Source organism: Coregonus clupeaformis, chromosome 12 (genome assembly GCF_020615455.1).
Source record: "Coregonus clupeaformis isolate EN_2021a chromosome 12, ASM2061545v1, whole genome shotgun sequence".
Taxonomy (NCBI): domain Eukaryota; kingdom Metazoa; phylum Chordata; class Actinopteri; order Salmoniformes; family Salmonidae; genus Coregonus; species Coregonus clupeaformis.
The window spans coordinates 37,651,608-37,883,692 of record NC_059203.1 but is presented as its reverse complement, the minus strand read 5'-3'; the positions used below and the strand labels follow the sequence as shown (position 1 = coordinate 37,883,692).

Here is a 232,085-nt window from a genome sequence, read left to right as displayed (position 1 = left end):
ACACTATTTACACATAAAATTCTGCCTTATGTTTTATAACTTAAGAAGACATCCATGTAGATGTTATAATAGAAATGATCAAGCTTCTGTCGCATTGAGTGGATAATCTCCTCATCCCTAAAGATTCTCTCAACTGTGAAGTCAGTGCGGGTATCTGTAATGAAGTCACACCACTGAAGTCCGCTTAAGGCGAGTTGGCCTTGAACCTGATAGTAGTATTTGTGGCTCTTCTTAAGGCAGGCCTGGCCTTTAACTGTTGTGACGTCACGAGAGGCTACACAGCTTTCAGCGGGATTGCTCAAGTAGTGCAAGGAGACAAGGTTCAAACAAAACAAGGATTTTATTATAGGTCTTGGGAAATTAACGAAAATATAACAAAATTCTGTTCTCTTGTGGCTCTTTAAGGGTTAACAGTTCAGGGATGTCTCTTCCACATCCAGAATCATAATTCTCACTCGCTCAGATAACTTTTCCCCAGCCTTACTGTAGTCCACGTTGCAGCTAGTGGCCAACCCAGCAAAAAGTCCTTCCAAATGTCTCTCACGTATTTCCACAGGTGCATATATCCAAAGGTGAGTATTTCCCAAAGGTAAGTATCTCCAAATCCTTATATTCCTCATGGAAGTGGACGTGCAGCACTCTTGTCCTCCAGAGAGCCCAGGTTGGAGACTGTGTCTCTTCACCCCCCACACACTCCCTCAGTGTGTCTCTTCCCTTCCCAAACCTTCAGCTCATCAGCTCCTCATTTGTTTCAGCTGCGTGGGAAGATTGGCCATAGAGGGGTGGAGTTCCCGACCATACCAGCAGATGGAGCCATAGCTGTCTGGGTTTGCAGCCACCTCAGGGGGATGTAACGTCCCTCCAGGACACAGCCTCTCGTGACATCACACTGTGATCAGGTGTTTAACTTGGGTAACATTTTCAACATCGCAACTCTTAACCTCAGCAAGACCAAATGGTGGTGCTTCTGTTGGACAGAAGACTTTAGCATCCGGGCTGGCTGCAAGGTGAGGTGAATCAGGGTGGATGATGACCCCGCATTGTTTCAGAGAGACATCACAAAAATCAGAATATTGCCTCAGTATCTCAGGTTCCAGATCCAACCCTCTTCTCATAGCAGCTGTCTGAGGAGTTCCTCTCAGAATGCGGGTTGCCAAAGCCTTGGCAGACAACTCCCCACGAACATGGCATATTTCACGGAATCTGCTGGCTGTCAGTCGGGGTTTGCGTACCTGGCTCCACAGCTGGCATTCTGACTGCATTCTTGTTTCTGCTTCAATAGCAGCAGACATCTCCTCTGACACAATCAGGCTGTCCAAATGACATTGTTGTATGTAGTTGGGCTCAAAATCAATGGGAAATTTAAAGTTGTAACCTTCAATAGGCAACTGAGGAAACTCACTGGCACCAGGGTGTTTAATAATATCTCTACTTAATTCTAGAGGGCACTGGTAAGAAAGCACAGACCCAAATGGCACAGGGCCAAATTTAGAGTCCACCAAATTAAGGCCCTCAAGCCCGTGCAGCAATTTGCAAATCCCTGGTTGTGGACGGATGTCTTTCAGTTTCTCAGCACTGGCCATGACGTGAGGATCCGGAATAGGCCCTGGCATGAAAGTGAGATATGTCAAGTTTAGATTTCATTAAATGCCACCTTATCTTTTTCACTAAAAAAGACAACCACACTCATCCAGTCTCGTACATGCTTCTAATACAAATAAAAAAATATCCACTGAAAGTCTATATAAAAAGTAACAAATAATAATCACTTTTATGTTTGTATTATTTTAGAAATGCACTAAAGTCTTTGTGCTCTAGTACAGGCGGGGGCTCATTCAGACTCACCATCATAGGCTCGGTACAGTGTGCACTTCACACCAGCTCTGACACTTGTTTTTTTCTTAGCCGCTGGTTTACACACCGCCATATCATTGGTGGCCTCTGGTACAATTCCCTGTGATATAATAATGATGAACAATACATTGTCAAAAGTCAATACAAACTGCAAAGTTCTGCATCAGTGTAACAAATAATGTCTGACCTGTGTCCTAGGCCGGTGCCAGGTCTGCAGTGCGCTGGTGCATGACAGAGGCAATGGCACTGTCTTAAAGCCCATGGTAACATAGTGAGCACTTTGAAAAAGAAGTGCTACTATGTGATTACATAGTGCTTTCCCAGCAGAGCAGGAACATGACATGTGATTGAGTACCACAGGAACCTCTGCAGAGTCTAGTGTAACCTGTTCATAGAGACATAACAATTAGTGCTGTACTTACAAAACATTTTTTCTGCGTTTCATTATAAACTACTGTACACAATTTTCAAAACCCAATTTCTTTTTTTAATTAAGAAAAATTGGCTGTTCTGAAACCTTTGACAAGTAGTGCCAACACTTATCGAAAATTTGAACATTTTGAGTTATCACAGAATCTTTCCCAGTCTTTATTGCCGTCAACAACCCACATCGGTTTGTAAGAATTTCGTTGTGTATTAAGTTTAATGATACAAAATCAGAGCTCAGACTGAGAAACAAACTGATCCACAGTGGAACTTTGTGGAATCATTCTTATTAAATCTGCAACCGCAGCAAAACACAACAAAAAGAAAACTTATCTATCTTAACCTATCTTATCATAATGTTAGAGAACTGTTTATCTGAGAAACCTGAAGCCGATGAGCCTCCTCATTTTTCTTCATGGACCTGTAACATCGCCCTCTCACTGTCACCTCACCGTTAACTACACTTGAGACTGTTTCAATACAGTGATTGGGAGAAAGGGCGCAGCATTAGCCATTAATACATTACTGACTCTTATTTTACGGTCGATACAAACAGCAGTAATATTAAAAAGAGGCTGCAAAACAGAAACTCGTCAGCTCATAACCTTCGCTAGCATAGGGCTAATTTAAGCTAAATAAAGATAAACACGTACCTTCATAATCAAACAGGTAACCTTCAACGAAGAACTTGTAGCCTTTATCAAGCTTCGATCTTGAAGTAAGGGACCACTTGTCAGCAAGTCGTTCTACGTCGTTAAGTCGTATTGGTGGCAGATGTGAAAGGGACTGGGTGAACTCCATAATGATGTGCTACTAGCTAAGCGTTCCTAAGCGACACCGGATGTAAACATAACCTGCATCGCGGCAGAACGGAAGTTGTCTGACGTCACGTGAAAAGGGCCTATTGCATTGGTGTCACACCCAGTTAAGTAGACCGGAACTTACCTTTTTTATCCAACGGTAAACGGTGGTTGGCAATCAATAAATGTTGCATTACTGCCACCTACTAAACTGGAGTATAACTCCCCTTTTTAAAAATTATATATAAGCAAATAAATCAATAAATACCCTACCATCTAACCCTACACTCATTAAAAACCCACCACCCTACTCCACTATTTAAATGTATCTAGTCCTACCTCAGGCCTACAGCCTGAAAGGACAGGACACCACCACTCAACACACCCTGTAACTCTTCGGACGTCAAGTCTTGTATATCCAAATACTTCTCTGCAGCTGCCACCACAACCTCAATTTTCTGTGACTTACATTCCATCCCTGCAGTACAGTTGATAACCATTGCTATAAATCCAAAAAATCCAATCTTACTGAAGCATATATCACTTGTTACCCTATCCCTCTGTACTGGTACAGATCTACTACTCACACCACTCCTCTCAGGATCCCTCCACCTTGACCTATCTTCCTCTAATTTCGTCACTGCCTCAGCAAACGACAACTTCTGCTCTACTCTAACCCTGGAAACCTCAACCTGCCTCTCTTGCACTGGACATTTCTGATCCCCAGCCCCATGGGCACCCCTACAATTAACACATACCACTACTTTCCCCAATGCGACACATTCCTTTGTCTCATGCCCTTCTGCACACTTCTCACTCCTAGGAACCTCCCTCCTACACACTGCTGCCACATGCCCATAAGTTTGACACCCGTAACAACGTAATGTATTTGGCACAAAAGCTCGTAAGGGAGAACTTCACCACACCTACCACCTCCGATAATTCACCCTCACTCACTTCCATTTCTCCTCCTGTCTTCAATCCAGTGTACAGCTCACTCTGCTTACACTTTCTACCATTCTTCTTTAACAAACCATCTCCCTTTTTCCGACCATTTTTAAGTTCACCCTCTTCGTCCCTCTCTCTCTTCGACCTCCTCTGCCTCTCTTTTTCACTCCATTCCAAGTATACGTCTCCTTACGATAACATTGTACTTCCCAGAACATACATCTCGTTCTTGGCCTCTCAAGGGACGCCATTCCCCTCGCTACCTGGGAACCCCCTGATAGCAAAGTTAAATAATCTCCTGGTAGAATATTTGTTGATAAACTTTGGAGCCCTTTCAAAAGAACCGTGCGTCCACCATCGACCTGCCACGTCTCTTCGCCGGCCCGCCTAAATGGCTAAACGAGTGAATTATCTTCATTTATCCACCATCTTTGGCTTCAACAAGTCAGTTCAACAGAAATGGGGTGTATCTTTAGTTTCTAGAGTGAAAAGTGAATTGAAAACGATGCAGTAGGTACAATATTTTTATTCTGTTCCCCCTGGTCTTTTTAGCACTGCACTGGCCCTTTATGCGTTGACCAGACAGGTGTGTACTGTAGCCTACAGTATAGTACAGTGCAGGTCAGTTTTTTTCATCATCTCACTGAAATCTCACTGTCTCAATGAAAAATGTGACGTCTTTGATGGATATTATTATTATTATTATTATTATTATAATTATTATTATAATATAGAGACATACAATAAAAACATGGACATGTCGTTGGCATTAAACAATAATAGATGACTTCCTGCAAAAAAATAAATGTGAATAACTGTATTTCAGTGAAGCACCCGTCATGGGACTAAAATTAAACTGTTCTGTTTATTCTAGTGTACAGTCGTGGTCAAAAGTTTTGAGAATGACACAAATAATAATTTTCACAAAGTCTGCTGCCTCAGTTTTTATGATGGCAATTTGCATATACTCCAGAATGTTATGAAGAGTGATCAGATGAATTGCAATTAATTGCAAAGTCCCTCTTTGCCATGAAAATGAACTTAATCCCCCCAAAACATTTCCACTGCATTTCAGCCCTGCCACAAAAGGACCAGCTGACATCATGTCAGTGATTCTCTCGTTAACACAGGTGAGAGTGTTGACGAGGACAAGGCTGGAGATCACTCTGTCATACTGATTGAGATAGAATAACAGACTGGAAGCTTTAAAAGGAGGGTGGTGCTTGAAATCATTGTTCTTTCTCTGTTAACCATGGTTACCTGCAAGGAAACACGTGCCGTCATCATTGCTTTGCACAAAAAGGGCTTCACAGGCAAGGATATTGCTGCTGGTAAGATTGCACCTAAATCAACCATTTATCGGATCATCAAGAACTTCAAGGAGAGAGGTTCAATTGTTGTGAAGAAGGCTTCAGGGCACCAAAGAAAGTCCAGCAAGCGCCAGGACCGTCTCCTAAAGTTGATTCAGCTGTGGGATCAGGGCACCACCAGTGCAGAGCTTGCTCAGGAATGGCAGCAGGCAGGTGTGAGTGCATCTGCACGCACAGTGAGGCAAATACTTTTGGAGGATGGCCTGGTGTCGAGAAGGGCAGCAAAGAAGCCACTTCTCTCCAGGAAAAACATCAGGGACAGACTGATATTCTTCAAAAGGTACAGAAATTGGACTGCTGAGGACTGGGGTAAAGCATTTTCTCTGATGAATCCCCTTTCCGATTGTTTGGGGCATCCGGAAAAAAGCTTGTCCGGAGAAGACAAGGTGAGCGCTACCATCAGTCCTGTGTCATGCCAACAGTAAAGCATCCTGAGACCATTCATGTTTGGGGTTGCTTCTCAGCCAAGGTAGTGGGCTCACTCACAATTTTGCCTAAGAACACAGCCATGAATAAAGAATGGTATCAACACATCCTCCGTGAGCAACTTCTCTCAACCATCCAAGAACAGTTTGGTGACGAAAAATGCCTTTTCCAGCATGATGGAGCACCTTGCCATAAGGCAAAAGTGATAACTAAGTGGCTCGGGGAACAAAACATCAACATTTTGGGTCCATGGCCAGGAAACTCCCCAGACCTTAATCCCATTGAGAACTTGTGGTCAATCCTCAAGAGGCGGGTGGACAAACAAAACCCCACAAATTCTGACAGACTCCAAGCATTGATTATGCAAGAATGGGCTGCCATCAGTCAGGATGTGGCCCAGAAGTTAATTGACAGCATGCCAGGGCAGATTGCAGAGGTCTTGAAAAAGAAGGGTCAACACTGCAAATATTGACTCTTTGCATAAACTTAATGTAATTGTCAATAAAAGCCTTTGACACTTATGGAACGCTTGTAATTATACTTCAGTATACCATAGTAACATCTGACAAAAATATCTAAAAACACTGAAGCAGCAAACTTTGTGAAGACCAATACTTGTGTCATTCTCAAAACTTTTGACCACGACTGTACTTAAGCAAACTTGTTTTGTCTGGCAACATTCAGCTGTGGGTTTGTCTGAGAGCCTCAGATAATGTCATCAAAGTCGCCAACAGGCAACAGCACCACACTTGTAACCCCATTATTACAGCAGTACATCTACCAGATTCTAACCAATCAGTCTTTCAGTGGATAGGCCATCTGGCAGATTTAGGTTCAGTGTTTGAAATACTTAATGAATAATGTGTATATGATTATGGGCTAACCATTACATTACTGATGTTACTGATGTTACTAAAACATGAACAAATATGCCTAATAATGCTTACAAACAATAATGTATTAATGGACAAGGAGTAGTTTAAAAGCAGACTATCAATGTTACTCCAAAAGTGTAATTTATTTCCATACAACTGTATTCCTTATTGAAATCAATGAAGGACATCAGCAGTCCACATGTTTTCTGTCACCAGCAGGTGTCCCCATCACTCTATAATGCAAAGGGGTTGCGCTGTCAAATAGTACTAAATATATCAAACAAGGGGCAGATTAAGTATGTAATGCAGGGGACTTCAACATTTTCTTGCCCAGGTACCCCCTTCCAGGCAAACCGGCGACCCAGGGACCCCCATCAAACATTAGCAAAAAATGATATCAGGTGAATGAATATGGAAAGGAGAAGTAATCAACTTAGAGTTTACAGAGTAAGTGTGAACTCTAACGTAGCCTATTAGCTAGAAGGTAACTCCAAACACATTTTCGCTAAGAACAGCTGTTTGACTGGTTAAACAAAGGTTAGCCATGTGTTGACAAAAATGTATGCCCAAGTCAAGAAAGCCTACCAGCAGCCTTCGGCACTTGCCACACTGGTAGCCTATTCGCGGGTGCTTTATCAAAGCCTATGTCAGATACTCCAGTGCAGGGGCTTCCAACAGGTAGATCACTAGCTACCAGTAGCTCGCAGCCCACCTATGAGTAGCTCGCCAATCAATTCTGAAAGTATGCATTTTAAAACATAAAGCTCCCGGCTACTATACAATGAAAGCCACATTGACATTATCCCACCTCTGGTTTTCCAATATTGCCATAAAAAGCCAAATGTTACACAAAATCTGCCAATTAATTTATATGAATTGCCCCTGTCTGCATAGCCGCAGGAAGTAAGGGTGCTCAGGGTGAAGAAGAAAAAAACAATATATAAAATAGGTTGAAGACCCCTGCTTCAGTGTAATTGGCTACAAAGAGTGTAATTTGCTCAATATTAGGAGTTATGACGTTTACATCTTTAGAAATAAGATATTCTCCTCTAGGTATGTTATTCAAAATGTGTTAAGTATGTTGTTGCTCGCGATATTCATACAAATATTGAACAAAAAAAATAAGTTATTATTTGTCTTAGAAAAAAACATACGCAGACCCCCAGTTGAATTTCCCTGCTGTAATGTAATATTGTGGATCAGGAAGCACAAACAGTTGTGAAATAGGAATATGTGAAATGTGGAAATGTGTATGTAAATGTGAAATAGGCACTATCACCAAATGACACAAACAGTTGTGTGATTATTTCCTGGAATTACTTGTGATATTCAAACTTGACAGGATATTTTAGTCGAACACACACACACACTTCCTTTTTCATCCTCCTTGCCTTTCTTTATTTGTCTATAGGGGACATTCCAGCACCTTGCTGCTGATGCAGGTGATTCTTTCATTCTGTTTCTCCACAGATCAGCTAGTCTGTCCTCCGTCTAAACTAGGTCATAAAGCACACGCCTATGTTACGGTCCACTGTACATTACCTCTTTCATGCATTTCACACCCTTCCTGTCATTCATGGTGTGCTACAGTACAGTATTTCAGGCCTTCAGTGTAATACAATTTTGTTTTCAATGCCTGAAGGAATTATTGGAATAGATTATCGTTCTACAGAATGAAACATTGGACTACAATAAATATATTGGTTTTACTACAATGTTTTATCTGTACTGATTTTGTTTATCTTCCTTGCCGTCTTCCTGGCTGGGCTGATTGAGGGTTTGTTTGGCTTGTTCTTGTTGTGTTTGTTCTCAGACAGCCACCGTTTAAACCAGGAAGTGAAAGTGGGGGTTAATGAGGACAGTATGAGGCATGTGGCTGAGAAACAGAGGAAGTCAAGGGGAGAATTTAAATGGCATACTCCTCGCGTCCTCTCTCCTTCTCAAAACCCATTGGATGAGAAAGCTACCTTCTCTTCCAATGGGTTTTGAGAAGGAGGCGAGGAGAGAGGACGCGAGGAGTATGCAATTGAGATTCTCTCAAGGCAAGGCATTAGGGGGTTGTGGTAGGGACAGGTGCAGTGAAGGTTAGATAATGAGAGTATGGGGTATATTTCATTTCATACACAGATGCAGTCACGCAGACGCACGCACACACAGTATACCACACCACGCTGTATTTCTGCACCGGTAGAAGTCTCTCTGTGTGTGTGTGTGTGTGTGACTAGTGGGAGTAGAGATCACAAGACCACCACGGGACTGAGCAGTGAGTCACTCCTCCCTGCTCTACTCTGCTGTTTTATCCTCCTGTAACGACCACAGGTTCTAGGGTAGGGCAGGGTCAATAGAGACCTACTGGGTACCGGTATCAAATACACACACATATGATTATAGAAATATCACTTTTATAACAATGAGCTAAGGTTAAAATAGCACAACAGGGCTGTTGTGGGTGGGCTTGGAAAAGAGCACAAAGGTCATTTACAGTGAATCTCAAGTCTTCAATACAAATGCAATAATTCAGTGTTTACATGCAATGTTCTGTTCTTAAATAATCAACGCATCTCAAAAGACACAGCAAATCTCCAAAGTAGACAGGGCAAACTTCACACACAATACTTAAAGTAGGGATAAATAATCAAAGACTGCTCTTGCAATAAATAAGGCCGTTGTACAAATACACAGTAAAACACAAGCAATACCTTTGCTGGCTGTCTCCAAGTCCCACACAGCCACCAAACAAGTTGTACTCAGAAAGAATATTTACAATTAGCACTTTCAAATACAGATGGACTGAAAAAGGACTGTCAACAGCAAACTGGAAATGTAGATTTGCAGACTATGGCCATGTTCCCCTGCTCAGACATTACATGCATCAACCAATGGTTGCGTGCCACATCATCGTCTGTGCCGTCAGGCACCAGATTTCTATAACATATTATGTGGTTAGCTGGTACGTAAAATACTTATCTAGGCGGTGTAAGATCTGGCATGCGCCAGCAACGTCTGAGCAGAGGAACACGTCCTACGGCTGGTGCAGCCTTGCAAGGACTTGGAGACATTCCCTGTCCTTTCCCTTTCCCTGGCTCGTCTTCTTCTTCTTCTTCTTCTTCTTCTTCTTCTTCTTCTTCTTCTTCTTCTTCTTCTTCTTCTTCTTCTTCTTCTTCTTCTTCTTCTTCTTCTTCTTCTTCTTCTCTGAGGTTTATTGGCAGACTACACTCATAAGGTGTATTGCCACCACCTACTGTACGGGGTAGTAAAAAATACCCCAAAAACAAACAAATGTGTTGGATGAACAAATCATACTAATAAAATAAAATAAAATAAAATATTAACACAAACCAAATTCACGCCACTACCCTGAATTTCAAACAAAAACTGTACTATTCAGATCCCTACACAGGCTCAAGAACCTGGGAGGGGGGAACCTCTTCATTCAGTACTCCCTGTAACATTTTGTCTGTAAAGTCCTGGAGATCCAGAAATATATTTGCTGCCTTCACAATGATGAGCTTCTTAGATTTTTTATTAGTTAGACTAGTGCAATTTATCACTTGCGCTATAAACGCAACAAAGTCCACCTTCTTCATTATTAGTATGTCGGGATTCTTCTCCTGCATGGCATGCACTGCAGACTGTGGGACATCCACTACCATCTCCTCTCTACTCACTCCTTCAACTATTTTCACTGCCTCCACATAGGGGACCGGCTGGATGGCCCTGATCCTAGCTACTGCAACCTCCTTCATCCTTACAGGGCACTCCGGAAACTCGGGAACGTGATTCCCATCACAATTACAACAACATGCTTCATCTGACTCTTCAACTACTACATATTTATTCCTTCGACAAACACTTGCCACGTGTCCAAACTTAAATCGACGTGTGTCTACCACTCCTGGAATGTTATCCCTAAACCACACAGCCTCTATGTCCAACGAAACACAAGAGATAACACCTTTAACCGGTGCCCTACTCTGAAAGTCATAGCTTTCCACATCATACGTCAACATCTTGTTGAGCCACAGAGCTTTCTCCTTTTGCGCTGTTGACACACACGAAATCAGCATCATACTACTCTTGGTCACTCTAACCGATTTCATTTTACCCAAATCGTCCTTCACCATCTTTGAGACCGCAAACGGGTCACCCAAAAAAACATCCTTGCTCGTGAATCACACTCCAACCATAAACTGCTGTTCATTTCCAACTTTAGCCCTTTTCACTCTACTCTTCTTCACCATCGTCCACTCATTCTCACCAAATGTACTTGCACCAAGAGAATTGCACAATACTTCCGCTTCCACCATTGCTCCTCCAGTCATCCCCCGGACTCCCTCGCTCTTTGCTGTGAAAGATGCGAGAGTTTGTGTTCTCGAAGTAGCACCCATATTGTTCGCACTCCAGCACAGCTGTTGCTTCACCAACTTTTTCTCCATTTCCTCCATTTCGTCTGCACTACTCGCCGCCATTTCCCTTCCTGACTTCCCTCTCCAAGCCTCTTAGCTCATCACCAACCAAGCTAGCTAACCATCTAGGCCCTTTCCCTGGCTCCAGGAAATGCAGCCATTTTAAGATAACAGGTGGAGATGCTGGTCACAATCACACCTGCAATCAATTAACACAAACACAACCAATTACTTCAAATAAACCGATAGTAAGCTCACAGTTCACAATCTCATGACTACCATATTTCTCTCATCTAATAGAGGCACCTCCTCCTCCTCTTCCTCCTCCTCTTCCTCCTCCATCTGTCTGATGGCTAACTGGAACACACCAGGAACAATGAAACAATGAAACAGCCCAGGACATGACCCTACTCAAATGACTTTCTCTCTTCTCCTTTTCTCTCCCTACCTCTCTCTCTCTCTGACTAACTAACTCTATTCTCCCCGTCTTTCTCCCTACCGCTCTCTCTCTCTAACTAACTCTATTCTCCCTGTCTTTCTCCCTACCTCTCTCTCTCTCTAACTAACTATATTCTCCCTGTCTTTCTCCCTACCTCTCTCTCTCTCTGACTAACTAACTCTATTCTCCCTGTCTTTCTCCCTACCTCTCTCTCTCTCTCTAACTAACTCTATTCTCCCTGTCTTTCTCCCTACCTCTCTCTCTCTCTCTGACTAACTAACTCTATTCTCCCTGTCTTTCTCCCTACCTCTCTCTCTCTCTCTGACTAACTAACTATATTCTCCCTGTCTTTCTCCCTACCTCTCTCTCTCTCTGACTAACTAACTCTATTCTCCCTGTCTTTCTCCCTACCTCTCTCTCTCTCTGACTAACTAACTCTATTCTCCCTGTCTTTCTCCCTACCTCTCTCTCTCTCTGACTAACTAACTATATTCTCCCTGTCTTTCTCCCTACCTCTCTCTCTCTCTGACTAACTAACTCTATTCTCCCTGTCTTTCTCCCTACCTCTCTCTCTCTCTAACTAACTCTATTCTCCCTGTCTTTCTCCCTACCTCTCTCTCTCTCTGACTAACTAACTCTATTCTCCCTGTCTTTCTCCCTACCTCTCTCTCTCTCTCTAACTAACTCTATTCTCCCTGTCTTTCTCCCTACCTCTCTCTCTCTCTGACTAACTAACTCTATTCTCCCTGTCTTTCTCCCTACCTCTCTCTCTCTCTGACTAACTAACTCTATTCTCCCTGTCTTTCTCCCTACCTCTCTCTCTCTCTCTGACTAACTAACTCTATTCTCCCTGTCTTTCTCCCTACCTCTCTCTCTCTCTCTGACTAACTAACTCTATTCTCCCTGTCTTTCTCCCTTTTCTCAATTGTCCCTTTCTCTCTGCCCTCTCTCTGACTGCTCTTTTGTCTGACAGTAATAACACCAGAGATAACGATATCTTATTATTGTCACCCTAGTCTGTTCTTATCGGAATTATATTATATTATGTACGTTGAAATCATTAGCCCAATCAAGCAGTGTTCTTTTCTATTATTAGGTAATATAATATCCCCTGTTGCTGGGTCAAACATATTTATATTTTCTGTATTACAACATCTAACTCATAACAGATTATCTCTGTTCTATTCTTGGCTTTGGTTATTACTTTTGCATGCAGACTGAAAGACAGAGACTTCTCTGATTGACTGTGTACTGTACAGTATAGGAGGAATGATAGGTTGCTCTAGTGTATTGTGTGTACTGACTAGGGTTTGCTGCTCTATGATTGGTTAGCCCCTGCATAAAGCCTTTGGACCCTGCTGTCTGTTTTACCCCTGGGAGCTTTCAGGGGAACATACACTACATGACCAAAAGTATGTGGACACCTGCTCGGCAAACATCTCATGGGCATTAACATGGAGTTGGTCCACCCTTTGCTGCCATAACAGGCTCCACTCTTCTGGGAAGGCTTTCCACTAGATGTTGGAACATTGCTGCGGGGATTTGCATTAGTGGCCTGGCTCGCAGTCGGCGTTCCAATTCATCTCAAAGGTGTTCGATGGGGTTGAGGTCAGGGCTCTGTGCAGGCCAGTCTAGTTCTTCCACACCGATCTCGACAAACCATTTCTGTATGGACCTCGCTTTGCGCATGGGGGCATTGTCATGCTGAAACAGGAAAGGGCCTTCCCCAAACTGTTGCCACAAAGTTGGAAGCATAGAATCGTCTACAATGTCATTTCTGTAGCTTTAAGATTTCCCTCCGCTGGAACTAAGGGGCCTAGCCCGAACCATGAAAAACAGCTCCAGACCATTATTCCTCCTCCACCAAACTTTACAGTTGGCACTATGCATTCGGGCAGGTAGCGTTCTCCTGGCATCCGCCAAACCCAGATTTGTCTGTCGGACTGCCAGATGGTGAAGCGTGATTCATCACTCCAGAGAACGAGTTTCCACTGCTCCAGAGTCCAATGGCAGCGAGCTTTACACCACTTCAGCTGACGTTTGGCATTGCGCATGGTGATCTTAGGCTTGTGTGTGGCTGCTCGGCCATGGAAACCCATTTCATGAAGCTCCCGACGAACAGTTGTTGTGCTGACATTGCTTCCAGAGGCAGTTTGGACCTGGGTAGTAAGTGTTGCAACTGAGGACAGATTATATTTACGCCCTTCAGCACTCGGAGGTCCCGTTCTGTGAGCTTGTGTGGCCTACCACTTTGTGGCTGAGCCGTTGTTGCTCCTAGACGTTTCCACTTCACAATAACTGCAATTACAGTTGACCGGGGCAGCTCTAGCAGGGCAGAAATCTGATGAACTGACTTGTTGGAAAGGTGGCATCCTATGTCGGTGTCACGTTGAAAGTCACTGAACTCTTCAGTAAGGCCATTCTACTGCCAATGTGTGCTCTGGCTGTGTGCTCAATTTTATACACCTGTCAGCAACGGGTGTGGCTGAAATAGCCGAATACACTCATTTGAAGGGGTGTCCACATTCTATTGTATATAGTGTACGTCAAGTAAACAGCCCCCATGATCTTCCTGGTAACCCGCAGAGACGAGATGTGTCCCATATATGATCAGCTGTCTGTCAGTCAGACCACAGTCAGCCCAGTCTGCCAGTCAGACCACAGAGGTCAAGGCCAGAGTGATTCACTTCAATGGGCTTAATCTGTCCAATAATCCTCGGCAGCAGTGGTCAGTCAGACAGAGGAACATTGTGTCCCTGACCAGCTGACCTCACGTCCCTGGGGTTATGTAAACATCTTAGAGATCAACAATCCCTCCCATCTGCTTTCTGTCTGTCCCTTTCTTTTTCCTGCTAGCATTACTATTAATGAAGAACATTGTGTTCCTTTGACGGACTGCAGTGTGTGTTTTTATTTTGTTTATTTATTATTATTATTATTATTATTATTATTGTTATTATTTTTAGGGTGTAGATCAGCTTTAATATTGCAGATAGATTGTAACTTCCATCAATGTAATTGTCTGCATCACTTCCAATCCCCCATATATGTTTTTTCTCACGCATATATATATATATATATGTATATATATATATATATATATATATATATATATACACACACCTACATACATACACATACATACATATATACACATACATATACATATCCTTTAAAAATATATATTTCCCTTTATTACTTTCCAACCCCACCACCCCTTCCCTAATTGGAGTAAACTAGTGAACAACAATGCTTAGGCCTCTACTTCCAGCTTATACAGTGCTATGAAAAAGTATTTGCCCCCTTTCTAATTTTCTCTACTTTTGCATATTTGTGATACTGAATGTTATCAGATCTTCAACCAAAACCTAATATTAGATAAACAAATAACACAACAATTACATATTTATTTAATAAACAAAGTTATGCAACACCCAATTCCCCTGTGTGAAAAAGTAATTGCCCCCTTACACTCAATAACTGGTTGCACCACCTTTAGCTGCAATGACTCCAACCAAATGCTTCCTGTAGTTGTTGATCAGTCTCTCACGTCACTGTGGAGGAATTTTGGCCCACTCTTCCATGCAGAACTGCTTTAACTCAGTGACGTGTGGGTTTTCAAGCATGAACTGCTCGTTTCAAGTCCTACCACAACATCTCAATTGGGATTAGGTCTGGACTTTGACTAGGCCATTCCAAAACTTCAAATTTGTTGCTTTTTAGCCATTTTCATGTAGACTTGATTGTGTGTTTTGGATCATTGTCTTGCTGCATGACTTCAGCTTCAGTTCACAGACGGATGGTCTGACATTCTCCTGTAGAATTCTCTGATACAGAGCAGAATTCATGGTTCCTTCTATTAAGGCAAGTCATCCAGGTCCTGAGGCAGCAAAGCTTCCCCAAACCATCACACCACCACCACCATGCTTGACCTTTGGTATGATGTTATTACTGTGGAATGCAGAGTTTGGTTTTCGCCAGGCTTTACTGTAATCATGTCGCCTGTTTAATTTTGTCTGGCTTGCCATTCCAAATAAAATGGAATCTTTTTTTCTCATATAATTTAAAAAACTGTTTGCTAGGCGTAGGCAAGACCATAAGCAAATAGGTAAACTGGGATAATACTAAAGAGTTAATCAGGGTGATTTTTCCACAAATTGACAGGTACAGTGAGGGAAAAAAGTATTTGATCCCCTGCTGATTTTGTACGTTTGCCCACTGACAAAGAAATTATCAGTCTATAATTGTAATGGCAGGTTTATTTGAACAGTGAGAGACAGAATAACAACAACAAAATCCAGAAAAACACACGTCAAAAATGTTATAAATTGATTTGCATTTTAATGAGGGAAATAAGTATTTGACCCCCTCTCAATCAGAAAGATTTCTGGCTCCCAGGTATCTTTTATACAGGTAACGAGCTGAGATTAGGAGCACACTCTTAAAGGGAGTGCTCCTAATCTCAGTTTGTTACCTGTATAAACGACACCTGTCCACAGAAGCAATCAATCAATCAGATTCCAAACGCTCCACCATGGTCAAGACCAAAGAGCTCTCCAAGGATGTCAGGGACAAGATTGTAGACCTACACAAGTCTGGAATGGGCTACAAGACCATTGCCAAGCAGCTTGGTGAGAAGGTGACAACAGTTGGTGCGATTATTCGCAAATGGAAGAAACACAAAATAACTGTCAATCTCCCTCGACCTGGGGCTCCATGCAAGATCTCACCTCGTGGAGTTGCAATGATCATGAGAACGGTGAGGAATCAGCCCAGAGCTACACGGGAGGATCTTGTCAATGATCTCAAGGCAGCTGGGACCATAGTCACCAAGAAAACAATTGGTAACACACTATGCCGTGAATGACTGAAATCCTGCAGCGCCCGCAAGGTCCCCCTGCTCAAGATACATATACAAGCACATATACAGGCCCGTCTGAAGTTTGCCAATGAACATCTGAATGATTTAGAGGAGAACTGGGTGAAAGTGTTGTGGTCAGATGAGACCAAAATCGAGCTCTTTGGCATCAACTCAACTCACCGTGTTAGGAGGAGGAGGAATGCTGCCTATGACCCCAAGAACACCATCCCCACCGTCAAACATGGAGGTGGAAACATTATGCTTTGGGGATGTTTTTCTGCTAAGGGGACAGGACAACTTCACCGCATCAAAGGGACGATGGACGGCACCATGTACCGTCAAATCTTGGGTGAGAACCTCCTTCCCTCAGCCAGGGCATTGAAAATGGGTCGTGGATGGGTATTCCAGCATGACAATGACCCAGAGCACACGGCCAAGGCAACAAAGGAGTGGCTCAAGAAGAAGCACATTAAGGTCCTGGAGTGGCCTAGCCAGTCTCCAGACCTTAATCCCATAGAAAATCTGTGGAGGGAGCTGAAGGTTCGAGTTGCCAAACGTGATTCAAGTTGCGGATTTAAAAGAAAACATTAATCATCAGCGTACAATGACACCTTTGTTTTTAAGCCCTGGATTTCTAATCCTTTGATATTATTGTTGGATATGATTTTAATAGCTAACATCTCGATGGCCATATTAAATAAATATGTCGATAGTGGACAACCTTGTTTCACTCCTCTTGACAGTTTAAAACTTTCGGAGAAATAGCCATTATTTACTATTTTACACCTAGGATTACTATACATGATTTTAACCCATTTTATAAGAGATTCTCCAAAATTGAAACGCTCCAGGCATGTATATATAAACCCCAGTCGTAATTCATGAAATGCCTTTTCGAAGTCTGCTATGAATAGCAGGCCTGGTTTCCCAGATTTTTCATAGTGTTCTATTGTTTCCAATACTTGCCTTATATTATCTCCCATGTATTTTCCATGTAAAAAACCTGTCTGATTAGAATGAATAATGCCCGACAATACCTTTTTAATTATATCCCCTATACATTTTGCTAGAATTTTTGCATCACAACACTGAAGTGTAAGGGGCCTCCAATTTTTTAAATGGACTGGATCTTTATATTTTCCACTTGTATCCTGTTTCAGTAATAATGAAATCAGACCTTCTTCTTGAGTGTCTGATAATCTACCATTTACTTAGGAGTGGTTAAAACATGCTAATAACGGTCCTCTGAGTATATCAAAAAAGGTTTGGTATACCTCGACTGGTATCCAACCCTGGAGTTTTCCCAGACTTAAAGTCTTTAATTGCATCCAGAAGTTCCTCCTCTGTAATTTCACCTTCACATGAGTCTTTCTGTATGGCTGTTAATTTTACATTATCAATAGAAAAAAATATCTCTACAATTAGCTTCAGTTAGAGGAGATGGAGGCGACTGAAACGATATCCTTCAAAATATCATTTGGTGAATCATGGGTGACTCCGTCATTTGTAACCAGTTTCAGTCAATTCTTTTTGGTAGTATTCTTATGTTGAAGATTAAAAAATAATTTGATGCATTTTTCCCCATATTCCATCCAGTTTGCTTTATTTTTATAATATATTACACCTGATCTTTCTTGAATAAGTTTCTCAATTTCTTTTGTTTTTCCTCTAATTTATTCTGAGCCTCTATGTTACAGTTTTTATTGCTATCGATCTGTTCTGTTAGACCTTCTATTTCCTTTGTTAGTATCGACTCTTTTGACCTAAATTGCTTTTGTCTTCGAGATGAGTACTGAATTGCATGGCCTCTAAAGGCACATTTAAAGGTGTCCCATACAATAAGGGGATTTGCTGTACCTATGTTATGTCAGAAAAAATCAGTTATAGATTCCTCTGTCCTAGTTAAAAATAAGTTATCATCCAATAGGCTTTGATTACATTTCCAATATCCTCGCCCACGTGGAAATTCAGTAAGAGTAATGTATATGCCAATTATATGATGGTCCGACCACATTCTGTCCCCTATCAACACTTTTTAAACTTTTGGTGCCAACGAGAATGATATAAGAAAGAAGTCAAGACGACTAGCTTGATTGAGTCTCCTCCATGTATACAGTGGGGAAAAAAAGTATTTAGTCAGCCACCAATTGTGCAAGTTCTCCCACTTAAAAAGATGAGACAGGCCTGTAATTTTCATCATAGGTACACATCAACTATGACAGACAAAATGAGAAAAAAAATCCAGAAAATCACATTGTAGGATTTTTTATGAATTTATTTGCAAATTATGGTGGAAAATAAGTATTTGGTCAATAACAAAAGTTTCTCAATACTTTGTTATATACCCTTTGTTGGCAATGACACAGGTCAAACGTTTTCTGTAAGGTTTTCACACACTGTTGCTGGTATTTTGGCCTATTCCTCCATGCAGATCTCCTCTAGAGCAGTGATGTTTTGGGGCTGTCGCTGGGGAACACAGACTTTCAACTCCCTCCAAAGTTTTTCTATGGGGTTGAGATCTGGAGACTGGCTAGGCCACTCCAGGACCTTGAAATGCTTCTTACGAAGCCACTCCTTCGTTGCCCGGGCGGTGTGTTTGGGATCATTGTCATGCTGAAAGACCCAGCCACATTTCATCATCAATGCCCTTTTTGATGGAAGGAGGTTTTCACTCAAAATCTCACGATACATGGCCCCATTCATTCTTTCCTTTACACGGATCAGTCGTCCTGGTCCCTTTGCAGAAAAACAGCCCCAAAGCATGATGTTTCTACCCCCATGCTTCACAGTAGGTATGGTGTTCTTTGGATGCAACTCAGCATTCTTTGTCCTCCAAACACGACGAGTTGAGTTTTTACCAGAAAGTTCTATTTTGGTTTCATCTGACCATATGACATTCTCCCAATCCTCTTCTGGATCATCCAAATGCACTCTAGCAAACTTCAGACGGGCCTGGACATGTACTGGCTTAAGCAGGGGGACACGTCTGGCACTGCAGGATTTGAGTCCCTGGCGGCGTAGTGTGTTACTGATGGTAGGCTTTGTTACTTTGGTCCCAGCTCTCTGCAGGTCATTCACTAGGACCCCCGTGTGGTTCTGGGATTTTTGCTCACCGTTCTTGTGATCATTTTGACCCCACGGGGGTGAGATCTTGCGTGGAGCCCCAGATCGAGGGAGATTATCAGTGGTCTTGTATGTCTTCCATTTCCTAATAATTGCTCCCACAGTTGATTTCTTCAAACCAAGCTGCTTACCTATTGCAGATTCAGTCTTCCCAGCCTGGTGCAGGTCTACAATTTTGTTTCTGGTGTCCTTTGACAGCTCTTTGGTCTTGGCCATAGTGGAGTTTGGAGTGTGACTGTTTGAGGTTGTGGACAGGTGTCTTTTATACTGATAACAAGTTCAAACCGGTGCCATTAATACAGGTAACGAGTGGAGGACAGAGGAGCCTCTTAAAGAAGACGTCTGTGAGAGCCAGAAATCTTGCTTGTTTGTAGGTGACCAAATACTTATTTTCCACCATAATTTGCAAATAAATTCATTAAAAGTCCTACAATGTGATTTTATGGATTTATTTTCCTCAATTTGTCTGTCATAGTTGACGTGTATCTATGATGAAAATTACAGGCCTCTCTCATCTTTTTAAGTGGGAGAACATGCACAATTGGTGGCTGACTAAATACTTTTTTCCCCCACTGTATCTCACTAGATCAGGATATTTAAGCCTCCATATATCTACTAGTTCTAATGTATCCATGACATTCACGATTTCCTTAAGAGCATGAGGGTGATTGTTTGTAGTGTGATTTCCTTTACGGTCCATTGAGCTATTTAAAACGGTATTATAATCTCCCACCATAATAATAGAGTCTTGAATTGCTTGCAGGGTTGATCATGGGAGAAGTATATTTCGTGGGAGAAGTATATTTCGCCCCCATTCCTTTTTCCACGCAACTTTATCGAGAATTGTTGAATGAGTTTCCTGTAAACAATAGATATTATATTCCTTCTCTTTGAGCCATGTAAATATTGTTCTTCTTTTGTTATTATCTGCTAAGCCATTACAATTATAACTGGCTATACTTATTTCACCAAAGTTTCAAATCTATTTATCATTATATATGTTTGTAAATTTACCCGAAGAAAAATACCATAGTGATTGAGTGTCCATATAGCTGTACCATGATATTTGCATTGCTACTAAGTAACCCTCCAATTGTTCTCCACTAATTCCCCCGCTAAAGCCCCTCCCCATCCCAAGTTGGGCCGTCATCCCAGTGATCGGCATACCACCCCCATCCCTCCGGATCCCTAGGGACCCGAGAGGCCAGGACCCATCCATCGAAAACAGCACACAGTGCCACCCACAAAACAGAAGCAGGTCAACTGCCAAAAGCATTTCCAATGCTCTCACCTCAATATATATTTATAGCTATTTAAAAATATATATCTATTCAAATATCTTGCATATCTTATTTTCCATCATTATCAATTAATATGCGTAATAATGTCGGCAGTTCATGCGTAGGATTTTAACCTATAACCCAGATTGCCATTGTATTACATTACATTTTTGACAAGCAATTATTCTTTTAGCAAACAATTATTGTGGTTCATCCTATATTCTCCCTAACATCCTTTCCCCCTTGCAACAGATGTGGGATAAACACACATGCACATACTCTAACACACTCAACCCCTTTCCTCCACAATCAACCATAAAATCAGATGCTCAACGGTTGTTACATACCAGAGCCCAACTCAAGAAAGGACCTGATTTACGAATGCATACACAAATGCATATACAGTTACAGCTGTTTGAGAAAGCATGCAAGGTTGAGCAAAAATTGACAACAATGTGAGATTTGATTAATCTATTTAATCTATGTCAAGTCCTAGGTGATGGAGATCAGATCCACCCTCTTCACCTGAGACACAAACACTATGGTCCTCCATTGTAACCATTTTCCCCAAGCATCTCTGTGCAGTCAGACCTTTGATTATTTTATGCCACCTGGGCCACAATGATAAGCCCCCTCTCTGATTGTCCGAGTGTGACCCCCTCCCCATGGGGTACTGTAGCCAGTGTTGCCAGCACTGCCATTACCTGGGTGGGGTTACCCCACCGGTATACCCACCGGCTAGGTACAAGGTCGTCAAGGTTCTCATTAGCAGCTTTGAGAATGTCCTTGTATATTATGCTCTCCCATCAGTGGGCTCTGGCTTTGTAGGACCAACCCTGCCAGGCAGGCTCAGAATATTGAGGGGGCGGTGCTGCTCAAGTAGGTCTCTGACCGCATTTATTTTTCTGTTGCATATCGGCAACTCACAGCAGGTCCATAAAACAGATAGGGACTTCTCTTTGGTGTATGGGTCGCTCAGGTGGGTGTCTAGGATATAGGGTTGGGGATCGTTCCATCATGATAGGACAATATTTTTATTTTTTTTATGTATACTATATTTTAAAATGTATATCCCTCATCTTCACAAAATTTTAAGGTCTCTCTCACAACCCCTGCTCACAGACACACGTTGGTTCTGGGATATGCAACCATTTCCTTTCTCACACACTCAACGCCACACTTATTCAAACACAAAAACACACACCACACCTTCCATCACAATTCATCCACACATACCCACATACTGTGCCTTCTATGTCTTCTGTTTGCTATGTTTTTATCTCCACTATGTTGATTGAGTACTTGTGTTCTAATTTAGTTGTATTTTAAGATGTATTATTTTGCTTGGTATCTTTTCTTGTAATACTGTCTTATCCCTTTATAAAAGACTATACCTACTATAAATGTGCTTTATTATTACAATCCCTACCATGGCTAGTATTGGGTGTTCTATTATACGACTCCTCTATTAGAACTTTCAGAATAGCCATGGAGTAGTCTTTGTGTCGCGGAACATTTGGTTGTAAATATACAGTTTATCGACAACAAGAGCAACACGCTTCCCTTTTAATCTATTTTCCTTGAAGATTTGGTACAGAACTTTGCGCCGTTCTCCCTCGGGAACTGATCATTCATGCCTATTTTCGTGCCAGCAAGTCTTCTACCTTTTAACCATTACTTTATCCTTAAAAAACGATTGTACGCTCATATCTCTGTCCTCTTTGTCCCAAACGGTGTACACGTTCGAGTTGAATTTTGTCGACAACCTCGAGTGGAATTTGAAGTGCTGTAAGAAAGAAGTCCTTCACAATTTTTTCTGTAATCTCTCCCTCTTTTTCCTGGATACCCGTAAGTACTAGATTTTCTCTCATCGATCTAGTTTGTATGTCTAGTAAGGCTTCTCTCAGAAAGTTGTTCTCCTTTTAAGTTCCTTAACGTCCGTTTCCATCATAGAGACTGTCCTTTTTAGTTTTTTTGTATCGCTCTCCATTATCGCAGCTTTTCCGTCACTCATTTCAAGACTCGCCTTCAACTCTTTTACATCATTACTGACCAACTCTAGTATGCCCAGTTTGTCATTTATCGACTTCAACAGGTCGCTTTCCACACTTACCAGTCCCAGTGGTGAAAAGCATAAATCATCTGTATCAGTCGAGGAGTCGCGTTTTCTCTTGGAGATTGATTCTCCTCGTTTATCTTCCGTCATGTTTGGGTGTTGCGTGTTGTTGTAATATTTGTCGATAAATTTCTCTAGCCTTATAATTTGTTTTGTGTTATTATCCAGATTGAATGTTATTACCCTCAAATATATTAAATGTTAATATTTAGTCTAACTTACTAATATTGAATATTATGTTTTATCTTGAGGTGATTTGTACCGCTGTGTATTCAATACGCCATCTTGTATACCTCTGCAGTGTGTGTATATCTCTCTGGGTTTGTTTGTGTGCATAGGTCTATGTGTGATAGAAGATATTGTGAGCAAGATAGGAAGGACGATATTTGTCAGAGAGATGGGGATTGGACTAAGCTTGGTTGATATCACGTCAGTCACAGGGGATGGAAAGGGATGGAAAGGGATGGGCGGTTGTTTGTGTTTTCGTCCTGTTCTGGTCGATCAGAGAGTGCATCACTAACTGTAATCAGTGTTATGTCTTGTGTAAAACCATCCTATCACTGCTGCTCTTTGTATAAACACAGGATATAGCGGTAATAAAAGAGGGATGTTCCCCTTGGTAATAGTCTTTGCCAAATCATGGTTATATTTAGAAAGCAGATGAACATGATTATCCTAATTGAATTACTATTGGTTATAGGGGACAGTGCTATTGTTTGTTAAATGCTGGTCCCAACTAGGTTTCAGAAACAGAGTGCTCATTGCCACTCACAACCTCAAGCGTTGTGTAACTTGCAGGAAACTTATTGATGAAATACCCACGCTCAAACACTCTCACTTACACTTGTAGCTGAGCTGCTGTTCTCTGACCTGTAGTAGGCCATGACGCAGACAGGAGGTACCCTTAAGCACTGACCGGGGATAAGTAGTACTATACAGTGGGGAAAAAAAGTATTTAGTCAGCCACCAATTGTGCAAGTTCTCCCACTTAAAAAGATGAGAGAGGCCTGTAATTTTCATCATAGTTACACGTCAACTATGACAGACAAAATGAGAAAAAAAAATCCAGAAAATCACATTGTAGGATTTTTAATGAATTTATTGGCATATGATGGTGGAAAATAAGTATTTGGTCAATAACAAAAGTTTCTCAATACTTTGTTATATACCCTTTGTTGGCAATGACACAGGTCAAACGTTTTCTGTAAGTCTTCACAAGGTTTTCACACACTGTTGCTGGTATTTTGGCCCATTCCTCCATGCAGATCTCCTCTAGAGCAGTGATGTTTTGGGGCTGTCGCTGGGCAACACAGACTTTCAACTCCCTCCAAAGATTTTCTATGGGGTTGAGATCTGGAGACTGGCTAGGCCACTCCAGGACCTTGAAATGCTTCTTACGAAGCCACTCGCTTCGTTGCCCGGGCGGTGTGTTTGGGATCATTGTCATGCTGAAAGACCCAGCCACGTTTCATCTTCAATGCCCTTGCTGATGGAAGGAGGGTTTCACTCAAAATCTCACGATACATGGCCCCATTCATTCTTTCCTTTACACGGATCAGTCGTCCTGGTCCCTTTGCAGAAAAACAGCCCCAAAGCATGATGTTTCCAACCCCATGCTTCACAGTAGGTATGGTGTTCTTTGGATGCAACTCAGCATTCTTTGTCCTCCAAACATGACGAGTTGAGTTTTTACCAAAAAGTTATATTTTGGTTTCATCTGACCATATGACATTCTCCCAATCCTCTTCTGGATCATCCAAATGCACTTCAGACGGGCCTGGACATGTACTGGCTTAAGCAGGGGGACACGTCTCGCACTGCAGGATTTGAGTCCCTGGCGGCGTAGTGTGTTACTGATGGTTGGCTTTGTTACTTTGGTCCCAGCTCTCTGCAGGTCATTCACTAGGTCCCCCGTGTGGTTCTGGGATTTTTGCTCACCGTTCTTGTGATCATTTTGACCCCACGGGGTGAGATCTTGCGTGGAGCCCCAGATCGAGGGAGATTATCAGTGGTCTTGTATGTCTTCCATTTCCTAATAATTGCTCCCACAGTTGATTTCTTCAAACCAAGCTGCTTACCTATTGCAGATTCAGTCTTCCCAGCCTGGTGCAGGTCTACAATTTAGTTTTTGGTGTCCTTTGACAGCTCTTTGGTCTTGGCCATTGTGAAGTTTGGAGTGTGACTGTTTGAGGTTGTGGACAGGTGTATTTTATCTGATAACAAGTTCAAACAGGTGCCATTAATACAGGTAACGAGTGGAGGACAGAGGAGCCTCTGAAAGAAGTTGTTACAGGTCTGTGAGAGCCAGAAATCTTGCTTGTTTGTAGGTGACCAAATACTTATTTTCCACCATAATTTGCAAATAAATTCATTAAAAATCCTACAATGGGATTTTCTGGATTTTTTTTCCTCAATTTGTCTGTCATAGTTGACGTGTACCTATGATGAAAATTACAGGCCTCTCTCATCTTTTTAAGTGGGAGAACTTGCACAATTGGTGGCTGACTAAATACTTTTTTTCCCCACTGTATGTGGGTGTTATTTATAGACATATTGTCCAGTCAAAAATTCCCTCTCACCACCATACTGTTACTGTATAAACAGTACAGCAATGGAGAACTCTTACTCTACTACCTTAATATCTTCCGTTTGCCTTCACTCATGAACTCACTCACAATCATTAAAGGTCCTGAACAGCCATTCTGGAAAGTACTTTTTCTCTCATGCCTAACTACCAGGAAGTTTGAAAGACAGGCTGAGTGGGCGGGGAGCTTATATTAATGAGCTCGCCTTGACTGACAGCTCTTTGAAACATCTATGTCAAGTAACTTGGATGCAGTGAGCAGTGTTGCAGTAAAATCCTCTCAAGCAAATTTGGTGATACGCAAAGCAACTCAAACAATGTTGAAATTGCATCAATGATATCATTTTTTTTATACATCTCCCATTTGGCATGTCTATTGTGATGCAGTTCACAGCAGCACTGACGGATGTGTTGAGTTGACAACTATGTCTGAGTTTTGAACGACCCTCCCCCCTTTTGTTCCATCCTGGCTGAAGACCTAGCTAGCCAGTAACTAGCTAACACCAGACACAGATTAAAGGGGAAACAAACAGTATAACTATCTTTGCCATAGATGAATAGGGTCAACTTTTAATTATACTGTTTTGCAGACACCCTATAGTAAAATGCTGGCACCAGTAGAGTGTGTTGGTTACAAGAGAATATCATGTTACCATTGGTGTATTCAAACGAGAGTTAAGGTGTTGTCACCTTGTCCCCTTAATAATCAATCCAAGTGTTTGACTCCACCAATGGAGCTGGAGGGGATGGCTGCCGTTTTACAGGCTCCTAACCAATTGTGCTATTTTGTGTGTTTTTTTGCATTGTTTGTAACTTATTTTGTACATAATGTCGATGCTACCGTCTCTTATGACCGAAAAGAGCTTCTGGATATCAGAACAGCAATTACTCACCTCAAACTGGACAACGATTTTTTATTTAATGAATCGGACGCGAAGGATATAATGTTGCTCCCAGACAAGGCCCAAATCCCCGTCAAGAAAGAAGGAAATACAGGGGGCGGAGATCAGGGTGCCTTATGAGAATTTGTCGGCGAGTGGGTAACCCGCCTCTACCATCTGTTATATTAGCCAACGTGCAATCGAGACTATCCTACCAACGGGACATAGAAAACTGTAATATCTTATGTTTCACCGAGTCGTGGCTGAACGATGCCGCGGATAATATACAGTTGGCTGGGTTTTCCGTGCATCAGCAGGACAGAACAGCTACGTCTGGTAAGACGAGGGGTTGGGGTTTGTGTCTATTTGTCAATAACAGCTGGTGCGCAATGTCTAATATAAAAGGTAGTCTCGAGGTATTGCTTGCCTGAGGTAGAGTACCTCATGATAAGCTGTAGACCACACTATCTACCAATATTTTTCGTAGCCGTCTATTTACCACCACAAACCGACGCTGGCACTAAGACCGCACTCAATGAGCCTATAAGGCCATAAGCAAACAAGAAAATGCTAATCCAGAAGCTGAACTCCTAGTGGCCGGGGACTTTAATGCAGGAAAACTTAAATCCATTTTACCTAATTTCTACCAGCATGTCGCATGTGCAACCAGAGGAAAATAAACTCTAGACCACCATTACTCCACACACAGAGACGCGTACAAAGCTCTCCCTTGCGCTCCATTTGGAAAATCGGACCATAATTATATCCTCCTGATTCCTGCTTACAAGCAAAAACTAAAGCAGGAAATACCAGTGACTCGCTCAATACGGAAGTGGTCAGATGACGCGGATGCTACGCTACAGGACTGTTTTGCTAGCACAGACTGGAATATGTTCCGGGATTCATCCATTGGCATTGAGGAGTATACCACCTCAGTCACCGGTTTCATCAATAAGTGCATCAACGACGTCGTCCCCACAGTGACCGTACGTACATATCCCAACCAGAAGCCATGGATTACAGGCAACATCCACACCGAGCTAATCCGGACACTTATAAAGAAATCACGCTATGCCCTCAGATGAACCATTAAACAAGCAAAGTGTCAATACAGGACTAAGATTTAATTGTACTACACCGGCTCTGACGCTCGTCGGATGTGGCAGGGCTTGCAAACTATTACGGACTACAAAGGGAAACCCAGCTGTGAGCTGCCTAGCGACGCGAGCCTACCAGACGAGCTAAATTCCTTTTATGCTCGTTTCGAAGCAAGCAACACTGAAGCATGCTTGAGAGCACCAGCTGTTCCAGACGACTTTGTGATCACACTCTCCGTAGCCTGTGTGCAATCTAAGTGTCACATGATCTGTCACATGATCTCAGTATATATACACACCTGTTCTGAAAGGACCCAGAGTCTGCAACACCACTAAGCAAGGGCCACCACCAAGCAAGCGGCACCATGAAGACCAAGGAGCTCTCCAAACAGGTCAGGGACAAAGTTGTGGAGAACTACAGATCAGGGTTGGGTTATAAAAAAATATCAGAAACGTTGAACATCCCACGGAGCACCATTATTAAAAAATGGAAAGAATATGGCACCACAACAAACCTGCCAAGAGAGGGCTGCCCACCAAATCTCACGGACCAGGCAAGGAGGGCATTAATCAGAGAGGCAACAAAAATACCAAAGATAACCCTGAAGGAGCTGCAAAGCTCCACAGCGGAGATTGGAGTATCTGTCCATAGGACCACTTTAAGCCGTACACTCCACAGAGCTGGGCTTTACGGAAGAGTGGCCAGAAAAAAGCCATTGCATAAAGAAAAAAATAAGCAAACACGTTTGATGTTCGCCAAAAGGCATGTGGGAGACTCCCCAAACATATGGAAGAAGGTAATCTGGCCATCAAGGAAAACGCTATGTCTGGCGCAAACCCAACACCTCTCATCACCCCGAGAATACCATCCCTTTGGGGGGGTGAATAGTTATGCACGCTGTTTGTTTCACAAGAAAAAATATTTTGCACCTTCAAAGTGGTAGGCATGTTGTGTAAATCAAATGATACAAACCCCCCAAAAATCAATTTTAATTCCAGGTTGTAAGGCAACAAGATAGGAAAAATGCCAAGGGGGGTGAATACTTTCGCAAGCCACTGTTCCATTAGCAGGAAAACACCATTCTCAAAAGTGACCACAAATGCGATTATGCATGTAATGCTTTTATTACAAAGGTGCATTTTTATGGTGAATATTTTCTTCCCCAAACTTGAAACTCACGCGCTGCGTATGTATGCCAGTTAGGCTCTACACCCGTTGTAAAGCGTATGAATGTGCTTAATTTTACAAATGTATTTGGCCATTTATTTGGCCTATGGGCTAGGCTACATGAGGTGTGCGACTATGATTTGAAAAAGTCACACAAAAAATATGTGCTGTTTGCTTTAAACTGGGCATCATTCACAAGTGATAGGCTAATATTGTCGCCCATCACACGATTCTTGATTTAATCTTGTCTTTACATACACTAAATCATATATGTGTGAAATTTGTTTTGATTTAGAATGGACCATTATCAACTTAAATAGCGAATGGAGGACTTTTTTCCATGGTTCATTTTCATGCCAGCCAGGTAGGCTATACTCCTGTTTTAAAAAGAGAAGCAATGTGCTTCATATTAGGAAAGCTGAGAAATAAATATAGTAAGCCTATAGAAAGCTGATGGGATTCTCCTCTTTTCAATGGAGATAGTTTTCTCATGCAATTGCATAGCCTATAGAAATGTTGCGCAACATCAGGTCATCGGCTCTCATGAAGTGATTTTTGATTACATTTGCATTGATGTCAGAGTGATTAGAGGGACAGTAGAGTGTGCGGTACCATGCAGTTAGCAAGTTTGGTAAGCTACTAATGACCATCAGCAGCATCAGAGCTTGGAGAAGCCTAATTACAGTGACTAAACGGCCATGTGGAATTTGACTGCCATCATGACTCGTGACCTCAATACGGTCACCGTAACAGCCCTAGTTACATGTTCAGTGAATTAATCAAAAGGGCTTCCCGTGTTTTGTGAATGGAAGCGAGATTACATTGGCCAGAGCCTGAGCTGTACAGTAACGGTTGACAGTGTGGCCTGGTACTGTGGTACTGGGTGGATTGGAGTTAAATGAAAGACATAGCTCTGTTTGGCGTGTTTGTGAAATCAGTCTGTGGTGTACATGTAGTGGCTTTTTAGTGTGAATTATGTAAATGTTAGAAAGATTGATGTAAAAATGTGTGATGGTGTGTTTACAGTGGATCCAGTGTGTTCTTGGTGTTATAGAGACACCAAGAACAGGAGTCACTAGAGCGCGGTTATTATAGTTTTGTGTCTTAATATTCATTTTTTTATTTAATTCGTTTTAAGAAATAAAAAAGTTTAGTTTCAATTCGTTTTCAGGTCCACTTTACTCATTTTTGTTTCATTTAAGTTTAATAATATTTTGCAGGCCAAACCGTTCGGGTGCTACATAGGTTTCCGTGAGAAGACCGATTTTCGGGATGTCTCATGGTCTGACAAGCATCCTGTAGCATCCTGTAGAACTGCCACCTTTCACCGTAGACGCGGAAGGGTGACATCGGCGGATGCGGTGGATTGAGACGCATCCAATAATAATAAAAAATATATCTCTAGCTTAAACAGACAGATTTGATGGGGACTTCTTATTATGCTAATTAGAATTCAGAGGTGCTAGGGTGTTAAAGGTAGACTCGGCCTCCTGAGTGGCGCAGTGGTCTAAGGCACTGCAGTGCTTAAGACGTCACTACAGATCCAGGTTCGATCCCGGGCTGTGTCGCAGCCGGCCGCGACCGGGAGACCCATGAGGTGACGCACAATTGGCCCAGCGTCGTCCGGGTTAGGGGAGGGTTTGGCCGGCCGGGATGTCCTTGTCCCATCAAGCTCTTTCGACTCCTGTGGCGGGTGCATGCATGCTGACACGGTCGCCAGTTGTACGATGTTTCCTCCGACACATTGGTGAGGCTGGCTTCCAGGTTAAGCGAGCAGTGTGTCAAGAAGCAGTGCGACTTGGCAGGGTCGTGTTTCGGAGGACGCATGGCTTTCGACCTTCGCCTCTCCCGTATCCGTACGGGAGTTGCAGCGATGGGACAAGACTGTAACTACCAATTGGGGAGAAACATTTGTTAAAAAATCAAATGAATACAAAAATAAAAAGTTGACTCAGCGAGATGACTTAGATGCACGAAGTAAACAGTAATAGTGAGTAAATGTCCGCAACAACCAGGAGCATTGAAGCGCAAAGCTACATTTCTCCACTGTTTTGGTCCACTAGCTACCATGGTTTAGCAGTGTGAAGCAGAACCGTGCACATGTGCAGATACTCTGAGAGCAAAGTCTTTCATCGTACTCGTCTGAATGGATGCGTTCGAGCAGATCACTTTTGTCAAGTCTTAAAGTGTGTTGCACTCTGGTTGATCAAAAATTGTCCGACTTGCGCCTACATGTCGACTGCATGAACTTAAAAAAATTATGTATTCAAAGGTCATCAAGTTTTGACTGCAAGTTTTGACTGCAAGTTTCCACAGTTGCTCCTTCTATTACATTTTTGAGGGCCAGATTGGGAATTTAGCCAGGACACCGGGGTTAACACCCCTACTCTTACGATAAGTGCCATGGGATCTTTAGTGACCACAGAGCGTCAGGACACCTGTTTAACATCCCATCCTCACTGACTTCATTCATTCTGCAGCCATCGCCTGCATTGTGGGTGGCTCTATTGTCAACCAATCATTAGGGTGTTTTTGATCGACCCACGCAAACGTGACCAAAGACATGACTGAAACAGGAAATAATTTACCTTGATATTATGTATACAGTATATACTGTCTATATCACGTTTCAGGATAAGACCCAGATACAGACAGTGTCGAAGTAACAAAAGTTTTTACAAAAACAGGGGACAGGCAAACGACAGGTCAAGGGCAGAGGTCAGTATCCAGATCAGAGTCCAAAAGGTACAGAATGGCAGGCAGTCTCAGGGTTAGGGCAGGCAGAGGTCAATAATCCAGGGTGGTGTGACAAGGTACAGAACGGCAGGCAGGCTCAGGGTCAGGGCAGGCAGAATGGTCAAAACTGGGAAAACTAGAAAACAGGAACTTGAAAAAGACAGGAGCAAGGGGAAAACCACTGGTAGACTTGACGAAACAAAACGAACTGGCAACAGACAAACAGAGAACACAGGTATAAATACACTTGGGATAATGGGGAAGATGGGCAACACCTGGAGAGGGGTGGAGATAATCACAAAGACAGGTGAAACAGATCAGGGTGTGACAGTATATACAAATAAAAGTGATATTTGAGGTTCTCTCTCACTGATTGAGTGTACAATGTGTACATACATAATATTATATCATGATGTCAATTTGTGAGTGTTATGATTTAACTGGATAGAACCCAAATGCAGACAAGTACACCAAGCCAGAGAAGGTTTAACAGGTTTATTTACAATGTTCAATAGTCCAGGTTTCCAATAATAGGGGAAGAGCAAGTCCAGGTTACAGGGAGGGTAACAGATCCAGGTCAGGGCAGGTGTGGTACCGTAATGGCCTAGTGTCCGTGGTGTGTCCAAAAGAGAGGTCCGGTAGTGGAGAGAAGGATGGTGGTGGCAGGAGTGAAGCGGAGGCAGGAGTCAGGTTCCTAATATATGGTCGTCTTGACTATGATCTGACGATGAGTGGTAAGTTTGACCGGGTCTTAAAGGCTGAGGTGATTATGGTGAATGAGCTGCAGCTGGAACCCTGACTCCCGCACACCAGACTTCACTCCTGCAATCAAGGACAGACAGAGGGGAGGGAGAGAGCAGAGAGAGAGCTACCTAGCAGCAGTAGGCCTAACAGTACCCCCCTCTCACGGACGCCACCTGGCGGCCCGACGGGGTTTATCGGGATGTAACCTATGAAACTCTCGGACCAGAGCAGGATCCACAATGAAGCTCCTGGGCACCCAGGAACGTTCCTCAGGACCATAACCCTCCCAATCCACCAGGTACTGGAAACCACGACCCGGCGGCGAACATCCAGAAGTCGCCGGACAGTGTAGACCGGACCCCCACCCACGATCCTGGGCGGAGGAGGGGGACGAGAGGGCGGGCACAGAGGGCTAACCGACACAGGCTTAATCTGGGAAACATGAAAGGTGGAATGAACCCGTAGGGAGGCAGGAAGCTGTAGCTTAACCGCGCAGGGGGTTAACAATAGACAGTATCTTGAACGGTCCTATAAAAACGAGGCGCCATCTTCTTAGACTCCACCTTCAATGGAAGGTCCCGTGACTTCAGCCATACCTCTTGACCAGGAGAGTAACCGGGAGCCTGGGACCGGTGACGGTTGGCTTGCCTCTGCATATGCGCCGAAGCTCGGGACAGAGCTACCCTGGCCTTCCTCCAGACCTTGAAGCAGCGGCGCATGTGGGACTGCACCGAGGGTACCGCCAGTTCCCTCTCTTGAGAAGGGAACAGGGGAGGTTGATAACCCAGAGCACACAGAAAAGGAGACAAACCAGAGGAAGCGTTAGTCAAGGTGTTATGAGCATATTCCACCCAGGGGAGCATGGAGCTCCATGACCCAGGGTTAGACCCTGTGACACAGCGAAGAGCGGTCTCCATCTCCTGGTTCGCTCTCTCGGCTTGCCCGTTGGTCTGGGGGTGATATCCAGAGGACAGGCTGGATGTAATGCCCAAAGCTTTACAGAAAGCTTTCCACACCTGGGAGACAAACTGGGGACCCCTGTCAGAGACAATATCCGTGGGTAGACCATGAGAGCGGAACACATGTTCAACCAAAATATCAGCCGTCTCTCTGGCAGTGGGCAGTTTAGGTAGGGCCAAAAAATGAGCGAACTTAGAAAACGATCAATCACCGTAAGAATGACAGTCTTTCCAGACGAGGGGGAAGTCCAGTGACAAAATCCATAGCGATATGTGACCAGGGCCGGCTGGGTATAGGTAGAGGTCGTAGATGACCAGCGCTGGCCTGGGTGGAGTTCTTACTTCGTGCACATACCGTACAAGCAGCAATGAAGGCTCGAGTGTCCGCCTCCATCGTGGCCCACCAGAACTTCCGTCGCACAAAGTCAAGGGTCCGCGAAACTCCAGGGTGACAGGTAAGGGGAGACGAGTGAGCCCACTGAAGTACCTGGGAGCGAGCAGACTCAGGGACAAACATCCGGTTAGGAGGACCCCTCCCAGGGTCAGCTTGATGATGTTGAGCCTGTCTAACAATCCCCTCGATGTCACATGTGATGACCGCAATACTGCAGGTAGGAGGCAAAATGGGTTCAGGGTTACTACCAGTATCAACAGCCGAATGAACACGAGACAGAGCGTCAGGCTTGACGTTGCGTGACCCAGGACGGTAAGACAGAGAAAAATTGAATCTCCCAAAAAAATAGTGCCCACCTGGCTTGACGGGGGTTGAGCTGCTTCGCTGACTGGAGGTAAGCCAGATTCTTATGATCCGTCCAAACGATGAAGGGTTGTTCCGCCCCTCCAACCAATGTCGCCACTCCTCGAGAGCCAGCTTAACGGCCGAGCAGTTCACGATTGCCAACATCATAATTCCTCTCTGCCTGAGAAAGTTTCCTAGAGAGAAAAGCACAGGGATGCAGTTTGTTATCTCCAGGAGAACGTTGTGACAACACCGCACCTACCCCAGTGTCGGATGCATCCACCTCCACGACAAACTGGCGGTCGGGGGTCCGGCTGCATCAGAATGGGAGCCGAGGCGAAGCGATGTTTCAGTTCTTCGAACGCTGATTCGGCCCCTTCATTCCAAGCGAACGGTCGTGAGATGGAGGTGAGAGCGGTGAGTGGCGCCGCAATGCGGCTGTAGTCCTTGATGAACCTCCTATAGAAGTTCGCAAAACCCCAGGAATCGTTGAAGTTGTTTGCGGGTAGAGGGGGCTGGCCAGTCCGTGACAGCAGAGATCTTAGCTGGGTCCATCCGCAACTCCCCCTGAGCTATGATGTAACCCAAAAAGAGGTCTCAGACACATGAAATTCACATTTCTCCATCTTCACAAACAGTTTGTTCTCCAACAACCTTTGCAACACCTGGCGCACATGCAGTTCATGTTCCTGGGAGGACTCTGAGAAAATCAAGATATCATCCAGATAGACAAAAACAAACCGATTCAACATGTCCCCGAAGGACATCATTGACTAGTGCCTGAAAAACAGCAGGGGCATTGGACAACCCAAAAGGCATAACCAGATACTCAAAATGTCCCAAGGGTGTGTTGAAGGCAGTCTTCCATTCATCACCCTTACGAATGCGCACCAGGTGATACGCATTTCGTAGATCCAGTTTCGTAAAGATGGTAGCACCATGAAGGAGGGGGAAAAGCAGAATTAATCAAAGGCAGAGAATACTTGTTCTTAATGGTGATGTTGTTAAGTCCACGGTAATCAATACAGGGTCTGAGGGTCTTATCCTTCTTAGCAACAAAAAGAATCCCGCTCCTACAGGTGACGAGGAAGGACGCATAATACCTGCCGCCAAGGAGTCCCGAATGTAGTTCTCCATAGCCTCCGTCTCCGGCCGGGAGAGATTGTACAGGCGACTGCTGGGGGGCGGGGGCTCCTGGCTGGAGGTCAATGGCGCAGTCGTAAGGCCGGTGAGGAGGAAGAGAAGTAGCTCTGTGTTTGCAGAAAACGGATGCCAGGTCATGATACACGTCAGGAACAGCAGAAAGATCAATGGACTCCAGTGGAGGTTGAGGCACAGTACTGGCAGGAGTCTGAGCAGAACACAAACAATTCACATGACAAAATGTGCTCCATGAAACAATTCTACCTGTCACCCAATCAATGTGTGGATTGTGTCTTATGAGCCAGGGGATACCAAGGACCAGGGGGGTCTGTGGGCAGTCGATAATATGGAATTGAATGTTCTCCTGATGATTTCCCGACACTCTAAGACAAACAGGAACAGTCTGATGGGTAATACGGGTCAACAATTGTCCATTTAGACCCTTAGCCTGCAGCGGACAGTCCATAGGAACAGTCTCCAAATCCATTTGTTGAGCCCACTCTCTATCCAAAAAGCTTTCGTCGGCACCAGAGTCAATCAGCGCACTAACCGAGAAATTCTGGGACTGCCACTGGAGGGATGCCTGGAGCAGAATGCGGGGAGAAGAGGAAGAATCCGCTGCTCGGCTCACCAAAACTTCTCCCATTAATGATGAGCCGGCCCTTTTCCTGGACGAACTGGGCAGGAAGGAACGAAATGACCAGCTTCTCCACAATACAGGCAGACCCGAGCCTGAATACGACGTGCACGCTCCTCTGAGGACAACTGTGCACGACCCCCCTCCATGGCTTCGGGTTCAGTGCTCCTCGTATCGCCTCGGGAAGACACGGCTTTCTCAGTAGGGAAGATGCGGGGAGGAGTTTGTTGATGACAGACAGGTTGCTTGGAGCTAACACTCCTCTCCCGGCGGCGCTCCCGAATCCGATTATCCAACCTGATGGTGAGTGAAATAAGATTATCCAGCGTAGGCGATTCATCATATGACACCAATTCATCTTTTAAAGTCTCAGACAAAGCATTGATGAACACTCCTTGTAATGCCTCGTCATTCCAACCACTCACTGCTGCTAAAGTCCGAAACTCCACTGCCATCTCCGCCACACTGCGAACCCCCTGCCGAAGAGAAAACAACCGTTTCGCAGCCTCCTTGCCTCGTGCGGGGTGGTCAAAAACCTTCCTCATCTCAGTGGTGAAGGCAACGTAAGCGTTGCAAATGTCCGACTGACTCTCCCAGACCGCGGATCCCCAGGCACGAGCGGAACCGCTAGTAGAGTTGATAAGGTAGGCAATACGGGCTCTTTCTGAGGCGTAGGTGAGGGGCTGTTGTTCAAACACTAACGAGCATTGAGTCAAAAAATCGCCACAGGTTCCCATGTTCCCATCATAGCGCTCTGGAGCAGGAACAAAAGGCTCTCTGATCTGGCCTGAAGGGGTAGTAAGGGCAGACACTTGATTAAGCAGCACCTGACTGTCCTCAGCAATCGTCTTAAACAGGGTATCATGTTGGCCAAGTAAAATGCCCTGATTGGCTATGGCAGTCCAAATTTGAGTGCACTCTGGGGTGGTATCCGAGCTACTGTCTGCTGGGTTCATGTTGGTCAGATCATACTGTTATGATTTAACTGGATAGAACCCAAATGCAGACAAGTACACCAAGCCAGAGAAGGTTTAACAGGTTTATTTACAATGTTCAATAGTCCAGGTTTCCAATAATAGGGGAAGAGCAAGTCCAGGTTACAGGGAGGGTAACAGATCCAGGTCAGGGCAGGTGTGGTACCGTAATGGCCTAGTGTCCGTGGTGTGTCCAAAAGAGAGGTCCGGTAGTGGAGAGAAGGATGGTGGTGGCAGGAGTGAAGCGGAGGCAGGAGTCAGGTTCCTAATATATGGTCGTCTTGACTATGATCTGACGATGAGTGGTAAGTTTGACCGGGTCTTAAAGGCTGAGGTGATTATGGTGAATGAGCTGCAGCTGGAACCCTGACTCCCGCACACCAGACTTCACTCCTGCAATCAAGGACAGACAGAGGGGAGGGAGAGAGCAGAGAGAGAGCTACCTAGCAGTAGTAGGCCTAACAGTGAGTGTGTGATATGGGAGTTGGAGACATTATAAAGAAAACCTTTTATAAACAATGGCAACACTGCCATGTTGATCTGAGCCTTGCTATTAAAAAAACACATTAGTGTGTTCTCTTTCGGCTGTCGCCTACACTCCTTGACTTTCGTCTACATTTACATTTACATCATTTAGCAGACGCTCTTATCCAGAGCGACTTACAAATTGGTGCATTCAACTTATGATAGTGTTAAGTTGCGTCAATTCAAATCTGGTATTAGGAACAAAAGAGGTCAACACAGTACCCAAGTTAGTCTAGTATTTATTAATGCAAATGCTTCAATGGTAAATATGATGTTCGTATATACGGGTCCACTGAAATACCACGCAGGGCACTCAGAGAACTAAGCCATTGTTATGAGTTCTTCTTAAAATACTCTGACAGAGATAGTTCCCGCTCCCTGCTGGCCAATCAGAGTAGAGACTGAGCGTGGTTTAGACTTACTCAGCCAATCCGTTTGCGCACAGGCTGGTCCCAGCCCCTTGGCGCTCCACTGTTGCACACTGTTGCCAGGCATCTAGTTGTTTTGCAACTTATCCAGAAAGTCAGCACTTTTTTGCAGTACCCATGTCCTTGGACGGTTCACAGATCACAATAGAGGCAGTGTTCGTGTCTGTGAGAAATACAAGTCTTATCTCATCCTACCCCCTAATGTTCCTCACATGAATCACAGCTTGTTATGTGAAACAATTTATATCAGTACAGTACAAACCTTTTATGCTTAATCATTAATGCATTCTTTCTAAGCTAGTCATCACATCTAGATCCCCACAATCCCCCTTTTCACACCCACTGGGTGTGAACCCAAAATAAGAAAACACAGGGTGTCACTCATTAAAATACAATACAAACAAAAATAATCACACTTTTATTAATAGGCAATATTGATAATAAAAAGGCCTTCAGTCCTTCCATCTACACCCAACTTGTAAACGGTTGGCTACCAGCCACCCAGGAACTTCAAACCTTCACATAAGGAAAGACAAACATTCACAATGGTTAACTTGATTAATAAAGCATAAAACACAGGATTAATAGAACACAAAACACAAGATTATTAAAACATAAAACACAAACAGGGAAGTAAATTTTGGCCCCCTTTAGACACCCTCTAGGGTGTCACTCCACCTAGCCTGGTAGGTCATATCCTTCATTCCTTAGGTCGGAGTCCAGGATTGGGCCGTATCTCACCATCTGTTGGGAAACCGCCAGCTCCATCTCCTTTCTCACCAACCCTCAGACACAGGGAATAAGACAACATCCACAAAGAACATGTATACCCATAGAAGCTATAACTTCAGCCAGAATAGTTACAACAACAGTTTTCCATTTACCAAATATGTTATCAAACCAACCGTTTAGGGAACTATCAATACCAGAGTTCTCAGCCAGTTCGTTCGCCAGCGTGGTGAGTCCCTGAAGCGCTTTGGTCACGGACCCGTCCGGTGCTGTATTGTTGGAGATGAAAGTACAGCACATAGATCCAAACAGAACACAAACTCCGCCCCGCTCAGCCAAAAGCATATCTAAAGCTATTCTATTCTGCCATGCCATTAAGCTAGTTGCCGCTGTCTGCTCAGCTAATCCCTTTATTGCATCACAAGTGTGGTTTATAAATCTTTGCTGGTTATAGTAATATTATTTATCCAATCTGCGTTTTTATAAATTGTTGACCACCAGAAAAGACTTGATTCAAACCCAGCTGCGATCTGATTCCTAGCTTTGAATTATTCTGGAACCCCTCGAGGTACTCCTATCCCATCAATATATATCCTTTCATCAAAGGATCCCGGTAGGAGGTCCCACTTTCTACGTGACAACTCACCAGTCTCTGACACGTTTGATTGTTTGCGTATGTAGGTGAGTTCACAATCTGTTATCACCACACAACCATCAGATGTCAGCATGGGCCTGGTTTTGTGTCCTAAAATCCTCTGGCTGCAACAAAGAGGAGAGATTAGTCATGGTCTCTTTAGTTGTGACATTCTCTGTGTGGGAGCAGGAGCTAAGATGCCCTACCCTGTATCCTTCTTACTAGTCCTAGAAAAACAATAAGAATCCCCTGAGACTTCAAACGGAGGCAACCTAGGTCGGGGTGACAGTGCAAGTTACTACAAGACTCCTTCACCACATTCCCAGGTGGCTTGAACAATTTAATCATGGAGGATAAACCTGACAGAGAGTTAAAGCCTGTCAAGGGGAACGGAGTAGTTGTTAACCTTGGTTTGGCTGTCCCACAGGCATAACAGTCCTCTTTAGACATAGTTCTTGCCGTATACTGAATCCATTCCAACCACAGGTTAAGATCTCTATACCCCGTCTCCACCTGTACTACTTCCTTCAGGTCTATAGTTTGCACTATCTTCACCACAGCCCCGGTCTCACTACCTCCTTCAGTGAGGTTTACTCTATAGGGTGCCCCAGTTGAAGAGGATATCTCACTTGTCAGGTCTGTAACCTGTTTTAGCATAATTCAGACTTTCAGACAGTACCTACCCTTATATGGGTCGCACTGCCTTTTCTGGTAATTCCCTACTTTCACAATACTACACCTGTCCTTAAACTGTGTATGGAGATTGACATATCCCCCCCCCCCCGCTTGGTATGAGCAACTACATAGTCCCAGGATGTACATGGTGACATACATATGGTGATGTCCTTCCCTACAGTCCCTAGTACTTCCCATTTCCCTACGTCTAGCTGTCTCCTATGCCTTTGTAGACTGTGCTCAGGTATTATTTTATCAACTTGTGTTAGGTTAACTACTACTTCTGGCGGATCAGGAGGGTTTGAGTGTGTTAGGAATATGGCCCCCACAATCAGACAGCTACCTACCGTCAGGAGACCTGTGAATCCCCACCCTCGCCCTGAGAACATGTCAGACGCCAGAGGCCAACCCATTGCTTTACCTTCTATCGAACTCACACAGGGATGATCAGACAGGGTAAGGGAATCTTCGTTAAGGAGCCAACCCCCGAGCCCTAGTGGTGATCGGTTCTTTCTCCTAACTCTGTGTTTGTTCGTTAGGTGTAGCTGGGTTTACCTTTTTGCAGTGTGTGACATGCACCCAGGTGGATCTCTCAGCTATTCCAATGGCAAAGGCAGTGACCAATAGGACTTGGTAGGGCCCTTCCCAACAGGCCTGCTTCCAGTTTTTCTTCTTTAGGGACTGGATGCTCACCAGTCACCTGGTTAGATAGAGTGGGTCACCTTCTCCTTTAGTTCACCTGTGGGGCACAAAACCTCTGACATACGGGTGTGGTTAATAAACTATCTTCACACATACATGTTCAGCTCTCAATTTCTATTCTTGTTGTTTTTTTGAATTTTTTAAAAAGTATTTTGTCCTCTCCTTCGTATATATTTATTATTTAATCCTACCATCTCCTACCATCCCCCTTTTGACACACGATTTGCCCATGTGTCAATATTACCACCTACCTAAACAATCACTTAGGTAATATTGGTAATTCATTATCCAATTGCCATCCCTCCACTCTCTCTTCTGTTATTTTATGGTTCAAATCATATATATTATTACCAAATTATAATCTTCTTCACACTTTTCACAGTATTATAAATTACCCTCAACTTAGTAAAATAAACTATCTTAAAGTCCTCCTCTCATGCCTTTAGAATTTACTAGTGTGGATGATTAATTAACACCAGAAGATTAAAATAGATTTCAGATGCCATTTAAATCATTCAACGAACTTTTCCATCCCATAGTATACTAAACAATACCATTATTCTAAATATTTCATAAATGTTAGTTATCCCACGTGTTCATTAAGTCCTCATGACATTCATTCTCATAAGAAATCATACATACCCCAAACTCAGCCAAAACCGAAAAACTCCATAAAATTCACTGTGCGTTCTCATCCAAGACCTATCACCCTTTACCTGCTGAAAACCCCCCAAAATTGAAACAACAAGGCTTTATAAACATCATACTAGGTGTGTTGTTTTTTTGTTTGAAAAACCCAATTTGAAAAACAACAACCACAAATAGCCAGGCCTCACTTAATTTGGTAGCTCACTTTTATGACCTAAATACTGCCTAACTTCACTACTGCTCCCCCTAGCCCTGGGCAACATTCCAATGAGATGAGCTAATCTCTTTCTCCTGGTTATAATCTAAAGATGGTAGTACACACAAAACATCATACAGAAATCCCCAGTCCTAACCCATCAATAATTGTTTGTATCAATCTAATTCCTCATAACTAATCCATAAAACCACTCAAAATTCCTTGAGTATACAATGATTATTTAATTGATTACCCTAAATCTGCTACATGTGATCTCATCTCAAAAGATCCATTATCAATTATTTGTTCAACCCCCTAGGAAAATCTGTCTCCCCTTCTATTGTTCCTGTCCCCCTTGTAAATGTCATATTTCAGTTTTTAGCCAATACAATCACGGTTACATCAAATGTTCCCTCAGTTAATGGTATTTTCTCCCTAATATTTCATACTCTTCTGCTTTCCCTAAATGAGATTTAATCCCTTGCCTTTCCTCTACTATCCTTCTATCATTACTGAATCAATGATAATACCTGTAATAACTATTAATAATAATTGTAATAACTATTACACATTATATTGTGCCCTTTTTCTGATAATGTTATAATTGTAGCCTATTCCATCACTTTAGTTTAAAATATAAGTTTGTTTATTTAACAAATCCAGAACCCACACAGGCTAGCGCTATTCCCCCAGCACAACAGCCAATGCCACTTGCATCCCCTGTTCCCCTTAACGAAAATAAATTATCGTTCTAAAATTTGTATACACCACTGGCGTCAAGCAACCCATCGAATAAAGTAATAACAATTAGAATTTATCAAAGCACTGTCTTCCAGTCAAGCATTCAGACCTCCACTTGAAATCCCACAGCTCCACCCAACTCGCTTGACTGTCTCTATTATTATTATTTTTCTCCCACTAACCAGAGCCATAAATTACTCTCCTTTGTTCTCAACTCAATTTTCACAGCTCTATCGCCATTTCAGTTCGGTTCGCTATTCAATTTCTTTAACTGTTCTCTCTGATTAGGCCCTAATTAATAAAACAAATACTTGTTATCGTTGATAAGCATACATTTAATGATATTCCTAACATTTGAACTCTCTCACCCCTCCCCTTGCTACTTTCTATCCAACGGGGAAGGGGCGGGGACCTAGTAACATATTTTCATAGACCTTTCTAGAATACTTCTATTTAAGCTATCTAATTCAACCTTTCACATTTCTCAATCCACGTAATAATCTAGGTCTATAGCCCCAATGCGAAAGCTTTACCTACTGTCCCTACCTGTGTTCGAACCAGGGACCCTCTCCATACATCGCCAGTCACTCCACACATTCCGCGATGCTTTCAAAGTAAATACTTCCAGTTCATAGAGCAAGTGACGTCACCAAATGAAAACTGCACTAGCTTTCACCTCATTCAGCAACACAAAGTAATGCTCTCTCTCCCTTCACCCATTCCCTATTGAATAAGTGAGTTTTTCTATTTAACCCCAAAACACGCTACAAATCGTCCATTCAACATTACCAAACCAAATACTCAGTAGCATCCGGTCACCACCCACACCAGCCGTTGAATTCACTCATACACACAGACTTCACCGAAATGCCACCGAAATGCCCAACAAAACATAATAGTTCAATGGAGCCCCCTATTGGCTCTCCACTATTTATACATTACTTCTATAACCACATTAGTTATGGTCCGATTACCCATTAAACCTTATCACATGATCAAACAACGGCACAACCTTAAACTCATATGAGGCGGCAGGCAGCTTAGTGACCAATAGCGCCGCGCCAACAACCGAGAGGTCGCCGGTTCCAATCCCCGAGCTGACCAGGCGAAAAATGTGCCGATGTGCCCTCGAGCAAGGCACCCAACCCCAATTGCTCCTGCAAGTCGCTCTGGACAAGAGCGTCTGCTAAATGACCAAAAATGCAAATGTAAATATTCTCTACTTTCTCACCCATGATGTACGTCTACGTTCGGGTGAGCAAGTTCATATGTATATATCGTCAGAAACCCACAGGCACCTCTCAAACAATCGCCCGTGGTGTTCCCAGCCAACTCCCAGTCTTTCCTGACTCCAAAAGCCACACTCTCGCTGTCTCCAGCCCCTCCCCTCACAACTCTCCCTTCTGTGTCCAGTCGGAACAGGCTTTGTCTGTTTTTCGTTTTAGCGTTTCCAATATTCTGCCGTTATTTAAAGTACGTTAGTCTTTAATTCTTTAATTATTTAACCAGTATTTTGCAGGGTCAAACATCAACCGTTAAATCAAATAATAAACCAAATTGCCTCAACATAATTATCTAAAACCAGTATTATGCTATGTTAAACATCAAACGTTAAATCAAATACTAAACCAAATTGCTTCAACATAATTATTTAAAACCAGTATTATGTTATTTCAAACACCAACGTTACAGTTCAGTTATAACAGTTCAAACGTTTCAGTTTAGTCATACTAGTTATTCATTATCTTTACCTTTACATTGTCAAATTCAACATCGCCTACTATCCTCCTCCCTATCTAAAAAATACTCTGCTGAACCTAGCCGTACCCTCAAAGTTACGGACCTTGCCAGTCGCTAGTATTTATCTAAAATTTCCCGAACCTAGCCGTACCCTCGTAGTTACGGACCTTGCCGGTGTAATTCTTCTAACCTAGCCGTACCCTCGTAGTTACAGACCTTGCCGATAGCAATTACTAAGTCAATTATTCCCTGTATCTTCGAACCTAGCCATACCCTCGCAGTTACGGACCTTGCCGATAGATGTCAGTATTTTCTCCGAACCTAGCCGTATCCCGCAGTTACGGACCTAACCGGTAGAACAAATACTCTCTGGTACCATGGTTTAACATCACATTCACCAAAGGTTTGCATGTCACAATATTGTGCTTATCTACACATAATAGTTTCATAATTTAGTTCACTTACATCAGACAGGTGTTTCACAAAATTAATTTGGATAAAGCCAATGTGCAGAACTTTAGTTATATAACAATAGGTGTCTGCTTACCTGTTTTTAGTAGTCCGGACTCTTTGTGAAACACACCGTCCAATGACAGAGATGTCCAATGGGCCGGACAATACCCAGCGAAGTCCCTTCTACCAGATCACAGTCGGTGGTCACCAATTGTTAAGTTGCGTCAATTCAAATCTGGTATTAGGAACAAAAAAGGTCAACACAGTATCCAAGTTAGTCTAGTATTTATTAATGCAAATGCTTCAATGGTAAATATTATGTTCGTATATACGGGTCCACTGAAATACCACGCAGGGCACTCAGAGAACTAAGCCATTGTTATGAGTTCTTCTTAAAATACCCTGACAGAGATAGTTCCCGCTCCCTGCTGGCCAATCAGAGTAGAGACTGAGCGTGGTTTAGACTTACTCAGCCAATCCGTTTGCGCACAGGCTGGTCCCAGTCCCTTGGCGCTCCATTGTTACACACTGTTGCCAGGCATCTAGTTGTTTTGCAACTTATCCAGAAAGTCAGCACTTTTTTGCAGTACCTATGTCCTTGGACGGTTCACAGATCACAATAGAGGCAGTGTTCGTGTCTGTGAGAAATACAAGTCTTATCTCATCCTACCCCCTAACGTTCTTCACATGAATCACAGCTTGTTATGTGAAACAATTTATATCAGTACAGTACAAACCTTTTATGCTTAATCATTAATGCATTCTTTCTAAGCTAGTCATCACATCTAGATCCCCACAATAGCAAGTGGGACAACCACTTTTTTTCTTCTTTTTTTATGGGGGGGTGGGGGAGGGGGGGTAGAAGGATTACTTTATCCTATTACAGGTATTCCTTAAAGAGGTAGGGTTTCAAGTGTCTCCGGAAGGTGGTCAGTGACTCCGCTGTCCTGGCGTCGTGGGGGAGCTTGTTCCACCATTGGGGTGCCAGAGCAGCAAATAGCTTTGACTGGGCTGAGCGGGAACTGTGCTTCTGTAGAGGTAGGGGAGCTAGCAGGCCAGAGGTGGATGAACGTAGTGCCCTCGTTTGGGTGTAGGGTCTGATCAGAGCCTGAAGGTAAGGAGGTGCCGTTCCCCTCACAGCTCCGTAGGCAAGCACCATGGTCTTGTAGTAGATGCAAGCTTCAACTGGAAGCCAGTGGAGTGTGCGGAGGAGCGGGGTGACATGAGAGAACTTGGGAAGGTCGAACACCAGACGGGCTGCGGCGTTCTGGGTAAATTGTAGGGGTTTAATGGCACAGGCAGGGAGCCCAGCCAACAGCGAGTTGCAGTAATCCAGACGGGAGATGACAAGTGCCTGGATTAGGACCTGTGCCGCTTTCTGTGTAAGGTAGGGTCGTACTCTGCGAATGTTGTAGAGCATGGACCTGCAGGATCGGGTCACCGCTTTGATGTTAGCAGAGAACGACAGGGTGTTGTCCAGGGTCACGCCAAGGCTCTTTGCACTCTGGGAGGTGGACACAATGGAGTTGTCAACCGTGATGGCGAGATCATGGAGCAGGCAGTCCTTCCCAGGGAGGAAGAGCAGCTCCGTCTTGCCGAGGTTCAGCTTGAGGTGGTGATCCGACATCCACACTGATATGTCTGCCATGCAGAGATGCGATTCGCCACCTGGTTATCAGAAGTGGGAAAGGAGAAAATTAATTGTGTGTCATCTGCGTAGCAATGATAGGAGAGACCATGTGAGGATATGACAGAGCCAAGTGACTTGGTGTATAGAGAGAATAGGAGAGGGCCTAGAACTGAGCCCTGGGGGACACCAGTGGTGAGAGCACGTGGTGTGGAGACAGATTCTCGCCACGCCACCTGGTAGGAGCGACCTGTCAGGTAGGACGCAATCCAAGAGTGAGCAACGCCGGAGATGCCCAACTCGGAGAGGGTGGAGAGGAGGATCTGATGGTTCACAGTATCAAAGGCAGCGGATAGGTCTAGAAGGATAAGAGCAGAGGAGAGAGAGTTAGCTTTAGCAGTGCGGAGAGCCTCCGTGACACAGAGAAGAGCATTCTCAGTTGAATGACCAGTCTTGAAACCTGACTGGTTTGGATCAAGAAGGTCATTCTGAGAGAGATAGCAGCAGAGTTGGCTAGAGAGTTTTGGAGAGAAAAGAAAGAAGGGATACTGGTCTGTAGTTGTTGACATCGGAGGGATCGAGTGTAGGTTTTTTGAGGAGGGGTGCAACTCTCGCTCTCTTGAAGATGGAAGGGACATGGCCAGCGGTCAAGGATGAGTTGATGAGCGAGGTGAGGTAAGGGAGAAGGTCTCCGGAAATGGTCTGGAGAAGAGAGGAGGGGATAGGGTCAAGCGGGCAGGTTGTTGGGCGGCCGGCCGTCACAAGTCGCAAGATTTCATCTGGAGAGAGTCGGTTGCTTTAGCCTTACCATTCAAATGTGCCCAATATCTACGGTGCTGCTAATGGAAATGTCATCTCGTTGAGTCTACCTTTAAATTGAAAGTCAATCTCAATGTGACCCGCCAGACTCAGAAGCTTGAAAACCCCATTAGAAAAAAAAGCTTGTAAACCCCATTCAATTTATTCCCTGCCCAAAATCTAAAACAGAACATAATTCATGATGTTTTTTATTTTATTTTAGTTCGTTTTAGAGTCTAAGATAATAGTTTCAGAATAGTTGTAGTTTTTCAAAACAAATTTGTTAATTATTTTATTTCAGTTTACTAAATTGTTTTTTCATGATTAGTTCTCGTTTTCGTTTCAGTTTTCGTTTTATTACAGTAACCTTGGTATTGTTGGGCTATTTCAGCTCTATAAAGGCGATATTGTGTTCCATACCAGTAGAACAGAGCTCATCCTGTCCATCCCTATCAGATCGCCCTTCAACCTTTGACCCCTCACTCTGAGAGCTGCAGAACAGGGAAAAATCTCTAAGGCATAATATTATTTAAGCAATAAAGCCTGAGGGTGTGTGGTATATGGTCAACATACCATAGCCGTCGTATATTGGCAATATACCATAAACCCCCGAGGTGCTGTATTACTATTATAAACTGGTTACCAACGTAATTAGAGCAGTACAAATAAATGTTTTAATACCCGTGATATACGGTCTGATATGCCACGGCTGTCAGCCAATCAGCATTCATGGCTCGAACCACCCAGTTTATAATTCACAAGAACTCCTTTGTTCAAATGAACATGATGCAATCTGAAGACATAAATGAGATTGTCAAATATATTCCACCACAATAACTCATGAGAAACCACCACAAGTTACCTTGTTCAGGTGAAATTACCTAATCACTGTCCTTGATAAGGAACTACTTAGCCAAACACAATTACAAATGCATCAATCATATGCAAAATAAAATACACTATATACACAAAAGTATGTGGACACCCCTTCAAATTTGTGGATTCGGCTATTTCAGCCACACCTGTTGCTAACGGGTGTATAAAATCGAGCACACAGCCATGCAATCTCCATAGACAGACATTGGCAGTAGAATGGCCTTAGTGAAGAGGTCAGTGACTTTCAACATGGCACTGACATAGAATGCCACCTTTCCAACAAGTCAGTTCGTCAAATTTCTGCCCTGCTAGAGCTGCCCCGGTCAACTGTAAGTGCTGTTATTGTGAAGTGGAAACATCTAGGAGCAACAACGGCTCAGCCGCGAAGTGGTAGACCACACAAGCTCACAGAACGGGACCGGTGAGTGCTGAAGCGTGTAGCGCGTAAAAATCTGTCCTCAGTGGCAACACTCACTACCGAGTTCCAAACTGCTTCTGGAAGCAACATCAGCACAAGAACTGTTCGTCGGGAGCTTCATGAAATGGGTTTCCATGGCTGAGCAGCCGCACACAAACCTAAGATCACCATGAACAATGCCAAGCGTCGGCTGGAGTGGTGTAAGGCTCGCCGCCATTGGACTCTGGAGCAGTGGAAACGCATTCTCTAGAGTGATGAATCACGCTTCGCCATCTGGCAGTCCGACAGACAAATCTGGGTTTGGCGGATGCCAGGAGAACGCTACCTGCCCGAATGCATAGTGCCAACTGTGAAGTTTGGTGGAGGAAGTATAATGGTCTGGGTCTGTTTTTCATGGTTCGGGCTAGGCCCCTTAGTTCCAGTAAGGGGAAATCTTAATGCTACAGCATACAATGACATTCTAGACGATTCTGTGCTTCCAACTTTGTGGCAACAGTTTGAGGAAGGCACTTTCCTGTTTCAGCACGACGATGCCTCGTGTGGAAGAACTTGACTGGCCTGCACAGAGCCCTGACCTCAACCCCATCGAACACCTATGGGATGAATTGGAACGCAGACTGTGAGCCAGGCCTAATCGCCCAACATCATTGCCCGACCTCACTAATGCTCTTGTGGCTGAATGGAAGCAAGTCCCCGCAGCAATGTTCCAACATCTAGTGGAACAACTTCCCAGAAGAGTGGAGGATGTTATAGCAGCAAAGGGGGGACAAACTCCATATTAATGCCCATGATTATGGAATGAGATGTTCGACGAGCAGGTGTCCACATACTTTTGGTCATGCAGTGTACCAATTCAGCTCTGATCTCTGGTATTGTCTGTCAATGATTGGAGTGTCCTCTTACTAACCTTACTACTGTTTTCTCACACAGAAACAGTCAGCAGCCTATTTGATTGTTATACTGATGTTGTATCATGGGTTTTAATGGTCAGGTGTGATTATCCTCAAAACACAGTTTTGAATTTTGAATATATAACACCTGTCAGATCAGCTATTCCATTCTAAATCTATGACTGCAGCAAAGGGGCAAAGTCATAAGACCTAATATTGAAGTGGGCCAGGGGCAATAGGGGCAGATGGCAGTGTGTACAGCTCCAGAACAGGTGTCATATAGCCCACATTCACACAGAGCGATCGATAGAAGGCCAGATCTCAGTTGATCTCCAGTGCCCATTGGACCCACTGGACCCATTACCGGAGGTTGTGTAGCGGTATTATTAGAGCCTTGATCGGGGTGGTTTGTATAACAGGCTGTGATATCATTCTAAGGTAATATAAGCACCTGTTCAGATACACCACAGTGCTCACGTCTTACATTCTCCAACACAACACCTTTGGTTGTCTCTCAGCTATAGGTACCTCTATGGTTCATACTGATTACATCAACAACCCTGATGCAGGCATACCTGTGCTGTACATGGTGCTTTCAATGTGATGTGATTTGTTTCATGTGTGCATGGCCTTTGTACTCTGTGCGTCACGTCTTGCCAGTGTTAAAGGTCACTCTGCTGAATGTCCTGTTCCTACATCTCATCTAAAACATTCACAGTTTCCGACAAGCACGGCCTTGGTTTATTAAAGCGGGTGCTCCTCTCTCTTACACATTCATACGTGTGTGAACACAAGCACACAAACAAAGCACAATGCTGATGGTACAAGTCTGAATGGTAAAGATTCTAGACGATAAAGGGCGGCCTGAGGTGAATGACATCAGCCCAGACAAAAAGTTAAATCATGTACCATGTTAAATACTGAGACTTACACTGGCAGCTTTAGCCAAATCCCCCATATCGCTTGGTGCCAGGTCTTAATAAGCAGCATTATTAATGTTATCAGTAGCCAACATCATGAAAGGCCTAATACAATTATAATTCTCAGTAGAGCCTGGCAAAGCTCTTAAAACCTGGTGGACTGCAGGTGAGATTGTGACAAGTCAACGTTTCTAGCCAACCTGGACAGCATTATACAGTAGTTAGACCAAGAGGCAGCTTACCGGGGTCAGCCCAACTGTCAGGCCAAGTGTTGCTTTTGTAGTATTCTCTCCCGAGTGGCGCAGTGGTCTAAGGCACTGCATTGCAGTGCTAGCTGTGCCACTAGAGATCCTGGTTCAAATCCAGGCTCTGTTGTAGCCGGCCACGACTGGGAGACCCATGGGGTGGCGCACAATTGGTCCAGGGTAGGGGAGGGAATGGCTGGCAGGGATGTAGCTCAGTTGGTAGAGCACGGCGTTTGCAACACCAGGGTTGTGGGTTTGATTCCCACAGGGGGCCAGTATAAAAAATTATGTATGCACTCACTAACTGTAAGTCACTCTGGATAAGAGCGTCTGCTAAATGACTAAAATGTAAATGTAGTATGATCAAGGGCAAGCCCATCATATGTCTAGAAAAGCTATAAGAAAATAATATGCAAGAGAAGGAGGATGGCATGAGATCAAGATCAGATTTGTGGAATTGAAGTTCTGAAGTGAAATCTCATCTCTTTTCTGTTCTGTCCTTTTTCAAGGTCTTTCCTGAAAATGCAAAAATATTTGGTTCTCTGCAACACACCACCCTCTCTCTGCCTTTGGGCTGCAACACTGGTGCTGTTATTACAGAACTCATTCAGATACCATGGCAACCTGATAATTCCCAAAATGTGGGAAGGTGAGGCATACACACACGCACACACACACGCGCACACGCGCACACACACACACGCACGCACGCACGCGCGCGCACACACACACACACACACACACACGCATGCACATTAAAATGGTACAGGAAAAAAAATCTCCAATACACATCATGTCAGTCAGTCATCAAAGCCAGAGCTCATGGTACGAGCAGGGATTGCAGATTTATGGAATATATTTTTTAGATATGCGAGAAACAGATTATCATCCCTGGTGCTGATTTACTGAACAAAAATATAAATGCAACATGCAACAATTTCAACGGTTTTACTGCGTTACAGTTCATATAAGGAAATCAGTCAATTGAAATAAATAAATTAGGCCCACAAAAGGGCTTTATTACAGACAGAAATACACCTCAGTTTCATCAGCTGTCCGGGTGTCGGGTCTCAGACGATCCTGCAGGTGAAGAAGCCGGATGTGGAGGTCCTGGGCTGGCGTGGTTACACGTGGTCTGCGGTTGTGAGGCCAGTTGGACGTACTGCCAAATTCTCTAAAACAACGTTGAAGACGGCTTATGGTAGAGAAATTAACATTAAATTATCAGGCAACATCTCTGGTGGACATTCCTGCAGTGAGCATGCCAATTGCACGCTCCCTCAAAACTTGAGACATCTGTGGCATTGTGTTGTGTGACAAAACTGCACATTTTAGAGTGGCCTTTTATTGTCCCCAGTACAAGGTGCACCTGTGTAATGATCATGCTGTTTAATCAGCTACTTGATATGCCACACCTGTCAGGTGGATGGATTATCTTGGCAAAGGAAAAATGCTCACTAACAGGGATGTAAAGACATTTTTGCACAACATTTGAGAGAAATAAGCTTTTTGTGCATTTGGAAAATTTCTGGGATCTTTTATTTCAGCTCATGAATCATGGGACCAACACTTTACATGTTGCGTTTATATTTTTGTTCAGTATATATTCATATTTATTATACTTTTAATCCCTCCCTGTCCATCTCTAATTACTCTCTCCATATTTTCCCTTGATTGAACACAGTGTCCTCAGATCACAGTTGCAGAGTGGGCAAATGCACCCACCAACACAGTCACCCGCACTTATACACCCATACCCCTCCGTCCCCACACATAGCAAAAAAGCACACACCAAAATCCCAGTCAGTAAGAGAGAGAAAGACAAAGAGAGTTTCTGGAGAGGTTTCTGAAAGGGCCTATAATTACAGAGCACCTTAATCAGTAGCTGGAAGAAGGCCAAAGAATTAGAAATGACTGCTTGAGGTTCAAAGAGGCAGAGCATTGCAGGGCTTTAAACTGCAAGCCTGGATGACTGATAAGTGATTAACGAGGGTCAAGTTCAGTTATATGTGGACCTTGATAACGATAATGAATTAGACCATTTCCATAGGGAGGGAAGGTATGTGATCCCTGCCTTTCTCATGATTTTATATCGGTTTATAACTGGTGTTGGTGTTGGTCCAATATCCATCACAATGTATGGTAGGGTGATGAGTTGTTAGTTTGATGCTTGGTATTGAAGATGAATGTAAGGTGTTTACAGTAAGTAGATTAGATTCTTGTTGAGGCATTGACTCGTCAGTTCTAGCTGACATCAGTTATTAAGACTGTCCTTGAATGCAATGTGGCTTCATTACTCTAAGTTGTGACTTAATAGGCAGTGCTGACAATTTGATTACCACCTTACATGGCTAGTGTCCTGCAGGAAATCTGTGGTACAATAATGGATTCTGTAGCTTCCCCCTTCCAATCCTTGACTTTGAGTCTTACTGTTAGCAGATACGAGTGCACGGCTTGGTACAATAAATCAATCAAATGTATTTATAAAGCCCTTTTTACATCAACAGATGTCACAAAGTGCTTATACAGAAACCCAGCCTAAAACCCCAAACAGCAAGCAATGCAGATATAAAAGCACGGTGACTAGGAAAAACTCCCTAAAAAGTCCTGTGTAGCTCAGTTGGTAGAGCATGGCGCTTGCAACGCCAGGGTTGTGGGTTCGATTCCCACGGGGGACCAGTATGAAGAAAAAAAAAATTATGCACTCACTAACTGTAAATTGCTCTGGATAAGAGCGTTTGCTAAATGACTAAAATGTACAGGTAGGAACCTAGGAAACAACCTAGAGAGGAACCAGGCTCTGAGGGGTGGCCAGTCCTCTTCTGGCTGTGCCGGATGGAGATTATAAGAGTACATGGCCATTAAGGCCAGATTGTTCTTCAAGATGTTCAAACGTTCATAGATGACCAGCAGGGTCAAATAATACAGTACCATAAAGGACCTAGCATCAGTGGATCATGGATGAATCAATGGATGGTGCACACACATTGTCTACGCATGTAGGTCATCTGACTGCAGGCCATGAGTCGCTCAGCTCAAACCGGTTGAGACCGGACTGTGGTGGACGTAGGGGTGGGGATGGCAGGAGTCACATGACTTTCCCCCAGGCGCCGTGTGCCCTCCATGGGGCATCATCGAGCCGCTCTCCACAGCCTAGGCCTCCATCAGCCCAGTAAACATCACACCCGCAAATCAGGTTCCACAGACGTCATTGGCCCATCTAAACCTCAGCACTCTCTCTCTCAGCCTCCATGTGTCCACATTCATTAGATCTTCAACATGGACCTCAATCTGCCCCTTGATAATGGATGAAGTCTACTGTCTCTCTCTCTCAGCCTCCATCATTCAACTGTACTACCGCCACTATCTATCCCTCTAAATACCTCATATTGAGCCCATCATCAGCCTCTCAGTCAAGTACAAAGAATATCTGGTGTCTCTAAACCACTTTTGCAAGCTGTCACTGCTCAGTTTACAGCTCCACTACCGATAAAGGCCTCTAAGTCTATCTATATACAGTGGGGGGAAAAAAGTATTTAGTCAGCCATCAATTGTGCAAGTTCTCCCACTTAAAAAGACGAGAGAGGCCTGTAATTTTCATCATAGGTACACGTCAACTATGACAGACAAAATGAGAAAAAAAAATCCTGAAAATCACATTGTAGGATTTTTAATGAATTGATTTGCAAATTATGGTGGAAAATAAGTATTTGGTCAATAACAAAAGTTTCTCAATACTTTGTTATATACCCTTTGTTGGCAATGACACGGTCAAACGTTTTCTGTAAGTCTTCACAAGGTTTTTACACACTGTTGCTGGTATTTTGGCCCCATTCCTCCATGCAGATCTCCTCTAGAGCAGTGATGTTTTGGGGCTGTCGCTGGGCAACACGGACTTTCAGCTCCCTCCAAAGATTTTCTATGGGGGTTGAGATCTGGAGACTGGCTAGGCCACTCCAGGACCTTGAAATGCTTCTTACGAAGCCACTCCTTCGTTGCCCGGGCGGTGTGTTTGGGATCATTGTCATGCTGAAAGACCCAGCCACGTTTCATCTTCAATGCCCTTGCTGATGGAAGGAGGTTTTCACTCAAAATCTCACGATACATGGCCCCATTCATTCTTTCCTTTACACGGATCAGTCGTCCTGGTCCCTTTGCAGAAAAACAGCCCCAAAGCATGATGTTTCCACCCCCATGCTTCACAGTAGGTATGGTGTTCTGTGGATGCAACTCAGCATTCTTTGTCCTCCAAACACGACGAGTTGAGTTTTTACCTAAAAGTTCTATTTTGGTTTCATCTGACCATATGACATTCTCCCAATCCTCTTCTGGATCATCCAAATGCACTCTAGCAAACTTCAGACGGGCCTGGACATGTACTGGCTTAAGCAGGGGGACACATCTGGCACTGCAGGATTTGAGTCCCTGGCGGCGTAGTGTGTTACTGATGGTAGGCTTTGTTACTTTTGTCCCAGCTCTCTGCAGGTCATTCACTAGGTCCCCCCGTGTGGTTCTGGGATTTTTGCTCACCGTTCTTGTGATCATTTTGACCCCATGGGGTGAGATCTTGCGTGGAGCCCCAGATCGAGGGAGATTATCAGTGGTCTTGTATGTCTTCCATTTCCCTAATAATTGCTCCCACAGTTGATTTCTTCAAACCAAGCTGCTTACCTATTGCAGATTCAGTCTTCCCAGCCTGGTGCAGGTCTACAATTTTGTTTCTGGTGTCCTTTGACAGCTCTTTGGTCTTGGCCATAGTGGAGTTTGGAGTGTGACTGTTTGAGGTTGTGGACAGGTGTCTTTTATACTGATAACAAGTTCAAACAGGTGCCATTAATACAGGTAACGAGTGGAGGACAGAGGAGCCTCTTAAAGAAGAAGTTACAGGTCTGTGAGAGCCAGAAATCTTGCTTGTTTGTAGGTGACCAAATACTTATTTTCCACCATAATTTGCTAATAAATTCATTAAAAATCCTACAATGTGATTTTCTGGAGAAAAAAAATGCTCAATTTGTCTGTCATAGTTGACGTGTACCTATGATGAAAATTACAGGCCTCTCTCATCTTTTTAAGTGGGAGAACTTGCACAATTGGTGGCTGACTAAATACTTTTTTCCCCACTGTATCCTGTTACTTCCCTCCTTTCAAATATCTCACACATTCAACTAACCTTAGCCTATTTATCCATCGCTAATAATATGTATCTGTTGCCACCCACCTACTCTTTGTATAAACCCACTGGGCACACCACGTCATTTCAACGTGGATAATTGGGTAATAATTGGTTGAGATGTTGATCAATGAGATTACAACCTATACAGTATTCACCACCTCAAAAAGCCAGCCAAAAATTGGTTGAATTTCCAATGTGTTATCACTATGCTTTCAACCATCTAAAAGCACCACCAAATTCCAATGGAAAAACAATGTCTGATTTTTGGTTTAGTTGTCACCCAAATGTCTATGACTGCGCTTTCAACCATTTAAAAGCACAGCAAAGTTCAAATGGGTATACAATGTCAGATATTTTGTTTATTTATACAACAGATGAATGTGTTATAACTGTGCTCCATCTAATAGCAGAACCAAATGACCTGGATTGCAGCTGAGATTACATTAAAAGTACATGGTGCAAGTGATCAATGCCGTTCGAGATTCTTTCGCAGATTATTACAGCAATTGTGAAGATCTCCACAGACCTGTGATGATCTATGCATGCTATCTTGAACATGCACGTTTTATATGATTACATAAGAAGACATTTATAGTTACAGTAACCTCAAAATGTGGCCATGGATGTGTTACTAATTTTAAGGTTGAATTTTACATTAGTTTGTAAGATAGCCTTAACTTTAGGCTGTTTACTGTATTACAAAAGTATTATTGAATTGTGTTAGTTTGACAATGAAACCATTTAAAGGAGATGTATCTACTACTGAGCCACTGGCTTAATCCCATTCTTTACATTTTATTTCTGGTTTAGTTGGAGATGTGAATCCAACATATCATTTGTTAACTTGTCAACAAGTTAATAGGCTATTTTCTGTATTGAAAAAGTGATGTTGAATTGTGTTTGGTTGTCAATGCAACCAAATATCAACATTTGAAGGAGATGTATCTTCTGCTTGGATAGTTCCATCTGTGCCACTGATTTAGTCTGGCTTTAGTTCCAGTTTGTCTACAAATTAATAATTTATATGTTGGATTCACGTCTCCATCTCAACCAAAAATCTAAGTTAAAGAGTAGGACTAAATCAAATCAAACTTTAAATGCACTTTAAAAAAAGTTTGATTTGATCATATTCTTTAACTTAGATTTTTGGTTGAGCTGGAGAAGTGAATCCAACACATCAATTATTAAATTGTAGATAAACTGGAATTAAAGCCAGACTAAATCAGTGGCACTGTCACGATTGTCGTAGGGAACAGACCAAGGCGCAGCGTGATGAACGAACATGTTTAAACTTTATTATCTTTAGTGATAATAGACAACAATAAACAAAACAAGAAACGACTCGTGAAGTCCACGGTAACAATGACCAACACGGAACAAGATCCCACAAACACAAAGGGAAAACAGATAGTTTAAATATGGCTCCCAATCAGAGACAACCAACGACAGCTGACACTCGTTGCCTCTGATTGGGAGTCACTCTGGCCAACATAGAAATAAACACAACAGAAAGAACACACCCTGGCTCAACATATAGAGTCCCAGAGCCAGGGTGTGACAGTACCCCCTAAAGGCGCCGGACTGCGACCACGCCTCAACTTGAACAAAACAGGGAGGGCTGGGTGGGCATTCCTCCTCGGCGGCGGTTCTGGCTCCGGCCTTGCCCACCACCCTCCAATAAACCCCCCATAGCGCCCCTGGTCCAGTCTGGCCCCGCTGGCTGGAGCGGAACTGGACGCAGCAGGAGCGGTTAGCTTCAGCTCCGTAGTGGAGCAGTGGACCGGTACCTTACCAGGCACCGGTGACCCAGGCACGGGTTGTGCTGGACTGACGACGCGCACCCCTGGCTTGGTGCGTGGAGGAGGAACGGGCCTTACCAGGCTGACGACGCGCACCCCTGGCTTAGTGCGAGTAGCAGGAACAGGCCGGGCCGGGCTGGCGACGCGCACCCCTGGCTTGGTGCGTGGAGCCGGAACAGGCCGGGCCGGGCTGGCGACGCGCACCCCTGGCTTGGTGCGTGGAGCCGGAACGGGCTGACGATGCGCACCCATGGCTTGGTGCGTGGAGTAGGAACAGGCCGGACCGGGCTGACGACTTCGCACCCCTGGCTTGGTGCGTGGAGTAGGGACAGGCCGGACCGGGCTGGCGACGCTACACCGTAGGCTTGGTGCGTGGAGCAGGGACAGGCCGGACCGGGCTGGCGACGCACACCGTAGGCTTGGTGCGTGGAGCAGGGACAGGCCGGACCGGGCTGGCGACGCACACCGTAGGCTTGGTGCGAGGAGCAGGGACAGGCCGGACCGGGCTGGCGACGCACACCGTAGGCTTGGTGCGTGGAGCAGGGACAGGCCGGACCGGGCTGGCGACGCACACCGTAGGCTTGGTGCGTGGAGCAGGGACAGGCCGGACCGGGCTGGCGACGCACACCGTAGGCTTGGTGCGTGGAGCAGGGACAGGCCGGACCGGGCTGTGGAGACGGATAGGAGACCTGGAGTGAAGAGCGGCCACCACCGTCCTGGCTGAATGCCTACCCTCACACACTCTGTGTGAGGCATCCGCACAGGACGTACAGGGCTGTGTACCCGTACTGGCATAACAGCACGTGACACTGGAGCAGGATATCCGGGACCGCGGAGAGGCATTGGAGACCACGAGCGTTGAGCCGGGCACACTCCGTCCTGGCTGCATACCCCCCTCGCACGACACGTGCGGGGTGCTCGCACAGGACGTACAGGACTATGCCGGACCACTTTCGTGGCACAGTACGCCGCTCCGCATACCGCGAACCTGCCCCGTCCCATGCTGCCATGCCTGAGTACGGGAAGTTGGTTCCGCTCTCCATCCAGGCTCCGCCAACCTGCCTTCTGCCCCCCTAACCCGGTGGCCTCCTCTCCAAATCGCCCTGTGGCAGCCTCCTGCTGCCCAGCCGCCCATGCCGTGTGCCCCCCCCTAAAAATTTTTTGGGGTTGCCTCTCGTCCGTCCGACGATGACACTGCTGACGCCGCTGCTCCTCTCTCGCCAGGGCCTTAATCCTAGCCCAAGGTCCCTTGCCCCCGAGCATGTCCTCCCAGGACCACGATTTGCCCACCTGGGCCATCGCCAACCTCTCCATCTCCTTTCCCGCGCTTCCTCCCATGTCCAGTCCAAGATCTGCCCCTGGACACGCTGCTTGGTCCTTTTATGGTGGGTTCTTCTGTCACGATCGTCGTAGGGAACAGACCAAGGCGCAGCGTGATGAACGAACATGTTTAAACTTTATTATCTTTAGTGATAATAGACAACAATAAACAAAACAAGAAACGACTCGTGAAGTCCACGGTAACAATGACCAACACGGAACAAGAACCTACAAACACAAAGGGAAAACAGATAGTTTAAATATGGCTCCCAATCAGAGACAACCAACGACAGCTGACACTCGTTGCCTCTGATTGGGAGTCACTCTGGCCAACATAGAAATAAACACAACAGAAAGAACACACCCTGGCTCAACATATAGAGTCCCAGAGCCAGGGTGTGACAGGCACAGATGGAACAATCCAAGCAGAAGATACATTTCCTTCAAATGTTGATATTTGCTTGCATTGACAGCCAAACACAATTCAATATCACTAAACATCATTACATTTTAAATCTAGGCCTATTATTATGTCTATTTTTGGTTGAATTCTGTGTTGAATTGAAACAATAGCTGTTGATGACATTGCAAAATGCCATATAGGCCTAAATAGCATCATTGATGATATATGAGTGATAAAGTATGGTCACATTTCATTTGCTCTGTTAAACCTACACTTTGGAATGACTTCGATAGCAACAGTGAATATATTTAGTTTTTACGTGAAGACCACTCAACCATCATTCTCATGATAGCATTTGGTTTCAATGATGACATAATCCTGTGGTTGAAATTTCACCCTCAAAACAATGTATTTTCCACATAGATTCCACCAGTGGTGTGCATTCATTGATGCCAAGGGAAGCCAGGCAAAAACGGATAAATACAAAAATACAAAAAATACAAAAACATCAAATAATTTATCTTTCGTCTCTCTGTGTTTCATAATTTTCCTTCAATTCGCAAGAGGCTGAATGCATCTCACAGGAGAAAGCATCCAAGCGAGCAAAAAAGAGCCCTGCTGTCTCTTTACGTGTAGCCCATCTATCTGATGCTGTCTGGTCCAAACGAGTTTCACATTGTTGCCACCCGTAGCATTGAAGGCAAGGGAAGCCAGCGAGCATTTGGCCTCCCTTGATAAAAAAAGTAGAAAACTGGGAATGGTCCTGGCACACCAAAAAAAAGTGTCAAGGGAAGCCAGCTTGGATTTTGGCGTCACTCCTATCAAATCCCATTGAGAGCATACGTCATTGACAGAAAAACTTGAATTGTTACATCTCTTTGTGTTGTTAGCTAAAATTGTCCCTTTCCTAAATTAGCTATGGATGGAGATAGGGATTCATACATTGTTGTACCCCTGGCCTGAGAGGATGGAACTTCAATATGTACAGTTGAAGTCAGAAGTTTACATACACCTTCGCCAAATACATTTAAACTAAGTTTTTCACAATTCCTGACATTTAATCCTAGTAACAATTCACTGTCTTACGTCAGTTAGGATCACCACTTTATTTTAAGAATGTGAAATGTCAGAATAATATAGAGAGAATGATTTATTTCAGCTTTTATTTATTTCATCACATTCCCAGTGGGTCAAAAGTTTACATACACTCAATTAGTATTTGGTAGCATTGCCTTTAAGTTGTTTAACTTGGGTCAAACGTTTCGGGTAGCCTTCCACAAGCTTCCCACAATAAGTTGGGTGAATTTTGGCCCATTCCTCTTGACAGAGCTGGTGTAACTAAGTCAGGTTTGTAGGCCTCCTTGCTCGCACACGCTTTTTCAGTTCTGCCCACAAATTTTCTATAGGATTGAGGTCAGGGCTTTCTGATGGCCATTCCAATACCTTGACTTTGTTGTCCTTAAGCCATTTTGCCACAACTTTTGAAGTATGCTTGGGGTCATTGTCCATTTGGAAGACCCATTTGCAACCAAGCTTTAACTTCCTGACTGATGTCTTGAGATGTTGCTTCAATATATCCACATAATTGTCCTTCCTCATGATGCCATCTATTTTGTCAAGTGCACTAGTCCCTCCTGCAGCAAAGCACCCCCACAGCATGATGCTGCCACCCCCGTGCTTCACGGTTGGGATGGTGTTCTTCGGCTTGCAAGCATCCCCCGTTTTTCCTCCAAACATAAAGATGGTCATTATGGCCAAACAGTTCTATTTTTGTTTCATCAGACCAGAGGACATTTCTCCAAAAAGTACAATCTTTGTCCCCATGTGCAGTTGCAAACCGTAGTCTGGCTTTTTTATGGCGGTTTTGGAACAGTGGCTTCTTCCTTGCTGAGCGGCCTTTCAGGTTATGTCGATATAGGACTCGTTTTACTGTGGATATAGATACTTTTGTACCTGTTTCCTCCAGCATCTTCACAAAGTCCTTTGCTGTTGTTCTGGGATTGATTTGCACTTTTCGCACCAATGTACGTTCATCTCTAGGAGACAGAACGCGTCTCCTTCCTGAGCGGTATGACGGCTGCGTGGTCCCATGGTGTTTATACTTGCGAACTATGGGGGGGGGGGGGGCTTGGCTTCCCCAGTGATTTGCTACTGGATTTCACATCACAATACGTTGACAAATTATATTGATTCAACCAGTTTGTGCAGTGGGAAGTCTCTCTTGTTTCACAGGCCTTTCAGTGGTGACCCCACCCATCCCTCTTGTTTCTATGGGCAAGCAGCAGGCTGAGCCATGCCAGTAATGTGAAGCAGCATTCCTCACATACTTTCCACATCATCAAGCCTTCTGTGGTTTTACCCTACCCACCTCAGCATTTTCACATCCCGGAAAGTAGATTTGGATATGGAACAAAGGCTCTGCTGCCACTCGGAAATAACGGCTCCCAATTCGAGGGTCAGAGGGCACATGTAAGCCCAAGAGGTTTCTTAGGGAGATTCCCATGGCAACTACTTGCATCAGCCAACATCACACACCACTCCCTGGTTCTACCAGACTACTGCTTTACATAATGCCAAATGTTTTCCTCTCTTGTCGTTTTCCAAGATTGGGGAGAATAATCGAGTGTGGGGGGGCCCTAATGCGAAGATCATAAACGTGCTAGAACACGCGTGGGAGTCACAGACGTCTCAGTCGGGCAGAAAATAGACAAACCAAAACACCTAAACTGCATAATAGGATGAACTCTTAAAGGGTGTGACGCATGTAATGAAAAGTGTTGTTCTTATTTTCCCTGTGTGCACTCTTAGACCCCAAGACGAGTGCATTGACAGGTAAAGGGACATTCTCTATAAGATAATGGTGAGGTGACTGTCTGTGAGAGGTGTAGCTGGGTGGACAGGATGTAGGAATGACTTCAGATTAAGTCCTGTTCATTCTCTCCATCATCCACACCTGTATAGAAGTGAGACATTTTCCCACAGGTTGGCTTATTTAAACTGATTTACTGCAGGTGTGGTGTGCCATGGTGACAACAGTATTTCAGAGGTCATTTTAACAGCCCATTCACTTTCATTTACCGTCTTTCATCCCACCAACCAATGTTCCCTCTAAACTGCGCTGCTGCGCAGCTCCCCGAACTGCCTCGCAGAGCGCAGAATATCAATTCATGGAGAGAAGCACCAGATTGAATTTCAACTTTCTAGAGTTTTCCCTGTTACTCAGCCCATACTCTACACAGACCGATGCGGCATAACCAATCAGAGCTGCAGTAGGTCTATATGCAAATAGACCATTGCCATATATGGATCTGTGCCATTTACTTTTACAGTCCAGTTCAAAGTAAATGGCACAGTATCCACATATGGCAATGGTCTATTTGCATATAGGCCTACTGCAGCTCTGATTGGTTATACCGCACCGGTCTGTGTAGAGTTTGCCTGAGTCGTGCATGTCAATGCAATAGAATCCTACTCTGATGTGTTCTTCCTACAACAAAATCTCTTGCATAGTTCGTTTTGTTTCTGTATGTTGCATTGAAAGTGGCTAATATTGCGTTGATTCGATCACAATTGCCACAGTAAAGGGAAACGTTGATAGTGTTAACTGGGGAAACTATAGAAAGTTGAGTGAAGTTCAATCCCGTGCTTCTCTCTGTGGGCTGATATTTCTTCTGCGCTTGCCAGGTAGTCCCGTGGAGCTGTGTGGCAGTCTCAGGGCTGCTGCACACAGTTTAGAGATGAACATTGGTCGTGACTAGATGCACTTGTTTAGAGATCAAAGCAAGATCTTCATGTAGCCACTTGTGCACATTTTGTTAATATCCTTTGCTAGTTGGTGAGATTAGCCCAGTTATAGATCATTTGTAGTCAGCAATAAGGGAGTGATTGCTTCCTACAACAGCACAAAACGTGTGCATTTATAGACATCTTTGAAAAGCAAGTCAGGTAAAGAGCTTTTTTTTTGTCTGAAAGGGGCAGTGTTGTATTTTGAGACAGGCTTGAATAAACTAAGTAGCCAATAGGCAGAGGTTAGCATAATGTCTGATTCTCTGTAGAATGGTATGGGAATTTACATTTTATTTAGTGAAGTGGTTTCTTCCATCAAACAACAAACATGTTCAGTCACCTCCTTGTCTGAAGGACAAGTGGATAAACAGGTTAATGTCAAGCCCTGCATGTAGGGCTTGACATTAATGGAATGTAGGCCTACACTGACCACCACACATTGTCTTCTACTGTATGCTGAATGATAGAACAGCTATTTCCATGTTAAAATGTTATGGGATGTATTTTCTCCATTGTTTTTGATGGTAGACCACTCTGGTAAGCTAAGATCAAATAACCACAGTAGCCTACTTGGCTACTTAAAACGGTAACTTAAAGCGGGTACAGCCTCAGTGTTCACAGTAAACGCACGCTGGAAGTTGCACAGAATTTTCACAATGTTCAAGTTTGCGCTCAGCAGAGCTGAAATTTGCTCAGTGCTGAAAAAAATGAGGGAACATTGCCACCAACCCCCCTTATTTTCCACCACCCTGTGCCCCCACCCATCCCTTTCCTAGAAGTACTATGCACTCAATGACTGACAGAAAAGTGCTTTTACCACAAGAAATGTCTTTATTTTTCTTCCAACATACTGTTGACACACAGGTATACAAGAGAGGTATCTTGCAAAAAAACAATATTCACTAATGTCATTATCAGAACAAAACATTTAGAACAGTAATATGGAATGTTGTCATCATTGTCTCCATTTTGTTTGTCATTTTTTTGTTTTGTTTATTTTTAAGAAATATGTCAAATAAATAAAGTCTCTATAGTCTTTGTATTTATTGTCCTTATCAATATATTCTGTTCTTCAGTCACCATTTCAGGAATGAAGAGGAGCAAATCAGACAAACACTAAGAAAGTGACAAAGTAATGATGTTATTCCCTTATAAACCCCCACTTTAAATGTCTTTGATTTAGAGACTAAACAGTACGGGGGTGGAATTGTTGACAAAAGGTAGAAATCCATTCTTCTTCACCAACATGTTATTCTCCTTCCATGCATCGTTGTTGTAAATCCAGACGGCCAAAAGTATAACAAAAGTTTGTTTGTTGCTGATCTCTGCAGAAACACCAGAAGAAATACAAAATAAATCGGCCATAGGAGAGTGAGGAGTTGCCAGCTGACCGAGCGACCTGCCTAGCCCGTTCAGTCTGTACAGAAGCAACCCCCACTCGTGTGTTGCTGTGCTGTTGGGGGAACAGCAGTCCAAATGTCATCCACAAACACTTCACGTCACCATACAGTTTAAAAGCATCAAGTACAACCTCCAGAACTACACAAGCTTTTGGTCCCTCTCTCAGAGTGACCATACAGTAAAGAAAACAGTAACAGAGGAGCAGAGAGGAGGAAAGGAGGACAGGATGCTACATGAGTCCCTGAGCCTGTTAATAGACCAGAGTCTCAGACACTATCTCTCCCACTACACAGAAAATAAAGAGATGAAGAAAGAGAGGAAGAACAGTCACAGAGACAAGGTGCAAACGAGTGCACAAGCAGTCCTATCCCGTGTTGGTGAGGTGACTGGCTGTGAGAGCTGTAGCTGGACCGACCTCAGCACCAACCCAGAAGCTCCCTGTTTCTCCCCTACAGTAGGTGGGGGGTCAGACCCCCGGCCGTTTCGTGGCCATTAGAACCAGGCCAGTTGCGGAGGAGGGCAGAGCAGGGCTACAGCTGCAGCTCAGTGCTGTTATTCCCAGGTTAGGTTAGTTTTCCAGAGTGGAGGCTCAGCCTTTAGTCGGCGCTGTGCTCCTCCAGCTGCGAGATGATGGTGATGAGGTTCTGCAGGCCGAAGATGTAGCCGCTGTCCTGACCCTCATGCACCACACTGTCCTCCCCGTAATGGCGGCACGTCGTGTGGGCAAAGTCTATCATCCTCACATCCACCGCCGGACTGCTGGCCTCCACTGCTCCGCCGCGGGACGAGCGACCGGCGCTACCCTTACTGCTACCGTTACTGCTCCCACCAGCACTGCTGACAGCTGCCGAGCCACGGGGGAACCCAAACGCACCTTCTTTCTCTTCCTCATCCTCTTCCTCATCTGAGGGCTCGTCATCGTCACCCTCCTCTCCTCCGCGGTGGCGTGGTCTGGTGGGGGCGCAGGCGCGGGGGGGCTCCCCATCATAGATGATGAGGAGGGAGGAGGAGTAGAAGCGGTAAGACTCGCAGGACTCCAGGGTTTCCTGCATCTCCCTGAGCTTCCACAGCACCGGGGAGAGCAGCTCGCGCCGCAGACGCTGCCCATCGTGGAAGAACTGGAACAGGGCCTCCTTGAAGCCCGGCAGGCTCAGCTTACGCCCGTGGTACTTGTTCATGAACATCAGCTGGCCTGAGTCTGACTGGTACACCTGCATGCCACAAAGGCGAACACCGATGGAGGCGGAGGTGCTCTGTTGACATTTGCGGATCTGGTTGGCTTTCTTCTCCTCCGACGCATCGTCACCGTGCTGCCGCGTGCCCATCTTCAGGTCCAGCACGCACGGAACCGTGTGACGCCATGTCAGGTTCTCCAACAGGATGAATTTGTATTGGTTGCGGTGTTTGGAGTTCTCCTTCATCCTCTGGAGGTGCTGCTGGTGGCATTTCAGACTCCAGGGGTTGTGTTTAATCTGCTTCTGATCCAGGCTGTAGCAGAGAACCTCAGCCTGCTGCTGCGCCTCTGCACCGTTATAACTACACACAGAGAGAGAGAGAGGGAAAAGAGGTTAGATATCTACCCCTCACCATACATCTTTGCTGCATGTTGGCGTTTGGACATATTTGTGTGTATATACAGTATATGTATGGATGTAACAGTGTATGAGCTCACCTTTTGCTCTTGTTCTCTTTAGTGCTCTGTCTGGCCCAGTCTATGCTGTAGTTGTCATTCTCCAGCAGTAGGGACGAGGTCTTCTTGTTACCCCATTTGATCATCTTGCTCTTGGGCTCGCAGTCAGCTGAGGGGTCCTTGTTTTCCAGGTTCTCTGGTTCATTGTGGAGGGGGTAGGCAATGAGGCACAGGTTGCCCTCTTCGTCTTCCTCAAAGCTGACTGACACCACACCTGAGAGAGGGAGAGATGGAGGGAAGCAGGAGAGAGAAGGATAGGAAGGCAGTTAGTACCGGCATTGGATTTTATATTTTATAACGCTATGATGAAGCCAAGACCTCCCCGTAACTGGGTTGTCACAGGCAGCTCTTACCAACTAGGTCCTGCTTCCAGCCAAATACACTCTGTAAAGAGAGATGCAAACACAAACACAGGCATTCCTATGGATGCAGCAGAGAGAGAGAGCAGGTTGGGGGGCAAGGACGCAGCAGAGAGATAGAGCAGGTTGGGGGGCAAGGACGCAGCAGAGAGAGAGAGCAGGTTGGGGGGCAAGGATGCAGCAGAGAGAGAGAGCAGGTTGGGGGGCAAGGACGCAGCAGAGAGAGAGAGCAGGTTGGGGGGCAAGGACGCAGCAGAGAGAGAGAGCAGGTTGGGGGGCAAGGACGCAGCAGAGAGAGAGAGCAGGTTGGGGGGCAAGGACGCAGCAGAGAGAGAGAGCAGGTTGGGGGGCAAGGATGCAGCAGAGAGAGAGAGCAGGTTGGGGGGCAAGGACGCAGCAGAGAGAGAGAGCAATGAGTGGCAACAACAACAGATGTATCTTTCTAAGTACTTCAAATGTATGTGAGAATGAACCCAAGAAGCAAAGAGATACACAAACACCACAGGAGGCTCGAATGTATGACACTCAGTCCAACCTTTATTGAGCAACTACCAAACCCACCCAGAACCACAAATAAACTGAAACGCACACAGTGTTACAACATTTCAAGGCAACCCAAAAGAAATCACAGCAAAGATACACCGTATAAACTCAAATACAACCATGACAACAACACACCAGAAATGCAGACATATTCACCCAACAGTGCAATATTCTATTTCATAGAGATACAAAAGTTCCATCAAGTCAGGCACTTTGCGTACACTGCCTCTCTGACCAGTCCTTGTTTTAAGAGTCCATTCAGGTCTGACTTGCCTTTTTATACAGTTCAATTGAAGGCAATAATCCAAACACACTAACAAATGAAAAAGGGAAGGGATGGACAGAGTGGTGGGGAGGAGGGTGGTGGGATGGACAGAGTGGTGGGGGTGACATAGAGGTGTATGGACAGAGGGGGGGGATGGACAGAGTTAGATTGATGGACGAGTGGTGGGGAGGAGGGTGGTGGGATGGACAGAGTGGTGGGGGGATGGACAGAGTGTGGGGAGGAGGTGTGTACAGATGGTGGGGAGGAGGGTGGTGGGATGGACAGAGTGGTGACAGAGTGGTGGGGAGGAGGGTGGTGATGGACAGAGTGGTGGGGATGGAAAGAGAGGGTGGTGGGATGGACAGAGTGGTGGGGAGGAGGGTGGTGGGATGGACAGAGTGGTGGGGAGGAGGGTGGTGGGATGGACAGAGTGGTGGGGAGGAGGGTGGTGGGATGGACAGAGTAGTGGGGAAACACTTTTATAGAAAACTATACACACACTGTTTCTTAGTCCCGGGTGAATTTATGATGTGATCCCAAAACATGAACGCACCCCCTACCTCCCTAGACAAACAACCCCCATAAAAGGGCCTGTGTACTGCAGCTCTCACTGCAGACTGGTGGTTTCAAGACAGGAAGAGTAAAACATCACAACTGCAGGAGCTGACACATAAACCAGAGAGAGGGAGGAATGGAGGGATTGGAAGATGGAGCGAGATAGGGAAGGGGAGTGAGATGAATATACAGCATTCTATTGGATATAAACATGACAATACGACTGAGCACAAAACAAGAAAATCCCAGCCTTTTTGTAATATTTACACAACAAAAAACATCCCTGGTTGACACTGGAGGAAAGGTTATCTGAAGCATAAAGACAGATCCTTCATTAGGGCCTATGTGTATGAGATGATACTAGGTGGGTTGGCTAGTGACATGAAGGACAATGGGACCCAGCGCTTATCTCTCCTCTGCAGCACCTGCCCTGAGTGATGTCATGCAGAGTGATGTCACTACCCTGCAACAGTTTACCCTCTACTTCCCAGGCCAGTTCCAACTGTAAGAGCTGCACTGTCATCGGGCATGTGAGGATGAGTGTGTGAGTCCCTGTGACTAATGTACTTTGTGAGTATGTGAAAGTGAGTGTATATGGGCGGCCTAAATGAGTTTGTAAGAGTGTGAGAGTGTGTGTAAGAGTGTTGAGCAGAAGTGAATGTGTTTGTTTGGTGGAATATATCTCAGTGTCACCAGACGTCTGTGCTAATCTTTCTACATCTTCCTCTCCTATCCACTGTTCTTTTTATAGTCCCACAATGCATTGCTGCGCAGTCAAATACCATGCTAGCGCCTCAACTCTGTCACATAAGTGACGTGATAGAAAGTGTGTTTGTGTGTGGTGTGCGTGTTTATGCCTATCTGTGCGTGCAAGTGTCAGGAGTCAATGAGTGTAGCATCATGGTAAATGAAAAACTAAACAGAATGTGATATTCCAACCAAGGTGGTTGTGTGTGACAAATCAAATCAAATTGTATTTGTCACATACACGTGTTTAGCAGATGTTATAGCGGGTGTAGCGAAATGCTTGTGCTTCTAGCTCCGACAGTGCAGTAATATCTAACAATTTCACAACATATACCCAATACACACAAAACTAGTAAGGAATGGGATTTAAGAATATATACATATATGGACAAGCAATGTCAGAGCGGCCTGGACTAAGATACAGTAGAATATTATAGAATAGAATGCAGTATATAATATGAGATGAGTAGTGTAAACATTATTCAAGTGACTAGTGTTCCATTTCTTAAAGTGGCCAGTGATTTCAATAGGCAGCAGCAGCCTCTAATGTGCTAGTGATGGCTATTTAACAGTCTGATGGCCTTGAGATAGAAGCTGTTTTTCATTCTCTCGGTCCCAGCATTAATGCACCTGTACTGACCTCGCCTTCTGGATGATAGCGGGGTGAACAGGCAGTGGCTCGGGTGGTTGATGTCCTTGATGATCTTTTTGGCCTTCCTGTGACATCGGGTGTTGTATGTGTCTTGGAGGGCGGGTAGTTTGCCCCCGGTGGAGAGCCCTGCGGTTGTGGGCAGTGCAGTTGCCGTACCAGGCGGTGATACAGCCCGATAGGATGCTCTCAATTGGGCATCTGTAAAAGTTTGTGAGGGTTTTAGGTGCTAAGCCAAATTTCTTCAGCCTCCTGAGGTTGAAGAGGCTCTGTTGCGCCTTCTTCACAACACTGTCTGCATGGGTGGACCATTTCGGTTTGTCGGTGATGTGTACGCCACGGAACTTGAAGCTTTCCACCTTCTCCACTGCGGTCCCGTCGATGTGGATAAGGGGGTGCACCCTCTGCTGTTTCCTGAAGTCCACGATTATCTCCTTTTTGTTTTGTTGATGTTGAGTGAGAGGTTATTTTCCTGGCACCACACTCCCAGAGCCCTCACCTCCTCCCTATAGGCTGTCTCGTCATTGTTGGTAATCAAGACTACTACTGTTGTGTCGTCTGCACACTTGATGATTGAGTTGGAGGCGTGCTTGGCCACGCAGTCATGGGTGAACAGGGAGTACAGGAGGGGGCTGAGCACGCACCCTTGTGGGGCCCGAGTGTTGAGGATCGTTGAAGTGGAGATGTTGTTTCCTACCTTCACCACCTGGGGGCGGCCCGTTAGGAAGTCCAGGACCCAGTTGCACAGGGCGGGGTTCAGACCCAGGGCCTCGAGCTTAATGATGAGCCTGGAGGGTACTATGGTGTTGAATGCTGAGCTATAGTCAATTAACAGCATTCTTACATAGGTATTCCTCTTGTCCAGATGGGATAGGGCAGTGTGCAGTGTGATGGCGATTGCATCATCTGTGGATCTATTGGGGCGGTAAGCATATTGAAGTGGGTCTAGGGTGACAGGTAAGGTAGAGGTGATATGATCCTTGACTAGTCTCTCAAAGCACTTCATGATGACAGAGGTGAGTGCTACAGGGCGATAGTCATTTAGTTCAGTTACCTTTGCTTTCTTGGGTACAGGAACAATGGTGGCCATCTTGAAGCATGTGGGAACAGCAGACTGGGAAAGGGAAAGATTGAATATGTCCATAAACACACCAGCCAGCTGGTCTGCGCATGCTCTGAGGACCCAGCTAGGGATGCCGTCTGGGCCGGCAGCCTTGCGGGGGTTAACATGCTTAAATGTCTTAATCACGTGGCCATGGAGAAGGAGAGGCCACAGTCCTTGGTAGTGGGCCTCGTCAGTGGAACTGTGTTATCCTCAAAGCGGGCGAAGAAGGTGTTTAGCTTGTCTGGAAGCGAAACGTCTGTGTCGGTGACGGCGACGTGGCTGGTTTTCTTTTTGTAGTCCGTGATTGTCTGTAGACCCTGCCACATACGTCTCGTGTCTGAGCCGTTGAATTGCGACTCCACTTTGTCTCTATACTGATGTTTTGCCAGTTTAATTGCCTTGCGGAGTGAGTAGCTACACTGTTTGTATTCTGCCATATTCCCAGTCACCTTGCCATGGTTGAATGCGGTGGTTCGCGCTGTTAGATTTGCGCAAATGCTGCCGTCTATCCACGGTTTCTGGTTAGGGTAGGTTTTAATAGTCACAGTGGGCACAACATCACCTATACACTTCCTAATAAACTCAGTCACTGTTTCAGTGTTTTCGTCTAAATTATTTTCGGAAGCTACCCGGAGCATATCCCAGTCCGCGTGATCAAAACAATCTTGAAGCGTGGATTCCGATTGGTCAGACCAGCGTTGAATAGTCCTTAGCACGGGTACTTCCTGTTTGAGTTTCTGCCTATAGGAAGGGAGAAGCAAAATGGAGTCGTGGTCAGATTTGCCGAAAGGAGGGCGGGGGTGGGCCTTATAACCATCCCGGAAGTTTGAATAGCAATGGTCAAGGATTTTAGCAGCGCGAGTACAACAGTCGATATGTTGATAGAACTTCGGCAACCTAGTCCTCAAATTTGCCCCTGGCTACAATAAATGCAGCCTCAGGATATGTGGTTTCCAGTTTGCATAAAGTCCAGTGAAGTTCTTTGAGGGCCGTTGTGGTATCGGCTTGAGGGGAGATATACAGGCCGTGACTATAACCGAAGAAAATTCTCTTGGGAGATAATATGGTCGGCATTTGATTGTGAGATATTCTAGGTCGGGTGAACAAAAGGACTCGAGATCCTGTATGTTACTTCAATTACACCATGAGTCGTTAATCATGAAACACACACCTCCGCCCTTCTGCTTCCCGGAGAGATATTTATTTCTGTCTGTGCGATGAACTGAGAACCCATCTGGCTGGACCGATTTCGACAGAATATCCCAAGAGAGCCATGTTTTCGTGAAACAGAGTATGTTACAGGCCTTGATGTCTCTCTGGAAAGAAATCCTTGCCCGTAGTTCGTCGACTTTGTTAACCAAAGATTGAACATTAGAGAGTAGGATACTTGGAAGCGGTGGGTGGTGTGCGCATCTCCTAAGTCGAACCAGCAGGCCGCTCCGAGTGCCTCTCCTCCGCCGGCGATGTTTTGGGTCAGCTGCTGGAATCAGTTTCGTTGCCCTGGGGAGAGCAAACAAAGGATCTGCTTCGGGAAAGTCGTATTCCTGGTCGTAATGCTGGTGAGTTACCGCCACTCTGATATCCAATAGTTTTTCCCGGCTGTATGTAATGATGCAAAACACTTTCTGAGCTAATAATGTAAAAAATAATACATAAAAAAACAAAATACTTCAAAGTTTCCTAAGAGCTAGTCGCGAGGCCGCCATCTTCGTCGGCGCCAGGATATAAGGACAGTATGTGCATGTGTGTATTTGTTTTCCATGACAGGGTGATGTCCAGTCAGACACGGCCATCTCTCCCACTTCGTCTAATGCTAAATGCCCTGTCCTTTGGTAAAAGGGGTCACACCTATCCGTCAGGGGATAAAGATCCTGCCATACCCCTCTCCAGTCTCCACCATTACATTACCTGACACTGCAAAGTGAGCCGGCTCATTTGTCTCTCAAACGGCTCCTAGTTCAAAATGCTTCAAAATCAAACTAGAACCACGAAAAAATTGCTAATCTCTAATGTAAAGCCCAAAAGGTAGGCTACCATTTTTTTACGCAGTGGAAAAAATCAGCGTGGACCAGATTGATGCGCTCTCCCCATTATTTATTGTTTCTGCAGTGACGATTCACCCTCTTCAGATAATTATTTTGTAACTTCTCTGCAGAAAAACTTGTTTTGAGCTCAAAAAGCAGTAGTAGCAGTAGGCAATGCAAATCAGCCAAATTAACGGTTCTTTCACCAATGCGATTCGGTTCACCAAAAAGATCAGTTCAAAAAGAGCCGTTCGCGGAACGACCCCTCACTACTGCATAGCCCTGACGCATCATGCAGTCACATACTGTCTGTCCCCCACCTTCACTTAAGCCCCACCATAAAACAAATCATTTTGTGCCATGGTACTGCCATCTCCAGCAACCTGCTGTAATCCTAAATGCAGCCAATAATACACAACACACCAGCCGACCATATCAGTAGAGAACCAGGGAGAGAAAAAGAGAGATGGAGGGGTGGAGCTGGAGGTAGAGAAAGAGACAGAGAAGAAGGCTGCCTGGTCTCATAGACTAGACGTAACATAGTAAATGTAAATCCGGGCCATATGTTACGTTTGGTACGGTTACATAAGACAGATGGTTACTTAAGGCAAAACGAACGCAATGGTTGAGAGTTTAAATCTCATCACGGACAACTTTAGCATTTGAGCTAATTAGCAACGTTTCAACTACTTATTACTTAGCATGTTAGCTAACCCTTCCCTATCCCTAACACTTTTAGCTAACCCTTCCCCTATTCATAACCTTAACCCTTTTAGCTAACCCTTCCCCTAACCTTAACCTTAACTCTAATCCCTAGCCTAGCACATGTCAGCCAGCTAGCTAAAGTTAGTCACCTAGCCAGAATTCGTAACATAGCATACGTTTTTCCAAATTCTTAACATATAGTACATTTTGCAAATTCGTAACATATCATACGAATTGTAATTCGTAACATATCGTACGAAATGGGTGCTGGACATCCACAAATTAATAAAACCCATACGAAACGTAACATATCATACAAATGGAGTATTTCGGATTTACATAAAGAATAATACAAAATGATCTGATACCAGGTTGAAGAAGGAATTTGGGGAGATTAATACTGGGCAGTAGCAATAGCCACAAACACACAGCATAAAGGATGTTATTCCAATGACAGTGTTATATTGTAGGTTTAGGGTGTGGTAAGGGAATAAGCTTACCTCTGTACTGGGGGGTGAACTTCCTCATCTCGGGGGGCAGGCTCTTGTAGAACTGATGTTCTCGGGGGATAAGGGGCTTGCAGATGGTCTGGTCGCCGAAACGTAGCACGCAAGAGTGGCCCCCCACCTGGTGCACAAAAGGCTCAAGCATAACCCCTTTCCCGGGATAGGGGGGCGTCCCGTCTGCCTGCATGAGGGCTTCTAGAGCAGGACTCATCCTCACTCCGCATCGGACAGCTAAACTGGAGGGGCCCACGATGAGGCTGCCCGGGCTCCCTATTCTCTGGCTGTACCGCTCTGTTTCGCTGGGGGGCGCTAGTGGACACCTGCTAGGACAGCAGAGACCACAGTGAGAAAAACAAAGGGCACAGCAGGAAGGAGAAGAGAAGAGAAAAATCCTTTAGTTCCCTGTTCTTTCCTGGTCCAAAAGCAGAGTAATATAGTCCAAGCTTGGGTTAAGGTAATGTCCCTGTGTACACAGTGCTAGTAAATCGTTGTTTTAGACAGTTCCGGGGCTGTAGATTGTGTGTGAGAGCGAGCGCGGGTTGTTCACGACTCTCTCTGTCTGTCGCCGATACTGAACTGACGTATGTACTGAACTCAGAGCAAGGAAAGGATCAAAACATTTTCCTCAGCTCCTCCCTCCTACCCCGCTTCAGCCTATCAGAGCCCAGCAGCTGTTGTTGGGTGGGAACTAAGCACTGAGGAAGGAACAGGAACAAGCAAACAAAGAGGAACGAGATACAAGAGAAAGAGGGGGAGGGGAGAGAAGTGAGCATAGAAAACAGACAGAGACAAAAAATATCTACAGTATCTAGCACAGGAGGTTGGTGGCACCTTAATTGGGGAGAACAGACTCGTGTTAATGACTGGAGCGAAATAAGTGGAATGGTATCAAATACATCAAACACATGGTTTCCAGGTGTTTGTCACAATTACATTTGCTCTGTTCCGGCCATTATTATGAGCCTTTTGCCCCTCAGCAGCCTCCTGTGATATTTAGAGGGGTTTAAATAAATGTATGTTATTATCTGTTGAATTGGTAAATGCTTCTGCTAAATTTTACTTTGCATTCTGATGCCAATGCAGAAGATAATTTGAATCTGGGAGAGAGAGGAACACAGAGCGAAGGTCAATTGATTTTCTAAGCAGTTTCCCTTTCTGTTCACCTGTTTGGCTTGTTATTCTTATCAGCTGATACAGAGCAGAGAGAGGGAGAGGGAAATAGAAACTGACAGAAGGAAGGAGACAGGAACTGATAGTGAGGAGAAGGGCTCTGCGTTGTTGTCCTAAATTGGGCTTGTAGGAGCGCTAGACTGAATATAAAACAACAAGAATGGTCCCCCCTCTCACCAAAAACCATTACAGACCAGTGGTGTAGTGCAATTTTTTCTAGCTGAGGGAGCGGCATAAAAAAAAAAAAGACATCATAATTTCCCCAAAGTTTGTACCGACAGATGTAGCCAATTGAATAGCCTATCATTGAATATGCATGAAATGCATCCTCCAATTGCAACGTCTGCCTATTCCCACACATATTGTCTCAATAAAATGTTATATTTTTAATTCCCTCAAACACCAAGTTAGGCATAAGCTACCTCATTTCAAAATAGACCATCATCACTGCCACTGTGAATTAAAATTCTTTACGTTTTACTGGTGAAATGTCCAAACTGCATCTCCATGCCAATCATTTTATTGATCTCAATCAGTTTCATGGGAATATACATTTAGATCTTCTTGAATTACAGTTTTGTGAGCGAATTAGAGCAGATGGTGTACTGCGTTTCAATCAAAATATACTGAACGAAAATATAAAGGCAACAAGCAACAATTTCTAAGATTTTACTGAGTTACAGTTCACAGAAGGAAATCAGTCAATTGACATACATTTATTAGGCCCTAATCTATGGATTTCACATGAATGGGCAGGGGCGCAACCATGGGTGGGCCTGGGAGGGCATAGGCCCACCCACTTGAGAGCCAGGTCCACCCACTGGGGAGCCAGAATGAGTTTTTCCCCCAGAAAATTGCTTTATTACAGACATAAATACTCCTCAGCACCCCCCTCCCACTCCTCAGACGATCCCGCAGGTGAAGAAGCTAAATGTGGAAGTCCTGGGCAGGCATGATTACACATGGTCTGCGTTTGTGAGGCCGGTTGGATGTACCGCCAAATTCTCTAAAACGACATTGGAGTTAGCTTATGGTAGAGAAATTAACATTCAATTCTCTGGCAACAGCTCTGTTGGACATTCCTGCAGGCAGCATGCCAATTGCACGCTCCCTAAAAACTTGAGACATCTGCAGCATTGTGTTGTGTGACAAAACTGCACATTTTAGAGTGGCCTTTTATTGTCCCCAGCACAAGGTACACCTGTGTAATGATCATGCTATTTAATCAGCTTCTTGATATGCCACACCTGTCAGGTGGATGGATTATCGTGGCAAAGGAAATGCTCACAAACAGGGATGTTAACAAAATTGTCCACAACATTTTAGAGAAATCAGCTTTTTGTGCATATGGAACATTTCTGGGATCTTTTCTTTCAGCTCATGAAAAATGGGATCAACACTTTACATGTTGCGTTTATATTTTTGTTCAGTATATATGTGGTATAACTATTTGTAGGCTATAGCCTAATGTAAATACAAATACATATAGCTTAATATCATTTCACTGTTTGCGAAGAGAGTTTTATTGCGAGTAGGCATATCATTGTATTGTTTATCTTACACGCTGTATCATAAATAAACTTTCATTTGATTAGCTTGAACACATGGTTACAATATACCTATTACAGAATAAAGAAAACAGAGGTGAACTATCAATTCATATAATTTATTTGTATAGATTAAACATGCTATTAAATCAATTGACCAAGTAGTGAGCATAAATCGTTACTATGCAGAATTGCAGGAAATTCGTTTTAAAGCTGCCATTAAATCAAGCTTTTGGTGAGGTGTTGTAGCGGGTGATGATGGACGGAGTCAGAAGCAGGAGAGGAAATCCCAGAAAAAATTGTTTAATCAATAAACTGAGGTATGCAGCAATGCGTAATACACACCAGTGCGGACAAACGGCGCACTGTGGAAAATAAGGCACACGGGTGCAATAACCCAGCGATACACAACAAAAAGGATCTCCACCGAGCTATAATCTCCTCTACAATAAACAATCACACACAAAGACAAGGGGGCAGAGGGAACACTTATACAGGTACTGATGAGGGGATATTTATTTTTATTTAACCTTTATTTAACTAGGCAAGTCAGTTAAGAACAAATTCTTATTTACACTTGGGAGCCCATATGAACCAGGTATGTGTAATAAACAAGACAAAACAAATGGAATGAAGATATGAGGAGCGGCAGTGGCTAGAAGGCCGGTGACGACGAATGCCGAAGCCTGCCCGAACAAGAAGAGGAGGCAGCTTCGGAGGAAGTTGTGATAGTACCCCCCTTCACGCGCAGCTCCAGCAGCACGCTGACACCGGCCTCGGGGACGGCCAGGAGGACATGGAGCAGGGCGAGCCGGATGGCGACGGTGGAAATCCCGCAACAGGGAGGGATCAAGGATATCCCTCACCGGGACCCAGCACCGCTCCTTCGGACCGTACCCCTCCCACTCCACGAGGTACTGAAGGCCCCCCACCCGATGCCTCGAATCCAGGATGGAGTACGCCGGGACCCCCTCAATGTCCAGAGGGAGCGGAGGGACCTCCCGCACCTCAGACTCCTGGAGCGGACCAGCCACCACCGGCCTGAGGAGAGACACATGGAACGAGGGGTTAATATGGTAATCTGGAGAGAGTAGAAACCTATAGGTAACCTCGTTTATTCTCCTCAGGACTTTGAACGGCCCCACAAACCGCGGGCTCAGCTTCCAGAAGGGCAGGCGGAGGGGCAGATTCCGGGTTGAGAGCCAGACCCGATCACCCTGTACAAAGACCGGGGCCTCACTGCCGTGGCGGTCAGTGTTGGCCTTCTGGCGACGCAAGGTGCGCTGGGGTTGGAAGTGAGCAGCGTTCCACGTCTCCTCCGCGCGCCGAAGCCAGTCATCCACCATAGGTGCTTCGGTCTGGCTCTGATGCCATGGTGCCAGAACCGGCTGATAACTTAAAATACATTGGAATGGTGATAGGTTAGTGGAGGAGTGGCGGAGAGAGTTCTGAGCATATTCGGCCCATGGCAAGAACACCGACCACTCCCCCGGCCAGTCCTGGGAGTAGGACTGCAGGAACCTACCCACATCCTGATTCACCCGTTCCACCTGCTCATTACTCTCGGGGTGAAACCCAGAGGTCAGGCTGACCGAGACCCCCAGACGTTCCATGAACGCCTTCCAGACCCTGGATGTAAACTGGGGACCCCAGTCAGACACTATGTCCTCTGGCACCCCGTAGTGCCGGAAGACGTGAGTAAACAGGGCCTCCGCAGTCTGCAGGGCCGTGGGGAGACCGGGCAGAGGAAGGAGGCTGCAGGCTTTTGAAAAGCGGTCCACAACGACCAGGATGGTGGTGTTACCCTGAGAGAGGGGAAGATCAGTGAGGAAGTCAATACACAGGTATGACCATGGCTGTTGTGGAACTGGTAAGGGCTGTAACTTACCCGCTGGGAGGTGCCTAGGTGCCTTACTCTGGGCGCACACCGAGCAGGAGGAGACATACACCCTCACGTCCTTAGCCAAGGTAGGCCACCAGTACTTTCCAGTCAGGCAGTGCACTGTATGGCCGATACCTGGGTGACCAGAGGAGGGGGATGTGTGTGCCCAATAGATCAGACGGTCATGGACAAGAGATGGCACGTACCGCAACCCAGCTGGACACTGAGGTGGAGATGGCTCTGTGCGTAACGCCCGCTCTATGTCCGCGTCCATCGCTCACACTACCGGCGCCACAATGCAGGAGGCCGGGAGTATGGGGGTGTGGTCTATGGGCCTCTCCTGTGTTTCGTACAGCCGTGACAGTGAGTCTGCCTTCACTTTCTTAGTACCCAGTATGTAGGATAGTGTAAAATCAAACCGGGTGAAGAACAGGGCCCACCTGGCCTGGTGAGGGTTCAGCCTCCTCGCAGCACGGATATACTCCAGGTTACGGTGGTCAGTCCAGACAAGGAAAGGGTGTTTCGGCCCCTCGAGCCAGTGCCTCCACACAGTCAGGGTTCTGACAACAGCCAACAGCTCCCAATCACCAACGTCGTAGTTCTACTCCGCTGGGCTGAGCTTCTTGGAGAAGAAGGCACAGGGGCAGAGCTTGGGTGGCGTGCCCGAGCGTTGAGATAGGACAGCACCTATCCCTACCTCGGACGCATCCACCTCCACTACGAATGGTAGTGATGGATCGGGATGGGCCAGTACCGGGGCTGAGGTGAACAGAGTCCTCAGGTTACTGAAAGCCCTGTCAGCCTCAGCAGACCAGCAGAGCCGGGACGGCCCACCCTTCAACAGAGAGGTGATGGGAGCTGCGACCTTGCGAAAGCCCCGGATAAACCTCTGATAGTAATTGGCAAAGCCAATAAAGCGCTGCACCTCCTTGACCGTGGTTGTAGTCAGCCAATCACGCATGGCTGAAAAGCAGTCTCCCTCCATTTCCACACCTGAGGTGGTAATGCGGTATCCGAGGAAGGAGGCATAAAGGTCATTTTCCAACAGTCGGGACAGCATTTTGTGAACCAGGGACACATGCTCGGCGCATGTAGCGGAATATACCAGAATGTAATCGATGTAGACCACCACACTGCGACCAAGCATGTCCCGAAACACCTCGTTCACAAAGGCCTGGAAGACTGATGGAGCATTCACCAAACCGTACGGCATCACCAGGTATTCGTAATGCCCCGTGGTTGTGCTGAATGCTGTCTTCCACTCGTCCCCCTCTCAGACATGCACCAGGTTGTACGCAGATCTAATTTTGTGAAGAAGTGCGCCCCATGCATTGACTCGATCACAGATGGAATGAGGGCTAGAGGATAACTATAACAAATAGTCCCCTTGTTCAGTGCTCGGTAATCAATGCAAGGGCGCAGACCTCCGTCTTTCTTCTTCACAAAAAATAAACTTGAGGAGGCGGGTGAAGTGGAGGGACGTATATACCCCTGGCGCAGGGACTCGGAGATGTATGTCTCCATCGCCTCCATTTCAGCGTGCGACAGGGGATATACATGACTTCTGAGAGGCACAGCGTCTACCCGGAGGTTTATCGCGCAATCCCCCACCCGATGAGTTGGTAATTTGGTCGCCTGCCTGAATAACCCAGCGATACACAATAGAAACGAGCTCCACCGAGCTATAATCTCCTCTACAATAAACAATCACACAAAAAGACAAGGGGCAGAGGGAACACTTATACAGGTACTGATGAGGGGATATGAACCAGGTGTGTGTAATAAACAACACAAAACAAATGGAATGAAGATATGAGGAGCGGCAGTGGCTAGAAGGCCGGTGACGATGAACGCCGAAGCCTGCCCGAACAAGGACAGGAGGCAGCTTCGGAGGAAGTCGTGACAGGTGTTCATGCATCTCAATAAACTATAACCTAAATGCATTATTACCTCCAACTTGGCCCAATTAATTTTTCCAATTGTCCACCCTGACATACAAAGTTAGAACGGGCCCTGCGTCTCAACCAATAGCCAATATAGGCTAAATATACCAAGCAGGGCTACAGCAACTTCCAGAGGGTCAGGTCAAGGAGGGAGGGTCTTACCGCCTCCGTGAAGACCATCCTTACTGGCACCAGGTCCAAGGTCAGCTCCACATCACTGGAAGAGACACCTGCTTCTTTGTTATGTGGACCACCAAAGCCTCCATCACCATCCCATCCAACGTGACAGACTCATATTGCTCCTCCTGTCATTACCTGTTTTCAGGGAAGACAATTGTCCAAAAATATTCCAATTAGTTCATCCACACACACTAGGCTCCCAGAATAGGTCATATTACTTACAGGTTTTGCTGAAAGCAGCCAACTAAACTAATGTAGTTAACTTTATAATGGACACAGTGGGAATTGATATAAAATAAAATAAAATAAAATTGTATTGGTCATATACACATATTTAGCAGATGTTATTGTGAAATGCTTGTGTTCCTAGCTCCAACAGTGCAGTAGTATCTAAATCTAAAAGTAAAATGATGGAATTAAGAAATATATAAATATTAGGACGAGCAATGTCATAGTGGCGTTGACTAAAATACAGTAGAATAGAATACAGTATATACATATGAGATGAGTAAAGCAGTATATAAACATTATTAAAGTGACTAGTGATTCCATCTCTATGTATATAGGGCAGCAGCCTCTAAGGTGCAGGGTTGAGTAACTGGGTGGTAGCCGGCTAGTGATGGCTATTTAACAGTCTGATGGCCTTGAGATAGAAGCTGCTTTTCAGTCTCTCGGTCCCAGCTTTGATGCACCTGTACTGACCTCGCCTTCTGGATGAAACCGGGGTGAACAGGTCGTGGCTCGGATGGTTGATGTCCTTGATGATCGTTTTGGCCTTCCTGTGACATCGGGTGCTGAAGGTGCCCTGGAGGGCAGGCAGTGTGCCCCTGGTGATGCATTGAGCAGACCGCACCACCCTCTGGAGAGCCCTGCGGTTGCGGGAGGTGCAGTTGCCGTACCAGGCAGTGATACAGCCCGACAGGATGCTCTCAATTGTGCATCTGTAAAAGTTTGTGAGGGTCTTAGGGGCCAAGCCAAATTTCTTCAGCCTCCTGAGGTTGAGGAGGCGCTGTTGCGCCTTCTTCACCACACTGTCTGTGTATGTTGACCATTTGAGATTGTCAGTGATGTGTACGCCGAGGAACTTGAAGCTTTTCCACCTTCCCCACTGCGGTCCCGTCGATGTGGATAGGGGCGTGCTCCCTCTGTTGTTTCCTGTAGTCCACGATCAGCTCCTTCGTTTTATTGACGTTGAGGCAGAGGTTATTTTCCTGGCACCACTACACCAGGGCCCTCACCTCCTCTCTGTAGGCTGTCTCGTCATTGTTGGTAATCAGGTCTACTACTGTTGTGTCGTCTGCAAACTTGATGATTGAGTTGGAGGCGTGCGTGGCCATGCAGTCATGGGTGAACAGGGAGTACAGGAGGGGGCTGAGCATGTACATTTGTGAGGCCCCTATCTGTGATGTTCAAATTATTTCTTACCCACTGTGTCTTACTTGCTGGAGGCCCCAGTCATCCCTGCCTGTACCTGACATGTTGAAAAGGATTTGAACAATGAATAAAGATCATACACAAACAAAAGTCTCCTATAATAGGTTATATTACATTCAAGTTTTGCTCAAAGCAGCCAACTTAAGTAATGTAGTTAACGTTAGTTCAATCACAAAGGCTGGTCTGAGTGCATCTCCTCACTTTCATTCAGTAGTACAAAACAATTCACATTGCATTTTATCATGGGCACAGTGGGAATTTATATCTGTGAAGTTTAAATTATGTCTTACCCCAAGAGTGAGAGAGTGACAACATCACTTCCAGCAGATCTCCTTGCTGAGGGTGGCATTGATCATGCACTGCTTCTCGTGGGGTGAGCCTGATGGATAAAAGGGGTTATATAATCAAATCCCTGCTGACATGTATAACTGACTTCACAGGTCATGTGATTAGGGATGTACAACATATACACTCGTGGAACAAAACCATTTGTGTTTTGTATGGGAAAACATCGATCCCAAAAGTCCTTTGTGAGCTAGCTAGACAGCTAGTTAATGTTAGCTCACCGTTCGTGTGGTGACATGCTAGCTAATGTTAGCCCACCAGGGCACGGATATTTAGCTAACGTTTAGCTAGCTAGTTATGTTAGCTCATCGTTCGTTTAGTCAGACTTTTCCCCAGACCCCACAGGTGGTGACATGCTAGCTAGTCCACCGGGGCAGGGATATTTAACGTTAGCTAGTTAGTGCTAATCGCCAATGTCAGGCAGATTCGCTAGCATGTCACCGCCTGTCAAGAAAATTCAACTACACCATGATGAGATAATGTGCAAAGTTAGCTAGCTAACATTAGCTAATGTAGCCAACTAGCCAACCAAGGTGCCTAACTAGCCCACCAGTCGATATTGTGGTCCTCTGTAGCTCAGCTGGTAGAGCACGGCGCTTGTAACGCCAGGGTAGTGGGTTCGATCCCCGGGACCACCCATACACAAAAATGTATGCACGCATGACTGTAAGTCACTTTGGATAAAAGCGTCTGCTAAATGGCATGTTATTATTATTATTATTATTATATTTACCTAACTAGCTATATCCCTTCCCTGGTGGGCTAAAGTTAGCTAGCATGTCACCACGTGAAAAAGTATGACTACACAAACCGTGAGCTAACGTTAACTAGCTGGCTAGCTCACAAAGGACTTAATAATAAAAGGTGACAACAATCATTATGCTAGCCTGTGCTGGTTTTCTTTTTACTTGTAAAGGAAGGTAACATGTGTTTTATACGTATCTACAGTCTGTGATTATCTAGCTAATTTTCAAAAGCATCTAGGTAACCACAGATCTTTGACCGAACCTAAATAGCTTGTTAGCAGCTAGCAAACAGGGCTTACCTTAACACACAGCTCCAGCGATGCTTCTCGCTTACAGAGGTCGGAAAACTATAAAATGCACATGTGCTTATCAGAGTAGTGGTTACAATCCGGTACATAGCACAGAACCATCCTTTCTTCTGATCAACGAAGAGACCTAAGGTTAGCTAGTTAGCTACAAAGGCCAGGGTAATTAAAACAATTATAGTAATAAAAAAATACTAAAGTAACTAGCTAGGTAATTTGAAAAATGCTAAACAAGAATACACATGAGAAATAACAATTATTTACACAAGAAACTAAAAAGTTACTTGCTACTTGTCGATGAGTTTGCATGGAGAAATGTGCCTTGAGGGATGACGTCAAAGCTTGTGACAGGATGTGTAGTTCTGTATGATAGCCACATTAGCGGCTAATTAGCATTTCATTTTTGGGGGGTGATTACAGGTGAATATATTGATAAAAGTGACCTTGTCTGAGAGAGATTTGCGCGGTTTCAAAATGTCACGGCCAGGGTAAGCCTACACAAAACACAGACCTTATGTGAAATAGTTCTAAAATCCTGACGGAAAAATTGGAACCATTTCCGGGTTTTACCACTAGGTTTTATGGGTATTATGACTTATACTGTGGTACTCAATTTCTCAGATTGAAAAAGGTGAGGGCGTGCCGCTCCTCCGCACTCCGGCAGCGCTATACCTCTGTTACAGACAGTACACAGAGCCAGAATGCCACACAAACACACTGACAAACAAATGGTGCAGCAGCCACAAATAGCAGGCATTACCAAAGTGTCAGAGAGAGTGAGAGATCGAGACAGAGAGTGAGAAAGAGAGAGGCTAACAGAGAGCTGCAATAACAATAATATTAAGCAACTTCACATAGCCTTCTAAGAAGAACAACAACATTTTCCACAGATAAACAATCAGGTCACAAGCAGCTTTATAGACCTCCATAAATACACCTCGAGACACACACAAACACCTGTCCTGTGTACTGTACGGATGTAAATAGGGTGACATTCTGGGACAGAGACAGGGAGAGGGTTACGTAAATGACAATTTATAGTCTAAATGGGTTACGTGTTGACTGTTGGCCCAATCAGCTCTGAGGCTAGCTGGGATGAGACAGTCCAGTACAGGGCAGGGCAGGGTGGGGTGGGAGGCCAAGGTTAGCATGGAGGAGCAGGCAGGGACTAATCACACATACACACGCTAATCCCCAATGTTCTACTTCCCAACTGGGATTAGGGATGGGAATAATGGATCCTACAGCGCTAGCCAGGGCCAGGTCCCAGTCCTAATGCAGAGAGATGGAGAGCTGAGGGTGGGGGCGGGTGGGGATTACGTGGTGTATTCTAGCCCAGGACATCCCCTCTTGTCTGGCCCTGACCTGCGAGGGACTCCCTACCGAGGGGGGCGAAGGGTGAAGGTTTAGGAGTTCTGAGTGAATATGTGTTCTTTGTGTGACTATGTGTTTTTTGTGTGTGTGTTCTTTGTGTTTGAGTGTGAGTATGAGTATGAGTATGAGTATGAGTATGAGTATGAGTGTGAGTGTGAGTGTGAGTGTGAGTGTGAGTGTGAGTGTGAGTGTGAGTGTGAGTGTGTGTGTGTGTGTGTGTGTGTGTGTGTGTGTGTGTGTGTGTGTGTGTGTGTGTGTGTGTGTGTGTGTGTGTGTGTGTGTGTGTGTGTGTGTGCGTGCAGGCTCCCGGTGCCTCTGATCCCAGGACCTACAGTACATCGGAGACATCGGTCTCACTCTAATCCAGCTTTCTGGAAGAGAGACCAGCAGGGAAATGGGCCAGCGGAAAAACACCCAATTTAACCAAACATCAAGTGCACTGGACTGTGTGTTAGTGTGCTGGTATGTGTATGTGTGTGTGCATAAGCGCTTGTGTTTTTGTGTGTGTCTGTTTGATTATGTGTGTACACCAGTGTGTGTATGTGAAAGTGTGTGTGTGTGTTTGTGAGTGTGTGTGTGTGTGTGTGTGCATGAATGAATAGGTGAGTTTCTGGCCTAGTCACCAGGCAGGCAGGGCTGATGGATGAGTCACTGTTATGTCAGGTTGGCCCGGGTTACTCCCCCATCACACGGGCCTGTACCCAGGGACAATGGACCCGGCCGCGCTACACTGCAGGCAGGGCCTTCAGCCCAGTTATGAAACACATTACTGGGCCAGGCAGGCTCTAACCTCCTCCACCATCAGCTGGGCACAGAGCAATGGTCTAACAGGGTCTAACTGACTCTAACATCCGTCCGGTAGGCACAGAGGGGTAGCCAGAAACATACCAACAATTAGGCATCTACTGTATGAGAAAACTGGTGCCACTGCCATTTCAACAGCAATGTTTTTCTTCACCGCTACCCTAATATCCAGCTGCTGATCATGGTATATCGCACATGACACACATCTCCAATAGCACATTTTACAGGGAGGGGGGTGGACCCAAAGGAGGGCTGGAACTAGAGAGAGAGAGAACTAAGGAGGTTCAGCAGAACTGTCAAGTGTCAATGTGCAGCGGTAGGACGGAGTCAGGCGCAGGACATAGAACTGAGTAAACAACGTACTTTACTTGAAAAATAAACAACAGTAATTTCCACGCAGGGAAAACACACCAGCTCACATAAGTCTCAGACACAAAACAAAGAACAAACACGCACAAAACCATGTGGGAACCAGAGGGTTAAATAGGGAAATAATATAATGTAATGGGAACCAGGTGTGTACAATCAAGACAAAACAAATGGAAAAAGAAACGTAGCTAGAAAGCCGGTGACGACGACCGCCGAACGCCGCCCGAACAAGGAGAGGCACCAACTTCGGCGGAAGTCGTGACAGTACCCCCCCCCCCTTGATGCGCGGCTCCAGCAGCGCACCGACACCGGCCTCGGGGACGACCCGGAGGACAAGGTGCAGGACGATCCGGGTGGAGACGGTGAAATTCCTGCAGTAAGGAAGGGTCCAGGCTGTCCTTCACCGGCACCCAGCATCTCTCCTCCGGACCGTACCCCTCCCACTCCACGAGGTACTGAAGGCCCCTCGCCCGACGCCTTGAGTCCATGATGGCTCGTACAGTATACGCCGGGACCCCTCGATGTCCAGAGGGGGTGGAGGAACCTCCCACACCTCAGACTGCTGGAGCGGACCTGCCACCACCGGCCTGAGGAGAGACACATGGAACGAGGGGTTAATACGGTAATCAGGGGGGAGCTGTAACCTATAGCATACCTCGTTCAGTCTCCTCAGGACTTTAAATGGCCCCACAAACCGCGGACCCAGCATCCGGCAGGACAGGCGAAGGGGCAGGTTTGAGGCCAGACCCGGCGTGTCCAGGCGATGGGCAGCATCCCATGTCTCCTCCGAGCGCTGAAACCATTCATCCACCGCAGGTGCCTCGATCTGGCTCTGATGCCACGGTGCCAGGACCGGCTGATAACCTAGTACACACTGAAACTGAGACATGTTAGTGGAGGAGTGGCGGAGGGGGTTTTGGGCCATCTCTGCCCAGGGGATGAAAGCCGCCCACTCCCCCGGCAGGTCCTGGCAATAGGACCGCAGAAACCTACTCACATCCTGGTTAACTCTCTCCACTTGCCCATTACTCTTGGGGTGAAAACCTGAGGTCAGGCTGACCGAGACCCCCAGACGTTCCATGAACGCCCTCCAGACCCTCAATGTGAACTGGGGACCCCGATCAGACACTATATCCTCATGCACCCCGTAGTGCCGGAAGACATGGGTAAACAGGGCCTAGGGTCGTAGGGAGACCGGGCAAAGGAAGGAGACGGCAGGACTTATAAAACCGATCCACAACGACCAGGATCGTGGTGTTACCTTGTGACGGAGGAAGATCCGTCACGAAGTCCACTGATAGGTGTGACCACGGCCGTTGTGGAACGGGTAGGGGTTGTAATTTCCCTCTGGGCAGGTGTCTAGGTGCCTTGCACTGAGCGCACACCGAGCAGGAGGAAACATAAACCCTCACATCCTTAGCTAAAGTGGGCCATCAGTACGTCCCACTAAGACAGCGCACTGTCCGACCAATGCCAGGATGACCAGAGGAGGGTGACGTGTGGGCCCAAAAATCAATCGATCGCAGACATCTGACGGAACGTACAGACGCCCAACTCGACACTGGGTGGGAGTGGGCTCCGTACGTATCGCCCGTTCGATGTCCGCGTCAACCTCCCATACCACCGGTGCCACCAGGCAAGAAGCCGGAAGTATGGGAGTGGGATCCGTGGACCACTCCTCTGTGTCATACATCCGGGACAGTGCATCTGCCTTAGCGTTCTGGGAATCTGGTCTGTAGGATAGGGTGAAAACAAAACGGGTGAAAAACATGGCCCACCTTGTCTGGCGAGGGTTCAGTCTCCTCGCCGTCCGGATGTACTCCAGATTGTGGTGGTCAGTCCAAATGAAGAAAGGGTGTTTAGTCCCCTCAAGCCAATGCCTCCATGCCTTCAGAGCCCTGACAACAGCTAACAGCTCCCGGTCCCCCACATCATAGTTTCGCTCCGCTGGGCTGAGCTTCTTCGAAAAGAAAGTACAGGGGCGGAGCTTTGGTGGCATACCCGAGCGCTGAAACAGCACAGCTCCTATCCCAGCCTCGGACGCGTCCACCTCTACTATGAATGCCAAGGAGGAATCAGGATGAGCCAGCACGGGAGCCGAGGTAAACATAGCCTTCAGGTGACCAAAAGCCCTGTCCGCCCCAGCTGACCACTGCAGTCGCACCGGTCCCCCCTTCAGCAAGTAGGTAATGGGAGCCGCTACCTGACCAAAGCCCCGGATAAACCTCCGGTAGTAGTTGGCAAACCCTAAGAACCGCTGCATCTCCTTTACCGTGGTTGGAGTCGGCCAATTACGCACGGCTGAAATGTGGTCATTCTCCATCTCCACCCCTAACGTGGACAGGCGGTACCCTAGGAAGGAGACGGACTGTTGGAAGAACAGACATTTCTCAGCCTTGACGTACAGGTCATGCGCCAACAGTCGACCAAGCACCTTGCGCACCAGGGACACATGCTCGGCGCGTGTAGCGGAGTATATTAGAATGTCATCTATTTACACCACTACACCCTGCCTGTGCAGGTCCCTGAAAATCGCGTCTACGAAGGATTGGAAGACTGATGAAGCATTCATCAACCCGTACGGCATTACGAGGTACTCATAGTGCCCAGAGGTGGTACTAAATGCCGTCTTCCACTCATCCCCCTCCCGGATACGCACCAGGTTGTAAGCGCTCCTGAGATCCAATTTGGTGAAGAAGCGCGCCCTGTGCAATGACTCTGTCACACTGGCTATGAGGTAACTGTACTTCACAGTGATCTGATTTAGACCTCGATAGTTAATGCACAGGCGTAAACCTCCATCCTTCCTCTTCACAAAAAATAAACTTGAGGAGGCAGGTGAAGTGGACGGCCGAATGTATCCCTGTCCCAGAGATTCGGAGACATATGTTTCCATAGCCGCCGTCTCCTCCTGAGACAAAGTATACATGTGACTCCTGGGAAGTGCTGCGCCTACCTGGAGATTTATCACACAATCCCCCTGTCGATGGGGTGGTAGTTGAGTCGCCTTCTTTTTACAGAAGGCGAGAGCCAAATCGGCATATTCGGGGGGAATGTGCATAGTGGAGACCTGGTTTGGACTCTCCACCGTAGTTGCACCTATGGAAACACCTACACACCTCCCTGAGCACTGACGTGACCATCCCTTGAGAGCCCTCTGTTGCCACGAAATAGTGGGGTCATGAGAGGCCAACCAGGGAAGCCCCAACACCACATGAAACACAGGAGAATTGATCAGGAAGAGACCAATTCTCTCCACATGACCCTCCTGCGTTTTCATACATAGTGGAGCTGTGACCTCCCTAATCAGGCCCGACCCTAAAGGACGACTTTCTAAGGCATGTACAGGGAAGGGCACATCAACAGGAACAATAGGGATCCCTAATCTAAGTGCAAATGAACGGTCAATAAAGTTCCCAGCTGTGCCTGAATCTACTAGCGCCTTATGCTGGGAATGCGGGGAAAACTCAGGAAATTCTATGCATACACATATGTGCGCAACAGGGAGCTCTGGGTGAGTCGGGTGCCTACTCACCTGGGATGATACACCAGTGCCCTGCCTGCTGCCTCGACTCCCTGGGGAACCTCCCCAGCACCGACCAGACTACACCGGTAATGGTCGATCAGGGCCCTCTCATTCCATCCCGCGCTGGCAGCCAAGGTCCTGAAGTCCAGTGCAAAGTCCTGTGCGCTCCTCTTCCCCTGTCTGAGCTGGAACAAGCGTTCCCCCTCCGCTCTCCCCTCAGGTGGATGATTGAAGACCGCCCGGAAGCGGCGGGTTAAATCCTCATAGCGAACCAACTCTGCGTCTATTCCTCCCCTTTCGGCGTTGGCCCACTCAAGCGTTCTCCCCGAAAAGACAGGAGATGAAGAGAAGAGTCCCCTCAGCCAGCTGGTACTGGGGCTCTGTTCACAAACACAAACAGACCCCACAGAGACCCAGAACAGCAACACAATCAGATCCAACCAAATTATGAGAAAGCAAAAAGATAACTGGAAAGAATCAACCAAGAAACAGCGCAGACTGGAATGCTATCTGGACCTAAACAGAGAATACACAGTAGCAGAATACCTAAACACTGTGACAGAGCCAAAATTAAGAAAATCCTTGACTATGTACAAACTCAGTGAAAGATAGGCTATGTGCCCACTGAGCTGCACTTCCTTACCTCCTGCCAAAGGTATGACCATATTAGAGACACTTACATCCCACAGATCACATAGACCACAAAGAATTAGAAAACAAATCAAACATTGATAAACTCCCATATCTGTTAGGAGAAATACCGCGATGTGCAATCACTGCAGCAAGATTTGTGACCTGTTGCCATCAAAACAGGGCAACCAGTGGAGTACAAACAACATTGTAAATACAACCTATATTTATCTGTTTACTTATCTTCCCCTACTATTCGTACTACAACTATTTGCACATTGTTAAAAACACTGTACATAGCTGATAATATAACATTTGAACATTTGAAACGTCTTTATCCTTTTGAAACCTTTATGAATGTTTACTGGACATTTTTGTTGATGTTTTTTGTTGTTGTTTTTTCGCACTTTTGTTTCTTGTTAATTTCACTTGTTTTGGCAATGTAAACATATGTCTCCCATACCCATCAAGCCCCTTTGAATTGAATTGAATTGAGAGAGAGAGTGTGTGTGGTGTGTGTTCGCGTGACAGAGATAAAGTGAATAGAACCGGGTTACCGAGATTGGGTTAAATAGAACCGGGTTACTGGTTAAATTTCAATCAATTATTTCTACGAACATCATGATGTCAAAAAGAACTGTTAAATTATATGCGATGTCTAAATATGGCTTCACGGCCTTCACTCTGCCAACTGCATGATCAATCATCAAAGCACAGGGTGGGGACAGACATTGCATCTTACTATGGAGTGCGGTTCACAATGCATGTATAATCTCATCATGGTAACTTTTTTTCTTGTGACAGTTAGGCCAACATTTGCTGCAGCGTAGCCTATGCTACTGTAATAGAAAGACTGAATGCTCGTCTAATTTACACATGTCCATCTGGCTTTCGGGGGTCACCTTATATTTTAATTGTAAAGATGTAGTTTTTTTTGCAGCTGCAAAGTTTTTAAAACAGCCTATCACTCGAATGTCGTTGCATTAAATCAGTGCACATGCGAGCACTCTCTTGCAGTCTTTCACTCTCTCCATCAATTCCATTCAAATTGTATCCAAAATAGATAATCCTGTTCAAGATTGATATATACACTACATGACCAAAAGTATGTGGACATCTGTTCGTCGAAAATCTCATTCCAAAATCATGGCCATTAACATGGAGTTGGTCCCCCCCTTGCTGCTATAACAGCCTCCACTCTTCTGGGAAGGCTTTCCACTAGATGTTGGAACATTGCTGCGGGGACTTGCTTCCATTCAGCTACAAGAGCATTAGTGAGGTCGGGCACTGATTTTGGGCGATTAGGCCTGGCTCGCAGTCGGCGTTCCAATTCATACTAACAGTGTTCTATGGGGTTGAGGTCAGGGCTCTGTGCAGGCCAGTCAAGTTCTTCCACACCGATCTCAACAAACCATTTCTGTATGGACCTCGCTTTGTGCATGGGGGCATTGTCATGCTGAAATAAGAAAAGGCCTTCCCCAAACTGGTCCCGTTCTGTGAGCTTGTGTGGCCTACCACTTCGCGGCTGACCCGTTGTTGCTCCTAGATGTTTCCACTTCACAATAACAGCACTTACAGTTGACCGGAGCAGCTCTAGCAGGGCAGAAATTTTACGAACTGACTTGTTGGAAAGGTGACATCCTATGACGGTGCCACGTTGAAAGTCACTGAGCTCTTCAGTAAGGCCATTCTACTGCCAATGTTTGTCTATGGCTGTGTGCTAGATTTTATACACCTGTCAGCAACGGGTGTCACTGAAATAGCTGAATCCACAAAGTTGAAGAGGTGTCCACATACTATTGTATATGTAGTGTATATACTGCATATGTCCTAGCCTACCTCTTTCAGGTAATACATTCAAGTGCGCCTGGCACTTACTACCATACCCCATTCAAAGGCACTTAAATATTTTGTCTTGCCCATTCACCCTCTGAATGGCACATATACACAATCCATGTCTAAATTGTCTTAAGGCTGAAACATTTATTCTTTAACCTGTCTCCTCCCCTCATCTACACTGATTGAAGTGAATTTAACATGTGACATCAATAAGGGATCATAGCTTTCACCTGGATTCACCTGGTCAGTCTATGACATGGAAATGTTTTGTATACTCAGTGTATATGGGCTTTTCTGTTTTTCTGTTTTGCGTATATCTGCAGTAGCCTATATATCATAGGCTATGTATTGGATAACTGCACAATCATTTGGTTTTTTGGGGGGCTTGGGCTCATAAAATGTATTTAATGTAGGGCTCATCAGTCTCAGGTAGCATCAGGCTTGAATTTGAATGCTGATCAAAGCTCTAATCAAATCCAGACCTCCTATATTTATATGATTTATATGCTTTAGAATTACACTTCCGGTTTGGGTGTGAAATACCAGGTTGAACATTTGTAAAATACCGGGAAAATATTAAACCCTAGCACTGAGCTTATGAGCATGCTCTACTAATCTCTCTCTCTCTCTCTCTCTCTCTCTCTCTCTCTCTCTCTCTCTCTCTCTCTCTCTCTCTCTCTCTCTCTCTCTCTCTCTCTCTCTCTCTCTCCTACCCTCTCTCTCTCCCGCTCTCTTTCCCTCTCTATCTCCCTTTCTCTCTCCCTCTCTCTCTCGCTCTCCCTCTCTCTCTCCCCCCATGCACATCGGTCTGTGTTTCTACTTCTCTCGACTGTCTGCAGCATGGAGAAACTGGGCCAAACAGACGTCATTCACTATGTATGACACGTACATACAACAGATACACGCACAAACAGTTCAACTTCAAGACAATCTGGTTTGACTGAGCTGAACATGGTTGCCAAACTAGCTCTCTAGACTAGTTTCTGACTCTGCATCACATCCCTGGCTGGAGCGGGGTTTCTGTGTGTAAGGCAAAGGGAATGCGTGCCCATGTGTGTGTACCAGTTATGGCTGCTGAGGGTAGGACGGTTTATAGTAATGGCTGGAACGGAGTCAATGGAATGGTATGGTATCAGCCACATGGAAACCGCATGTTTGATGCCATTCCATTGACTCCATTCCAGACATTATTATGAGCCGTCCTCCCCTCAGCAGCCTCCACTGGTGTGTACAGTATGTTCATGTGTGACACTCTGTGTGAGTACGTGTGTGTGCCTATGTAACGGTGTCTGTGCATTTGTGTGTGCCTGTGTGTGTGTGTGTGTGTGTGTGTGTGTGTGTATGTGTGTGTGCGTGCTCATGGCCTACAGTCATTCCTGTTCTTTAGTGTGTGTGTTGGTGTGTGTAGGGGTGTAGTATGAGACAAGAGGAGTGTGAGAGGTAGTAGAGGTCAGGTGTGTAATTGAGTGTTGATCTGTCACATGCCATGACATCTGCAGTGGCTCTGCTTCTATGACAAAACCCTGATGCCCTACTTTCCCCTCACTCAGGGGGTCCCCTCTTCTACCACACACACACACACACACACACACACACACACACACACACACACACACACACACACACACACACACACACACACACACACACACACACACACACACACACACACACACACACACACACACACACACACACACACACACACACACACACACACACACACACACACACACACACACACACACACACACACACACACACACACACACACACACATACACACACACACACACACACACACACACACACACACACACACACACACACACACACACACACACACACAAAGAGAGAGCCCAGATACACACACATACAAACACTCCCAGACTGCTGCAGTAAATAGAAATGTGTTGATAGTGACAGGCACACTGACAGACAGACACCCAATACCGATCAGGTGTGGTCAAGGACAAGTGTGTTTACCCCCGTCTTACCCCTCTATCTCTATCTCGCTCCTTCTCTCTAACACTCCTTCTCTGTGTTGGAAAGTAAGAGCTCATATTACAGTTTTTTCCAACTGCTTACACACATTTTCAAAACTATGTCTCCTTTTTTCAAAACTCTACACACAATTGACAAAACTGCACACACAAAATGCAAAATGCCTCACATCGCCTTCGAAATGTAACACTGCATTCAGAATGCCATAAACACATGTCAGAATGAAGCATTTGCATCAAATGGCAAACACTTATTTCATAATAGTAAATTTTTGGATATACCATGTAAACACTGTTGTTCTAAATCTAAAGCTCTTTGGTCTTTCATAGGCTTACATCTACATTTCAATACAATGTTCTACAGGGAAAGTAATCTGCTGAGAGGGGTAACAAGTACACTGTAAACACCAATGCAATGTAGAAACAGAAAATATTTATTAGGCCAAACAGTAGCATACAGTAGCATACAACAAAACCATAAACATATGTAAACCAAAAGTATATTCTTTAGAATACAGTAAAGAACACAATTGTCTGTGTGGGATCCCGGGGGGGCAGTCCAGGAATTGGTGGGGGGGGGGGCAATCACCAGTGCTAAGCTACGCTTCATCTCTTCTCCGGGCTGGGTCTGGCCACAATACTTCGTCCACATCACAAGATACGTTTTCTCTTGCCAAACATCAAGGGAAGTATCTCCTAGCATGGCGTATCCAACCTTGGACAGAGGCAACCTCTATGTCCCCACATGCGTCATCCATTGCCTGGAGAAGCGGCATGCGGGCATAGGGTTGGCAATCATACACTTTCCAGCGCCAGGCTGAGAAGAATTCCTCTATGGGATTTAGAAAAGGTGAATATGGGGGTAGGTGCAAAACTACAAATTGTGGATGGGTGGCAAACCAGTTTTGGACCAGAACAGCCCGGTGAAAACTAACACTGTCCCATATAACCACAAATCTAGCAGGCTCCTTATCTGGATCAGGGACAAGCATTGTGTAAATTGATCCAGAAAAGTGAGCATATGGCCGGTGTTGTACGGACCCAGTGTGGCATTGTGATGGAGGACCCCGTTTTGAGTGATGGCAACACACATAGTTATATTACCCCACGCTGTCCAGGGATATTGGTAATTGCCCTCAATCAATCAATCAATTTTATTTTATATAGCCCTTCTTACATCAGCTAATATCTCGAAGTGCTGTACAGAAACCCAGCCTAAAACCCCAAACAGCTAGTAATGCAGGTGTAGAAGCACGGTGGCTAGGAAAAACTCCCTAGAAAGGCAAAACCTAGGAAGAAACCTAGAGAGGAACCAGGCTATGAGGGGTGGCCAGTCCTCTTCTGGCTGTGCCGGGTGGAGATTATAACAGAACCATGCCAAGATGTTCAAAAATGTTCATAAGTGACAAGCATGGTCAAATAATAATCAGGAATAAATCTCAGTTGGCTTTTCATAGCCGATCATTAGAGTTTAAAACAGCAGGTCTGGGACAGGTAGGGGTTCCATAACCGCAGGCAGAACAGTTTAAACTGGAATAGCAGCAAGGCCAGGCGGACTGGGGACAGCAAGGAGTCACCACGGCCGGTAGTCCCGACGTATGGTCCTAGGGCTCAGGTCTCTCAGTTGGCTTTTCATAGCCGATCATTTAGAGTTGAAAACAGCAGGTCTGGGACAGGTAGGGGTTTCGTAGCCGCAGGCAGAACAGTTGAAACTGGAATAGCAGCAAGGCCAGGCGGACTGGGGACAGCAAGGTGTCATCATGCCCGGTAGTCCTGACGTATGGTCCTAGGGCTCAGGTTCTCAGAGAGAAAGAGAGAACGAGAGAATTAGAGAGAGCATACTTAAATTCACACAGGACACTGGATAAGACAGGAGAAGTACTCCAGGTATAACCAACTAACCCCAGCCCCCCGACACATAAACTACTGCAGCATAAATACTGGAGGCTGAGACAGGAGCGGTCCGGAGACACTGTGGCCCCATCCGAAGAAACCCCGGACAGGGCCAAACAGGAAGGATATAACCCCACCCACTCCGCCAAAGCACAGCCCCCGCACCACTAGAGGGATATCCCCAACCACCAACTTACAATCCTGAGACAAGGCCGAGTATAGCCCACAGAGGTCTCCACCACAGCACAAACCAAGGGGGGGGCGCCAACCCAGACAGGAAGATCACGTCAGTAACTCAACCCACTCAAGTGACGCACCCCTCCCAGGGACGGCATGAAAGAGCACCAGCAAGCCAGTGACTCAGCCCCTGCAACAGGGTTAGAGGCAGAGAACCCCAGTGGAGAGGGGAACCGGCCCGGCAGAGACAGCAAGGGCTGTTCGTTGCTCCAGCCTTTCCGTTCACCTTCACACTCCTGGGCCAGACTACACTCAATCATATGACCTACTGAAGAGATAAGTCTTCAGTAAAGACTTAAAGGTTGAGACCGAGTCTGCGTCTCTCACATGGGTAGGCAGACTGTTCCATAAAAATGGAGATCTATAGGAGAAAGCCCTGCCTCCCGCTGTTTGCTTAGAAATTCTAGGGACAATTAGGAGGCCTGCGTCTTGTGACCGTAGCGTACGTATTGGTATGTACGGCAGGACCAACTCGGAAAGATAGGTAGGAGCAAGCCCATGTAACGCTTTATAGGTTAACAGTAAAACCTTGAAATCAGCCCTTGCCTTAACAGGAAGCCAGTGTAGGGAAGCTAGCACTGGAGTAATATGATCAAATTTCTTGGTTCTAGTCAGGATTCTAGCAGCCGTATTTAGCACTAACTGAAGTTTATTTAGTGCTTTATCCGGGTAGACGGGAAAATAGAGCATTGCAGTAGTCTAATCTAGAAGTAACAAATGCATGGATTAATTTTTCTGCATCATTTTTGGACAGAAAATTTCTGATTTTTGCAATCTGTCCTATTACATTTCTTCCGCGGCGCCTGGTTTTGGTGAAGTTGAAGCCAACCTCATCCACATAAATAAATGAATGGCGAATTACATGGGCATCCATCTCCAATACTCTCTGTAACAGGCAAAATGATATACAGATGAGTAAATATGGTATGTCTGAAGTACTGGAAGTAGTGTTGCATACATACCTCTACAAAGTCATGTCGCAGATTCTTGACTGTCAGAGTTTCTCTCAAATGGCACCTTGTAAAGTTGTTTCATCGTCACTTGGTGCCGTTGGAGGATGCGTTGTATGGTCGACAGGTTTACAGCATTGATGTTGTTAAATATGGTGTCATTATTCAAGATATGCTCTCTTATCTCTCGAATCCTAATTGCATTGTTGGCCAAAACCATATTTATAGTTGCAGTCTCTTGTACATCTGTAAACAAGCGTCCTCGTCCTCCATGATGTCTTTGCCTTTCCACTCTGTACAGAATTCAAACACAGTATGTGTTCAGCATAGGAACTGTAAACAATGTACAAATAAATGTAGTACAGCATGATAACCAACCTCATTCATTCAATGCAGTGCAGTAAATTGATGGCTTTGAGTTACAAATGTTTATGCAATACTATGCAGTCATACGTGTTTTACAGTACATTACTGTAATGCTAAAATAGTCATTAGATAGTTGCATATCTGTTCTCATTTCTGAAGGTTTGGATTATGGACGCCACTGTAAATAGACTCTCAGTCCAGCCTCTCTCATGGTCAAACTGTGGTTGATCACATGATCAACAAGTGTTGCCCTATTTTTATCAGAGATGGCTCTCCTTCCTTCCCTTCTTTGCCCTCGTCCTCTTCTTCCTCTTCCTCTTCCTCTTCCTCTTCCTCTTCCTCTTCCTCCTCCTCCTCCTCCTCCTCCTCCTCCTCTTCCAACTCTTCGTCTTCAAAACAGGTAATCTGACCTTTGACCTATTTATAGGCCTATACTACAGTAAAGCAGTGATTGGTTAGTGATCAGTTAAGCAATTAGTGTTTGCAAATGTGAGGAGTGTGTGTGTGACCTGGTGAATAAGTGTAGCATTTTGATTGGTTGTGTTTGGAAAAGGAAAGCAAGTCACTTCCTGTTAGATTGTTGTGCTTTAGGTAGAGAATTGTGTGTAGTGTTTTGAAAAAAGTGTTTTATGCAATTGACAACTGAGTCAAAGGCTGAGAAATAGCTTATGGTTTTGGAGATTTGGTGTGTAGTTTTGCACTTTGAGTGAGAGGTTTCAAAAATCGTGTAACATGAAAAGATTTTGTGTGTAAGCAGTTGGAAAAAACTGTAAGACTATGTTTTTGTTATCCTCATATAGTGTTTCATCAGACAGATTCCCATCGCTGGTGAATGCCATCCTTAACTAACAATAACAGTCATAACACGTAATAATACAAAAAGAGGTACATGGCTGTTCCACGTTCAACAATGCATGCATACTTGGAGACTAACCCAATAATGTGACTGATAGCTATCTTCATGTCATACTTAAGAGGGATGATGAGACATTGACCTCATGGTTAACTGGTAGGCTTTCCTCGTGCAGGTTTGTGTTCAAACAAAGGCATGGACCTGAAAGTCTGCTTACAGAAAACACTGGAGCAGACTACTGCTACGTGCAGAGTGACCTAAACCTACTCCTCTGTTGTTGTTCTCTCCCCAGGGTTTACTAAGGTATCTTTATTATGACGGCTGATAAAGACTTGTTTTTGTCCTGAGAGGCCGAGGGAGAGGGGGGGAGGGGTTGTACCGTAGTCTATCCAAGGCAGAAAACACACACACACACACACACACACACACACACTCTCTCTCTCTCACACACACACACACACACACACACACAAGAGATAGGGGAACGTGAGTGCGTTAGCCCAGGCCAAGGAGAAAGAGAGAACCATCACTAACTAACAATAATGCCATCACTAACTAATGCCATCACTAACTAATGCCATCACTAACTTACAATAAAGCCATCACTAACTAATGCCATCACTAACTAATGCCATCACTAACCAACAATAACAGTAATACTCTGTTCATAACGCACGTATCACGTGCAATAATACACCAGGAGTACAGGTCACATACAAGCACAAATACAATCACAGTCTGAGGGGGCAGGAGGGGGACAGGGGGAGCAGATAACTGACTAGTGTTGGCTATACAGCAGCCTAATGGTCTGGGGGTAGAAGCTATTGGCCAATCTGATAATTTTAGCCATGATGCTCCTGCACTGCCCGCGTCTGAGTGATGGAAGCGGGGAGAACAGGCCGTGGCTTGGGTGACTGATGTCCCTGATGATCTTCTTGGCCTTCCTGCGACACCTGGTGTTGTGGGTGTCCTGAAGGGCAGGCAGTGTGCACCCAATGGTAAGTTCGGCTGCTGAGTGTACCACCCTCTGTAGTGCCTTGTGGTCAGTGGCGGTGGAGTTGCCGTACCAGGCTATGATGTAGCCTGACAGTATGCTCTCGATGGTGCTCCTGTAGAACCCTGTGAGGGCCCTCGGGGACAGGCCTAATTTCTTCAGCCTCCTGAGGTTAAAGAGTCGCTGTTGTGCCTTTTTCACCACGGTGTCCATGTGGTATTGACCATTTCAGCTCCTCTGAGATGTGTACGCAGAGGAACTTGACGTTTTTTACCTTCTCCACGGTGGCCCCGTTGATGAGGATGGGGGTGTGCCCAGCCTGGTTCCTCCTGAAGTCTACAATCAGCTCCTTTGTTTTTCTGACGTTGAGGGAGAGGTTGTTTACCTGGCACAACACCGTCAGAGTGCCTACTTCCTCCCTGTAGGCCATCTCGTTGTTGTTGGTAATCAGGCCTACTACTGTTGTGTCGTCAGCAAACTTGATGATGGAGTTGGATCTGTGTGAGGCCACGCAGTCGTAGGTATACAAGGAGTACAGGAGGGGACTGAGGACACACCCTTGTGGGGCCCCAGTGTTGTCATACTTATAAGGGATGATGAGACATTGACCTCATGGTTAACTGGTAGGCTTTCCTCGTGCAGGTTTGTGTTCAAACAAAGGCATGGGCCTGAAAGTCTGCTTACAGAAAACACTGGAGCAGACTACTGCTACGTGCAGAGTGACCTAAACCTACTCCTCTGTTGTTGTTCTCTCCCCAGGGTTTACTAAGGTACCTTTATTATGACGGCTGATAAAGATTTGTTTTTGTCCTGAGAGGCAGAGGAAGAGGGGGGGAGGGGTTGTACCATAGTCTATCCAAGGCAGAAAACACACACACACACACACACACACTTAGACATACACCATGCCTAAGGGTCAGAGGAGAAGGAGGGCCAACCCAATAAACTCAGCACTTCCTCTGGGTTAAAGGCAGCAAGAGACTTATAAATACAACCATTTACACACACACACACACGCACACGCGCGCACACACACACACACACACACACACTGGTGACTTTATAGGGCTGGCCAAGTGCACACCCAAAATCATTGACACATTTGCAACCAATAGAATACCTCTCCAGTCTCTAAGAGGCTGACCCACATTCTGCAACATGTATAATGCATACATTAACATTGGCCATATATGCAGCACATGTATGGGAGTGAAAGGTGAGAGCAGACAGAAAATGTACAACTACATCTACTGACACACAGTTGGCAAACATAACCCATGCCTTAGCAAGAAAACAGATGCTAGGAACACCCCAGCCCCCTAACGTGCCTACATACACGAGCATGCACACAGCTCCAGCTCTTTATAGAGATGATAGTGTGCTATCAGCCAGCTCCTTCAGATCAGCCTTACCACCACCATCACCACAACCGCCACTAGGCTAACTGGCCAGCCTGAGCCCTAACCTGTCCCATTTTAAATTGCTTCTCTGGGCCTGCATGGGAGTGTGTATGGGAGGAAGGATTCATATAAACGTGAAAGGAATGTCACATAAGTCAAATATACAATGCAATACAATACATACAGTGCATTCGGAAAGTATTCAGAACCCTTGACTTTTTCTACATTTTGTTACGTTATAGCCTTATTCTAAATTGTTTTTATATTTTTATTATGCTCTTCAATCTACACACAATAACCCATAATGACAAAGGAAAAACAGGTTTTGATAAATTTTTGCACATAAAATTAAACTGAAATATCACATTTACATAAGGATTCAGACCCTTTACTTAGTACTTTGTTGAAGCACCTTTGACAGTGATTACAGCCTTGAGTCTTCTTGGGTATGATGCTACAAGCTTGGCACACCTGTATTTGGGGAGTTTCTCACATTCTTCTCTACAGATCCTCTCAAGCTCTGTCAGGTTGGATGGGGAGCGTCGCTGCACAGCTATTTTCAGGTCTCTCCAGAGATGTTCGATCGGGTTCAAGTACGGGCTCTGGCTGGGCCACTCAAGGACATTCAGAGACTTGTCCCGAAGCCACTCCTGCGTTGTCTTGGCTGTGCGATTATGTTCGTTGTCCTGTTGGAAGGTGAACCTTTGCCCCAGTCTGAAGTCCTGAGCGCTCTGGAGCAGGTTTTCATCAAGGATCTCTCTGTACTTTGCTCCGTTCATCTTTCCCTCGATCTTGACCACTCTACCATAAAGGCCTGATTGTTGGAGTGCTGCAGAGATGGTTGTCCTTCTGGAAGGTCCTCCCATCTCCACAGAGGAACTCTGGAGCTCTGTTAGAGTGACTATCGGGTTCTTGGTCACCTCCCTGACCAAGGCCCTTCTCCCCCGATTGCTCAGTTTGGCCGGGCGGCCAGCTCTTGGTAGTTCCAAACTTCTTCCATTTAAGAATGATGGAGGCCACTGTGTTCTTGGGGACCTTCAATGCTGCAGACATTTTTTGGTACCCTTCCCCAAATCTGTGCCTCAACATAATCCTGTCTCTGAGCTCTTCAGACAATTCCTTCAACCTCATAGCTTGGTTTTTGCTCTGACATGCGCTGTCAACTGTGGGACGTTATATAGACAGGTGTGTGCCTTTCCCAAAAAAAATATTTAATCAATTTTAGAATAAGGCTGTAACGTAACAAAATGTGGAAAAAGTCAATGGGTCTGAATACTTTCCGAATTAACTGTAAGTGTTTGCCATTGAGAGTGTGTGTGTGTGTGTGTGTATGTGAGACGCACAAACGCTCACGTGTTTATTTTGTAGTAGTGGTATTTGTACGTGTGTGGGACTGTTTTGCCCCAATTTCTGAGCCCAGTGGATCACTGTCTTAGTTCTGTCCTGTTACAGCTCAATGAGAAAATTGTGTGTAAGGGGTGCAAGGTGTACAAGTAGAAAAGTATTATCTGTTATTACAGGAGCAGGATATAGTGACACTGCTATTACAGCCATTGTTCTGAGGACATCAATCTCCCTGACAATGCTGACAATATACTGATAATCTGACTTTGTCTCTGTCCAAAATGACACCCTATTCCCTATATAGCCTAGTGCATAACATTTGTCCAGAGCCCTATATAAAGGGAATAGGGTGCCATTTGGTCTCTCAGTCTTGCATCCTTTTAACTCCCCAGGTCTCTCTGCCTTTAATCTCATACTGTACATGTACACATACACACACAAATACAACTCTAGGTCCCATGGGCTATATATAAACCCCCAGGGGCCCCTGTCCACGTGACACACTTTCACAAACCTATGCCTTGCCAAGACCACCTAAGCCCACCCTAAACCACACGTGATGATTGCAATACAACCTGAATCCTTATTGATGAACACCCCAGCTGGGATGTGGGGCAGGGAGGTGGGGATCAGGGTGTGTGTGTGTTTTACACAAGGTTACACAATCAGGACCCCAGCTTTACAAGGAGTGGATGGGTTCGGACTCAGATTTGGATTTGGACCCCTTCGATACAGTACAACGCATACATACACACACCTCACCCCACACACACACAAACACACTCATACATCACCCTTCACGCAAGCACAGTTATATAAAAGCACACCTCGAGTCCTGTGCCCCGCCTACCTGCCCCACATCCCAGTTGGCCAGTCTTCTCTATCCACATCCTAATGGGTCAAAGGTAATGACGTATTCACAAGGCTCTCAGTTACAGGTGGGCAGAGAGATAAAATAGTGGGGCCATCTGTCTGGGAAGGGCTGACCATACATCATCCTAAAAGGGGGTAAAACGGGATGTTCCTTCCAACACTAATTTATCTCCAATACCACTACCCTCCATATGACCCTCTATCCATAGTCCTGTATCCCAGAGGTACTGCAGGGGGTCCGCGAAAATATATATACAAAAATAAAAAGGATACATACCTAGAGTAGAAAAGTGGGGAATATCTTATTTGATGTGAACTTTATTTCTCAACTCCTAATATTGAGCAAATTACACTCATTGTAGCTAATTACACTCACTGGAGTATCTGACATAGCTCCAGTCATGGCAAGTGACGTGGCTGCTGGCAAGCTTTTCTTGACTTGGACATACATTTTTGCCAACACATGGCTAACCTTTGTTTAACCAGCTAAACAGCTACTATTAGCGAACATGTGTTTGAAGTAGGGCTGGCACAATTATCGTATAATAATCATCATGTGATGAGGTGTGAATGACGGAGTCAGCCGCAGGAGGTAAAACACCGAAATCCAGAGTTTATTCAGTGTACATGAATAAAGTGCAGCAAGCGTCAAAACGAAACTAGCACAAGGGAAGAATCCACCTTGGCTACATACAAGGAAAGAGTAGCTCAACCAAGCTACTCTCTCTCACAATGAACAATCACTCACAAAGGACAAGGGGGCAGAGGGAACACTTATACTCAGACTAATGAGGGCATGAGTACCAGGTGTGTGTGATTGACAAGACAAGACAAGACAAGACAAATGGAGTGATGAGAAATGGAGCGGTAGTGGCTAGTAAGCCGGTGACGACGAACGCCGAAACCTGCCCGAGCAAGGAGAAGGGGCAGCCTTGGCTGAATTTGTGACAGTACCCCAATTTTGACGAGCAGCTCCAGCAGCGCACCGACACCGGCCTTGGGGACGGCCAGGAGGACGCGGAGCAGGGCGAGTCGGATGGCAATGATGGAAGTCCCTCAACAGAGAGGGATCGAGGATATCCTTCACCGGGACCGTACCCTTCCCACTCCACGAGGTACTTAAGGCCCCCCACCCGGTGCCTCGAATCCAGTATGGAACGGATAGAGTACGCCGGCACCCCCTCGATGTCCAAAGGAGGTGGAGGGACCTCCCGCACCTCAGACTCCTAGAGCGGACCAGCCACCACCGGCCTGAGGAGAGACACATGAAACGAGGGGTTAATACGGTAATCAGGGGGGAGTAATAACCTATATGTGACCTCGTTGATTCTCCTCAGGACTTTGAACGGCCCTACAAACCGCGGGCCCAGCTTCCGGCAGGGCAGGCGGAGAGGCAGATTCCGGGTCGAGAGCCAGACCCGATCCCCTGGTACAAAGACGGTGGCCTCACTGCGGTGACGGTCAGCGTTGGCCTTCTGGCGACGCGTTGGAGGTGAACATGGGCAGCGTTCCACATCTCCTCCGCACGCCGAAACCAGTCATCCACTGCAGGAGCTTCGGTCTGGCTCTGGTGCCACGGTGCCAGAACCGGTTGATAACCTAAAACTCACTGAAACGGTGTTAGGTTCGTAGACCACTCCCCCGGCCGGTCCTGGCAATAGGACCTCAGGAACCTACCCACATCCTGATTTATCCATTCCACCTGCCCATTACTCTCAGGGTGGAACCCAGAGGTCAGGCTGACCGAGACTCCCAGACGTTCCATGAACGCCTTCCAGACTTTTGACGTGAACTGGGGACCTCGGACAGACACTATATCCTCTGGTACCCTGTAGTGCCGGAAGACGTGTGTAAACAGGGCCTCCGCAGTTTGTAGAGCCGTGGGGAGACCGGGCAGAGGAAGGAGGCGGCAGGCCTTCGAAAAGCGCTCCAAAACGACCAGGATGGTGGTGTTCCCTTGAGAGAGAGGCAGATTAGTTTAAAAAATCAACACTCAAATGAGACCATGGTCGTTGTGGAACTGGTAAAGGTTTTAACTTACCCGCTGGGAGGTGCCTAGGTGTCTTACTCTGGGCGCACACTGAGCAGGAGGAAACATACACCCTCACGTCCTCAGCCAAGGTAGGCCACCAGTACTTTTCAGTCAGGCAGCGCACTGTACGACCGATACCTGGTTGACCAGAGGAGGGTGACGTGTGTGCCCAGTAGATCAGACGATCACGGATAAGCTATATCCGCGTCCATCGCCCATACTACCGGCGCCACAATGCATGAGTCTGGCAGTATTGAAGTATTGTCTCTGGGCCTCTCCTCTGTATCATACAGCCGGGACAGTGCGTCTGCCTTCACGTTCTTCGTACCCAGAATGTATGACAGTGTGAAATCAAACCGGGTGAAGAATAGGGCCCACCTGGCCTGGCGAGGGTTCAGCCTCCTCGCTGCCCGGATGTACTCCAGGTTACGGTGGTCCGTCCAGACGAGGAATGGGTGTTTCGCCCCCTCGAGCCAATGTCTCCACACGGAGCTCGGACAACAGCCAACAGCTCCCGATCACCAACACCGTAGTTCTGCTCCGCTGGGCTGAGCTTCTTTGAGAAGAACGCACAGGGGCGGAGCTTGAGTGGCGTGCCTGAGTGTTGAGATAGGACAGTGCCTATCCCTACCTCGGACGCATCCACCTCCACTACGAATGGTAGTGATGGATCGGGGTGGGCCAGTACCGGGGCTGAGGTGAACAGACCCCTCAGGTTACAGAAGGCCCTGTCAGCCTCTGCAGACCAGCGGAGCTGGGACAGCCCACCCTTCAACAGAGATGTAATGGGAGCTGCGACCTTGCCAAAGCCCCGGATAAACCTCCGATAATAGTTGGCGAAGCCAAGGAAGCGCTACACCTCCTTTACCGTGGTTGGAGTCGCCCAATTACGCACGGCTGCAATGCGGTCACCCTCCATCTCCACACCTGTGGTAGAAATGCGGTATCCAAGGAAGGAGACGGACTGCTGGAAAAACATACACTTTTCTGCCTTAGCATAAAGGTCATTTTCCAACAGTCGGGCCAGTACTTTGCGAACCAGGGACACATGCTCGGCGCGCGTAGCGGAATACACCAAGATGTCATCGATGTAGACCACTACACCGCGACCAAGCATGTCCCGAAACACCTCGTTCACAAAGGACTGGAAGACTGAGGGAGCATTCATCAAACCATAGGGCATCACCAGGTATTCATAATGCCCCGTGGTTGTGCTGAATGCTATCTTTCACTCATCTCCCTCTCGGATACGCATCAGGTTGTACGCACTCCTGAGATCTAATTTAGTGAAGAAGCACGCTCCATGCAATGACTCAACCACTGACGGAATGAGGGGGAGAAGATAACTAAATCTAATTGTCTCCCTGTTCAGTGGTCGATAGTCAATGCACGGGCGCAGACCGCCGTCTTGCATCTTCACAAAAAAGAAACTTGAGGAGGCGGGTGAAGTGGAGGGACATTGTCACGATCGTCGACAGATGAAGCGGACCAAGGCGCAGCGTGATAAGCGTACATTCTTTATTCAGTAGTACACACACGAACCAAAACAATAAACCAAACGATACGTGAAGTCCTAGGTTATACACAAAACCCTACGGAACAAGATCCCACAAAACTAACATGCCAAAAGGCTGCCTAAGTATGGTCCCCAATCAGAGACAACGAGCTACAGCTGTCTCTGATTGGGAACCACCCTGGCCAACATAGATATAAACGATCTAGAACGAAACACATAGAAAACTAAACAATGAAAATCCACACCCTGGCTCAACATTTAAGAGTCCCGAGAGCCAGGGCGTGACAGACGTATGTAGCCTGGCGCAGGGACTCGGTGACGTATGTCTCCATAGCCTCCGTCTCTGCCTGCGACAGGGGATACACATGATTCCTGGGAGGTACAGTGTCTACCCAAAGGTTTATTGCGCAATCCCCCGCCCGATGAGGTGGCAATTTAGTTGCTTTATTCTTGGAGAAAACTTGTGCCAGATCATGGTATTCGGGGGGAATGCGCACGGTAGAGGCACCGTCTGGACTTTCCACCGTAGTTGCACCAACGGAAACACCCAGACACCTACCCTGACACTCTCGCGACCACCCCGTGAGAACCCTCTGCGGCCATGAGAAAGTGGGGTTGTGGAGTGCTAGCCACAGAATACCTAACACCACAGGGAAAGCAGGAGACTCAATGATGGAAAAAGTGACCTGCTCACAATGCGTCTGCTGTGTGATCATAGTGACTGGTACCGTGACTTCCTTTATCAACCCGGACCCTAATGGTCGACTACCAAGTGCTCTGATGGGGCGGGGAATGGATAGGGGAACTAATTAAATGCCTTGGCGGCGTGCAAAAGTTTTATCCATAAAGTTCCCAGCTGCGCCTGAATCTACTAGTGCCTTACACTTGGGAACTCTCATGTAATCAGGGAAGTATATGGGTATGGTACAGTGCGCAACAGAGGGCTCTGAACAAGTGTGGGTGCTCAATACCTGGGGTGATGCGAGAGTGCCCTGCCGGCCGCCTCCTGACCCAAAAGAGCGCTGACAACAACGTGTGGTGGAATGTCCCTTCGTGCCATCCGATTGGCACTGGCGCTGTCGTCTTCCGCTTTCTCGGTGCACGGTACCACCCAGCTCCATGAGCTCTGGATCCGCGTTGGTCGGGGCGGGAACGGGCAGACCTCCTCCAGGACGTCCTATGGTTGCCAGCAGGTTATCCAGACGAATGGCCATGTCCACCAGTTCGGTAAAAGATAAACTGATATAGATATATTACAGTATGCAGGTCTAGCCACTATATTTGTATGAATCTTAGCTTTCTCTAGCAGCCCCACTAATAAGCTCCATATGACCCAGAGCGCCAGAGAGAGGGAGTTATGAAAACAGTACAGTTCCTAGATGGCACGTGTATTACAGGATGTCACGTGGCGCTCACACACAATGGCTACTGCTGCCAAAAACCAAAGACCCTACAGTATTCAAAAACATTCAAATTTGAAAAGCACTTACATGCACACACACAGGTGCACAAACACATAGCTGTACATACACATACAGGCACACAAAACCCACAGAACCAGTCCAAAGAAAACAATGGAGAAAAAGAGAAACACTAGACAGAGACTTTAGGGAGTTCTATGATCCAGAGGCAAATCAGCTCACATGGAAATACTCAACTGCAGTACTCGAAGGCTGAGGCTGCATTAACACACACACAGCCAGGGCCAGGACATACATCATAGTGTCACGCCCTGGCTCTGGGGACTCTTAAATGTTGAGCCAGGGTGTGGATTTTCGTTGTTTAGTTTTCTATGTTTTTGTTCTAGATCGTGTTGATCTATGTTGGCCAGGGTGGTTCCCAATCAGAGACAGCTGTAGCTCGTTGTCTCTGATTGGGGACCATACTTAGGCAGCCTGTTGGCACCAGTTAGTTTGTGGGATCTTGATCCGTAAAGGTTTGGTGTGTGTAACCTCAGGACTTCACGTATCGTTGGTTTGTTGTTTTGGTTTTGTTCGTGTGTTAAGTACTAATTAAAGATGTACGCTTATCACGCTGCGCCTTGGTTCCACGAGTCATCAGTCAACGGATGTGACAGAAGATCCCACCTAAAGAGGACCAAGCAGCGTGTCCAGGAACAGACAGCCTGGACTTGGGAGGAGATCCTGGATGGGAAGGGATCCTGGACTTGGGAAGAGATTCAGGCCGGAATGGATCGCCGTCCTTGGGAGGAGACTGTGGAGGCCCGCTACAGAGAGGAGCAGCGGCAACGCAGAGGGTACCGGCCAAGGAGGAAGCCAGAGAGACAGCCCCAATAAAAAATTTTGGGGGGGCTAAAAGGGTGGTTGGCGAAGCCTAGAGTTAGAGCAGAGCCAACTCCCCGTACTCAGGCTAGGAAGCGTGAGACTGGGCAGGCTCCGTGTTATGTGGAGCCACGTACTGTGCCGTGAGTGTTCCGGCACAGTCCTGTACGTCCGGTGCTAGCACCACGCACGTGTCGTGCTAAGATGGGCATGCAGCCAGGACGGGGTGTGCCGGCTCAACGCTCGTGGCCTCCAGTACGCCTCCTCGGTCCCGTATATCCTGCGCCAGTGCCACGTGCTGTAGCGCCAGTACGAGTGCACAGCCCTGTACGTCCTGTGCTGATGCCTCACACATATTGTGTGGAAATAGGCATTCAGCCAGGACGGGTTGTGTCAGCTCTCCGCTCCAGACCTCCAGTCCGCCTCCACAGTCCGGCCCGACCCGTTCCGGCTCCCCGCACCAAGCCCGTGGTGCGTGTTCCCAGTCCAGCCCGGCCTGTTCCTGCTCCCCGCACCAAGCCAGTGGTGCGTGTTCCCAGTCCAGCCCGGCCTGTTCCTGTCCCTCGCACCAAGCCAGTGGTGCGCGTCGCCAGCCCGGTCCGGCCTGTTCCTGCCCCTCGCACCAAGCCAGTGGTGCGCGTCGCCAGCCCGGTCCGGCCTATTCCTGCTCCCCGCACCAAGCCTGTGGTGCGCGTCGCCAGCCCGGTCCGGCCTGTTCCTGCCCCTCGCACCAAGCCAGTGGTGCGCGTCGCCAGCCCGGTCCGGCCTGTTCCTGCTCCCGCACCAAGCCAGTGGTGCGGCGTCGTCAGCCGGTCCGGCCCGTTCCTGCTCCCCGCACCAAGCCAGTGGTGCGGCCGTCAGCAACCGGTCCGGCCTGTTCCTGCTCCCCGCACCAAGCCTGTGGTGTGCTTCGCCAGCCCGGTCCGGCCTGTTCCTGCTCCCCGCACCAAGCCAGTGGTGCGCGTCGTCAGCCCGGTCCGTTCCTGCTCCCCGCACCAAGCCAGTGGTGCGCGTCGCCAGTCCGGCACGGCCCGTGCCTGTTCCACCGTTGCCTGGACCGGCACCGGTCAGCTGCTCCACTCCGGAGCCGGTAAGGTTTGGTCCACCGTCGTCGGGTCCAGCTCCAGTCAGCGGGCCCAGACCAGACCAGGGGCGCAACGGGGAGGTGGAGAAAAGGTGGTGGTCACGCCCGGAGCCGGATCCGCCTCCGAGGCGGAATGCCCACCCGGCCCCTACCCTCTTGTGTTTGTGTGCGCGGGCGCAGTCCGCGCCTTTGGGGGGGGGTACTGTCACGCCCTGGCTCTGGGGACTCTTAAATGTTGAGCCAGGGTGTGGATTTTCATTGTTTAGTTTTCTATGTTTTTGTTCTAGATCGTGTTGATCTATGTTGGCCAGGGTGGTTCCCAATCAGAGACATTTACATTTACATTTACGTCATTTAGCAGACGCTCTTATCCAGAGCGACTTACAAATTGGTGCATTCACCTTATAGCCAGTGGGATAACCACTTTACAATGTGTTTTATTTATTTATTTATTTTTTTTTGGGGGGGTTGGGGTAAGGGAGGGTAGAAGGATTACTTTATCCTATCCCAGGTATTCCTTAAAGAGGTGGGGTTTCAAATGTCTCCGGAAGGTGGTGAGTGACTCCGCTGTCCTGGCGTCGTGAGGGAGCTTGTTCCACCATTGGGGTGCCAGAGCAGCGAACAGTTTTGACTGGGCTGAGGCGGGAACTATGCTTCCGCAGAGGAAGGGAGCCAGCAGGCCAGAGGTGGATGAACGCAATGCCCTCGTTTGGGTGTAGGGACTGATCAGAGCCTGAAGGTACGGAGGTGCCGTTCCCCTCACAGCTCCATAGGCAAGCACCATGGTCTTGTAACAGATGCGAGCTTCAACTGGAAGCCAGTGGAGTGTGCGGAGGAGGGGGGTGACGTGAGAGAACTTGGGAAGGTTGAACACCAGACGGGCTGCGGCATTCTGGATGAGTTGTAGGGGTTTAATGGCACAGGCAGGGAGCCCAGCCAACAGCGAGTTGCAGTAATCCAGACGGGAGATGACAAGTGCCTGGATTAGGACCTGTGCCGCTTCCTGTGTAAGGCAGGGTCGTACTCTCCGAATGTTGTAGAGCATGAACCTACAGGATCGGGTCACCGCCTTGATGTTAGCGGAGAACGACAGGGTGTTGTCCAGGGTCACTCCAAGGCTCTTTGCACTCTGGGATGAGGACACAACGGAGTTGTCAACCATGATGGCGAGATCATGGAACAGGCAGTCCTTCCCCGGGAGGAAGAGCAGCTCCGTCTTGCCAAGGTTCAGCTTGAGGTGGTGATCCGTCATCCATACTGATATGTCTGCCAGACATGCAGAGATGCGATTTGCCACCTGGTTATCAGAAGGGGGAAAGGAGAAGATTAATTGTGTGTCGTCAGCGTAGCAATGATAGGAGAGGCCATGTGAGGATATGACAGAGCCAAGTGACTTGGTGTATAGCGAGAATAGGAGAGGGCCTAGAACTGAGCCCTGGGGGACACCAGTGGTGAGAGCACGTGGTGCGGAGACAGCTTCTCGCCACGCCACTTGTTAGGAGCGACCGGTCAGCTAGGACGCAATCCAAGAGTGAGCCGCGCCGGAGATGCCCAGCTCGGAGAGGGTGGAGAGGAGGATCTGATGGTTCACAGTATCAAAGGCAGCAGACAGGTCTAGAAGGACAAGGAGGAGCAGAGTAGAGAGAGTTAGCTTTAGCAGTGCGGAGAGCCTCCGTGACACAGAGAAGAGCAGTCTCAGTTGAATGACCAGTCTTGAAACCTGACTGGTTTGGATCAAGAAGGTCATTCTGAGAGAGATAGCAAGAGAGTTGGCTAAAGACGGCACGCTCAATAGTTTTGGAGAGAAAAGAAAGAAGGGATACTGGTCTGTAGTTGTTGACATCAGAGGGATCGAGTGTTGGTTTTTTGAGAAGGGGTGCAACTACAGACAGCTGTAGCTCGTTGTCTCTGATTGGGGACTATACTTAGGCAGCCTGTTGGCACCAGTTAGTTTGTGGGATCTTGATCCGTAAAGGTTTGGTGTGTGTAACCTCAGGACTTCACGTATCGTTGGTTTGTTGTTTTGGTTTTGTTCGTGTGTTAAGTACTAATTAAAGATGTACGCTTATCACGCTACGCCTTGGTTCCACGAGTCATCAGTCAACGGACGTGACACATAGTCAGCATCACAGCCCTTGGAACCCCCTGTAGAATGTACACGTTAGCATGGTGTGAGTGTGTGTGTGTGTGTGTGTGTGTGTGTGTGTGTGTGTGTGTGTGTGTGTGTGTGTGCATGTGTGTGACTACCATACACTGTTTTGATGTGTTAAATTGGTGAACTGGATTCCCTGGAAAAGACGGGCTACACTGCCTCCTCTTCCTAGTATCCTGATGGCTAATGTCCAATCGCTGATTTGTTGTTGTTGTGTGAACTCAGAGCAAGGCTTCAATCGCAGAGGGAGATCAGGGAATACTGTGTCTTTGTTTTTGCAGAGACATGGCTTACAGACAATTCACTCAACTCTGCTATTCAACCAGACTGCTTTTCTATTTTCCATATGGATCGAACGGTGGCTTCTGGTAAGAGTATGGGGGGAGGTGTATGCTTCTTCATCAACAATTCCTAATGTACCAAAGTTTAAAACATCTCGAGCTCCTGTTCACCCGAGTGGAGTTTCTGATGCTAAAAGGCCGACCCCACTATATGCCTAGGGAATTCACTTGTGTTATTATCACAGCTGTGTACATACCGCCACAACCAAACATCAAGGCGGCACTCAGCGAACTGTACAAGAACATTAGCCAGCAAGAATCCTCTCACCCGGAAGCAGTCTTTAACCAAGCTAATTTAAAACAAATTCTTCCAAAGTATCACCAACATGTATCCTGCCCCAAGAAAGGAAACAACGTGCAGGATGTACACAAACATCCGTGACTTGTACAAAGACATCCCCCTCCCCCACTTCGGACAATCAGATCACGTCTCTGTGTTCCTACTCCCCGCCTAAAAGAAGCAACTCAAGAGGGAGCAAGCAACACAGAGAATAGTAATGTGCTGGACAGAGGAGGCACACTCAATGCTGCAGGACTGTTTTGAGAATACTGATTGGAATATGTTCAAAGATTCATCCACCCAGGACTCATCCATCAACATTGAGGAATATACATAATCAGTCGCTTCACTAGGAAATGTGTTGATGATGCTGTACCCACAATAACAATATGGACATACCCCAACCAAAAACCCTGGATGATCCGTACCATGCTGGGAGCCCATACTGCAGCATTCAATATCAGCAGAACTCAGTGGCACGCGACGCATACAAGCCAAGCAGGTACGAGCCCTGCAAATCCATTCGGACAACAAAAACTCAAAATTGAATCGATGTTCGACAACGCAGACTCGCGATGCAGGCTATCACGGACTACAAAGGCAAATCCAGCTGTGTGGTGAACACCAAAGCCTCCCTCCCAGACGAGCTTAACACATTCTATGCTTGCTTCAAGGCAGACAATACCGAGCCAACCAGGAAGGCTCTCGCTGCTCCAGATGACCAGGTACTGTCACTCTCCAAGGCTGACGTGAGGAAAACTCTCAAAAGAGTGAATAATCACAAAGCCTCCGGCCCAGATGGCATCCCTGGGCGCGTCGTCAGAGTGTGCGTTGACTAGCTGGCGGACGTTTTCTCTGACATCTTCAACCTGTCCCTGTCCCAGGCTGCAGTCTCCACGCTTCAAGGAGACCACCATCGTCGCAGTAACGACGATGAAAGAAAACCAAGGTGACATGCCCAAATGACTACACTATATGGCTAGAAGTATGTGGACACCCCTTCAAATTAGTGGATTCGGCTATTTCAGCCACACCCGTTGCTGACAGATGTATAAAATCGAGCACACTGCCATGCAATCTCCATAGACAAACATTGGCAGTAGAATGGCCTGTACTGAAGAGCTCAGTGACTTGCAATGTGGCACTGTCATATGATGCCACCTTTCCAACAAATTGGTTCGTCAAATTTCTGCCCTGCTAGAGCTGCCCCGGTCAACTCTAAGTGCTGTTATTGTGAAGTGAAACATCTAGGAGCAACAACGGCTCAGCCGCGAAGTGGTAGGTCACACAAGCTCATAAAACGGGACCGCTGAGTGCTGAAGGGCGTAAAAATCACCCCTTAGTTCCAGTGAAGCGAAATCTTAACGCTACAGTGTACAATGACATTCTAGACGATTCTGTGCTTCCAACATTGTGGTAACAGTTTGGGTATGGCCCTTCGCTGTTTCAACATGACAATGCCCCCGTGCACAAAGCGAGGTCCATACAGAAATGGTTTGTTGAGATTGGTGTGGAAGAACTTGACTGGCCTGCACAGAGCCCTGACCTCAACTCCATCGAACACCTTTGGGATGAATTAGAATGCCGACTGCGAGCCAGGCTTAATCACCCAACATACAGTGCATTCGGAAAGTATTCAGACCCCTTGACTTTTTCCACGTTTTGTTATGTTACAGCCTTTCATGCTGACCAGACCGCTCACGCGCGTGCGTCCTCGTGCGCCATCGCTCGCATGTTGATTTTGTCCACCCACACCAGACGCGATCAGGACACGCAGGTTGAAATATCAAAACGAACTCTGAACCAACTATATTATTTTGGGGACAGGTCGAAAAGCATTAAACATTTATGACAATTTAGCTAGCTAGCTAGCTTGCTGTTGCTATCTAATTTGTCCTGGGATATAAACATTGGGGTTGTTATTTTACCTAAAATGCACAAAGTCCTCTACTCTGACAATTAATCCACAGATAAAATGGTAAACCGAGTTCGTTTCTACTAATCTCTCCTCCTTCAGGCTTCTTCTTCTTCTTTGGACTTTATATGGCGGTTGGCAACCAACTTTAAGGTGCATTACCACCACCAACTGGACTGGAGTGTGGACCTCAGTTCATCTTTCAATCACCCACGTGTGTATATGCTCCTAAAAACCAATGAGGAGATGGGAGAGGCGGGAATTGCAGCGCGTCAAGCGTCACAAATAGAACCAAGTTCTATTTTAGCGCCTGGCTACGCAGATGCCCGTTGACGCGTGCGAGCAGTGTGGGTGCAATGATTGAATAATATGTATGTGTACATTTGCAACTTCTAAAGCAGATATTACTGCACTGTCGGGGCTAGAAGCACAAGCATTTTGCTACACCCGCAATAACATCTGCTAAACACGTGTATGTGACAAATAACATTTGATTTGATTTGATTTGATTTAAAGAATTTCCTTCAGTTCAACTGTTACCTCAGAACTTTGCTTTAGACTCCTACTCTGTTACTTCAGAATGTCTAATTTGTCATATTTAAATGGCTTAATAAGTCAAAACTAGGCTACTCTAATACGTAATACCCTCCCACACTGAAACATGCTTCTCTCTGCTTCAAACCATTGAGGACCTGACTGTGAGAGTAGTATGTTTTTGTGGAAATGGTGTAGTGTGCTTTGGTGGCAATGCGAGCAACTGTAGACTATATAGGTGTGTGCTTGTGTAGCTGCATGCTATCCCTGACTTAAGTGTACTCTATGTGAACCGACTAACTCACTCAATGTCATGGGGTTTAGTGGACGATTGGCTTCATTGGAGAATTGCATAGTTCAGGAGCACACACACACACACACACACACACTAATATGCGAGGGAACTTCAAGAACAGCTAAACACAACAACATGCTTCATATGCTTCTCTCCAGCCAACTACAGGGAGGAGTTCTGGCATTGACTGTGACTCTGACAGATGATGTTTACTCAATTTTCCTGGAGGCAGAACAGAAGAGTGTGTGTTTGTAAGAGGAAAAGAAAGTCATACAGAATGAGTGTGGAATTGAAAGAACAGAATACAGAATCAGGACACTCTGTGCTCTTGACCTTTGCACCCAAACAGGACTAGCTTGCACTTTTCACCAGTGACCAAGTTTCAATTTTCACATGTACAGGATACATATGGCATACACGTCCAATGAAATGCTTACTTACAGGTTCCTTCTCGGCAATGCAACAACAATAAGAAATAATAAAAGTGTATGTGTGTGTGTGTGTGTGTCTGTGTGTGTGTGTGTGTGTGTGTGTGTGTCGTTGAGGGAGAGGTTGTTGTCCTGGCACCACAATGCCAGTTCACTTACAGTTGAAGTCGGAAGTTTACATACGCCTTAACCAAATACATTTAAACTCAGTTTTTCACAATACCTGACATTTAATCCTAGTAAAAATTCCCTTTCTTAGTTCAGTTAGGATAACCACTTTATTTCAAGAATGTGAAATGTCAGAATAATAGTAGAGAGAATGATTTATTTCAGATTTGTATTTATTTCATCACATTCCCAGTGGTTCAGAAGTTTACATACACTCAATTCGTATTTGGTAGCATTGCCTTTAAATTGTTTAACTTGGGTCAAACGTTTTGGGTAGACTTCCACAAGCTTCCCACAATAAGTTGGGTGAATTTTGGCCCATTCCTCCTAACAGAGCTGGTGTAACTGAGTCAGGTTTGTAGGCCTCCTTGCTCGCACATGCTTTTTCAGTTCTGCCCACAAATGTTCTATAGGATTGAGGTCAGGGCTTTGTGATGGCCACTCCAATACCTTGACTTTGTTGTCCTTAAGCCATTTTGCCACAACTTTGGAAGTATGCTTGGGGTCATTGTCCATTTGGAAGACCCATTTGTGACCAAGCTTTAACTTCCTAACTGATGTCTTGAGATGTTGCTTCAATATATCCACATAATTTTCCTTCCTCATGATGCCATCTATTTTGTGAAGTGCACCAGTACCTCCTTCAGCAAAGCACCCCCAGAGCATGATGCTGCCATCCCCGTTCTTCACGGTTGGGATGGTGATCTTCGGCTTGCAGGCCTGCCCGTTTTTCCTCCAAACATAAAGATGGTCATTATGGGCAAACAGTTATATTTTTGTTTCATCAGACCAGAGGACATTTCTCCAAAAAGTACGATCTCTGTCCCCACGTGCAGTTGCAAACCGTAGTCTGGCTTTTTTTATGGCGGTTTTGGAGCAGTGGCTTCTTTCTTGCTGAGCGGCCTTTCAGGTTATGTCGATATAGGACTCGTTTTACTGTGGATATAGATACCTTTGTACCTGTTTCCTCCAGCATCTTCACAAGGTCCTTTGTTGTTGTTCTGGGATTGATTTGCACTTTTCGCACCAAAGTACGTTCATCTCTAGGAGACAGAACGCGTCTCCTTCCTGAGCGGTATGACGGCTGCGTGGTCCCATGGTGTTTATACAGGTGAGAGTGTTGACGAGGACAAGGCTGGAAATCACTCTGTCATGCTGATTGAGTTAGAATAACAGACTGGAAGCTTTAAAAGGTGGGTGGTGCTTGAAGTCATTGTTCTTCCTTTTGTGCACATGGGGACAAAGATCTTACTTTTTGGAGAAATGTCCTCTGGTGAAATAAAATAAATAAAAGCTGAAATAAATCATTCTCTCTACTTTTCACATTCTTAAAATAAAGTGGTGATCCAAACTGACCTAAAACAGGGAATTTACAGGATTAAATGTCAGGAATTGTGAGAAACTGAGTTTAAATGTATTTGGCTAAGGCGTATTTAAACTTCGACTTCAACTGTATGTATGTAATAGATATCATTTAATTACCAAAGCTATTGTTAAATGTTCTTGGCTAGCCAAGCAATGTTGCTTGCTTGCTAACTTAGCTAGCTTTAGTGAGGGTTGGGTGTCTCTGATAGAACTGGCTAGCTAGCTAGAATATTTATAGCAAGAAAATTACCCTATTTTTCCCTCCTGAGGCTCCTTCTGGTCTGGAGTCTCAGCTGCCTATTGACAGACCCCAGTCAATGGAAGTAGTATTTTGTATCATTTATGCATTATCCACAATTGTGAATCTGAAAATGGACACCGGAGTTGAAGGAATCTGCATACATTTGTTCAAATACATTATTTTCAAATACAGATGTTAAGTGCACAAGGTAATTTGTACATTAGATGTTGTGTTTCAGATGCGACCTTCCAGTGACTCCCCTGCCACAATTCAACAATGGACCAAGTTATTTTAGCAAAAATAACACTCTTTAAGTTCTCAGTCATGAGTCATTCATTCAAACTTTTCAAAGTATACCATAGCATGCTATTGTGATTTAGTGCTGAACGTTGTGTGTGTGTGTGTGTGTGAGAGAGAGAGAAGTCCTATGCAGGGAAGCCAGTAAAGGATTTCATTAATATTTCTATATTTTATTTTGGCAAACAAAGTGAGTGAATTCTCTAACCAATCAATGACTTCAGTTGACTGATAAAGCAGTGAGCATGTGTAGTGGAACTTTATAACAGCAGACAGACACTGCAGTCAATACAGTGTAGCTCCCTCTCAACTACATTAAAACCTCTTAAAAATCTGACCCTTTTTTTCAATTTTCGCCTAAAATGTCATACCCAAATCTAACTGCCTGTAGCTCAGGACCTGAAGCAAGGATATGCATATTCTTGATACCATTTGAAAGGAAACACTTTGAAGTTTGTGGAAATGTGAAATTAATGTAGGAGAATATAACACATTAGATCTGGTAAAAGATAATACAAACAAAAAAACATGCGTTGTCTATAATTTATTTTTGTTCCATCATCTTTGAAATGCAAGAGAAAGGCCACAATATAATATTGCAGTTTAGGCGCAATATCGCAGTGTGTGCAAAGTTTCAGATTGATCCAGTGAAGCATTGCAATACTGGACTATTTTGTATCAAGTCTGCCCAAATGTGCCGAATTGGTCAATTGATACATTTTCAAGTACATAACTATAGAGAACATACATAAATGATATGGTAATACAAAATGTAAGTTCACACACTCCCAGGAATGTCATACATGTTGGATCCTTAGTTTATACACTGACTTTCACTAATCTAGATGGCCGGGCGGGGTGGGTGTGGAGCCAGAGACAGCAGGGGTTCAAACTGTAGAACCCAGTTCCTACATTTGAATATAAAAACGGATTTGATCAAACATAATTATGCTACAATATATCTCTGGGACCCTTAGGATGACAAATCAGATCAAGTTTACTGAATGTAAGTACATTATTTACCTTCAGAGGTGAATGTATCAAACCAGCTGCCATGATACGTTTTTTTGTTGTTGTGCACTCTCCTCAAACAATAGTATGGTATTTTATAACTGTAATAGCTACTGTAAATTGGACAATGCAGTTAGATTAACAATAATTTAAGGTTTCTGCCCATATAAGACATGTCTATGTCCTGGAAAGTTTGCTGTTACTTACAACAGTCATGCTAATCACATTAGCGCACGTTAGCTCAACCGTCCTGTATACGGGACACCAATCCCGTAGAGGTTAATGACAGCAGGCAGGCAGCACACAGTTGATTCTGCATGGTAGTAGAGCTGAGTTCAGACCTGCAGGTTGTAGAGTGAGATAAGTGAAGCGCCATGCCTCCCAGGGTATGGAAGGAGAGGCGAAGCAGGGGGAAGACAAGGGATTTGTGAGACTTCTTAATACGTTTTCGTCAGCTTTTCTCAGACCTCCCAACTTGTTCCTCAGACCAAGGTCACAATCCTGACATTCCCCTGCTCTGAATTTCTTGGCGGACAGGAAAACCGACCTGGTGACTCGGCAGACCCCCTTATGGAAGGCATGCGAGTATATGAGTGAACAGGAGGGTAAAAATATCTGTGCAACTAAATATAGCTAGCCACCCCTTTACGCAGCACTTGACATAAATCTGAATGGAGTGCACTGAAGTGCTGGTGTGTGTGGCAATGTGTGCTACAGGCCAGGGCTAGGTCAACAAGACAACGTTCAGCAACTTCTGCCCTAAGAACCTGAGCAAGACAAGTCTGCAATTCACATGTTAGATTCCAGTGGTGGAAAAAGTACTCAATTTTCACACTTGAGTAAAAGTAAAGATACCTTAATAGAAAATGACTCAAGTAAAAGTGTAAAAGTATCTGGTTTTAAATGTACTTAAGTACAGTGGTGGAAAAAGTACTCAATTGTCATACTTGAGTAAAAGTACAAAGTAAAAGTAAATACTATACATAAAATTCCTTAATTAAGCAAACCAGACGGCACGATTTTCTTGTTTTTTTAATTTACAGTCAGCAAGGGGCACACTCCAACACTCAGACATAATTTACAAACACATTATTTGTGTTTAGTAAGTCCGCCAGATCAGAGGCAGTAGGGATGACAACGCGTTATAATGATAGGTGAGTGAATTGGACCATATTGCTGTCCTGCCGGACCATTTGAAATGTAACGAGTACTTTTTGGTGTCAGGGAAAATGTATGGAGTAAAAAGTACATTATTTTCTTTAGGAATGTAGTGAAGTAAAAGTAAAAGTAGTAAAGTAAAGTACAGATACCCCGAAAAACTACTTAAGTACTTTACACAACTGTTAGATTCTCTCCTCCAAAAGAGTGAGAGTGTGTGTGTGTGTCTGCAATGCAGTGTGCCAATCAGAAATGCAATGTGTTGTGTTGTGTGCGTGATTATGTGTATGTGTGTGCATGTATAATTGCTCTTGTGTATGGCCTGCAGATGAATGTCATTGCGATGTGCATCTCTGTCCCACTTGTCCGGAGTGTATCGATGTGACTGGTGATGAGTTTAGTCTGTGTGCTGGTGTCCATCCCTCACTGATAGGGTACTTGTGTGAGTGCTGGATTGTTATACCGGTAATTGCTTTGGTGTAATATTGCTTTATTGTATATGTATTACTGTCTACTAACATCAGTGACACGTGTTGTGCACAGTGGGCATATGCATGTGGGTGGTAGTTTGGAATACTTTCTGTAGCGAGTATGTGTCAGTGTGTTCTGTCTATAGGTGAGTAAGCATTCACCTCAGCAGGTGAGTATCAGATACATGAGATTTCAACCACATCACACAGTGTTTGCATGTGTTTATGGGTGTTTTCGAAGAATGTGTGTCAGTGAACCACTTTGTAAATATGCATGATTGTGATTTGTGAGTGGGTGCAGGGATGAGCTATGGTCCAGTGTGTGTGTGTGGTGTGGTGTGTGATGTGGTGTGTGGTGTGTGGTGTGTGGTGTGTGGTGTGGTGTGTGGTGTGTGGTGTGGTGTGTGGTGTGTGGTGTGTGGTATGGTGTGGTCCCATGCAGTGGTAGTGGGATACTGCAGTTGTTCGCTTGTCCTCTGTGCACAGGAAGAGGTGTGCACATGTTTCTGCAGAGCTCAGTGAGAGAAAACAGCACCCTTCCTGCAGCCCCAAAACTACGCTCCTCCCTCTATCTCTTTCTTTCTATCCCTCCCTGGTTCTCTATCACACATTCACTCTTTTTATCCCTCTGCTTCCTCTCCCTCCTCCTTATCCATCTGTTTCTCTCTCATTCTCACACAGATTTCAGATCTCATCAGTCATCCGTCCAGATCCCGCAGTCATTCTCTACTCTTCTCCATCCCTCCTTTTCTCTTCATAGTATCATGTGACACATTCAGCTGCTCATCTTAGTTTCTTTCTAGATTCCTCTTACCCTTGTACACACACACACACACACACACACACACACACACACACACACACACACACACACACCCAAACCCCCATCAGCATTCAACGTATCATTGCCCTGCGTCACTAACGGTCAATATGTTCCTCTCAATGTGGTGACTAACTCAAACCTTATCACTTACTTCTTTCACACATACATTCTCTCATCCCCTCCCTCCCCTGCTCTCTTTCTCTCCAACACTCTCTCCATCATCACAAACACCCTCCTCCTCCTCTCTGACTCTCTCTGCTGCAGTATGGAAATTTCCAAGCAGAGCGCTGCAGTGTCTGGGCAGGGAATGAGGGAGGGACAGGAGGAGAGTGAGAGAGTGAGAGAGAGAGAGAGAGAGAGAGAGAGAGAGAGAGAGAGAGAGAGAGAGAGTGGGTGGGTGGATAAGGCTGCTACCTGACACAGAGCACGGCTAACCTAAGCTTCTCTAGTGAAGGACGCAGTCACGCAGCCAATGTCTCATCAGCTTCCCTAGCACACAGTGGAAAAATACAGACACAGAGGGAAAGAGAAATGGTACAGAAAGTCACCCTGTAGTACACACACAAACGCACACGCACACACACACACACACATGCACACAGACACACACACACGTCAGACATGTCCACAGAACTCGATAGCCACCATTTCTATAAACAGACCCAAACAGATATAGCATGCGTACACAGTGAAATTATACAATCTGAATTTACAACCAGAACTGAAATGGTAGCCACTAGAACAGGGGGTTCTCTATCATATAAATACCAAGGTCATGTATTCTAGGCCATGGTTCCCATTCACGGCCTTTACATTCTCTGACCCCTTATAATGCTTTGATAAGCCTGTGTAATAAGAGCTTTCCCGTATACAGACGTAGGATCTTAGTTTGAGCCAATTTGCTACAGAAGGAAAATAATCCTGCAGCAACAGTAAATGTGAATTATTATGTGGATTATATATAATTAATATACATTTTTGTAGGGGTTGATAGAGTTTTTGTTAGGGCAAATCAAGTCTGACATTTCAAAGTGGAAATTACAAACTTTAGAAGCCTTTTTAAAACTCAAATACACTACAAGTTTGCTGTGCAGGTAAATTCTCAGCAACAAAGGAGTAATGAAATGAAGATCCTACATCTGTATTGACACACAGAGTAAGGGACTCGTCTCTAGAAATACCTGGGAGCCAGAATAGAATGGAGAAGAATTTCTGCCTACATAACAGGGCTCTCCTCCCAACCCACAGGCTCATCCTCAGCCCCAAGCTCAGCCCCATGCCCAGCCTTACCCTCAGCCCCAGCCTCAGCCCTAGCCTTACCCTCAGCCCCAAGCTCAGCCCCAAGCTCAGCCCCATGCCCAGCCTTACCCTCAGCCCCATGCTCAGACCCAGCCTTACCCTCAGCCCCAGCCTCAGCCCCAGCCCCAGCCTTACCTTCAGCCCCAGCCTCAGCCCCAATCTTACTCTCAGCCCCAGGTTCAGACCCAGCCTTACCCTCAGCCCAAGCCTCAGCCCCAGCCTCAGCCCCAGCCCACATGTTCAGCACACAGTCTTAGCACACAGTCTCAGCCCCAGACTCATGGCTAGCCCTAGCCCACAACCCCAGCCCTAGTCTACAGACTCAGCCTACAGCCCCAGCCTCAGCCTCAGCCCCAGCCTCAGCCCACAGCCTCAGCCCACATCTAGCCTCAGCCCTCAGCCCCAGCCTCAGCTCCAGCCCTAGCCTCAGGCCCTAGCCAGGAAAACTGCAGTAAATCAATAGACAGGCTCGCATTTCAGATCAATAACATTACAACATAGGAGGGTGACTGGGGCTGGTTTTGCTGCAGCCCATAGGGACAAGGCAAAAGTTGTATAAGGACAAGTGTGTGTGAGAGGGAGAGAGCTGTGGGTCGATGGCCTGAGTCAGCGGTGGAGGAGGACACTGCAGAGGCTCCTGTGGCGCAGGACGAGTCTGACACACACTCTCTCCGCTGAATACGTCTCACACTCATCATACACACGCACACACACACGCATGCGCACACACAAGCCGTTTGATAACACTCAAACTCTCATACAGTTGCCCACACACAGTTTCACATTAGCATATCATTTACAGATGTAGGAAGTTAATTTGATCACTCTTTTGTTGCTGAGAATTTTCCTGCACAGCAGGAAATGCAAACTTGTAGTGTATTCAAGGTTTAAAAATGTCAGACTTAATTTGCCCCAACGAAAAATGTAGAAACTCCTACAAAAAATGTCCATTAATTATAATCCACATAACAATTCATATTTCCTGTAGCTGCAGGATTATTTTCCTGCTGTATCAAACTGGCTCAAATTAAGATCATACATCTGTACAATCCCATATACATTCCCTGGTCTCTTGTTAGGGTCTTCTACAAAAACGGATGAGCAACACGTGACTTTAGACCATTCATCTCTGTGCCACAGACATCAGATTTCACTAGTCTATGTGTGTTAAACAAAGTCCATGTAGGCTGGGTCTGCCCTGTTGACTGTGCTGTAACCCCCCCACAGAGCCACCCGGTCTGGGGCCTGTGACAAGGAGGGCGAGAGGTCGTTGAGGTTGGATAACCTGGCGGGGGGTAGTGGTGGTAGAGGATAGGTATCTGCGATGGTGATGTAAAAAGCAGTGGATGATGTGCATGGGAAAACCCCCAGTTTTTCGCCACCTGGCCACCTGTGTTGTCATATGTCCCAGTGTCACCCATCCACCCACCACTGTCCTAGAAAACACAAGGACACAAACAGGGTGACCCCCGGGCAGAGAGGGAGACAGTAGGTGGAAACCTCTAGAGAGACTCTGCAATGTATAGGTTGCAGTTGGGTAACAAGTTAGCTAAGCCACAGAGAGAGGGTCTGCAGTGCAAACACCATTGTATGTGTACCTGTGTGTGTGTGTGTGTGTGTGTGTGTGTGTGTGTGTGTGTGTGTGTGTGTGTGTGTGTGTGTGTGTGTGTGTGTGTGTGTGTGTGTTTGTTTGTTTGTCTTTCTCTGCCCGCCAATGTCTGTTATGTAAGGGTGACCATTGAGTCCCAACCAGACCATATAGGCTGAGAACTAGTCAAGCACAAGGCATATTTGAATAAACTATTCAGTCTCTGCATGCCCTCTATAGTTATAGCCTGTCTGACTATAAATGGCTGTTGGATTATGGCCATCTTACATAACTGTGACCTCTTAGGCTTTGCCCGCCACCACCACTACCACCACCAACACAACTTAATCCCTCAGATTAAGAGAGGGAGAAAACAAAAGGAGAGATGTGTAGGGAGAGGTTGTTTGGCTGCCAAGGAATAGCAGGCATTTGGCCCAGTCACTCTCTCAGAGAACACAGACCGGCTGAGAACAAAAGAGGACAGCAGACTGGGGACATGCCACCATAGAGGAGAGAGAAGGGCTTAGCTTCTTAACACATGCACACCTTTCTCAATGAGTGTTAGTGCACTATAGAGTTTGGCTTAGACAGTGCAACCGTGCAATGCCATAACAGTGGTGAGGCCCTGTGTAGCTCAGTTGGTAGAGCATTGCGCTTGCAACGCCAGGGTTGTGGGTTCATTTCCCACAGGGGGCCAGTATGAAAATGTATGCACTCACTAACTGTAAGTCGCTCTGGATAAGAGCGTCTGCTAAATCACTAAAATGTAAATGTGATGAGTCAAGTATTCAACTAACAAGTAGCTTTTGCAACAAAGTGAGATGAAACACTCTGCCATCCTCCACACTAGGCCTCTCCACATCCCCATACGTACACTCTGGAGGGACCTAGACAGAGATGGATGGAAAAGCATAAGAACTGGAACAGCCCTCTCCAGACACAGGGGAAAGGAACAGAGGAACTAGTAATGAGAATATAAAGGAGAAACCCTGAACCTTTGAAAGAGTATTGATGGAGGGTGGGAGGGAGGGAGGACTGGAACCTTCGGTTGGAGTGCTAAAAACAGCTTGAGTGTTTAATAGGAGAGAAAGAGAGTTAAATTAGAGGCAGTGCCAGATAATGAGAGGACATGCTGACTTGGAGAGGGCATCTTAAATATAGCCATGGCACTACCTTCACAGAGGCAGAGAGAAAGAGAGAAAGAGATGCAGAATAGGAGAGCACAGCTGTACTGCTGAAATAGTAAAGATCATTCTTATAGTTTCTGTATGTCATCCTCTGAACATCATCAGTGACAACCTCTCCTCCTTTCCAGTTACCACTCTCCAACAACAACCTCTTCTGGCCAGCCAACCTTCCCCTCCATCTCTCCCTGTATAGATGTCCCCCTCTTCTCTCTACTAATTATAGTCTAGACAGCATCAATGAGTTATGGTAGTGAGATTTCTCTAATCCTCTCTTCTTTCCCCTACGCTGCTCATCTAGCTCCCGCTCAGTTCCCACTCCCTCTATTGCCCTCCACCTACAGCCTGTGTCCAGCAGTGGTGGCGCCACTAGGAATGTGTTGTGTGTGTGTCTGTGTGTGTGTCTGTGTCTGTGTCTGTGTCTTTGTGTCTGTGTGTGTGTGTGGACAGAGCTGTAATGAGTGCTGTAATTGCATAGGGGTCACAGATTAATAATAACTGTCTCACATAGAGGCATTAGGTCTGAAGACCCAGACTGAGGGTGTGTAAGTGTCTGTGTGCCAATGTGTTTGTGTCTGAGAGTGTAGTGTATGCGGCCTCCCTAAGGTGTGTGCGTGTGTGTGTTTACAGGACGAAGGTGAAGTTAGGAGTGACAGCCAAGTCTCTAAGTAAGATCTCCTGACACAGTATCGAATAGAGATGAAGAGGGGTCAACAAGCAGTGGGCTGGGTCACTGAAAAGCTCAGATCTGATGTAACTGGCTGGACACATGACTCTCTCCCCTTTCCTCCCTATTTCCCTCGTTCTCACACTCTCTCTAATGGCCATGCTTGGAGCTCCTGAGGCTCTGGTTGCTAGATTCCCTTGACTCTCTCTTGCATAAGATGGAAGCGAGACTCAAGTGAGACATCTCACATTCTGTCATCACCCCCGAGATGCGCTAACACACATCCATGAACACATCACACTCAGGAATTGATACATAAACTACACACAAACAATCATATAAACAGCCATAGGTAAACATGCACACATTGGATGGGTGTGTGTAGAGTGAGTGTTAATGTGTCTGTGTGTCTATGTGTGTGTAGTGTGTGAATCAGAGTGTGTGCTTGGACATTCGTCTCCCGCTGCGGGCCGGTGTGTCAGCAGATCAGGTGGGTGACCCGGGACCCTGTGGAGTCTTGGACGGGGCCCCAAATGGCACCTTATTCCCTATGTAGTGCACTACTTTTGATCAGGGCCCATAAGGCTCTGGTCAGCCCTGGGCAAAAGTAGTGAACTATAAAGGGAATAGGGTGCCATTTGTGACACAACCTCATCATCACAGTGAGGAGAAAACATAAGCATAACTCCCTCTTCTCATTAATAGTAATAGTAGTTAGTGGCCTGGCTGGCCCAGCCTTACATAAGAGCCAGGGGAAAGAGATCTGTTTGAACTATACTGAACAAAAATATAAACGCAACATGTAAAGTGTTTATTTATCTAAAATTGTGTGCACAAATTTGTTTACATCCCTATTAGTGAGAATTTCTCTTTTGCCAAGATAATCCATCCACCTTACAGGTGTGGCATATCAAGAAGCTGATTAAACAGCATGATTACACAGGTGCACCTTGTGCTGGGAACAATAAAAGGCTACTCTAAAATGTGCAGTTTTGTCACAGAACACAATGCCACAGATGTCTTAAGTTTTGCGGGAGTGTGCAATTGGCATGCTGACTGCAGGAATGTCCCCCAGAGCTATTGCCAGAGAATTCAATGTGCATTTCTCTACCCTAAGCTGCCTCCAATGTTGTTTTAGAGAATTTTGCAGTATGTCCAACCGGCCACACAACCTCAGACCACATGTAACCACGCCAGCCCCAGGACCTCCACATCCAGTTTCTTCACCTGCGGGATGGTCTGAGATGAACCACCCGGACAACCGAAGAAGGGTCTTGACCTGACTGCAGTTTGGCGTTGTAACCTACTTCACTGGGCAAATGCTCACCTTCAATGGCCACTGGCATGCTGGAGAAGTGTGCTCTTCACGGTTTCAACTGTACCGGGCAGATGGCAGACAGCATGTATGGCGTCATGTGGGCCAGCGGTTTGCTGATGTCAACGTTGTGAATAGAGTGCCCCATGGTGGCGGTGGGGTTATGGTATGGGCAGGCATAAGCTATGGACAACGAACACAATTGCATTTTAATGATGGCAATTTGAATGCAGAGATATCATGACGAGATCCTGAGGCCCATTGTCGTGCCATTCACCTGCTGCCATCACCTCATGTTTCAGCATGATAATGCACGGCTCCATGTCGCAAGGATCTGTACACAATTCCTGGAAGCTGAAAATGTCCCAGTTCTTCCATTGCCTGCATACTCACCAGACATGTCACCCATTGAGCATGTTTGGGATGCTCTGGATCGCCGTGTACGACAGCGTGTTTCAGTTCCCGCCAATATCCAGCAACTTCGAACAGCCATTGAAGAGGAGTGCGACAACATTCCACAGGCCACAATCAACAGCCTGATCAACTTTATGCAAAGGAGATGTGTCGCGCTGCATGAGGCAAATAGTGGTCACACCAGATACTGTCTGGTTTTCTGATCCACTCCTCTACTTCCTTTTTAAGGTCCATACCTCCATACCATGCATGGTGATTATGGATAGGGCCAGGAGGTGTTCCTCACCAGCAAGCTCTAGCTATATACTAGCCTATATCTCACATAGACTCTCCTACACCTCACATAGACTAGTCTATACCTCACATAGACTAGCCGATACCTCACATAGACTAGCCGATACCTCACATAGACTAGCCGATACCTCACATAGACTAGCCGATACCTCACATAGACTAGCCTACACTCTTAGAAAAAAAGAGTCCCAAAAGGGTTGTTCAGCTGTCCACATAGGAGAACCCCTTTTGGTTCCAGGTAGCTCAATTGGTAGAGCATGGCACTTGCAATGCCAGGGTTGTGGGTTCGAGTCCCACGGGGGCCAGTATGAAAAATGTCTGCACTCACTAACTGTAAGTCGCTCTGGATAAGAGCGTCTGCTAAATGACTATAAAACAATTAAAAAAACGTTTGGTTCCATGTAGAACCCTCTGTGGAAAGTTCTAGATAGCACCTTTTTTTCGGAGCGTATGTGAGGGATGCCATTCCATTCTGGCGAGTGAAGCGAACACCACTGTTGAGGCAGTGGCTTAGCAGACATTCCAAGCTACCCTAACTTATTGTGGTGCAAATGAGAAAGGTATGACTAGTCGACTAATACTGTCCACAGCAGAGTAGTTCACAAGATTGCTGGTTCAAATTCCAGTTAGGGAACTGTCACGATCGTTCATCGACGGGTCAGACCAAGGCGCAGCGTGATATGCGTACATGTTTATTTTAATGAATAAACAACCGACAAAACAATAAACAAACGAAACGTGAAGTCCAAGGTAGAACACAAAACATACCTACACGTAACAAGATCCCACAACCCACTAGTGCCAATAGGCTGCCTAAGTATGGTCCCCAATCAGAGACAACGAGCGACAGCTGCCTCTGATTGGGAACCACACCGGCACACATAGATCTAGACATACTAGAACTACAACATAGAAATACACAACATAGAAACTACACACCCTGACTCAACATATACGAGTTCCCTGAGTCACGGTGTGACAGGAACTTAACTCTTGTTTTCTTGGACATGGCGTCTTGAACAATTGATCTGAATATCCTCAATCAAAATCTAAATGAATATATGGATCAAATGTAGGATGTTAATTGCACTGAAATCAGACTAGGTGCCTACTGCGCACTGCCTAACTACAATAGTGGTACATAAATAGGCTAGGGCTAGTTCATATCAAAGGTCATCATTGTCACTCTTTAAGTGGAAAGTACAGCTCAATGATAAACAACACAGCAGACCTGGGCAGAAAATAGTTGTATTTTGTAATTTCTTTGAAAATACCCACTTTTCAAATACTTGAGGTAGTCGAATATAGTTTATATAGAGTATCAACTAAAATCCAACTATTTTCTTTGATATTCAAGTACAGGTCTCAGAAAAACAAATAATATTTGAAAGTATTTTGAATACCTCTCAGAAAACCAAATAATATGAGTATATGCAAGTAATTTGAAAACTAAAACATATTTATTTGATTGCTGCCAAATATTTTCTGAAGAACCAAATACTACAACAGTTAGTTGAATTAGTCTAAATATATGACCATAAGCACATGGTTAGGAGGGCTGTTAGATATTAATCTTATTGTAGCCTATAGCCTATAATTAAATACATGAGGGACATGGAATCACCTCAACATTAGAGTAGACAATTTTTGCAGCTTCAAAATGACTAACAAAGATATTTTTTATAATGAGTGAGACATAAAGTAATACAGTAATGCTTGACATTAAGTTCTTATTATACATGTGTAGTAACTTTATGATTATTACAATAGCAACATTGTTGTAACATAGGACTTTGGACATTGCTTTAGAATTGCATAATTCTGTAATTCTGGAGTTATTACATAAGTGGAATAAGGAACTATTCCTCTTGTGTACAGTAGTTACAAAAACTCTCAGCTCATTGCTTTGCAATTAAAATGCAATTACCAAAGTATTATGTAGCAACATGCTAATAAAATGTTGCTCCAAATGTAATTATGGTTTTATTACACAGGCACAGTTTAATGTAAGTGTTACTGAGAATGCTAACAGTAACAAAATAAAACTAAATATCCCAAAACTTGAATCAACTACATCCAAGGTAGGGTGAAAAGCACATTAGTTTGTATTCTGAATAAACTATCCATTGTATATGGTATAGTGTGTATTTGAAACAAGAACACTTACCCTCAGATGGACAAAGAAGTTCAAAGTTGTTTTTGCTAAGCATCCAACTTGCCGTTTGCAATGTTTGGAAATGGTTTTGAATTACTCTGCAGTATTTTCAGGTATCGTAAAATTAATTGCAACTTTCAACCTTTTCAGTGGCATGTTGAAAGAGTCATACAGTAGTTGAACGTCACAACTTATTTATACGTCTCTTTACAAAATATCATTGGTTAATTGGTCTGACTTGACTATGTACACATGGGGCAATGGACATTCAGAAGAATGGACATTTACAAAATGTTCCGATAGAAATGTATTGTGTAGATCGAATATGACTGTCAGATAGATTGGAATGGTATAAGAGATTGTGTGTGCTCTATTCATTCTATCTCTATCTTCTACATGCAGTTCCAGATACAGCCCTGCCATTAGTTGATACAGTAGCAACCAATCCAATAGTTTTAGAAACATTTTAACTTCCTGAGATCTGTATTCAAATAGTTTTGAAAGGTAGTCACTTTCTGAGATCTGTATTTAAAGAGTTTTAAAAAGTAGTCATTTTTGGGGATCTGTATTCAAATAGTTGCAGTCACCTCGAAAGTAACTATTTGTTCCCTTGGGAAAGAAAGTTACTTTCCACAAAGCATAGTTAAAACTATAGTTATCCCAGGCCTGCAACACAAAGTAGCAATAAGTGATAGCAGAAAACTATGGTAAAATATCACTGGCATCAGCAGTGTTTCCACAAAAAAACAATTGTCCATTACACTACAAAACACCATATAACACAACTCCACAAAATGGTCACAAATAAATGTATGTTACAAAATGTACTCTGATAAAGAAAATCCTTAAACTTTTTTCGCTCCAGCCTATATCGAAAACATTAGCAACCATATGACCCAAGACAATCAACCACCCACCCACACTTCACAGAAACTCAAATACTGTAGAATGTCGTTTTTCACAATTGCAAAGAACTTAGGCCTACTCATAAACATCTCATTCACACCAGTATTGCAAGCTCTGATATCACTAAAATGTGGAATACAAACAGCATCAGGATATCTTAATGCATCTTGGAAATATAGACCTGTAAACACAGAGGTACAATACATGTCTTTTCAAGTTGTGGCTATTGTAAAACAAGTGGCCTCAGACACCAAAATTAAAAGTCGGAGCTTGTGATATTGGGTTACATTAACAGGAGGCACAGATAGAGGGTCTACCCAACCTTAACATGAGGCACAGAGAGGGGTCTGAATCCCTCCCTATCCTCTCAGGGTGACACTGTCTGTCTACACCGCAGCTGAGTGTGTCAGAGCTCTCCCTATCCCCTTCCTCAGCCCTATCCATCACACCATCCATTGGCATGGGTCATTGGTATCAGGATACTGCCTGGCGGTCACTCTATACCCACTGGTGAAACAAGACCCACAGCAGAGTCATTGTCCATTAGTTTCATATGACTGACCAAGAGAGAGAGAGAGCGAGAGAGAGAGAGAGAGAGAGCGAGAGAGAGAGACAGGACGGGAGACATGGAGAGAGAAGTCCAAGAACCTGAACAGGTCACACTCACCAACATATCCCTTTACCTGTCTGAGCTAATTTCGTTCACATTAGGCCTACAATTGGTTTTCAATAATAATGATATTGCTAGTTTATAAATGGTAGTTTAAAACCAGGATGAAGGTATTGAGACCAAACATTTGGTAAGAGTTTTATTATGATACACTGTCACGATGTCGGTGTATGCGGTAGACTGAAGTCAGGCGCAGGACACAGAACTCAAGGGAAAAAACGTAACTTTACTAAAGCTCGAAAAGAAACAAGAAGCCTCCACGCAGGGAGGAATATATCCGCTCACCAATGACATACGAGTACAAGCAACAAACATGCACAGAACACAATGGGAGCAACAGGGATAAATAGGGGCGGAGTAATCACAAGATGGGCAACAGGTGTGAAACAATCTGACACAACAGGTAGAACATAGAAACATAGAACATAGATCGGCAGCAGCTAGTACTCCGGTGACGACGAACGCCGAAACCTGCCCGAGCAAGGAGGAGGGGCAGCCTCGGCAGAATCTGTGACATACACATTCAATGGAATAAGATGGAAAGGAAGTTGCTGAGGGGCATATTGGGAATTGAATGGTGTGGAGAAGGGGAACATTAGGCCTTAGGGCTCTTGAAGACAGCCTGCTCAAACTTCTTATTTCCCCAGTGCAGTAGCCCAGGCTACAGTGAAACTATAACAACCACGTGTCATTTCAACAGAACCAGTCCACAAGAGAGGACTTGTAAAAATAAAAATCTAATGTGTAGCCACTAGCCTATTTGTGCAGTGGGCAAGATATCCACATATATTTGGGTATTATTAGCTACACAGAAGTTCAAATTTGAACTTCTTCTAAAATCAATCTACCGAGGAAAGTCAAAAGTTTTATCCAAAACGATCTAGTTTGTTGAGTTTGCTAACTAGAGCAAGACAGCAGCACGAGCTTTGGCCTTTGTATGGGAAATGCGGTGGTTAAATTGTAACAATAATTGGTTTACAAATGTTACATTAGACAACTTGCCACATTTGTTACAGATAATATTCCGATTCACATACCATTGTTTAATGCCGAACATCTCCCATGTGTGTGTCATGGGGAGTATCCAATGATTTATATATCAGTGGCGGTCAGTGCCGTTTAAGATGAGGGAGGACGATTCTTTTTTCATAAGCATGGTCTTATTTTTATTACAGCATATTGGATGACTTTCATTCATATTCCATTCACCCAGTTCAATTTAAAAGTTTAGGCTACTACATGATACTCACATTTTCCATATACCTATCATGAGGTTGCTACGACCTAGCCTATGAATTGCATTTTACAACGTAGGTGCACACAGTTCAAGAGACAAATTTGAGGTGACAGACAGTGACACATGGACAGACAGTGACATTCAATACTGCCTTGCACACTCTTGCCTGCATCGAGCTGATATAGGGTGTAAAATGAGTTGCAAACAAGGGTTTCTATTGGACAAATTCAGGTATGTTTATCCCCGTTTTGTTCTGTTTGCTTCCGTTTAAGAAATGTTTTTCAACAGAATCAGCAGAATGAATACACCCCTGATCACGCGTAAACACAGTTCACTTTCATAGCAGCCACGTTGTATACCTTCTCGCATCTATGCGCTCTCCTCCTCTCACCTCTTCCCTTTGCTTGTGGACTTCAATGCACAACACATCAGCTGTATGTGACCAGGCGAAAAAACCTTTCCAAGTGAAACCAGTGTTGTGTTGGATAGTCATAGCCAGCTAGCTAACATAGCATCCCTCTGTTTGAGCAGGGTGTTTCAGTAGACTAAACTAGCTAGCTGTATTTGCTAGCTAAGTAAGTGAAGCTGAAAGTTTAAAAAAAGGACAATCTCTCTCTCTCTCTATTTCTCTCTTGCTTCTCCTTCATTTTGGAAGAAATTAATTTGTTCAAAACTTTTTAACTTTTGTCTTTCTCTCTCTTTGAGTCAACTACTCACCACATTTTATGCACTGCAGTGCTAGCTGTAGCTTATGCTTTCAGTACTAGATTCATTCTCTGATCCTTTGATTGGGTGGACAACATGTCAGTTCATGCTGCAAGAGCTCTGATAGGTTGGAGGACGTCCTCCGGAAGTTGTCATAATTACTGTGTAAGTCTATGGAAGGGGGTGAGAACCATGAGCCTCCTAGGTTTTGTATTGAAGTCAGTGAGGGAAAAAAGTATTTGATCCCCTGCTGATTTTGTACGTTTGCCCACTGACAAAGACCTGATCAGTCTATAATTTTATTGGTAGGTTTATTTGAACAGTGAGAGACACAATAACAACAACAAAATCCAGAAAAACGCATGTCAAAAATGTTATAAATTGATTTGCATTTTAATGAGGGAAATAAGTATTTGACCCCCCCCTCAATCAGAAAGATTTCTGGCTCCCAGGTGTCTTTTATACAGGTAACGAGCTGAGATTAGGAGCACACTCTTAAAGGGAGTGCTCCTAATCTCAGCTTGTTACCTGTATAAAAGACACCTGTCCACAAAAGCAATCAATCAATCAGATTCCAAACTCTCCACCATGGCCAAGACCAAAGAGCTCTCCAAGGATGTCAGGGACAAGATTGTAGACCTACACAAGGCTGGAATGGGCTACAAGACCATCGCCAAGCAGCTTGGTGAAAAAGTGACAACAGTTGGTGAGATTATTCGCAAATGGAAGAAACACAAAAGAACTGTCAATCTCTCTCGGCCTGGGGCTCCATGCAAGATCTCACCTCGTGGAGTTGCAATGATCATGGGAATGGTGAGGAATCAGCCCAGAACTACGCGGGAGGATCTTGTCAATGATTTCAAGGCAGCTGGGACCATAGTCACCAAGAAAACAATTGGTAACACACTACGCCGTGAAGGACTGAAATCCTGCATCGCCCACAAGGTCCCCCTGCTCAAGAAAGCACATATACAGGCCCGTCTGAAGTTTGCCAATGAACATCTGAATGATTTAGAGGAGAACTGGGTGAAAGTGTTGTGGTCAGATGAGACCAAAATCGAGCTCTTTGCCATCAACTCAACTCACCGTGTTTAGAGGAGGAGGAATGCTGCCTATCACCCCAAGAACACCATCCCCACCGTCAAACATGGAGGTGGAAACGTTATGCTTTGGGGGTGTTTTTCTGCTAAGGGGACAAGACAACTTCACCGCATCCATGTACCGTCAAATCTTGGGTGAGAACCTCCTTCCGTCAGCCAGGGCATTGGATGGGTATTCCAGCATGACAATGACCCAAAACACACGGCCAAGGCAACAAAGGAGTGGCTCAAGAAGAAGCACATTAAGGTCCTGGAGTGGCCTAGCCAGTCTCCAGACCTTAATCCCATAGAAAATCTGTGGAGGGAGCTGAAGGTTCGAATTGCCAAACGTCAGCCTCGAAACCTTAATGACTTGGAGAAGATCTGCAAAGAGGAGTGGGACAAAATCCCTCCTGAGATGTGTGCAAACCTGGTGGCCAACTACAAGAAACGTCTGACCTCTGTGATTGCCAACAAGGGTTTTGCACCAAGTACTAAGTCATGTTTTGTAGAGGGGTCAAATACTTATTTCCCATTAAATGTGTAGACTGATCATGTCTTTGTCTGTGGGCAAATGTACAAAATCAGCAGGGGATCAAATATTTTTTTCCCTCACTGTACCTAGAGGATGACAGAAGCTAGCTGTCCTCCGGCCACACCATGGTGATACCCTACAGAGTGCTGTTGAGGATACTGTAGACCTTCTTTGAAAAATAGTGTGTTTTAATCAATTATTTGGTGGCATGTGATTATATTTAGTATAGTTTTATGTAAAAATGATAACTTTTTTCCTGTTTTACAATTTAAATTTTTATGAAATTCACTGAGGAGGATGGTCCTCCCCTTCCTCCTCTGAGGAGCCTCCACTGTTATATATGCATATATGTGAGTAACCAATGACCTGTCGCATGCTTCCCAGTATAAACAGTTCGCGCATATATTATGATGAAATATATTTAGGTTTTTGTTTGTTTTGGTGTTCGTGCACACAAAAGGCAAGTCGAACTTCAAGTCTATGCCCCCTTATTGGTGATTGGTAAAAAAAAAAAGTATTAATCCTAGTAGGACTGGGAACTATGGATGGGATTCTTCAATGAAGTGTTTGTTGTCATTCAACGAGAGACGATTAGTTTTCATGCACATTTTTTCACTTGAGAAATACTGCACCAAACATCTTAGTTAGATGTGAAATTGCGCGACCAAGACCTCCCCGGCAAAAACGTCAAATTCATTACAGATTTCTTAAATTAGAGTAGTTCTGATTATTTTGAAGAAGTGTCATAGCTATGTTGTTTCTATGGTGGCACAAGCGGGACAAGAAACAGTAACATTGTGTAACAGGCACCGGGCATGAGATCCCACTAGCTTACAAAAATATATACACTACCAGTCAAAGGTTTGGACACACCTACTCATTCAATGGTTTTTCTTTATTTTTACTATTTTTTAGATTGTAGAATAATAGTGAAGACATCAAAACTATGAAATAACACACAGGGAATCATGTAGTAACCAAAAAAGTGTTAAACAAATCAAAATATATTTTATATTTGAGATTCTTCAAATAGCCACCCTTTACCTTGATGACAGCTTTGCACACTCTTTTCCAACACAGTCTCACCCTCTCTCTCTCTCTCTCTCTCTCTCTCTCTCTCTCTCTCTCTCTCTCTCTCTCGCTCTCGCTCTCTCTCTCTCTCTCTCTCTCTCTCTCTCTCTGACTTTCTTTCCCCTGTTTATATTTCTGTTTCTCCTTCCCCATCTCCTGTGTGATCCTGGCTGAAGGATATTATGTCTCTGTGTAAACACAGCCCTGAGCCACTGAGTACACAGCATTAGGCCTACATAAACACCCCGTGGGACCAGGACAATGAGCAGGTCTCACCAGACCCGGATGCCTAGCTCACCTCAATTGCTATTTACCAAACCTCTCATCTGTAGACTATAGACTCACTGTCAAACACACACTAAATGTCACCTCACAAAGTCACTGTTACACGTTCACAAACTCTAATCCTTCTGGCCTTCTCAAAAATGACACCTCATCCTCGTGTCTGTGAGGTTTGGTGTGGTTGACGGTGGGATAGTTGTTTAAAGATGGTCTAGCTGCCATAGCCTCTATATTCTCTACCTCACTGTTACTATCTGGCCTTGGCACACCAGTTATTATCTGTCATCAGAGGACTTACTGGAGTGGACACTATGGTCACAAGGCCTCCCCACAGACCTTTAGGGGGGCTAATATGAGTTAGAGTTTCTGCTGATGTACACAGACAGTTGAAGTCGGAAGTTTACATACACTTAGGTTGGAGTCATTAAAACTTGTTTTGCAACCACTCCACACATTTCTTGTTAACAAACTATAGTTTTGGAAAGTCGGTTAGGACATCTACTTTGTGCATGACACAAGTCATTTTTCCAACAATTGTTTACAGACAGATTATTTCACTTATAATTGACTGTATCACAATTCCAGTGGGTCAGAAGTTTACACACACTAAGTTGACTGTGCCTTTAAACAGCTTGGAAATTTCCAGAAAATGATGTCATGGCTTTAGAAGCTTCTGATAGGCTAATTGACATCATTTGAGTCAATTGGAGGTGTACCTATGGATGTATTTCAAGGCCTACCTTCAAACTCAGTGCCTCTTAGCTTGACATCATGGGAAAATCTAAAGAAATCAGCCAAGACCTCAGAAAACAATTGTAGACCTCCACAAATCTAGTTCATCCTTGGGAGCAATTTTCAAATGCCTGAAGGTATCACGTTCATCTGTACAAACAATAGTGCGCAAGTATAAACACCATGGGACCACGCTGCCGTCATTCCGCTCAGGAAGGAGACGCACTCTGTCTCCTAGAGATGAACGTACTTTGGTGCGAAAAGTGCAAATCAATCCCAGAACAACAGCAAAGGACCTTGTGGAAGATGCTGGAAGAAACAGGTACAAAAGTATCTATATCCACAGTAAAACGAGTCCTATATCGACATAACCTGAAAGGCCACTCAGCAAGAAAGAAGCCACTGCTCCAAAACCGCCATAAAAAAAGCCAGACTACGGTTTGCAACTGCACGTGGGGACAGAGATCGTACTTTTTGGAGAAATGTCCTCTGGTCTGATGAAACAAAAATATAACTGTTTGCCCATAATGACCATCTTTATGTTTGGAGGAAAAACGGGCAGGCCTGCAAGCCGAAGATCACCATCCCAACCGTGAAGAACGGGGATGGCAGCATCATGCTCTGGGGGTGCTTTGCTGAAGGAGGTACTGGTGCACTTCACAAAATAGATGGCATCATGAGGAAGGAAAATTATGTGGATATATTGAAGCAACATCTCAAGACATCAGTCAGGAAGTTAAAGCTTGGTCTTCCAAATGGACAATGACCACAAGAATACTTCCAAAGTTGTGGCAAAATGTCTTAAGGACAACCAAGTCAAGGTCCAATTCACCCAACTTATTGTGGGAAGCTTGTGGAAGGCTACCCGAAACGTTTGACCCAAGTTAAACAATTTAAAGGCAATGCTACCAAATACTAATTGAGTGTATGTAAACTTCTGACCCACTGGGAATGTGATGAAATAAATAAAAGCTGAAATAAATAATTCTCTCTACTATTACTCTGACATTTCACATTCTTAAAATAAAATGGTGATCCTAACTGACCTAAAACAGGGAATTTTTACTAGGATTAAATGTCAGGAATTGTGAAAAACTGAGTTTAAATGTATTTGGCTAAGGTGTACATAAACTTCTGACTTCAACTGTACATGCACACACACACACACACACACACACACACACACACACACACACACACACACACACACACACACACACACACAAATAAACACATACACATACACATGTTGTAGGTACACACTTACAGTACCAGTCAAAGGTTTGGACACACTTACTCATTCAAGGGTTTTTATTTATTTATACTATTTTCTACATTGTAGAATAATAGTGAAGACATCAAAACAATGAAATGACACATGAAATCATGTAGTAAACAAAAAAGTGTTCAACAAATCAAAATATATTTTATATTTGAGATTCTTCAAATAGCCACCCTTTGCCTTGATGACAGCTTTGCACACTCTTTGCATTCTCTCGACCAGCTTCACCTAGAATGCTTTTCCAACAGTCTTGAAGGAGTTCCCACATATGCTGAGCACTTGTTGGCTGCTTTTCCTTCACTCTGCGGTCCGACTCATCCCAAACCATCTCAATTGGGTTGAGGTCAGGGGATGCTGGAGGCCAGGTCATCTGATGCAGCACTCCATCACTCTCCTTCTTTGTAAAATAGCCCTTACACAGCCTGGAGGTGTGTTGGGTCATTGTCCTGTTGAAAAACAAATGATAGTCCCACTAAGCCCAAACCAGATGGGATGGTGTATCGCTGTAGAATGCTGTGGTAGCCATGCTGGTTAAGTGTGCCTTGAATTCTAAATAAATTACAGACAGAGTCACCAGCAAAGCACCTCCACACCATAACACCTCCTCCTCCATGCTTTACGGTGGGAAATACACATGCGGAGATCATCCGTTCATCCACACCGCGTCTCACAAAGACACAGCGGTTAGAACCAAAAATTTCCAATTTGACTCCAGACCAAAGGACACATTTCCACTGGTCTAATGTCCATTGCTCGTGTTTCTTGGCCCAAGCAGGTCTCTTCTTCTTATTGGTGTCCTTTAATAGTGGTTTCTTTGCAGCAATTCGAACATGAAAGTCTGATTCACCTAGTCCCCTCTGAACAGTTGATGTTGAGATGTGTCTGTGACTTGAACTCTGTGAAGCATTTATTTGGGCTGCAATTTCTGAGGCTGGTAACTCTAATGAACTTATCCTCTGCAGCAGAGGTAACTCTGGGTCTTCCATTCCTGTGGTGGTGCTCATGAGAGCCAGTTTCTTCATAGCGCTTGATGGTTTTTGCGACTGCACTTGAAGAAACTTTCAACGTTTTTGATATTTTCCGTATTGACTGACCTACATGTCTTAAAGTAATGATGGACTGTCATTTCTCTTTGCTTATTTGAGCTGTTCTTGACATAATATGGACTTGGTCTTTTACCAAATAGGGCTAACTTCTGTAAACCCCCCCTATCTTGTCACAACACAACTAATTGGCTCAAACGTGTTAAGTATGAAAGAAATTCCACAAATTAACTTTTAAGAAGGCACAACTGTTCATTGAAATGCATTCCAGGTGACTACCACATGAAGCTGGTTGAGAGAATGCCAAGAGTGTGCAAAGCTGTCATCAAGGCAAATGGTGGCTATTTGAAGAATCTCAAATATAAAATAAATGTTGATTTGTTTAACACTTTTTTGGTTACTACATGATTCCATATGTGTTTTGATGTCTTCACTATTATTTTACAATGTAGAAAATAGTAAAAATAAAGAAAAACCCTGGAATGAGTAGGTGTGTCCAAACTTTTGACTGGTACTGTATGTATGAATGAACATACTTCACACACTTCCCCCTCTCCACGCCCTGTTCTGTGCCGTCTTCATTCCCCAGCCGACCAGGACACAGCTGCAGGAGGAATTATATAAACCAGAGGTCACAGCAACAGTAAACGCTGACGACATCCAGGAGTAGCCTCTTGTGCCTGTGCACACTGAAGATTCCTTCTGGCCATGTTATAAATACATGCAGGTTCCAACACAAGGTTCAATGGACAGACATACCACATTCATGGCCTGACCCTTGGTATTGGAAGCCCCTCTGAAGGAGAATTACAACCACCAAGTCATGCCACATAGCATCTCACATTACACCTCCCTACATCAACAGCGCAAAGCCCTTATAACATTAAAGGAAGGGTGATGAAGGACTCACATCTGCATTTAGAGTGTCACATTTCTGTGAGAAAAAAAAGCCTGCCAATCAAAATAACACTGCTTGGGTAGCTAAAACGGATGTGTGGTAGTGGTTTTGGCCATATAAATTGCCACATTAAAATGCTATCAAAGCAGCCTATGCTGTGGTGATGGGGGTAATTTAGGAATCCTTTGAACCTTTCAAGATTTATACCCTCCCCCCTGTTTTGGAACAAAACAACGATAGCAGCGACTCTCTATGAACACTGCACTGACAGCTTATCTGTCCATGTCAGAAGAGTCTGGTGGGAGGAGCTATAGGATGACGGGCTCATTGTAATGGCTGGAATGGAGTAAATGGAATGGAAACGTGGTTTCCATATGTTTGATGTGTTTGATACCGTTCCATTTATTCCATTCCAGCCATTGCAATGAGCCTGTCCTCCTATAGTTCCTCCTAGCAGCCTTCTCTGGTCCATGTTTCAAATATGTGCCAGACGGGTTTGGGCACTTTCTCCAATGACTCAACTCAAATGCTGACATAATGCAGATTACCAAACTGTATGGAAAACAGGATTGAAATGAGTTGCACATCGCTGATACGCCGCTGATGATGGGTGGATGGATTACAAAATGACACAATGCACCTCTGTGGACCGCTGGGAGTGTGTGGGAGTGTGTGTGGGTCAGATATGTTTCTCATGGAGCAGATCCGTTACACAATGGGATGATTTTTCTCTGTTGCAGACAAATAAGACATAACTCACATTCTGTTCTTTCTGCTGGTGGAAAGTTGTCTTGCTGCAGGGTGTGGAGGGACAAAGCACAAAGATCTCCATGGCACTGTGTACTGAGAACAGCTGTTAGCAAAACATAGCCATAAGGTGACCCAAGGACACATCAAGTCTAAAGGTCCAGATTAACACACACTGATTACCTAAATAAGAAAGGTTGACGCCAAGTTCAATGCACTGACTGATGCGCAACAAACAGCACAAAACAGAATGTGGCATCCCTCTACGTTGGGCAAGTAACGGAAAGGTTGCTGGTTCGAATCTCCGAAATCTGTCGATGTGCGCTTGAGCGAGAAACGTAACCTTAATTGCTCCTGCATGTTGCTATGGATAAGAGTGTCTGCTAAATCACTTAAGATTTCACTGAAATGATGATGATGGAGGTGATCTCAGATTTACTTGTAGTGGTGAACTGAATGAACACTCAGTGACTATTGTGCCACAGGCTTGCCCAGAGACACTGAATCAATTAAACCAACAGGGAACAATTCTGTATGTCTCTTCAAGATCATACCGTTTCAGTGCTAAAGCTAAATTCACTATTGAATACGTATTTGGTATACAGATCTTAATTTGATCACTCTTTTTTTGCTGAAAATGTTCCTGGACAGCAGGAACTGCAAACTTGTAGTGTATTCAAGGTTTAAATAGGCTTCAAAAGTTGATAATTTACACTTTAAAATGTCAGACTTGACTTGCCCTAACAAAATATTTATCAACCCCTAAAAAAAAGGCCCAATAATTATAATCAAGTAATAATTTACATTTCCTGTTGCTGCAGGAATATTTTCCTGCTGTAGCAAACTGGCTCAAATTAAGATCCTACATATCTGTATGTGGTATTTCAAAGTCCATTTCCATTGAGTGTGAAGTCTCAAACATGTCAGTGTTGGAAAATATGTCTTGGTGTCATTTTACCCTCCAACCCCCCTCTCTCTTAATTTTTTTCCCTCAACCCACCCCTGCCAAAACATGTTGAGAGAACTTCCAGGAATCCATTTTTTTGGTCTCTCTGCAAAAGAACATGTTGTACATCTGGCGTGTGATTGGCTAAAGTGACAGCTCAACTTGGCAGAGTTCACAGGCAGTGCACATACCTTTGTTTGGATGAGAGGGATTTCTGTTTTGGCTAGAAAACTTAACTAAATCATTGCTTGATGTAATCTAAGTTAATTGTTTACTGACTAGCTCTGCAGTATGTTGACATAAACCTCCTTTAGATGTTGTTGTTGTTGTGGATGTTTGTGTATTATGTGTTTTGTCATATTACCAGAAAATGTCGTTCCTGGAAGCAAAGTCAGTCTGTTGTGGTGTGGGTGTCTAGACCTGGTTTTGTGCAGCAGTCCTTGTGTCACCAGGGAGACAGACTGGCTTTTGTGTGTTTGTCATCAGGGACAGTGTGGGATTGGGACAGAGTGACTGGGAGGGCACCAGACACTTCTCTGAAGCGTGTGTGGGGCCTCCACTCATCTCACTTCAGTCTCTCAGTAGACCCATTCTCCCCAAGTAGACCCTCACCAGCCCCTGCTGATTTTGTATGTTTTCCCACTGACAAAGAAATGATCAGTCTATAATTTTAATGGTAGGTTTATTTGAACAGTGAGAGACAGAATAACAAAAAAAAATCCAGAAAAACGCATGCCAAAAATGTTATTAATTGATTTGCATTTTAATGAGGGAAATAAGTATTTGACCCCTCTGCAAAACATGACTTAGTACTTGGTGGCAAAACCCTTGTTGGCAATCACAGAGGTCAGATGTTTCTTGTAGTTGGCCACCAGGTTTGCACACATCTCAGGAGAGATTTTGTCCCACTCCTCTTTGCAGATCTTCTCCAAGTCATTAAGGTTTCGAGGCTGACGTTTGGCAACTCGAACCTTCAGCTCCCTCCACAGATTTTCTATGGGATTAAGGTCTGGAGACTGGCTAGGCCACTCCAGAACCTTAATGTGCTTATTCTTGAGCCACTCCTTTGTTGCCTTGGCCGTGTGTTTTGGGTCCTTGTCATGCTGGAATACCCATCCACGACCCATTTTCAATGCCCTGGCTGAGGGAAGGAGGTTCTCACCCAAGATTTGACGGTACATGGCCCCGTCCATCGTCCCTTTGATGCGGTGAAGTTGTCCTGTCCCCTTAGCAGAAAAACATCCCCAAAGCATAATGTTTCCTCCTCCATGTTTGACAGTGGGGATGGTGTTCTTGGGGTGATAGGCAGCATTCCTCCTCCTCCAAACACGGCGAGTTGAGTTGATGCCAAAGAGCTCGATTTTGGTCTCATCTGACCACAACACTTTCACCCAGTTCTCCTCTGAATCATTCAGATGTTCATTGGCAAACTTCAGACGGGTATGTATATGTGCTTTCTTGAGCAGGGGGACCTTGCGGGCGCTGCAGGATTTCAGTTCTTCACGGCGTAGTGTGCTACCAATTGTTTTCTTGGTGACTATGGTCCCAGCTGCCTTGAGATCATTGACAAGATCCTCCCGTGTAGTTCTGGGCTGATTCCTCACCATTCTCATGATCATTGCAACTCCACGAGGTGAGATCTTGCATGGAGCCCCAGGCCGAGGGAGATTGACAGTCCTTTTGTGTTTCTTCCATTTGCGAATAATCGCACCAACTGTTGTCACCTTCTCACCAAGCTGCTTGGCGATGGTCTTGTAGCCCATTCCAGCCTTGTGTAGGTCTACAATCTTGTCCCTGACAACCTTGGATAGCTCTTTAGTCTTGGCCATGGTGGAGAATTTGGAATCTGATTGATTGATTGCTTCTGTGGACAGTTGTCTTTTATACAGGTAACAAGCTGAGATTAGGAGCACTCCCTTTAAGAGTGTGCTCCTAATCTCAGCTCGTTACCTGTATAAAAGACACCTGGGAGCCAGAAATCTTTCTGATTGAGGGGGGGTCAAATACTTATTTCCCTCATTAAAATGCAAATCAATTTATAACATTTTTGACATGCGTTTTTCTGGATTTTGTTGTTGTTATTCTGTCACTCACTGTTCAAATAAACCTACCATTAAAATTATAGACTGATCATGTCTTTGTCAGTGGGCAAACGTACAAAATCAGCAGGGGATCAAATACTTTTTTCCCTCACTGTATGTTAATTTAATTTACAAGGTAATATAAACTGACCAAAATACACTGCTCAAAAAAATAAAGGGAACACTTAAACAACACATCCTAGATCTGAATGAATGAAATAATCTTATTAAATACTTTTTTCTTTACATAGTTGAATGTGCTGACAACAAAATCACACAAAAATTATCAATGGAAATCAAATTTATCAACCCATGGAGGTCTGGATTTGGAGTCACCCTCAAAATTAAAGTGGAAAACCACACTACAGGCTGATCCAACTTTGATGTAATGTCCTTAAAACAAGTCAAAATGAGGCTCAGTAGTGTGTGTGGCCTCCACGTGCCTGTATGACCTCCCTACAACGCCTGGGCATGCTCCTGATGAGGTGGCGGATGGTCTCCTGAGGGATCTCCTCCCAGACCTGGACTAAAGCATCCGCCAACTCCTGGACAGTCTGTGGTGCAACGTGGCGTTGGTGGATGGAGCGAGACATGATGTCCCAGATGTGCTCAATTGGATTCAGGTCTGGGGAACGGGCGGGCCAGTCCATAGCATCAATGCCTTCCTCTTGCAGGAACTGCTGACACGCTCCAGCCACATGAGGTCTAGCATCGTCGTGCATTAGGAGGAACCCAGGGCCAATCGCACCAGCATATGGTCTCATAAGGGGTCTGAGGATCTCATCTCGGTACCTAATGGCAGTCAGGCTACCTCTGGCGAGCACATGGAGGGCTGTGCGGCCCCCCAAAGAAATGCCACCCCACACCATGACTGACCTACCGCCAAACCGGTCATGCTGGAGGATGTTGCAGGCAGCAGAACGTTCTCCACGGCGTCTCCAGACTCTGTCACGTCTGTCACATGTGCTCAGTGTGAACCTGCTTTCATCTGTGAAGAGCACAGGGCGCCAGTGGCGAATTTGCCAATCTTGTTGTTCTCTGGCAAATGCCAAACGTCCTGCACGGTGTTGGGCTGTCAGCACAACCCCCACCTGTGGACGTCGGGCCCTCATACCACCCTCATGGAGTCTGTTTCTGACCGTTTGAGCAGACACATGCACATTTTGCAGGGCTCTGGCAGTGCTCCTCCTGCTCCTCCTTGCACAAAGGCGGAGGTAGCAGTCCTGCTGCTGGGTTATTGCCCTCCTACGGCCTCCTCCACGTCTCCTGATGTACTGGCCTGTCTCCTGGTAGCGCCTCCATGCTCTGGACACTACGCTGACAGACACAGCAAACCTTCTTGCCACAGCTCGCATTGATGTGCCATCCTGGATGAGCTGCACTACCTGAGCCACTTGTGTGGGTTGTAGACTCCGTCTCATGCTACCACTAGAGTGAAAGCACCGCCAGCATTCAAAAGTGACCAAAACATCAGCCAGGAAGCATAGGAACTGAGAAGTGGTCTGTGGTCACCACCTGCAGAACCACTTCTTTATTGGGGGTGTCTTGCTAATTGCCTATAATTTCCACCTATTGTCTATTCCATTTGCACAACAGCATGTGAAATTTATTGTCAATCAGTGTTGCTTCCTAAGTGGACAGTTTGATTTCACAGAAGTGTGATTGACTTGAAGTTACATTGTGTTGTTTAAGTGTTCCCTTAATTTTTTTGAGCAGTGTACTTAATTGGCAGTCTTTCTCCAATTTATAACATAATCCGTACTTTTCGTACATTAAGAGAGGAGTTGGAGCTTAAAAGCCCTAAAAAGGCATAGTGCCTCAAAGTACAAAGAAGTACTTTGCTTTATGTTTTTTGTGTATTTTATGTTAAATGTCTGCTCAGCCCACATGCTCACACTCTCTATATATGTACTGTATACAATAACTATGTATTCATACTATCACTCTTCCATTCCATGGAATGCCCACTGCCCTCATATGACATGTCTGCTAAAATGTTTTATCTGGTTCTTCAATGCTAGACGGAACAGACAAGGTTATCTTTGATTTTATACAAGTAAAGACCAATAAAATCCAACTTATTACATTTACCAGACGCTCTTATCCAGAGCGACTTACAGTTAGTGCATACATTATTCTTTTTTCATACTGGCCCCCCATGGGAATCGAACCCACAACCCTGGCGTTGCAAACGCCATGCTCTACCAACTGAGCTACCTCCCTGCCGGCCATTCCCTCCCCTACCCTGGACGAATTGTGCGCCGCCCCATTGGTCTCCCGGTTGCAGCCGGCTACAGCAGAGCCTGGATTCGAACCAGGATCTCTAGTGGCACAGCTAGCACTGCAATGCAGTGCCTTAGACCACTGCGCCACATGGAATGTGCATGGACTCCATGATGGGAAAAAAGCATATTGTTCTTGAACACTTAAAGAGATTGTCAGCAGATGTGGTTTTCCTACAAGAGTTACAGTACCTTTCAAAAAAGGAGAAATTGAATATTTAAAGAGGAGCTAGGTTGAAGAGGCCTATGCTGCCACCTACTCTAGTAACAGCATAGGTGTAGGCATCCTGATAAATAAGAATACACCATTTTCCCTTACATCCCAGAACACAGACCATGAAGGCCGTTTTCTAATGTTGAATTGTACCTTACATGGTGAAAAATGCACATTAATTTAATTGTATATCCCACCAGAGGCAAATCTGGTGTTTTTAGATAGACTTCAAGCTATTTTAGATCAAATCCAGACAGGAACTATTACTTTAGCAGACGACCTAAATCATTCATTTGATAAGATTGACAGACGTAGCAATAAAAAAGGCAAATTCAAGGAACCTCCAAAGAGGCTGAAAAATGTAATCTCTACAAATAATTTACAGGACACCTGGAGATTACTAGTGATACATTTGATACCGGAGCTCCGAGGCACGCATCGAAACCGCGAAGCAGTTTATTTTGAAGCAGTGTGCCGATGCTTGTATCGCTTTATCAGAAGCACGTGATCAATGATGTCCGAAGCTTTGTTTCATCGAACAACCACCTGATTGGTTTGGTAGAAGACTAAAAAGCAACACTGTGCACGCGCTACGGCGTGTGCAACGTCATATATAGTTATTTGTCTGTTCTAAATTATTTTGACCAGTAGGTGCCACTAGTGTACACTGTGTTGAGCAAAGCCTTGAGTAATGAACCTATTTTCGACACAATTGGTTGGAAATGCTCAATGCTTCAGGAAGAGACTACTATTCCCAACTTCAAAAGACAACCATTTTTTTTTCTCAAAGTAAGAAAAGCTATTCAATAATTGAATACATTTTTATTTCCAAAAATGTTCTCAACAATTTACTGGGTTAAAAAATCCATGACGTAGTGATATCGGATCATTCTCTGGTATCATGCGTAGCAGTCAAATGAACAAATCGCCCTCTAGTGGCCTCATGGGTGGAATGCTATTAATATTTTTCATAATTTCATAATTATTCTACATAAAAATCAAAAATAAAGAAACGCTGCAAATCCGGTGTTTCTACATCAAACGGTTTTGTTATATTTCAGTCTTCTGGGATGTTATATAAAGTGTAATATTGGAATGGAAACTCTTTTTTTAAAGACCATAACCATGTGTGTGAGGTGTATACTTTTGTTTCAAAGCAGATTTATTTAAGACTACCAAGAAACACTCTGTGCAACCCTGATTTAGCCTACTGCAGTATTAATTAAACCAACAGAAAATACACTTCGCAACAGAATATGGAGAATGAACAGAACGCACCTTCAAGACCCAAAATGTATTAAATATTTATATGAAAAAATAAATAACTTTACCATTACAAATTTAGACATAGAGGAAAGGCCCCTGATATCATTTGGGATGCTTTTAAGGTGTACATTAGGGGAATGGTAATCTGAGTTAGAAAGAAAAATGAAAGAAAAAAAAATTACTATTTTAGAAAAAGCCCATAAAAAACCTTTACAAGATAAAAAAAATAAAAAAAATAAAAAATCTGAACTTAAGCAGGAATATGATCTTTACCTTTTGAAGAGCGCCAACAACTACAAGTTAAACTCAAATAAAGCAAATAAACCTGGTAAACATCTCACAAAACGAATACATGCCAAACCAGTTATCATTTTAAAAGATAAAGATACACATACGTTAATTTGAAACAACAACGCGATTAAAGCTTCTATGAAAAACTATATAAATCAGAATTAAACAACAGTTGGACAGACCCTGCAGCCTTAGACTCAACAACTCTGAAGCAATTATCAGTACACAAAAAAATAATCTCTAAAAACAGAGATCACCCAAAAAGAAATATTAGACACTGTTAAAACATTAGCGTGGAGAAAAACACCAGGAATGGTAGGCTTTCCCATAGAATTCGATTTAACATTTTAGGACAAAGTAGCGCCCCTATTTACACAAATGACAACACACATGTGACTCAATTCAGTGCTTCCTAGTTCCATGTATCAAACAGTTATTTCAGTTATATTAAAACCAGGAAAATCTGGAGAGTCCCCTGCTGATTACAGACCCATACGTTTAATACATTGTGACAATAAAATAATAACAAAACTCATAAGCAATAGAATGGCAAAAGTCTTACCAGACTTGATACATATCAATCAAATAGGGTTATTTAAAATATACACACACAAATACAAGAACATGTTAAAAAACAAGATATAGATTGATCAATTATGGCTGTTGATGCCGAAAAGGCATTTGAACGCTCTTGAATGGCCTTTTCTATTCAAAACGTTGGAAGCTTCAAACTTTCCAGCTGAAATAATAAATGTAATAAAATATTATATAAATGTCCTAAAGCACAAATATACACAAATAATACATTATCTGCTGAAATTGCTTTAGAAAGGGGCACAAGACAGGGATGTCCTCTCTCCCGCTCCTGTTTGCACTGGCAATTGAACTGCTTGCAGAAAGAATTAGAAAGGACCCAAACGTAACAGATATCAGAATTGATAAACATGAATATAAACTAAACTTATTTGCCGATGATCTCCTGATATACAGTACCAGTCAAAGATTTGGCCCACCTACTCATTCAATAGTTTTTTATTTTATTTTTTACATTGTAGAATAATAGTGAAGACATCAAAACTATGAGATAATCCTGTAGTACCTCAAAAAGTGTTAAACAAATATATTATATTTGAGTTTCTTCAAATAGCCACCCTTTGCCTTGATGACAGCATTGCACACACTTGGCATTCTCTCAACCAGCTCCACCTGGAATGCTTTTCCAACAGTCTTGAAGGAGTTCCTACATATGCTGAGCACTTGTTGGCTGCTTTTCCTTCACTCTGCGGTCCAACTCATCCTAAACCATCTCATTTGGGTTGAGGTTGGGGGATTGAGGAGGCCAGGTAATCTGATGCAGCACTCCATCACTCTCCTTCTTGGTAAAATAGCTTTTACACAGCCTGGAGGTGTGTTGGATCATTGTCCTGTTGAAAAACAAATGATAGTCTCACTAAGCCCAAACCAGATGGGATGGCGTATCGCTGCAGAATGCTGTGGTAGCCATGCTGGTTCAGTGTGCCTTGAATTCTAAATAAATCACAGACAGAGTCACCAGCAAAGCACCCCCACACCATAACACCTCCTCCTCCATGCTTTACGGTGGGAACTATACATGCGGATATCATCTGTTCACCCACACCGCGTCTCACAAAGACACGGCGGTTGGAACAAAAAATCTCAAATTTGGACTCCAGACCAAAGGACACATTTCCACCGGTCTAATGCCCATTCCTCATGTTTCTTGGCCCAAGCAGGTCTCTTCTTCTTATTGGTGTCCTTTAGTAGTGGTTTCTTTGCAGCAATTCGACCATGAAGGCCTGATTCACACAGTCCCCTCTGAACAGTTGATGTTGAGATGTCTCTGTTACTTGAACTCTGTGAAGCATTTATTTGGGCTGAAATTTCTGAGGCTGGTAACTCTGCAGCAGAGGTAACTATGGGTCTTCCATTACTGTGGTGGTCCTCATGAGAGCCAGTTTCATCACAGCACTTGATGGTTTTTGCGACTGCTCTTGAAGAAACTTTCAATGTTCTTGAAATGTTCTGTATTGACTGACCTTCATGTCTTAAAGTAATGATGGACTGTCGTTTCTCTTTGCTTATTTGAGCTGTTCTTGCCATAATATGGACTTGGTCTTTTACCAAATAGGGCTATCTTCTGTATACCCCCCCTACCTTGTGACAACACAACTGATTGGCTCAAACACATTAAGAAGGAAATAAATTCCACAAAATAACTTTTAAGAAGGCTCACCTGTTTATTGAAATGCATTCTAGGTGACTACCTCATGAAGCTGGTTGAGAGAATGCCAAGAGTGGGTAAAGCTGTCATCAAGGCAAATGGTGGCTATTTGAAGAATCTCAAATGTAAAATATATTTTGATTTGTTTAACACTTTTTTGGTCACTACATGATTCCATATGTGTTATTTCATCGTTTTGATGTCTTCACTATTATTCTACAATGTAGAAAATAGTAAAAATAAATAAAAACCCTTGAATGAGTAGGTGTGTCCAAACTTTTGACCGGTAGTGTACCTGACCAATATTGAAAGCTCAATGACCCCCTAGCAAAAAATATTTTCAGAATACTCTAAAACACGTGTCAAACTCATTCCACGGAGGGCCGAGTGTCTGCAGGTTTTCGCTCCTCCCTGGTACTTGATTGATTAATTAAGGTGACTGATTAGTAAGGAACTCCTCTCACCTGGTTGTCTAGGTCTTAATTTAAAGGAAAAAACAAAAACCAGCAAACACTAGGCGCTCCATGGAATGAGTTTGACACCCTTGCTCTAAAATCTCAGGATGTATAATTAATGTGGAAAAAACTGAACTAATGGCAATAGGAAAAATAAAAGAATAACTAATGATCTACAGCAATCCTTTAAAAAATATATAAAATACTTAGGATGTTTAATAATTGACAACAACCAACAAATATACAAAGACAACTTTATCCCATTACTTAACAATATGAAAGCAGATCTAATTAAATGGAACAATCTTCACATAAATCTTATTGGTAGAAGAAACCTCTTCAGAATGGCTTCCAAAGTTTTTATACAGTGGGGAGAACAAGTATTTGATACACTGCCGATTTTGCAGGTTTTCCTACTTACAAAGCATGTAGAGGTCTGTAATTTTTATCATAGGTACACTTCAACTGTGAGAGACGGAATCTAAAACAAAAATCAAGAAAATCACATTGTATGATTTTTAAGTAATTAATTTGCATTTTATTGCATGACATAAGTATTTGCTCACCTACCAACCAGTAAGAATTCCGGCTCTCACAGACCTGTTAGTTTTTCTTTAAGAAGCCCTCCTGTTCTCCACTCATTACCTGTATTAACTGCACCTGTTTTAACTCGTTACCTGTATAAAAGACACCTGTCCACACACTCAATCAAACAGACTCCAACCTCTCCACAATGGCCAAGACCAGAGAGCTGTGTAAGGACATCAGAGATAAAATTAATTAATTAAGTAATTTTTATCATAGGTACACTTCAACTGTGAGAGACGGAATCTAAAACAAAAATCAAGAAAATCACATTGTATGATTTTAAAGTAATTAATTTGCATTTTATTGCATTACATAAGTATTTGATACATCAGACAAGCAATTTTTTGGTCCATTAAAAGAACATCAAATTGATAAGAAATACAGTGTAGACATTATTAATGTTGTAAATGTTGATAGTAGCTGGAAACGGCTGAATTTTAATGGAATATCTACATAGGCATACAGAGGCCCATTATCAGCAACCATCAGTCCTGTGTTCCAATGGCACGTTGTGTTTGCTAATCCAAGTTGATCATTTTAAAAGGCTAATTGATAATTAGAAAACCCTTTTGCAATTATGTTAGCACAGCTGAAAACGGTTGGCCTTCTTAAGACTAGTTGAGTATCTGGAGCATCAGCAACTGTGGGTTCGATTACAGGATCAAAATGGCCAGAAACAAATAACTTTATTCTGAAACTCGTCAGTCTATTCTTGTTCTGAGGTTCATACTTAATGATGGTGTTGGAGTCGTGCTTGGCCACATAGTCGTGGGTGAACACGGAGTACAGGAAGGGACTAAGCACCCACCCCTGAGGGGACCCCGTGTTGAGGATCAGTGTGGCAGATGTGTTGTTGCCTACCCTTACCAACTGGGGACAGCCCGTCAGGATCCAGTTGCAGAGGGAGGTGTTTAGTCCCAGGGTCCTTAGCTTAGTGATGAGCTTTGTGGGCACTATGATGTTGAACGCTGAGCTGTATTCAATGAACAGCATTCTCACATAGGTGTTCCTTTTGTCCAGGTGGGAAAGGGGAGTGTGGAGTGTGGTTGAGATTGCGTCATCTGTGGATCTGTTGGGGCGGTATGTGAATTGGAGTGGGTCTAGGGTTTCCGGGATGATGGTGTTGATGTGAGCCATGACCATCCTTTCAAAACACTTCATTGCTACCGACGTGAGTGCTACAGGGCGGTAGTCATTTAGGCAGGTTACCTTCGCTTTCTTGGGCACAGGGACTATGGTGGTCTGCTTGAAACATTTATGTATTACAGACTCGGTCAGGTAGAGTTTGAAAATGTCAGTGAAGACACTTGCCAGTTGGTCCACGCATGCTCTGAGAACACGTCCTGGTAATCCGTCTGGCCCCGCGGCCTTGTGAATGTTGACCTGTTTAAAGGTCTTGCTCACATCGGCTACAGAGAGCGTGATCACACAGTCGTCCGGAACAGCTGGTGCTCTCATGCATGCTTCAGTGTTGCTTGCCTCGAAGTGAGCATAAAAGGCATTTAGCTCATCTGATAGGCTCGTGTCACTGGGCAGCTCGTGGCTGGGTTTCCCTTTATAGTCCGTAATAGTTTGCAAGCCCTGCCACATCCGATGAGCGTCAGAGCCAGTGTAGTAGGATTAAATCTTAGTCCTGTACTGACGCTTTGCCTGTTTGATGGTTCGTCTGAGGGCATAGCGAGATTTCTTATACGTGTCCAGATTAGTGTCCTGCTCCTTGAAAGCGGCAGCTCTAGCCTTTAGCTCAGTGCGGATATTTCCTGTAATCCATGGCTTCTGGTTGGGATATGTATTTACGGTCCCAGTGGGGACGACGTCGTCGATGCACTTATTGATGAAGCCGGTGACTGAGGTGGTATACTCTTCAATGCCATTGGATGAATCCCAGAACATATTCCAGTCTGTGCTAGCAAAACAGTCCTGTAGCGTAGCATCCGTGTCATCTGACCACTTCCGTATTGAGCGAGTCACTGGTACTGCTTTAGTTTTTGCTTGTAAGCAGGAATCAGGAGGATAGAATTATGGTCAGATTTGCCAAATGGAGGGCGAGGGAGAGCTTTGTATGCGTCTCTGTGTGTGGAGTAAAGGTGGTCTAGGGTTTCTTTTCCTCTGGCTGCACATGTGACATGCTGGTAGAAATGAAGTAAAATGGATTTAAGTTTGCCTGCATTAAAGTCCCCGGACACTAGGAGCACCGCTTCTGGATGAGCATTTTATTTTTTGCTTATGGCCTTATACAGCTTGTTGAGTGCAGTCTTAGTGCCTTTATCTGTTTGGGGTGGTAAATAGACGGCTACAAAAAATATAGATGAAAACTCTCTTGGTAAATAGTGTGGTCTACAGCTTATTATGAGGTACTCTACCTCAGGCATGCAATACTTTGAGACTTCCTTAATTGTTGACATCGCACACTAGCTGTTATTGACAAATAGACACGCACCCCCACCACTCGTCTTACCAGACGTACCTGTTCTGTCCTGCCGATGCACAGAAAACCCAGCCAACTGTATATTATCCTTATCGTCGTTCAGCCACGACTTGGTGAAACATAAGATATTACAGTTTTTAATGTCCCATTGGTAGGATAGTCTCTCCAGTGATTGCACGTTGGCCAATAGAACGGATGGTAGAGGCGGGTTACCCACTCGCCGACGAATTCTCATAAGGCACCCTGAGCTCCGCCCCCTGTATTTCCATCTTTTCTCCACACGAATGACGGCGATTTGGGCCTGGTCTCGGAGAAGCAGTATATAGTTCGCGTCGGACTCATTAAATAAAACATTTTCATCCAGTTCAAGGTGAGTTATCGCTGTTCTGATATTCAGAAGCTCTTTTCGGTCATTAGAGACAGTAGCAGCAACATTATGTACAAAATAAGTTACAAACAATGCAAAAAAACACACAAAATAACACAGTTGGTTAGGAGCCCGTAAAACGGCAGCTATCCCCTCCGGCGCTACACAGCCATGCACACATAATCACAGAGGTTATGTTTGCATGGCTGTGTGTGTCTGTCTCTTCCTCTCTCTCCTGTCTAGGAATGTGATTAGCTGATACAGCTCAAACCATTTGACCTGCAGAAACCCCTCCAACAGCAAACCAGAAGTTACCTCAGCTCAGCAAACTGTCTAAGGCGACAGCCATCCTGTTTCCTCTTCTGCTCAAGTACAAGGGTGGCTTTACAGCACGTGCCATGTTTAGCCTCGCTAGTAGAATAGGGTCTACGCAAGTTCATTCTACCAGATCTATGATAGAGGAAGTGTATTCAGATATAGAGGGGGTTTATGAGGAAGTGGGCCTATTTGGGGCTTCTGCTGAAGGAAATGAAAGGTTCATCCGGTCCCCCTACCCGCTTCGCTGACTCAGCCACTCAGACCATTGTGTGACATTTAAATCCACTCATCTCTGAACATCTCTACACTACTTGACATTTAACAAATGGCTCTGTGGGCATGCAAAAACAGGGAGGTTCTGAGAGTGCATGATTAAAAAAGAAGATAGTATCTCTGATCAATCCTCCACGGAGCAATACAGAGGGTATACAGTAAGGACTGGTTACGCTAGCTGTGTGTGAGCTATTATCCTTGCTTACCAGGCTTACTATAAGACACACGGGACAGACTAAAAAGCTATTTCTACTGTTTGTGCTGAGTGACTGTGGAGAAGTGTAAATGTACACTCTGCTTCAGAGCTTAGGCAAGTGACACCGAATTTACATCTGTGCTGATGAGTCCTTATCCATCTCAGCCCTTTCACATTCAAACCGTCATAGCATTAGTGTATCCCCTCTCTAATCTCTCTAAGCCCCTCTCCCTGCCCACAGCAGGCTGCTGGCATTACTAGTGTTTCTGATGAGTTAAACACTGGAGTTGTACAGTACAGCCTAGCTACTGTAAACACCACCTCTATAGGATGAGTTATCGGCCAAACAAATGTTACATAAAGTGCTTTGGGAATCTACACACCTGTGGATAAAGGACCCCCAGCTGAGTCATCATGCTACTTACTGTACCTCTCCTAGAACTGAATGCTAACAGGTCTTCACATCATCAACTGGGCCCTCCAATAGTCCAGTATAATACATAGGGCATGTACACTAACAATCAATTCAAGAAAAAGTGTGTGTGTGAGAAACAGAAGACCACAAAACGGAAGTGAGCAATCATTCCCAGTCCTTTATCCTTCCAGCACAAACAAACCCTACCCTGAAATAAAGATTAAACAGACAGATATTGCTGGTCAAGATTTGTGTTTGTGCCATGGGAAATCACTCAATAACAAGGAGTGATACAGGATCTGGTCTTAAAGGCCCAGTACAGTCAAAATTCTGTTTTTCCTGGGTTTTATATAATATTGTTGTTTCTATGTCAAACAGTTTTGTTATATTTCAGTCTTCTGTGATGTATATCAGAATATTTCTCAACTCTATATCTGACATGGTACAGGTGTCATCTTATTTTTAAACCCATAACCATGTGTGTGAGGTGAATACTTTGTTTAAGACTACCAAGAATCACTCCGTGTGACCCTGATTTAGCCCATTGGACTAAAAGGTTAAAAAATGTGATCAGTGTTATTTCCTGATAGTTGCTGGTTGAAAATACAATATACACAGGACCTTCTAATCAGCAGGTTTGCATGGGTGGGAGTTTCGGCTTTCCATAGTGACATCACCATGCAGTGAATTGGTTAATAAACCAATAACAAATAGATTCCAAACCTCTTTACCAATAACAGCTACTTTTCAGTTTTCCCCTCCCCAATCAGACCACTCCCAGACAGTCCTAGCAAAAGTATTGCTTGAGAAAGCGTTTTTTGCTAAAAAGCCATTTTTGCCCATTATAATGGCAATCTATTACAGTAAGGTACTAAATTGTTACCCAGAAATGATTTGATATTGATATAAAAATGGCTGCATTGAGCCTTTAAGAAACAGGAACAACAGCAGCTAACAGAGTAATGACAGTTTAAACACATACTGACCGTGACCGTGGAGATCAACATTGCCACTGCCAGCAGGTGCTCTCAGGCCAGAGGTCATAGGTGAGAGGGTAAGGAGCAGGGTGTTCAGTTGCTTAGAACCGCATGTACTGTACACATACTGAGAAGAATAGCAGAAGGCGGTTTGAAACTTGGAATGAAAAAGTCTGGACAGTGAAAAATAGTGTGTTACGTGTTGGGGGAAGATGCCAACTTGAGACTTTCGCAACCGTGGTGTTGGACAGTGGTGGAGACTGTTACATAATAAGGCCCCAGTTATTGGAGGTCACGGATATGGAGTCATGCTTGCTTGGGTCATGACGAAGAGAGAATTTTACAGATCAGCCAGTCAGAGTGATTTTAAAGTAGAGCAACCAATCAAACTTCTCTTCACAGTCCACACTAACAGAACACATACATGACATCACATGATCTAAGCCTACATCAAACTATGCCCACAAGCGCATTCACAGACATTAAAAAACATGGATAAACATCTCTCCCTCTCTCCCTCCCACACACACACACACAGTCATACACACACACACACACTCATCATGTCTCACGTGTCAATTCTAGGGTACACTGGGTTCAGTCTCTTCTTGGAAAGTTATGTTTAATTATGTTTTCCTTAAGTAAACTAAGGGGAGGCTCCCTTACACACACTGATAAAGAGAGCAGTAAGGAGAGAATCAGGCCAGGGAAAGAGAGACAGACAAAGGGAGAAAAGTAAAGCAAGACAGAGAGAAGAGGGCTCAAGGGGGGAAAAGGGTGTGGAGTAAAGAACAGCATGTGAAAAGTGAGGAGAGGAATGAAGAGGGAATGCCAAAGGGAGAGTTGTGGATACGTTGGAAAGCTGACAGAAGAGGGGTGTGTGGTCTGGGGGTCTATGGGATGGTTGGGGGGTGGGATGGAGTAGGGAGGTCTGCAGTTGCTGTTATGTAACAGAGTTTGGTCAGTGTGGTTGTACTGCCATGTGCAAACTTTATGACCTAAAGGGTAGACCTTCACTTTACCTCATACAGTTACAGTGTATAGTCATAAAAAAAAACACACATGAACCTACACAGGGTTAAAAAAGACACACACGCACACACACACACACACACACACACACACACACACTACACCACAGTGAATTAACAACACATAAAGAGTTCAAACGTGGCATTTAAACATCACACAGCTTCATTCACTAGGGAAGCTACAGTATTTTCCTGGAAGAGCAGCACGTGTACATCCATACTGACACACTGACATAGACACAGCTATCTTTCTTTCAGTATGTGTGTGTGTCTGATATGTATGGTTCTACCCCTCTCTATATCTGTCACTACAGAGACGGTATACAGATAGTGCTTTAGGCCTGCACACGTGGCTGACTAACTGCTGGCAGCGCTTTCAGGACTTTATGATTTTAACACCAACATATGCAGGGCAAAGGGGTCATGAAAATGTACTTTGGAAATTACCGGCAAAGGTTGGGAAGACATATTTTGCATGATCTGAGTGAGTGTGTGTGTGTTTGTGGCTGTGTGAGATAGAGAGTGAGTGAGAGAAAGGAACATAAAATTTGACATACCAATTAGGATCTGGCTAAAAATACTTTAATCAGTTATAGAACCCATATTCCCCGTGCATCCCGCAAAGGCGGAGGTGTTGCTAACATTTACGATAGCAAATTTCAATTTACAAAAAAAAAAATGACGTTTTCATCTTTCGAGCTTCTAGTCATGAAATCTATGCAGCCTACTCAATCACTTTTTATAGCTACTGTTTACAGGCCTCCTGGGCCATATACAGCGTTCCTCTCTGAGTTTCCTGAATTCCTATCAGACCTTGTAGTCATAGCAGATCATATTCTAATTTTTGGTGATTTTAATATTCACATGGAGAAGTCCACAGACCCACTCCAAAAGTCTTTCGGAGCCATTATCGACTCAGTGGGTTTTGTCCAACATGTCTCTGGACCTACTCACTGCCACAGTCATACTCTGGACCTAGTTTTGTCCCATGGAATAAATGTTGTAGATCTTAATGTTTTTCCACAAAATCCTGGACTATCGGACCACCATTTTATTACGTTTGCAATCGCAACAAATAATCTGCTCAGACCCCAACCAAGGAGCATCAAAAGTCGTGCTATAAATTCTCAGACAACACAAAAATTCATTGATGCCCTTCCAGACTCCTTCTGCCTACCCAAGGACGTCAGAGGACAAAAATCAGTTAACCACTTAACTGAGGAACTCAATTTAACCTTGCGCAATACCCTAGATGCAGTTGCACCCCTAAAAACGAAAAACATTTGTCATAAGAAACTAGCTCCCTGGTATACAGAAAATACCCGAGCTTTGAAGCAAGCTTCCAGGAAATTGGAACGGAAATGGCGCCACTGTAACGATCCCGGCAGTCTGAGTCGGGTCCTGTCTGTGGACTAGTTGTTCTGCTCGTGATCTCCAGTTTCCCGAGGGTTCTGGAACGCTCCGGGGAGCTCTCTTGATTTCCGCACCTGCATCCCATCAGCAATCTGCACACCTGGTCCTGATCATCACCCTTCTTAGGCTCTGGCCTAACATCCATTCCCTGCCGGATCGTTAGCCATGAACAGTAGGTTTACCAGAGTATCAGTCTTAGAGCTTCTAGCGTTAGTTTTGTTGTTTTGCACCTTGTTGGTTTGTTGTTTACTTACCTCCGTTTTGTTCCATCTGCAGTCACTCGTCCGGAACCTTCATCCAACCTCTGCCTGGTGGTCGGCGGCTGCCGAGCCATGATCGGATCAACCACTGCACCCCCAACAACTAATCAACGCCGCCCGCTCTGTTCCCTGGATTACTCAGCATCACTCTTGAATTTGTAAATAAACACTCACCTTCGTTTCAACTTACCTTGTCCTGGTCTGCTTCTGGGTTCTGGCTTTGTAACTCGTGACAGCCACACCAAACTGGAAGTCTTCCGACTAGCTTGGAAAGACAGTACCGTGCAGTACCGAAGAGCCCTCACTGCTGCTCGATCATCCTACTTTTCCAAATTAATCGAGGAAAATAAGAACAATCCAAAATTTCTTTTTGATACTGTTGCAAAGCTAACTAAAAAGCAGCATTCCCCAAGAGAGGATGGTTTTCACTTCAGCAGTGATAAATTCATGAACTTCTTTGAGGAAAAGATCATGACCATTAGAAAGCAAATTACGGACTCCTCTTTGAATCTGCGTATTCCTCCAGGGCTTAGCTGTCCTGGATCTGCACAGATTCTCGAGGGCCTGGGATCGGGAGAGACACTTAAGTGTTTTAGTACTATATCTCTTGACACAATGATGAAAATAATCATGGCCTCTAAACCTTCAAGCTGCATACTGGATCCTATTCCTACTAAACTGCTGAAGGAGCTGCTTCCTGTGCTTGGCCCTCCTATGTTGAACATAATAAACAGCTCTCTATCCACCGGATGTGTACCAAACTCACTAAAAGTGGCAGTGATAAAGCCTCTCTTGAAAAAGCCAAACCTTGACCCGGAAAATATAAAAACTATCGGCCTATATCGAATCTTCCATTCCTCTCAAAAATTTTAGAAAAAGCTGTTGCGCAGCAACTCACTGCCTTTCTGAAGACAAACAATGTATACGAAATGCTTCAGTCTGGTTTTAGACCCCATCATAGCACTGAGACTGCACTTGTGAAGGTGGTAAATTACCTTTTAATGGCGTCAGACCGAGGCTCTGCATCTGTCCTCGTGCTACTAGACCTTAGTGCTGCCTTTGACACCATCGATCACCACATTCTTTTGGAGAGACTGGAAACCCAAATTGGTCTACACGGACAAGTTCTGGCCTGGTTTAGATCCTACCTGTCGGAAAGATATCAGTTTGTCTCTGTGAATGGTCTGTCCTCCGACAAATCAACTGTACATTTCGGTGTTCCTCAAGGTTCCGTTTTAGGACCACTATTGTTTTCACTATATATTTTACCTCTTGGGGATGTTATTCGAAAACATAATGTTAACTTTCACTGCTATGCGGATGACACACACAGCTGTACATTTCAATGAAGCATGGTGAAGCCCCAAAATTGCCCTCGCTAGAAGCCTGTGTTTCAGACATAAGGAAGTGGATGGCTGAAAACTTTTACTTTTAAACTCGGACAAAACAGAGATGCTTGTACTAGGTCCCAAGAAACAAAGAGATCTTCTGTTAAATCTGACAATTCATCTTGATGGTTGTAAAGTCGTCTCAAATAAAACTGTGAAGGACCTAGGCGTTACTCTTGACCCTGATCTCTCTTTTGACGAACATATCAAGACTGTTTCAAGGACAGCTTTTTTCCATCTACGTAACATTGCAAAAATCAGAAATTTTCTGTCCAAAAATGATGCAGAAAAAATTAATCCATGCATTTGTTACTTCTAGATTAGACTACTGCAATGCTCTATTTTCCGGCTACCCGGATAAAGCACTAAATAAACTTCAGTTAGTGCTAAATACGGCTGCTAGAATCCTGACTAGAACCAAGAAATTTGATCATATTACTCCAGTGCTAGCTTCCCTACACTGGCTTCCTGTTAAGGCAAGGGCTGATTTCAAGGTTTTACTGTTAACCTATAAAGCGTTACATGGGCTTGCTCCTACCTATCTTTCCGAGTTGGTCCTGCCGTACATACCAATACGTACGCTACGGTCACAAGACGCAGGCCTCCTAATTGTCCCTAGAATTTCTAAGCAAACAGCGGGAGGCAGGGCTTTCTCCTATAGATCTCCATTTTTATGGAACAGTCTGCCTACCCATGTGAGAGACGCAGACTCGGTCTCAACCTTTAAGTCTTTACTGAAGACTTATCTCTTCAGTAGGTCATATGATTGAGTGTAGTCTGGCCCAGGAGTGTGAAGGTGAACGGAAAGGCTGGAGCAACGAACAGCCCTTGCTGTCTCTGCCGGGCCGGTTCCCCTCTCCACTGGGGTTCTCTGCCTCTAACCCTGTTGCAGGGGCTGAGTCACTGGCTTGCTGGTGCTCTTTCATGCCGTCCCTGGGAGGGGTGCGTCACTTGAGTGGGTTGAGTTACTGACGTGATCTTCCTGTCTGGGTTGGCGCCCCCCCTTGGTTTGTGCTGTGGTGGAGACCTCTGTGGGCTATACTCGGCCTTGTCTCAGGATTGTAAGTTGGTGGTTGGGGATATCCCTCTAGTGGTGCGGGGCTGTGCTTTGGCGGAGTGGGTGGGGTTATATCCTTCCTGTTTGGCCCTGTCCGGGGGTTTCTTCGGATGGGGCCACAGTGTCTCCGGACCGCTCCTGTCTCAGCCTCCAGTATTTATGCTGCAGTAGTTTATGTGTCGGGGGGCTGGGGCTAGTTGGTTATACCTGGAGTACTTCTCCTGTCTTATCCAGTGTCCTGTGTGAATTTAAGTATGCTCTCTCTAATTCTCTCGTTCTCTCTTTCTCTCTGAGAACCTGAGCCCCTAGGACCATACGTCAGGACTACCGGGCATGATGACACCTTGCTGTCCCCAGTCCGCCTGGCCTTGCTGCTATTCCAGTTTCAACTGTTCTGCCTGCGGCTACGAAACCCCTACCTGTCCCAGACCTGCTGTTTTCAACTCTAAATGATCGGCTATGAAAAGCCAACTGAGAGACCTGAGCCCTAGGACCATACGTCGGGACTACCGGCCGTGGTGACTCCTTGCTGTCCCCAGTCCGCCTGGCCTTGCTGCTATTCCAGTTTAAACTGTTCTGCCTGCGGTTATGGAACCCCTACCTGTCCCAGACCTGCTGTTTTAAACTCTAATGATCGGCTATGAAAAGCCAACTGAGATTTATTCCTGATTATTATTTGACCATGCTTGTCACTTATGAACATTTTCTGAACATCTTGGCATGGTTCTGTTATAATCTCCACCCGGCACAGCCAGAAGAGGACTGGCCACCCCTCATAGCCTGGTTCCTCTCTAGGTTTCTTCCTAGGTTTTGCCTTTCTAGGGAGTTTTTCCTAGCCACCGTGCTTCTACACCTGCATTACTAGCTGTTTGGGGTTTTAGGCTGGGTTTCTGTACAGCACTTCGAGATATTAGCTGATGTAAGAAGGGCTATATAAAATAAAATTGATTGATTGATTGATTGATTGCCCTTTATGGTTGTGAGGTCTGGGGTCCGCTCACCAACCAAGAATTCACAAAATGGGACAAACATCAAAAAGAGACTCTGCATGCAGAATTCTGCAAAAATATCCTCAGTGTACAACGAAAAACACCAAATAATGCATGCAGAGCAGAATTAGGACGATACCCGCTAATTATCAAAATCCAGAAAAGAGCCATTAAATTCTATAACCACTTAAAAGGAAGCGATTCCCAAACCTTCCATAACAAAGCCATCACCTACAGAGAAATTAACTTGGAGAAGAGTCCCCTAAGCAAGCTGGTCCTGGGGCTCTGTTCACAAACACAAACAGACCCCACAGAGCCCCAGGACAACAACACATTTAGATCCAACCAAATCATGTGAAAACAAAAAGAGAATTACTTGACACATTGGAAAGAATTAACAAAAAAACAGAGCAAACTAAAATGCTATTTGGCCCTAAACAGAGAGTACATAGTGGCAGAATATCTGACCACTGTGATTGACCCAAACTTAAGGAAAGCTTTGACTATGTACAGACTCAGTGAGCATAGCCTTGCAAAGTATGAAAAAAATTAAATTTAAAAAAATGTATGCACTCACTATCTGTAAGTCGCTCTGGATAAGAGCGTCTGCTAAATGACTAAAATGTAAAAAGTAATTGAGAAAGGCCGCCGTAGGCAGACCTGGCTCTCAAGAGAAGACAGGCTATGTGCACACTGCCCACAAAATGAGGTGGAAACTGAGCTGCACTTCCTAACCTCCTGCCAAATGTATGACCATATTAGAGACACATATTTCCCTGACATTACACAGATCCACAAAGAATTAGAAAACAAACACAATTTTGTTTTCAGTGCGCCATCACAGCAGTAAGATTTGTGACCTGTTGCCACAAGAAAAGGGCAACCAGTGAAGAACAAACACCATTGTAAATACCCATATTTATGTTTATTTATTTTCCCATTTGGACTTAACTATTTGCACATTGTTACAACACTGTATATATACATAATATGACATTTGAAATGTCTTTATTCTTTTGGAACATCTGAGTGTAATGTTTACTGTTAATTTGTATTGTTTATTTCACGTTTGTTAACTAACTACTTCACTTGCTTTGGCAATGTTAACATACGTTTCCCATGCCAATAAAGCCCTTAAATTGAATTGAAATTGAGAGAGAAAGAAAGAGAGAGAGAGAGAGAGAGAAAGAGAGAGAGAGAGAGAGAGAGAGAGAGAGAGAGAGAGAGAGAGAGAGAGAGAGAGAGAGAGAGAGAGAGAGAGAGAGAATATCAGAGGTAAGTGGACACAGACGCAATGGAGAGATGATCCAACGTGATTCAGCTAAATCTCACATTAAGCCAGAATGAGTGAATGCCCAAAACTCACACACTGACAGACACTAGCACATTAACCCTCTCTAACACAATGAGCAGGTACAGAGGGTACAATCAAACCATGAAAGGCAAATATTTACGTAGGCCGACACCCAAAGAGGCAGTGTGTATATGTGTGTGTATGTGTGTGTGTGTGTGTCTGTGAGAGAGAGAGTCTGAACCCAGTGCACCCTAGAGACATGATGTGTGTGTGTGTGTGTGTGTGTGTGATAGCCTATATGCGTTATGAGAAACCGCCAACCTACAATCGTAAATTATTCATAAGTTAACCTGTCGTTAAGTAGGCGTAATATGAGTGTCTTCAAACGTGTGCTTAATATAAGTAGGCGTGATATGAGTGTCTTCAAACGTGTGCTTAATATAAATCAATCAATCAATCACATTTTATTTATAAAGCCCTTTTTACATCAGCAGATGTCACAAAGTGCTATACAGAAACCCAGCCTAAAACCCCAAACAGCAAGCAATGCAGATGTAGAAGCACAGTGGCTAGGAAAAACTCCCTAGAAAGGCAGAAACCTAGGAAGAAACCTAGAGGAACCAGGCTCTGAGGGGTGGCCAGTCCCCTTCTGGCTGTGCCGGGTGGAGATTATAACAGTACATGGCCATTAAGGCCAGATTTTTCTCCAAGATGTTCAAACGTTCATAGATGACCAGCAGGGTCAAATAATAATCACAGTGGTTGTAGAGGTTGCAACAGGTCAGTACATTAAGAGTAAACGTCACTTGGCTTTTCATAGCCGGGCATTTAGAGGTTGAAATAGCAGGTGCGGTAGAGAGAGAGAGTTGAAAACAGCAGGTCTGGGACAAGGTAGCACGTCCGGTGAACAGGTCAGGGTTCCATAGCCGCATATAAAGTCAGTATGCTGTATTTGATGGGGTACATATCGTACACTCAGAGTTGAATCTCAGAGGAGAGGTCTATGGAAGATATTGCAACTGGGCTGGCCTGTCCATTCATAACCTATTATACACATTTTTTGTCACTGGAATGTTCCTGCTCATGTTACAATGGTGCTTCAAATGACCATGCATATAAAACCCATATTAAACTGTCATCATCTGGGTTTAGTGATAAGAACCCAAGAGAGAAGGGGTCAAGCTACTTTACTTTGTTCTGTTTGTTCCAAACTGCTGTAATCTGTTTAACTCCAACCTCCTTGGATATCTTTTGTCCTAATAAAACAATGTTTTACTGTATTTGTGTGTACCGTGTTATCAACGTCTGATCTGTTCTATTGTAAAGTATAGATATCAGACAGCTGAACCCTCCTGTGAGTAGGGACATGGCATGGTCTGGCATTACACAGGCAACAGCCAAAGAGCAGCTTGAGCATAAACTAAGAGTACAGTAAATTAATAGGTCAACATCGCCCCCTGGTGAAATTCTGTAACATCATTATTGAGGCTGCTTTATTGCCAGTAGCCTACAGAAATTACAAGGGTATTCTGCTTGATTAATTACATGATAGAATGGCAACGTTATTACACCAAGGATTCAGGTACTAGGGTTGATCAAAAGTCCTACCAAATTAGCACCATTCGTTTACAATAACCTGAATTCTTGAAGAAGGGCTAAATTAAAAACCTGCTCAAAAACATATACTGAGGTGCACACAGTGCAAATGTCGATGTTTCCGAGTAATAAGAAAAATTAAGAAAGCAAGGCAAAAAGTGAGACCACAGATAGCTGCCGAAACCCGGGATCGAACCAGGGACCTTTAGATCTTCAGTCTAACGCTCTCCCAACTGAGCTATTTCGGCGCTCTACTCATATTGCCCACTCCATGGCTTATTTAGTTCACTCCTTCGTTTCCTTATGTAGTCTATCGTTTCCTTCGTTGAGTATACAAAATGTGAAATGGAGAATACCGTGGGGTTGCCACAGGGTGCTGCTCAAACTTCAACAAAAACATTGTTGTTCAGGGCAAGGAAGCACACTCGTATATAATACTACGTGCTATCGGCTTGACAACGGTGAGTCTATGACATTTTTGGTAGCGACACAACCCACTTGATCTGCCGTTCGCTAGCAAGACGCTACCAACATTTGCCATCACAAGCCAACCAGAGACGGCAACGCTAGCAAGATCTATCAATAATTGGCCAATGAGTACAGAGCTGTGGAATTGGCCAATGGAGATAGAACTAAGGCGGGACCTAGAAGAGGAGCGTCTCTCCACTCGACCTATAAATCGCACTGTACATTTAAAGGATTAATTGGGATGGTCCCTCACGGCGCAGTAACCTTTGTGTCGTCTCTCTATGAAGGTGCCATCAGCGATAAAGAGATTATGAAGCAGTCTGGCATTGTGGCTATCTTAAACCCATTAATATTTTTTAGAACTGCATAGTCCTTCAATGCACCTGCTTCCATTTCCAGCCCCCTTTTCATTAGTGGTGTTTGTCTTGTCCCTCTGATAATTCTTTCTGCAGGTTTTTCTGCTGTGCTTGTACCTCTAACATGGCTTACCTCCCAGAAATGTGAAGCAGTCACTCTCTCCTTCCTCAGTGAATGCCACTTGGGTGTTTCACTTTGGCATCTGGTTGCTTCCTCAATCAGGTGTGACTATGACAAAGTCACAGACAGAGAACTGAAGTGAAGCTTTTCTTGATCCGTCATGATCTCGTATGAACAGTCTGTTGGTTGTAAATGGTAACCGTCCAGTGGCACTTTTGGGAACGGTGGTGCATCCTCATGGATGACAACACTGTCAGGTGGAGGTGGTGGGTGTTGATATGACAGGATACTGCCAGTTTGTACCTTGCCAAAAATGGAGTCCACGAGTGGTTTGTCAGATGTGATGTTCATTCTGCAGATAAGTGGAAGAGAGTCTGGTTCCATGTCAGCATAGGCAGGTAGTGGGTTGAGGGTTGATGGGTCTGGTAGCTCACCGCTGTAGCCCTTGTAAAGTGTAGATCTGGAATAACAATATCAGGAAAAGTAAAGGGTTCACTAGGATATACACCAGAATCTAACAGCGATTAATAACATTTATTTCGCAACACATTGTAGTCTGCCTATTTAATTGGACTCTGCAGACCTAATTCCACTTGCCGGAGTAGCATCTGGTTTGGGCTTCACTACAACCATGGCATCCACAGGTCCTGGCTTCACTCCCTATTTATTTATGAGATGGTATTAGGAGAGATGCTAGTATGCATGTGACACAACTGTCTGGTATTGAAATGATACAAACCACTGTTCGTGGTTTATGCCACATCTGCTCTGTTTCAGTGCACGAAAGTACAGGAGAGACGACAGACATGCCACATTCAGAGTAATGGGCAGTCTGATATAGTAATGCAACCAAATGATTGCATATCCCACACCCAGCCACACAGGAACAGTAGCTTTTAACAAGCACAACTGGCTGTGAATCACGCAATGTCATCTAAAATACACAGAAGCATAATTTAATGGGTTTTGAAAGACAAGGGTCTACAGCAGCAGGAGTAGGAGCAAAACTTGTTCTTTCTACTTTTTACTGGTGTAAGCAACTTATCTACTGTCTCGTGTCACTTTTGTGCTTTCTGCATCACTTTCATTCTGTCTTGCACCACTTGGCTATACTGTCTCCCACCACTTACCTATTGTCTTGTGCCATTTACCTACCTTCAAACAGTATTGGCAGAGCATTAGGTGAGTGGTGCAACATTGTAGCCTAGTACCAATAACAACAGTAGAGTGAAGGTTTTGCTCCTAATTCCTCTTGAAAAGTAGAAACATCAAGAATAAAAGCAAGGAAGTTGGGGCATATGTTTATAAAGAAAGAAGTAAAGATGACAGGACAGTTTTGAGTAGAACATCAGCAGTTTGAAGAATAGCTGAGTGGAATATGTTACTGTCATTGCAGTCATCAAGTCAGGAAAAAGTAGCAATCTCATTATTGTTTACATTTCAAACCAAACTCCAATTTGTTTACAACAGACCCAACAACAAAGCATGGCAATTCCCACTCAGCTACCCTGGTCTGTATTAGGCTACCACTGTTTAGCTATCGTGAAAACCATAAAAGTTCTAAAGTGTTCTCTTAGCAATGGCAATCAAAGCTGTGGTAACATTAAACGAGTAAAACATGTGTTGAACGGAACCTTGAACAAGTTCAACAGAACTTTGAACGTGTCACTTAATCTAGTCCTACTCTCAGCTGGTGTGGTGGCTTTAGTTTCTTCATTGAGCGGTAGCAGTGGGCTCTCACAGAGATCTCATTTGTAGCCCTGTTTTTACCTGATACTTTCATAAAAGTACAAACACATGAAGTGAGAGGTATATACACATGATTCAACTTTATTTAAAGCATGATTAACCTGAAGCAGGACGGAGTCATGACTTAAAACACCAAAGCAAGGCTTCTAGCTCAGGCTAGCTAGCGTTAGCATATTACCTTCAAAGTTGCAAAGAAAAGAAGAAACGTAAAATTTGAAGCCTTTATCCAGTTTGCTATGTGGTGTCGTACTGGATGTCCGGACGACCCTCCGTATATCATTAACAGATACTTTAGGCAACTCCAGCAAACACCTTGTAAACTTCATCTCTGCCATCATAACGGTCTACTGTCACTGGCTAATGTTTTTTTCCGGTAACCGGAAATGCCCAAGCATCCTTACGCCAATGCAGAAGTGATGCGTGCATAGAGCCTATTGGTTACTCTTCAATTCAATTTAAGGGCTTTATTGGTATGGGAAACGTGTGTTAACATTGCCAAAGCAAGTGAAGTAGATAGTAAACAAAAGTTAAATAAACAATAAAAGTTAACAGTAAACATTACACTCAGAAGTTCCAAAAGGATAAAGACATTTCAAATGCCATATTATGTACAGTTGAAGTCGAAAGTTTACATACACCTTAGCCAAATACATTTAAACTCAGTTTTTAAAAATTCTTGACATTCAATCCTAGTAAAAATTCCTTGTCCTAGGTCAGTTAGGATCACCACTTTATTTTAAGAATGTGAAATGTCAGAATAATAGTAGAGAGAATGATTTATTTCAGCTTTTATTTCTTTCATCACATCCCAGTGGGTCAGAAGTTTACATACACTCAATTAGTATTTGGTAGCATTGCCTTTAAATTGTTTAACTTGGGTCAAACATTCCGGGTAGCCTTCCACAAGCTTCCCACAATAAGTTGGGTGAATTTTGGCCCATTCCTCCTGACAGAGCTGGTGTAACTGAGTCAGGTTTGTAGGCCTCCTTGCTCGCACACGCTTTTTCAGTTCTGCCCACAACTTTTCTATAGGATTGAGGTCAGGGCTTTGTGATTGCCACTCTAATACCTTGACTTTGTTGTCCTTAAGCCATTTTGCCACAACTTTGGAAGTGAGCTTGGGGTCATTGTCCATTTGGAAGACCCATTTGCGACCAAGCTTGACATGTTGCTTCAATATATCCACATAATTGTCCTTCCTCATGATGCCATCTATTTTGTGAAGTGCACCAGTCCCTCCTGCAGCAAAGCACCCCCAAAGCATAATGCTGCCACCCCGTGCTTCACGGTTGGGATGGTGTTCTTCGGCTTGCAAGTGTAACGATGGTCATTATGGGCAAAAAGTTCTATTTTTGTTTCATCAGACCAGAGGACATTTCTCCAAAAAGTACGATCTTTGTCCCCATGTGCAGTTGCAAACCGTAGTCTGGCTTTTTTATAGCGGTTTTGGAGCAGTGGCTTCTTCCTTGCTGAGCGGCCTTTCAGGTTATGTCGATATAGGACACGTTTTACTGTGGATATAGATACTTTTGTACCTGTTTCCTCCAGCATCTTCACAAGGTCCTTTGATGTTATTCTGGGATTGATGTGCACTTTTCGCACCAAAGTCGGTTCATCTCTAGGAGACAGAACACGTCTCCTTCCTGGGCGGTATGACCGCTGCGTGGTCCCATGGTGTTTATACTTGTGCACTATTGTTTGTACAGATGAACTTGGTACCTTCAGGTGTTTGGAAATTGCTACCAAGGATGAACCAGACTTGTGAAGGTCTACAATTAATTTTCTAAGGTCTTGGCTGATTTCTTTTGATTTTCCCATGATGTCAAGCAAAGAGGCACTGAGTTTGAAGGTAGGCCATGAAATACATCCACAGGTACACCTCCAATTGATTCAAATTATGTTAATTAGTAATTAGTATGAAAAATGTATGCACTCACTAACTGTAAGTCGCTCTGGATAAGAGCGTCTGCTAAATGAGTAAAATGTAAAAATGTAAATTAGCCTATCGGAAGCTTCTAAAGCCATGACATCATCTTTTGGAATTTTCCAAGCTGTTTAAAGGCACAGTCAACTTAGTGTATGTAAACTTCTGACCCACCGGAATTGTGATACAGTGAATTATAAGTGAAATAATCTGTCTGTAAACAATTGTTGGAAAAATTACTTGTGTCATGCACAAAGTAGATGTCCTAACCGACTTGCCAAAACTATAGTTTGTTAACAAGAAATTTGTGGAGTGGTTGAAAAACGAGTTTTAATGACTCCAACCTAAGTGTATGTAAACTTCCGACTTCAACTGTATATATACAGTGTTGTAACAATGTGCAAATAGTTAAAGTCCAAACATAAATATGGGTTGTATTTACAATGGTGTTTGTTGTTCACTGGTTGTCCTTTTCTTGTGGCAGCAGATCAAAAATCTTGCTGCTGTGATTGCACACTGTGGTATTTCACCCAGTAGATATGGGAGTTTATCAAAATTGGGTTTGTTTTCAAATTCTTTGTGGATCTGTGTAATCTGAGGGAAATATGTGTCTCTAATATGGTCATACATTTGGCAGGAGGTTAGGAAGTGCAGCTCAGTTTCCACCTCATTTTGTGGGCAGTGTGCACATAGCCTGTCTTCTCTTGAGAGCCAGGTCTGCCTACGGCGGCCTTTCTCAATAGCAGGCTATGCTCACTAAGTCTGTACATAGTCAAAGCTTTCCTTAAGTTTGGGTCAGTCACAGTGGTCAGGTATTCTGCCACTGTGTACTCTCTGTTTAGGGCCAAATAGCATTCTAGTTTGCTCTGTTTTTTTGTTAATTCTTTCCAATGTGTCAAGTAATTCTCTTTTTGTTTTCACATGATTTGGTTGGGTCTAAATGTGTTGTTGTCCTGGGGCTCTGTGGGGTCTGTTTGTGTTTGTGAACAGGGCCCCAGGACCAGCTTGCTTAGGGGACTCCTCTCCAAGTTAATCTCTCTGTAGGTGATGGCTTTGTTATGGAAGGTTTGGGAATCGCTTCCTTTTAAGTGGTAATAGAATTTAACAGCTCTTTTCTGGATTTTGATAATTAGCGGGTATCGGCCTAATTCTGCTCTGCATGCATTATTTGGTGTTTTCCGTTGTACACTGAGGATATTTTTTGCAGAATTCTGCATGCAGTCTGAATTTGGTGTTTGTCCCATTTTGTGAATTCTTGGTTGGTGAGTTGACACCAGACCTCACAACCATAAAGGGCAATGGGTTCTATAACTGATTAAAGTATTTTTAGCCAGATCCTAACTGGTATGTCAACTTCTATGTTCCTTGTGATAGCTTAGAAGCCCGGCCCGTTTAGGCCGAGGCATGTATAGTGTTTTGTGTGCTCTAGGGCAAAGGTGTCTAGATGGAATTTGTATTTGTGGTCCTGGCAACTGGACCTTTTTTGGAACACCATTATTTTTTGTCTTACTGAGATTTACTGTCATGGCCCAGGTCTGACAGAATCTGTGCAGATGATCTAGGTGCTGCTGTAGGCCCTCCTTGATTGGTGACAGAAGCACCAGATCATCAGCAAACAGTAGACATTTGACTTCAGATTCTAGTAGGGTGAGGCCGGGTGCTCCAGACTGTTCTAGTGCCCTCACCAATTCATTTATATATATTGAAGAGGGTGGGGCTTAAACTGCATCCCTGTCTCACCCCACGGCCCTGTAGAAAGAAATGTGTGTGTTTTTTTGCCAATTTTAACTGCACACTTGTTGTTTGTGTACATGGATTTTATAATGTTGTATGTTTTTCCCACAACACCACTTTCCATCCATTTGTATAGCAGACCCTCATGCCAGATTGAGTCAAAAGCTTTTTTGAAATCAACAAAGTATGAGAAGACTTTGCCTTTGTTTTGGTTTGTTTGTTTGTCAATTAGGGTGTGCAGGGTGAACACGTGGTCTGTCGTACCGTAATTTGGTAAAAAGCCAATTTGACATTTGCTCAGTACATTGTTTTCACTGAGGAAATGAACAAGTCTGCTGTTAATGATAATGCAGAGGATTTTCCCAAGGTTGCTGTTGACACATATCCCACGGTAGTTGTTGGGGTCAAATTTGTCTCCACTTTTGTGGATTGGGGTGATCCGTACTTGGTTCCAAATATTGGGGAAGATGCCAGAGCTAAGGATGATGTTAAAGAGTTTAAGTATAGCCAATTGGAATTTGTGGTCTGTATACAGTGAGGGAAAAAAGTATTTGATCCCCTGCTGATTTTGTACGTTTGCCCACTGACAAAGAAATGATCAGTCTATAATTTTAATGGTAGGTTTATTTGAACAGTGAGAGACAGAATAACAACAAAAAAATTCAGAAAAAAGCATGTCAAAAATGTTATAAATTGATTTGCATTTTAATGAGGGAAATAAGTATTTGACCCCCTCTCAATCAGAAAGATTTCTGGCTCCCAAGTGTCTTTTATACAGGTAACGAGCTGAGATTAGGAGCACACTCTTAAAGGGAGTGCTCCTAATCTCAGCTTGTTACCTGTATAAAAGACACCTGTCCACAGAAGCAATCAATCAATCAGATTCCAAACTCTCCACCATGGCCAAGACCAAAGAGCTCTCCAAGGATGTCAGGGACAAGATTGTAGACCTACACAAGGCTGGAATTGGCTACAAGACCATCGCCAAGCAGCTTGGTGAGAACAGTTGGTGCGATTATTCTCAAATGGAAGAAACACAAAAGACCTGTCAATCTCCCTCGGCCTGGGGCTCCATGCAAGATCTCACCTCGTGGAGTTGCAATGATCATGAGAACGGTGAGGAATCAGCCCAGAACTACACGGGAGGATCTTGTCAATGATCTCAAGGCAGCTGGGACCATAGTCACCAAGAAAACAATTGGTAACACACTACGCCGTGAAGGACTGAAATCCTGCAGTGCCCGCAAATTCCCCCTGCTCAAGAAAGCACATATACAGGCCCGTCTGAAGTTTGCCAATGAACATCTGAATGATTCAGAGGAGAACTGGGTGAAAGTGTTGTGGTCAGATGAGACCAAAATTGAGCTCTTTGGCATCATCTCAACTCGCCGTGTTTGGAGGAGGAGGAATGCTGCCTATGACCCCAAGAACACCATCCCCACCGTCAAACATGGAGGTGGAAACATTATGCTTTGGGGGTGTTTTTCTGCTAAGGGGACAGGACAACTTCACCGCATCAATGGGACGATGGACGGGGCCATGTACCATCAAATGGTGAGAACCTCCTTCCCTCAGCCAGGGCATTGAAAATGGGTCGTGGATGGGTATTCCAGCATGACAATGACCCAAAACACACGGCCAAGGCAACAAAGGAGTGGCTCAAGAAGAAGCACATTAAGGTCCTGGAGTGGCCTAGCCAGTCTCCAGACCTTAATCCCATAGTAAATCTGTGGAGGGAGCTGAAGGTTCGAGTTGCCAAACGTCAGCCTCGAAACCTTAATGACTTGGAGAAGATCTGCAAAGGGGAGTGGGACAAAATCCCTCCTGAGATGTGTGCAAACCTGGTGGCCAACAACAAGAAATGTCTGACCTCTGTGATTACACAGAAAGCGGCACAGGTCCTAATCCAGGCACTTGTCATCTCCCGTCTGGATTACTGCAACTTGCTGTTGACTGGGCTCCCTGCCTGTGCCATTAAACCCCTACAACTTATCCAGAACGCCGCAGCCCGTCTGGTGTTCGATCTTCCCAAGTTGTCTCATATCACCCCGCTCCTCCGCACACTCCACTGGCTTCCAGTTGAGGCTCGCATCTACTACAAGACCATGGTACTTGCCTACGGAGCTGTGAGGGGAACGGCACCTCCTTACCTTCAGGCTCTGATCAGACCCTACACCCAAACGAGGGCACTACGTTCATCCACCTCTGGCCTGCTAGCTCCCCTACCTCAATACCACAATTTCTTCCAGTTCTCTGCTGCCAATGACTGGAACAAATTGCAAAAATCTCTGAAGCTGGAGACACTTATCTCCCTCACTAACTTTAAGCATCAGTTGTCAGAGCACCTTACCGATCACTGCACCTGTACACAGCCCATCTGAAATTAGCCCGCCAAACTACCTCATCCCTATATTGTTATTTATTTTGCTCATTTGTACCCCAGTATCTCTATTTGCACATCATCTCTTGCACATCATTCCAGTGTTAATACTAAATTGTAATTATTTTGCACTATAGCCTATTTTATTGCCTTACCTCCATAACTTGCTAAATTTGCACACTGTATATTATATGTATTTCTGTTGTATTTTTGACTTTGTTTTGTTTTACCCCATATGTAACTCTGTGTTGTTGTTTTTATCGCACTGCTTTGCTTTATCTTGGCCAGGTCGCAGTTGTAAATGAGAACTTGTTCTCAACCTGGTTGTCCCACTGGCTATCATAACTTGAATGCACCAATTTGTAAGTCGCTCTGGATAAGAGCGTCTGCTAAATGATGTAAATGTTAATGTAAATTGCCAACACGGGTTTTGCCTCCAAGTACTAAGTAATGTTTTGCAGAGGGGTCAAATACTTATTTCCCTCATTAAAATGCAAATCAATTTATAACATTTTTGACATGCATTTTTCTGGATTTTTTTGTTGTTATTCTGTATCTCACTGTTCAAATAAACCTACCATTAAAATTATAGACTGATCATGTCTTTGTCAGTGGGCAAACTTACAAAATCAGCAGGGGATCAAATACTTTTTTCCCTCACTGTATTTTATCATTTCATTGAGGATACCATCAACACCACAGGCCTTTTTGGGTTGGAGGGTTTGTATATTGTCCTGTAGTCCATTCAATGTAGTTGGAGAATCTAGTGGGTTCTGGTAGTCTTTAATAGTTGATTCTAAGATTTGCATTTGATCATGTATATTTTGTTTCTGTTTGTTCTTTGTTATAGGGCCAAAAATATTGGAGAAGGGGTTTACCCATACATCTCCATTTTGTATAGATAGCTCTTTGTGTTGTTGTTTGTTTAGTGTTTTCCAATTGGTTAGATTCTATGGATTCTTCAATTACATTGAGCTGAAACAAACAAGAAATAAGACAAAGAACCGGAAAACTTAACGTGCATAACTATTCACCCCCCCCCAAAGTCAATACTTTGTAGAGCCACCTTTTGCAGCAATTACAGCTGCAAGTCTCTTGGAGTATGTCTCTATAAGCTTGGCACATCTAGCCACTGGGATTTTTGCACATTCTAAAAGGCAAAACTGCTCCACCTCCTTCAAGTTGGATGGGTTCCACTGGTGTACAGCAATCTTTAAGTCATACCACAGATTTTCAATTGGATTGCGGTCTGGGCTTCGACTAAGCCATTCAAATCAAATCAAATTTGATTTGTCACATACGCGTGTTTAGCAGATGTTATAGCGGGTGTAGCGAAATGCTTGTGCTTCTAGCTCCAACAGTGCAGTAATATCTAACAAGTAATATCTAACAATTTCACAACATATACCCAATACACACAAAACTAGTAAGGAATGGAATTTAAGAATATATACATATATGGACAAGCAATGACAGAGCGGCATGGACTAAGATACAGTAGAATATTATAGAATAGAATACAGTATATACATATGAGATGAGTAGTGCAAGATATGTAAACATTATTAAAGTGACTAGTGTTCCATTTCTTAAAGTGGCCAGTGATTTCAATAGGCAGCAGCAGCCTCTAATGTGCTAGTGATGGCTATTTAACAGTCTGATGGCCTTGAGATAGAAGCTGTTTTTCATTCTCTCGGTCCCAGCTTTGATGCACCTGTACTGACAAGCCTTCTGGATGATAGCGGGGTGAACAGGCAGTGGCTCGGGTGGTTGATGTCCTTGATGATCTTTTTGGCCTTCCTGTGACATTAGGTGCTGTAGGTGTCTTGGAGGGTGGGTAGTTTGCCCCCTGTAATGCGTTCGGCAGACCGCACCACCCTCTGGAGAGCCCTGCGTTTGCGGGCGGTGCAGTTGCCGTACCAGGCGGTGATACAGCCCGACAGGATGCTCTCAATTGTGCATCTGTAAAAGTATGTGAGGGTTTTAGGTGCCAAACCGAATTTCTTCAGCCTCCTGAGGTTGAAGAGGCTCTCTTGCGCCTTCTTCACCACACTGTCGGCGTGGGTGGACCATTTCAGTTTGTCGTGATGTGTACGCCATGGAACTTATGCTGAGCTATAGTCAATGAACAGCATTCTTACATAGGTATTCCTCTTGTGCAGATGGGATAGGGCAGTGTGCAGTGTGATGGCGATTGCATCGTCTGTGGATCTATTGGGGCGGTAAGCAAATTGAAGTGGGTCTAGGGTGACAGGTAAGGTAGAGGTGATATGATCCTTGACTAGTCTCTCAAAGCACTTCATGATGACAGAGGTGAGTGCTATGGGGCGATAGTCATTTAGTTCAGTTACCTTTGCTTTCTTGGGTACAGGAACAATGGTGGTCATCTTGAAGCATGTGGGAACAGCAGACTGGGAAAGGGAGAGATTGAATATGTCCGTAAACACACCAGCCAGCTGGTCTGCGCATGCTCTGAGGACACGGCTAGGGATGCCGTCTGGGCCGGCAGCCTTTCGGGGGTTAACATGCTTAAATGTCTTACTCACGTCGGCCATGGAGAAGGAGAGGCCACAGTCCTTGGTAGTGGGCCTCGTCGGTGGCACTGTGTTATCCTCAAAGCGGGCGAAGAAGGTGTTTAGCGTTGTCTGGTAGCGAGACGTCGGTGTCGGCGACGTGGCTGGTTTTCCTTTTGTAGTCCGTGATTGTCTGTAGACCCTGCCACATACGTCTCGTGTCTGAGCCGTTGAATTGCGACTCCACTTTGTCTCTATACTGATGTTTTGCCAGTTTAATTGCCTTGCGGAGTGAGTAGCTACACTGTTTGTATTCCAAGACAAACAAGTGTTGCTTTAGCATTATGCTTAGGGTCATTGTACTGCTGGAAGGTGAACCTCCATCCCAGTCTCAAATCTCTGGAAGACTGAAACAGGTTTCCCTCAATAATTTCCGTGTTTTAAGTGCCATCCATCATTCCTTCAATTCTGACCAGTTTCCCAGTCCCTGCCGATGAAAAACATCCCCACAGCATGATGCTGCCACCACCATGCTTCACTGTGGGGATGGTGTTCTCGGGGTGATGAGAGGTGTTGGGTTTGCGCCAGACATAGCGTTTTCCTTGATGGCCAGAAAGCTCAATTTTAGTCTCATCTGACCAGAGTACCTTCTTCCATATGTTTGGGGAGTCTCCCACATGCCTTTTGGCGAACAACAAACATGTTTGCTTATTTTTTTCTTTAAGCAATGGCTTTTTTCTGGCCATTCTTCCGTAAAGCCCAGCTCTGTGGAGTGTACGGCTTAAAATGGTCCTAGGGACAGATACTCCAATCTCCGCTGTGGATCTTTGCAGCTCCTTCAGGGTTATCTTCGGTCTCTTTGTTGCCTCTCTGATTAATGCCCTCCTTGCCTAGTCCGAGAATTTTGGTGGGCGGCCCTCTCTTGGCAGGTTTGTTGTGGTGCCATATTCTTTCCATTTTTTAATAATGGATTTAATGGTGCTCCGTGGGATGTTCAAAGTTTCAGATATTTTTTTATAACCTAACCCTGATCTGTACTTCTCCACAACTTTGTCCCTGACCTGTTTGGAGAGCTCCTTGGTCTTCATGGTGCCGCTTGCTTGGTGGTGCCCCTTGCTTAATGGTGTTGCAGACTCTGGGGCCTTTCAGAACAGGTGTGTATATATACTGAGATCATGTGACAGATCATGTGACACTTAGATTGCACACTGGTGGACTTTATTTAACTAATTATGTGACTTCTGAAGGTAATTGGTTGCACCAGATCTGATTTAGGGGCTTCATAGCAAAGGGGGTGAATACATATGCATGCACCACTTTTCCGTTATTTATTTATTTGAATTTTTTTAAACAAGTTATTTTTTTTCATTTCACTTCACCAATTTGGAATATTTTGTGTAAAAATGACATGGGGAATATTTAAAAAATATCCTAAAACTGAATCTTTACAATGAGCATTATGATGCATAAACATGACACTAGGTAAGGGATAATCAATGAGGGGCTATGCGTTCTATGGAAAATAATGAACAACATGGAGTGTTCCATGACGCTCTAGAGAAGTGGAACTGACCTTCCATGGAGTTGCATTATTTTCCAGAGAACACACAGAGCCCCGAGTTGATTATCCCTTTTATACCATAGCTATAATTTAACACATTTGCCACTAACAATGTGTTCATTTGTTGGTAGAAATGTGTTCAACATCCTCTGAAGTAGATAGCAAGTTTACATGATAGCTACAGTAGTTGCCGTGTAACCTAATAAACAGACTTGCTTGTTTAGCTAACCAAACCATCAATCCTAGCTTGCTATTATCTAAATCGAATTCAACAATACCAATACGGTTTTCAATTTGACTTTTACTTTCAAAAGTAGCTCAAACAAAACATTTAAAAATGAAATAGAGCCATTGAATTCTACCGTGTAAATATACCATGCGTTAGAGGGAAATAATGCACGCTCTAGAATGCCCTTCATGCCAATCAGAAAGGAGTATTCAACAATGCTATGTAAATGAATGTCTAGAATTAGAACAGTATTCCAAATTCTAAAAGTTGGCCTAACTCTCTAAATATATGGCTCTGGGCCCATCTCATCTTCCTGTTAAAACAACAATGAGTGCGGTTACATGCACACAATAATGCGATTATTGTGGATAGTTTTATTAATATAATAGTTTGTTTAAAACGTTTACATGCTTTGCATGAAGAACGATTTCCCTAATAATCCTGTTTACATCTGAAATCAGGCTACCTGTGTCACAAACGTTGACTGATGACTCGTGGAACCAAGGCGCAGCGTGATAAGCGTACATTTTATTTAGTACACAACACACGAACAAAACAACAAAACGAACGATACGTGAAGTCCTGAGGTTACAACAACACAAACCTTTACGGAACAAGATCCCACAAACTAACTGGTGCCAACAGGCTGCCTAAGTATGGTCCCCAATCAGAGACAACGAGCTACAGCTGCCTCTGATTGGGAACCACCCTGGCCAACATAGATCTAAACGATCTAGAACAAAAACCATAGAAAACGAAACATAGAAAAATCCACACCCTGGCTCAACATTTAAGAGTCTGTCACGGTTTCGGCCGAGGCTGCTCCTTCTCCTTGTTCGGGCAGGCTTCGGCGGTCGTCGTCTCCGGAGTACTAGCTGCCACCGTTCTATGTTTCTATGTTTGATTAGTTTTGTCTGATTGTTACACCTGTTCATTGTTAAGTGTTCATTATGCGTCCTATTTAGTTCTCTTGTGTTTGGTCAGGTGTTGTGTGTATTGTTCGATGTCACGTGTAGTAGTTGGTTCGCTGTTCTGTGCTCTCTGTATTTCGTTTTGTTTGAGAGAGTCCTGCACGTTGTGCGCATTTACTTTGGTTCTTACCAGTGTGCGTATGTTTCGCCTGTGGCCTGTTGCCGTGTTTGGCTTGTATTTTCGGACTTCACTAAAGACATCTGTTTCGAATCTCTGTGTGTCCTGCGTGTGATTCCACGTTACCTCTACACTCAACCCTGACAGAGTCCCCAGAGCCAGGGCGTGACAACCTGATGGCACTCTGATAAATGCAGAAAATCGGCAATCAAAATAATCGTTCTACCACAGAAAACATGTTATTTTTGGGAAGCATATTTGATTCTGAGTTCGGACATATAAAGTTTGTATGTGAAAACTACTTCTACGACACATACATTCAGTTGTTCTGAAAACACTCGCGCTAAAGAGGGAGGCTCGCTCGGCTGGTGCTAGCACTGTGTAGATCAAATACACAGCTGGAACACCGATTAAGTTATTAGAACAATATAAAACATTCTAAAAGTTTGCCTAACTCTCTATGGCTTTGATGTTGTTCCGTTCTGTGTCATAATCAATGTAATTACCAGATACATTCTATTCCATAAAAGGAAAATCCTGTAACCTGGTGATGTCATAAGTGGTCTACAAAACAATTTGAAACTATGTCAATTTGAACTATGCAGTTATGGGTCCTTCATTTTTTGTTTTTTAAAGGCAAGACAGTTGTAATCATATTTTCCCAAAATCAACCGGATACTTCATTCGTTGAAATTAGCAATGAACGGTGGGAAATCTATTAATTGTTAGTACCGATTTTTGTCCATATAATTATGCAATCAATGCACTGTACATCATGATTTCTTAGTTTAGTAGTTTATGCACTGTTAAAACTGTATTTTTACACATAGTCCTGTTTAAAGGCAGCTCTGTCAGGAAGCTACTGTATATTTACATTTAACATTTAAGTCATTTAGCAGACGCTCTTATCCAGAGTGACTTACAAATTGGTGCATTCAACTTAGGATAGCCAGTGGGACAACCCCCCCCTTTTTGGGGGGAGGAACTTGGGATGGTTGAACACCATAAATGGGCCATGCTGAAAATCTGAGACTGGGGGCTGGGGGCTGGGGGCTGGGGGCTGAGGGCTGGGCGAGGAAAAAATCACCACATCTGTCATTGTGATGGGTTTTCTGCTTTAAAGATATATTTTAGCATCCAATGCTGCCCTCACATAAATGATGCTCACTCCACTCTCTTTGCCTGCACTCTGTCTCCCCTGCCTCCCCACCCCTGGCCCATTTAGCTGGATAAGAGCGAGGTGACAACGTTGGGCCTGCCCCCCTCAGCCAGCCATGGAGCCTCTGACGCCTCTCACATCAGCGTAGATGGGGCAGGGGCTGTGGCCGAGGTGGGAGCTCTAGCCGGATGGGCTGAAGGGTCAGTGGTTGTCGAGGCCCAATGGACACGCACTGCTCTGGAGCAGCTACAGCAGAAGATCTTGAAGATCACTGAGCAGATTCGCATAGAACAGGAGGCACGAGATGACAACGTGGCCGAATACTTGAAGCTGGCCCACAATGCCAACAGGCATCAGGCTTTCCGTATCAAACAGGTGTTTGAGAAGAAGAACCAGAAGTTTGCACAGACCATCACCCACCTGCTCAAAAAGCTAGAGCACTACCACAAGAAGTTGAAGGAGATAGAGCAGGTGAGTGTGTGTGCAGGTGTGTGTCTGTGTGTGTGTGTGTGTGAGAGAGAGAGAGAGAGACAGACAGACAGACAGACAGACAGAGAGAGAGAGAGAGAGAGAGAGAGAGAGAGAGAGAGAGAGAGAGAGAGAGAGAGAGAGAGAGAGAGAGAGAGAGAGAGAGAGAGAGAGAGAGATGGGTCCTCTTTTAAGTTGACACCGTTTCCCCCTTTCTCCTTATAGCATGGTCTAGGCCAGCAGTATAAGGATGTGCTGGTGGAAATGCAGCAGGGGCTGAAGGATGTAGGAGCCAACGTACGAGCAGGGATCAGTGGCTTTGGTGGAGGTTTGGTGGAGGGGGTCAAAGGAGGGGCGTCAGAACTCACCCATACCGCTGTGGTATCTAAGCCAAGGGAGTTTGCCAGCTTGATCAAATTCGGCAGCACAGACACCATAGAGGACGGTGTAGAGGGGCATTCAGACAACGCACCCCTGAGTGGCTGCTTCACCTTGGCCTCCAGCCCCAAGTACGGCAGTGATGATGAGTGCTCCAGTGACGTCAGTGATGACGAGTGCTCCGGGGCCAGGGGAGGAGGGGGGATGTTGGGGCTGGGGCCGGGCAGGCTGGATGGGTACCACCATCATAGTTCCTGGGATGCCCAGCTGGTAGGCCTGCAGGAGATCAAGGCCAGCCAGGCCCACATGGAGGACGCCATCGAGGACATGAAGAGTCAGCTGCAGAGTGACTACTCCTATATGAAACAGTGCCTGCAGGAGGAGAGATACAGGTATGAGCAACTGGAAGAGCAGCTGAACGACCTGACAGAGCTGCACCAGAAGGAGATGTCCAACCTGAAACATGAGCTGGCCAGCATAGAGGAGAAAGTGGCCTACCAGTCTGATGAGATAACCAGAGACTCTCAGGTAAAGAGGAAGACACTGTGTATAATCAGCTGTGTAGTGGAGGGTAAACACATGTAAAAGCAGTTTATTCACCTTTTTTATTTTGAGTATTTACCCACCTTTTACAGAAAAATGCAATGAAAGTATAGAGAGCATTATTTTACTCACCGCAAACTGCGATCAGCGTTTACCCACCTATTTTTTAAAAACCATTAATTAACAGTAATTTCGATCCTAATGTGCAAATTGTCCAAATAGATACGCAAGGTAGATGGATTATTTTAAATATGTTATTGGACCATAAACAGATATGGCTCATTAACCTTTACGGACCAAATAATGATGATCCACACTTCTTTGACAATATATATATAATAAATGATCAACCCTGCAAGCAATTCAAGACTCTATTATTATGGTGGGAGATTATAATACTGTTTTAAATAGCTCAATGGACCGTAAAGGAAATCACTCTACAAACAATCACCCTCATGCTCTTAAGGAAATCGTGAATGTCATGGATACATTAGAACTAGTAGATATATGGAGGCTTAAATATCCTGATCTAGTGAGATATACATGGCGGAGAATAGAATTAAAAAGGTATTGTCGGACATTATTCATTCTAATCAGACAGGTTGGAAGATACATTGGAGATAATATAAGGCAAGTACTGGAAACAATAGAACACTATGAAAAATCTGGGAAACCAGGCCTGCTATTCATAGCAGACTTCGAAAAGGCATTTGATAAAGTATGACTGGGGTTTATATATAAATGCCTGGAGCATTTCAATTTTGGAGAATCTTTTATAAAATGGGTTAAAATCATGTATAGTAAACCTAGGTGTAAAATAGTAAATAATGGCTATTTCTCAGAAAGTTTTAAACTGTCAAGAGGAGTGAAACAAGGTTGTCCACTATTGGCATATCTATTTATTATGGCCATTGAGATGTTAGCTATTAAAATCAGATCCAACAATAATATCAAGGGATTAGAAATCCAGGGCTTAAAAACAAAGGTGTCATTGTACGCTGATGATTCATGTTTTCTTTTAAATCCACAACTTGAATCCCTCCACAGCCTCATAGAGGATCTAGATACATTTTCTAACCTCTCTGGATTACAACCAAATTATGATAAATATACTATATTACGTATTGGATCACTATAAAATACAATTTTTACATTACCATGTAGTTTACCAACACAATGGTCTGATGGTGATGTGGATATACTCGGAATACATATCCCAAATGAAATAAATGATCTCACTCCAATAAATGTCAATAGAAAGTTAGCAAAAATAGATAAGATCTTGCTACCATGGAAAGGTAAATACCTGTCAATTTGTAGAAAAATCACCCTGATTAACTCTTTAGTATTATTCCAGTTTACCTATTTGCTTATGGTCTTGCCTACACCTAGCGAACAGTTTTTTAAAATTATATGAGAAAAAAATATTCAATTTTATTTGGAACGGCAAGCCAGACAAAATTAAAAGGGCCTATTTCTATAATGAATATGAATTTGGAGGACAGAAATGATTAAATATTAAAGCATTAGACCTATCACTAAAAGCTTCAGTCATACAAAAGTTATACTTAAATCCGAACTGGTTCTCTAGCAAATTAGTAGGATTGTCTCACCCAATGTTCAAGAATGTTTTTTTCCCTTTATTCAGATTACAACCTCTCACTTTCAGTTATTTGAAAAGGAAATCATCTCCCAAATATCACTCTTTCTAAAACAAGCCATAGAAAGTTGGTTGCAATTTCAATTTAATCCTCCAGAAACGACAGAACAAATAATGCAACAAATATTGTGGTTAAACTCAAATATACTAATTGATAAAAAAACCTTTTTTTTTACAAAATGTTTAAAAAAGGTATAATCTTCGTAAATGATATCATCGGTAGGACTGGTGGAGTTATGTCGCACATGCAGCTAACAAAAACATATAGAAATGTCTGCTCTACCCAAAATTACAACCAAATAATTGTAGCATTACTGCAAAAATGGAAGAGGAAAGTGGAGGGGGGAAAAAGTAAGGAACTTGTCTGTCGGCCTTGCATTAAAGAACAAAGTTGGTTAAAGAAAACTGTGATAAATAAAAAAGTATACCAGTTTCATTTAAGGACCAAAGGGTTGACAGCCATCCCATATAGATTGCAAAATAGTTGGGAAGAGATTTTTTATGTATCGATCCCATGGCATAGTGTTTATGAACTGATACGCAAAACGACGGCGGATTCAAAGCTTAGAATTCTTCAATTTAAATTATTATATAAAATTCTTGCTACCAATATAATGTTATTTATATGGGTGATACAATCTTCCCAGCTCTGCAGATTTTGCTGCGAAGAGACTTGATCATTTGTTTTGGTACTGTCCATTTGTAGCTTGTTTTTGGACACATGTCCAGGAATGGCTAAAGGATTGCAATATTTACCTGGAGCTAACACTGCAGATAGCATTACTGGGTTATCTGAAAAGTCATAGTCAATCGATCAATAATATAATAATACTTTTAGCAAAAATGTTTATTTTCAATTTACAACCTGTAGTAACAATGAGAATAGAAAGGTTCAGAACTTTTGTAAAACATCACAGTACAGTTGAAAAATATATGGCAAATAGAAATCCAATATGGATGGTGTTAAGAGATAGATGGGTGGTGTTGAATGGAGTTGAAGGATGGGACTAATAACAACTAACAGCTAATAACAACAAGATAACTAATAATGTAAGCATACTGTGTCCATAATAAGTATATAGGTTATAGGTTGAGCGCTTTTGTGAAAGAGCACAGTTAGAAAGATATGGCATATAGAAGCAAACCCGATGGACATCATGAAAATGATCGGAGAGGTTGAGGGTAGAGGAAGTTCAGGAGTAAAAACAAACAAAATATAATTATTGTAAAATTGACTGTGTCCATAAAATGTATATAGTATGTATAAGCTTGAAGTAGAGGCCTAAGCATTGTTGTTCACTAGTTTACTCTAATTAGGGAAGGGGTGGTGGGGTTGGAATGTAATAAAGGGAAGTATATTTTTTTAAAGGATATGTATATGTATGTCTATATATATGTATGTATGTATCTATGTATATGTATGTATGTGTATATATATATATTTGCGAGAGAAAAAAAACATATGGGGGATTGGAAGTGATGCAGACAATTACATTGATGGAAGTTACAATCTATCTGCAATATTAAAGCTGATTAAAGCTTTGTACATGTAGGTAGGTGTAAAGTGACTATGCATAGATAATAAACAGCGAGGAGGGGGGGGGGGGGTCAATGTAAATAGCCCGGGTGGCAATTTGATTACTTGTTCAGCAGTCTTATGGCTTGGGGGTAGAAGCTGTTAAGGAGCCTTTTGGACCTAGACTTGGCGCTCCGGTACCGCTTGCTGTGCGGTAGCAGAGAAAAAAGTATATGACTTGGGTGACTGGAGTCTTTGACAATTTTCTGGGCCTTCCTCTGACACCGCCTTGTATATAGGTCCTGGATGTCAGGAAGCTTGGCCCCAGCGAAGTACTGGGCCGTACCCACTACCCTCTGTAGCGCCTTACGGTCGGATGCCGAGCTGTTGCCATACCAGGCGGTGATGCAACCAGTCAGGATGCTATCGATGGTGCAGCTGTATTACTTTTTGAGGATCTGGGGAACCATGGCAAATCTTTTTAGTCTCCTGAGGGGGAAAAGGCGTTGTCGTGCCCTCTTCACGACTGTCTTGGTGTGTTTGGACCATGATAGTTTGTTGGTGATGTGGACACCAAGGAACTTGAAACTCTCGACCCACTCCACTACAGCCCCGTCGATGTGAATGGGGACCTGTTCGGCCCTCATTTTCCTGTAGTCCACGATCAGCTCCTTTGTCTTGCTCACATTGAGGGAGAGGTTGTTGTCCTGTCACCACACCACCAGGTCTCTGACCTCCTCCCTATAGGCTGTCTCATCGTTGTCAGTGATCAGGCCTACCACTGTTGTGTCGTCAGCAAATGTAATGATGGTGTTGTAGTCATGCTTGGCCATGCAGTCGTGGGTGAACAGGGAGTACAGGAGGGGACTAAGCACGCACCCCTGATGGGCCCCAGTGTTGAGGATCAGCGTGGCAGATGAGTTGTTGCCTACCCATACCACCTGGGGTGGCCCATCAGGAAGTCCAGGATCCAGTTGCAGAGGGAGATGTTTAGTCCCAGGGTCATTAGCTTAATGATGAGCTTTGTAGGCAATATGGTGTTGAACGCTGAGCTGTAGTGAATGAACAGCATTCTCACATAAGAGTTCCTTTTGTCCAGGTGGGAAAGGGCAGTGTGGAGTGCGATTGAGATTGCGTCATCTGTGGATCTGTTGGGGTGGTATGCGAATTGGAGTGGGTCTAGGGTTTCCGGGATGATGGTATTGATATTAGCCATGACCAGCCTTTCAAGGCAGTTCATGGCTACCAACGTGAGTGCTACGGGGCGGTAGTCATTTAGGCAGGTTACCTTCATTTTCTTGGGCACAGGGACTATGGTGGTCTGCTTGAAACATGTAGGTATTACAGACTCGGTCAGGGAGAGGTTGAAAATATCAGTGAAGACACTTGCCAGTTGGTCTGCGCATGCTCTGAGAACACGTCCTGGTAATCCATCTGGCCCTGTGGCCTTGTGAATGTTGACCTGTTTAAAGGTCTTGCTGACATCGGCTACGGAGAGCGTGATCACACAGTCATCCGGAACAGCTGATGCTCTCATGCTTGCTTCAGTGTTGCTTGCCTCGAAGCGAGCATAAAAGGCATTTAGCTAATCTGGTGGGCTCGCGTCACTGGGCAGCTCGCAGATAGGTTTCCCTTTGTAGTCCGTAATAGTTTGCAAACCCTGCCACATCCGACGAGCGTCAGAGCCGGTGTAGTAGGATTCAATCTTAGTCCTGCATTGACACTTTGCCTGTTTGATGGTTCGTCTGAGGGCATAGCGGGATTTCTTATAAGTGTCCGAATTAGTGTCCCACTCCTTGAAAGTGGCAGCTCTAGCCTTTAGCTTGGTATGGATGTTGCCTGTAATCCATGGCTTCTGGTTGGGATATGTACGTACGGTCACTGTGGGGACGTCGTCGTCGTGCACTTATTGATGAAGCCGGTGACTGAGGTGGTATACTCTTCAATGCCATTGGATGAATCCCGGAACATATTCCAGTCTGTGCTAGCAAAACAGTCCTGTAGCGTAGAATCCGCATCATCTGATCAATTCCGTATTGAGCGAGTCACTGGTACTTCCTGCTTTAGTTTTTACTTGTAAGAAGGAATCAGGATGATAGAATTATGGTCAGATTTGCCAAATGGAGGGCGAAGAAGAGCTTTGTATGCGTCTCTGTGTGTGGAGTAAAGGTGGTCTAGAGTTTTTTTTTCCCTCTGGTTGCACATGTGACATGCTGATAGAAATTAGATTAAACTGATTTAAGTTTGCCTGCATTAATGTCCCCGGTCACTAGGAGCGACGCTTCTGGATGAGCATTTTCTTGTTTGCTTATGGCCTTATACAGCTTGTTGAGTGCGGCCTTAGTGCCAGCATCGGTTTGTGGTGGTAAATAGACGGCTATGAATAATATAGATGAAAACTCTCTTGGTAGATAGTGTGGTCTACAGCTTATCATTAGGTACTCTACCTCAGGCGAGCAATACCTCGAGACTTCTTTAACATTAGACTGCGCACCAGCTGTTATTGACAAATAGACACACACACCCACCCCTCGTCTTACTCGTCATACTTTTTTTTCCGTCTTACCAGACTTAGCTGCTCTGTCCTGCCGATGCACAGAAAACCCAGCCAGCTCTATATTATTTGTGTCATTGTTCAGCCACGACTCGGTAAAACATAAGATATTAGTTAGTAGGATAGTCTCGATCGTAGATCATCCAGTTTATTTTCCAGTGATTGCATGTTGGCCAATTGAACGGATGGTGGAGGCAGTTTACCCACTCGCCGACAAATTCTCACAAGGCACCCCTACCTCTGCCCCCTGTATTTCCGTCTTTTCTTCACGTGAATGACGGGGATTTGGGCCTGGTCTCGGGGAAGCAGTATATCCTTCGCGTTTGATTCATTAAAGAAAAAATCTTCGTCCAGTTCGAGGTGAGTAATCGCTGTTCTGATGTCCAGAAGCTGTTTTCGGCCATAAGAGACCGTAGCAGCAACATTATGTACAAAATAAGTTACTAACAATGTGAAATAACTAACAAATTAGCACAGTTGGTTAGGAGCCCGTAAATGGCAGCCATCCCCTCCGGCACCAATTATGTTATATGTTTTTGTACAGGAGGCGGTGGAGTCGTGCCTGACCCGCATCACTAAGTTGGAGCTGCAGCAGCAGCAGCAGCAGATGGTGCAGTTGAAGGGTGTGGAGAACGCCAACGCCCGCGCCCTGCTGGGCAAACTCATCAACATCATCCTGGCTGTCATGGCCGTAGTGCTAGTGTTCGTCTCCACCCCAGCCAACTTCATCACTCCGCTCATAAAGACCCAAGCTCGGGGGGCCGCCACCGTCCTACTGGCACTTTTTCTGTTCGTCCTTTGGAAGCACTGGGACTTCCTGGTGCTCTGGCTACTGCCAGGCTGAGCCCTCCACAGTCCAACACATTTACATTTTTACACTTTAGTCATTTAGCAGACGCTCTAATCCAGAGTGATTTACAGTTAGTGAGTGCATACATTTTTCACCTACACACACTGTTTAAACTTGACCTACCACCTATAAGATATAAAGAAATCTTGACACAAATTGTACCCCCATTTAACCGCAATATATTTAAACAATATACAGTATATAAAATGTTTTATTCATCTCATTAAATTGGGAAAATTTAAAAATGTAGGCCAAGGATAAGCCTACACTGCTGCCTGCAACATTGAACCACTCTAGAATACCTGACTCATTATTATGTTGCAGGCAGCTAATGATTTTTTTGTAATCAATTCAATTCAGCACTTAATCAGATCCACAAGGAGCCTAATGAATAATTCAGTGTCGTCCTCTGAGAACCTCCTGGGGTCAAAGACAAACACTTTTCTGACAGGCAGCTTGCTAGCTGCGTCACACGACCACCACAGTGCCGCGACGCGCCACGCAGCACACCTCAGCAAGAATAGAATCTGAACTTAATAGTTTCCTGCCCTACAGTAGCTGGCTTGAATTTAGCAATTAGACTATAGGCTGCTGCAGTGCAATATACTGTATATGATATCTAGAGGTGGTTGTGGTTTCAACACTATGGGCTAGTGTGGAACACAGTTGTGTAAATCTGTTCTTTGATTGTGGGTGTAAGTTGGGTGTAAATAGAAAGACAATAGGCCTACAAAGCAAGGCTAGGTGGAATTGGCCTGTCTGATCTACTTTTCTAGGCTACACGCTCTCCACAAGCAAATTCAAATGAAAATGGCCTGGCTGACAGTCTACCTTTCTAGTTTTTCCCACAGCCTGTGGTCGGTACGTGCGTAGGAGCATTGCCATGGCTAGGCTATATGCTGTTACAGGCGAGAGCTGCGGTAGTTGTGGGGGTGGTGGTTTAGCTCACAAATGCATCACTATGCATCTACATTCTCATCCAGTGTTGACTCTAACCATCAGTGTATATTCTATGTCTAAATTCATTAAAGGCCCAGTGCACTCAAAAACGTGATTTTCCTGTGTTTTATATACACTAAGTATACCAAACATTAGGAACACCTTCCTAATGTTGAGTTGCACTCTACAAGGTGTTGAAAGCGTTCTGCAGGAATGCTGGCCTATGTTGACTCCAATGCTTCCCACAGTTCTGTCAAGTTGGCTGGGCGTCCTTTGGGACATTCTTGATACACACAGGAAACTGTTGAGCGTGAAAAACCCAGCAGCATTGCAGTTCTTAACACAAACCGATGCGCCTGGCACCTACTACCATACCCCGTTCAAAGGCACTTAGATTTTTTGTCTTGCCCATTCACCCTCTGAATGGCACACATACGCAATCCATGTCTCAATTGTCTCAAGGCTTAAAAATCCTTTAACCTGTCTCGTCCCCTTCATCTACACTGATTGAAGTAGATTTAACAAGTGACATCAATGATGGATCATAGCTTTCGCCTGGATTCACCTGGTCAGTCTATGTCATGGAAAGAGTGTTCTTAATGTTTTGTATACTCAGTATATATTTCCACACTATGAGGTTGGAATAATACTGTGAAATTATGATAATTTTTTGTGTAAGAGCGGTTTGAAAAGATTGCCTGAAATGTCAATCTGTTTAGGTGGGATGAAGTTTTGGCCTGCCTGCTGACATCACCAGGTAGTAAATTAATTAATAGACCAATAAGAAAGAGAGTTCCAAACCTCTCTGCCAATAACAGCTATTTTTCACTTTTCCCCTCCCCACTCAGACCACTCCCAGACAGTCCTAGCAAAATCCTTGCTTGAGATTTTTGTATATTTTTGACCCTTTTAATTGAAAACATTCACAGTAAGGTACTTAATTGTTACCCAGAAATGATTTGATATTGTGATGAAAATGGCTGCATTGGACCTTTAAAGCAGAGACTTGTGTTTCTAATGGAGGGGGCTATGCAGTGCTTTCTCTCGGTTACTCACTGTGTCCTGTTCCTCTCTCTCCCTTTATCCTCCTCTCTCCCTCCCCTCCAGTCTTCTTGCCTTTCCCACTAATCCCACTTTCCCCTCCTATTTTCTATTTCTTTGCATCTGCGCTCCCCACTCCTCCCTCTCTCTTTTTCTCTCCTGCTTCTATTCTTGCCAGTCTCTCTCTCTCTCTCTCTCTCTCTCTCTCTCTCTCTAACACACACTCTCTCTACTGTTTCTCTCCCTCTCTTTCTACCTCTCCCGTTTCTCTCTCCCCCAAGGTGACTTTCCTTCCTATACAGGCACTGCAGATGTTTTCCCTTTGTTCTGGAAGGCATAAGCGATGAGAGAGATGGGGAACAAAGACTGAGGGGGGAAAGAGAAGGAAAGGGATGAGATGAAGGACAGAGTTAGGTATAGAGAAGGGAACTAAAAGGATTAACAGAGGAGTAAAAATCTATATTGTTATTTGTCGCGTAACCATATCAGTATGGTGCACACACATGCACACCCACACACATACAAAACAACAACATACTGGACGTTAACAATCTGGCTTAATAAGGTTAGGAGGGTGTTAAGAGGAGAGGTGAGTTGCAGTGTAAAGTAGTGGAAGGTGTTGGTAGAGGACAAGTTTACCTGAACACACCAGTATTCATCTTCATTAGCTTCCTGTTGTCACAGCATTGGAGAGAGGGAGGAAGGGATGACATATTATTATTAAAGAAGAGCAGAGTGGCTGCAGTCAGCAGTAAATACTGTAAGAATCTAGGACAGAGATGCTAAATTTAGGGATCAGAGAAAGAACAGCGAGTGGGGTAGCAGGGGATGTAGAATGGAGAAGGGCTATTGTAGGAGGATAACTTATATTCCATCTATATGGATATATGATCTCTGTGGTAACTTCTATCTGCACAGGGTGAACTTTAAATTACTCTATGCAAAGGAATGTTATTGTCCTCTCAGGAATTCTGTCTTATTAACATTGTTCTCATCCCCCACACAAGCCTTTAGATGCTGTGACATCCTGTGGAGATTGGGCCTGGGTGGTCAGGTTACTGTAAACTTGGTATCGTTTGATTGGTCAATGGTGGTTGGTTTTGGTTTGAAACAGTTACATCTTCAAAAGTAATGAAATCCCTTTGTTCTGTCTCTTAACCTGTAGCCTGTCCATGGATGGAGGTTGTATGATCAATTCTAATTTCCTAGGCTTCTAGGCATCTCTTTGTTCATGCTTTGTCTTGTAAGTTAACCTAAGGATCTACAGTGGCTTGCGAAAGTATTCACCCCCCTTGGCATTTTTCCTATTTTGTTGCCTTACAACCTGGAATTAAAATTGATTTTTGGGGGGTTTGTATCATTTGATTTACACAACATGCCTATCACTTTGAAGATGCAAAATATTTTTCATTGTGAAACAAACAAGAAATAAGACAAGAAAAAAGAAAACTTGAGCGTGCATAACTATTCACCCCCCTAAAGTCAATACTTTGTAGAGCCACCTTTTGCAGCAATTACAGCTGCAAGTCTCTTGGGGTATGTCTCTATAAGTGTCACGCCCTGACTCAGGGGACTCTTATATGTTGAGTCAGGGTGTGTATATTCTTTGTGGTGTTTTCTATGTTTTGATTCTAGTATGTGTATTTCTATGTTGGCCGGTGTGGTTCCCAATCAGAGGCAGCTGTCGCTCGTTGTCTCTGATTGGGGACCATACTTAAGCAGCCTATTGGCACTGTCTAGTTGTGGGATCTTGTTCCGTGTAAAGTATGTTGTGTGTGCTACCTTGGACTTCACGTTTCGTTTCATCGAGTGTTTATTGATTTAATAAACATGTACGTATATCACGCTGCGCCTTGGTCTGACCCGTCATTCAACGAACATGACAATAAGCTTGGCACATCTAGCCACTGGGATTTTTGCCCATTCTTCAAGGCAAAACTGCTCCTTTAAGTTGGATGGGTTCCGCTGTTGTACAGCAATCTTTAAGTCATACCACAGATTCTCAATTGGATTGAGGTCTGGGCTTTGACTAGGCCATTCCAAGACATTTAAATGTTTCCCCTTAAACCACTCAAGTGTTGCTTTAGCAGTATGTTTAGGGTCATTGTCCTGCTGGAAGGTGAACCTCCATCCCAGTCTCAAATCTCTGGAAGACTGAAACAGGTTTCCCTCAAGAATTTCCCTGTATTTAGCGCCATCCATCATTCCTTCAATTCTGACCAGTTTCCCAGTCCCTGCTGATGAAAAACATCCCCACAGCATGATGCTGCCACCACCATGCTTCACTGTGGGGATGGTGTTCTCGATGTGATGAGAGGTGTTGGGTTTGCGCCAGACATAGCGTTTTCCTTGATGGCCAAAAAGCTCAATTTTAGTCTCATCTGACCAGAGTACCTTCTTCCATATGTTTGGGGAGTCTCCCACATGCCTTTTGATGAACACCAAACGTGTTTGCTTATTTTTTTCTTTAAGCAATGGCTTTTTTCTGGCCACTCTTCTGTAAAGCCCAGCTCTGTGGAGTGTACGGCTTAAAGTGGTCCTATGGACAGATACTCCAATCTCCGCTGTGGAGCTTTGCAGCTCCTTCAGGGTTATCTTCGGTCTCTTTGTTGCCTCTCTGATTAATGCCCTCCTTGCCTGGTCCGTGAGTTTTGGTGGTGTGGCCCTCTCTTGGCAGGTTTGTTGTGGTGCCATATTCTTTCATTTTTTTTATAATGGATTTAATGGTGCTCCGTGGGATGTTCAAAGTTTCAGATATTTTTTTATAACCTAACCCTGACCTGTACTTCTCCACAACTTTGTCCCTGACCTGTTTGGAGAGCTCCTTGGTCTTCATGGTGCCGCTTGCTTGATGGTGTTGCAGACTCTGGGGCCTTTCAGAACAGGTGTATATATACTGCGATCATGTGACACTTAGATTGCACACAGGTGGACTTTATTTAACTAATTATGTGACTTCTGAAGGTAATTGGTTGCACCAGATCTTATTTAGGGGCTTCATAGCAAAAGGGGTGAATACATATGCACGCACCACTTTTCCGTTATTTATTTTTTAGAATTTTTTGAAACAAGTTATTTTTTTCATTTCACTTCACCAATTTGGACTATTTTGTGTATGTCCATTACATGAAATCCAAATAAAAATCCATTTAAATTACAGGTTGTAAATGAAAATGCCAAGGGGGATGAATACTTTTGCAAGGCACTGTATATGCCTAGAATTATGCTTAGTTAATGTCAGTATTGCCTTTTAACTTAAGCTTTATGCCTTGAATGTGAATCTATTCATTTTACAAAGTTATTAAATAATACTTGCTTTGATATTCACTTCCTTGATCTTAGTCAGCTATACCGATAATACTTGATTGCATATGGTTTTACTATAATATTTAATGGAATCAGAGGGCATAGGCCCACCCATGGCTGCACCCCTGCTCAGTCATGTGAAATCAATAAATTAGGGGCTAATTCTATGAACTGTAACATATTTGAAATTGTTGCATGTTGCGTTTATATTTTTGTTCAGTGTGTATGGCTTTGCAAGGAAAGTCAAACTCTCCACAAGGAGGGGGAGAAACCAACGTGTTGACCGTTATATGAGGGTGACACTGATTATGAAGTCAGATAGCAGGGCTACCTCATCACGAGGCTGTGAGCCTAACTCACGTCTGCTACATTAGCCTGCACAAAACATCGGTGACAAACTTGGGGACTTAATCAGACACATAATTTATACATTCACAGCTTATTTTGATTTGACTAAATGAAATGCTGTTTTCAAATGAAACAAAATACCTTGCTCTTGTTAAAGCTTTTAGAATGTATTTGTTTATTTGAGCATGTAGAGTGGTGTTACATCGATAGTCAATGACGTTTTTCTTTGTGTGTCGAACTCATTGCAATATTAATAGAAATTGCATGTCAATAGCTTGTTCATGATTAATATTGTCCCCATGTCGTCAAAATGGAAGAACCACTTTTCACAGAGTGCTGTCATAGATTTTAATCAACTAGATGAAAATTGTAAATGAGATTGGTCTTAAAGGAAATGTGATCAAGTCAATTAAATATTTTCTAACCTTATCTATCATGACATGCATCATACTGACTGCCTTTAGGTCCTATAAGAGCTCTTCACACTAACCATCAAACAGCACCAATTCCTGAATGCTCAGAGCCACAGTCAAGGCTAACTGAGCAGCGGTGTCGTGGGATTCATTTAAGATACTCTTTGAAGAGGTAGGATTTCAGACATTTTCAGAAGATGGGCAGGGACTCTGCTGTCTTAGCTTCAGGGGGAAGCTGGTTCCACCATTGGGGTTCCAGGACACAGAAGAGCTTTGACTGGGTTGAGCGGGTTGACCCCCCATATGGGTGAGATGGCCAAGAGACCAGAAGTGGCAGAACGGAGTGCTCGGGTTGGGGTGTAGGGTTTGAGCATAGCTTGAAGGTAGGGAGGAGCAGTTCCCCTTGCTGCACCGTAGGCAAGCATCATGGTCTTGTAGTGGGTGTGAGCCTCGACTGGAAGCCAGTGGAGTGTGCGGATGAGCGGGGTGACATGGGAGAACTTGGGAAGGTTGAACACCAGGTGGGCTGCAGCATTCTGGATAAATTGCAGGGGTTTGATGGTAGTCTAGACAGGAGATTACAATAGCCTGGATTAGAACCTGTGTGCTGTGCAGAGTTGATTGACAGGAAGACAGGTGCATGATGGGACTGGGAGTGCTCTCTCTCCAACACACACTTAAGCTCCTCCCTCACTCTCTCTGTAAACTACTCACTATGTAAATGAGAAAGCAGCTATGCACGTGGTAGCTCAGGAGCAGTGGTGAGTGAGAGTGTGTGCTACAGGGACAACCTAATAACTCTTTATGGACCCTTTTAATCTAATAGTGTGCGGTTAAAAATATAAACTGTTCTATTGGATATGAGGCAGTTGTTGAGAGTGTATGAATATAGTTCAATGTGTATATTTGTAAGGAATAAGTGAAGTTAGAAAAATCGACTCTTGAACACTTACATTGTCCTTTAAAAGGGTCCCTTCAAACAAATGATTGGCACAAAAGCATACATAGTCAATTTATTTAATACAGACTTTGTTCTTTTCTAATAAGAAATACAATACAATAACGCAATATAAATAATATACAATACTATCATCTCTCTATATACATGACCATAAATGTACAGCACGCATATACAGAAACACAAATACATTTAGATGTTTGATCTCTTCCATGTGTCTTCTCACCCTCTCACGTACCACGGCTGATATTTTGCCCAACAGATGACTGCTGCAACCCAAAACACTCCTTCCACTCAAACCCCTAAGAGCTAGATATTAGAGTATTTACATCCCTGATCATGAACATATATATAAATACACAGGAATCCATTCCTTCCGTCTGGCTCCAAAGTGAAGAAAGAGGGAACAGGGGGAGAGACAAATGACCTACATTATAGTACCCAACAAACAAGCCTCAAAAAGCTCCTTCACACTTGAGAGCCATACATTGTCTCCCCAAACTGTTGATCATATGTAGCCTACCTGCTTCATGGCTATAACTAAGCTAATACCTATCACAATAACTGAATGAGGGCTGGTGCAGGGGTGTAACTGATGTTCAACATGCTTCAGAGGGAGATTGATATAAAGCCCTGAGGAGGAGGGAGACATAGATAGAAAACAACCCCCAAGAGCTGCTCCAGGACCTGTCTAACTTTGGGGCCTGGTGTGGTTCACAGTGGTGTTCCACTCTGTTGACTTGTCCCATTGATAAACAGTTGTGGGGGTTACCAAATATTGCCCTTTGATTCCTAAAAGTCCTCTATAAAATTGAAGTGATGTTTCACTAGTAAATCAACACCATGTTATATTCACATAGTTACAGTTCTACATGGTTTGGTGGTTATCTTCGCAGGTATTACGTCAGGTGCTCCACCCATATCGCCATGGCAACAGGGCACTGCAGTCAATCAACAGGTGTCCCTCCCTCTTCTGTAGTCTAGCCCATGAGATCAAGCATGAGAACAATCCCACAATGCTTTGTTCACATCCTCAGGGAGGCCGAAGATGATCTATTATATTGAAAAGATAGTTGAGTGACCGCTCTCATGTGCCAAAATGCCACGTGCGTCCACTTATATTCGTAACAACCTAACCATTACGAAACTTTAATTTGATCAAATAAGCCTCATGTAGCAAATTAGCAATTACATTTTTTGTTGACCAAATTCGACACTCTCTCATTGACCTCAATACAAAAATTCCTCCCTTCATGGTCTTATTTTCGTGAACAAATTCTGGCCAGAGTAAACCCTCTCTCTTTTTCCTATCTGGGGAGGCTCAGCCACTACTGACTGTGCTTTATTGCACATGATCACACATACACACACACGCATGCGCACACACACAGACACACACACACACACACACATACACACACACACTACATTCTTGTAAACACAATACACATACAGTAAAACATTCAGAGCCATGGGAATCAATTAGGAACTGAATTAAGGCATGACCAATCAAATTATAAAATGTCACTGGATATTGACTCTCACTGAGATCTGTGTGCAGGTAGATATTGTGTGCTTACTTGCTCTACAGGTTGATCAATGTGCATGCATGTGTGGATTGTGTGGATTTTAGTTGTTTACCTGTACTGGAATGTATCTAAAGTAACTAAGACACACACAGACACAGACACAGACACACACAGACACAGACAGACATACACACACACACACACACACAGCCACACGCCCTCTCATTCTCTCACAGCCACTGTCAGACAGTTACTGGTGGCGTCACTGCCCTCCAGTCGAGGCTTGCGTCCCTTCCTCTGTCCTCCCCCCTCCACCCAGGAGTTATGAATAACAGTTCCCCCACTGGGTGCCGGGTCCACCTGCAGCAGGGACACCACCCTCTTCTTGACACGGGTCTTCAGCGCTTTACGCAGCTTCTGCCTGGTGAAGGCATAGAGCAGCGGGTGGAAGATGGTGGTGCCATAGGCCATGGCCAGGAAGCAGAGCCTCACACGTACCAGGCTGTCACTGGGGCCCAGGCACAGGATCAACACATTGACCATGGACAGAGGAGCCCAGCAGCCCAGGAAGGTGGAGATTATGATAAGGGACATCTTGAAGACTCTCCGCTGGCGTTCTCGCCGGTCCCGGTGACGCCTCACGGCCCGCCTCAAGGCGATGATGGCCGAAACAGAGGCCTGGACACCTGGACGGTCTGCCGCCGCCGGCGGGGGGGAAATGGCGTCGGTGGAGGTAGGGACCTGGGGGGCAGGGGTCGCTGGGGTGGTGGCGATGGGGGTGGTGGTGGCGGTGTTAGTGACCCCCGTGGCCCCGCTGTCAGAGATGACCAGGGGCATAGAGGAGAGGGGTGGGGGGGAGGTGGGGGTGGGGGTGGGGGATGGGATGAGGGGCGGGTGGGTGAGGTGCTGGTTCTGGCTGGAGGAACCTCCCCCCTCTGTGGCCAGACTCAGCCCCTTCCTCCTTCGTCTCCGCCTGCGGATCCTGCAGCCTGAGTCCTTATTGGAGGCCCGTGGGCCCCTCTTGATGTGGGTGCCGATGCGGATGTTGAGGGCCTGCAGGATGCGGGAGTATGTGAACAGCATGACGACCACGGCGATGAAGAAGCAGGGCACTTGCAGCAGAAGGTGGTAGTACATGGCCAGCCCCGTGTGGTAGCCCTGCCCCCCTACACACAGCAGTGTCCGGTTCTGCCACACTGGCGGCAGGTGGTGGGAATAGTAGGGAGTAGAGGGGGAGGAGGGGGTGGAGGGGGTGAGGGTCAGCCCAGTGGGGTTTAGCCCAGTGGGGGTCTCAGGGTCAGAGGTCAGATCCCCCATGTTCATCTCCCCCCCTCCTCTTCCTCCCTCGCTGTCCTCCACCTCCACCCCCGAGAAGAAGAAGTCCCCCTCCAGGAAGGGCAGGAAGAAGACGGCTAATGACATGGCCCAGACTGCGGCCAAGAGGAGTGCAGCGCGCCGCGGGGTCAACAGCCGCGTGGCCGGCCGGACGGAGATGTCGTAGCGGTCCAGGCTGATGACCAGCACGTTAATGGCCGTGGCCACACTGGTGAAGGTGACGCAGGCCTCATGGAAGCAGCACAGCGTAGCCAGGCTGCCCCCGCCACTACCGTCTGCTGGGAGCAGGATGACCGCCACAGTCAGTGGCAGACACAGCACACACACCATGATGTCCAGCACATGCAGGCTGACCGTGACCATGTTGCTGACCGAGTCGACCAGGTTGGACTGGGCGCAGTAGAGCACCAGCACGGTCAGGTTGCTGCTGAAGCCCAGCACCAGCTCCAGCATCAGCACACTGGTGAGGGACACCTGAAAGCCCAGGGGTAAGGGGGGGCTCCAGCCCTCCTCAGCCCCCGGCGAGTCCCCTCCCTCCAGAAGCCCCGTCCCCTGCCCATCGCTGGTCTCCAGAAGGTTGCTGTAGCCCTCGGTCTCCATGGACACCGCGAAACTCGCTCACGCATAGCAATGGCCACGCCAGCCCATTTCCCGCCCTCTCCCTTTCTCTTGGCTGTGACGGGACCCTGATGAGGGTGATTGAGTGGTCTGCAGCTCTCTGAAATTCTGTGGAGAGAGAGGGAGAGGGAATAGCTCAGTTTAGCTAGTATCACCTGCATTCAAATATAGCTCATCCTAAGCCTCCAACAACAAATGTGTGACAAACATGTTATTTTTCATGAAATAGGGTGCAGCAATGAGGAGAAACAACAGTAACAGTGTGATCAGTTTTCTTGGCAGCTGACTGTATAGACTATGCTAGAGGTATGATGTATGATCAGAGCTGAGACAACAACATGTGTCATGGAGGCAGTGGAAATAGTTCTGGGGGTGGAGGGTGGTGGGAGTACTTTTCTCTCTCCGAGGGTGGCAGGGAGTTAATAGGTGTGTGTGTGTGTGTGTGTGTGTATGTGTGTGTGTGTTTGTGCATGTGCATGTGTGTGAGTGTGTGCTGTGCAGTGAAGGGTGAGCAGATAGAGGTGACACAAACATCCCACAGCTTTTAAACAAGCCATCAGGGAGATATTGGCCTACAGAACTCCCTACCTTCTGTATTGTTCTACCTGGCTGTATCCCTGCACCAGTAAGGAGGAGCTACATAGCTCACTGCTCATACTCTGAGTGAGTGGGTGGGCGGTTCATCCTTACACAACATACATCCTCCATTAACTAGGTCAGATAACATACATACGTTATGAAAAAGCCTGCATTCATCAAAAAAATACTCATAAATACATCTCCTGATACAAGACAAGCACTTTTCCAATGATATCGGTGATGATTAATCTACATATGAGTACAGCCAGTCTTTCTCTGCCCACAGATGATTGTGATGCACAACCATGAGAAGGTGAAACACAATGAAACATTTTTACAAAACCATTAAACACCCTCTAAACCTTTCTTCACTAAATTTCACCACCCGCGTAAAACTGTGGATAGCTAACGAGAGGAGAGGTTTTCCATGGTGATGAGCAGGTTTCAGCATTCCTCGTTGGGCTGCGTGGGAGAGCTTGCAAGGCTTGTCAACCTAGCCCAGGCCCAACTGAGTGTGGCAGTTAATAGTTTTCAGTGAGACACGTAATGAAGACGAATGAGTCAATGATCCACAGACATGGCACATAAACAAGGCTAACAGGGATGGAGGACCCAGCAGCACCCTCCCCCCCCCTCCATCTCTTCCCTCCATCTCCTTTCTCTCTTCTATCTTTCTTCAGAGCCTTGCCCTGCCTCCTTCCATCTTATGTTGCCCTAGTTGGCACATATTACCTTTTAAGTTGGATTCTCTCACAGACATAAAGTTCTGGATTATGCTCAGAACCTTGTTGTAACCCAGTTGAATTAGTTAAACTAACTCAGCTTGAAATATCATCACCCACCCACACCATCCAATTGCTAGCTTTTAAGTGGCTGCTGTAGCTGGCTAAAGGTGTTTCGAAAAGGCTGTCACATGTTTACGAGACAAAGGACCAGAGATCTAGGGCTCTATTTTCGGCTGGCGCTAAGGAGGCGCAAGTGTCAAAAAAAGGTTAGTTTGCAATTTCGTCATGTGAAAACTGGCACACTCGCATGTCCCACCCTTTACGCCAGGTTCAGCAATTTATCTGTCTAACATCAGCTCGCTTGAGCTGAGGTGGGAGGGGTTGAAATACACTATAAATACAAAAGTATGTGGACACCCATTCAAATTAGTGGATTCAGCTATTTCAGCCACACCCGTTGCTGACAGGTGTATAAAATTGAGCTCACAGCCATGCAATCTCCATAGACAAATATTGGAAGTAGAATGGCCTTACTGAAGAGCTCAGTGACTGCCCCGGTCAACTGTAAGTGCTGTTATTGTGAAGTGGAAATGTCTAGGAGCAACAACGGCTCATACGCCGAAGTGGAAGGCCACACAAGCTCACAGAACGGGATCGCCGAGTGCTGAAGCGCGTAGCGCGTAAAAATCGTCTGTCCTCAATTGCAACTACCGGCTTCCAAACTGCCTCTGGAAGCAATGTCAGTACAATAATTGTTTGTCATTGTCATGAAATGGGTTTCCATGGCCGAGCAGCCGCACACAAGCCTAAGATTACCATGCTCAATGCCAAGCGTCGGCTGGAGTGGTGTAAAGCTCTACGCCATTGGACTCTGGAGCAGTGGAAACGCGTTCTCTGGAGTGATGAATCATGCTTCACCATCTGATGAATCTGGGTTCGGCAGATGCCAGGAGAACGCTACCTGCCCCAATGCATAGTGCCAACTGTAAAGTTTGGTGGAGGAGGAATAATGTCTGGGGCTGTTTGTCATGGTTCGGGCTAGGCCCCTTAGTTCCAGTGAAGGGAAATCTTAACGCTATAGCATACAATGACATTCTAGATGATTCCGTGGTTCCAACATTGTGGCAACAGTTTGGGGAAGGCCCTTTCCTGTTTCAGCATGACAATGCCCCTGTGCATGAAGCGAGGTTAATACAGAAATGGTTTGTCGAGATCGGTGTGGAAGAACTTGACTGGCCTGCACAGAGCCCTGACCTCAACCCCATCGAACAGCTTTGGGATGAATTGGAATGCCGACTGCGAGCCAGGCCTACTTGCCCAACATCAGTGCCTGACCTCACTAATGCTCTTGTGGCTGAATGGAAGCAAGTCCCCGCAGCAATGTTCCCAGAAGAGTGGAGGCTGTTATTGCAGCAAAGGGGGGGACCAACTCCATATTAATGCCCATGATTTTGGAATGAGATGTTCACATACTTTTGGTCATGTAGTCTATTTGAGGTGCGTCCTTAAAAACATGTGCTGATATGCCAATTTCAGTCGGCACAACTAGGGAAATGTAAGACCATCCAAAAACTGGTATTAGCAGTAACGCAATTGGTTATGACATTTTGCCAGTGGAGGTGCAAACAGAAGTCTTACGTACATCACCAATGTTCTATTAAAATATCACGAGCAGCAAAACAATCAACAAAAATTATTTTGTCCAAAAATGTATCTTCCACTCTCCTCTGTTGGACCTAACTGTCAACTAACTGAATATTTGGGAGCAGTATAGTGGTTAGTGGACATTTCCCCTTTCTCTTTATATTGCATCTTTTTCCAGCTCCTGTGAAAAGTTTGGATGTGCGTAAAACCCTCCATAGTCTATACAGTGGGGGAAAAAAGTATTTAGTCAGCCACCAATTGTGCAAGTTCTCCCACTTAAAAATATGAGCGAGGCCTGTAATTTTCATCATAGGTACACGTCAACTATGACAGACAGTCGTCCTGGTCCCTTTGCAGAAAAACAGCCCCAAAGCATGATGTTTCCACCCCCATGCTTCACAGTAGGTATGGTGTTCTTTGGATGCAACTCAGCATTCTTTGTCCTCCAAACACGATGAGTTGAGTTTTTACCAAAAAGTTCTATTTTGGTTTCATCTGACCATATGACATTCTCCCAATCCTCTTCTGGATCATCCAAATGCACTCTAGCAAACTTCAGACGGGCCTGGACATGTACTGGCTTAAGCAGGGGGACACATCTGGCAATGCAGGATTTCAGTCCCTGGCGGAGTAGTGTGTTACTGATGGTAGGCTTTGTTACTTTGGTCCCAGCTCTCTGCAGGTCATTCACTAGGTCCCCCGTGTGGTTCTGGGATTTTTGCTCACCGTTCTTGTGATCATTTTGACCCCCACGGGGTGAGATCTTGCGTGGAGCCCCAGATCGAGGGAGATTATCAGTGGTCTTGTATGTCTTCCATTTCCTAATAATTGCTCCCACAGTTGATTTCTTCAAACCAAGCTGCTTACCTATTGCAGATTCAGTCTTCCCAGCCTGGTGCAGGTCTACAATTTTGTTTCTGGTGTCCTTTGACCGCTCTTTGGTCTTGGTCATAGTGGAGTTTGGAGTGTGACTGTTTGAGGTTGTGGACAGGTGTCTTTTATACTGATAACAAGTTCAAACAGGTGCCATTAATACAGGTAACGAGTGGAGGACAGAGGAGCCTCTTAAAGAAGAAGTTACAGGTCTGTGAGAGCCAGAAATCTTGCTTGTTTGTAGGTGACCAAATACTTATTTTCCACCATAATTTGCTAATAAATTCATTAAAAATCCTACAATGTGATTTTCAGGATTTTTTTTCCTCGATTTGTCTGTCATAGTTGACGTGTACCTATGATGAAAATTACAGGCCTCTCTCATCTTTTTAAGTGGGAGAACTTGCACAATTGATGGCTGACTAAATACTTTTTTCCCCCACTGTATTGTCTTAATATTATATGCACACGGGGAGCAATTATGCTGCCTGTAAATGTATTTAGAAATAGCCTAGTTAAAACAAGCTGTTAGAATTATTAGAATTATTGACTATCTTTTTAGGTCTTATCAATAGTGAGTTTAATTTAGCTTATTGTCACGCTCTGGCTCCGGGACTTTGTGTGTTGAGCCAGGGTGTGTTCGCTTTCGTGGTGTTTTGTTTGGTTGGGTGGTTCTATGTGTTGTATTTCTTTGTTGGGTTTCAATGACTCCCAATCGGAGGTAACGAGTGTCAGCTGTCGGCTCGTTATCTCTGATTGGGAGCCATATTTATCTGTATGTTTTCCTGTGGGTGTTGTGGGTTTTTGTTCCGTATTCAGTATTTGTAACTGTGGACTTCACTAGCCGTCTTTGTTTATTGTTTTTGTCGTTCGTGTCTTTACTCTAATAAAGTCATGTTCACTCAACGCGCTGCGCTTTGGTCTGCTCCTTTTGAAGACGGTCGTGACAGAAAAACCCACCATAAAAGGACCAAGCAGCGTGTCCAGGAGCAAAGAGACTGGACATGGGAGGAGGCGCCTGGTAAGGAGATCGAGAGGCTGGCGATGGCCCAGGTGGGCAAATCGTGGTCCTGGGAGGACATGCTCGGGGCAAGGGACCTTGGGGGAAGATCAAGGCCCTGGCGAGAGAGGAGCAACGGCGTCAGCAGGGTCATCGTTGGAAGGACGAGAGGCAACCCCAAAAAGTTTTTTTGGGGGGCACATGGCTTAGGGGCTGGGCAGCAGGAGGCTGCCACAGGGAGACGTGGAGAGAAGGCTATCGGATTACGGGAGCCATTGGCGAGTAGAGGAAGGGAAGTTGTTGCGGCACGGCGTGAGAGACTGATGTGTGTTACCAGTCCGGTCCGGCCCGTTCCTGATCCCCAGTTAAAGCCAGTGGTGTGTGTTCCCAGTACGGACCGGCCTGTTCCTACTCCACGCATCAAGCCCACGGTGTGCGTCGCCAGTCCAGCCTGGCCTGTTCCTGCTCCACGCACAGAACCTACGGTGTGCGTCGCCAGCCCAGCCCGGCCTGTTCCTGCTCCACGCACAGAACCTACGGTGTGCGTCGCCAGCCCAGCCCGGCCTGTTCCTGCTCCACGCACAGAACCTACGGTGTGCGTCGCCAGCCCAGCCCGGCCTGTTCCTGCTCCACGCACAGAACCTACGGTGTGCGTCGCCAGCCCAGCCCGGCCTGTTCCTGCTCCACGCACAGAACCTAAGGTGTGCGTCGCCAGCCCAGCCCGGCCTGTTCCTGCTCCACGCACAGAACCTACGGTGTGCGTCGCCAGCCCAGCCCGGCCTGTTCCTGCTCCACGCACAGAACCTACGGTGTGCGTCGCCAGCCCAGCCCGGCCTGTTCCTGCTCCACGCACAGAACCTACGGTGTGCGTCGCCAGCCCAGCCCGGCCTGTTCCTGCTCCACGCACAGAACCTACGGTGTGCGTCGCCAGCCCAGCCCGGCCTGTTCCTGCCACTCGCACCAAACCTACGGTGCGCGCCGCCAGCCCGACCCGGCCTGTTCCTGCCACTCGCACCAAACCTACGGTGCGCTGTCGCCAGCCCGGTCCGGCCTGTTCCTGCCACCCGCACCAAGTCTACGGTGCGCGGTCGCCAGCCCGACCCGGCCTGTTCCTGCCACTGCGCACCAAACCTCACGGTGCGCGCCCGCCAGCCCGGTCCGGCCTGTTCCTTCTCCCCGCACTAGCCCTGAGATGCGTGTCCTCAGCCCGGTACCTCCAGTTCCGGCACCACGCACCAGGCCTACGGTGCGCCTCAGACGGCCAGAGTCTGCCGTCTGCCCAACGGCGCCTGAACTGCCCGTCTGCCCAACGGCGCTTGAACTGCCCGTCTGCCCAACGGCGCCTGAACTGCCTGTCTGCCCAACGCCGTCTGAACTGTCCGTCTGCCAAGCGCTGCATGAACTGCCCGTCTGTACGGAGCCTGCAAAGCCGCCCGTCTGCCATGAGCCTTCAGAGCCGTCCGCCAGACCGGGAGCCGCTAGAGCCTTCCGCCAGACAGGATCAGCCAGAGCCTTCCGCCAGACAGGATCAGCCAGAGCCTTCCGCCAGACAGGATCAACCAGAGCCTTCCGCCAGCCATGAGCAGCCAGATCCGTCAGCCGGCCATGAGCAGCCAGATCCGTCAGCCAGCCATGAGCAGCCAGATCCGGCCGGCCAGCCATGAGCAGCCAGATCCGTCGGCCAGCCATGAGCCGTCCAGCCAGGATCCGCCACCACGCACCAGGCCTACGGTGCGCCTCAGACGGCCAGAGTCTGCCGTCTGCCCAACGGGCGCCTGAACTGCCCCGTCTGCCCAACGGCGCTTGAACTGTTTTGTTTGGTTGGGTGGTTCTATGTGTTGTATTTCTTTGTTGGGTTCAATGACTCCCAATCGGAGGTAACGAGTGTCAGCTGTCGGCTCGTTATCTCTGATTGGGAGCCATATTTATCTGTATGTTTTCCTGTGGGTGTTGTGGGTTTTTGTTCCGTATTCAGTATTTGTAACTGTGGACTTCACTAGCCGTCTTTGTTTATTGTTTTTGTCGTTCGTGTCTTTACTCTAATAAAGTCATGTTCACTCAACGCGCTGCGCTTTGGTCTGCTCCTTTTGAAGACGGACGTGACACTTATTGACGTTTGGCATGTCCATGGCTCAGACGTAGGCCTAATGCATTTTACAGTAGGTCTATATCAGTGTGAATGATACATTAAACAATATATTTCCATATTGAAGTCATGCAATTACACTGAACAAAAATATAAATGCAACATGCAACAATTTCAAAGATTTTAATCAGTTACAGTTCAGATAAGGAAATCAGTCAATTGAAATAAATTCATTAGGCCCTAATCTATGGATGTCACATGACTGGGAATACAGATATGCATCTGTTGGTCACAAATATAAAACATTTAAAGTAGGGGCGTGGATCAGAAAACCAGTCAACATCTGGTGTGACCACCATTTGCCTCATGCAGCGCGACACATCTCCTTCGCATAGAGTTGATCAGGCTGTTGATTGTGGCCTGTGGAATGTTGTCCCACTCTTCAATGGCTGTGCGAAGTTGCTGGATATTGGCGGGAACTGGAACACGCTGCCGTACACATTGATCCAGAGCATCCCAAACATGCTCAATGGGTGACATGTCTGGTGAGTATGCAGGCCATGGAAGAACTGGGAAATGTTCAGCTTCCAGGAATACATATCCTTGCGACATGGGGCCGTGCATTATCATGCTGAAACATGAAGTGATGGCAGCGGATGAATGGCACAACAATGGGCCTCAGGATCTCGTCATGGTAACTCTGTGCATTCAAATTGCCATTGATCAAATGCAATTGTGTTCGTCTGTAGCTTATGCCTGCCCATACCATAACCCCACCGCCATCATGGGGCACTCTGTTCACAACATTGACATCAGCAAACCGCTCGCCCACACGCCATACACGCTGTCTGCCATCTGCCTGGTACAGTTGAAACCAGGATTCATCCATGAAGAGCACACGTCTCCAGCGTGCCAATGCCCAGTGAAGTCGGTTACGACGCCGAACTGCAGTCAGGTCAAGACCCTGGTGAGGACAACGAGCACGCAGATGAGCTTCCCTGAGACGGTTTCTGACAGTTTGTGCAGATATTCTTTGGTTGTGCAAACCCATAGTTTCATCAGCTGTCCGGATGGCTGGTCTCAGACGATCTCGCAGGTGAAGAACCGGATGTGGAGGTCCTGGGCTGGCGTGGTTACACGTGGTCTGCTGTTGTGAGGCTGGTTGGACGCACTGCCAAATTCTCTAAAATGACGTTGGAGGCGGCTTATGGTAGAGAAATTAACATTCAATTATCTGGCAACAGCTCTGGTGGACATTCCTGCAGTCAGCATGCCAATTTCACTCTCCCTCAAAACTTGAGACATCTGTGGCATTGTTTTGTGTAACAAAACTGCACATTTTAGAGTGGCATTTTATTGTCCCCAGCACTAGGTGCACCTGTGTAATGATAATGCTGTTTAATCAGCTTCCTGTCAGGTGGATGGATTATCTTGGCGAAGGAGAAATGCTCACTAACAGGGATGTAAACAAATGTATGCACAAAATTTGAGAGAAATAAATGTATTGTGCATATGGAACATTTCTGGGATCTTTTATTTCAGCTCATGAAACATGGGACCAACACTTTACATGTTGCGTTTATATTTTTGTTTAGTGTACTTAGAACAATGTGGACTGCAAACATGTTCAACATATTTAGCAAATATGGGATAGGCCTAGCTACATTTTGTTATTTTGTTACTGTAGGCTATTTAACAAACTAGGCTATAACGGACTAATGCTGCATTCGTAACCAAATGGGAGGTGGGAATTTACCCGTTGTGAAGTCATCTGCATTCAAATAAAATCAAATCAAATGTATTGATCACATACACATGGTTAGCAGATGTTATTGCGAGTGTAGCGAAATGCTTGTGCTTCTAGTTCCGACAGTGCAGCAATATCTAGCAAGTCATATCTAACAGTTCCACAACAAAAACCTAATACTCACAAATCTAAGTAAAGGAATGGAATAAGAATATATAAATATATGGATGAGCAACGTCATTATCAGAGTGGCATAGGCTAAGATGCAATAGATAGTTACTCTCCTCTGCTCTGCTCTCCTCTCTTCTCCTATCCTCTCCTCTGCTCTCCTCTCTTCTCCTCTGCTCTCCTCTGCTCTCCTCTCTTCTCCTATCCTCTCCTCTGCTCTGCTCTCCTCTGCTCTCCTCTCTTCTCCTATCCTCTCCTCTGCTCTTCTCTCTTCTCCTATGCTATCCTCTCTTCTCCTCTCCTCTCTTCTGCTCTCTTCTGCTCTCCTCTCCTCGGCTCTCCTCTCCCATCATGTCTCCAGTTTAAAGCTGCAGCCAGACATTCTGTGGAACCTTGTTCCTCTTAATCCAGTAATGGGATCCGTGGTGTTTGAGGTGTGGCTGGAACATCAATGTAAGGCATCATCGATCTGCCAATTTAACGGGCCTGAGACAAGAGAGAACACACACACACTCACTCCCCAGAACACCTGGAATGAAGTCGCTCTGTTGTGATACATCCTGTCACTGTGTAAGCTCTCTGGAGGTGATTTGTTGCAACCTTTAAAGTTGCCTGCAACTTGGGCTTAGTATTTATGTAGACACATTCTCTTCGAAAGGTTGTGACCATGGATCAAGGGAAGGGAGATGTAATGAAAAAGAAGATAAGTTGTGTATGGATGGTAAGATTATGAAAATGTATGACGTTTGAAAAGGACTTTGACATTCATAATAGACACATATATTCTGAGTCCTAAATGGCACCCTATTCCCTATTTGGGCTCTGGTCAAAAGTACTACACTACACTCTTAGAAAAAAGGGTTCCAAAAGGGTTCTTCGGTTGTTCACTTTTTGGTTTCAGGTAGAACCCTTTTGGGTTCCATGTAGAACCCTCTGTGGAAAGGGTTCTACATGGAACTCAAAAGGGTTCTACCTGGAACCAAAAATCATTTTTCAAAGGGTTCTAGATAGCAAAAAAATGTCTAAGTGTATATAGGGAATAGGGTGTCATTTGGGACGCACAGAGTGGCTTTAACAGTATAGTATGCTGTAACGTTTTCATATTAATAAAGCTTGGCCTATAGTATAGTGCTGAATGGGTGGCCTTGCCTGTCTAGACCAGTGTTTCCCAACTCCAGTCCTCGAGTGCCCCAACAGCACACATTTTTGATGGAGCCCTGACAAACTCAACCTGATTCAACTCATTGATGGCTTGATGATTAGTTGACAAGTTGAATCAGGTGTGCTTGTCCGGGGCTACACAAACATGTATGCTGTTGGGGCACTCGTGTTATGATTTACCAGTATTAGAACCCAAATGCAGACAAGTACACCAAGCCAGAGAAGGTTTAACAGGTTTATTTAAAATGTTCAATAGTCCAGGTTTCCAATAATAGGGGAAGAGCAAGTCCAGGTTACAGGGAGGGTAACAGATCCAGGTCAGGGCAGGTGTGGTACCGTAATGTCCTAGTGTCCGTGGTGAGTCCAAAAGAGAGGTCCGGTAGTGGAGAGCAGGATGGTGGTGGCAGGAGTGAAGCGGAGGCAGGAGTCAGGTTCCAAATATATGGTCGTCTTGACTATGATCTGACGATGAGTGGAAAGTTTGACCGGGTCTTAAAGGCTGAGGTGATTATGGTGAATGAGCTGCAGCTGGAACCCTGACTCCCGCACACCAGACTTCACTCCTGCAATCAAGGACAGACAGAGGGGAGGGAGAGAGCAGAGAGAGAGCTACCTAGCAGCAGTAGGCCTAACAGTACCCCCCCTCTACGGACGCCACCTGGCGGCCGACGGGGTTTATCGGGATGTAACCTATGAAACTCTCGGACCAGAGCAGGATCCACAATGAAGCTCCTGGGCACCCAGGAACGTTCCTCAGGACCATAACCCTCCCAATCCACCAGGTACTGGAAACCACGACCCCGGCGGCGAACATCCAGAAGTCGCCGGACAGTGTAGACCGGACCCCCACCCACGATCCTGGGCGGAGGAGGGGGACGAGAGGGCGGGCACAGAGGGCTAACCGACACAGGCTTAATCTGGGAAACATGAAAGGTGGAATGAACCCGTAGGGAGGCAGGAAGCTGTAGCTTAACCGCGCAGGGGTTAACAATAGACAGTATCTTGAACGGTCCTATAAAACGAGGCGCCATCTTCTTAGACTCCACCTTCAATGGAAGGTCCCGTGACTTCAGCCATACCTCTTGACCAGGAGAGTAACCGGGAGCCTGGGACCGGTGACGGTTGGCTTGCCTCTGCATGTACGCCGAAGCTCGGGACAGAGCTACCCTGGCCTTCCTCCAGACCTTGAAGCAGCGGCGCATGTGGGACTGCACCGAGGGTACCGCCAGTTCCCTCTCTTGAGAAGGGAACAGGGGAGGTTGATAACCCAGAGCACACAGAAAAGGAGACAAACCAGAGGAAGCGTTAGTCAAGGTGTTATGAGCATATTCCACCCAGGGGAGCATGGAGCTCCATGACCCAGGGTTAGACCCTGTGACACAGCGAAGAGCGGTCTCCATCTCCTGGTTCGCTCTCTCGGCTTGCCCGTTGGTCTGGGGGTGATATCCAGAGGACAGGCTGGATGTAATGCCCAAAGCTTTACAGAAAGCTTTCCACACCTGGGAGACAAACTGGGGACCCTGTCAGAGACAATATCCGTGGGTAGACCATGAGAGCGGAACACATGTTCAACCAAAATATCAGCCGTCTCTCTGGCAGTGGGCAGTTTAGGTAGGGCCAAAAAATGAGCGAACTTAGAAAAACGATCAATCACCGTAAGAATTACAGTCTTTCCAGACGAGGGGGAAGTCCAGTGACAAAATCCATAGCGATATGCGACCAGGGCCGGCTGGGTATAGGTAGAGGTCGTAGATGACCAGCGCTGGCCTGGGTGGAGTTCTTACTTCGTGCACATACCGTACAAGCAGCAATGAAGGCTCGAGTGTCCGCCTCCATCGTGGCCCACCAGAACTTCCGTCGCACAAAGTCAAGGGTCCGCGAAACTCCAGGGTGACAGGTAAGGGGAGACGAGTGAGCCCACTGAAGTACCTGGGAGCGAGCAGACTCAGGGACAAACATCCGGTTAGGAGGACCCCTCCCAGGGTCAGCTTGATGATGTTGAGCCTGTCTAACAATCCCCTCGATGTCACATGTGACGACCGCAATACTGCAGGTAGGAGGCAAAATGGGTTCAGGGTTACTACCAGTATCAACAGCCGAATGAACACGAGACAGGGCGTCAGGCTTGACGTTGCGTGACCCAGGACGGTAAGACAGAGAAAAATTGAATCTCCCAAAAAATAGTGCCCACCTGGCTTGACGGGGGGTTGAGCTGCTTCGCTGACTGGAGGTAAGCCAGATTCTTATGATCCGTCCAAACGATGAAGGGTTGTTCCGCCCCCTCCAACCAATGTCGCCACTCCTCGAGAGCCAACTTAACGGCAAGCAGTTCACGATTGCCAACATCATAATTCCTCTCTGCCTGAGAAAGTTTCCTTGAGAGAAAAGCACAGGGATGCAGTTTGTTATCTTCAGGAGAACGCTGTGACAACACCGCACCTACCCCAGTGTCGGATGCATCCACCTCCACGACAAACTGGCGGTCGGGGTCCGGCTGCATCAGAATGGGAGCCGAGGCGAAGCGATGTTTCAGTTCTTCGAACGCTGATTCGGCCCCTTCATTCCAAGCGAACGGTCGTGAGATGGAGGTGAGAGCGGTGAGTGGCGCCGCAATGCGGCTGTAGTCCTTGATGAACCTCCTATAGAAGTTCGCAAACCCCAGAAATCGTTGAAGTTGTTTGCGGGTAGAGGGGGCTGGCCAGTCCGTGACAGCAGAGATCTTAGCTGGGTCCATCCGCAACTCCCCCTGAGCGATGATGTAACCCAAAAAAGAGGTCTCAGACACATGAAATTCACATTTCTCCATCTTCACAAACAGTTTGTTCTCCAACAACCTTTGCAACACCTGGCGCACATGCAGTTCATGTTCCTGGGAGGACTCTGAGAAAATCAAGATATCATCCAGATAGACAAAAACAAACCGATTCAACATGTCCCGAAGGACATCATTGACTAGTGCCTGAAAAACAGCAGGGGCATTAGACAACCCAAAAGGCATAACCAGATACTCAAAATGTCCCAAGGGGTGTGTTGAAGGCAGTCTTCCATTCATCACCTTTGCGAATGCGCACCAGGTGATACGCATTTCGTAGATCCAGTTTCGTAAAGATGGTAGCACCATGAAGGAGGGGAAAAGCAGAATTAATCAAAGGCAGAGAATACTTGTTCTTAATGGTGATGTTGTTAAGTCCACGGTAATCAATACAGGGTCTGAGGGTCTTATCCTTCTTAGCAACAAAAAAGAATCCCGCTCCTACAGGTGACGAGGAAGGACGCATAATACCTGCCGCCAAGGAGTCCCGAATGTAGTTCTCCATAGCCTCCGTCTCCGGCCGGGAGAGATTGTACAGGCGACTGCTGGGGGAGCGGGGCTCCTGGCTGGAGGTCAATGGCACAGTCGTAAGGCCGGTGAGGAGGAAGAGAAGTAGCTCTGTGTTTGCAGAAAACGGATGCCAGGTCATGATACACGTCAGGAACATTAGAAAGATCCATGGACTCCAGTGGAGGTCGAGGCACAGTACTGGCAGGAGTCAGAGCAGAACACAAACAATTCACATGACAAAATGTGCTCCATGAAACAATTCTACCTGTCACCCAATCAATGTGTGGATTGTGTCTTATGAGCCAGGGGATACCAAGGACCAGAGGGGTCTGTGGGCAGTCGATAATATGGAATTGAATGTTCTCCTGATGATTTCCCGACACTCTAAGACAAACAGGAACAGTCTGATGGGTAATATGGGTCAACAATTGTCCATTCAGACCCTTAGCCTGCAGCGGACAGTCCATAGGAACAGTCTCCAAATCCATTTGTTGAGCCCACTCTCTATCCAAAAGCTTTCGTCTGCACCAGAGTCAATCAGCGCACTAACAGAGAGATTCTGGAACTGCCACTGGAGGGATGCCTGGAGCAGAATGCGGGGAGAAGAGGAAGAATCCGCTGCTCGGCTCACCAAAACTTCTCCCATTAATGATGAGCCGGCCCTTTTCCCCGGACGAACTGGGCAGGAAGGAAACGAAATGACCAGCTTCTCCACAATACAGGCAGACCCGAGCCTGAATGCGACGTGCACGCTCCTCTGAGGACAACCGTGCACGACCCACCTCCATGGCTTCGGGTTCAGTGCTCCTCGTATCGACTCGGGAAGACACGGCTTTCTCCGTAGGGAAGATGCGGGGAGGAGTTTGTTGATGACAGACAGGTTGCTTGGAACTACCACTCCTCTCCCGGCGGCGCTCCCGAATCCGATTATCCAACCTGATGGTGAGTGAAATAAGATTATCCAGCGTAGGCGATTCATCATATGACACCAATTCATCTTTTAAAGTCTCAGACAAAGCATTGATGAACACTCCTTGTAATGCCTCGTCATTCCAACCACTCACTGCTGCTAAAGTCCGAAACTCCACTGCCATCTCCGCCACACTGCGAGCCCCCTGCCGAAGAGAAAACAACCGTTTCGCAGCCTCCTTGCCTCGTACGGGGTGGTCAAAAACCTTCCTCATCTCAGTGGTGAAGGCAACGTAAGCGATGCAAATGTCCGACTGACTCTCCCAGACCGCGGATCCCCAGGCACGAGCGGAACCGCTAGTAGAGTTGATAAGGTAGGCAATACGGGCTCTTTCTGAGGCGTAGGTGAGGGGCTGTTGTTCAAACACTAACGAGCATTGAGTCAAAAAATCGCCACAGGTTCCCATGTTCCCGTCATAGCGCTCTGGAGCAGGAACAAAAGGCTCTCTGATCTGGGCTGAAGGGGTAGTAAGGGCAGACACTTGATTGGTGAGTAATTGAACCTGATTAAGCAGCACCTGACTGTCCTCAGCAATCGTCTTAAACAGGGTATCATGTTGGCCAAGTAAAATGCCCTGATTGGCTATGGCAGTCCAAATTTGAGTGCACTCTGGGGTGGTATCCAAGCTACTGTCTGCTGGGTTCATGATGGTCAGATCATACTGTTATGATTTACCAGTATTAGAACCCAAATGCAGACAAGTACACCAAGCCAGAGAAGGTTTAACAGGTTTATTTAAAATGTTCAATAGTCCAGGTTTCCAATAATAGGGGAAGAGCAAGTCCAGGTTACAGGGAGGGTAACAGATCCAGGTCAGGGCAGGTGTGGTACCGTAATGTCCTAGTGTCCGTGGTGAGTCCAAAAGAGAGGTCCGGTAGTGGAGAGCAGGATGGTGGTGGCAGGAGTGAAGCGGAGGCAGGAGTCAGGTTCCAAATATATGGTCGTCTTGACTATGATCTGACGATGAGTGGAAAGTTTGACCGGGTCTTAAAGGCTGAGGTGATTATGGTGAATGAGCTGCAGCTGGAACCCTGACTCCCGCACACCAGACTTCACTCCTGCAATCAAGGACAGACAGAGGGGAGGGAGAGAGCAGAGAGAGAGCTACCTAGCAGCAGTAGGCCTAACAACTCGAGGACTGGAGTTGGGAAACACTGGTTTAGACCATTATGTGAGCGGATGAGATATTGATTTGGTTGCAGAGGGACAATAAAAACATGACAAGAACAATTGTTTTCACACCCTATCACAGATACAAGGATATCTCAATGGTGGTTAAACAACAGCATTTACCATATGAGTCCTTCAAACTAATCTGCTGAAGGTCAACATTCCAGCTCACCTCTTGAAGAATAACAGAAAACTACATTGACCAATTATCTCAGAAACCCATTTTCTTCAGAGATAGTTAAGGTGATATGGAAAAATAAATTTTGTTGACAAACAAAATTAAATGACAAAAATAGATGTCACTTGTGATACTAAAGAAATAGCCTAAAATATATTTTAATCCTTATCCCTTCAAGTGACATTGAAATTACTTTGAACAATCCTCACATGAAGAAAATCAATACACAAATCTGACAGACGCATAACGTCACGGACAAAGGCCAAGAATGGATTGTTCCATGATCCAAGGGGAGGTAAAAGGGGTCATGGGTGAAATGTCATAAAGGTTGTAGATCTATATAATGGCCGCCATTGGAAACTAAGATAAGATATAGATGCCGTGAAGGCAATCAACAAATCATGTTAAATTAGGCTGGGGATGGACATATGCGTGTTAATCAATCATTTAAAGATTGATCACACAGAAATTGATTACACATACAAGAAGCACACTCTTTACTACGCAATTGATTTAACAGGCTTCTTGCGCAAGCTCTGTTAGTTAGAGCCACACTAAGTATTAGAGTTTTTCCCAATGTTCTTCAAACCTGGTCCTTGGGACCCACAGTGTGTGCAAGCTTTTGTTCCAGCCAAGTACTAACCCCCCTGATTCACCTATTCAAGGGCTTGATGATTAGTGAATTAGTTGAATCATGGGTTAGGAGTAGTAGTGGTAGTACTGGGTTGGAACGAAAGGTCCCCAGGACCAGGAATGAACAACGCTGTTTTGGACTATTTGTGAAACGCACACTCAACCCTCTAATTGGATCAGCAAACTGTCAATCAACACTGGTCGGCGAGCTGGCTAACAGATTGCTGATTTACTGTACAGCTATAGGATCGGGTGCAGCGCAAACGTAAATTGTAGGGAGAGAGAATTACCATGATATGCAGCTCCCCCCAAAAAATGCCGATCAAGAATATTCAGTGTTTACTTTGCAAGTTTACCAGCAATGGGGCATCAATCTACAATTTCTAGCATAGGCCTACTGGTCTTTTGGTATGTCAAAATCGCTTTAAATTGATCATTTACTTCTGAAGCTTGGATTTGGAATTTGTTGCTAAATTATTACTGTGGCGAAGACGCACCATAGACGCGTCTCTCCACTTGCACTGCCCAAACTCCCACATTGGAGAGCGCTTTGTTCTTGTTTAAATGTTTGCTTGTACTTTCACCCGTTTAAATGCATATGTGGTAAATCTATATGCCATCTAATCCTACAATAATTGCTAGCATTTCATAATTCCATCCCAATACTGTTTATTGCAACACTTGTTTAATGTTTGATAAGATACATTTTAATTTAGCCTTCCATTTATTACCCTCTGAGTGGGCGCAATGTTTATTGTGCACATGAATGTTCGCAAAACTCATGAGGTAGAAGTTCTGTTTATTTAATTCAATGTATGGTTTCCTTTGTTCATATTTTTCGGGCTATGTCGGAGTTCTGCGTGTTTGTGTCCTATGTCTGTCATTCTGGTTGTATGTAATAGAAGCGCGCGCAGAAATAAGCTACGTGGCCTGCGCGCCACACTTTGGAGTCAGTACGTTGAATAAGATAAAAGTATTGTTCCATGTATGAATGATGACTAAATATCATTAATAATCATTAAGTCTGATTTAACAATGGTTGTGTAAATTGCCTTTTACATTGTAGAACCAGTTTATTGTATGGCCCTGGGAGGGGCCAAGTACATATATGTAGGCTACCTGTTTGAGCTCCTGTTAGTTTCGATGTGGTTTCTCAAGGTGAGGCTGTGTAGTCTTGCCCTCTACCTGTGTCCATATTGCCTGCGTATATTTGGTAAATCTACTTTTGTATGATATGGCGCTTTCACAATTGGATCACCAAGACCTGTAAATAAATGAGCACTTCAACCTGCCTTCTGCTGATTTCATGCCCTTATGACTGCTACAAGGTCCATATTTTACAATTACATAATCAAAATGTGTTGTAGACAAAATAATGAAAAGGGCTGTCTGGTAACCTCAATAAATAGACAAAGAATTGTAGTTGAACAAGTCATTGCCTTAATTTTTTGTGTTTTTTTACTTGACTTGAAAAAACGTGATTTGACTTGTTCTTAGAATGCACGACTTGGACTTGACTGGAGACTCGACCTGTTCTGCTCGTGACTCGACTTGAGGCTTGGACCTTGTGACTTGAGACAAAAAGTGTTGCTTGGTCCCACCTCTGGTGGTGTCATCTGCAAACTTGAAAAGCCAAGTGACATTTACTCCTGATGTACTGACCTGTTGCAACCTCTACAACCACTGATTATTATTTGACCCTGCTGGTCATCTATGAACGTTTGAACATCTTGGAGAAAAATCTGTCCTTAAAGGCCATATACTGTTATAATCTCCACCCGGCACAGCCAGAAGGGGACTGGCCACCCCTCAGAGCCTGGTTCCTCTCTAGGTTTCTTCCTAGGTTTTTGCCTTTCTAGGGAGTTTTTCCTAGCCACCGTGCTTCTACATCTGCATTGCTTGCTGTTTGGGGTTTTAGTCTGGGTTTCTGTATAGCACTTTGTGACATCTGCTGATGTAAAAAGGCCTTTATAAATACATTTGATTGATTGATTGACTGATGCGTTGTTGGAGGTGCAGTCATTAGTGTAGTCTGAGTAGAGTAGAGGTGAGAGTAAGCATCCTTGCGGCGCTCTATGCTGAGGGATAAAGAGTTTGAAAGGTTTAACCAGCTTCACGTGTTGCGTCCTGTTGGTCAGGAAGTCAGTGATCCACTGACAGGTGGAGCTGGACACGTTCAGCTGGGAGAGTTTGTCTTGTAGCAGTTCTGGGATGATGGAATTGAATGCAGAGCTAAAGTCCGCAAACAATATCCTTGCATATGTCTTTGAATTATCGAGGTGTTTGATTATGTAGTGTAGGCCCATGTTGACTGTGTCGTCCACAGACCTGTTAGCTCTGTAGGCAAACTGCAGTGGGTCGAGGGAGGCGTCAGTGATGGTTTTGAGATTGAACAGTACCAGGCACTCAAAGGTTTTCATGATGAACGAGGTGAGCGCTACAGGTCTGTAGTCGTTCAGGCAGGACACTTCGTTTTTTTTGGACTGGAACAATGATGGAGGATTTGAAACAGGCAAGAACAGTGCATTGCTCTAGTGATTGGTTGAATATGTCAGTGAAAACAGGGGAGAGCTGGTCAGCGCAGTGCTTAAAGCTGCAATATGTAACTTTTTGGGCAACCCAACCAAATTCACATAGAAATGTGAGTTATAGATCTGTCAATCTTCATTAAAAGCAAGTCTAAGAAGTGGTAGATATTTTCTATGTGAGCTATTTCTATGCTTCCCGTTCTTAAGTTTAGTTTTTGCGTCTTTTACTTTTGGTTTTGTACACCAGCTTCAAACAGTTGAAAATACAATATTTTGGGTTATTGAAAATATTTTTCACAGTGGTTTAGATGGTACATAAACTGAAATTAGGCGAACTAATAGAATTTTAGCAACCAGGAAATGGCAGAACGATTTCTGCATATTGCACCTTCAAGTGTGGCTGGAGAAACCTTGTCCAGGCCAGCAGCCTTCCTGCTGTTGTTTCCTAAAGAGTCTGTTGACCTCCTGCTGTGTGATGACCAGGGGTGGGGGAAGGGGAAGGGCAGCCTGGGACAGGGTGGCGGGTTCCTGGGATGGCAGAGGCATAGAGTAGAGAGGAGTCTGGAGAGGTATGGGGAAGGGAGCGGTGGGGTAGATGGGTGAGAGGGGGAAGTGACATGGAGGGGGAGGTGGATGGGGTATTGTCCTGGTGATTGAGGGGACATTGTGAGTCAAATCTGCAGTAAAACTGGTTTAGTTTATTCGGCAGTGAGGGGTCGTCTGCCGTCGGAGAGCTTTTGGTTTGTAGTTGGTAATTTGTTTTAGTCCTTTCCAGACAAAAGAGCAGTCGTTGCTGGAGAACTGCTGCTGTAGCCTGACTTTGTACTGCTGTTTGGCTGCCTTAATTCCTGAGTGTAGCTTTTTCTTGGCCTCTCTATAGAGGTCCCTGGTCTTGCTCCTGTGGTCTTCCTCTCTGGCAGAGCAGAGAGCCCTGTGGGCTTCCACTTTGGCACTGCGGAGCTCACCAGTGAACCATGGCTTGTCGTTGCTGTGTGATAGAAAAATATTTGATGGGATACAGTTCTCCTCACATACACCAATGTAGGATGTGACCCTGTCTGTGTAGTCGTGTATGTTGGCATTGTTGTTCTTGAATATGTTCCAATCCGTGTACAAGACAAGAATGAGAGATTGGTGTTGACCCTATGTGACCCTATATATGTAATGATGGACATCAAAGCAGCTCCTGCAGGTTCATGCTCTCCAACATCCGTAGAGTACGACCCTACCTCACACAGGAAGCGGCGGAGGTCTTAATCCAGGCACATGTCATCTCCCATCTGGACTACTGCAACTCTCTGTTGGCTGGGCTCCCCGCTTGTGCCATCAAACCCCAGCAACTTATCCAGAATGCTGCAGCCCACCTTGTGTTCAACCTTCCCAAGTTCTCCACTGACTTCCAGTTGAAGCTCGCATCCACTACAAGACCATGGTACTTGCCTACGGAGCAGCAAGAGGAACTGCCCCTCTATACCTATGCTCAAACCCTACACCCCAACCGAGCACTCTGAGCACCCCCCCCCCAAAAAAAAAGGCTTTCGTAAACGAACACCCGTACTTGACTTTTTTCCCCCTTACTAGATCTGTCTTTGCTGATAGCTACTTTATTGAGGAAAAATGTACTTACTATGTCTGTGATATGTGGTTGTCCCTCCTAGCTATCTTAAGATGAATGCACTAACTGTAAGAGTGTGTGCTAAATGACAAAAATTTAATAATGTAAAAATGTAAGGCGAGGGAAACTGAAGTTATTCCTTTTGACAAGAGGCGAGAGGGTGAAGAGAGTACCAAGAGGCAGAGCCAGAGAGAGAGAGAGCTAGATAGTGTTGAGACATGGCAGGGAGAAAATGGAAGTAAAAGAGGTTGACAGAATGATAAGAGAAAGTAATAAGGTCTCTACACACGAGCAGTAAGAGGAGAAACCTGTAAGTGCAGTGCCAAACTGTTGCCCTGATCAACAACTTGTGTTTGCTACTTGTGTTAGTAACCATCTGTAATTACCATGTCGATCTGGCTCATTTGAGGTGGAACATCAACTCCCCAGCCGACCAGGGGCCAGAGATCTTTTTTTTCAGACAGGGAAACAAGCTGCCTCAGAAGTAGCACTGAAGTGAGACAATGCCTATCTGTCTCTGTCCACCTGTTCTAAACAGGGATTGGAACAGGTTCAGGGAACAGAACAGAAAACAGCAAAATAACATTTTTAAAGGAACAGAATCAGAACCGTGACCGAAAGGGAGCTATACTATTCCGGAACAGAACCGTCATTTTAAAAGCATGGGAACCGGTTAATAACATTCATTTACGTGTGTGTGAAGGCTACATACCCCTACCCCTCTGAAGCATAGGCTAGTGTAGCCTACTGATACAAGCGTGATTCAGAAATTAGGGAGAGAGATTTTTAAATAACTTTTTCAATACTAGTTAAGGATACTATAGTCATCACTTTTCACATTGGATTTATTAACTATAAAAAGGTAAGACGTGTTTTTATTTTAATTCTGCACACACAAGCTTGTTAGCTAGCTCTGGTCCAAAGTTAAGCTACTTCTCGGAACTGTCTGCCTTAGGAAGAAGCCCACTGTGGGCAGCCCACTCAGTACTATTGGCTCAAATGTAAATGTCACTGACATGTCTACCTCGGATCAGCCTCTCAGAATAGCTCTAAAAACAAACAAGCAACCCAGAAAATGACAAAAAATAGCACACTTAAACACACTTAGATAATTCATTTGATGATGCAGTAGTAGCTATACATGTTTATAGCATATACAGGAAAGATAGGAATGCAAATGGAGGAGGTGTAGCTATATATGTCCAGAGTAATATTCCTGTTAGGCTGAGAGAGGATCTCATGTCAGATGATGTGGAAGTAATATGGCTACAGGTTCATCTGCCTCACCTAAAGCCTATTCTCGTAGAAAGTTGCTATAGACCACTGAGTGCTTCAAGACAGTATTTGGACTATACAGAACGTGTTAAATGCTCGATAATGTATGTGATATCAACAGAGAGATGTATTTTACGTATTATATTTGTTGTGTTTTGTTTCCTGTTTGGACCCCAGGAAGAGTAGCCGCTGCCTTGGCAGCAGCTAATTGGGGATTCTAATAAAATACTAATACACTCGCCTGTGTGTGTAACTTGGCCAGCCAAGTACGCAGTAAACAGTGAACAATATAGCTGGAAGCAAGGTGATTGACAGTCCAGACAGAGTTAGAGGGGACAGGGGAGAACCAGGAGCAAAACACCTAACAAAACACAAGCAATCAATCAACTGATTTGGCCAAAGTCAAAGGAACCAATAAGATCCCAGTTGCCTAAAAGAGGCCCCTCATTACCCAATCAGAAGCTTCATTTGGACTCAGGAGGGTAACATCAGAGCCTTGTGTGTTCCTCTGTGACCTCTTCATTAGTTTGAATCTGTTGAGATCGATGTGTGACGGGTACAAAGTATTCAATGTCATCATTGTTCTCAAAAAGACAGCAAGTTCTACCACCTCACCTAGCAGGCAACCAATAGACCTTGCTTATGGCTAGTGAGCTCATGACGTTCAATTTGATCGAACTACTAGACTCAACCAGCAGATAGAAACATCGTTTTAGAACTTATAACAGAATTGAGTGCACACTGTCTTGCTGACAGATGTAACAAATAAACACAAAAAATGTATTGGTCCTAAGTAGAGGCGTGTCACTCTAACCAGAGAGAGAACTGTGCTCCATCTCCTACCGTTATGGGGCTCTGTTGCTATGGCATAGGTGAGAGTTGACTGACAGCTAGTCAAGCTGCTATTGTTCCACTGTCACAGGAAACAAATCTATAAACAGATCCGGCTGTCAATCTGACAGGTTCTCATTAAGACACACACACACACTCACACACACTAACAGCAGTGGCCTTGGAGACAGTGCCCCAGCAAACAAAATGGTGTGACATCTGTAAAAGGACAGAGACCATCACTAAATTGAGAGTGAAAATAGAGTGATAAAGTGTATTGACAGATGGGTACTGACAGAGAGAGGGAGCAAGGGGGAGGGACAGAGAGAGAGAGAGAGGGGGGGGTGGAGGAAGAGAGAGAGAGAGTGAGAGAGAGAGTGATAGGGAGAGAGAGAAAGAGAATAAGAGGACGAGAGAGAGAGAGAGAGAGAGAGAGAGAGAGAGTGAGAGAGAGATGGGAAGAGGGTGAAGAGACTGCTTACTCATGCCTGTCTTAGGTGTTTCTAATGTCCGCAGTGAGACAATCGATCAAAGGCTTAATTTTCCCACTCAATTCATCCCGCAGTGCTAACCGCTACCAGCCACCAGCTGGGCCAGCAGCCTCCCTGGCAGCCAACCAACAACTAGCAGAAAAAACAGCCTGTCCAAGCCCAACACAAAGCATGCTACTGCCAGCTCAATGCAAAGAAGCCAAATGAGAACAGAAATGTAGCTGCCCGGTTCACTCTATTTTCTCTGGACAGTCATCAATAGTAAATAGAAATATTCTTACTACGGCTATTTTGTTTAGCGCTGCTGGGATATGCTATTTAAAATGTGACAGTAAAATAATAGAATAGGCTCCACCTGTCATTTTCACTTCTGCTCAGTTCGCTTAATGCAATACCCCACCGCCCAAACATACACTGATATACACACTCACATGTACACACACACACACACTGCCTACTGTGTACTGCCTGAGGGATGGCTACGTCACACACAAACACACACACACCATATTGTGCCACCAACCCACCCACCCACACACACAGCCTATCCCACCACCCACTGCTTCAAACCCACACACAGGAACGCATCCTCTATCCCACACCACCACCACCAACCCACACAAACCCACTCCCCTCTGAAAATAGGTAACTTACATCTTGTGTGTTTAAAAGACTGCTGGATCCCATCCACCCCTGTGTGAGAGAGAGAGAGAGAGAGAGAGAGAGAGAGAGAGAGAGAGAGAGAGAGAGAGAGAGAGAGAGAGAGACTTCTCTCCTCTTTTCCATCCATCATGAATCCTCCTCTTCTCTCCTCTTTTCCATCCATCATGACTCCTCTTCTCTCCTCTTTTCCATCCATCATTACTCCTCTTCTCTCCTCTTTTCCATCCATCATGACTCCTCTTCTCTCCTCTTTTCCATCCATCATTACTCCTCTTCTCTCCTCTTTTCAATCCATCATGACTCCTCTTCTCTCCTCTTTTCCATCCATCATGACTCCTCTTCTCTCCTCTTTTCCATCCATCATTACTCCTCTTCTCTCCTCTTTTCCATCCATCATGACTCCTCTTCTCTCCTCTTTTCCATCCATCATTACTCCTCTTCTCTCCTCTTTTCAATCCATCATGACTCCTCTTCTCTCCTCTTTTCCATCCATCATGACTCCTCTTCTCTCCTCTTTTCCATCCATCATGACTCCTCCTCTTCTCTCCTCTTTTCCATCCATCATGACCTCCTCTTCTCTCCTATTTTCCATCCATCATGACTCCTCCTCTTCTCTCCTCTTTTCCATCATCATGACTCCTCCTCTTCTCTCCTCTTTTCCATCCATCATGACTCCTCCTCTCCCCTCCTCTCCTCTTTTCAATCCATCATGACTCCTCTTCTCTCCTCTTTTCCATCATCATGACTCCTCCTCTTCTCTCCTCTTTTCCATCCATCATGACTCCTCCTCTCCCCTCCTCTCCTCTTTTCCATCCATCATGACTCCTCCTCTCCTCTCCTCTTTTCCATCCATCATGACTCCTCCTCTTCTCTCTTTTCCATCCATCATGACTCCACCTTCTCTTGCTCGTTTTCTCTCTCCATATTCTCAGGATCTCCTCATAATGTAAATGTTGAGACCTTTGAAACTATTTTTGTAACAGCTATAATACCAATTAAAAACATATTTCCAATGGAAATCTCTGTAAGGGGGCACACAATTGGCCCAGCGTCGTCCGGGTTTGGCCGGTGTAGGCCGTCATTGTAAATAAGAATTTGTTCTTAACTGACTTGCCTAGTTAAATAAAGGTAAAATAAAATAAATAAATAAAAAATCTCTGTAATTACAACTCTACTAATTTCCATCACCAACATTTTGTATTTCCGTATAAATACCAATACTTGCTCTTTAAAAGAGCCTTTGGTTCCTGCTCTCTCTCCCTGCCTTACTCACACAAACACAATCGGACACAGATGGCCTAACACCTACACAAAACAGCCCACAACACAACTCACCCACCCAGCAACACATCCACATGCCTGAGGTGAACCCAGATCCTGTCCAAAATGGCCCTGGTACAGTCAGGCATCAAGGCCACAGAGGAACCCCTGAGCATAGCTATAGATGAATAGGACCTTGATCTCCAGGTAACCCTGGGGTCCTGGGGCAGCGTCATCATTATCATGTGTCGGTTTATCAGATTGTTGTCAATGGAAGTTGCTTTAGCATCCGTTATAAAACCTTCTCACGCACATAACTATCCCCAGCCCCGAGAGCCGAAGTCTATCATTTAGCCATTAAAAGTACCAGCCCATCAATAAGGCCAATCAAGACCACAGCGCAATCAAGCCTCTTTAAAAGAGAGAATGAATCCAAATCAGGCACCACTGAGTCACTGTATAATCAAGCTATGACGGAGAGGGTTTAAGCATAGCAGGCCGCATGGAGAGAAATTATGATGCTGGTAGGTTGTGTATTCTAGCACAACGTGATATATAGTGCTGTTGAACAATAACTTAGTGGATTATAATTACATTCATTAGGATTCAAATTTTTCCCGTAATTACTCCCACATTACTTGAGGGGTTTTAAGTGCTAAGCGGTGCTAAGCCACGGTGGCGTCAGTTTGTGACGACCTTTCTGTCATGAGGAGTTAATGGATTCCCTGAGTTCCGTCTGGGGCACAAGTGGCCATTTTAGGTGAAAAAATGACTAAATGACAATCTCATAAATTGTGAGAACCAGCTTCACAGAAATTGCACTGTTTTCCAAGAAGAGCATTCAAATCCTATGTATTTTACTGACCTGGCCTGGGTTTCAAATACTTGAAAGCTTTGTTTGAGTCAGCCTGGAGTGCCAGATGGGCGGGTTTATAATTTTAGTAGGCTACTTTTGTTGGTTTATTAAGCCAGAAAAGCTCAAACAAGTATTTGAATCAAATTCACAAGTATTTGAAACCCAGGTGTGGTATTTTCCCCTTTGTTATTCCATGTTTTTACCCCCCACATGAGAACTAAAGTTTTCGCAGGGAGTTTGCCACTTTTAGGAAGTGTTTATGTACGAATTTGTCCCAGATAAGCAGGCTGCTGGTGTAGTTTTGTTTTTGTTACTCTCCCCTCCGGCCCTGCATCATCTATTTTATCTTCTCCCACTGTTCAGTGCTCCCTCCTAGTTCACTGTAATCCAATCAATCCTGTGTTTGTGTCTGTGCATGCCATGGATCAATTTCACCAGACGCCAGAGTCCTAAAGTAACATTACAGTTTAACATCTGCCTGAACAAGCCAAGCGAGGGAGAGAGGGGTAGAGGGAGAAGGAGAAGGAGAGAAAAACAGGAACAGAGGAACAGAGAGATGGGTAGATCAAGAGAGGTTAAAAACTTTAATTTTAGAGCAAAGGAAGAAAAAGAGAAAAGGACAGAGGACAGACACAGCAGCAGAAAGGCAAGAGAGAGAGAGACAGAGAGAGAGACAGACAGACAGACAGACAGAGAGAGATGAGAGATATGAGAGGCCTAAGCAGGGTTAAAGTGATGAAGTTATATCTCTCCAGAAGGCAATTAGAGCTCAATGAATCCCATCTATCTCCTGTACACAGGGCGTCATTTGGGCAGGAGGGGAGGACCACTACTGTCATCTCCCTCACTCCCTCTGCTAGGCTATCACACTGCAGTGATATACCTCAACAACGGAGGGAGAGGGAAACCAGCACCATACCGTCCTGCACGTGGCCTTGCCATACTACACATATACACATGCATGCAGGCACACACACACTCTCACACCCATGAACGGATGCACACAGGCACACATGGCACAGACACACACCCACATGCACCCACACACGGCACGCACACACACACACACACTCACGCATGTATGCACTCACACAGACACATGAATGGATACAAAAACACACATTTGTGTTTTATCTCCCCACTCTCACAGCTATCTCCCCCTCCTTGATGGCGTGTCTCTCTCTAGTGTCTCCCTCCACCTCACTGGCGATTTATCTTTCCATCTATCCATTTTGTCTGCTTTCATGTGTCCTTCCATCCCACCCCCTCTTTTATCCTATCTGGCTTTGGATCACGCAGATCTCTCTCACTTTCTCAATGTATTTCTTGTGCGGTGGAGAAATCTCCTCTCGTCACTCATTATCTTGGATCAGTGAATTAATTGCAATGTGCTTTTAATTTCACATAGCCACCTCACTGCTTTACTCAGGGGAAAAGTCTGCACAGCAGAACTGTGTAAAACTGAACCCACTTCATATTCATCTGTATTCATCCAAACCTGTTGAAACCCTCTGAGTCAGAGAGAGAAAAGATTAGAGATGGTTGTGGAGGTGCATGGAGCCCTGTGGTTCAAGGATTCATTTAAATGTCCGGCATTAAGAATAGGCAGAGGCTGCGGATCCGTAGGTAACCTCCCCTCCCCCCTGGATCTTTTTTCCACAGAGCTGAAAGTCTGATTCAAGTTCTGTGCATGTGTTATTTTACGCACATTCTTTTTTTAACGTGTCTGCTGCTCAACCTCCCCCTTCACGTTTCTCTCTTTATTCACCTTTTCCTGAACCCTCAACCAATTTGATCGACATGATGATGTAGCCTATGTCTCTGCCTTATATTTCTGAGGGTAATTTAGGATGTAGGCCACAACCTTCTCTGTCTGTTTTAACTAAGGATATTGCAGTAGAACAAGCAGGGTGCAGTCTACACATTGCATTGGGGCAAAACAATCTGCTTTTTAACCACACGCGTACATTTCCGATGATGTAATCTTTATAGTTATGCTGCCATATCGTAGCCTGAGTTGCTGAAAAATAACATTACTACTTTGACTGCTTGTCTGCCCCCTGCTATGCCAATGTTTGCAATGATGGTGAAAAAAATAACATTAAATCGCTATTTAGACTGCGTGTCTGTGCCTTGCTTGTGTTTGATATGCTGCCTAAATAGCTGCACGTACTCCCTCCTTAAAAGAGAACATGAAATCACTACTTTGACTGGCTGTTTGTGTCGTGCTTATGTTTGCAATAGCCTATCCTACTGTTCCAAAAGACAAAGAAGTTGGTTGAACAACATATTGATCATGTGCAACATGTCGAAGTTTGTAGGCTACAACAGGAAAAGACGTCTGATCATTGAAGCGGCAGCAGAGTAAGCAGCAGTGATGCAAAAAATCTACGTAGAGAATCCTGCACATGCACAGGCCCTCTCGGTCCTTTAGTTGGCGGGAAGAAAGGTCCAGGAAAAGTCGGATCCGCAACCACTCCGTTAAGAATAATAGTCTGCCAGCATTCTTAGGAAAGAAGGAATACCTGGAGCCAGTGAGTCTGTGTAGGCCCTCAGATTCACAACACAAAATCCCATCAGATATACCAACACAGATGAAAACATACTGTATGAACACATTCAAAACCACAAATGACTTTACCGTAGACAACTGCTGGCCTTAAAACAACAACCTTTCTTAGCCTTTCTTATTTCTGATGTCCCTAGACTTACAGGCAAATTGCGACTCTCATGATGTAGTGAAATCTTAGGATAGTGAGTGTATTAGCCTCTACATCAGAACATTCAGTGCATTACAGAACAACTGTAGGAGGGAGCAAATCTTCTACTCATTGTACAGAAATCAAATATGACAGCTTCCCTCGATTACTGCAGCAGCAGCTAGCTGTAGAGTGACACACTTTGTAGAAATATATTCCCCCACCACATCCACCATCAAAGCCTCCATAAATACACACACACGTGCACCACATCATGCACAGAAAGACACACACACCAAACACACACACTAGTGTGCAGAATTGTGTGCACACACTTTCTCTCTCTCTCTCTCTCACACACACACACAGGGCCGGCTCCAGGCAAAAGTGTCATAAGCGTTTTTAAAATGTATTTTTATGAAGTCAGCGGGGGTCTCAACTTACTTTTGAGAGTTAGAATAGTAGAAGACACAAGGTGTAAGTTCGAAATTTGGTTGTGCATCAGCATTATCTCTGCCCCATTGCAAAATGTGTAGAACTGCAGAAAACCTGCTTTAAAACAGCAACATTTTCTCTATGCCCAATGACTAAATGTGTGGAATTGCAGGAAATTAGCATTAAAACTCACACTTTTCTCTCTGCTGCCAAGAGTGGGGCCACTAAAAATGTGAGTGGAATGGGAATTGTTTTTTCGAGACAATCCCTTTTGGGTTTCACAGCAGGGACTCCCAGAGCAGCAATAGGGATGAGGAAGAAAGCAGCTCCTATAACACACAACTGACCGCATACAAATACACAGGCAATGTAACATACTGTGTGACTCTACACAGCCTCTTTGATAACAGTAGGCCTATATCGTGTGTAGAGATACTTTAATCTAGTGATCCATAGGCTAGTTCTGAAATAACACACTCAGATGCTATAGAAGTTTATATAGTAGCCTAGGCCTATGTAAACACATACATATGTGACTGTACTCCTGACTGTACTCCTGAGTGGCGCAGTGGTCTAAGGCAGTGGTCACAGTGCTAACTGTGCCACTAGAGATCCTGGTTCGAATCCAGGCTCTGTCGCAGCCGGCCGCGACCGGGAGACTCATGGGCGGCGCACAATTGGTCCAGGGTAGGGGAGGGAATGGCCGGCAGGGATGTAGCTCAGTTGATAGAGCATGGCGTTTGCAATGCCAGGGTTGTGGGTTTGATTCCCACGGGGGGCCAGTATAAAAAAAATATGTATTCACTAACTGTAAGTCGCTCTGGATAAGAGCGTCTGCTAAATGACTAAAATGTAAAACATATAGTAGGTACAGTGGGGAGAACAAGTATTTGATACACTGCTGATTTTGCAGGTTTTCCTACTTACAAAGCATGTAGAGGTCTGTAATTTTTATCATAGGTACACTTCAACTGTGAGAGACGGAATCTAAAACAAAAATCCAGAAAATCACATTTTATGATTTTTAAGTAATGAATTTGCATTTTATTGCATGACATAAGTATTTGATACATCAGAAAAGCAGAACTTAATATTTGGTACAGAAACCTTTGTTTGCAATTACAGAGATCATACGTTTCCTGTAGGTCTTGACCAGGTTTGCACACACTGCAGCAGGGATTTTGGCCCACTCCTTCATACAGACCTTCTCCAGATCCTTCAGGTTTCGGGGCTGTTGCTGGGCAATACGGACTTTCAGCTCCCTCCAAAGATTTTCTATTGGGTTCAGGTCTGGAGACTGGCTAGGCCACTCCAGGACCTTGAGATGCTTCTTACGGAGCCACTCCTTAGTTGCCCTGGCTGTGTGTTTCCGGTCGTTGTCATGCTGGAAGACCCAGTCACAACCCATCTTCAATGCTGTTACTGAGGGAAGGAGGTTGTTGGCCAAGATCTCGCGATACATGGCCCCATCCATCCTCCCCTCAATACGGTGCAGTCGTCCTGTCCCCTTTGCAGAAAAGCATCCCCAAAGAATGATGTTTCCACCTCCATGCTTCACGGTTGGGATGGTGTTCTTGGGGTTGTACTCATCCTTCTTCTTCCTCCAAACACGGCGACTGGAGTTTAGACCAAAAAGCTATATTTTTGTCTCATCAAACCACATGACCTTCTCCCATTCCTCCTCTGGATCATCCAGATGGTCATTGGCAAACTTCAGACGGGCCTGGACATGCGCTGGCTTGAGCAGGGGGACCTTGCGTGCGCTGCAGGATTTTAATCCATGACGGCGTAGTGTGTTACTAATGGTTTTCTTTGAGACTGTGGTCCCAGCTCTCTTCAGGTCATTTACCAGGTCCTGCCGTGTAGTTCTGGGCTGATCCCTCACCTTCCTCATGATCATTGATGCCCCACAAGGTGAGATCTTGCATGGAGCCCCAGACCGAGGGTGATTGACCATCATCTTGAACTTCTTCCATTTTCTTCCAGTTGTTGCCTTCTCACCAAGCTGCTTGCCTATTGTCCTGTAGCCCATCCCAGCCTTGTGCAGGTCTACAATTTTATCCCTGATGTTCTTACACAGCTCTCTGGTCTTGGCCATTGTGGAGAGGTTGGAGTCTGTTTGATTGAGTGTGTGGACAGGTGTCTTTTATACAGGTAACGAGTTCAAACAGGTGCAGTTAATACAGGTAATGAGTGGTGAACAGGAGGGCTTCTTAAAGAAAAACTAACAGGTCTGTGAGAGCCGGAATTCTTACTGGTTGGTAGGTGATCAAATACTTATGTCATGCAATAAAATGCAAATTAATTACTTAAAAATCATACAATGTGATTTTCTGGATTTTTGTTTTAGATTCCGTCTCTCACAGTTGAAGTGTACCTATGATAAAAATTACAGACCTCTACATGCTTTGTAAGTAGGAAAACCTGCAAACTCGGCAGTGTATCAAATACTTGTTCTCCCCACTGTAGCCTATAGGGCAGGTCTATAATAATAAATAAATAAATGTCACCTTTATTTAACCAGGTAAGCCAGTTGAGAACAAGTTCTCATTTAGAACTGCGACCTGGCCAAGATAAAGCAAAGCAATGCGATAAAAACAACAACAACACAGAGTTACATATGGAATAAACAAAAACAAAACGTACAGTCAATAACACAATAGAAAATCTATATACAGTGTGTGCAAATGTAGTAAGTTATGGAGGTAAGGCAATAAATAGGCCATAGTGCAAAATAATTACAATTTAGTATTAACACTGGAGTGATAGATGTGCAGAAGATGATGTGCAATATGGACGTGTAACAACTATGCACTTGGCCCACTTTGAATATTCATCTGTTTATTTGTGGTTCCAAAGCATCCTTAAAAACAACCATTTGACAGACACACTCTGCAGCAGGACAGGCTTTGGTAAGCATCCCATTACTGAGATGGCTACGTTAGGTTACTGAGCTGGTAATGACGCTCTATGGACCTCTCCTCCCGAACATCTGAGCTGAGTGCACACTTCTACCGACTCTGCGTCCTTGCTATATGGCTTCTACTGCAACATGTGTGTTAATGTTGCATAATTCAACATGTTTCAATTCAACAATTTCTTCTAACTTCTCTTATATCAATGTCTAAAACGAACAAATTATAATTCAAGAGATAAATGAACTCTCAAGATGCAATATACATATGTAGAGGATGACATGGCGGTGGGCTAACGGTAGCCTATAACCTATGTAGAATCATAAACATAACGTAAATGTCATATTTTTTTAAATAACTTACCTCCTTGCGCGGGTTTAGGAGGGGAATTCCCGCTACATTATACTGCAGTTGTCCGCGCGCTGCGCTATCTCTCGCGTGCACGGAGCACCGGAGCTCCTGGACAGCCGGCTGTCAGCGCGCGACGTGACCGGAATAATTTCGCGCATTCAGCGCGGGATTTGGAACAAAATCCTCCACGGGACAAGAAAGAGAGGTTAGTACAGACCCTTTTCTGTTCATAAATCAATTAATTCCTCAACCTTTTAGCGTTTTCCCTTTCAGCACGCCATCAGCTCATTGTCTCTCCACAGAGTGTAGCATCCCACACAGGGATCAGTCAAACGCAACGCATAGAGTACACATGCACTGCAGCTGGTAGCCGCTCATAGGACCACAGCCAATCCAACCCTCCTCCAATACGGTCACTATCTGCAGGCATAAGGGAAGGGATGTAGAAGGGGGGGCGGGTGGAGAGGGGGGGATTGAGCGCTGTAGTTGGAGATGGAATGGAATAGGAGGGAGGGGGTGTCATGGGTAGTGTTACAAGGACGACCTGAGATTCCTCAAGGGTGAATGCTCCCTAATAGTAATTCCTGAAACATTTCTGCTCCCTCTCACACACAGTACAACACTATTACACCACCTCCACCTCCTCTATCTCTCTCAGAGTGGGTATGTGAGGACAAGATGAAAGAATGGCAGGTGCGCTTGAGAAAAAATTTCCACTGTTTTCCTCTCTAATCAACAGATATTGTATTCAGACAATGTCCATTTCATTTGGTTATTTTCCTCTATTTCCCCCTGAATTTTCTAGAGGCGAGGGCTCCCCACAAGCAATCACACTGCCTTGAATATGAACAGGTGTCAGTGACCAGTGAAAAACAGAATTACTTTACACATTGTCTGAATATGTCAGACCCTGGCACAAAAATGTCAGTCATTGTCCATCCATATCAGACGTTTCAATCTCAATGTGTGAAAGGGTGAGACTTTAAACCAATTAAATGATGAGATGACTCTGTCAACGTGTCAGAGGGATGAATAGGGTGAAGGATAAAATAGGTGACATATAAAGGGGAGAAAGCTGGGGATTAGGTTTTTATGTGAACCTGTCAAGATGACCTTGAACAAAAATATGAATTTATGTCCAGTGAATTGTCACACTGACTCCATGATGAGATGCCATATAAGCTCAATGTTTATAATTCAAGCTCTTCCTTCCTGTAAAACAAGGCAGCGTTTAGTGGATAATATCACAGGGAGAAATGAAATATCTATGTGGATAGGGGGCCCTGTCTACCAGAGTCAGTAGTCTGTATCCTATGGTGTACTCTCACTCTCTCTCTCGCTCTCTCTCATGCGGACACACGCACACCCGCACGCACACACACGTGTTTATGTTTAGTATTCAAAGACGTTCTCTAGCATCTACCTGTCGGATGATCAATCC

The 232,085-nt window shown here is 44.9% G+C and overlaps 3 protein-coding genes, 1 long non-coding RNA gene and 1 other non-coding gene across 5 annotated transcripts; 1 reads left to right on the top strand and 4 right to left on the bottom strand.

Moving 5' to 3' along the window:
• Window positions 1-63,123: 63,123 nt before the first annotated feature.
• Window positions 63,124-73,450, bottom strand: LOC121577589 (inositol hexakisphosphate kinase 2). The gene is made up of 3 exons (XM_041891319.1): window positions 72,856-73,450; window positions 65,386-65,617; window positions 63,124-65,249 (listed from the first exon to the last, which is right to left on the bottom strand). Exons 1-3 carry the CDS (start codon window positions 73,070-73,072, stop codon window positions 64,310-64,312), a joined length of 1,389 nt encoding a protein of 462 aa, XP_041747253.1. The 5' UTR covers window positions 73,073-73,450; the 3' UTR covers window positions 63,124-64,309.
• A 6,121-nt stretch (window positions 73,451-79,571) lies between these two features.
• LOC121578522 lies at window positions 79,572-83,759 on the bottom strand. Its single transcript, XR_006002773.1, has 4 exons — window positions 82,408-83,759; window positions 81,308-81,396; window positions 81,009-81,054; window positions 79,572-79,718 (listed from the first exon to the last, which is right to left on the bottom strand). It is a non-coding gene; the product is annotated as an uncharacterized LOC121578522 (long non-coding RNA).
• A 28,371-nt stretch (window positions 83,760-112,130) lies between these two features.
• LOC121578771 (transmembrane and coiled-coil domains protein 2-like) lies at window positions 112,131-188,141 on the top strand. The gene is made up of 8 exons (XM_045224009.1): window positions 112,131-112,280; window positions 112,440-112,504; window positions 121,509-121,681; window positions 125,216-125,232; window positions 125,423-125,488; window positions 180,080-180,484; window positions 180,707-181,387; window positions 187,677-188,141. Exons 1-8 carry the CDS (start codon window positions 112,131-112,133, stop codon window positions 187,974-187,976), a joined length of 1,857 nt encoding a protein of 618 aa, XP_045079944.1. The 3' UTR covers window positions 187,977-188,141.
• trnaf-gaa lies at window positions 164,906-164,978 on the bottom strand. The gene has a single exon. It is a non-coding gene; the product is annotated as a tRNA-Phe (tRNA).
• Window positions 188,142-195,066: 6,925 nt separating the features above from the next.
• Window positions 195,067-231,036, bottom strand: LOC121577588 (G-protein coupled receptor 22-like). Its single transcript, XM_045224061.1, has 3 exons — window positions 230,657-231,036; window positions 197,443-198,577; window positions 195,067-197,274 (listed from the first exon to the last, which is right to left on the bottom strand). Exons 2-3 carry the CDS (start codon window positions 198,449-198,451, stop codon window positions 196,739-196,741), a joined length of 1,545 nt encoding a protein of 514 aa, XP_045079996.1. The 5' UTR covers window positions 198,452-198,577; window positions 230,657-231,036; the 3' UTR covers window positions 195,067-196,738.
• Between the last annotated feature and the right edge of the window lie 1,049 nt (window positions 231,037-232,085).

Excerpts from the sequence above, each read along its gene's own strand:
- LOC121577589 (XM_041891319.1), bottom strand. The coding sequence starts at position 73,072 with ATGAGTCCTGCTCTAGAAGCCCTCATGCAGGCAGACGGGACGCCCCCC. Across the intron at positions 65,618-72,855 it reads GTTCACCCCCCAGTACAGAG|GTGTGGTGTCAGTCAGCTTT; the intron begins GTAAGCTTATTC and ends TCCCTCTCTCAG. Across the intron at positions 65,250-65,385 it reads AAAGAGAACAAGAGCAAAAG|TTATAACGGTGCAGAGGCGC; the intron begins GTGAGCTCATAC and ends CTCTGTGTGTAG.
- LOC121578771 (XM_045224009.1), top strand. The coding sequence starts at position 112,131 with ATGCAGGCTATCACGGACTACAAAGGCAAATCCAGCTGTGTGGTGAAC. Across the intron at positions 112,505-121,508 it reads GACGATGAAAGAAAACCAAG|GCTCATCCTCAGCCCCAAGC; the intron begins GTGACATGCCCA and ends CCCAACCCACAG. Across the intron at positions 181,388-187,676 it reads AGATAACCAGAGACTCTCAG|GAGGCGGTGGAGTCGTGCCT; the intron begins GTAAAGAGGAAG and ends GTTTTTGTACAG.
- LOC121577588 (XM_045224061.1), bottom strand. The coding sequence starts at position 198,451 with ATGGAGACCGAGGGCTACAGCAACCTTCTGGAGACCAGCGATGGGCAG. Across the intron at positions 197,275-197,442 it reads TCTGGCCACAGAGGGGGGAG|CGACCCCTGCCCCCCAGGTC; the intron begins GTTCCTCCAGCC and ends CCACCACCCCAG.